The sequence below is a fragment of the Podarcis vaucheri genome, assembly GCF_965113315.1.
Source record: "Podarcis vaucheri genome assembly, chromosome: 1".
Taxonomy (NCBI): domain Eukaryota; kingdom Metazoa; phylum Chordata; class Lepidosauria; order Squamata; family Lacertidae; genus Podarcis; species Podarcis vaucheri.
In genome coordinates, this window is record NC_138759.1 from 105,166,027 (window position 1) to 105,454,384 (window position 288,358).

At 42.2% G+C, this 288,358-nt stretch overlaps 4 protein-coding genes across 15 annotated transcripts in view; all 4 read left to right on the top strand.

The window, feature by feature from the left end:
- Positions 1 to 16,601: 16,601 nt before the first annotated feature.
- On the top strand, positions 16,602 to 68,228 carry EPC2 (enhancer of polycomb homolog 2). 2 transcript variants are annotated; one of them, XM_082198097.1, is made up of 14 exons: positions 16,602 to 16,980; positions 45,512 to 45,671; positions 47,632 to 47,777; positions 52,505 to 52,711; positions 53,908 to 54,056; positions 54,361 to 54,490; positions 55,581 to 55,772; positions 56,260 to 56,349; positions 57,525 to 57,670; positions 57,783 to 58,126; positions 62,737 to 62,873; positions 65,184 to 65,340; positions 65,820 to 66,153; positions 66,969 to 68,228. In XM_082198097.1, the coding sequence occupies exons 1-14, from the start codon at positions 16,828 to 16,830 to the stop codon at positions 67,039 to 67,041; spliced, it is 2,418 nt and encodes an 805-aa protein (XP_082054223.1). In that variant the 5' UTR covers positions 16,602 to 16,827; the 3' UTR covers positions 67,042 to 68,228. The 2 variants fall into 2 exon arrangements, with proteins under 2 accessions (XP_082054223.1, XP_082054224.1); XM_082198098.1 differs by having other exon boundaries at positions 62,743 to 62,873.
- Positions 68,229 to 75,495: 7,267 nt separating this feature from the next.
- Positions 75,496 to 156,459, top strand: KIF5C (kinesin family member 5C). 2 transcript variants are annotated; one of them, XM_082197976.1, is made up of 26 exons: positions 75,496 to 76,167; positions 94,813 to 94,903; positions 101,044 to 101,117; positions 109,541 to 109,645; positions 117,428 to 117,476; positions 119,538 to 119,593; positions 120,954 to 121,041; positions 121,861 to 121,985; positions 122,485 to 122,589; positions 122,974 to 123,122; positions 124,406 to 124,554; positions 128,668 to 128,843; positions 130,112 to 130,180; positions 132,303 to 132,509; positions 134,342 to 134,488; positions 135,847 to 136,035; positions 136,151 to 136,268; positions 138,369 to 138,445; positions 139,878 to 139,987; positions 142,655 to 142,756; positions 143,785 to 143,845; positions 145,512 to 145,583; positions 146,600 to 146,704; positions 147,624 to 147,840; positions 148,315 to 148,431; positions 152,090 to 156,459. In XM_082197976.1, exons 1-25 carry the CDS (start codon positions 76,042 to 76,044, stop codon positions 148,410 to 148,412), a joined length of 2,865 nt encoding a protein of 954 aa, XP_082054102.1. In that variant the 5' UTR covers positions 75,496 to 76,041; the 3' UTR covers positions 148,413 to 148,431; positions 152,090 to 156,459. The 2 variants fall into 2 exon arrangements, with proteins under 2 accessions (XP_082054102.1, XP_082054101.1); XM_082197975.1 differs by having other exon boundaries at positions 148,315 to 148,420.
- Positions 156,460 to 165,027: 8,568 nt separating this feature from the next.
- LYPD6B (LY6/PLAUR domain containing 6B) lies at positions 165,028 to 230,496 on the top strand. 9 transcript variants are annotated; one of them, XM_082199702.1, is made up of 7 exons: positions 165,028 to 165,589; positions 201,574 to 201,657; positions 222,830 to 222,934; positions 223,545 to 223,696; positions 224,574 to 224,672; positions 225,952 to 226,082; positions 228,209 to 230,496. In XM_082199702.1, exons 4-7 carry the CDS (start codon positions 223,582 to 223,584, stop codon positions 228,371 to 228,373), a joined length of 510 nt encoding a protein of 169 aa, XP_082055828.1. In that variant the 5' UTR covers positions 165,028 to 165,589; positions 201,574 to 201,657; positions 222,830 to 222,934; positions 223,545 to 223,581; the 3' UTR covers positions 228,374 to 230,496. The 9 variants fall into 9 exon arrangements, with proteins under 9 accessions (XP_082055828.1, XP_082055827.1, XP_082055829.1 ...); XM_082199703.1 differs by lacking the exon at positions 201,574 to 201,657 and adding an exon at positions 219,605 to 219,682 and having other exon boundaries at positions 165,029 to 165,589; positions 222,830 to 222,926; XM_082199697.1 differs by having other exon boundaries at positions 165,030 to 165,589; positions 222,830 to 222,930.
- Positions 230,497 to 265,469: 34,973 nt separating this feature from the next.
- The window catches only part of LYPD6 (LY6/PLAUR domain containing 6), a 680,840-nt gene continuing 657,951 nt past the window's right edge, over positions 265,470 to 288,358 (top strand). For both annotated transcript variants that reach the window (XR_014213666.1, XM_082199782.1), the window contains exon 1: positions 265,470 to 265,583. The gene's annotated coding sequence lies outside the window, so the exon portion shown is untranslated. The remainder of the gene's footprint in view (positions 265,584 to 288,358) is intronic.

Here is a 288,358-nt window from a genome sequence, read left to right on the forward strand (position 1 = left end):
GCGTAATGTTGAGACACTGAAGCCCTACTTTGGGCATTCATTTTTCAATCCTGTGTAGGAGAACAGGGTTGCACTGGCAAGCCCCACCCCTTCCAGTGCATCATTTCCCCTTCTTTACAGCCCTCCTTGACTTCACCAGGGTTCTAAATCATTGGGCACACAAGTAAAAGAGACTCAGTTCAGAAGGATACCCTACAGCTCAGGGAGGACTGTTAAAATAGGCACCATGATGCACCAGTGAGGGCAGGGCTTGTCAGCACCGCTTTATATCATTGTTATGAGAGAAATGAAAAGGCCAAATAGGACTTGTCATATAGGGATGGGGGGCAGAGTGAAGAACCCTGAGAACCAGGTAGAAGGTAAGAATGGAATGGCTTGAGCAAGAGGGCAGATACACATAACTAAAGGTCAGAAAGAGCCAATCGCCTCCTTTTTATTTGTTAAATTTGTATACTGCCCTTCACCCAAAGATCACAGAGCGATTCACACTGAGAAGCTATTTTTTCAGTGTCCCTGGAGATGAAAGCAGAGGCGACCTAGGGATTGGTGAAAACAGCCCCGGCCGGGGGCGCAGGCCCAGAGTGGGGCACAAATATCAGCTGTCAGACTATGGAGCATATAATGTATACGTGCACAAAGGAGTGCATATTTTTTTCACCCTCCTCGTCTTGCCCTCACTCTGTACACTTTGAGCACTTGGTTGTGTAAAATAGTATTTTCTAATGTAGCTATTGTGGTAAAGTGATGGGGGGGTGCACTGATACAGCTCCTTGCCAAGGGTGCAAGGGACCCTAGGTATGGCTCTGGATGAAAGACAAAGCTGCCCTTGGGTATCAGTAGAGGAAATTAAAGGGCTTAGTGTACCTAGGATTGCTCTCATCCCCACAAAAAAATCACAGAGGAAAGGGGAGGAGGCCAAACAGAGAAAGAAGCCGAACAAGGATTGAGCATTCTCACTGCTTATGGGAAGCTGTTTTTTTTGGTAGAAATCCACTGGTTTATATTAAATTACCCAAATTACGGTTGAATTACTGTTGTAAGTCACAACCAGCATCCAAACTCTGGATTTTCCAACCACCCTTCTGAGATAGATACATATTCATTCATAATTTTCTTTGTATGCTACTTTTCCACAAAAAGTTTTGTGCTCAAAGTGGCTTGCAACAAAGAAATCAGGAATCTCAAAAACAGCCATTGTTAAATGTAAAAATAATAATATAGGTACAGATACAGACAGTGTTACTTTTCTCATAAAAGAGGTGCCAGAACTCACCATGAACACCTCCCTCGTTCTCTTAGAATGGCAATGGCGCCCACCTGAGAGGGGCCAAAACTGAGTTCTAGCAATTTCTGGCTGAAAAAGGCCCTGGATACAGAAAAGCACTAGATTTTTTGGGTGAGTTCATTTTTGTTTGTTACAGCGCAAATGTTTTTAAAGGGGATTGCTCACAGGTAAGCAATTACAGGATTACAGCTTTGATTGCTTTTCAGATTCCCTTCTCAGATATTATTTATCTATTTTATTGTCTCCATTGCCTTTTCCCACCATTAGCAAGAGACGGTCTTGCTACTGTTAATGAAATTTATTGCTTTTACATAGTTACACAGGCATAATAAGACACCAGTTTTAAGTGGGAGGATCGAAAGCATAATCAAAGAAGTTGGCAAAGAATATTATTTATGTAGTCCAGCATTTTATCTATAAAGATTGTACCAAGAGCATGAGGAATCCTATCTCTTGCAGTATTTATTTGCATAGCATCCAAATACCTTGAGGGTTGAAAAAAAAGATAACAACTGTTACCTGACTTCAGTGCAAATATAACCATGCCACATTCCTCCCCTGCAGACTGTTTTTAATTAAGTAGATTTCAATTAATTATGGAGTATGCCCAGCAGGACATTATCAAGCAAAACAGAGATCTTGGAATGGAATGATTTTGTGGGAATACGACTTTTCATGTCCCATCCCAGTTCATGTTATAAACCTCTTTGTTTGAAACTTAAAGAGTTGAACTGGAGCCTTCACTGGTCATTGCCATCAGGAAAAATAGGTTCCAGCTAATCAGAGATGTTACTTCTTGCATTTTACCCCCTGTGTGTCTGCTCTAAAATGTTTGTGTATTAACAGCCGGCTTGGCTTGTGTATGTGTCAGCCACAGGACAGCTGGAGTAATGGATATTTGGCAAGCTGCTCTCCCCTCAGGTAATTATTAGGTGTCTCAGGAAACTGGCTTGCTAAAGGGCTGGTCAAGGGAAAGCAAATGCAAATGTGTTTGTTTTTAAACAGGTGAGGATAGCCTCCAAGTTTGTGAAATCTGGTTTTGGACCAGAACCCCAACTCGTCCTAACCAGAGTCAGGGCCACAATACTTGTTGAGGGTGCAGAGCTATTAACTTCACCGCTGGGATTACCTGCATACACGGCTACAATTCTGGAATCCTAGCAGCCTAATTAAGAAAAGAGAAGGGAGTAGCCTTTTTTTATATAAATATGGGAGTCAGAAACCCTTGTTGATCTACTGCAGATCACAGAGAAATCGACTAGCAAATTCCCATCTACTTTCTGCCTATTCTTAGTCTGTGCTGCTCTAGTAGGAACACTGAGGGGTAGACAAGATGGTGTCCATCTCATGTTGTTGGACTACAACTCACATCATCCCTTAGCATTGACAGTCCTGGGTGGGGTTGATGGGAACTGAAGTCCAGTGCCACCTTATTTTTATTTTATGTATTAACTTAGTAGTCACTTGTCACCCAAAGGTCCCCAAGTGACTTAATGCCACACACAAATATATCACAAGGTAATAAAAATGCAGGGGTGATACAATACATCAATATATTGTCTAATAACATATATGAAAAAGCAAAACATAACACCTGGAAATAGATATGTGTGCAATAAGGATAGAGACATCCAGTGATTAAAAATGGGTACCATGTTTTTTCTGGATTTATCAGAAGTTCCTAAGTTGTTGCTTTTCCCCCTCCAGGCCAGTTAACACACTCTTACTTGGAGTAATAGTGATTGTCTGTCAGCATATTGCCTGCCCCACTAGCCTCCATTGACAAGGAACTGATTTGCGATGCCCGTTTTACTCAGCCAGACGCTCACATCATTATAGTTGCAGCTATCATGAGATGATAGTTATGTGAGTTGGTCCCACGTCATCCCTAGAAGTCATTGCAATAAGGCACTTCACATGCACATCTGTGCCAAGGGCTTCCGAGTACCTTACTTTGACAGCCTATATAACTTTCAAAAGCTTCAAACTTTCTGTATTGGCAATGCTATATGGTGCCTGAGCATGATCAGTTTGGGCTATTCCATTATGCAGCTTTGCATTATAAAACTTGAATGTCAAGAAATCAACTTTCAATAGGAGGCTTTTCCAGGCAACCCTGGAAATTATTAACCCCAATCATCCTATGTTGGTGCTCAGATAATGGGGGGGGGGGAGTTAGCAAAGGAAAATCTGTCCTTGTTAGAGGATGATGGCAAGAAGGGAGAGAGGTGGCTGCTGTAAGTCAAGTTGCGTGTGCTTTGTCGGTTTGATAAAGTTATTGCATGAGAGAGTCCATTTGTGGTCTCCACTTGTGCAACAAGGCTTCTCATTCTCCTCCCCTCTCCCTGTCCTGCTCTGTGAGAGCTTGAAGCTCATATGAGAAGCCTGGCTGTGTGCCATCTCCAATGTCCTGAGCACCAACAGGACATTGGAGAGCTCCCAGAATCTTGCTGAGACAGCTATATATACTACTGTCTCTGCAAGCACCTAGATCCATGAGAAGCCTTGTATATCAGTTAACTGGCCCTGCAGTGGTGAACCCCACCTTCCCAGAGGAGCTGGTTGACTGTTAAAGGGCTCTTGTCTTATTTTGCAGTCTTTGACAACACAAGTATTGTGAGAGACTTCTCTGAATCAGAAGAAGGCAGCAGGACAGTGTGTTCATGCCATGCAGGTCCTGAAGAAGGTCCCGTCCATCCCTGCCCCCCAATGGATAGAGCTGAAGCCTTATCCTCCTTGGTCATCCATCATACAGTGCGTTGTCATGGGTCATGGCACCTTGCAACCTCTGTGCATCCCCAGAATCTACTCCGGAAGTTTGGGGAATCATCTGGGGCAAATTGGGTGGGGTGCAAGGGAAGAAAAGGAAGTCCTATCGTACAAGCTGATTTTCTCTGCGCAAGCAAGCAACATTATTGCATATCACCTCAGATCAGAAGTACAGAGAAACAGGAATTATGTAAAATTACCTTTGCTACTAAGTGAGAAGTTACGGATGACCTGTTAGCCAAATGATTGCATGCAAAACTGCAGTAACTGACTGCTTTCTTAATCATTAGTTTTCACCTCAGTCTTTTGCATGTATGTGAGAGAGAGATTAAATCTAATCAGCTTTTTAAAAGAGTGGTACATTTATTAGTTCCATTTTGCAGTCATTCAAGAACGGTCCCCTAGCAGTGAGGAGTGGCCTTCTAAGAACATTTTGATTTCCTGCCACCAGCCTAGTTACTGCCACCAACCTAGTTCCTGCTATTACCACATCCTGTTATAATACTTTCTTTCAACTGAGGACTGGGTTGTGGGTGTGTGATTGGGGTTCTGGGTTTTTTCCTTAAGGGAGTTGCATTTGTTTGTGATTAAGATATAGAATTGTAGTGAGAACCTTTTTCATGTACAACGCAATCTCATGCATGCTTACTCAGAAGTCAATCCCACTATGTCTTAATGGGACTTGCTGCCCCTTACATATGGAAGCAGAAGATTTCAACCTGAAGTCATCTTTTCTCTTTAAAAAAATCCCACAGAATTAACTGTGTTCATTTTGGTGTTTTAAAGTCAGTACAGTGGTACCTTGGGTTACATACGCTTCAGGTTACAGACTCCGCTAACCCAGAAATATTACTTCGGGTTAAGAACTTTGCTTCAGGTTAAGAACAGTTTCAGGTTAAGTACGGACCTCCGGAATGAATTAAGTACTTAACCTGAGGTACCACTGTACGTTTAGCAGCTAGAGTATTTGTGACATAAGAGAAATTCCCACTCCAGGTCACAAATCTCTCTGCATCACCTTCGGCCGGTCACTAAAACTCAGCTTAATCAACTTCACTGGGTTGTGTGAGGCTGAAATGGGTTCTTCACTCTGAGAAAGGATGGGTTACAAATACCATTTTTATCTCAATATTGGAACTTGATGTTGTGGGTAAACATCCAAGGCAGTTTAAGAGAAGGAAGAAGGGCAGAGTAAAACAAGCCTCTTTCTGAAAAACCAAACTAAATGTTGCCTGGTGGATAATACGTTGAATCAAGACATTGACTTGAGTTTGACACATTTCAGTGATTGTCAGTCATCTTGGACCTTTGAAAGAGCTAATAGGGTTGGGTGGGATTTATCCGAATGGTTGTTTCTGCAGTAGCAAGAGATGTCATGATTCTTTTTACTGTGAACTTTGTTTATTATATAGTATTGTGCTGATAGGGCCACACCTTCCCAACACTTATTTGCATGGGGACAGAAGATTTTTAAAATAGTGCTCCACTGTTCATGGTGGTAAGCACGTTAGCTCCTATATTTAAGCCATGTGAATGCAGCCAAAAGACACTCTTTACTCTCTGTTTCAACATACTCTGTAAAATGACAATGTCTCTCTTCTCCATTCACTGTAAGGTGATTTTGGTTCTAAGGATAAGTGAACATAATGAAGGAATTTTGTATATTTACATATATCACACAGGGCTGGGCTGTGGGCATCAGTCTGGAGAGTATCAGGAAACAGAAAACAAGGGCAACAAAGATGTAGAGTCAGGGGGAAAAGCCAAGGCAGAGATGTAATGCAAGAAATGCAATATGTGTTGCAACTCAGGTAGACCTTGTTGCTAAACTAAGGTGCAGCTGGAAAAGGAAGTCCTTATACAGTGGTACCTCGGGTTACATACACTTCAGGTTACATACGCTTCAGGTTACAGACTCTGCTAACCCAGAAATAGTACCTCGGGTTAAGAACTTTGCTTCAGGATAAGAACAGAAATCTTGCTCCGGTGGCAGCGCAGCTGCAACAGGAGGCCCCATTAGCTAAAGTGGTGCTTCAGGTTAAGAACAGTTTCAGGATAAGAACGGACCTCCGGAACGAATTAAGTACTTAACCTGAGGTACCACTGTATACTTCATACAGCCAAGGGGAAGCCAATAGCCAGCCTGGGTGGATGAAGCCAGGCTAGATCTGGATGGTTCTTCCCTGAGAGGCTGCATTTATGCAGCTCACCACATGGGGCAGTGGTCAGCAGTCCTTGAAAAATATATGATAAATAAAATACATGATTGAGCCAAGTTCCATTAACAGAATGGCCGATAAATGTTTTGTTTAAAGTCTAATATGTGGACATAACTATGAAAAAGATTTATCCTGTGCTCCCCCCCAATAATTTTGCATCAGATTATTTACTTTTGTCTCACAACAATCCAACCAAAAGATTTATATTTACGTAGTGATAAATATTTTATAAAGAGGTAGACTGCAATTTTATCCCTTTCATAGACATGCAGTAGCACATAAGAAGGTGTGCATAGCTGTCTGAGACCTGTAAGATAATGGACAATAAATAATTTCCTTTTACATGAGGAAATGATTCCTGTATCAAGATTCCAAAAGTGCTATATCTCACAATTTCATAATGTTCTATAACATACACAGGGATGGAGAACCTGTGGCGCTCCAGATGATACTAGGACTGCAACTCCCATCATTCCAGACCATTGGCCATGCTGGATGTGGCTGATGGGAGTTTGAGTCAGACAATATCTGGAGAGCCACAAGTTTCCCATCCCTGTCCTACCTGGAACAAACCCCAAATAGGAGGTAGGTAGGTAGGTAGGTAGGTAGGTAGGTTGGTAAGGGACGCGGGTGGCGCTGTGGGTTAAACCACAAAGCCTAGGACTTGCCGATCAGAAGGTCAGCGGTTTGAATCCCTGTGACGGGGTGAGCTCCCGTTGCTTGGTCCCTGCTTCTGCCAACCTAGCAGTTCGAAAGCATGTCAAAGTGCAAGTAGATAAATAGGTACCGCTCCGGTGGGAAGGTAAACGGCGTTTCTGTGCGCTGCTCTGGTTCGTCTGGTTGGTCAGAAGCGGCTTAGTCATGCTGGCCACATGACCCAGAAGCTGTACACTGGCTCCCTCAGCCAATAAAGTGAGATGAGCGCCGCAACCCCAGAGTTGGTCATGACTGGACCTAATGGTCAGGGGTCCCTTTACCTTTTTAGGTAGGTTGGTGGTTGGTGGTGTTATTTCATGCATGACTGATTAATTGCAATCAATGGGAGAAGGACCTGGGATTGTAATGTTGCTTCTACCAAAGTATAGGTGTAAGGTTAGAAAGCTTATACATATGTTCATGTTGACCCATCTGATGCTTAGAGAGTTGTGAACAGATCTAGGCTGTTTTCTGCTGGGTCATTATGATGAGATTCCTAGATAATCCATGAGCTGCATTGATGACTGCAACTTGGTGAATGATTTTTGAAATCAATTGGCTCGATTAATTTAAGTCTAGCTGGCATATGTATCTATGTTTGAGTAGATTTTCAACAAGCCATTCTCTCCCCCTGCTCCCACACAACTTTTCTAGTGAATATTTGTTTGAGGCTTGTCATTGTGCCAGTGTAATCAGAGTGCAGGAACAGCAGCTCCAGGTTTTAGACATATTTTGCTGCAGATTTCCATCCCTCCTCCTCCTCAGCAAATGTACAGTAGACATGCTTTGCTCTCCCCAGGTCATTTTGTGAAGATATGTGCTGTATCGTGGAAGATTTGTGGCTTTAGGTGACTTACGGATGCACAAGAGATCAAAACCGGAGCCCTGTGTACCATGCAGGTCATGCAGTGGAGTTGCTGGTAATGTATTTTTTCCTAGAGTGATAGGGCATATTTTGCTGACAAGATGGTATACACCTATGTTTTAAAAATTTGGCTTGAAGCATAGTAAGAATGTGTTTTAAGAAATGGGCCCATAAGTGCTCAAGTTTCTCAACGGTTAGAAAACAGCTATAGGTTTTATAATAATTCAGAACAAAAACAGCATTTTCTGCAAATACAATTTTCCCTCTGTGGCTTTCAGATTTGAAATCAGCATTGAAAGAACATATAAGAACAGTTGAAAATTCTCATGCAACAGAAAATGGGGGGGGGATTGTTCCCCAGTATTATCTTAGCTGGATATGGTTATGAGTGGGAGCAACAGACCACAATCCCTAGTTTAGTGATGATTTGAACTAGGAGCCAGGGTTTATTTTGCCCTCTGCAAAATAAGCTGCAGTTGGACAAATGTTGGTTTCACATCATAGTCTTTTTGGAGCAAAACAAACCATGATCCCTGGTTCTGAAGATTCACGCTAAGCCAGGGACCATGGTTTGTTTCTCCCGCTAAGGGAGGAGGAACGTGGGAGCCAGCTGCACATTCAGTACAAAATGCTGTCCGAGAGTGCATTACGTAGTAACGTAGAAAGGTAGTTTATGCTGGCTCACCCTTTTTTATGGCGTTACAACCAAAAAAGCAAATAAAGATAGTGCTGTAATCATGCCACAGTTATTCCAGCTTTGCTGTAACCATGAAATTACAGCAATGATGGAGTTATTCAGTAGGAGTGTGGGTTAGAAACTAGTGTTATTTTGCTTGTGTGTTTTTTTAAGAAGTACTGAAAAACAGTAGAATTAAGATCTTAGAAGGTAAGCTGTTATACTCATTGTGTGTGTGTGTGTGTGTGTGTGTGTGTGTGTGTGTGTGTGCACGCACACACACACACACACACACAGACACAGAAAGTTAAATAAATGCCTTGCTGTTCTTTCCTTCTAAATGAGGCTTTATAACCAGCTATTTTGAAATTTCAGGACTGGATATTTCTGGAGTGAACTGTATATTTAAAAATTTACCATAAAATGTTAAGACATTACTGGGTTCATCTTTAGGAAAGCTTCTAACCTAGTAGCTTTCTGGCATCGTACATATCATTTCTAAACAGTAAGTTCTTTAACCGGGAGAGGGAGGGAGGAAAGGATTCAGATGGCTAGCCCTGTAAACTCTTATAGTAACTTCAGATGAAAATAGTTTGGAACAGCTGAGATGTTTAACTCTCTGAGCAGGAGCCACTCAGCATGCTTAGTAGCTACTTTGATTAAGCTTTTCATAAATGACAAAAACCCATTGACATTGATAGGACAGAGGAGCCTTTCATTTCATTTGGGAGTTTTCCGCAAAAGGGAGAAAGAAGGACTTCATAGTCTTTAGTGGGACTCCAAATCCATTCATCTATATCTATCCATCAATCAGAATGCTCTGCACTTCCCCCCTGTGCAGAAGATATGCTTTCTGGCTATTCAAATGTTGTCTGCCATCCAGACTTGCACTTCAACATCTTAAGTTTTGTAAAACGTGCTGCATACTTTCCCAAAAATTATGAAAGCTTTAAATGTGTAGCAAACTGGGAAATTGCTCCCCCCCTTTTTTTTTTTGCCACAGTGCTACAAAACCTGTTAATGTGTTGGGTCTGGTTCAGAACTTTTTTTCAGCCAGAACTCGGAGGAACTGAGTTCCAGCACATCTCAAGTGGGCACCATTGCCATTATAAAAGAACAAGGGTAAGTTCATAATGAGTTCCAGCACCTCTTTTTCTATAAAAATACCACTGGGCTGGATGAAATGAAAGGTAATCACCAGTTCAGGTCTATGCCCAGAATTGATAAACCTGGCAGGATGGAAGAGATTTCAGAATAGCAAAGCAAACCTCCTACTTGCATGGGAGTAATTTGCCATTTTCACATGAAGCCCCTAAGAAGCATGGGCGCAATGTTCACCCCAACACCTTTTCCATGCTTTGATCTCCTTTGCTGGAATGGAGCAATTGCCTAAAAGTCACGAGTTGCCAAGAAATATTTACAACACTGCCCTCAACACTTTGACTAATGAGCCATCTCACCGTAAGGTGCTGTTGGTGATTAAAGGTCTATCAGCCACATGACCTGGCATACATTACAGAAACCTGGGTGAGACTGACCTTCTCCCAGCTATGCTCTCTTCATTCAGCAGATGTTTGGGGAGCTGGTGGGGCAGAATGCTGCCATCATTTACAAAAACTGCATCTCACTTACCGGGAAGCCTGATCCCTTTCAAGGGTTTGACATTTCCCCCTTGAGTAACAGCTTGAACTAAGGCTGGGATGCAAAGGAAGAGAGAACTGAGATAGAGGGCACTCCCTGTTCTTTACTTTGAAGCAGGCTCACTTGGCACCATGGAGAGATGAGGTAATTGACAGGTGGGCAGCCTCACCTGCCAGCCAGATCCTCTCTCCCACTCTTGCTCTAGACCTGGCAACCCAATACCCATTTACTTCCCTCATCCACAAAACCTGTCCTGCCTCTTCACTTCCTTCTTGCCAGTCATTGCAGCCCTTCCTGACTCTGAGCCCAATGGGAGGTTTTGTCCCAGTCCTCCTTGAATGTTTCTTTCTTCAATTCCGTGTCTCCCTACCACCCATTTTCTCATCGGGTTTCAATTTCTTAGCTCACTGCCTCCTTTGTTACATGTTCTTCAGGGACTTGGCCAAGCTTTCCCAGCACTCCTGTCTCTCACCCTGTTTCACTCAGATAACTCAGATGCCTCTTCTCTTAAGTGCTGTTTGGCTGTTTCAACTCCCTCCTCTCACATTCTTACCTCAGTTCCATATCTTCTATACCCTTTTAGTTAAACCTCTTACTTTTTCCTTCTCTTTTCAAATGTCACTGTTCTTCAGTCGATTGCCTACTTTGCATCTGTACTTTAGTTATTTCTCTGCATTACCTCTGAATCCTCCTCAGAGTGTTAAGTGTTCACCACAAAAGTTTTTTTTCCTGTTTTTAGGACCTATGAGGTTTCAATCTTTGCTCGCAAAAGCTGAACTGTGAGTATTGTGCTGCTTCCAGCTTTGTTTCCTGAGCTGCTGAGATGTTCTTATGTTACCATGCCATCACTCCACCCAGCCTCCAAAGCTTCATCACCACAAACAGAATTCAATATAGTTTTGATTCAATATAGTTTTGATGTGCATGCAAACAAATGCGTAGAATGGGACCCACCTCTACAAGCCCTGATGATAACGATGCCTTGAAGGCAAGAGGGGATAGTATTAAAAGCATTAAACTTATAGTGTAGATAGCATGTCATAGCACAGATTTACAACAAATAGCTGAGCAGAATTATTAGTCAGTGACTTCTCCTTAGCTAAATATAGTGTGTTTAAATCTTACACAGTGAATTGAAGAGAGGCTGCACTTTACTCAGCTAAATACTTTCCAACTCTCTAAATGCATGACAGCGAGATATGTATTTATATTTAAATACTCAAAGACCTAATTTAAATTGGAAAATTCAAGCCACTATTAATTTGAAGCATGGCTGGTGCAGGAGCTCTAAGCCATCTGCTTAAGGAAACAAATAATAATAATCTAAAGTTTATCTATGAAAAAAGCTTTCCATCAATGCATAGCCTTTTAATGGATGAAGTGTGATACGGTACTTGTAGTGTATTCTTGCCATTAGCATGGATGGTAAAAAGGGTTGTTGTTGTTGTTTAGTCTTTTAGTCATGTCCGACTCTTCGTGACCCCATGGACCAGAGCACGCCAGGCACTCCTGTCTTCCATTGCCTCCCACAGTTTGGTCAGACTCATGTTTGTAGCTTCGAGAACACTGTCCAACCATCTCGTCCTCTGTCGTCCCCTTCTCCTTGTGCCTTCCATCTTTCCCAACATCAGGGTCTTTTCCAGGGAGTCTTCTCTTCTCATGAGGTGGCCAAAGTATTGGAGCCTCAGCTTCAGGATCTGTCCTTCAAGTGAGCACTCAGGGCTGATTTCCTTCAGAATGGAAAGGTTTGATCTTCTTGCAGTCCATGGGACTCAAGAGTCTCCTCCAGCACCATAATTCAAAAGCATCAATACAAACTACATGTGATATTAAATGTGTTGTTTGATGTTGCGTGTGCCCTTTAAAACTACGGGTTATATCTAAAGCAGCACCAGTGGAGTTCTGCTGATGCAGCAGCACTTTCTGCTTCCTGTCTTTCCCTCCTGAGCTGCCACAATCTTCTCTGGAAGGTCCCCCAAAACGCCAGAGCTGATTTTGAGGACATGGGGAAGGGGCCCCAGGGGAGAGGAGGGGAAAGTTCTATCATAAGTATCTTGTTCTAGTAGAATGGAAGCACCGGATATTGCCCCCCATAAACAGCTGGCATGAGAGTAGGGGGCTGTCCTTGATTAGCATATCTGAGAGGACAGCCTGACAGCAGTGCCACAAAAACAGCTGACTGCTGGAAATACCTGGCAGAGCCATTAGCTAAAGACAATTGTTCCATTTATCTAAAGCCTTCTGGCCCTCCTGTGGTAGTTCAGTGGCAATGATCTTGCCCTTTTGTCCACCCCCATCTGAATATGTTAATCACACACCCCATTCCATCAGTAATAGCGAACATGTTAGAGATGTTTTTCATGTGCAGATGCCCACTATAAGCATATGAATGGGAAAATGTTCTAAAAGTAATGGTATATGAGGGCAGGTTTTAAACATGTTTTAAAAATACTGTTGCTAAAAACAGATATTACATGTATACAACCTGGAGAAAAGATTAGGGAATATATTAGTTATTACTTGGATGAGGGGATAGCATGGAAAGTGTCTGTGCCCTAAATCCACTGCAATATGCTAAAGGCTGTCCTTGGAAAACCACCCAAAGGTTTCAGATGCCCTGCAGAATACAGCTGTCTTCTTTCTTCATATAATGTCTGCACTCAGATCTTTGGGCTTTATCCATTTATGCTTCTGGGGGCAACTGGAGATGCTACTGATGACCTCCCAAAGCATTTAATGGCATTTCTGCTCAGTGCCTTGTTGTTTTAATTTAGTTGTGTTGTGAGCAATCCTTCAGGGTGGGATTTATTAGTGCTGCTTTTAGTTGCTAATTCAGGTTGTTTTCAGTGGTGCTACTTGTGGCACTTAAGTCTTGGTGACAGCGGGCTGTATGGCATTATGAGGGCTTAACTATTAGTAATGCACTGGCATGAAGTGGGGCAGGGGACTAGATCTTATTTTCATGACTCTTCCAGGGCGAGTTTAGTTCTATAAATTGCTTTTAGCAAAGCTCCATGTCCACATGGCACTGGCAACAACACTAATACATCTGCTAGCTAGCAATGTCTAATGTTTGAATGTTACTGTGAAACACAGGGTTAGAGACAGCAAGATGTAACTTGGTTAAGCATAAGAACATAATAAGAGCCCTGCTGGATCCAGTCAAAGGCCCATCATAGTCCGGCATCCTGTTCTCACAGGGGCCAACCAGATGCCTATGGGAAGACGTGAGTGCAGCAGGCAGTACAGTGGTACCTTGGGTTACATACGCTTCAGGTTACAGACTCCGCTAACCCAGAAATATTACCTCGCGTTAAGAACTTTGCTTCAGGATGAGAACAGAAATCGTGCAGTGGCGGCAGGAGGCCCCATTAGCTAAAGTGGTGGTTCAGGTTAAGAACAGTTTCAGGTTAAGAACAGACCTCCAGAACGAATTAAGTTCTTAACCTGAGGTACCACTGTACCTCATCCATAAGATGATACTTTCCGTTTAGGACTGTAGTCTTATTGTTTTGCCCAAGGTAAAAAAAACATCAACCACATGTTAAGCATCTAGATTAGCATTTTGTCGACTGACTGGATTTTTGCGCTTCACAAGCAGCAGCCATGACAAAAGTTAGGCAAGTGGTATGAACTGACTGTAACATTTTGTGCTAAACGTTGTCCAGGTATTGTGAGTGTGCCTATGCAGTTATGGACACACTTTTATAGACAACCAACTTTTCTTCCTGGTGCAATGTGGATGCCACCACTGCTGCTCAAGTAATAAATGGATAATGTTGGCATAAGTATAGGCTATGAATATTTAATATCTTTATTCATACATGTGCATATACATATAATAATGCAGTAAGTATTATTTAGGGATCTGTGTGAAGGGAATATGATTCTGTGTGACACAGACAAGTGCTTCTAACTGGTAAGTGGTTGGAATAAAAATAAAGTCAGTTTGTATATGCACATTAATATTATGTAATTTAACAAAATCACTATGGGCAGCAATACCAGGCCCCTAGATTAATAGCCCAGGATGATCATAAGAAGATAATTAAGTCACATATTATTTCAACACTTCCTTCTCTGGATTCTGGACAACAGTTTCATCTTCTCTTCCTAGGCTGTTGTTTTTTTAGACTGCTTGAGGTTTAGGTAGTCTGCTCCTTTACTGTGATCTGAGCATGTATGTCAACAGTCAATTCTATTCACAGTATGATCACACTGGACAATGTTTTATACAGTTCTACTTTTAGACATATGTTCACATTCACTAGAGCAGAGTAAACTCTTTCTATCGTTCAGCTCCATTCATAGCTGTGGCAAAGAAAGTAGAATGCAGACACAATATTAGATACAAGGAATGTCTTTTGGTACAAAAAAGAACATCCCACAAAAATATTCAGTGCCATTCTAGCTTCTATTTTGAATGACATTAAACTGAACCGATCTTCACTTTGAAGCCCATGTGCAAAATAATGATAAAAACAGACAGGTTATCAGGTTTGCACAGGCACAGCAGTAAATAAGAAATTTTTCTGTTCATGTCTATTTTACATAGGGAAATGCATGAGCTAAGTTTCATCTGGGGATCACTCTCAGTGTATTAGGTAAAATGTGTATTTGCCTGTACATATGCACATCAACATACCGGTACTAGTATTAAATTATTGTCAGAATTTGTATACATCATAGCTTTGTGTGGTGTCTTTAAATTAAATGCCAATTATGTTTGAAAGTCTTATTGCACATGTGCAGGGATGGTGTTCACCAACTATGCATGCGCAATAAATCCACTTTAACGTTCATGTTGTTGGTGCAAATGTCTGTTTGTTAATAAAGAACAAAAGCTGAGGGGAAATGTGGCTACATTCTTTGATCAATGTAGGCTTTTATTTTGCATTACATATGGACTTACAGTGGTTCTCATTTCAGTCTTGTGTACACAGCCTTCTTTTCTTAATACCAAGTACTGTAAGTTTACTGGATGCAGTGAGGACCTCTTGAGAGTAGGTAAGCTTTTGAGCTATGAGCTGCACGTCCCAAATCCAAGCTCTCCTCAAACTTTTACTACTGTTTTGCCAGCAAAGAGCTATTGAATATGGAGAAATCAAGCTAGTTTACAGAGCTTTAACTGAAAAGTGAACTCTTGAAATGCGCTATATATACATCTTTTTACTGTCATATCTCTTTGGTAAGCGCTTCTTGACTATGAGCTGTTGCTGTATTATATTACGTACTCTATATATTTTATTATAATTTTTTTTAAAAGAACATTCCACGAGCATCTTTCAATGCTCAAAGGACAGTATATTTTCCATATATAAGACTAGGTTTTTTTAAACCAAAAAATTAGGTTTAAAATTGGGGCTCGTCTTATACACAGGTAGTGCTGAGGGGTGTTTTCTTAATTTGGAGTTTCCGAAAATAGGGGGCACCTTATACATGGGACCGTCATACACGGAAGAATAAGCTACTTCACATGCATTATCTTGGGAGTCCACACAACCACCCAGTGAGGTAGACAAATAACCTGCATTAAGATTGGTATGTGTCGGTGCTGACAGCACCTTACTTAAGTTTACTTGGTGAATAAAAGACCATAGATAATTCTCATTATCTAGTCTCTTATCCCTGATGCTAAACTAAGTCTCGGGTTGTTTGGAAGGCGACTAGAATTGAAAGCGGGGGTTCTCAATCTTGGCAGAGGGGCAAAGTGTCACCTCAGCTGAAATGCTGTTTTCTACTCTGCTACTACCAATGATACAGAAAACAAAACGGAAAAAAGCATATTCTTCACCTCTTATTCCAGTCACCTAGCCAGCTTCACACATTACGCAGAAATCTAGACCCAGGTTTGCCCCGGGTTCAGCGTTCAACAGGGACCTTCCGAGCGCCCATTGCTCCCCCCCCACCGCCCTCATACACGTGCCGGTCCCCGTTCGTATTGTGCTCTCGAACCCGTGTGAAAGAGGTATGTGTGAAGCCGCCAATTCCTTTATAAATAGAGGGTTTAACTGGAGAAGGCATTTATGCATTTTGGGGGGGGGGGCGGTGGAAGTTTGCTGGTGGGAAGGAAAGGTCCCGACGGCGCTCTTGGAGCTCTCCCCTCAGCAGCGCCTCGGCCACTTTATCGCCTTCGGCAGCGGCGTTCGGTGAGGCGAAGGAACGGCGAGCGAGTGGGGGCGGGAAGCAGAGCGAGAGCGAGGCGGCGGCGGCGGCGGCAGGGTCTCGTATCCCTCAGCCCGCTCTGCGGGTTACCCGGCTGGGGCTGCGCGCGCAGCCTTCCTCCCCCCTCCTCTCGCTCTCCCCGCTTCTCTTTCTCTTCCCCCCTCCCACCCCTCCTCGCTCCGCTCGCGCGCTCGCACTTCTCCTCTCTCCCCACCCCTCCCTCTCCCCGCGCTCTCGCGTTGGCTGCCGGGATCGCTGGCCGCTTTGGTTAATGTCCGCCATGTTTGCCATGGCGCAGGGAGCGGATCGAGCGAGCCCGGCGCGGACCTAGGGCTGCGGGCGGCTCTTCGGCGGAGCTGTTCCGGGGCGGCAGGGCTCTCCATGGTGTGTCGGGCCGGGTCCGGGAGCGGCTGGGAGGCGGCGGCGGCGAGGCCGTAGTGAGGGGGTCCCCCCTCACACACACTCCCCCCCCCCCAGCCCGGCCCCGGGGTGTTATTGTGAGGGGGAGACAATGAGCAAACTCTCCTTCCGAGCTCGGGCGCTAGACGCCGCCAAACCGCTGCCCATCTACCGCGGCAAGGATATGCCCGACCTCAATGACTGCGTCTCCATCAACCGCGCCGTGCCGCAGATGCCGACTGGCATGGAGAAGGAGGAGGAATCGGTAAGGGAGTCGCGCAAGTGGGGGGGGGCACCATTGTTTATCAGACATCTCCACCCCCCCTCCCCTCACGGGAAATAGGCCATTGGCATTCACCAAGCGCCGCTACGCACGCTCGCCGCCGCAGCGGCGCACGCTCCCTATGGGGTCCTGCGTAAACAGCGCAGCGTAAACTCTCCTCCGGCGCCGTAAGCGGGGCCTTGCTCCGCCATCTTCTTTGCGTCCCCAGGACTCGCGAAGTGTTTTGATTAAGGAGGGGCGGGGAGAGTGAGAGGGGAAGGCTCTTACGCTGGCGGAAGGGAAGGGAAGCGCAAAAGGCGTCCTTGAATGGGAGAGTGTGCGCGCCGGCCGTTTTTGTCGGAGCTTGTCTTCTGCTGCTGCTGTTTGGTCTTCAGTTTATGTGCATTAGGCGGGCTTGGGCTTAAAACGGCAGCCGCTCCTAGAGTTTCCCATATCCTCCTTTGCTTTTGACAGAGTGTCTTTATTCCAGGACATCAGACCTTCCTTATAGCTCATGTTGTTTCGTACACATTCGCAGCTGGCTGCTCTCGTAGCAGTACAGCGAGTGATGGCAGCGCTGTATCTGGCTGGGTAAATAGCAGAGATGTACGTTGGGGGGAAGGAAGCAGGGTCCTGCTTCCGTTTGAGTTTAATGAAATAGTGATGTGCTTAGCTCGCAGGGAATGGACCATATCCCAAGACTCGGAAGCTGTCATATTATTTTGACAGCCCGCACTTCTGCATCCAAGTGGGGCTTAACGCTGCCAGTTTGCTTTGGCTAACCTGTGAGCCGTGCAGAACAAAAATACGGGATTTTTATGGTTTACGTTAATCTGTGTGATCCAGCACTGTTCCGTTATATTTTGATTTGTTTCTGTTGCCAAAACAACACTGACAGCACAATCCAGTACATGTATATACTCAGAAGCAACTACCACTGAGTTCAATGGGGCTTACTGCTAAATAAATGTGTATAGAATTGTAATTGAGACTTAATGATTCACAACAGAAGTGTCTGCAAGTGACCACTAATGTTGGAAATGATGACAGTTGTTTGTGGTGGTTGAATGTATGTAATGGGCTGCAGGTGTGAAATACCAGCTTTCTGTTAGTTCACATCTCTATTAGGTTGTGATAGTTTGATTTAATTCATTGTTATGATTTCAAGTAAATGTTAAAGTTGCTTCTGGACTATAGGTATAATCCTTTGCTGTATGCTATAGATAAGACACCTGCTGTCTGTATTATTTGTGCTTCTTTAGCAAACCTGATGAATTAGTTTTCTTAAAAGCTGGAATTGCATATTGTTCTGTGTACAAGCTGCCCCTCTAAAGTGGCTGTGCTTGCATGCAGAGCTGATAGTAAATGTATCCTCAGAAATTTCTTCAATGAAACGATTTCTCCGCCTCATTGCCAGCCCACTGTGTGTTGGATTGGTTGTGACTGTTAGAAGAAGGTTGCACACTTTGTGATTGGCTTCCTTGTTTGACAGTTAAAACAGAGAGGCATCTTTGTAATCATTGGTAACTCATGATTATGACCTCATTGTATTTTTTTGGATTATAATTTATAATATATTGACTATTGTTAATACTTCAACTGTCTTAACCCTTTCAGGAAGTGAATTAATGCAAATGTGTACTTTTAAAGCAAACTATAATGTAGTTTATATTTACTAATTTAACTGCTTTTTCCAGTAGCTGTTTAGTTTAAAAGAGATCAGATTTATATTGTTACAGGCAACTTACACTTTGTGGAAAGTGGAATTAATATTCTTTTTAAAATCTGGATATTAAATTTTGCAAATTTTGTGTATAATTTTAATAAAAACATTTTAAATTATTCCAACATATACAACCTTTATTACTGGTTTTTTTGAAAAGCAGTCATAATTTACAGTTAAATATGAAATATGCCTCTTGAAAACAAAATTTGCTAGTCTCTTTCGGACATTCTCACAGATAGGTTAGGTTGAAGCCTTGCTGTACAGTCATGTGCATGTTTAGCCAGAACTAGGTCCCACCGTGTCTAGTGAGTCTTACTTCCTAGTACGGCTCTATGACTGAGAGTGTCTTTTGCGCAGATATCTGACCCACTTAGACTGCCACTTAAAAGATATATATCTCCTTTCAGCCACATTTGTGAGGAAGGCAACTAATAAATATAAATAATATTAATGTTCTAAAGCAATCCTATGCACACTTACTTGGATTTAACATTGAAAGCAATGGGCCTTATTTGAGTAGACATTTATAGGATTGCATAGTTAGTAAGCTTCAAGCCCAATGCTAGCCATGCTTACTAAAAAATCACATTGATATCAGTGGGATGAACTTTGAAACAAATATTTAATTTAATTTATACATTTACCTGTTCTTCTGATGAACTCCACAAAGAGGTTTACATACATCAGGAATTCCCTAACTGTCCTGCGGACCACCCAGTCACTTGTGAGCCTCATTCATGTGGTCCACAGCTTGTCTGGATTTGTGGCTAAAGACAAGAGATGGCATATTCATTGCATTAAATAGTCATCCTGATTTTTAATTGTCTTTTATTTAGCATTGTAGTTATTGTTATAAAATATATAAGAAGCAATAAAGACACAAATAAAAATCATAAAGCATCTTGGACAGTGCATCATTAAAAATCATTAAATAGTCCACTAAGACCTTTCAGTTTTCAAATGATCCATGAGGGGGAAAAGTTTGGGAACCACTGACATAATTAAACCCTTAGTTTATCTTGATACTCTTTTGTGAGGGTTCCTCTATACATGGCTGCCATTTCTGATCTGGTATCCTATGCCATTCTCAATACTTCCCCATGAAATTGTTGTCAGGAAAACCTTGCACTGGTTGACAGTTTTTCAGTGGGACCTCTCCCATTGAGCTGCTGTGCCGGGCTGCAGATGCAAGTCTGGTACTGGGTTCTGTCTCCGTAGAGAGGAAGTGGCTCAAACTAAAGAAAGGGCTGCTTGGACAAGATGGGAACCAACCATTCTTAGCCTAGACCAGGCATAGGCAAACTCTGCCCTCCAGATCTTTTTGGGACTACAACTCCCATCATCCCTGACCATTGGTCCTGTTCGCTAGGGATGGTGGGAGTTGTAGTCCCAAAACATCTGGAGGGCCAAGTTTGCCTATGCCTGGCCCAGACCAAGCTTAGTTATTAAAGATGCACCAGGTCCAGTGTACATTCCCTCCTATGGAGTGGCCACCAAAAAAGCCTGACCCTGGACTTCTCTTTCTTTGGAACGCAGATATTTTTGGCTCAAGGTGCTGCCTCTTCCTCTTTGACAAAAGGGGTTTGAGGATACAGTATCCATCCTTAAAATGGTATCCTTGCCATTTCTATAGCCCTATTGAACATGCAAGAGGTAAAAGTGGAGAGGGACTGGAGTGCACGTGCAAGTCCTGCTGCAGTGCCCCTGCATGGCAGGCTCTTCAGACGATCATACTGAAGTTCAGCATAAACATCTGAAGGAAGTTCTATGTGTGTTTGGTTGAATAAGGCAGGATTTCCAATTTTGGGGAAGCTTCTAGCCATGTTCAAATGAACATGCTTAGATTTTTTCTTCCAGACTGTCTTGCTTGATGTTGATGCTGGGGTGATGATTATGTGTGTTTGCCTATCTGCTACCCATGTTAGAATAGGACTTCTAACTAAGCCTTATTCAACCTTGTCTTCCCAGATGTTGTTTGACTCCAATTTGGAACACCCGTAGCCTGCGTAGCCAACGGTCAAGGAGGGTGGGATTTGTAGTCCAACAGGATCTGGAGACTCAAGAAGGCTGTTCTAACTTTAAATAAATTGAATTTCACTTCATTCACATCCTCTTGGTTGCTCTCTATTTCTGTTTGAGAAAAGCATAAAGACTACTATGGCAGATTACAAGTGGGTCTCTCTGTTGTAATAGGGTGGATATATACATGCGGTGAGGCATTATAAAGTAACCTCAGTTTTATTTCTTTCATGCAGTTGTACGTGGAAAACATTTCAGTCACATTTCAGTCAGTTTTGCTTATAATTGCCATTGATGATGATAAGTACAGTGCTTCTGTAAATGGGCCAGAGGTCTTAAAATAGTGTGGGAGTGGGTTGACAGAGTTTATGACTAGACTGGGTATACTCTTGTTGTTCGTTAAAGTGGGGGATGACTTCTGCAGCAAGGTAACCCAAATTACATTGTTTGAACCAATTCTGCAACTGGCTTGGCTGGATCAGGGTACTGATTAATCTTATTAAATTGTGGACCTCTAATAAAGAGGTGCTTTATCTCTCTTCTCCCCCTGCCTGGTGTAAATAACTATTTTATTTTTCAGTTAGTACTTGCATAGCCTTTTTAGGGATCAGTTCTGCTGGTGCAGAATCACAGAAACATGAAGTGGAATAGATGTAACTTTGTAGTGTTGTTTGTGATTGTAAGGTATAATTGGAACATGACAATAGTGCCACTTGAGTAGCTACAATAATTAGATGCAGTTCCACTCAAATAAAATTAGTACATCATCTTCTCTGCTCTAGGTGGTCACTGGTGGAGGGCTGGACTGTGAGGCCCTAGAATTTAGCCCTATGGTCCAGCCTTTAGCTGCGCTACTGTGGTTATAAAGGCAGCATTAATTTTGATGATATTAATGCATACATGTTTTAAAATCTAATTTATGCATAAAGTATGAGAGACTGTTGTGTATTAAATAATAGATTAAAAAAGATTTTACTAAACTTTGTTTTTAGGTTTTTTTTTAAAACTACTAGCACATTTCACGTACACATATGATCATTACCATTCTTAGCAGTTCTGCAGCTATCAGAATGAAAAACTTCTTTAAAAATGTTAGGAGGTGGTATTCTGTACTTAGTAACAGTGCAGTTCTAGCCATGTCCACTCAGAAGTAAGTGCTGTTGAATTTGGTGGGCTACTCCCAGATAAGTTTGCAGCCTAAAGCTGGTGGGGACCCTGGGGCCCTCCAGCTGCTGCTGGACTAACAATCCCATCATCTCGCTAATTGTCCATGCAGGCTGAGTTGATGAGAGTTGTAGTCCAGCAACATTTGTAGGGTCTAAGGTTCCCCAACCCTGCCTAAAGCCTTAGAACACAAGCCTTTTCATGGTATTTACCAGCAGCATGGCAGAATCCTAAATCATTAACATACAATGAAAATTTACAGGAATGTACTTGCAGCTTGGTAGTTTTGCAGTGAACTCAACAAGAACTCACAGCCTAAACCAGGGGTCAGAAAACTTTTTCAGCAGGAGGGCGGTCCACTGTCCCTCAGACCTTGTGGGGGGCCAGACTATATTTTTTGGGGGAAATGAACGAATTCCTATGCCCCACAAATAACCCAGAGATGCATTTTAAATAAAAGGACACATTCTACTCCTGTAAAAACACACTGATCCCCAGACTTTCCGCGGGCCAGATTTAGAAGGCGATTGGGCCGGATCCGGCCCCCAGGCCTTAGTTTGCCTATTTGCCTACCCATGGCCTAAACCTATACAGTGGTACCTCGGGTTAAGTACTTAATTCGTTCCGGAGGTCCGTTCTTAACCTGAAACTGTTCTTAACCTGAAGCACCACTTTAGTGAATGGGGCCTTGCGCTGCCATCGCATCGCTGGAACACAATTTCTGTTCCCATCCTGAAGCAAAGTTCTTAACCTGAGGTACTATTTCTGGGTTAGCAGAGTCTGTAACCTGAGGCATATGTAACCTGAAGCGTATGTAACCCGAGGTACCACTGTATTCTATTGTCTTTGCTAACGCAAACTGAAGATAGCTGTGTAAGTTTCTTAAGCTAATAAATAATGGAGTTTACACACTTTGAAATCAAGTTTTAGTTCAGTTTGAGCTACACAAAATGCTGTGTTCAGATATTCTGAAAAGGTTTTTGGAGTGTGAACACAGCCCAAAGACAGGAAGTATCAACACACCTGTCATAAATGCACTTCTTTCCAGTAGAGAGCCACATGAACGTTTCCATCCATTTGTTTGCCTCCCTTGTTGGGACAATTGTTGATGGGAAATGGTGCCTCTTACTATGGCCATATTGAGATGTTGTTTCCTCCCCAGGGTTTGCATTCCACTTGGAGGGTTTTAGAGTGTGTGAAACAGCCCAAGTGACTTCAGCTTTCTAGAACTTGATTTAGCCTTTAGTCTTTTGATTTAGCCTAATGGGAATGCAACAACAGTGACTGAATTTAATCAGTTCAGCGGATTACGTAAAATATTTTCCTCTTTAGTTTGAGCAAAGGAAAGAGACAACACTTGACACAGATACACTTAAAGCAAAAGTAAGTGCATCTTGGAGTAGCATAGAATTGTAGAGTTGAAACTTTGAGGGGACCCCCAAGGGTAATCTAGTCCAACCCCCTGCAATGCAGGAATCTGAACACTCCGTCCCCACCCAGTTTGAAACCATACCGGACCTTGCTTGGCTTTGTAACTGTGATAGTTTCAGCCCAGTCCTGTGCGTGTTTCCTCATAATTAAGTCCCAGTGTATTTAATGGGATATATTGTCCAATAGATTTGCAGATGATTGCAGCGGCGACCATGGAGCTATCAAGAAGAAGGATGACTTTTGATTTACTAACAATGCAATTCTAGATATGTCTGCTCAGAAGTAATCCCCACTGAGTTCAGTGGAAGGTGAGTGAGCATAGGATTGCATTGTTAATGTTGATGAGGATCTGCTGTGAGATCTAAGCATTGCCAAACCATTTGGATACTGTGGCCATAGTAGTATCATATTTAACTTCAGTGCAAATTGAGAATTTTCCAGAAGACCTAATGCAGTCAGTCCTTTTAATCTTAAAGGGTAAATTTTCTTTTAAAAAAGTGGGGGTGGGAAGCACAAACTCGGGCATATGAAGGGTAATTGATGGTAAAGTAAACCATTATTGAGCAATTCGAATGCCTTGATTCTGTAAAAAGAAATATATACATATAAGCTACCTTGCACACGTGGAAATGCACCTGGATGTACATGCTCATCCAAGCTCTGTTTAACTGTCTAGATAAGAAGTGTGTTGTGAATGAGGATGCAAAGTCATAGCCATCAGTTATTACATGTTACTAGTTGCTTATGACTGCAGCCAAACTCTGTGATCCTAGTATTCTTACTGTTATCTTATGGTATTGATATTAATATGAAATAAACAAAAATATTTTTTTAATAGTCTGAAACAGGAAATCAGTCACACAGTCAATGGGACTATTAGATAGCTATGGGGGGAAAGGAGCATTGAAAGACGACAGGGAGACTCTATAGAAGCTAAATGAACTATTTACACCAATTTTCATTGTAGAAGAGTTGATAGTTTTGAGGAAATGATTTTGAAGACTCAAGTGGAGCGACACAAGATTTTGAGACAAAAACAGTTGGGAACCTTTGGCCCTACATGAACCACATTTCCTATCATGCTTGCCCGTGTAAACTGATAGTACTGCAAAGGACAGAAATGTTATGTTATGTTATGCAATGCAATGCAATGCTATGTTAGATGACACAGAATTATTCTTTTTTTTTCTGCAACAGAAAATATTGCTTCAGTAGATTTTAAATACCGTATTTTTTGCACCATAACACTCACTTTTTTCCTCCTAAAAAGTAAGGGGAAATGTCTGTGCATGTTATGGAGGGAATGCCTACGGGTGGCATGCCTATGGATTTTCCTCCTCTAAAAACTACGTGTGTGTTATGGTCGGGTACGTGTTATAGAGCGAAAAATACGGTAATTTTTAGATAGTGTCAGTAGACGTGAAATTAGAATGATTTGGTAGATAAAGGCTAAATTTGGATTTAAATATATTTTGAAAAATTACAGATTTCCTAAGCAATTTTTATCAGTAACTGCTTAAAAAGGGAGTTGAATAAATCAACAGGTGGTTTGCATTAGAGGGAAGTTAACAATGGAGTTACCCAAGAATCTAAATTTGGAATAATTCTGGTTATTAATCAATGATCTGGAGTAGGGTGAAATAAATATAATTTATTGATTGCACAGAATTATTCAGGATGTGCAGGCTGTGGAGAACTCCCAAACGATCTTTTCAAATTGGTTGACTAGGAACCAACTAGAACATTAGATTCAATGTAACCTTGAGCACATTAAACAAATAAATAAACCAAAATAATGTCTCATAAACTGAGGATGTCAAAAGTGGCTGTAACTGTTGAGGAAAGAGATCTTGGAGTCACAGTAGAAAGCTTACTGAAAATGCTAAACCTTTGCCAGTGGTGGTACAAAGGACTGAGGAGCTTAGTATGCTTTCTGTATTTGAACATGCATCCTTCTGTAGACTGCGATTTCCAAATTTCTCTTATTTCAGATGGGCTTCTTATATTGAATTCTTTGCCCAAAGTGTCATTTCTGCTTTGGGGCTGGTTGTACTGTTGGTAGTAACTGGATCTTTGTTCCTAGAACAACTTCCTGAGCTGGGAAGTGTTTCCAAGTATATAAGCCATGGGTAGGCAAACTAAGGCCCGGGGGCTGAATGCGGCCCAATCGCCTTCTAAATCCGGCCCACGGACGGTCCGGGAATCAGCGTGTTTTTACATGAGTAGAATGTGTGCTTTTATTTAAAATGCATCTCTGGGTTGTTTGTGGGGCCTGACTGGTATTTTTACATGAATAGAATGTGTGCTTTTATTTAAAATGCACCTCTGGGTTATTTGTGGGGCACAGGAATTCGTTCATTTTTTTCTTCAAAATATAGTCCAGCCCACTACAAGGTTTGAGGGACAGTGGACCGGCCCCCTGCTGAAAAAGTTTGCTGACCCCTGATATAGGCATTTCAATCTGACCTCCCTTTACACCCCCCTCCCCTGTGTCCTGCCTTTTCCCTTCTCTACACCTTTGCTTTTTATTACATAAAAAGAAAAAGGAACAGAGGTGTTAATAAAGAAGTTTCCAAGCTTTGGCGATGAAAGGGGGGGGGGTCAGTGCTAAAAGGTTACAGTGGTACTTCTGGATGCGAACGGGATCCGTTCTGGAGCCCCGTTCACATACAAAAGCGAACGCAACCCGCGTCTGCGCGTGCATGGGGCGCAATTCGCCGCTTCTGCACATGCGCGAGCGGCGAAATTCGGAAGTAACGCGCTCTGTTACTACTGGGTCGCCGCAGCGCACAACCCAAAAATACTTATCCCGAAGTTACCATATTTTTTGCTCTATAAGACACACTTTCCCCCTCCTGAAAAGTAAGGGGAAAGGTGTGTGCGTCTTATGGAGCGAATGCAGGCTGTGCTGCTATCGCTGAAGCCAGAAGAGCAAGAGGGATCGGTGCACACCGATCCCTCTTGCTCTCCTGGCTTCAGCGATAGCCCCACAAAGCCTCTTGAGCACAGCTGGAGCGCTCCTGCCTCTTCGCTCAAGAGGCTTTGCGTTGCTTTCTTGTTTTCCTCCTCTAAAAACTAGGTGTGTCTTATGGTCGGGTGCGTCTTATAGAGTGAAAAATACGTTGCTTCAACCCGAGGTATGACTGTATTAGGGAAGGGACAGAAAATAAAACACCAATATCATTGTGACATTCTGTAAATCTAATGGTGCTGGATCCAGGCTTGCACTCAGTAGAGTTCTGCCTGTGCTGGAAGAAGAGGGTGGAGTAACCATTTTTACTCATTCCCCCACTCCATGTTCCCTAAAAAGCTCCTCTGGAGGATTGGGGGGCACTCTGTAACAGCATGAAAGGTGGTTTTGTTGTGAACAGTGCAGTCTTTCTCTACTGGTGTGATCTCTTTCTCTACCTGCTAGATCTCTGTTCCTCTTCTAGAGAAAATCTAGCTGTAGTCCACAGTGTGGTCACACTTTTAATATTTTGTACATTTATGCTTGATGTCTCCCCCACTTCCCCTCCCAGAAAAAAAAATATGCTGTATAACTGGAAAAGGTACAACAGGGGGAAGGTAAGATAAACGGGGGTTTGGTGCACCTCACCTGAAAGCTTTTGGTGCTTTTTACTTATAGTAAAATGACAGCCAATAAAGGGTATGACAAATATTTATAAGATTATTAACAGCCTGAAGAGAGTGGGTAGATTAATTGTACTTATTTCTCTCAATACAAATTACAGTCATACCTCACGTTACATTTTTTCAGGTTGCATCCTGTGGCGACCTGGAAGTACCGGAAAGGGTTACTTCCGGGTTTTGCCGCTTGTGCATGCACAGACACGCATGCATGCGCAGAAGCGATGAATTGCAACCCGCGCGTGCGCAGACGCGCCACTGCAAGTTGCGTTCCTTTCATGTTGCGAACCGGCCTCCAGAACGGATCCCATTCACAACCAGAGATATCACTGTATTGTGATCTTCCCGTGATATTGTCAGTCTGTTCAAAACAGACAAAAGCAGGTACAGTGGTACCTCGGGTTACAAACACCTCGGGTTATAGACACTTCGGGTTGCACACCCTGCTAACCCAGAAGTAGTACCTCAGGTTACAAACTTTGCTCCGGGATGAGAACAGAAATTGTGTGCCGGCGGCAGCGGGAGGCCCTGTTACCAAAAGCGTGCCTCAGGTTAAGAACGGACCTCCAGAACAAATTAAGTATGTAACCCGAGGTACCACTGTACTTCACACAAGGCACACTGAGAATAAAATGTAGAATCTTAGTTAGGTTTTATTTTTATTGGACAAAATCACAGAATACAGTAGTTCTATCCGTGGTTAATAGTCATGAAAGCAGAAATGGAGCTTCAGTGTTCAGGAACAGTATACAGCTGAAAATCAATAAGGAATAGTCTGCTTCTGAATATTTTGAGTAGAAACTGAATGCTGAATGTGTTGAGCCATACTTTCAATCACCATGGTAGTTTTTGTTGGGGTCATTTTTGGTAGACTGTATATGGTAAAGAGAGTTTCAAGGCAGAAAATGCAAAGATAAATAAATCCTTGACTCTGAGAGAACATTTTGCATAATGCAGTGGAAGGGTGGCGAGATAGACAGGTTGTATACAATGTAGCATTAAACAGCACTGTGCAGCATTAATCACCTTACGCCTTATCAGTGGGACTTTGTTCCGCTCTCTCCCTCCTCCATACCCCCTAAATTTGTAATTGCTTGCAAAGTGGGAGACCAAGAGTCCTCCACATGGGTCACATACAGTTTGTTCTTCTGTGGAGAGTTTCTTCTTGCTTCTGGTGAGCGGGCAAATGGCAGATTAAAGGTTATTATATTCACTTTTTTCACACAGCATCTCTGGTATAGAGGAAGATCCAGTTCAAAAAATATTGCTGGAAACTTTTCTCTCTTTAAGTAAGCATGGAATAAGCAAACTGTAGTTTTTGCAGCAGGAGACAGTCAGTTTATGCCCAGTATATTATTCCGAGTGAGGAGGTTGTATTGTTAAATATAATTCAATCCGCCTTTCCCCTACTTTTCTGTTTCTAAACCCCCCTCCCCTGCACCTCCAGTTGTATTGCTAAAGGTTTGCTTTGTTTTTACTGTCACACTTCCAGGATCAGACTCTTGCTTGTACAGTGGTACCTCAAGTTGTGAACGGGATCCGTTCCGGAGCCCCGTTCGCAACCTGAACGGAACGCAACCCATGTCTGCGCACATTCAAGTCGCGATTTGCCGCTTCTGTGCATGCGCATGACATCATTTTGTGTGTCTGCGCATGTGGGAGCAGCGAAATCCAGAAGTAATCCTTTCTGTTACTTCTGGGTCACCACGGGACGTAACCTGAAAATGCGCAACCTGAAGCAGACGTAACAAGAGATATGACTGTATAGATCTGGCTAGCTACAGAATAGCTCCTCTCATTTCTTAAGTTTTGACAGACCAAATGACAATGGTTATGATCCAAAGAACTACGGTAGTTTAGGTGAGGGTGAATTTGATTTAAATCAAATCAATTTAAATCACTAGTCAGTAAGACTTGATTTAAATCATTTTTTTAACAGAAAGACTCATTTTTGCTGGTATAATCTTAATATTTACAACCAGATGAAGGTTTCATTTTTGGAATAATAAATTTTCAGAGTAGTTTTTACAGTTATATCAAAAATTACTGATTTGGTTATACTATTAGAAATACATTGACAGATAATTATGAAATTATTGTGAGGTTTAATAAGTTAACTTTATATTTGGACAACTTTTCTGCTGTACTTTATTGGAAGGAGAAAAATAATCATTTCCTTAATAACAATTTAAACAATTTATTTAACTAAAACAGTAACATTATAGCATATGTATCCATGTTTGTTAACTGATGTGGTTAAACAATTTTTTTTTAAAAAACCCCACCTTAGACTGAGTTTTGGCACACATGAAAAACTTAAAACAAATCCTTATTTCCTGATGAATAGCCTTTGAACTATAATGTAACTTAAATAGAAAACTATATTTAGAAAGATTTCCCCTCCAAAAGCATTTTATTTTAAAAATCCAATTTAAATTTTTAAAAATCTGATTTTAAAAAAATCATTATTTTTTTATCTGCCCTGGTTTAGGTATGCTTTCTGCCCTTTGAACTGTTGCCCCCTATATATATCACACACTCCCTTCAAAATTTCTTTATACTCAAGAGAGGTTTACCAGGAAGTAAAGAGGGCCACTGTTCAAGCCCATTGGTATGTGGAACAGGTTGCACAGTTATTTGGATTTAGATTACTGTTTCCGTTAGAAACTACCTCACTTATGCCATTTCTACAATACAGTGGGTTTCAGATTCTGCACTTGTCCAGTACAGTTACTACCTGCCATTATATACATGAACAGGTTTCTTTTCTATTCAGTATAATAGAATTTCCTTTTAAAAAAAAACACTTGAAAATTTAGAGCAGTGGTTCTTCAAAACAGCTTGAGACACTTAACTCATTCCATTGTGTTTCTTGGTGACATGTGTTCCTGTGTTGAATTACCAATTTTGGGGATCAGCAGAGCAACTATTTCTCTGCAAGTTAAAAACAAAACAAAAACAACTTTTGTGAGATCACTGCACGCTAGTATTTAAATTATTAGTTGGATTCAATTGTCTTCTCAGACCACAAGCTACAAAAATGATAAGGGGCCTCATACAAACCAAAACATAGTTTTCCATCTTAATTTAGGAAGGTTTGCTTTGACAGTTTAAGAGTCCCCGTCCTAGTGAGTTCCGTAAGCAGTTATTATTTGAATACTACCTGTTACCTGGAAACTCAGCATACATTGAAGGGTGGTTAGGTGAAACATGGAGTTACCAAGCTGATAGTTCTTTTGTAACACATTTAAATTCCGGGGGGGACGGGGACCGACTACTCCTGTGGATTTAATTTGTGGAATATTTGTGAGAAAAAACATCTTTATTGCAACCAACTTCACAATGGTGCTTGTAACAAAGCACTATCTTTTACCTTACTTAATCACCTACAAGAATTTGGCATGTACGTTGTTTGAAATTTTATTATTATTATTTTTACTAAATTGTCTTTTATTGGAAATTGAAAAAGCAGGTTGCAGTTTGCCGCAGGGGAAGGGTTCAAGGGTGGAGAGTGTCAAATGGAATGCAGCAGTTACAGCCTCTGTCATGTGGGAAGACACCATTCCCATGGAAAGAATGGTGCCTCCTGCCCCAGAGTTCCTGTGCCCTATTCTACCGCCTCAGCCACTGCCTGCTTTCTGTAGTGCACCTCTAACTCAGTGGTAGGCAACCTAAGGCCTGTGGTCCAGATTCGGCCCAATCGCCTTCTCAATCTGGCCCATGGACGGTCTGGGAATCAGCATGTTTTTACATGAGTAGAATGTGTCCTTTTATTTAAAATGCATCTCTGGGTTATTTGTGGGGCCTTCCTGGTGTTTTTACATGAGTAGAATGTGTGCTTTTATTTCAAATGCATCTCTGGGTTATTTGTGGGGCATAGGAATTTGTTCTCTTTCCCCCCCAAAATATAGTCTGGCCCACCACATGGTCTGAGGGCTGGTGGACTGGCCCACGGCTGAAAAAGGTTGCTGACCCCTGCTCTAACTCCTGTTGAAAAGGACCAGAAGCTCCTTGCTGCGCACAACTAGCAACTGTGCCCTTTAACTTATTTATTAAAATATTTATATCCTACACATTCAGGCAGGATTAATAATATGAAATTGAAGTACTTACGTGTAAATTCTAATTCCCTGGCTATTCTTTTTTTATATATATAAAATTTTTATTGGTTTTACACGTTTAAGACAAACATACAAACATACAAAGACAAAAACACACACGTATAATCTCATATCCTTAATTTCTTAACCTCTATCCCTGACCTCCCCACCCCTCCCCTTCTTGTATCCCCATTCCAATAGCTAATTCAGCAAGTTCATTATTTCCACTTTAACCTTATCAATATTTTACTTAATTCGTCTTAATAGCTACATTTATCTTATATATCTAACTTAAACCATAATATAAATCCTTACACCCTTTCCTAAAGTCGACCCAAATTCCCTTCCACAAAATTCCCAATTTTTATATTGATTACATAACAAATAATTATACACCCTTTACATTCCAAAATTTTCTCCCTCCCCCTTTCACGGTTTCGATCCCCCAAAAAAGATAGCCTAGGCCAATCAGTCTCAGCCTGGATCTCTCACGTCCGAGGCCCTCAAATCTCCCACAGTCCCTCTCAACCGGTTTTGTTGATAGTCCTTTAAGTTGAACCTCATGTCTCGGAGAAGCTCTGTCCCAGTAAGGTCAATTTTTCTTCCAGCCAGCCCTCCTTTCTCCTTATGCAAGATTGTAATCCAAGGGTCTTCCAATATCCCCTTGGAAAAGTCTCTACAGTCTTCCTTCTCGATTTTGAGCCAAATTTTAATTGTCCAAATCTTATCTTCTTTATAATCCAATTTTGGAGGCCTCTGATTGTCCTTTTTCACCAACGACTTTTCAACTCCTCCTTCCCATTCCTCTGAAACAACACATTTCTCCTCTTGTTCAGCTGCAATATTATTTTGAATCCAATCCTTAGTGCCATCAGCGAGTTTGTTTACTGTAGCATTCAAGGTCTTAATATCTGTAGCCATAGCTTCACCCTGGTCTTGTAGCTTTCCCACGAGAAAGAACATTCTTTCCAACTCTGCCTGTATTTTTCCATGTGCAGCCATTGTAATGTCCAGAACCCCCTCTAGAGGGATTCTGGTTACTTAGTATTCTTTCTCCAGCAGTCAGTTTACTTTGTTTTGTTTTATTTCTTCTTACTTTCAGCGACTTAAAGTCAAATGTAACAAAATAACCAACAAAGATAGCCATAAGTTAATTTTCCTAACTTTGACAGCTCATTTGACAGCTGTCAAAGTCCTTATGTCTCCTCGGCCGACTCTCTCACAGATCGCTCCCGGATCCAGGGGAGGTTGCAGATCAAATTTCAAAAAACAGTTCTTATCCTTAGACAATGCACTTATATTATCAAATCGTGGAATTAATAACTTTTGTTTCGCAATGAAAGAAATGTTCTCTTGACCTTAGTTATCCAATTTCTTGCTTTAAATTGACTACAAGGCAGGGGGGGTGGACTTCCTTTTGACACTCCCCCCGGTCGTGCCGAAATTCAAAAAAGAAGATTTTAAGTGCAATTTCCGTAGTACTCACGGGTTGTTACTTTATGGCCCAAATTTCAAGGAAGAAAGTCAGCGCTCTCCAGCCATGGCTTGCGGCTTCACTCCGTAGAAGTAGCGGTTTACTCACAGCACCACGCCACACTCCGTCCCCCGCTCCGAAGCCTTTAAAAAGGCTTCTTCGCGGGTTTGGGGGGGTGCAAACAGTGCCCACTGAGTCACCAAGTCCACAGGCTTCTGCGCCTGTGGTTTTTAAGGGTCCCTGCATTGCCGCCACGGCAGGACCCGTCCTCTACAGAGCCGATTCCCTCCGGAGCTCGAAGGGAATCCGCCATTAGCTTTTCACGCCAACCCGGAAGTCCCTCTAATTCCCTGGCTATTCTTAACATTGACAGAGCTTTCCTATTAGGTTGTTTGATGAGGACCCTCACTGCTTTGTGTGCAGACACAGTTTCCACTACTTAGCTAGGACCTAAGAATCAGTTCTGTACCTCCTCCTTGAATTGTCTTTCTGGCCCTAGTTTGGTTGCAAGCCCATCACTATGGCTTGGAGGGCTCCATATAAAATCTTAGGTATTGGATGTTTTGCTGCTGTACTGAGCGTTAGAATTGGTTTGCTTCCTTCAGCCCATGCCTTCAGAATTTTCTGGGTAAGGTAACTGCTCACTGTTTGACCTGATTAGTGGATGCTTAAGGTGGGGTTTGGCTGCATGTTTTGTATGGTTTGCTAGTAAGAAGTGCTCAAGAAGAAGGTAGTTGGTGGAAGAGCACTTTCATGCCCCCTGCAAATAGGGCTGGGTGACATCTAGTTTTCAACATCATGAAAGATCACCATCTAAATATCATATCTTGTTATATCACAATATATATCTACAGCCTTGCTAGGCCTCCCTGAGGGGCAGAGGGTCCTGGCATACCTCCCTGCAATGACAGGGTGTGCAGTGCTTCCCCACAGCAGCAGAGGGTCTTGCCATGCCTCCCAGTGGTGTGGGAGGGTGCGCCGTGTTTCCCTGCAGTAGCAGAGGGCCTTTCCGTGCCTCCTTGCGGTGGCAGAGGGTCCCACCGTACCACCCCACAGCGGTGGAGGATTTGCTGTTCCACACAGCACAGCACCCCACAGCAGCGGAGGGCCTTGATGAGGCTCCCTTTGGCGGTGGAGGGCCTTAAAATGTAAGGAAGTAGTAGATTTAATAAAAATATTAAAGAAACTTCTATTTTTATATTTAATATATTTTCAACTAATTTATCAGTAGTTTAAGTGATTTACTAGTCAAGTTGCGTCTGCTTCCCCACTCAGAGGTCTAAGTGAAATCTGCATGCATAAGCCCCACTGAGTTCAACTAAGCTTACTTCTACTTTCCTGGGAATGAGCCCCATTGAATTCAGTAGGGCTTGCTTGTGAATAGACACACATTGGCTTTCATTGCTTTCTGAAAAACACCCTCCCCATCATTCTTACACAGTACCCAATCTCCCATTTCAGCATAAGGCAGCCAGCTCAATCTTCTCCCATCCCCTCCCCGAAAGCCCCCCCCCCAACCCTCATCCCACCAATCTCTCCCTTTTTATAGACGGGAGGGAGGACAAGCAAGCAAAAAGGTTGTTGCTGTTGTTTATTTATTTAGTCGTGTCCTACTCTTCATGACCCCATGGACCAGAGCATGCCAGGCACTCCTGTATTCCACTGTCTCCCACAGCTTGGCCAAACTCTTGTTTGTAGCTTCGAGAACACTGTCCAACCATCTTGTCCTCTGTCGTCCCCTTCTCCTTGTGCCCTCAATCTTTCCCAACATCAGGGTCTTTTCCATGGAGTCTTCTCTTCTCATGAGGTGGCCAAAGCATTGGAGCCTCAGCTTTAGAACCTGTCCTTCCAGTGAGCACTCAGGGCTGATTTCCTTAAGAGTGGATAGGTTTGATCTTCTTGCAGTCCATGGGACTCTCAAGAGTCTCCCCCAGCACCATAATGCAAAAGCATCCATTCTTCAGCAATCAGCCTTCTTTATGGTCCAGCTCTCACTTCCATACATCACTACTGGGAAAACCATAGCTTTAACTATACGGACCTTGGTTGGCAAGGTGATGTCTCTGCTTTTTAAGATGCTGTCTAGATTTGTCTCCTTTAAATTAAATTAAAGGAGATAGTCTCCTTTAAATTTAAAAAAACATCCTTTTTAATATGGAAGAAAGCTGTTTAGGGGGAACTAACAATATCAACACCAGCAGAAAATAAAAATACCCCCCCTTTTTTCCACTGGTGAGAGAAGTGCTTTCCAGTTCTTTGTTTACTTTGCCTCTTTGATTGTTTGTCTGGTCGTGGAGGGTTCCTCCTGGATTGTTAGCAAGCTCTGCATAATTAGCTGAGCTAAGTGGATAGATACCAGTAAAGCTGAAAGAGTTTGCTGGTTTGTGTGAGGGCTTATCTTCATTTCTTATCTGTGAGGGGGGAGAGAGCAAACAAAGCAGGAGACACTTGCCTGCAAATTATTTGCAAAGTATCATTCAGCTGAGCTACCCCCTTTTGTTCACTGGTATATTGGCTTGTTGAAACACTTACCGTGATGTTATTTCAATACTGGTATTCCAACGATATGGCGATTTATTGAACAGCCCTACCTGCAAACCTCCAAGCCTCCTTAAAAAAAACATTTCCTAAATGTTTGGATGCTGGGCTGTGATGGAGAGTTGAATTGTCCCAAACTGGACACAGTCAAGTTCTCCTTATATAAACCCCCTTCTGTGAGCACATATTGGGATCAAAGCATCTTAGGTTTTGTTGATGTTTTTCAGTTTAAAGCCTAAGCCTTGTTAGAGGTATCCTAAGGACCACAGAAGGGGACGCGGGTGGCGCTGTGGGTAAATCCTCAGCGCCTAGGGCTTGCCGATCGCATGGTCGGCGGTTCGAATCCCCGCGGCGGGGTGAGCTCCCGTCTTTTGGTCCCAGTTCCTGCCCACCTAGCAGTTTGAAAGCACCCTTAAAGTGCAAGTAGATAAATAGGTACCGCTTTATAGCGAGAAGGTAAACGGCGTTCCGTGTGCTGCTCTGGTGCAGGCTCGCCAGAGCAGCGATGTCACACTGGCCACATGACCCGGAAGTGTCTGCGGACAGCGCCGGCTCCCGGCCTCTAGAGTGAGATGAGCGCACAACCCTAGAGTCTGACAAGACTGGCCCGTACGGGCAGGGGTACCTTTACCTTTTACCTTTAAGGACCACAGAGGCTCAGGATCAAGTGCCTTGAACACAATTCTGCATCTGTTTTGCATGTATGTGTGCTTCAGCACAGATTTTGCAGTGGAAATAAACTAGGAATTCATGTTGTATGTACATACAAAATTTGACAATTTGTCTTTTTCCAGCAAGATAAATAACACCTGCCTTTTTTATAACAAGGTAAACTGCAAAAACCCTTACTGCCATTAGCTATACATTGGTACCTCGATTGTCGAATGTTATCCATTGTGGAAGACCTTTCGACTTCCGAAATGTTTGACAACCAAGACAGAAAGAGCTGATTGCAAAGTCAATCGAGAAAATTGAAAGAAAAAAAACGCAGTGGAAGCTATTTGACTTGTGAGGCGCGTTCGAAAATGGAAGCAATTACTCCCGGGTTTTTTGGCGTTCAAAAACCGAAACGTTCAGCTTCCGAGACTCTCGAAAACCGAGGTACCACTGTACTGTTGACTCAACTTACATAGGGGGCATGTTCTGGGGATAGCGCATAAAGTCAAAATCACGTATAGTCAAAACGTTCCTGATGCTCCCTTTTTATTTTTATTTTTGTTTTGTTTTTTGTTCAAGTGCATAAAGCAGAATTCACATAAGCTAAACATGCATACGTTGTGAGTTGACTGTATCTAATTTGTTTCTGGCTTTTGCTCATTAAAGGAGGTGCTAGATGTTTGTGGAAAGAAATATACCATAGATTGCATGACTGTTGATGAAATGATAGGGAGTAGAAAGCAATTTTTTTTTATTTAAAAATAAGATTTCAGTTCAGTATATTGTCATACCAATTACCTCACACTTTGCTTCCCTTTTTGCTTCAATATTTATTTTATAAAATACAAACACATCATCAGCAAATAAAGCAGCGGGGTAAAAATGGAGTAATAAAACAGGTTGTTAATAAAATACATTGAACTTAAAAATCCAGGAGAATAAAAGTGTTTTTGCATTGTGCTAAAAATATAGTAAAGAAGGTAACAGGCAAGCCTCTTTGGGAAGTGAATTCCATAAAAATGGGATGCCACAACCACAAGGGAGCTTTTCCCAATCATCTCCCCGTCACCTCATATAGAAAGAAGGTTCTCTTAAGATGGTTGTGCAAGCATGTTTCTTAGTAGAAGTTCTGTTCCCAGTCAAGTTTCATATCTGAACTGAACTGAACTCTGCATCAGATTAATCTCAAGCTGAAAGTGGGGTGTCTTAGAGGAATTTGGAGCCTTTCAGAGGTGAAGCAAGTTAAGTACAGTTGGCATGAGTTGAAGCAGAGACCCCAAATGTCAGAAGGGAGAGCAAGCACCATATCTGACTTTTTAGAAGACATCTGAAGTCAGCCCTGTTCAGTTTTTACTGTTTGATGTTGTATTGTGTTTTAATTTCTTGGAAGCTGCCCAGAGTGGTTAGGGCAACCTAGTCAGATGAGAGATAGATAATATCATTATAATTATAATTATAATTATTATATTCCTTTATTGAAATTAGGGGCACACCTGCTTTAGGGTTATGTGCCTCTTTTTCTTATCAGCTTGTTTTTCTAGTGGTCACTAGAACACCCCCAAGTGGGGCTTTCTCCAGCCTGCCCTCTAGGTCATGCTCCTCACTAACCCTTCTTCACACCCTTTTTGAGTGCTTTTGCTTGGCTAGAATGTGTCCTTGAACATGGATAATACTTCTTACCTGCCTGGATGGAGGATAGAGAGGGGTGTGTGAGTGTGTGGCCTACTGTACAAAAGTAGAATGTGCATTTGTTGCTCCACTCATTTTTGCCTTTGGCTCTGCTCACCACTGGTATGTGTCCCTTGGCAGTTTGTGCAGAAGGCAATGTTGCCCCTGGGATTTTGGTTTGCTGCTGGTCATTCAAATTAATTTTTCTCTTCCTCTTTCTTAGGTCACACAGATAATTAGATTATGTCTTATTGTAGTATGTCTACTGCAAATTTTGAGCTCTGGTTGCTTACTTTATACCTTATAACAATTAAGAGTAGAGTGTGCTTCATTCATTTCTTTCTTTGCCTCTGTCATTTATATATGCTTAGAAAATTACACACACACACACACACACACACACACACACAGAGTTGTGGATTCCAAGGTTACGTTCTTTAAAAATAAATAAGCTCTGCAGTTACTTTAACAAAAACGGGGATACTATGCATACTTTATTCAAGAACTGAATAGTGATTTAAATTGCTATCTTAAACCTTAGAGTACATCCAATAGGCTTTTTTTCTGAGTAGACATATATTGAATGGCACAGTTAAGAATCTTTCAGTCTGTTTTGCTGTTTTGCAGCATATCTAAATATTTGAAATCTTTTGAGGGTGAATACTTAATCGAGGGCTTTGAGAGAGCATGTGGCATAAGTATGTGTATGCATGTGGAGCTATTTTTGTTGAGAGAGACTGTAAAAATGTTCTTGTCTAGTTTCCTATAGTGTCGTGCTGCACTAGCAATTGGGAGATCTAAGTTCAGATTCTAATTATATGCTCTCTCTTTGTATTCTGATCTAGCCTGGATGGAGTTGCCTTTTCATTGTTTACATTTTTAAAAGTAGTTGTTTCCAAACTAGCTAAGTACCTCCCTACTCATAGTTACATACTCCTCTTCATTCTATGCTTGCTTTATTTCTTAATTTGTTCCCTTTGTACATCCTGCTTCAGGCAGCCCTGTGTTACTTCTTAGAATTGATGCACATGCCTAGAACCCAAGGCATGTACTCAGGGCTGACCCACCCATGAGGTAGGGTGGCAGGATCCACAGGGGCAGCAGATCCAGCCTCCAAGGAATGCATCGCCCACTGCTGCTGCCATGGTGGTGGTGACAGCTTTGGCATGCTCCCTTCGGGCCAGATCTGCTGCTTCCTTGGCAGCCCCCCACCCCCATGTTGCCTCTACAGCAGCCACTTGATGAACAGTTGCTGTTTGTCTCCCCTGCCCTCCAACCTTGTTCCCACTATAGATCTTACTCCTTCACTTGGGGGTGGGGGGTGTCCTTTTTGTGGTTTGCCTCTAGTAGTGATGTGAGGTGAGAATATTCTCTGCTAGAAAATTCTCCAGAGAATATTCTCTACAAACTGTAAATTCTAATGTAAGAACCAGTTTTACAACCCACATTTTAAAAATCTAGTAAATAATAAGTCAAGCTGTGTTAAGTAATGAATAATGATTTTTTTTAAATTCGGTTACATTACTGGGCATTGTGTCATTCACCATTGGCAGATCTGAAATGTGAGCTACAGAAAACATTTGTGGGGTTTTTTTAGTTTTAAAAATGCTATTCATTTAATTTGATGAACATTTGAATTCATATGTATTTCAACTATATGTAATAGCCTTTTTTCTATTTTGGTGTGACCTTATTCTTAGAAATTCTATACCCTTGGCCATATAGTGTGATTTTTTTTTTTAATTGCAGAAAGTAGCTTTAATGCTTTATACACTTAAAGTACTTAGACCTATACAATTATGTGTAACAGCATGTGAGGTGGCCTTGATTTAAACAGTTGACGTTCTATATTTTTATTTAGTTTTTGGTTGCCATCTGAACAAGTTTGCCCATGAATAAACATGTATACTAAGTAATTATATCATTTTCAATGCATTACAATTATATCATTTTCAATGCATTAAAATGAATATTCTCCTACTTTAAATGAAAATTCTTCAAAAGATTATTCTCGAGAATTTAACATCACTTACATTGGGTGCAAAAACATTTTGGCCAGCCCTGCTTGTAGCTCTGCAACCTGAGGGGGTACTGGTGCAGATTCCAGAATTATGACCCTTACGGTTTCTTGCATTATCAAGTTAATGGTTCACAATGAATGTGCTGATATAGGCCGTCTCTCCTCCCCACTTGGTTTGTGAAGGAAACAAATCATACTCTCTTGCTTTTTGCATTAATCTGGGGGTTGTGATTATTTTCACTTCCAGAAAAACACAATGACAGCTAAAATTTGATATTGGCTTACTGAGTATGGTATGAGTGAAAAAAAGCCTGTGATGTCCAATTCAGAAGTAGCACTAAACCAGGGATCGCTAGCGAGGAGGATATATAATTGCATTCTGAAGTATACTTTGCTGTCAGAAGAATGTTTTAGAGTGATGTGCAAACTGGGCCACAGTGGTGAGGTGACAGACTGAATTTGGGGGAATCTTCCAGACACCACATTCCAGTGGTGTATGGAGCAGTTGGTTACATTCCAAAATTTCTTCATACAAAAGTCAGGTATGTTTACACACACACAGCTCCAAAACACTCAAAAAGTGTTATCACAGTTCATTCCAACCAGGCAAAAGTACTCAAGAAGGGCATCACACTGGGCTCATTCATTCATTCATTAAAAATATACACGCTTAAACCTGTTTACAAAGATATAATAGTGCATCCTTACTTTAAAACATGCAAAAGTTAAAATACTAAAACAGATTTAAATTACCTCAATTTTCTAAGCATGTCTAACAGGTGCTCTTCATGCTGCTGGAAAGTTTTTTGATCCAGCAGAGGCTCTTGTCACCAGAACAGGGTGGAAAGCTACTTTCACCAATTTCCTGTTTCCATACTGTTCCAAAAGGTCTCTCTCCCATTCTTGAGCATATTTAGAGGGCTGGGGAAGGGGAATCTCATCTGTCAGTGAAATGGGAAGGGACACCATTTGATTCAGCCACCTATCTCCATCCAAGTTGTATGAAAACTGGTCAAGTTACATGAACACTGCTGTTAAGAATGTTTGCTCTTAACCTTCCTGAGCCAGGGGATATTCTCTGGACCTCTCAAACCAGAATTACTTCCTGATCCATGTATGCCACTGGACAGTGGCAGTTCTGCTGCATACGTTCTTGGATGAAATGATTGTATCAACCCATTCCAGTATGACCTAAGCCCTTGCTTTGGGGGACAGAAATTGGTTTGGTCACTCTGATCACCTTCAAGAGAAGAACAGGAAGAGTGTGACTGTTGATTCTCCTGGAACTCTCAGCAGCTTTTGATAGCTTAACCACAGTATCCTCCTGGATTGCATCTGTAGGTTGGGGGTGGGACCGTTTCACTCCTGCTTATGGATTTGGATGACTGCACCTCAGCCCCCTGGCAGTTGTGCTGTGGGGTGCCACAGCACGCCATCTTGTCCCCAGTTGTATTTAATTTCTGTATGAAGTCATGGGGAGTGGTTGTTAGAAGAGATAAGGCAACATGTTGCCAGTATGCTGGTGATACTCAACTCTGTTTCTCTGAATCTGGAGACAGTGTGCATACCCTAAACCAGTACAGTCATACCTCTTGTTACGTTTGGTTCAGGTTACGTCTTTTCAGGTTGCGTCCCGCGGCGACCCGGAAGTACCAGAAAGGGTTACTTCTGGGTTTCGCCACTCACGCATGCGCAGATGCGCAAAATGACGTCACGTGCATGCGCAGAAGCGGCGAATTGTGATCCGCGTGTGCACAGACACGGGTTGCGTTCCTTTCAGGTTGCGAACGGGGCTCCGGAACAGATCCCGTTCGCAACCAGAGGTACCACTGTACCTGGCAGTGTTAGAAACTGTGATAAGAAAGCTAGGAGCTAAATGGCAGCTTAAAGCTAGGTTATGGGTGCTGCAACGGAATGTCTAGGCGTGCTTTTTTATTACTGTACAATAATACAATGCCAAAAATGAATTAACTGCAGCTAAAATCTTATATTCATTTTTTTGCATAGTCTAGTCCTTATCTGAAGACTGCAAAAAACAAAGCCATACTTCCCCTGTCTGCCCCCCTAATATTCTTATGAGGGTCCATTCTCCAGTCCTCAGAGAGTGGCTGGAAGTGGGGAGGCAGCAAAAGGTCCTCCTTTTGTTCCAGCAGTGGCAATTTTAATCTGAAATCTTAGGCACAGTACTGCCCCCAGAGCTTAGAAAGTGCTCTCATAAATGAAATTCCCTGTCTCAGAATGCGCCTAGAACAATAAGAGTTTTGAACGCTGGTACCTGGATGCACTCATGGACTGTGTGAGTGCTGATAACTTGTGACCATATCCTGACAAGATGGAGGTTCTATGGCTGGGTGGTTCCCAGTTCAGACAATTGGGTTGTGTACCAACTTTCTATAGGGTTATATTCCCTCTGAAGAAGCAGGTGTATGTATTAAAGTGCTTCCAGGTACACTGCTGTGTTTGGAGCTCTTGGCACACCAACTGCAGTTGGTGCCAACTATGGCTGTCCCTACTGTAATGTACTACATGTGAGGCTACCCTTACACTTGGTTCAGAAGTTGCAACTAGGTAGTGTAAAATACAGTTGCTGGGTTGCTTAGTGTGACACCCAGCTTTACACATATTACAGTAGTTTTGAAAAAGTTGTTCAAGCTGCCTATTAGGTACTGAGCCAGGTTTTGTTGTTGGCATTTAAAGTCCTAAACCAATTTGCTACTGATTTGGCTCTACTTGTATTAAACTGGCTTAAGGACCTAAACTGCCTTAAAGACCAATCTATTGAAAGATATTTGCATTTTTATTGTTACTGTATTTTATTGTAAATTACTTAGCGATATTTGTTGTTTTAAGTGGTATAGATGTATATACACACACTCTTTTAACGGTCAAGGGTCAAGTCTTAACTTGAATGGGAAAGGCAAATTAGGATCCTTTCCCCATGATAGGGGAAATAATTTAGCATTTTGCTTATAACAAATTCCATGTATGTGGTTTAACACTTAAACAGAGTAGAGCTTTTCTGGGTTTTTTATTCCCTCCTATATATTCCCAGGGGTCCCAGCTGGGAGATAGAGTGCTAGCCTTAAGGGGAGGCGTGTTCTAGGCACTTGTGGCAAGGTCCTGTACCACCACTTCCACATTAAGGTTCAGTAAGTAAAGAAAAGAAGAGGCCAGGTTTCATTAAGGAAAGGTGAGACATAGCAGCGGATAGGTCATGATTATTAAAAAAAAAGTCATGCAAGCAAGGTGAAGAAGCAAAATGGGTAGCACCCTGGATAGCTCCAAGTTGAGCCAATGCTGGAAGGCAAACTTGAATGTTATTCAGACAACCGGCAAACCCTGGCTGAGCCTTAAGTACATCTAGGCCAACCCCTGATTAGTAGAGCCTTTTGCCTTAAAGGTGTCAAACCTGCTTTAGGAGCCACTGACTGGTGGTTTGAGGGAGGCACAGGCTCAGGTTCTGTGATTGCCTCTGAGGTGGAATCTAAGACGGGCAGTATATGCTCTTCAATTTCTAACCTTATTACACTTTATAAATTAGTCTCTTAATAGGCATAAGATAAGTTGCATGTAAATTGGTGCCATTTTAAATGGTGTGTAATTTCTTATTCATGTGCATCTTTCTTCCTTTCTTATTTATTTATAGTATTTCTATCCCACCCTTCAGCCAAAAAGCCTCCTAGAGTGGCTTATGTAAAGTCAGTTAAAACAAAATAGTCCCTGCCTGCAAGCCTGCAGTTGCAAAACATGACACACAAGAAAAAGGGGCCAGGGTAGGAAGAAGAAAGTAAACTTAGCCACCAATTGTAAAGTACTATAATATAATAAGCTGAATAATAATAATAATAATAAGAAGAAGCTGAAACGAGTTCAGGAGAGTCTTGCTTCTCTCTTTCCCATTGAATTGTCTATTGAGTTTCCCATGACAAATTACAAATTTGACTGTTAAGAGAGTTAACAGTGTGAAGTATATAGAATGGAGTACCCATAGGAGGGTACAACTGACCACAGAAGTGAAGAGGAGCACTCCACTCTGAAACATTTTGTTGAAAGTTCTGCTTGTTCTATTATGCAGTTAGCCTCTGAGTATCCATGTTTTGCAAAGGTTGCTTTTGTATGATGAGATATCATTCATAAGGGTTTTATTCAGAGCATAATAGAACAAACTGATTTGAAATTGAATGTTATTTTCAGGAATAGATAGGGCATGTAATTAATGTGTGAGCTTCAGATATCACCACCCTGGGGGCCTGGTGCTGAAGGGCAGCCTCTAAATCTACCATGTTGATACATTAAATAAATGCACATTAATTGGGGAGTAATGGTTTTCAGAACTGGAAAGCATTTCTTTCTTACACTTTTGTATAGTGGCTATATTTCATTCTGCCATTTTAAACTTAAAATGCAAACATTAAACTTTCAGTTTCAGAAATTTGCCCCTTGAAACTCAACATAGTACTGTATTAACAATCCCTTGTTTTAACAGTTTGGGAAGTGAAGGTTGGCTAAAAGCAAAAGTTTTTGAATTCCTCCTTAGCTGAGTGGGAGGTGAGCACATGTATGCAGACAAGAGGTTATGAGCCTTCACATCACACTTACCATGGTCTGAACATGGCCAGTAGATGGATGACACAAGCTTTCTCTTCCTTGAAATTATTTAATATTGTCATTTTTATAGAATGGCTTTAATTATTGATCCACTCTGCAAGCAGTGTGAGCTACATTTTTCCTCCAACTACTACAGTCATACCTTGGGTTAAATATGCTTCAGGTTGAGCGCTTTCAGGTTGCGCTCCACGGCGACCTGGAAGTTACGGAACACGTTACTTCCGGCTTTCGCCACTCGCGGATGCGCAAACGGTCAAAATGACGTCATGCGCGGAAGCAGCAAATCGCGACCCGTGCGGACGCAGGTTACGTTCACTTTAGGATGTGAACGGGGATCCATAACGGATATGGTTCGTATCCAGAGGTACCACTGTAGTCTCATTCAGTATAAGGTAACTGTGTTTCACACTAACCTAAAAGTCCACTGAAACATTCCTATAAGAAACTGATACCTGTCTTGGAAATTTCTTATCTGAAGCACAAGCACTGTGTGTGGTACATGGTGATTAATGAAGATTTAAAAGAAATTATGGCAAACTTAGGATTGTCTTTTTGCAAAGGTGTTTATTATTTGAAGTATAAGAATTTAAGTGATGAAGCAGGCAACACATATTCTGTTGGGGGGATTCATAATTAATGTATTTAGTACATTTTTGCTTTAAAATATTTGTGTACTGAAAAAAGAGAAAGCTCTGACCCTCATTGTGGATTTTAAAAACTTAAATCTTGATGCTTAGGAGTCTTCATGGGCAGGGTAATCCTAATTCTGCCCCAGGATCTCTCGTGGATCTCACCACTATCCCAGGGCCCCTCTCTAACAAATAGGTTGGTTTAGGATCCAGCAGTTCCTTTACTGACCCTGTTTTTGAGGCATTGCATGGTACAAGCTTTTTAATTTAATCAACTTGCAATCTATGTTTGCATTCATCGTTTTCAGTTGTGTTGTGGAAAGTGAGCAGGGGCTTTTGCCCTTTACATCTTTCACACATCTGGAAAGTACTTCATAAAATCTCTTCCCTTTGCCAGATATCTTCTCATTACAGCTGCCTTGTTAAAAAAAATGCACAAAAGTAATTAACCCACTAACATGTTTACTAGTATTCATGCCCACACATATTTATAGTATTTATGTGTGGTTTAACATAAGAAGAAGAAAAATAGTTTCTATAAAGATTCCCTGCCTGCTTGCCTGCAGGGTATTCTTACTTGGCAAGGCAATGAGAGCAATCTTTCTCGAAAGTTTTGTTTTGTTTTTAATTGTAACCTATGGGTTTATTGAAGAAGGATTAATGAGACATTCCCTTGAATATATATAATAGTTTAGTAAAAATATTTTTCTCATTTTAAGGAGAAGCATTATTGTCTATCTGACCTATTGAAATATTCTGAAATCAAGCTTTTTCCAAATTTTATTATTTTCACTATGATAAGGCAGGGTGTTGTGTTAGTTGTTTTTCTATAGTGCAGTAGTAACATCTAAACTACTACTTTCTTTTTAGGAACACCATTTGCAACGAGCTATCTCAGCACAGCAAGTCTTCAGAGAAAAGAAAGAGAACATGGTTATTCCAGTTCCCGAAGCAGAAAGTAATGTCAACTATTACAATCGTCTATACAAAGGAGAGTTTAAACAGCCAAAACAGTTCATTCATATCCAACGTAAGTTCACTGTTACTTTTTTTTCCTTTTGCATTAAATGTCAAAGTTAGAGTGGCTGCTGACAAAAGATGTCCACTAGTACTTTCAAGTTGAAGAAGTAATGTAATTTCCTCAATCTGTGAGAAAAGTAGGAAGGCCTTTTGGGAACTAGCCATTCTTCTATATTAGTTTTGTGGATGAGATTCTAGATTATCTTGCATATAATTCACATTGACACATTGAATTCGGCTTCTTATTATTGATGAGGACAGAAATAGTAAAATATACTGGAAGGTGCAAAACCATTTTCTGTAGTTCAGAATTATGACTTTATCCAAACAAATACACAATAGCATGTGTCCAAGTCATTCATAGAGATCCTTGTTTGGCGTCTTCAATGATATGAGGCAGGTGTGGACCAAGAATAGGGCATTTTTAATGGTGGCACCTTGGCTCTGGCATTTCTCCAGATCTTTTAGCTTCAGCTTGCTGGCCACACATTTGGGAGCCAGGTGTTCGGAATTAGAACAATCCATTCAGTATAGGCTTTACCATGGCATCTCTTACTGACAGATGCAGGGAATGAACAGAATGACAGTTTTCATTATGCCCTTTCTGTGAATTTCTTGGGGGAGTGGTGCTGCTCTTTGATGCTGATTATGGAAGGTAATTAGGTTCGTAGGCATCTATTTATTATATCAAGCTTTTCTAGACAAAGTATTTTGTTCTAAGATTTCAATGCATGTTTCAAATCTCACTTCTTCCCCACAAAACACTTTTTGTTGAATATGGTGCTTTAAAAACATTTGTGCCCAGAAAAAAAAATTATTTCACCAAGGAAGAGCTGGTGCTTGAAATTTGCATCATGATCCCTTTATAACAGATGTGGGGAAGCTTTGGTCATTGACCATGCTTGCTGGGGCTGATGGGAGTTGTACTTCAAGAATATCTGGAAGGGGAAAGGTGCCCCACCCCCATTTATAACTATTGTTTTGTGCAATTCTGGATTTTTATTTCTGTCTTAGATTGTGGATGAGCTTCTTGTTTGTTTCATGATCTTGAACTCTTATGGACAAGTTAGGTTTATGCCTAGTGTGAGAGGTTAGCATAATGCGATCTGTAGATGAAAACAGTTACTACTAGAGAAAGAAAAATAAAGATGAAGTTTAACTTCATAGAATTGGAATAATCTTGATTATTACCTTATTCAGTCTTCTGTAGTAGAAGGATGAAGTCAATAGGTGATAATCTAACTTCCTTTAAAAAATAATCATGGAATAAGAAAGTGAGATTTATTTATATCATCCAGCTGTTGTTGAGGTTATGAAAACCTTCCAAACGAATAAATGCCAGTGTTTGAATGATAAGGGTGGCTGATTGTGAAAGCCCCTTCATGACTGTTTTAGAAGGTTTTTGGGGATCCTAATTTGATTAAAATTGAAGGCATTCAAGGATAGGGATTGTAGATTTCATAAGGGCTCCCTCCTTTTTTGTCATTGTAATTTGAGAACTAGTATTTGGAAAAAGTGTCCAGCTATCCTTTAAGACATTAAATGTCATTAAGATAGGGTGTCTTAACACATATTATGTGGTAGGATAGGAATGCTGTCATCTTACATTAGGGAAAAGTTTTTCCAAGTTGTGCTCTGTTCTATGTTATTCTTTAAGATTAGTAGCCCCCAAATTATTTTGCCTTTCTTTGTATTGTGCACAGTAGGTCACTACTTTGAGTCAGCTGGAGCCATATTTCCTGTGGGTATCTTTCAGCAGCACAGATGCTCTGTTCTTATGGTGTACTGATCCTGATCTTCTGTATTGTCTACGATGGAAGAGAAAGTTTTCCAATAAACAAGTCCTGCCTTTTGAGAGCAGCTGTTGAACTAGTTGACATTTTATTCATTTCCAGCTGATTGTTGTTAGTATGCATATGCCCATTTCACATGGTATTTTAAAGTATGTTTCTGTCCCCTTTTTATTTCAGCTTTCAATCTGGACAATGAGCAACCTGATTATGATATGGACTCAGAAGATGAGACATTATTAAATAGGCTCAATCGGAAGATGGAAATCAAACCACTGCAGTTTGAAATTATGATAGACAGGCTTGAGAAAGCTAGTTCTAATCAGGTATTATGGTTTCCAAAGCACTATTCATCTAAGATTTCACTAATAAAGTTGAATTTTGATAAGAGTTCCTTAATGTGAATGTCTTTATTTATTTTTACTATTTTTTGTGGCTGGGACAACCCAGTCAGATGGGTGGCATATAAATAAAATTTATATATCATTATGATAGCCTTAAGCTTTACTAGTCTATGGGGTTTTCCTTTATCTGTTACCAGTTCCTCTTCCTTGTTGGGAGGTTGTATTGAACACCCATCTCAGCTGTGGGGGGATAAGGCCGTCTGTGCCTCTCATTTAATGTTGCATGAAGGGTCCTTATGGACAGTAGTTACATGGTTTGTGCGTTGCTTGAGTCATACCTAGGTGCAAAATCCAGGAGAAAATTACTTTAGCTAGGATTTACTAATGCTGCTGTAGAAAGGACCACAGCATGCCTTTTGTCAAGCTAAAAGCTTTTCTCCAATTTAAAGAAAAACATGACACGTCAATTTACACAATAGACTATAAATCCTTAGTTTCATTATATTGTCAAAAAAGTATTCTTTTTAAGCTTTCCCATTTTTTCCTACTGATATTATTTTATTTAGAAATTTCACTTCCACCTTGTGATTTACAAAAATCTAAATCATAGTATCATAAACAATCATTCAGTTAAAATATTTTAAAAATACAATAGAGGCAGGTATTGTGCAAGGTTAAAACATAACTTTTAAACTAAACATCAAGTACAAAGCAAGGCAAAGGCCTGCCGAAATGAAAATGTCTTTACCAACTGATGAAAGAAAAGAGAGGGGACTGTTATTCTTCACAGGGCAATGTGTTCTACAGTGCTGATGCAAAATTTTGCTCAGTGCTCTGTTCCAACAAAATCAAGAAGCACAGCAGAGCTATAATATAGGTGGCATGAGGGTCACCTGAACCTCACAAAACCATATTCAAAGTTGAATTAAAGTTTTATCTATACTTTGAGGAATCATTCTATATTTGTGTATTCTTCTGTGGTTCCAACAATAGTTTTAGAAATGCCTGGTGAATGAGTGTAATAACAAGATTTTACATCTTCTTGAAGCACTAACTGCTATTCTGTCATATGAACCTTAACAGTTTAGACAAATGCTGTGGTTAGAGCCATCAAAAACCAGAGATTTTTGAAGACTTTCTATTCATAACCTGGAACTGGGAAATTTTCTTTGTTGTGTCATGTGAAGTGGAACCTTGGTTCTCTTAACGCCTTGGTACTCGAACATTTTTGCTCCCAAATGCCATAAACCCGGGAGTAAGTGTTCCGGTTTTCGAACATTTTTTAGAAGCTGGACGTCCAATGCGGTTTCTGGGGTGCCTGCAGCCAATGGGAAGCCCCACCTTGGTTTTTGAACGTTTTGGAAGTCAAACAGACTTCCGGAACGAACCAAGGTTCTACTGTAGTTCAATTGGCTGGTTAAATAGTACTTCATAGGGCCCCTCATTATAGAGCAGACTGTGTCATAATTGATGCTAGGATCACTTTTCTTCTGGAAGGGGGGACTTGGCCATAGAAATCATATACTGTCATCTTCTAAAGTGTAAATAAGATAGCAACTAGTTTAAACTTCAGGTACTGTCCAAATAATGATAGTTAATTGATCATTGGTTTTTTGTGTGAAGAAAATAAGGCTGTGAAAGAGCATGGAATAACTTAATAGATTTGTGCTGAATATTGGTTCATTTTGACACTGTCAAAAGTTCAGTCTTCCATTCTCAGGCACTGGATGGCATTAAACCTAATCCAGCAGAGCATGTGCAGGATCCCAGAATAAGCATTTGAACATGGGGAACTGGAAAGTTGCCCAAGAAATACAGTATTTTTCCGTGTGTAAGACTAGGCTTTTTAACCAAAAAATTAGGTTTAAAATTGGGGCTCATCTTATACATTGGTAGTGCTGAGGGGTGTTTTCTTAATTTGGAGTCCCCCAAAATAGGGGCTTCTTATAAACAGAAAAATATGGTACGTTTCATATAGGAAAGGTACCTGATAGTAATAGTTTCTGTGTAGGTGCTATTAAATCATTATTGGCTGAAAAGCAAGGTCTTCCAATGAAGTAGTTAACTTCATTAAGTGATCAGTTTTCATTTCAAAGAAATAGTTGTTTGTGCAAACAAAGAACAATAGAGCTCAAATGTCTTGAGCTCAAATATATAGAACAAATGTGTAACCTGTGTCAAAAGTAGCTTTACATTTTCAGGCATATAAGCATAATGGAGAGGTTGTTCTGTTTAGTTGATGTCTGGGTATCCAGTTACTATTCTCAAAATCTCAAAAAGTGAAATAAAAGATTTTTATAAAATCCTTGATATTGTTATAATTAGCGTTGTTATCAGATGTGCCTGAATCCAATGAACCTTGACAGAATTTAAGAACCAGTTCATCCTGCCACCCCATAAAAAGTTACTTTTAAAGTGTTGCAGCTTTTAAGAGTGCAAACTGTGCCTGTGTATGCAACAGCTTAACAAACAAACTTACAGTAAACTCGAGCAATTTTTAATGTAAGGTAAACTGCAAACCATGAGACTTAATTCCTGGTTCATATGACACAACAAGCCAACATTCATTGAAAATGAAACTAATCTCCACAGAAGTCCTCACCCCACTAAATAGGAGGAATAGAGGGAAGGGTGGAGTGGGCAAGCCATGGTTTAGCATTATTTGTGAACACAGCCAATATCTTAAAAAGCAGTGGTTCCCAATTAGCTAAGTACTATGGACCCCATGGGGACGCGGGTGGCATTGTGGATTAAACCACAGAGCCTAGGACTTGCCGATCAGAAGGTCAGCGGTTCGAATCCCCACGAAGGGGTGAGCTCCCGTTGCTCGATCCCTGCTCCTGCCAACCTAGCAGTTCAAAAGCACGTCAAAGTGCAAGTAGGCGGGAAGGTAAACGGTGTTTCCATGCGCTGCTCTGGTTTGCCAGAAGCGGCTTCGTCATGCTGGCCACATGACCTGGAAGCTGTACGCCAGCTCCCTCAGCCAATAAAGCAAATGAGCACCGCAACCCCAGAGTCGGTCACGACTGGACCTAATGGTCAGGGGTCCCTTTACCTTTACCCTATGGACCCCATGTTTTTCAAAAGCCAAGCCATGGATCCTCTAATTTTGGGGAGGAAATTATTTGGAAATTTTTGTAATGTGAATGGTACTAAGGACCCCCTGAGTGAGTTACGCGAACCCCCAAGGGTCCATGGACTCCCAATTGGGAATCACTGTCTTAGAATGTTTTCAGAGGAGGAAACTTAACAGAAGTAGTCCCAGAATGTCAAACTCTTACTTTTCCAAACATATGTATTTCTGGAAACACCTGGGATTACAATGTGCAGCTCTTAGGAGCACTTAGGAATGTCTATAGTACATCACAGTGCATCAGAAATCAGTATTTTGGGACCTATAGGGTAGCTTTTTTTAAAGACTCAGAATTGCAGGGTAATGTGGTCTGAAGCATCATCATGTTTCTCTAAAGTACTTGTCTCAATCCAGCAAAAGTTAGTTGCACTCAAGTCCCATTAAAGTCTGTGAGGCAAAGTAGTTACAGCTAACTTAAGCCCCATTAATTTTAATGGGAGATAAGTGTGACTACTTTTAGTTAGAATAGGGCCGCTGGGTGTTGATATCCTCATTTTGACTACAAGAGAAGGCTTTCTGAAAACTCTTATTTCCTGCGGCTGTGAGCTGTTCTCATTCTTCTTTATGAAAAAATATCCCTTTTACCATAGTTCTTTAGTTTTATACCTCAATCCCGCCAAAATCTAATTATTCCTATCCTTATAGTCATTTTGTGGCAAGGAAAAAGGCTTAACAGCCTAGATTCCACAGCACTAAAGTTCAATAATTTTATCTATGTAAAGATGAACTGACATTTTCCAGTTTGCTTTTCCTCCTTTAGTTGAATAAAAACTTGTTTTCATTGGGTACTCCTAAGGGCTGAGTGAATAAAATATGTAGATCTTTTTAAATACCTAATAGAACTCATTAGCTTATTTGTTTTGTTGCTTGGAATGGAGAGACCATTCACTCATGGAGTGTAGGCAGAACTCAGACAATTCCAGTGTAGATCAGGGGTGGTCCAGATCTGTATTCCCTGGAACAACTCCATTCTTCAGAGAAATTGGTAGGTTTGCCAGGGTCCAGATATGGAAATGGCAAGAAGAAGAGAAATTTATTTATTTATTTTATAGATTTATTTTGACACAACTGTAGGCATCATTTTAGTCCTTTATCGCTTAGCAAGATATGCTTGTTGAGGTACAAAATATTCTGATTTTGATCAACCCAAATCACCTGAAGGAACCTCCTAGTTTCTATTGCTGTATTGACAGTATGGAAATATAATGTGCACCTGCAGTCAAAATAACTGACTGCTGCTAGAGAGGAAGTAAATGATACAGATACTGCATTTCAGACACTGATGAATAATTAGTAGTATTAAAGAAGTATTTTGTCATAAAATGTCTGATGTCTAATTTTTGTGCAACGGGTCTTTTTTTTTTTTTTTTTTTGAAGCTGTAAAGTCATACCACATTGCTCTCTTCACACCTTGCAGTACTAATTGCATGAAGAAACCAAAGTTCTAATAGCTAATACACTGTAGAGGATTGTGTGTTACATTTCCTCTTCAAAATTTTCATCCTGGATTATTGTTAATAACAACTTTTAAAATAATTCCTTGTGTTACACAACAATGTCTTTATATCTTTTCCAGCTTGTAACACTTCAGGAAGCTAAGTTGCTGCTAAATGAGGATGATTACCTTATTAAGGCTGTCTATGACTACTGGGTAAGAAAACGTAAGAACTGCAGAGGGCCTTCCCTCATCCCCCAAATCAAGCAAGAAAAAAGAGATGGCTCCACCAACAATGATCCATACGTGGCTTTTCGGAGGAGAACAGAGAAAATGCAGACAAGAAAGGTAACTCTCTCAGTTCTGCAGTTTTCCAAACTGCTATTTTCCAAAGGTTAAATGTCACAAATTCTTCATCTTATTAAGGACAAAAGGTGAAAATGTTGCATTGTCCGCTAAAATCTGTTTACCTAACTCAAAATCAAGATGATAGTAAGAAAGTTTTTAAGTAATATTAGCTGGAATATTAAGAAAATAAAGATCATGGGACTAACCACATTCTCATTCTAATTTTTGGAGTACTGTAGCTGCCATGAATTCAGTGTGCCTTCAAAGTGGATTCTAATTTCCAATTTTTGGTTCAAGACTTTAGTTTGCCTTCACTTGTCACTTTCTGCAGTCCATTATTTAGTATGATTCAGTCTCATTTTCTTGGATTTCAGATGCCTGGGTCTCTGTATCTTATTTCTGTTGTTTGTTTTTGCATTTTGGAAATAAATAAATATCCTATAGGCCAGTTGTAAATGTTTCCTTTTTAAGGAAGTAGCTTGAGCAAATAGTGGCTTTTCAGTTTTAGATGACACTATTTAAGAGTCATCCCAATTTGGCTTCAGGCCAGTTCCAGCTTGGAACTGAAACTGCCTTAATTACCCTATGGGATGACATTTGCTGGAAGAAGGATGGAGAAGTATGACCATGCTAATTTTCTTGGACCGTTCAGGGACATGGACTAGTGTCCTTTGAGATTCACTGGCTGAACTAGATATTGAGAACCACTGTGGTCAGGTGTTTCTGTTCCTGCTTGGCAGATTCCTTCCAGAAGGTGATGCTGGGGAACCGCTCTGTGCCATGGCAATTATATTATGGACTATCACTGTCTGTATCATTCCCTGTGCTATTTAACTTCTATATGATATTGCTAAGGAAAACCATTTGGAAATTTGGCCTGAGATGTCACCAGGGCATTGCTGACATTTGGCTTAATTCCTTTTCATCTAACTTGGGTAAGGCAGTAGAAGTCTTGAACCAAGTGCCTAAAGTCATGGACTCAATTCAGGCAAGGCATAGGTTCTGTGGATGTTTCTGACTGGGGAGGTGAAGTTTACCTTGTTCTGGATGACTGTTGTGGAAGCAGAATGCTACCTGAACATAATTTGGACCCAACCTTAAATGTCAGTGATTCAATATAAAGTGCAATTATTTAAACTCGGTACGACTACATCTTCCATACATGCTTTTTACTATTAATATTTTTCCCCCAACAGAACCGAAAGAATGATGAAGCCTCTTATGAGAAAATGCTGAAATTAAGAAGGGAGTTTAGTAGAGCCATAACAATTTTAGAGATGATTAAGAGACGAGAGAAAACAAAACGAGAGTTGTTACATTTGACATTGGAAGTTGTGGAGAAAAGGTAATTTTTTCATCCATTCTTGTTAAACAGGTTCCACTTGAATTCCATAAAATAATATGTTTTAGTAGAAGTGCCGTGATTAGCGAATATAGTATGTTTGGTGGAATGTTTCACTTGGCACACGGGGTGTTCTGTCCTATATATCAAACATATCCTCTGTTCTGAGTTTGTAAATAGGAAGCAATGATGTCATGCCTTGCAGGGTTCCTGTGACAATAAATAAAGACAAAATATTTTAAAGCACTTCACATAGTTAAAGTAGTTCATTAATGATTAGCAATAATTATTTTTCTTTTTTGTTAAGATACCATTTGGGTGATTATGGAGGTGAAATACTTAACGAAGTCAAACTTAATACAACTGAAAAAGAGATGAACACTCCAGCAGCTCTTCATAATGGAAATCATCACAAGGTTCAAGAATGTAAAGCTAAGGTAAATGACTTGCATCACCATTAATTTCACTGGATACATTGTCCTCTTTGTAATGTGGAAAGTGTGATGTATATGTAGTAATAATTATTTTCTATAATGTCAGAAAAAAGCAGAAATAAAAATCTATCTTAAGCTGTATGTACAGATAGCAATAACTGATGTACACAGCCAGCTGTATATCTTTTTTTCATTTTAGCAGTTCAAAAATCAATAGCACAGGAGCTGAGAAGGTTTGCTGTGCCTCTTGGTTTATGCAACTAATTAGAAAGGGCTATATTTCTAGTTGTATATGAAGCCATTTGGTGGAGGCATTGCTGCATTTTAGAATGCTTTCAGGTTACAGAGGTCAAGAACATAAAAATTGCTTCTTCCCTTAGTCCTCTTACAAGAGATAACTGCAGATTAAAGTTTTTGGGCAGTTAACTTTAGCTAATTTATCCAGACACATTTTTTTAAAAATTTGCTTCATATTAGAGAAATAATCTTCCAGCACTGTCTTCGAATCATTGTAATGGTAACAGTTGCAATTATTTCATAGAGACTCATGCTCGCTGAGATTTTAGAATTGGCTTATTTGCAGTACATATATTTAGATGGTACTTTTTAGAAAAGAACTAAACCTTTTCAAATATTTTAAATCAAAAAGAACATATTTCATTAAAACATTTCTCTCTTGTATTTAACTTTGATGACATCTAGTGGTTATTACATTGTAGGCACCTATCACTGTTCAGTTTGGTTCATACTTGCCTTGTCCTCTGTTGCCACAAAGTAACAAACTTTGAGCAGGAAAAAGTGTGCAAGACATCAGCTTTTTAGAAAATTACTGAGTACTTTTAAAAGTTAATGCAGAACACAGTAAAGGATACTGAATATTATATGTGCAAGTTGTTGAATATTAAATTTTGTAAAATTTTGTAAAAAAATACTTGTTCAGAGTTATAGAAACTTTATTCTTTAGGCAACCTGTTCATGTGCAAAGCTGAACCATAATGAGATTAGACGGGTGGTGGTGGATATAGACTGTTTAATGAAATAAGAATAATTATTAACAAACGGGGGGTTGTCCAAAATTTATTGTATACAACAGCATGCTCACCACTCATCTCTAAAAGAGGAAGTGTCTGATGTTGTCCGTCAAAAGAAGAAGTATCCAAAGAAGCCTAAAACTGAGAGTGTAATAAATCCTCAGCAACCCACTACTGAGCCTTTGCCTGTGATCAGTAAAAGTGATATCAAACAGTATGACTTCCACAGTTCAGATGAAGATGAATTTCCACAGGTAATATATGTCAACTAAGTTATAGTGACAGAGAGAAAAGGAAAAAGTTGTGTAAAATAGAAATAATTGTCACTTTAATTTTTTATTTTTTATTTTTTTAATGTTGCCCTTTCACCATAGGTTTCTGTTGGAATGTCATGCCACAGGCACTGGGATCCAAAGGGCTGTTTAGGCTTCTACAAAGGGCTTAGATGAGCCTGATGCCCTTTTTGTGTTTGGGCAGCTCGCATCTCCCAGGCTCTCAAGAACAGTTCTTAAACATAGTCTTTGTGGGATATGGGGGACTAATGGAGAAAAACAATTATACAGACCCTCAAGTTCACAAAACTTGCTTCACTGTTCCTAAGATGGTGGCTGATGGGAATTTATTTTATTTTATTAAGTTTCCAATAAATGAACTGCTAAAACTGAGCAAACGGAGTACTTGTCAGTTATAATAAATTGGCATAATAGCGTGTTTTTAAATCAAACTGCTTTGGCCCCCTAGGTACCCTCACCGGTGTCTGAGCCAGAAGAAGAAAATGATCCTGATGGAGCAAGTGCATTCAGAAGGAGGGCAGGATGCCAGTATTATGCTGTAAGGATTCTTGCTGCTGTTAAGACCTATCTAATTGATTAATGCAGAAGACAGATGTTTGGTTAAAAGGGACATACTTCAGCCTTCCTCTTTTTTCTCTCTTGTCCACCTTGGCTGTTTAAAAACAGACTTGATCTTCCTAAAATACAAAGCAATATCAGATTATGCCAGCTACAGTGTATCCAGTCAAGGCTGTCAAATGTACAGGAAGGGATATACCTTGAGGAAATTGGGGCACACACAGAACTGCTAGCTTCACTTGAACTATTTCAGTATGCTTGAAAGGGTAGGGCTGCCAAAAGAGGTGAGGCTGGTGGCTACTAACTAGAGGGCCCTTTCAGTGGTGACACTCCAGTTGTGGAATGCCTTTCCCAACGAGGCTCACTCAAGGCCTTTGTTACAGTCTTTGGTGCTTGGTGGAGGCCTTTTTATTTCCCCAGGCTTTGCGGACTAAATCGTAATACTTGTTTGATCCTTCGGAATACTGTTATTCTGTTGTTGGTTTTACTCTTTTATGCTTTTTCTGTTTTGATTTTTCAATTTTGGGATTTCATGTCCTATTTCTCTCTCTCTCTCTCTCTCTCTCTCTCTCTGTGTGTGTGTGTGTGTGTGTGTATGTGTGGATAAAGAGAGAGAGAGAAAGAGAAATAGGACATGAGAGACACACACACACACACACACATACACTAACACTTAAACTTCAGGGGAAGGAGGTTGGGGCATATGAGATCACAGTGAAGGGAATTTGAAGGGATTAAAAAAAACTAATAGTGTCAGGAATGCACTAGTTTAAGTATAGCGGACTACATTCCATCAAAATATATTACACAGTAGCTTGAACCCTGCAAATCTAATCCTGTTACTTGTACACCTAATGTTTGTGTCCTCTTAGCAATTGTCTCACCCTTTCACATACATTGTATGATGTTTGTTTATTCTATTCATATTTGTAAAAGTATTTATATACCTTCCCCTCATCAGGGTAGTGTATAGCAGTATAAAAGCATCAAAAGCAATAGAGAGCAATAATTAAAATGAGAAAATTGTTTTATGAAAGTGTTCTGCTTTTTGCAGCCAAAATAATGTCAGGACCTTTACGTAAATAGTTCTATTCAAGTTTCATTTTCCCTTTCCCAAGAATGAAAGCAAAATTATTCTTGTCTTGTCTTCTGCAGGCTCATTTGGACCAAACTAATTATTCTCATGAGAATTCAGAACTGGCAGAATTGGATAAGCTAAGGTATAGGCATTGCCTTACAACACTTACAGTTCCAAGAAGATGTATAGGATTTGCAAGAAGACGAGTTGGCAGGGGTGGAAGGTAAGATAATTGCTAATTTTGTTGGTAAAATAACATACTATTTTCTTCCCTTTTCATGGAAGCAAAACTCAAATGTATATTGATATTTTCTTTTCTTCTTCTTTTAAAACAGGGTGTTGATGGACCGGATATCCACAGAACATGATCCTGTCCTGAAACAGATTGACCCAGATATGCTAAACAGTTGCTCAAGCTCTTCCCAAAATGTAGACTTTTCTTCTAATTTTTCACGGACCAATGCTTCCAATAAACATTGTGAAAATAGACTTTCCCTTTCTGAAATACTAAGCAATATCAGATCGTGTCGACTGCAGTGTTTCCAACCACGGCTACTAAACATACAGGACAGTGATAGTGAAGAATGTACCTCAAGGAAACCAGGGCAGGCTGTGAATAATAAAAGAGTTTCTGCACCATCTGTAGCTTTATTGAACACCAGCAAGAATGGCATATCAGGTAGGCAGAGATTTGCAATGTTGAACTTTAAATGCATATTTATCACCTTGGACCTGGCTGAGGATTCTAGAAGAGAAAATAGTATGTGTATTGGGGGTGGGAAGAGAGAGATGTCACTGCAATAAAATAGAATCACAGTGTGTGTGTGTTACATACTTTTGTACAGATATTTTATTCCTTCATACAGTGGATGTGTAAAGAGCCATGCAGGGCAATGAATGCTGTCCTGGACACTGCAAGTCTTACGTAGTTCAGCCATCTTGTCCCTGAGATTACACACCCCACCCACATAGATCATTTACTAATATTTGGTGTAATGGATTTAAACAGAGGACTAACATATGACTTGCTTATATTGCTAGCACTAAGGCTGCACACTTAGTCGTGAGTAAGCTTTGGTGACACGTATAAAAAAGATCAGGCTACATAACAGAAGAAATTACAAGAAATTTATAAAGTCCATTATTTTTATTTTTGCATCGTGAAAACTGATTCACTATTTTCAGCAGTTACAGCACAAGTAGCACATTGATCCTTAATGCAACACGAAAGCCACCTTGTAACATACACACACACACACACACACACACGCAATGATAATAAGTGAATTGACCTTCATACGCTACATTTCCCATGGACCAAACTTTGCATTGCTGGATTTTAAAGAAGTGTTCGGCATAATTCTTTATTCTTTGTGTGGGACTTAGGAGTTGCCCTTGCTTATTAGTATTGATAACAGTACGTGCACAATGCTGTACAATTTATGCACACCTCCTTTGAGCAACATTAGCTTTTTCATGGTGGTCGAGGCCATTATTACCGTATTTTTCACTCTATAAGACGCACTTTTCCCACTCCAAAAATTAAGGGGAAATGTGTGTGTGTCTTATGGAGCGAATGCAGGCTCCATGGCTTCAGTGAAAGCAATGCGAAGCCTCCAGAGCCTTCGTGTTGCTTCCGCTGAAGCTTGGAGAGCGAGAGGGGTCGGTGTGCACTGATCCCTCTTGCTCTCCTGGCTTCGCTTCGCTGGAGAGGTGTTGCGCAGCTTTCCCTCTCTGTGCAGCACCCCTTCAGTGAAGCAGGAGGAGAAATGGAAGGGGCTCTGCTTTGCTGAAGGGGCGCTGCGCAGAGAGGGAGAGAATTTTTTTTTCTTGTTCTCCCCCTCTAAAACTAGGTTCATCTTATGATCGGGTGCATCCTTTGGAGCGAAAAATACGGCAAATCACTCTGTGGCCATAATTACTGACTAGAAATCTGTTAATTTGCAGTGGCTTACCGCATGGAATGTGTGATTTTACCATGGCATTGCAAATGTTCATACAACAAATCAAAATAGGAAAGAAAGAAAGAAAGAAAGAACCAAGTTGTCTTGGGCAGTCTCTTCAGAAACTGTTATAATGAACTTCCTGATGGCCTGCTTCTCATAGGTCTTAAGTAGCTTCAGTTAAAGTGGAGAAGGGGGAGTCCCTAAAGCTTTTCCAGGAACTCATGTTATACATATTGCCCTGGCTTACTCTGAGGCAGCAACAATAGGCACTTTATCCCAGTAATTGGGTAATATCTTAAGGATCTTGATTCTTAACAGTTACTTCCTATCTCTTCTCAATACCTTCTGTAAGTGGTATAAGCAAAAATTGTGTGCTTGTTTAACATGCTAGCAGCAACTGATCTCAGAACTGATTCATATATGTATACCGGAGTGATGAAGACACACACTTTAGTATCTTAGTTTTTGGGGTTTTTTGTAGAACTCCGACCCCATATTCCTGTTAACCTCTCCACTAAAATTTGCTGAAAATGGAACCAGCTGTAGCAGTACTGTCATTAACAGGTCAATTGTCAAATTAAAGTGATTGTACATAGTAGACAAATAATATCTGTACCCTTTGAGAGCAAAACAGTCATTGCCAAGGATTGCACTACAAAATGATTCACACTTTCAAAAACAAGTTTTACATCAGCAAGAGAAAGTACTCTTGGCATAAGAATATTGATTTCTATAATTATTAGTTATCTAACTCTTTTCATAAATTAGATGGATGCTTCAAAGAGAATGTTGCAATAATCCCTGCAGGCCTTAATATAGTCCAGAATTACTATCCCCATATTATAGGCTGGGTACTGAGACTGAAAGAGTGATAGCTTACTTAAGTCTCCCCAGTGGGCTCCTGCCAGTGGGATTGGCAAAGCTCACGGTCATGATCACAACTGCTCATGATCACAGCTGCGCTGCACCAGTTCTTTGTGTATCAGATTTGAGTTCGAGTCAAAAATCATCCTTTTAAAGGTTGAGAGCATATGCGTGGAAGCCGAATGTGGTTCAACTGCATTACTCTTCAGTAAAAAAACAACAGTAATCTATTGTTCTCCTTAATAGAACGTTTCCAAAATAAATATGGTCAGAAGAATCTATTTCAGTGAAGCTGGGGTGAAAAGTGTTTTGGTTCTGGTGCTTAGGCACATGATACCTTTTTTGCAGCTGTATGCAGAGGCACATGAAATGCTTAGGCACATCAAATCTTTTATTCAACCATAAGAGACAGGTTCTGGTGCTAAATGCCAAACACTTGAAGCTTACACTGAAGAGCTCAAGTAGCATTCCATTCCCAAGTACAAGTCAAAACCATAATTGGGCTGAAATACTTGAAAAATTCCCTACAACTTCTGCTTTTTGCGTGTCCATTTGTTGGCATCAATTTAACCTAGTCCATAACCACTTGAGTATATAGGAGGCATTTAATAAAACCTGTTTTCCCCTCTCCTCAACTCCTTGAGATCAGCGCGTGCAGGCTTCGGGATGCCGGCAACTCTCCCCAAACAGTGGGAGAGTTCCCGCTGCTTGCGGAGAGGTCTGCGAAGCCTGGACGCGCTGATCTCAGCGCGCGCAGGCTTCGGGATGCCGGCAACTCTCTCCAAGCAGCGGGAGTGTTCCCGCTGCTTGCGGAGAGGTCCGCGAAGCCTGGACGTGCTGATCTCAGCGCGCGCAGGCTTCGGCATGCAGGCAACTCTCCCCAAGCAGCGGGAGCGCTCCCGCTGCTTGCAGAGAGGTCCCCGAAGCCTGGAGAGCGAGAGGGGTCGGTGCGCACCTACCGCTCTCGCTCTCCAGGCTTCAGCGAAAGCCTGCATTTGCCCCATAGGACGCACACACATTTCCCCTTCATTTTTGGAGGGGAAAAAGTGCGTCCTATAGGGCGAAAAATACGGTAATACCTGTGTAGTAACTGCCTTTTCCCTTTCGTCATGGGAATCTGTCAACCTGAAACAGCCCTACCCATCATTTTGCTAGCCTTCATTGAGCAGTGATTCGCTTCATTAGTAAGTCACTTCTAGCAAGATACTTCGAGTTTTCCAAACACAGAGACAAGTCATTCTTAACATTCCAAGGAAAAGGGAACATTTGCTCAGGAAACTCATTGATCCTTGGAATATTACAGAACCTGTTAATTGAGGACCACTTGAGAAATTATTTGCAGTACCTGTGAAAGGAGTTCCTTTCTGGTGGCATTTTAAATACAGTGGTACCCCGCAAGACGAATGCCTCACAAGACGGAAACCCGCAAGACGAAAGGGTTTTCTGTTTTGGAGGCGCTTCGCAAGACGAAAGCCCATGGGGAAATCTCCGGGGACCTGTTTTAAATTGCTGGCGGTCGGGAGCAAAGACTTTCGCCCACAGCCGGCCTTCAGAAGAGGTCCTGGACCTCTTCTGCAGGCTGGCGGGGGGCAAAAGTCTTTGCTCCCCCCCCGCCTGCCTTCCCAGGACAGCGGAGACTTCTCCGCTGCCCCGGGCGATCTTAAAATGCTGGCGGGCGGGAGCGAAGCGTTCGCTGCCGACCCCCAGCATTTTAAAATCTCCCCGGGACAGCAGAGAAGTCTCCGCTGCCCCGGGCAATCTTAAAATGCTGGCGGGCGGGAGCGAAGCTGTCCTGGGGAGATTTTAAAATGCTGGGGGTCGGCAGTGAACGCTTCGCTCCCGCCCGGGACAGCAGGGGCTTTTAAAATGCTGGCGGTCGGCAGCAAAGCCCTCCTGTCCCCGGAGCTTGCGGGGCGGGAGGTGGGAAGAAGGGCCTTCTGAAGGCTGACAGTGGGAAGAAAAGCCCTTGTCCCCCCCCCAGCCTTCAGAAGAGGTCGGGGGACAGACTGTCCCCGGACCTGGTCTGAAGGCGGTTTCCCTAGGAACGCATTAATTGATTTTCAATGCATTCCTATGGGAAACCGTGCTTCGCAAGACGAAAAACTCGCAAGAAGAAAAAACTTGCGGAACGAATTAATTTCGTCTTGCGAGGCACCACTGTATTAAGTAACTTACCTCAAATCATAACACATTTTCAAAGGTTTTCATTAGACAAGGAATTCTTCCATAGCATCTATATTTAGATACTATAAATCACTGTTCACTGTTGTGATCCAGCAGGTAGTCATCAGACAAAACAGAAACCAATAAACAGCACAAGATTAAAAGCATTTACTGAAGCTTCTGTACATTGCTTAACTGATTTGTATAAATCTGTTGCTTTTTGTCCTGTTTTCATATTCTTTAAAGTTTGCTATGAGAATTGTGTTCTGCCAGATTCTTTGAGGAAATTTAAGCATAATCTCCTCCTTTTCTGCAGTAACAGGGGGTATTACAGAAGAACAATTTCAAACACATCAACAGCAGTTAGTTCAAATGCAAAGACAGCAACTTGCTCAGCTTCAGCAGAAACAGCAGTCTCAGCATTCCTCCCAACAGACGCATCCAAAAGCACAGGTAATATTCTTTTTCTGGAAAATGTTTTTCTTCTATTATAAACCTGATTCTAACAGCAGTTATCCCTGATCAGAGAGAGAGAGAGAGAGAGAGAGAGAGAGAGAGAATGAAACTACCCACCCCCAAAGGGAATTGAGCTGTTTCCTTTAAAACTGGTTCACGCTGCACTTTTTGTCCATATTGTCATCCCTGTCATCCCTGAACTGACCTTTCTCTGGGTCAGGGATAGCCAAAGATGCTGTTGGAATCTGTCATGGGGCTGGGGCTGATGGGAACTGGAGTCCAACAACTTCTGGAGGGCACCCAGTTGGTTATCCCTGCTCTAGGTATACCGTATTTTTCGCTCTATAACACGCAGATTTTTTCTCCTGAAAAGGAAGGGGAAATGTCTGTGCGTGTTATGGAGCGAATGTGTGGTCCCTGGAGCCGAAAAATGAGGCAAAAATCAAATCGGGCTTCACAATTGCTGAACGGAACAAAGAGCAGGGAAAGCCCCTCCCCTCCAGGCAAGAAGAGGAAGTGGCAGCTTTCCTGCATTCTGCTTCAGGGTCTTACTGCCCTCCCGCTCTGTTTCGTTGCTGTGTTTGCTGAAACGGAACAAAGAGCAGGGAAAGCCCCTCCCCTCCAGGCAAGTAGAGAGGAAAGCAGAGCGTCCCTCTAATTCCTCTCTGTGCTCCGGAGGGAACAATGTTTGTGAAGGGAGAGAGATTACAGGTTCAGTTTAAAATTCTGATTTGACTTCCTGCTTTTTGTTTTTGGGGACACACAGCATTCAAATATGCTTTCTTCCATTTAAAAGGATGAAATCCTTAAACAGTGTTTTGCCTGTAAATTCATGCGATCTGGAAGATTACAGTGTTGTGTACCTCTTAAGGGATGGCAAAGCTTAGGTTTCGCTGCTAAATAGTTCTTAATGCAGTTAAAATGCTTTCTTCTGTCAAGGCAATTAAAAAAAATAAATATCAGGCAGCCGGAAAACATGCAGATGGGAGGGAGGGAGAGAGAGAGAGAGCGCTGGCTGGCTTGGGTGGGTGGGTGGGTGGGAACTTTTGCCTTCCTTTCCTCACGTTATAGCCCTCTCCTGCATTCTTAGCCTTCTGTGTTTTTCCTTCCCTCCCCACTTAAAATGTGGTTACAAAGCATGGATCCACATAGATCCTCAGGATCTTTGCATTGGGTCACCCCAAATTCACCATCAGAGCACACAGCATGTCCATGGCTACAGCCTGCCCCCCCCCCCAAATCACGCACCCACTGTTGCCTGGGGCTGCAATGGTGCAAAAAAGTGGTACAAAGCATGGATCCACAGGGATTCTCAGGATTTTTGCATTGGGTCACCCCAAATTCACCATCAGATCACATGTCTGTGGCCACAGCATGAAGCACAAAAATGATACGTCCACTGTTTCATTCAGAATATTTTTTCCCTTGTTTTCCTCCTCTAAAAACGATGTGCGTGTTATGGTCAGGTGCGTGTTATAGAGCGAAAAATACGGTACATTCACATATACACACAGACAAATGTATTGTTTGAACTGGACAGTCACATATGTAGACGACAAAACAAAAAAAAGTTCTGCCAATGTCATGATGGCTGCCTATATCAAAAGTATGGGTCAACTTTACTGTTGTTCTGCTTGTAGGTCTAGGTAGCAGAAATACCTACTTAAAGGAAACAGATTATTTTAAAATATGATTCAGCAAACAGAATCATTTGAAATCAGTAAAAATTGGAGTAAGAAATGCTTAGTTGATTTCACCCCTCATATTTTTTTGTTCCTGTGAATGAGTTTTTAAGAACATTTTTATATCTTAAATAATAAGTGACTCACATTATACACTCAAAATAAGTAAGCCCACCCATATTTTTTGTTTGGAAATTATTACACTACTGCTGAAAATTATTTGGAATTGTGAATTCTTAAGAATAATCTCATGCAGAACACTGCACATTATCATTGAAGCCACAACCACCACACCACCAAATGTCTTCTGTAGCTCTTGGCAAGCAGTATCTGATGTAGCAGGAACTGCTACTATTTGGGGTGTGGAGGTGTTGACATCCAAAGGAACTCTTTATAGTTTCAGAACGGATCAACAAAATTTTGAGCTAATAGAGGTGTGGATGAAAGGCAAAGATACTCATTTATGGTCTCTTGACTCTGGGGTATGATATTGAAATGTAATAACACTGAGTTGGAATCATATTTTGACTTTCTCTGCCTGTTATGAGACGCACACTGAGCTAATGCACCAGCATCTCCTTATTAGTCCATAATTAACAATAATTGTTTTGTGCAAATTCCCTAGGGCTCAAGCACCTCTGACTGTATGTCAAAAACGCTTGACTCGGCCAGCGCCCATTTTGCTGCATCTGCAGTGGTGAGTGCACCTGCTCCCAGTCGCAGTGAGGTGACAAAGGAACAGAGTGCCAGCCACAATATAAATGGTGTTGTTCAGCCCACAGGTATGGATTTCTTTTTTGTTCTTCAATCAAGTAAGATTTGCAACAAACTGTTTGATGCTTATTTTTAGTGAAATCAAATGATGGTTTGGAAACAAACCTAGGAAATAAATGAGAATTTGTTCATTTGAGAGTAAATTTGTTTTATCAAATGGACAAGGTCATACTTTCACTGTGTGTTTTGTTTCAGCCACACTTTAGAGAAGTGAGTGGCTGCCTCTGTGTGTTCACTAGTGCTTTGATCCTTCTTACTATCTGCACTCAACTGTGCAAGCCCTTTCAAAGCAGTTTGGCAGATCTTATCCTCAGCTTAAACCTCCTTTATCATTTTAAATTTTTACAGGCTTTGGAGGGTTAAGCAAAAGTGTTCTGGTGTTTAGTTCTAGATTAGTTTCACAATGACCTTGATTTTCTTGAACGTGTTATTGTTTATTCCTGGAAATCTTACTGTATATGTGTGTTTGTGTGTTTGTTTTGAACAGCAACGTCAAAAACTTTGTACTCCACCAATATGGCTCTGTCATCTAGCCCAGGGATCTCAACTGTACAACTTGTAAGGACAGTTGGCCACACCACCACAAACCACTTAATCCCAGCATTGTGCACAAACAGCCCTCAAACGCTTCCCATGAACAATTCTTGTCTCACCAACGCAGTGCACCTCAACAATGTCAGTGTTGTTTCTCCAGTCAATGTACATATCAATACAAGGACTTCAGCACCATCGCCAACTGCCTTAAAACTTGCCACAGTTGCTGCCAGTATGGACAGAGTGCCAAAGGTGACTCCTAGTAGCGCCATCAGCAGCATAGCAAGGTGAGTATATATAAACAGAGAAAGAGACAGGCTGACAGACAGACAGACAATGATTCAAATCAGGATTTTAATGTGACCACCTCTGTTTTTTATTTTTAACATAAAATTGAATTGCTCCCAGATCACATCCTACATATAATTTTAATTATATTCTGAGCTAATTTGTTTTGATTTTGATGGTCACGGGGAGGTGCAGGGAGCTATGAAGCTCCACCCCCAGTGACTGTAAAGTTTATTCAGTCAACACTCCACCTTCTGAAGTTTCAGGAAAAATCTGAAATTCCACACATTACCATTCGTGCCTTTTATTTCCCCCTTCAGTAGTTTTCTGTAAGCTGAATTCTGTTTTCAGTTTCACATTGTGTGCTCCCGGAACTGAATGTACCCACAATCCTGATTTTCAGTTAAATAATCGCCTATAATCAGAAGAATATTTTTTTTTGGAAATGTTACTGTGGAAGAAACTTAGACTGCTTGGTGAAAATATTGAGGCTGCGATCTTATGTCCATTTATCTCTGATAAGTCCTATTTCTGTGACTTCTGAGTAAACCTGGACAGAATTGTACTGTGAGTTTTCATGTGATAAGATTCATTTCAACTAAAAAGAACTTTGATGAACCTTTAAATAACATCCAATAGGTAAGTTTTTTTATTTTAAAAATCTGGAAAATAAACAGTAAGATTTTCAGTTAATTTAATTTGTGTTTATGTTTATTATTTATCTATACAGTAAATGTGGAAAAAAACAGTTAGGATAATTAATTTGCCAAATATTGAGAAATTAACTATTTTCCTTTTATAAACACATTTTCAGAGAGAACCATGAACCAGAACGATTGGGGTTGAATGGAATAGCAGAGACGACAGTCGCAATGGAGGTGACATAACCTCAAAGCAGTGGCTCAGCCTGTGCTAATGGTGTAGTCATTTATATTCCAGCTGAATGCAAAACAACACCCTGTGGATCACAGGGGATTAAAATGGACCTAAATGGACTATCATATCGTATATTAAGTCGATATATAATGTACATTTTGTAAAATTGGGAAAATCACTACCTTGTAAAATAGTTTATTTGTATCATCAATATTATTTCTGTTACTTGAATAGTAGATATTCATCATCATGCTTTTGCACTTGAATTTGCAACTGAATGGATTTAAAAATAATTCTTTAATGGGATCATGAGCATGAAATGGGATCCTGCATCACTTGTTTTAACTATTTATTTTGCCATGTTTACATTTTGTATCTTGTAAAAAATAAATCCAACTTTGTGTCTAAAAAAAAAAAGTTAAAAGATTCATAGCTAGGAAAAATTCTTGTAATTTTTTTCTAAAGAAAATGTAAAGTTTTCACTTGGTTCATTTTGTTTCACAATTTTAGATGGACTTTTTGGTAAATACTTTAGTGGCATTTCACTGTCAAATATGAAGTTCAAGGCAAAATAGTATTTTCTATTACTGTGCAGGGGAAAGGGATGGATCGATACATGCAAATTTAATGTAGTAACCCACTTTTCCATATATTTTGAATGTATATTTCTATTTATAATACCAGTTTATAAAAAATAATTACACAGAAAACCTGACTAGTAAAAAATTATGCATCTAGCACATATTAAACTGTGCAGATATGAAGAAAATTTTCAACTGATTATATTTTATCTGAAGTCTGCATAATTTAACCGGCTTTTAACTGTAACACACCACATAAATGATATTTTACCAGGTATGTATTGCATTATATATCATTGCAATAATTATTGGATGTCTAGATATCGAGCCATCCCAGGTGATGGGGGAGGGGGGAGGGTTGTGGCAGATTGTCTTTCAATTTTGGAGAGTTTTCCTGTGGCTACAAGGCAAGTAACGGGTTGGAAAAAGTCTGACTGTAAGCGTTGGACACCTTCGTAGTGTAGTGTTTTAGTGACTTTTTTTATACGGTTCTTGTAAATTAGATACGTGTAGTGGTGTTTCAGAATGTTTGTTTATGCACTAGTTCAGACAACTTTCCCTGTTACTTGTTCTTGATAAGTGAAAACTGCAGGGAAATAAAAATACATATCAAAACATGGGCACCTTGCATACGTATTTATTTCACAATGCGGAGAACAGTTTGCATATCATATTCCGAGGTTGAGCATGTACACTTGCACCTCCATCCAGCAACACATAGAAGCTTCTCGAGGCGCATGACTGGCTGGATCATGGAGTGCATGTGCAGAAGGTTGCTGCATGGAGCTGGATCTCTGCATCCAGGACTCAAGGCTGCACGTGTGAATCCCAACATTGGACTGGTACCGTGTAGACATCATTGAACAAATAGTGCTGTAAAAGTCAACTTGGTAGACTGTGGTAAACACTGGGCATGTGCAGAACTGTGTGGGCAGCACACGGCAGCATGTGCCAATCTCTTCATTGGGGCTTGAATCTGTTTAAAGGGGCAAGTTTTCCTTCATTTGTATCGATGTACATTAGTGCATATTGCACAAGTAATCCCTACCTCATAGCTGTAACTTATGCTGCACCTGCTTTTGCAGAATCATCTAAATAGAAATTTACTACTCGAATTATGTATGTGGCAAAGAAAACGACAAAAAATGCTTCTCTAATTTTAATTGTTTCCGAATTTATATTTTTGAAGTGGGACTGAACATATTTAAAGTAACAAGTGACATCTGAATTAGGCTGCCTTTAGGTTTTATTATATTATATTACATGGTTTTATGTTGTGCATCTTTTTTTTTTAAAAAAGTATAAATCATGTGTGTATACCATGTTATTAATATACTTCCATCAGTTATTATATAAAGAATCGTTATCTGTTCTAAAGTAAAATGCACTGAGCCTCTTTGCTTCTTTGCTACCAGAGTTTTCAGATTGTCTAAAAGTAGAGGAGAGCCAGAGGACATTCCCCCTCTTGGCAACGAATGAACTCCTGGAGTTTTTAAAACATTGCAGAGAAGGAAAGAAAAGGATTTGAATGGCTTTTTCTCAGAAGAATTCTCAGCATATATGTTATCCTTCCTCATGCTTTGTTAAGATTTGGTTGTGAAAAAAGGTAAGAAGTTAATGAATAGGTGACCCATGCTTGACGGCTCCATACATACTATTGAGCCAGTCTAAATATTGGATATTGGGTATAGGATATTGTTTGTTAGCAAAAATATAGGGAGTCAGTTAAATTGTCCTGAAGAACCTACAGAAGTACTGAACGTGGCTCCTCATATCTTCCAAATAAAACTGAACATCTAACTGTTCAAGCCATGAAAAACTGGTATATTGAGGTCTGCTTTTCCTTCATTTTATCAGTCTGAAGAATCACTGTTAAAGAAAGAACCAATAATTCAAATACATCTGGAATTTTGGTTAATACTCTGTGGGCAAAGGGAGAAATGATGTCACTTAAGTCCAGCTTCAAGGTGCTTTTCTGGTAACCATCCTGTTTAGTAGCAGGATTTGCATCACTTTGAAATCATACGTTCTATTTCGCAACTGCAGGGGAGAATGCCAACTGTTATGTAGACAACGTGCAGCACCTGTACACAGGTACCTGCAGATTAGGGGAACATTGAGGTTTGCAGAAACAGAAAAAAAACAGGCAAAAACTAAGGGGCGGGGGAGACCTCATCAACTCAATGGCATGGAGTGCTGAGCAACTGAATGAAAAAAAATTGGCAACCAGGTGGAAGGGAAATTGAATGAAGCAGTTGAAAAGGAAGAATGGGAAAAGACCTACATAGTGATAAAAGAGTACAAAGAAAACTCTTTGCCTGGGTCATTCATTTCCTAGTTCTCACTGACCAAGCTATTTTTAGATGCTCCTAGGGATGCAAGAGCATAAATTAATGGAGAAATCCGATATTTTAATTAGACCACACACACACCAAAAAAACAAAAGGTGGTATGAAGGAAGATTATTTTTCTAAATTTTAAATCTATTAAACTTTTCTTTTAAAAAATAATAATCCTACTAATGCCAATTCCAAAGCAGATGCATTTGGGAGTTGGGAAGGGTTCCCATTGATATGCTGTTGGTCATTGTTTGCAACAAACGGGCAGTGTTGTGCAGAAGTATTAGATCTCTGTTGCATGTGCTTAAGTTGAGGTTGGAGTTAACTGGGTGAGTTCAGTAATCTGCAGTCTATGCTGCAGATTGGACTGATACGCAACAACCCTGCAGTGTAATTCAATCAATTCCTGTTACTGGTTGAAGGTCTGTGCTGAGAGAGTAGCTCAGCCCTGCAATATAGTCAGTTGTTAATACATCAGATAAAAAGTAAGGGTGGTTTGGATTCCCTGTTGAACAACCCCTATGGTTTTCATGTTGTAGCAAAGGACATTCAAATTCGGCCCCTCAGTTCTCCCCGGCCAAGCACTCAACTGTTTGCAGAAGTTTCATGCTTTTACTTCCATGCAGACAGGTTGTGCTTTTTAGAAAATTAAGACCCAAATTATAGCAGAAAGACTCCTGTTAATATTCTTTCATTTTATTCAGCCACTTCTTCCACAGAGTCAGGAAACGTGCACACCAAGGGTGGGACTCTGCAACATTTGAGGAGGGGCTCTGCTCATACCTTTTATTAGTACCAAGAAGACTGCTGCCACTGTAAGAGAAGAAATATCCCAAGCTGCTCAGAGTTTGAGTAGGGAAACTCACCACTTAGAATTAGCACAGCAGTACCTAAGATGTGGAGCCAACAGCTGAGTGACTTGGGTTCATGTACTAGTACTAGTCTAGTGGATTACAAAACGTTGGTATGTGTTCCAAACCTCTAACTTTGTCCCACCATGCTACATAGCGCTAAAGGGCTTTTAATTTGCAAATTTATATTTAGGAAGGACCCTGAATATGTAATAGCCACTTTTTGAGCAGCCTTTGTTTTACTTCCAAACTTTTAGGCACTTGATCACCCAAATTCACCATTAGGTGGAATGCTGTCATTGCCGCATTGAAACCTTTCTACTGATTTTATGCAGCAGGTAAAAAGGCCAACAGTGAGCTCAAGTGGGAAGAATAAACCTAGAGGGGAGTGAAGTCAGGAATGCAATTCAATATTCTGGGGATTAATTAGCAAATGAACCGGAAAACATTGAGGTTATTTAAAGTAATCCCTCAGAATGTCGTGTTTTGTTCTTTAATGTTTATAAATTATTAAGGAACACGTGGTCCAGGTCAAAATGTAATGGATTGACTGTTTGCCTTTGAGCAGAAACAAAACATTGACTACCACTATGTTAAGAACTGTGACAACTTGCCTGCCTCAATGTATGTGTACTTATCAATCTACAAATCACCTTTCATATTGATAGCCATCCTTTAGTGGCAATCAAACTATACTAATAACAATATATTCTGTAATTTAATATTATAAACTATTCATTCTAGTCAAAACAGCTCTGTGATCTGTGAAGTAACAACCACTTGTCATATGACAAACTTGTCTACATAGAAAACGTTTTATGCAAGACATGACACTTTCATATTGACACTGTTGCACTACATTATCACCATGTGATGGTTTTGCAACACTATCTGGCAAGAAGCCACAGCTAACTTCTTCCCAGGGATTTGATACATAGTTTTTATAAAACATTACAATGGTTGTTTGGTGCACAGGCTGTTTGTTGTTTTCTCCATAAACTTTCTGCATTAATAATATGTAGCAGATATCGGACAAAGATGCTAAACAAATGAAGAAAATACTCCTGGTTTGAGCCAGAATGAAGTCCTAGGACCTAGTTTCAAGTGTCCCAGGTTTCTCTATATCACAATGTATGAATTTAGATAGTAAATGAATAGATGTGGCTAAGTTCTATTTGAGTATATTTTTCCAGATATCAGTAGTCCTTTAGAAGTTGGAATACTGTATAGCTTTCTAAATCTGTCTGTCCCATTCTGGGGATCTTTAGGCTTATATGGCGAGTCACTTCATCACAGTTAAAAGATTTTAGGCACTCAGCACTCAGCTTTAAGCACTCAGCTCTACACTTTCCTGTCTAACAGATTTTCCAATCTACCCATTGGCTAGATTGTTTTTCTGTGCAGTTTGGGGTGATGGAAATTAGGGCACCAATCCAAGAATATGGAGTGCCTTTCCTCCTGCAATTAGCAGCTACAGATAGTCTGCTCATCTAGAACTTGCAAGTAGGACTTCTGGCTCAAAGGACAGGTCTTTCAAACCAATGCTTTAAGACCCAGGATCTCTGATGAATACTGGAAATTATTATGAAGTACAATGTTTAAATTATTAGTGAAAAGGTATAAAGTCTCTTTTGTCTTCATTCATGAAAAAAACGCTGCAGAAAGGACAATATAAGGAGGTGACCTAAGAATAAAGGGTAAAGGTAAAGGTACCCCTGCCCGTACGGGCCAGTCTTGCCAGACTCTAGGGTTGTGCGCTCATCTCACTCTATAGGCCAGGAGCCAGCGCTGTCCGCAGACACTTCTGGGTCACGTGGCCAGCGTGACAAGCTGTATCTGGCGAGCCAGCACAGCACATGGAACGCCGTTTACCTTCCCGCTGGTAAGTGGTCCCTATTTATCTACTTGCACCCCGGGGTGCTTTCGAACTGCTAGGTTGGCAGGCGCTGTAACCGAACGATGGGAGCGCACCCCGCCGCGGGTATTCGAACCGCCGACCATGTGATCGGCAAGTCCTAGGTGCTGAGGCTTTTACCCACAGTGCCACCCGCATCCCTATAAGAATAAAGGATATATAAATATATATAAATATTAATCCTCCATAGATAATGGAAGTAACTAACTGAACAGCATATATATATATATATATATATATATATATATATATATATGGCTGAAAGTGGTGTAAGACGTTTATAGTTTGAACTTATGCAGATATACGGAGAAATAAACCTTGCTAAGTTCAGTGTAAGCATGTATAGCCTGATGATTCATCCATTCATTTGGTACTTCTTCAAGAAGCTTAATATACCTTATATTAAGCTAGCATCCTGAGCACACAGCAAGAACCATAGAAATTATTTTTTTCATGCTAGGTTCCTGCTTTGTGCTCAGGATGGCAGCTTAATATAAGGTCTTTCAAAACACCCCAATTCTAAACACATTTTTGGGTCTCATTGATCATAATGGAACAAATATTTGTTGAAAGGTATTTGGGTTGACAGCTAGTCAGATCAATCTTGGTGTGCACTGTGCAATCCAAAAGGATTGGGTGCATGAGTTGTTGCACAGGGGCAAGCTGACAATTTATGTACTGCATTGATTCAATAATATAGAACAGTGTATATAACATGAGTTTGGTGCATGCTTCTCTGAGCTCATTGGTGGGAAGGCTGAATAACAATGAAATAATCTTGAGTGCAGTGGGAACACGGCAGAGGAGAGGCAACACTAAGTAGCAGCCTTGTCTACACTAACAGAACCAGGTAATATACTTCGTATAAATATTGCCTATCAATTACTACAAAAGCTCAGAAAGGCCTCACAAAGGAGGGACAGATCTATAATAGGTGTGCACTGATCATTAAACACTGTAACATGAATGGGAAATACCAACATAAGGCAAACGACAGTGAGCAAAAACTATTTTTTTAAAAGTACATGTGCAATGAAGCCTGGAACCACCACAAAATTATGATTCGCTTGAGCTGGTGCAAGCAACATTATCTTGGAAACATGTTCCATTAACTTTTTCTAAGTAGCAGTGAAGTAGTGCTTTGCTGACAAAGCAAGAATCCATGAAGCTGCGAGAAAAGCAAAAGGGAAGCAATCCTATTGGAAAGACTTGTGAGGAGGCAAGTCAAATATTTAATTATTAATATACATATTTTAAATTTCGTAATATTCAGATGGTTCCAGAGAAGTCATGGATAGTTGGGTACCCGTCTGATTGAAAGGATTGTTGTTGTTGTTGTTTAGTCGTTTAGTCGTGTCCGACTCTTTGTGACCTTATGGACCAGAGCACGCCAGGCACTCCTGTCTTCCACTGCCTCCCGCAGTTTGGTCAGACTCATGTTTGTAGCTTCAAGAACACTATCCAACCATCTCGTCCTCTGTCATCCCCTTCTCCTTGTGCCCTCCATCTTTCCCAACATCAGGGTCTTTTCCAGGGAGTCTTCTCTTCTTATGAGGTGGCCAAAGTATTGGAGCCTCAGCTTTAGAATCTGTCCTTCCAGTGAGCACTCAGGGCTGATTTCCTTCAGAATGGATAGGTTTGATCTTCTTGCAGTCCATGGGACTCTCAAGAGTCTCCTCCAGCACCATAATTCAAAAGCATCAATTCTTCGGCAATCAGCCTTCTTTATGGTCCAGCTCTCACTTCCATACATCACTACTGGGAAAACCATGGCTTGAACTATATGGACCTTTGTTGGCAAGATTGAAAGGATTACCAGAGTAATATACCCAACGCCACCCAATGAGCCAGTGATGGAGAGCAGGATTTTTAAGTTAAGTAAATTAAAAGTAAATTAAAATGTGAAGAGGCAACATCAGGAAGATCTCAGAAAGGGGTAATAATCATCATCAGTGCTTTTTTTCTGGGGGTACGCAGGGATACGCATACCCCTAAACTTTTTGTGTATCTAAGTTTGGCCTCATTGAGGGACAGTATTTCAGTATGAGTAGGAAAATGAGAATACCCCTAAACATTTTTTAAGAAAAAAGCAAACAACAACAACATCATACTTGGCAGATAATATTACTTTCACAAGTTGTTTCAAGCAAGGCACTCTACAACCAGTATGCTTAAGATACTATATGCCGATCTTGGGACTATGGGATGGGATTGTGCACGAGTTTTGAGGAAGAACTGCAACCTTCTCTTTTAGGCAGGAGGCGCCTGATTTTCAGTCTGACGAGGGATTTCAGGCTTGATACATGCTAACATGGTGCCATTCTGCTTTGTTAATTTGAAATACGTTTTCTATTTGTATTTGTTAGAAGTCCTCCAGGTGCCAAAATATGGCAAAACGTTAGGAGAAGGGGGAGGGGGGAAGTTGGTGGTGGGGAGAGAGGAAAACCACCTCTCTTCCCCAGTGGCGTAGCGTGGGGGGTGCAGGGGGGCCGGCCGCAACATCTGGGGGGGGGGGCGCTCGCACTCGCTGCTCTCTGCCCCTACTAAAATCCACGGGTTAGGGGGCGCAAATTACTTGCCTTGCCCCGGGTGCTGACAACCCACGCTACGCCACTGCTCTTCCCATTCTTTCCCGCCTAGTCTCTCCGGTCCCCCGCTCTCCCCACCTGTCGTTCCAAGAACTACAACTCCCAGGATGCGCCAGGAACTTCTCCCCCTCCAGCCCGCGAGCTTTGGGAGGGGTTGATGTAATGCAGTGAAGTCACAAAGCCCTTGAGGGTGGGGGAAGAGAGCGAGGGAGAGGGAGAAGGTGGTTTGCTGGCGGGGATGCAGGATGGTGGCGGCGGCAGCAGCAGCAGCAGCAGAGCTTGCAAAGCTAGCAAGCGGCTCCGGCGTTTGAGTGGGCAGGAAGTGGGGCGGCGTGGAGAGCAAAGGACCCGGCTTCATTTTTTATATATATAAAAAGGCTTCGAATGACCATATGCATTCCTGTAGTTGGAGGCTTTTCTTTCACGGCGCCGGCTGCCCGCCTCTGAAGAAACCTTCGAGGGGCTGAGGCGGGCGCCCCCCACCCCACCCCTCACCTCAGGCCATTCCCGCCCTTCTGCCTAAGTTGCTGGCGCTCGCCCGCCGTCGTGTGAGGCAACCAGGCATGCCTCGTTGCCGCCGCCGCCGCCTCTCCTGACCGGGCCGGGCTCCTTCCCCTGCAGCTCGAACACCCCCCCCCCCAAAGAAACGAGAAGCCGGGGAGGGGGGCACAGGAGCGGGCCGTCCTCGCCTCGCGCCGTAGGTCAAGGCGCTGCCACCTCCTCCTCCCCGCGCCGAGATGGCGGACCCAGCCGAATGCAGCATCAAAGTGATGTGCCGCTTCCGGCCCCTCAACGAAGCCGAGATCCTCCGCGGGGACAAATTCATCCCCAAATTCAAAGGCGAGGAGACGGTCGTGGTCGGGGTAAGCTTGGTCGCCGCCGCCGCCGCCTTGCTTGGGGTGGCCTTTTTGGTTGTTGTTTTGGTGAGGGGCGCGGGCGAGGGAGTTGCCTTCATCTTGCCCCCCTCCCCCCTTCGCCTCCGGACCTTCCCTCGCCTCCTGCGGAGAGGAGAGACCCGCCAATTTCCTCCCGCCCGGCCACCTTGCTGGGCCCCCTGCCCGGCGTGCCTTCGCACTGCATTGTTGTGCTCCTCCTTCCTCCGCCCATTGTTCCCAACCTTGGCTGCTGTTCTGGAGCCTTTCTGTGTGCTGGGTGGCTTTCCCATCCAGGCTCTTTTCATTCACCTTGAGCTCCTGGGGCGGGAGGAGGGTGCGGGGAGGAGATTGGGAAACCCCTTCCAGCCACTTGCCGTGGGAGGAAAGGTCGCGCCTCGCCTGGGTGTCTTCCTCCCTTACTCCTCAGACTTGGAGATCATCTTGGGGGGTCCCAAAGGAGAATGCCTCTTCCTCTTCTCTTTAGCTGGAATAGATACCCAAAAGCTGTGGGAAAGGGTGTGGGTAGGTTTTGTTGGGGTGTGTGTGGGTATCATGTAATAGGTGTTTGGTGGTAGCATTCTCCCCCCCCTCCTTTGGGGGATGCAACATTTCAAGCCATCTCATGTGCGGGAGCATAAGGGGAATGGCACAGCCAAGTGTCTTGCGGCAACCTTTTCGAAAGCTTGACATTTATTGCGGCGTGAGCCTTTTGTCGGCTGAGAGCCCACGCTGGCAGATGCATGGCATAGTTGCCTTCAGTTGACAGATAGGCATAAATAGGTCTAGAGAAAGTAACTGCGAATGGTGGTGCAGAAAAAGCATGAAATGCAAGCATTTATTTATTTACTTAATGTTTCACTCCCTTGTCTAGCTTTGTTGAAGTGTCCGTTTCTTGTCTTATCGTCCTTTGCTCCTATAGGCCAGATACTACATTTAATTCCTACATCTGCCAAACGTTAGTGCCCTGCAACAAAACATCCTCCTTCAACCCTTTTTGGATGCTTTCAGCAGGGGAAAACCTGCCATGTAAGGTACTGCTTGGCTGAGTTCGTTGTTTTCATAGCCGCAGCAGAGGGCAATGGTGGGGAACTGAATAGAGTCAACCCCAATTGACTCTTCCAGCTGCCTCCCTTCCCTCCTTGCTGCTGCAGCCTTCCAATCCCCAGCATTGATCAAGCTGATGTCATCTGGATCACTGGGCATGCTCACATGCTCCCTCCTGATGCCTTTGACTGATTGACAGGTGGCAAGAAATTGCTGAGAGAATTAGAGGTGGAGGAATTCCCACCCCCTCTGCCAACCCAGCTTGTGTTTTCATGCATTTTTGCAGCCCTGAGTTAAAAGCATGCCAAGCTGCAGTCTCTGCAGACAAGAGCAAAATTTATGTATTCCATCCAGAGATGCCTGCTGTGTTCATTTCCTGCTCTTCTTGCTGCATTATGGGGAGGGAGAGAGAGAGAGAGAGAGAGAGAGAGAGAGAGAGAGAGAACCTTCGATCATATTGGCCTTGGTTGAGACGTTTGCTCTTCCTTTGTCCTAGATGTGCTGGCATGGGTGGGGGAGAGGATGCCTATATATCTGACCTCAACTCCAGAGGTATCTGGCCTTCAGGGCAATTTGTGGTAATTTTCTCCTTGCAATATGAATTACCTAATAGTCTTGTAATATGAATCTATGGCAACCTTCCACCTGAATTCCCCTGAATAATGGCAACCTTCTGCCTCCATGCTAAGATTTTCAAAATGTGTTCCAAGGAAACTGGTTTAATTAGAAGATCAGTAATGGTAGACAAAGCTTTCAGCTTGCCTGCCCTTTACTGGAGTTCCTGGTGGTGTGCAGCTGTGGACCCCAGTGAACTGAGTGTGCACCACAGAATATACCAGAGAGTCCTCAACAGATTGGTGGACTCTTCAGTGGACAAAGTCAGTATGGAAAGCATTTAATTAAAGGAGTTGAAAGCTACATTTCTAAAACATTGGTGGGCAGCTTCTTCAACAACCTTTGTTTTTGTTACCCTTGTATCCTCCCTCCTTTACCTCTGGACCACAAAGCGACATTTGAGTCTCACAATAACTTTGAGAAGGTAGGGATGGCTGAGAGAAGGTGACTGTCAAAGACAGATTATGTTCAGAGGTATGAGAAGGGATTGGTGCTTCTATCATAACAGGTTTGTGAGTGTGTAGGGCAAGGTCCCAGGAACAATCCCCTGGCATCTGTAATTGTTAGCTGAATTCTTATTTGAACATTTTTGTTTTTTATTGTATGGTTGTTGTCATTGGAACATTCTGTGGCAGTATTAATTGCATGTTGTCTAAAGAAGTGCTTTGTTTTTCTTGTCTTTAAAAATATAAACATTCCTATAAGATTTGATAAATGGACAATTTTAATTTTAATTTTTTTTAAAACCCCAAACCAACTATCAGTTGATAATGCAAAAGGAAATCTGTCTGGTTATTTGATCTTTACTGGTTATTTGATATCTACTTCTCTTTATTCGGCAATGAGAATTTGCCCCCCACTCTGAAATGGTTGTTTTGAATTGTCAGTACACCCATACCCAGTTTTCAGAGTTACATCAGAGCTGGACTAGGAAACTTTAGTAATGAATTAAGCACTAGCCAACTCTGTTCATTTCTACTTCTGGTCTATCAACCACAACAAAATGGCAATAGATATTTGTATGTGGGTGTAATATTTATGTTGTCGGGGAAATGGTTATAGGGCTTTGTTCTAACGAATGATTATTCTAATAGGCTTACATCAGTACTCTGCTAGATAATTTTTACTTGAATTAGTGAGCAATTAGCCAAACAATAATTACAGTGTTTGTAGGTGTCGTTATGTTTTGCTATTTATGCTTGGTAGTTCTGGATGCAGCAGTGATATTATTAATTGCATTTGGTTTTGCCCTTGGATACTTAAAAGTTCTATCACTAAGTAGCTTTAGAATCACTAAATATAAACTAAAAAACCTTGCTCAAGTAGTTTGTTTTTAAAAATGGTTTGTAACTAGAACTCATTGGTACAGCTTTGCTTTCATTTTTAAAGAGCACAATGATGAATTTGAGAATATATTTTTATAGGGTGAAATTCAATGTAGCACAATAAGTGGGAAACGTGTGCAGGGAACAAGAACTGCTTGTGTAATGGGTCTTTCTCTGTGTGCCCCCAAATCTGTTCTGGGGGTTCCTCCAGCCTTCCAGGCCAGATTTAGGGAGTACAGGAAGAACTCTTGGCGGAGGAGAAGAGGGAAAAGTCCTATCATGCAAGCAGACCTTGTTCTTCACACAGAACAACTTAGTTGAACCCTGCCCATAGAAATCAACATATCCCTATTTTTTAGCTTGTGGAAAGAAAATACATGGAAGCATCTCTTTTGAAGCTAGCTGTTGTTACTTGCCTAAAGCCAAATATAAATACAGTGGTACCTCGGGTTAAGTACTTAATTCGTTCCGGAGGTCCGTTCTTAACCTGAAACTGTTCTTAACCTGAAGCACCACTTTAGCTAACGGGGCCTGCTGCTGCTGCTGCGCCGCTGGAGCACGGTTTCTGTTCTCATCCTGAAGCAAAGTTCTTAACCCGAGGTACTATTTCTGGGTTAGAGGAGTCCATAATCTGAAGCGTATGTAATAACCTGAAGCATATGTAACCCGAGCAGTGGCGTAGCGTGGGTTGTCAGCACCCGGGGCAAGGCAAGTAATTTGTGCCCCCTAACCCGTGGATTTGCGCCCCCTAACCCGTGGATTTGCACCCCCTACCCCGTGGATTTGCGCCCCCTAACCCTAACCCCCAGATGTTGCGCCCGGTGCGGCCGGCCCCCCCCAGCCCCCCCACGCTACGCCACTGAACCCGAGGTACCACTGTAAGCTGGGTGGAATCCACTGGAAATCTCTACCCTCCCAATCCTTTCCTATTGTGTAATTTCCATTTGTTTCAGGACAGCTTTCACTACTTTCTTGCTCTCTTGGCTTCTATGGCTCTTTTAGGGGGCTTGTGTGGGTGCAGATCCCTGGCTATGTGTAGTTGGGGGAAACATTGCCAACCACGGCCTGCTTCACCTGTTTGCTTGTAAAGCTGTCTCGAGGCAAGTGGAGGAAACCAACAGTGATTCGATTCTTCTTCCTCTGTAAACTTTGCAGGTGGTAATATTTTCTGTGTTCTTCATCACCACAGACTGAACTCCTCATATTTGCACCAGAATCAAGCAAAGCTGATTCAGCATAAATTTAGCTTTCTGAATATCTTTCCTTCCTTCCTTCTTTCTAGGCTGTGTGTGATCTTGTGGAATTAGCTTACTTCATATGAGAAATTATCTATAATAACTCAATAAGTGATTACAAATTTTAGCACCTTTAGATTACTTAGTGGCAACTACATTTGCTACATGAATAACTCATGAACTTATCAACTTATGTGGTGGCATTAGCTTGACAACAAAAACCTTTTCATATTCCTGTGTTCAAAATGTGAAGGGTTAGAGAATGTTTCGGATTGTGTGTAGTCAGCAGTTAGTTTTTGGGTGGTCTTGCTGACAAGCCCCAAAATCATAGCCAGCAACTTCCCACGCTGGTTTTTCCCTCAGGAAAGACTGGGAGATGAGGGTGTGCACATTTTTGTGCTGCCCTGTCCGAAGCTACTGTGGGCATCTTTAGACTGAGGCAACCAATGTTTCCTCACCTACCTTGCTTATTCTCCTCTCCTTGGGCATGCAGTTCCTAGCCTTTCTCCCAGCTCTGAAGCTGGAGAGGATAGCCACACAACTACCTTCAAAGTGGAAAGGTTGGCCAGGACACTTATCACACTCTCTTATGGGCAGGCCATGCTCACCATGCTAAGTGGATTTATTGCATCTCACGTAAATCTGCAAGATTTAATAGGTGCTGGTGTTTTTCAGGGGGAACTTGTTGCCTAACTCTCTATGTCCTGCCTGCCTCGTTTTACAGCTAGGAAAACTGTTCCACCACTTCACCAAATTGCTGTCTTAAAAAAAATTATAACAGTGATTGCAGCCAATTGTTAACTTGCAATCAAAGGCATGGTTTACTCTGGCTTGCAAATGAATATGCTGCACAAATGTAGGTTGTACGATGGCCCTCCTGTAATTGCTGAGGTCTCCTTTCTCTCTCTGCTGAATACTGCAGTGATTAGTTGGACTAATTACTCTGTTGTTAGCGCAACAGCTGATAGTTTCTACTTTTTCCAGTATTTCTTGTCATTCCACAGCAGTAAGCATGCTTTAGTCCAGTGCTGTGCTGGTTCTGTGCCCTGACACTGGGTGGGATAGAACCCATCACACCCATTTGCACATGGACTTTAAAACTGAAAGGAAACAGCAACATTCGTGCATTTTTAAAAAAACAAACAAACAAACCTCAGCAAACCATTTGTGCCTCTGCAGTGCTGGCAGTGTTGAGGTTTGGAAAGCAGTACAAACCTTAGCTGTTCAATAGACTCCTCTGGTGGGCTATGAAGTGCATGCTTTTCAATCAGTTCTTTTCAATCCAGATCTGCTGCCTGTTGCATCCTGTTGGTTTAAAGTCAATAAAAAAAGAATGCGCCCCAGGGATCTTGGATCACCACGACAGGCCTTTTGTTTGCATGAGCAAACAGAAGCATGTTTTGGCCAAAGTAAAGCACTTTTCCAGTCCTATTTATCTCAGTGGGAGAGATTTAAGTATCTATTGGATAGTCCTGCTGAAATCAATGTGATTTAGAAGTACTTTTATTTTACTTGTGCCTTAAATCTAGCATCATTATAAAAGAATCTAGATAAAGGCATTTTGCTCAGGGATTGAGAAGAACTTTCTCAAATAAAGAGGGATAACTTTGTGACAGCCATCCATTGTATGCTTCCTAGAAAAAAACAGTTGTCACAACAATTCATGTCCCAGTGTCAGGAATAAATTTCAGAAGTTTGTTTTGGTATTAAATCTATGCTTAGCAACTTAAACACAACAATTTAATTAGTCAAATAAAACCCAACTCTTAATACAGTAAGTTGTAAAGCTGTTCTGCTCATTAGCAGAACTTTATTGTTTATTCTGCTTGATTTCTTGCACTGTTTAGCATGAAAATAGTTTGAATGGTGCTTTTAACAGTGTGTTTTTTTAAAAAAATTATTAAAATGTATTTGAATGAGTAAGCATATGTTTCATCCTGGATGTTCAAAGCAGATAACCATAGATTTAGGGTAAAATTCAAGTGGACTTCCTTGTGCCCCTCCCCACCAAAAATTCTGGCAGCATGGGGGAGGGTGAGAAGAAAGGGAAGCCCCTTTGTACAATAAGTCAGTCCCACTCACATATGGATGATGTTGGTGTCACCCTTAAATCATACCATTAAAATTATATAAAATCCTGTAGAACAACTAAAATATAATAAACTCCAAAATCAAGTTAGTCAGTACCTTTATTGGGACCAACTGAAATGCCATCCAAAATGGAAGGCCCACAGCAAACTATGGCAAGTTCTTAAAGAAATGGGAGTGCCTGATCACCACATCTGTCTCCTGAGAAATCTCCATGTGGGACAAGAAGCTACAGTTAGAACTGGATATGGAACAACTGATTGGTTCAAAATTGGGAAAGGAGTACGACAAGGCTGTATATGGTCTCCCTACTTATTTAATTAAATGCAGAAGTCATCATGTGAAAGGCTGGACTGGATGAATCCCAAATCAGAATTAAGATTGCTGGAAGAAATATCAATAACCTCAGATATGCAGATGACACAACATTGATGGCAGAAAGTGAGGAATTAAAGAACCTTTCAATGAAGGTGAAAGAGGAGAGCGCAAAATATGGTCTGAAGCTCAAAATATAAAAAAAACCCGAAGATCATGGCCACTGGTCCCATCACCTCCTGGCAAATAGAAGGGGAAGAAATGGAGGCAGTGAGAGATTTTACTTTCTTGGGCTCCATGATCACTGCAGATGGTGACAGCAGCCAAGAAATTAAAAGACACCTGCTTCTTGGGAGAAAAGCAATGACAAACCTAGACAGCATCTTAAAAAGTAGAGACATCACCTTGCCGACAAAGGTCCGTATAGTTAAATCTATGGTTTTCCCAGTAGTGATGTATGGAAGTGAGAGCTGGACCATAAATAAGGCTGATCGGCGAAGAATTGATGCTTTTGAATTATGGTGCTGGAGGAGACTCTTGAGAGTCCCGTGGACTGCAAGAAGATCAAACCTATCCATTCTTAAGGAAATCAGCCCTGAGTGCTCACTGGAAGGACAGATCCTGAAGCTGAGGCTCCAATACTTTGGCCACCTCATGAGAAGAGAAGACTTCCTGGAAAAGACCCTGATGTTGGGAAAGATGGAGGGCACAAGGAGAAGCGGACGAAAGAGGATGAGATGGTTGGACAGTGTTCTCGAAGCTACCAGCATGAGTTTGACCAAACTGCGGGAGGCATTGGAAGACAGAAGGGCCTGGCGTGCTCTGGTCCATGGGGTCACAAAGAGTCGGACATGACTAAATGACTAAACAACAACAACAACAACAGGCTTGTGCCCCAGAGAGGTCACCTCGGTGCTGCTATTGCAGCAGTTTGTCTTCTCCCCCGGTGACTTGGAGGTGCACTCCATTGTCTCTTGCGACAGACGGATGCAACAGATTTATCCATTACTGTGTAAAATAACAGTCTATGAAAAGACAAATGGTTGTGAAACCATCATGAAAACAACACTGGTAGCCCAATAAACCCCTGAATTATTCAGTTTTAGAAAATAATGAAATGCCTAAACTTTGTACCATGACATTTTGTTGCCATGATATAAGCTTGATATATATGATGCACCTGCATTTACCCAGTACCACAAATGTTTTGGGTTAAATGTTGTCCTTTTGCTCTGTGTCAAGTTATCCTACATTGTTAAATGCTGCTTCGATGCATGGTAGTTTTTGAAAAGTGGAGGGAAGAGCAGCACTAAGGAAAAATGAGCTTGGTCTTGCAAAAAAGGCATAAAAGGGTAATCCCCTGCTCCCATCCCTCTGTAATTGGACAGATATACATTTTATTTCCATTGGTACAAGAATATGGAGTAGAAGCAAAAAGAAGAAGACCATAATGGAGCATGAGAACAATATTTCAGAAGAATCTGCTGAGATGGTTGATTATTGAGAAGTGTGACATTTGTTTTGTGTGCTTTTATCAAAGATATAAACAATTCCTCAAATTACATTTGACCTCTGTAACTGGCAACTACATCTAGTATAAATTATTGGTCTCTTAATGTCGGAAAATGAACAAAAATTCCCATCCTGGATATGATGTTTTAAAATGAAGCAAATTTTATTTACATAAAATCATATTTTTGCTTTATCAGTTTTGTTGAGTGTTGCTTTGCCTGTGCAAAGACCCAGCTAGGTAAGATATAACATGGAAAGTACTCTGCAGCTTAATCATATCATTTTTCAGGTAGGGATTTATTTCTCTGCAAGACTGAAGTTTTTCCTTTCCCCTTTTCATTCTTTCTAGTTTGCTGCATCCTTTTGGCATCACCAGAGGTCCCACCTTCATCAGACTGGCTTTGTGTCAGGATTATTTGTCAAGTCATTCTGATTATATGACGTTCATTAGAAGCAACTGGATCTCTTGTGGTCCAGAAACACTAGCCAATATCTTTACTTGGAACACTAGAGGCAAAATCTGGATCTTGGCTATAAGTGGGAGGATAATTAGTCATTTTAGACAGCCTATGTGAACAAAGTACAATTAATGATATAAATTTCTGAGGTTTGCTGCATTTGATTCAGGTTCACATTCAGAAGAATTTGAGGCCCTTCCAAGACGCATCAGCAAGCACTTGGTAGAGCTATGGGGAAGCCTATGACCTTGACCACATAGCTGTAAAACCCGCAAGTCCTGATTCTTGCTCTTTGGCTGATGTCTTGCACGTCTGGGAAGGCAGGGCCCTGGCTAACTCCACCAAAAAAGCTACTGTTACTGCTGACGTTGCCTAGAATATATTTAATATGCTTTATGGCTGAAGTTCCTGAACTGCAACTCCCACCAGCCCCAGCTAGCATGACAAATGATCAGGGATGATGGGATGTTGATTAAGAATGTTAGAAACTGGCTCATTAACGACCATGCTCACCAAATAAATAAATAAATAAAGCAAGTTCCATTTAATGTTTAGACCTTGATAAATTCGCTTGAATTGGAACGCAGGCAGATGAGATTTTCATTTGTTGGGTTCAACAGGCCAGAAGAATACAGATGTTTCGTGTGTGTCAACATGCACAACTGCATGTGCCATTGTGAGTGTCTGAGGCAGCGCATGCTTCTTGATCATATGGGATCAGCTGCAATATTAGAATCTTAATTCATTGCTCGCCTTTGTTGGACAGCCAAGTCAGGGTGACAAAGGAGGTCCCATTGTAAATGAATGATAGTGTTGGGGCTTTCCATGTTTTTACAGACCAGCATTCTTGCCTTGGCCTTCAAAGAGGTCAGTGTCCCCATCACTTATTCCGCAATGCTTTTAAAGAAAGATATGATATGATATGATTGATATGAATACAGATTAAGGCTTTGTAGTGTGCAGTAAATTGTGGAATATCACTAGCTACCACCTTCATCAATGGAAATGCTTTCCCTCCCCACCCTGTTTGCTCTCTTTAGAAGCTGGTATCCTGCTGACTAGTATTCTTTGGGTTTAGAATTCAAGCCACCGGTGACCTGGCTCGGTTATTTAGCTGGTGCTGACTGTGCTTTGTGCTTCTCAGCTGGGTTGCTTCTGCTTTCTCTTGATTTAGAATATTGATTTCCACCTCCCCCCCTCTCTAAGTGAGAAAACTGGCTGCAGACTGAAAATGGCATGGCAGGAGGGGGGAAAGTGAAACACAGTGGGTGAGATTAGAACAAAATTGGAAGAAATGACAAAAGGAATCAATGAGGAATTGTTGAAACAATAATTGATTATGGGGTCTTGAAAAAAGAACATCATGTCCGACAGCATGTAAAGCACAAAAGTCGGGAAGTAGATGAGAACTACACATCTAAGCAAAATGTGCACCTGCATTATTTCTTGTTTGATCATAGTCCTGTACAGTGCAACAAAAGGCTTAATGTGTGAAATTGTGCAATTACACTATTGCAGCATGAAGAAATGTAAGAAATGAATTTTACCCTATTTCATGACAAATAGTGTGGCAATAGTATATTTGAGTTGATTGCTTACTTTTATTTTATTGCTTTTTGAATTTTTATACTGCCCTATACCTGGAGGTCTCAGGGCAGTTCACAGAATAAAATCAAAATATAAAACCACATAATACATAATCAAAATAAAAACAACAACTCAATAATACCCCCCAAGCCACATTTTAATAGGGTGTACATAGGATGTCAATCAAATCAACCAGAGGCCTGGTTAAAAAGGAACATTTTTGCCTGGCACCTAAAGGTGTAGAATGAATGTTTTTATGCAATGGTGTCCAGACATAGGGGAGGTGCGTGCAGTTCTGATCGTGATATTATGAACAGAATAGAGATTAACACTGAAAACCCTGCATTCTGGCAGTGCAAGTGTGTGTTTAAAAAATTCAGAAAAAAACAGTTTCATTATTATTATTTTTCTGTAAAGTTCAATGTAGTATTTCTGTCAGACCCATTATATATGTATGAAGACAGTTCTCTTTTGCAGACAGGGAGGGAGAGAGAAGGTTCACTCACTTCCTTTCTGTCAGTATTACTCAGTCCGTCTTTCTGATGTATGGAGGCTCAATGTGATACAGTTTGAAAGAATGAAGAGCATTGTTCACTGAAGGAATACATATTTGAGGCTTGTGTGGTTTCAAATGGAAGGTAGCTTGAGTTTGTTCACAAAAGGGATGGTGAGGGAAAGATGATCACAGGAATTATTAGTGACTCACTATTGCTGGTGTCTATATTTTGGTTAAAGGGACGCGGGTGGCACTGTGGTCTAAACCACTGAACCTCTTGGGCTTGTTGATCAGAAGATTGGCAGTTAGAATCCCCGCGATAGGCTGAGCTCCCGTTGCTCAGTCCCAGCTCCTGCCAACCTAGCTGTTCGAAAGCAGACCAGATTTATTTTTTTTATATAGTAATTTTTAATGGTATATCTGTTTTTGTTTTTCTATGTTGCCCTTATTTTATTTGTAAGCTGCCTTGAGTCCCTGTCTGGGCGGGGTATAAATACATATAACAAGTGCTTTTTTTCTAGGGGGCGCCGAGGTATGCATACCCCTAAACATTTTGTGAATCTTTGTACTTTTGTCCATTTACTGTATTTATTTTTCCCAATTTGAACTATAAAATGGTGATTTTCTTGAGAGTACCCCTAAACATTTTTAAAGAAAAAAGCACTGCATATAATAATACATATAAGAATGTGATAGCCCCCCCCCTCTCTTTAATGCACATCTTCTCCTATAGACATACTTCTAGAGTTCTTAGTAATGGATAAAATCATACAAATGCACGTCTGTGCTTCCTGTCAAAAATGTGCTTGGTTCTTAGTATGCAGTTTTGCACAGTAGGGAAGTTTGATAGAAGAAGGTTGCAGAAAGCTGGTTGTGCTGGTTTTTTATTTACTTTTTGTTGCTGTTGTTGTTTTATGCTGGCCTTGAGCATAATGAGGAGTTGGTGGTAGATAGCTTTTTTTTTTTTTTTGCAGTGATTCACATTTGCAAAGCGGTGTGCAAGCATTCAGTAATTGAGTTCTTGCAGCTCATCGCAGCCCCAAGGTAGGGAACTGTGTCTTAAGAGATGACACAGTTTTAATGGCAACCTAATATGTGCATGCCTGAAGGGAGTGTTGGCTGTAGCTTAATGGTGATTTCTGTTAACTTGGTGCAACTGCCTGAGGATTTTTGCTTAGTTTTATATTTACAGCATGAATGATCTAGATTGTGGTGAATGTTTAGGTGCAGTTTTCTCTACAGAAACTGCCCTGCTTGAGTCAGGAAGCAATTCTTACTCTATTCCAGAGCTTATTCTCCCTCTCTTTTAAAATTCAGTACATTTGTTGCCTTACCTTTTCACCAAGAATCTTGAAATGATGTCACTTGGCTGATCCAAGACATGATACACTAGGTGCACATACTTCCAGCATAATTTCTCTCTATTTCCTTCTCTCTCTCTCTCTCTCTCTCTCTCATTTATAGAAAACACACTCTCTATTTTTTTATTTTATTTGCTAGATTTCTTATCCACCATTCACTGTAACATTCCAGGGTGGAATACAATCTTTAAAAAAGAAAGAAAAATAAATCCAATATAACTTTCTATATCTGAACACTTAAACAAGATTGCAATACTTTGCTGTTTCTCAGATAATCTTTTTCTTTCTTGCTTGTGGTTTGCTCGAAGTGTTTCTGAGTGTGGCTCTCTATCATGGTTATTTTTGTCACACTACAAATAGCAATATATGCAAAAACCATAATGCGCATTTGTCTTCATAAAGTAAAAAAATGAATGTGTGTGTGTTTATTTAATGTGGTGACTCTTGTAGAAATTCTGAAACAAATGAACTGGTTCTTTGTCCTGAAAGAACTGGTAAAAAATTCTTTTTTAGCTGCATACTTATACATGTCTTATAGAGGAACTTGCGCTTTCATCTTGGTACAATAAAAATATGATTGATTGCTTAGCTGAATTCTAGTGAGTCCTACAAGTTACCTGGTTTTATAGGGCCTTACAGTAAGTGTTTCCCTGCTTGGGCAACGTGCATCAACGTTGGTCTTCTCTGGAAACTGAACAGTTCAGGCTTTGAGTATCCCTTCTGCCTTAAGCTATCACCTTAGGCATGTTAAAAGGGGTAAAATGTCAAATTATGGTGGCTGCTGGACTTAACATGTGTCTTAAACACATTGCATTCTTTTATTACAATATGTTACTACACTGTAGATTTTGAACCATTATGATAAAAGAATGGATTTATAGTCAGTAGCACACACTGACATTGAAACACAAAATATTGCAGGTGAGATCTCATTTCATGGATAATATATTGCTTTTGAATGTGGCTTTTGCACATTTTTTTGCTACCGGTCTTTAGAACTCTAACTTAAGCAGGTGACAGGTTTATAGCTGCCTTTATGGATAAATAAAAATGAAACTCGTGAATTATGTGTGTCAGAACATCTGGTTGCAGATGGCAGTCACAGCTAAAACTAAATTTTACAACACAGTAGAACCTACCTGTATAGAAGGTAGCTTGCAGTCTTAAATGACAAGTTCGGGTTGGTAACAGTTGTGCTTTTTCTTCTTCAACTTTTTAAAAAAGAAGCTGTGTGGTTTTTTTTAATTGAGCAAGTACTGGTTGAAGGACAAGCAGTGTTAACTTTGCCCACAGACTCCTATCAAGCAGAGATTAAGGCAAAGGGCTTTTCATTCCACTCATGAACCAGTGTTGAGAGGGTTTAAAGTGCCTGTGATTCGTGGCCAGACAAGATGCTGTTTATAGATAGATAGATAGATAGATGATAGATAGATAGATAGATAGATTCTTTATTGTCATTACACAAGTGCAACATTGCACAAAGTGCAACGAAATTGGATGCCATCCCTTAAAACAACAAAAGCAAGACAACAACAACAACCAAACAAACCACATTCCAGCCACACCCACCCACACCCATCAAACTCCCAGGTCACACTAACGAGTTACAGCATTCAAAAGGGCCACAGCTCTTGGATAGAAACTGTTTTTCAGTCTATTTGTCTTTGACTTGATGTTTCTATATCTTCTGCCAGAAGGCAGTAGTGCAAACAGACAGTGTCCCGGGTGAGATGAATCCTGCAGGATGTTATTTGCTTTCCTAAGACAACGGGAACCGTACAGTTCTTCCAAAGATGGGAGAGGATGACCAATAATCCTTTGGGCTGTGGTTATGACCTTCTGGAGCACCTTCCTCTCCCTAGCTGTACAACTGGAGAACCAAGCACAAATACAGTATGTAAGAATGCTCTCTATGGAGCCTCGGTAGAAGGACACCAGCAGTCTCTCACTCAGATTGTTCTTCTTTAAAAGTCTGAGGAAATAAATTCTCTGCTGGGCCTTCTTCACCAGAGCAGTGGTATGTGCGCTCCAAGTCATGCCCTGATCGATAGCTACTCCCAAAAACCTGAATTCCGCCACCCTCTCCACCCGTTCCCCGTTGATATACAAGGGCTGAATGTCCGCCTTTTTTTCCCTGTAATCCACCACCAATTCCTTGGTCTTAGCCGTATTAAGAGCCAGATTGTTCTCTCCACACCAAACACAGAGCCGCTCCACCTCGTCCCGATAGGCGGACTCATCCCCTCCTGAAATGAGCCCTACCACCGTAGTGTCATCAGCAAACTTGATGATTTTGTTGCTGGAATAGATGGCTGTACAGTCATACGTATAGATAGTGTAGAGCAGGGGACTCAACACACAACCCTGTGGTGAGCCGGTGTTAAGGCTAAGGGCTGTGGACATGTGTGACCCTACTCTAACCCTCTGGGAACGTTCTGACAAAAAATCCAAAACCCAGAGACAGGTGGAGTTGGAGAGTCCAATCGCCTCTAGCTTGGACACCAGTCTATGGGGGAGGATAGTGTTAAAAGCAGAGCTAAAATCCACAAACAGCAGCCTCACATAACTCCCCGGCTGCTCCAGATGGGACAGAGCAGCATGGAGAGTGGTATTGATGGCGTCTTCTGTGGATCTATTTGCTCTGTATGCAAACTGGTAGTTGTCAAAAGTTGATGGAAGACAGGAGATAATGTGACGGCGCACCAGTTTCTCAAAACACTTCATGATGATTGGAGTCAGTGCAACTGGTCTATAGTCATTCAAACTACTGATTATAGTTGTCATGAGGACTCTGCCCCCTCCCCCTTACATAGCCTCTAGTGGAGGCCATTTTTGGCAGAATCCTTAAGCCAAGTTTTCCTTGTGCTGGCTGTAACATAATTGTACTTGCAATGTGGATTCCTTAGGGCCTCGGGTGGTGGATCTAGTCTTTGGCAAGGTATCCTTTAGTCATATCTTCAAGTTGGGGGGGGGAGGCATTTCATGCACCCCCATGCGGCGGCGTTTGCAGGGTCCGTTAAAGGGTTGATTGCGGGAGTCCCTGGCCCTAGAGCAGTGGCATGTACCGTATTTTTCGCTCTATAACACGCACCTGACCATAACACGCACATCGTTTTTAGAGGAGGAAAACAAGGGAAAAAATATTCTGAATGAAACAGTGGACGTATCATTTTTGTGCTTCATGCTGTGGCCACAGACATGTGATCTGATGGTGAATTTGGGGTGACCCAATGCAAAAATCCTGAGAATCCCTGTGGATCCATGCTTTGTAACCACGTTTTTGCACCATTGCAGCCCCAGGCAACAATGGGTGTGTGATTTTGGGGGGGCAGGCTGTAGCCATGGACATGCTGTGTGCTCTGATGGTGAATTTGGGGTGACCCAATGCAAAGATCCTGAGGATCCATGTGGATCCATGCTTTGTAACCACGTTTTTGCACCATTGCAGCCCCAGGCAACAATGGGTGTGTGATTTTGGGGGGGCAGGCTGTAGCCATGGACATGCTGTGTGCTCTGATGGTGAATTTGGGGTGACCCAATGCAAAGATCCTGAGGATCCATGTGGATCCATGCTTTGTAACCACATTTTAAGTGGGGAGGGAAGGAAAAACACAGAAGGCTAAGAATGCAGGAGAGGGCTATAACGTGAGGAAAGGAAGGCAAAAGTTTTCCCCCACCCACCCACACAAGCCAGCCACTGTTTAAGGATTTCATCCTTTTAAATGGAAGAAAGCATATTTGAATGCTGTGTGTCTCCAAAAACAAAAAGCAGGAAGTCAAATCAGAATTTTAAGCCGAACCTGTAATCTCTCTTCCCTTCACATACATTGTTCCCTCTGGAGCAGGGAGAGGATAGAGCGACGCTCTGCTTTCCTCTCTACTTGCCTGGAGGGGAGGGGCTTTCCCTGCTCTTTGTTCCGTTTGAGCAAACACAGCAACGAAACAGAGCAGGGAGGGCAGTAAGACCCTGAGGCAGAATGCAGGAAAGCAACAGCTTCCTCTCTCATGGAGCTCCCTTCTCCCTGAAGCGCGGTTTGATTTTTGCCTTATTTTTCGGCTCCAGGGACCACACATTCGCTGCATAACACGCACAGACATTTCCCCTTCCTTTTTAGGAGAAAAAATCTGCGTGTTATAGAGCGAAAAATACGGTAGGTCAAACTCCCAGCGGAGGTAAGGTGGGAGGGCATGCTGTGTAAGTTTGTGCTTTACAGTCCCCTCCCACTGCACCTCATTGCCCTGCACATCCTCAGACCCGGACGGGCTAAGAGGGTTACATGCCAAGGCCTATGCCAAGTTTCCCACATTCTGAAGTTAAATAAAGTTGTGGCCAATCTGAACCCATACTTTGGTCTCTTGTCTCTTTCTTTGGGGGGTAGGCTCCACGGACAGGGTTCAGCGCGTGTGCTCGCAATTGTACTTGCAATGTGGATTGTGCTGTTAGGTGAGTATCTGTGTTCCTGGCATTTATAGGTATCAAAAGGAAAACTTGCAGTGTGATGACCTCATTGCACTGTGAGGTCTGTGCATCAGAATCTAAAGAGGAGGCTGTTTCAGCATGAGTGTAATGGATATAATATGTGCTCTGCTCCTCTGTGAGCCCTTCAGATTGACAACTGTACCAAGGATGGCTGGAAGAGGAGCCCTGGGAATAGGGGCTGCCAATTACGCCTCTTGGCTGAGCTGGATAATGTGTTCTCCCCCTTTTGGCTGATCTGGGAAATAATTGTGTATGTGTGCTTGGATATTCTAGAATGCATTCTCATCACCTTTTGCCCATACCTCTTTTTATGTATTTACTGGCATCCATGAAGCACTATAGCAGGATGCCATTCAGTGTACTGCTTGTGGACTTAGCATGGGCATCTGGCTGGCCATTGTGTGAAAAGGATGGACTAGATCATCCCTTGGCCTGATCCAGCAGGGCTTTTCTTAGGTTCTTAATCCTCAAGTACCATCTACCCAATACTTAATTCTTTAGAGGGACGCTGGTGGTGCTGTGGTCTAAACCAGTGTTTCCCAACCGGTGTTCCGCGGCACACTAGTGTGCCGTGAGACACCGGCTGGTGTGCCGTGGGAGGGAGGCGGGCGAGTCGGGCGGCGAGAGGCGGCGGCGAGGATCCGCGTCGAGTCGGGGGCGGCTCCGCGGTGGTGGTGTCGAGCGGCGGGGCAGCGCGCGCAAAAGGGAGGAGCGCGAGACAGCGGAGGAGGAGGAGGCCGGCATGTCCGGGCAGCAGCAGCAACAGCAGCAGCAGCAACTCCCGGCGACGGCTCCTCCTCCGCCCGCTATCGCCGCCACCACCACAACAGCCGCCGCCGCCTCAGCTGCCGCCGTCCCTCAGTCCCTCACTCTGCTGCCTCCTCCCACCCCGGCAAGGGGAAGGGAAAAAACGTTCACTTTTGTGCGTCCCTCCCGGCGTGACGCTGTGCGCTGACGTCACGGGGCGGGGCTTTAATGGTGGTGTGCCGCGAGATTTTTTTCCGGTAAACAGGTGTGCCGTTGCCCAAAAACGTTTGGGAAACACTGGTCTAAACCACTGAGCCTTTTGGGCTTGCTGACTGAAAGGTTGGCAGTTCGAATCCACATGACGGGGTGAGCTCCCGTTGCTCTGTCCCACCTTCTGCCAATCTAGCAGTTCGAAAGCATGCCAGTGCAAAGTAGATAAATAGGTACCGCTGCGGCTCTGGTTTCCATCACGATGTTCCATTGCGCCAGAAGTGGTTTAGTCCTGCTGGCCATATGACCTGGAAAGCTGTCTGTGGACAAACGCTGGCTCCCTTGGACTGAAAGCGAGATGAGCGCTACATCCCATAGTTGCCTTTGACTGGACTTAATCGTCCAGGAGTCCTTTACCTTTACCTTTTTTTACTTAATTCTTTGTATTGCATTTGAAATCACTTTTGCATGACACTTGAAAGACTGTGACCATGTCAAAATCTTCCTCCTGCTTCTTATAAAAAAAATGAGGCTTTTGTATGCGAGTACAATATATTATATTATTTTCTATCCTAATAATATAACACTGATCTTTCTGCCACCCAGTTCACAGAATTGGAAGGAGGAAGGTGTTATGATGAGTTTCCCATTCCTTGGTACTATAATCTCAACTATAGACCCATGTCCCTTTAAACATTTCCCTTTCCTTAATTGAAACAAGGTATATCTGTACCTTAATGTGCTGTTAATGTAGGATTCAGTGGGAATAAGATATTATATGAGAGAGATTGTAATGTTTTGATATTACAAATGCCAGTTTCTGTTCAGATTATTCATTTTATATTTTTAATTGCTAAAGAAGGAGGTCAAGCCTTTCCAACTGCAATGTTAATGTTTGAGCCTATTCAGTTTCCTTCATACGATGATGAATCTGATAAGCTTCTGGGAAATTAGAATTCTAGTTGCTGTTTGCTAAGTGCTCTGAATAGACTGTCTCACAAATGCCAGATATGCCATTATATCCATAGGAACATCTTTTGTAGTAATCAACAATCCAAACTCAGCAGGTGTGCTGTTTTATATGGTTCTCTGTAGGCTTTTAGAATCACCCTTTTGTCATTTGTGATCTTTCATAAAAATACCTTTTGTTTTTATTTCAGCAAGGGAAACCCTATGTCTTCGATAGAGTGTTTCCTTCAAATACATCCCAAGAACAAGTCTATAATGCTTGTGCCAAGCAGATTGTTAAAGGTAAGAGATTCTCAAATAATTTCTAGTCATGCCTGAAAGGGCTCGTGGCAAACTGAAATAGAGAGTGGGTAGTAAACAAAGGCGGAACGGGGTAATTTTTCTTTGTTTCTGTTGATATGTATGGAGCTACAGGTGAGTTGTGAAAACCTCTGAAATAAACTGGGAGCTCAAGGATCTCAGCCTGTAGCTCAGGTGGAGAAATACATGCATCTTGCATAGCCCTACTTCTGAATAGCATAGCTCATTAGTAAAGTACCTGCTTTGTATGCAAAAACTCCTAGGTCCAATCCCTTGAACCTCTAGTTAAAAGGAGCAGGTAAAAGGTGAGTGGAAAAGCTCTCTACTTGGGACCCTCCCCATGCTATGGCCAGTCAGACTGGACTCGACTAGGTGGATTAACAGTCTGACTTGGTGTAAGACAGCTTCTGAAATTCCTTTCAACTTTAACTTTTAAAGATGTAGCCGTACTTGTTGAGCCTCTCTGAAGTTAGAACTATGAACTTACCAAGTTTCTGGAATCATTCCTGAAAACACTCTTTTTTTGGCGGAGGCATGATCCTAAAATCTCCATAGCATTGGCATCTATTTCTGTAACTGCTGTGACTGAAGTGTGACAAATAATGACATTGTTGTCTAAGATGAGGCATTTGTAAACCTAAAGCATTGATTGGGTGGCCTGCAGTTCTCTGGGCCTATAGTTTTAACTATTCATCCAGCATTCCCCACCTTTGACCTTGTTAATCTGGCTCAGGTGTGGCCTTTGTTTTGGATGCAGATTGGTGTCTGCAGTGCCTTTATCCATCTGCTGGTTTTTCCGGAGTGCTATTAACCTTATTAGACTAACTGATAGGGTTATACCTATCCCTCCCAATGAAGAAATTAATCATGTCCTCATTTATTCTCAGTGGCAACCTGGTCCTTAGGGATTGTTCCCATTTAGTGGCTTGGAGCTGGAAATGCTATTTTAAAAAGATATGTTTATTGTGGAGCTTGCCACTTCATTCCGTAATCATTTTGTCAGTTGGTATGGATACCAATAGTGTTATGTTGACATGCAGTTTTGAAATTGGGGATTCATAGTTGAAAGGCAAAGCGATGGCTTCTCTTTCTCCTGTCTTAAATATCACATATAATCTTTCACTAAGATCTTAGTATATCTTAAAGCTTGCTTCATTGCAATATGTTAACACTGATATTTCCACCCCCCTCAAGCTTCAACCACAATTTCCTGTAAATTGTTCCCCCTGCTTTCTCTCATGTCCTGCTCTAGCTATTTGTTGTTAGGAGAATAGAAAGGCTTCAGTCCATTTTCTGTGCAGGAAAATGACTGTTCTATCAGCTGAATCCTGCTGACTGGGAGGAATTAAGCACCATGGTTACTAGAAGATGTTACTGGAGTGCGTAGGAATAAGAAATGGCCAATATACGCAAACTGGTGGGCATTTGTTTTTTTTTACTGTGGCTGTTCACAAGGGACATCTGGAGCCTTGGATAAAGGCAAAATGATATTTTAATGATTTTCTGAAAATAATTGCTTACTGAGACATCCTCAGTCCACAATGAATAAACTATTGACTGACTCATTTGGGTTATATTATTGCATGACCATTGAATAATAAATTGCAGATATATCTATTTTATAAAATGTAGAGGGGTGTGTGTGTGTGTGTAATTTTGAACTGAACTTGTGTTACAGGAACAATATGGTTGCTATTTTATCAGTGTAGAAATTCATGAACAGAAAAGAGCAGGAACATGTGGAGTCTGTCCTTGATTTTGTTTCTCCTGTGTGAATTCTGCATTCCTGTGTTATGATTAGTATGAAATGGAAACATGGCATAAGAATCTGCCCTAGTCTGTATCAGGGATTTCTTTGCAGCAGAGCATCTGAAAACTTTTGAGAGTCTGGGCTTTATGGTTTTTCTGAGTGTTGTATTAATTGTCATACACTGTGCTAAATGCTGCATGATGTTTAATTGCATTTTTAATTATCTTTTGTATTTCTTATATGTGATAGTTTATGGTTTGACAATTAAAATTCCAAATTGTAATACAATAAATACAATATAAGAAATATAAGAAGCAATGAAAATGCAATTACAAATAAATATGGATATTTATTGTGATGGATGTGCTGTGTCTGGTCTTCAGCCACATATCCGCAGACATGTCATAGACCACCTGAATGAAGCTTATGGACCACAGTTTAGGTAGCCCTGGTCTATATATAAAGAAATTCTTCAGTTTGGAAGAAGACAACACTCCAGGATCTTGATGCAGGTTTCGACAGTGCCTTTTTAGTACACAGCCATCAGCACTATTCCTCTGGACAGCTCCGTGGGTGTGATAGAACTCAGGAGGTTTTTGATGGTTTCTTGCTGAACTGCCAGCTTTGATTGTAAACCTAACAATCAGCCATTCCAAATTCTGCACAAACATCTTAAGTTTCATTTCAGAAAAGTGCAACAATTTTACTGATTATCTCAAAGCATATTGACCTTGTAGATTAGCAAATCTGCATTAAAATACACAAGTCAGGACATTGTCTAATTTTTGGGAAAACTGATTTGTAATTTCTTTGTACATGTCTAGGAAGATATTGCAAGATCCAGATTTTAGTAATTATTTTTAGTAAGTAAAAATATTGACTATCTATTGGATCTAAGTGTTTTAAAATTAGCGTGATCTAAATTTTTTTTTTAATTTCTAAAAAAGTGCCTTTCATTTACCTTGTTTATTTGCCCTAAGCTTTTGTTTTTTAAAAAACACACAAACATAGCTAAATTAAATGTTAAATTTTCAGCCTAAGTGGTTTCTTTTGAGTGAAATACAGTGCATGGATGGTTAAAAATATGGTTCATAATTATCTATTTGAAACCACAACTGATTGCTCTACCAAGGAAAGCTGCTGTCTCAATAATATGCAAGTCTTGTTTCATTGAACTGAAAATCAATATAATGTTGCTTTTAGGAAGGCATTCAGAATGAGACTTTGCAATTCCACAAGCTTGTAATTCCTCCAGCTGTTTAGGGGCCCCTTTGCTAAGAGCAAGAGGCAGGCCAGAAACATAAATTATTGTGTTTAAAGGCTAAACCTTTAGTTCAGTCCCCCCCCCCCATTTTGTGAGATCAGTGCTGTCAGTCTTGCAGTAGGAAAGGAACAAGGTTTATTATTATCAGTAATGCGGTTCTGTTTTATGTTTGTGATGCAGAAGGACAGGGAAAATTTTCTATGTCCTAGTATTCATTGTTTATCTATGCCAGTATTTTCTTTGTTGCTCTTCAGTGTTTTTGCATAGTAGCATGGTGATTTCCCCCGCTCCAAGCCAGGAAATAAGGTTCCTAGTAAGCTAAAGAGAAAAACTGAAGCTTTGAAATGGGGTTAAGATGGAAAGAGTCACTGGATTTGTATGATTTCTTCCCCTGGGATGGTAACTGCTTATAGAAAACTGTAGAAGAATTAATAATTCTACAGTCACTGTGATTAGATAGCAGTGCCTTTCCCCACGCTTTTCAGATATATGTAAGGTTCTTCTCCAAACAATGATTAGTTATTCTAGTATTTTCTCTCTCTGCCTTCAGCATTCCGTAGGACTTGAAGCTCACATTAAAAATACCTTTCCTGTTTTCTCTTTCAAATTTATATACTTCTGCAAACCCAGGAAATCCTCTGGGCATATAGAAATGTGTTTTAATGTGACCCAGTTTCACTTCCAACCTGATAAGCACTCAACCACCCTTGTTTACTATTAAAAGCATGATGGAGTTTTTTTACAAGTTGCTTTGAGGCTTTTATAGTCCACCCCAACCTCCATCAGTAAAAGTTGTTGTAACACCATCTTCTTTAAGAGGGGTATTTATTTATTCTCACTACCCTACTGACTGTCACTCGACTACACCAGCAGCTTAGGTAGCCCAATTCAACAAACCCTAGTGAGCCAAAAGCTATGTGATAGTAGCCGGATGAAAAAAGGAGGGCACGGTTCCTGCACTTTTAATAGTTGTGCAGAAGAGGGAATTTTATCAGACATAGCTTGTATGGCAACACACTGCTACTTTTAGCCAGTATGCCTCTGAACACCAGTTGCTGAGAAACACAGATGCAGGAGTATGTTCTTCTGCTCAGGTCTTGCCCATCTGGTTGGCCACTGTTGAACAGGATGTTGGACTAGATGAGCCTTTGTCCTGACCCAGTAGTCTGCTCTTAGGTTCTCACACAACTATTAAAAGGTTCAGGAGCCCTTCTCTCTTTTCCACCTGGCCATTCCAAAATGCATGCAAGTCCAGTCATTCTGTTTCTTGAATGGACAGCTCCCTTTGTGGAACTGAGAGTAGGTACCTGGAATTTCTGCAACAGTTCTGTAGGGATTTTGGGGTGGGTGGGGTGGGACATGGTTTCTCTTGTCACAAATCCTTGAAGCTATTTGTGCTACAGGGCAGACTCTTAACAACAGAAGTTGTGCCAGGTGAAGAAGAGTGTGTGTCAACCTCACAACATGTTGTGTGGGAACAATGTGGTCTTACTGGCTCTTAATTACATTTCCCTCCCCTGTATTCCTAACTTCCTTGTTTGGTGAATTTTTGGGTGGTATTCAGTGTTGTGCTGTGGTAGACATCCTGGCAGTGCAACCATTACAGCTTTCTTTATGGAATGATTCTGTCCCCTCCTCCCCCTGCATGCTGCTCTGGGTGTTCTCCTGACTCCGTGAGCCAATTTTGGGGAGCACTGCGGGAAGAGCGGGAGGGAAAGCCCTGATGTGCAAGCAGAAGCCCTTGTGCAGGGTTTGCACTGAGAGAACTCGTTAGGTGAATCCAACTGCTTATATTTTACAAGCCAAAGTACGGTAACTTTCAAGAATTTGGCAGGGGGAGGGAAACATAATACTTTGTGTTCCTTATTATAACTTTTATTCCTTCTGATCTTGAGAGTCATTTCCTTCCTAAAATAAGTATGATATGATAGCCATGTTCAAATATATAAAAGGATGTCACATGGAGGAGGGAGAAAGGTTGTTTTCTGCTGCTCCAGAGAAGCGGACACGGAGCAATGGATCCAAACTACAAGAAAGAAGATTCCACCTAAACATTAGGAAGAACTTCCTGACAGTAAGAGCTGTTCGACAGTGGAATTTGCTGCCAAGGAGTGTGGTGGAGTCTCCTACTTTGGAGGTCTTTAAGCAGAGGCTTGACAACCATATGTCAGGAGTGCTCTGATGGTGTTTCCTGCTTGGCAGGGGGTTGGACTCGATGGCCCTTGTGGTCTCTTCCAACTCTATGATTCTATGATTCTATGATTCTATGATTCTAAGTATGCGCTGAAAGCAACTTTCTGTTCCAGTCTAATTTCTTTTGCTGTATGAGCTCTAGGATATAATATTCTGTCCTCAGTCTTTACTAGGTTACTTCCACTCATGTAACAGGGCTTCTCCTTCCTCTTCTTTCCCCTACAGCTTCCCCATATGCTCCAGTGAATCCCTCAAACCTCCAGAGCAGATTTTATTGGGGTGCAGGTTGGAGAGAGAGGAAGGGAAAGTCTCTTTGCTTGAGTGGAAGACCATTCTGTTGGCAGACGGACACCACTGGATGTCCCCCATAATGTGGGAAGGAGGAACTCATTGTGCCAAATTTACACTGGGAAGTATTCTAGGCTCCATATCTTTTCAAGAGAATAGGCATTGGAATCAACTTTCTTACTCCTTTCCCATTAAATAACAAGAAAAAATGAATATAAAATAATCCTATGTTGAGAAGAAGCAGTAGGCAAATCTTAAAACGACCATTGTTCCTTTTACTTTGGAACCAGCATAGCTCATGATTCATATAATTATCTTCTTTCCTTATCTTCCTCAATTAGTAAACTGGACAGTAACCAGTATCCAAATGATATTTATTCGGGGAAGCAGTAGGAAGTCACAACAGATGCTATTTTCTAAATTTGATCTAGCTGGGAAGAAATCTGGTTTCTTTATGTTACCCTGCACGGTACATCTGTACATTTTCCTGCCAGATACCTTCTTCTAATTTCCTAGTTCCTCCTCCCCCCCCCCATCTTCTGACTAAATGTTGGCTAATGGCATCTTCCTTGATGAATTATAGTATCCTATATTTTAAAAAACCACATTCATTCTTTCTCCTTTCAGATGTTCTTGAGGGATACAATGGTACAATTTTTGCTTATGGTCAAACATCTTCAGGAAAAACACATACCATGGAGGTAAGAGTGATTTTTGAAATATAGATTTATTGACAATATGCTTATTAGACAGGAACAACAGCTTGAAATTGCTGAAGTGGATTTTGCTACTAATAGAGAAAGAGGGGTTGTGTCAAATTATGTCTGTCTTTGATCCTGCAGAGCCTCCCATGAATGGAAGGGGAGAAGTGGTATCTGTGGATTTTCTCTCTGTTACTCTCTGTTACTCAGAGAGTTGGTGAACTCCCAGGAACATGCAGGTGGTACTGCAAAGGGCTGTAGGGAAACACGGGCATTTTGCAAAAACCTCTCTCTCCCACCTTCTGTGCATGTAACACTTTGCTAGAGTATGAAGCTTTCCACAATTTGAAGGATACAACCGGTAGACCCCACTAAAATTAAACTGCATTTTTAGAAGGGTAAATTTTCATGGTAAGGTGTTTTTTTTAAAAAAAAACAACACAAGCAAACAACTGTGTTGTATGTATAATATAATAGATTGCATGTGCATGTGTATGTATGCACACTTCCATTTTGAAATTTACCCAACTCAAATGTTCTAGTCTGGGCATAAATATGTGGGGTTGTTTCTTAGCATATATTTGACTCTCTGCTTTTAGTCAACCAGTTACATCTAGAAAGCTAGAATCTCTCTCTCTGTCTTAAGCCCACACAGAATAGGAAAATGTTCTGTAGGTTAAAAGCATCCTACACTAAATAAATGGGGCTTCTTCTCCAGCTGAGGCCATGCTACATATATACTGGGTAGAATTTGATCATGCATGGCAAAGGCATTGCAAGGTTGGCTTATCAGAAGGTAACTTTACTCTTCTCCTAAGCGATAGCACATTCTTCAGTCAAATCTGATAACATAATCAGAGTTTTGTAACTGTATTCTGGGTTTCCTTCCATTCTTATTAGGGTTTCCTCAGTTAGAAAATTGATAACAGCCAAGGATCCGCAAGCTGTAACTGGGCTTGTTAGCCAACAATAGTTTCTACTGGCAGCCAATTTCTTAGATTGCCTCTGTAGAACAGAGTGAATCCTTTTTATACCTTTATAGAAGAGGAGTAGTATGTAGCAACTTCTAGTGACATACAGGAGCATAGGAAAATTCCTTCTACTGAGCCATACCATTGGTAAAGGTAAAGGGTAAAGGGACCCCTTGGCCGACTCTGGGGTTGCAGAGCTCATCTCGCTTTATTGGCCAAGGGAGCCAGCGTACAGCTTCCAGGTCATGTGGCCAACATGACTAAGCCGTTTCTGGCGAACCACACATGGAAACGCCGTTTACCTTCCCTCCGGAGCGGTTCCTTTTTATCTACTTGCACTTTGACATGCTTTCGAACTTCTAGGTTGGCAGGAGCAGGGACCGAGCAACGGGAGCTCACCCCGTTGCAGTGATTCGAACCACCGACCTTCTGATCAGCAAGTCCTAGGCTCTGTGGTTTAACCCACAGCGCCACCCGCGTCCCTATACCATTGGTAGCCAGATACAATTTACACTTTGCCAGTTCATTTCTGGGCCCAATTCAAGGTGCTCGTATTCATGTTTAAAGCCTTGAATGACTCAGGTCCCAGATACCTGAAAGACTGCTTCCTTCCATACAAACCCTATCAGGTGCTGAGATTGACAGAGAACGTCCTTTTGGTAGTTCCTCAGAGGCTTGTGGGGTGATAGCCCAGGAAAAGGCATTCTGTGTTGTTGGCCCCTAAGCTATGAAACTTCCTTGCCACCAAGGTGCATCTGGCCCCTTCAATGTACAGCTTTTAGAGAATGATGAGGATGAGCCTCTTTATCCCAGTTTTTGACACGTGAGGTGTATGTTTTTGGGACCCCCCTTGTTTTATAGTTGTGGGTTGTTTCCCCCCCAAAAAATAATGTTGTTTTTATTGTTATAACCCTCCCTGGGAAGGGTGGGAAACAAACAACTGGCAGAAGCTTAGGCAGCAATTACACACATATTTTTCTGACTTGTACCCAGAAAACTGCAGGCTTCCAACTGAATGCCTCCCCTCCTTCTCTACAGCCCATCTGCTGCCCCCCAAACCCAGTGCCTGAACTCCTCTCCAGTCCACAACACTTCTGAGATAGAGCATTGCAATCAGCCTGATGCCACACATTTTAGTTTGCCTATTGGCTTTAACAAAATGAATATTTTGTTGCACTTGTAGTAGAGGTACTGCAAGCTTATCCTCCATTCTAGTCACCATGGATGTGAGCCCCTGGCAGTGGCAGATAAGCTCCCCTGCTTTCTTTGTAAATGAATGTGCAGCTCAAACTAAAGAAGAGAATAACATGCTGCAGGGAGGACATGCTAGCAGTAGACTGCAAAATAACTCTACCAGTATTTAATAATGCACAGTTCAGCTTTTAGTGTGCATTAAATGTGCATTATTTAACATACTTGAATGTGGTCGTGGTGGCACATTTGCCTGTCACACAGTTGCCTATTTTCCTTCCAAATGCACATCTGTCAAAAACGACGGACTGGCTTCCTGCTGTGCTGATTTTCTAGGTGGTTTATAACCCTCAGGAGTCCTATAGAAAGCTCCGAGCTGCTGCTGCTGATTCTTGTTAGCCAAGGACATGATGACCATTTCTTATGCAGTAAAGTAGTGTAGTGTTCCAAAAAAACATTTTCCTGCTTCCTTCCATTGTTCCATTGGTGTTTCCCGCCCCCCCCCCGGAGCCTCCCTCTCCCCAGCTGCATTAAATAAGGCTAAGGGCCACATGTTCTCCATTCCTAGGTGGTTAAAGGACTGCTCCACACATTATGTGAAACATTCATGTGGTTTGAAAGATGCAGACACACAGCAGGAAGCTCTAATCAAATTGCTGGTTCCCTGCTCTGTGTAAATCTCTTGTAGGTCAGTGTTAAATTAATACCTTCCAAAACCTGTGATTGGCATTCTTACATGTTGTAGCACGTAAGGTGGAGGCCACAAGCACACATGGTATTTTTACAAGTTTGAATATTAATGTGTGTTTACTTACCTAAAATGCCACTTAATTTGAGGTTATCACATTGTCTGATTCGCCAAGAACATCTTGGTCTATGGATGTGTAGAGAGGCCGTCTTGGTCGCTACTCTGCCAATATGGAATTCTTTCCCATAGGACTTCCATTTCAGCAGAAATGGAACACTTTCTGCAAGTGCTTCAAGGCTCCTCTTTTTAGATGTGATATGGCTGACTGTGTGTATTTGGTGTTTTAATTTTTAGATGAAATAGTAATAATTGTGTGGAATGCCTTGAGCCACTGGAGGTTGGATGTGGTGAGAATCCAAATGACTGTGTAGTCTGTCATAAGAAGGGAAGTGAGAATTAGCTTTTTGCTTCTTATAAAATAACCAGTTCCCTTCGCAGCTCCTACCTCCTCCCCCTTTTGAGTTTAATGATGGAATAATATGCCACCTCTGCTTTAGCTAAGTCTTTGCTGCCTTTTTAGAGAACAGGTTCGGGGGTGGAGCAGGCAAGGGGAATCACTCACTTGTTGTGTGCAGATGGTGGAATGACAGAGTAATCCACCAGCTTAGAATTTAATTAAATCAAAATGTCTGTGGTGCTTGAGCTGGTGGATGGAAAAAATATATTTGAAAGCCAATTTGCATTCAGAGTTACAGGCTCAGATTATTGTAGGAAAAGATGGGAATGTTTGCTACCCATTGTTAAATCATGCTTTTTATGATGCTTTAAATGCAGCTCCAGGCCTTTACTAAGTTTTTTTTTTTTAATCTTCCTTTTAAGCCCTCTTATAATACTATTAAGAATATGTCTTTATTGGGGGAGGGGAGTTGATGTAGAGAGGAGGGGTCATTAATTCCTGGAAGTAAACATCTTAAATGCTTCAGATTTTCCAGGTTTGAAAATACTTTGAATGCTAAAAGACAAGAACCCTTTTACAGTTTGCCACTCTTTTCATAATCCGCAGTAAACTTCTTCCTTTTGTCCCCAAATCCCATTTCTCATGGCCCTTGGGAACTGCAAGCTGTATATGTATAGACAACCCTTCCACAATTTAGTGGCCTCCAGATATTTTTGACTACAACTCTTATTATTTTTTACCATTGGCCATACTCACTGGGGATGATGGGAGGTGCAGTCCAAAATACAGGATTGAGAAGGATGAGATAGGCTTGTCCATTTAATCACAGTGTTCCTCTTGACGCATTTTTCTCATCTCTTGCTTGAATGTATGAAGTTGGGAAGTTTTAGTGGGCACAATTCTTCACCCACTCAATCTATTCTAAGTATTCAGGTGCTGAAGTTGGGAGCAAGACTGTAGACAGAATGTGCTCTGAGAAGTTCAGGATTTGGTAAAAGAAGAATACATAATTTTATTGCATTACATATATATGAATGTGACATGGGTCAAACATGAAGACTTTGAAATGTCAATGAAACATGTTTCAGTGAAGTACATATGCAGGATACGTCATCTTCTAAATCTTGGACCTTCAAAGTATTTCTGAATGTATATAGTCAGTAGCCAGTCATCTGTCAGATATTTGCAAAAATCAATTAATTTTTGCCATTATTGTGGCATAATATGTGATCCAAGTATAGCCAAGTGGTTCTTTGTTAGGGATGTCCTCTGAATATCATCCTTCTCACAGCTTTCTTTCTCATTTCTGCCTCCTGAATAGCACTGGTAATTGGAGGATGGAAAACTTTGAAGAGAACCCTTGAGTCAGGCAGCTATATATAGTCTGCTGGCTTTTCATTTTTAATTTCCTTCTGACTGGCTTAAATGTTTAAACTGGCTGCCATTCCACCAGCTCTGTTGTAGTGTGGTACAGCACATTATGCCCAAAGGGAGATGCAGCTGAGAATTGTGATGAAAACTGACTGGATTTGCCAGTTTCCTTGTTTGTGAAGTGGCACAGCGAGGCAAAAAATAGATGGGCTGTAAACATATTATATTATTTACATTGATTAAAATTATTTATAGACCACCCTTCATTTAAAAAAAAAAGATTAAAGGGCCCTTCACTGTAATATAGGCCTGGGGAGCCTTTAGACTGCAACTTCCAACAGTCCCATCCATCATGGAATAATTATGAGAGATGGGCCAAAGGTTCCCCAGCTTTGCAAAAATCCAGACGTAGCAGCAGGCCATTCTAGATTGAATGCTGGACTTCCAGTGGGTAGAGAAGGGATATCCTCCCTCATTTTCCTCTTAATTCTACTTTCCCAGTACTTTTGATCCTCACCAGTATGGTGCTGTACGGTCAGAAAATAATGGCACAAGCCCTAAGAATTCAGTCACGCTCTTCTCCTTTCCCTACCCAAAGCAGTGCCTTGGATTGACTCCCTGCTTGCTCTCTTGATATCCACGTTGTCAATAGCAGAAACAGGACTACTATGCTCTCCTGCTTCACATGTCGCATCCTTGACTGAAAATATTCAATTTCATGCTTAGCCCTTACTTATTACAAGCAGGATCAAAATTGTTTCAGCTGATAGACTCCTGATGCATGCATGAAACAAGAGAAGTCTGGTTTGCTCCCCTTCTCTCGCATTCTGTTTATGTGTGGTATGTTTTGGTCTGACTTGCCTTCGTTTACACGTGTGTGCAGGAGTACACACAATAGACTGATACGTCCCTGGCAATGTGGAAGCAGGCTTCATGTATTCTGGCTTTTCAGTTCATATGTGCTGTGAAACTGTGAATTGGTCTCCCTCGGGAGGTTGCGGACTCCTCTTCTGTGGAGCTTTTTAAGCAGAGGTTGGATGGTCCAGTGTGGTGTAGTGGTTAAGAGCGGTAGTCACGTAATCTGGGTAACCGGGTTCGCGTCTCCGCTCCTCCACATGCAGCTGCTGGGTGACCTTGGGCCAGTCACACTTCTGTGAAGTCTCTCAGCCCCACTCACCTCACAGAGTGTTTGTTGTGGGGGAGGAAGGGAAAGGAGATTGTTAGCCACTTTGAGACTCCTGAAGGGGAGTGAAAGGCGGGATATCAAATCCAAACTCCTCCTCCTCTTCTTCTTCTTCTTCTTCTTCTTCTTCTTCTTCTTCTTCATGGATGCTTTAGCTAAGATTCCTGCATTGCAGGGGGCTGGACCACATAAACCGTGGGGTCCCTTCCAGCTCTATAATTCTATGGTTCTATGATCCTTTCAGGAGTGTCCTGAGGTTCATAAAACCTTGCCTTCTTTAAGAGCACATGCACCGCAAGACCTTGCTGTTCTTCAGAACCATTGCAACCCTTCACGTCAACATCCTTGGGTAATGTTTTCAGAGTGATAGCTTTACATTTCAGGCAGGGTGACCTCAGTCACAAGGTGTTGATTGAAAGGGCAAGTTGACTGTTTCATATTCATAATTAAACAGATGGACTGCAAGCCCACTTGCATTATGTTGCATCTAACAAAAAAGGAAAGTGAAGGGGGATGCTGGTTCATTATTGTGGCGCTGACTAATTTTTGTTTCCAGGGGAAAAGTGAAAAATGACATGCAGTCAGGAAAAATGTTCTTCTCTTTCATCTTCAGAGCTCCCGAATAAAGCAAAGGAAGCTGACTCTGCAAGCTACCAGCAGTGCTGGCAAAGCAGCATTTGTTGGCATTAGGCCCAGCAGAACAATCTGCAGACTTATTACAGGCTCATCTCCCCCTCTTCCATCTTGCAATAATTTCCATCTATGTGGTGGCTCAGTTGCTGGTGCGTAAGCTGTAAACTGCCTTCCAAGTATTAGAAACTGTGTTCTGGAGACATTTGCTCTGCGTTCCCCAAAAGAGATTTGTTTTGATGTTAAATGGCCATAAAGAGCCATTTCTTTCTATAGAGAATCCCAAGAAGGACAAATAAATTGAGGAATGAGCATACCTTAGTGATAAAGTGTATGCTTTGAACGTGGAAGTAAGTGACCATCCAAGAGTCAAGTCTCAGGCATCTCCCATTCAAAAATAGAAAAGTAAAAATGATCAGGTAGGAGGTGATGTGGAAGTCCACTTCATGAGACTCTTGAGAGCCATTGCCAGTCGAGGAGATAATTCTGAGCTAGATGGACATACAGCCTGATTTGGCAAAAGGCAGCTTCTTACGTACCTAATTTAGTACAGCATTACAGAGGATGTTGAGGTGTAGAGTTGGGGCTATGCTGCATAGTCACATGATGACAAGTGCTTATAGCCCTGCTGGCTAAGCACTTTGCAAGGATATAAAGTAGAAATAGTCTTTTCTGCAGGCCTGCACAGTAGAAGAAGAGGAGAGGACGAGAAAAGGGGTCAGCAGGGAACTGGGTAAAGAGATGTACGTTCAGCAACTTCTCTAAAAATGGTTGTGGTTTGGGCAAGTTCTAGGGATAGAAGGATAAAGCGGGGGGAAGCTAATAATAATTAACAGTATGATAAATCATGGTTGTAGTAATAATATGTGATGGGATGATGAGCTGCTTGTGCGTAAAATCCAAATCCCTCAGAGTTTGTTCAAGTCCGCAAACCTCTGTGTGTAACGGAGCCCCTTAAGCATGGCTCCATCAGTCACTGGCAGATTCCGACAGTGGTTGCTTTCGGAATCGCTTCCAACATAAAAGCTCCTTAACGGAAACACGTCTTCTGGACTCACGTCGTGACAGTTTCCGGCGCGGAGTGGGTGTCCCTATAGGAGGTCCAGAAACCTCCCCACTGTTTTCGCTGGAAGTGTCTCTGAGCCATCCCTCCTGCTCACCTTCCCTCAGAGACCCGCCTCTCCCCCTGCTGGTTCCCTCTTCAGCTGCTGAGTCTCTCCCAACCTCCGTGAGCCCTTCCACCACCTGTCTTTCCGATGGCAGTTCCCTGACATAATACATAACAAATACAAGCATTTGTATATTGCCTTCGAGTGTTGAAAGCATTTTACATGGACTATCCTGCTCTGGCCTACCTTACAGGGCCCAATGTATTATCTGTATATTCCAGGGGTGTGTGCCTGAGACAGAATGATTGTGGCTTGGCTAAGGCCACCTAGTGAGTTCATGGCAAAGGTGAGCTGCCCAATTTATATCTCAGTCTCTTAACTACCCTGCTGCACTATTGACAAACAGTACATTGTGGGGGCAGAAGTAAGCTGAGAGCTGGAGTCAGATCTGAGTCCATGTCCCACCCTCTACCATCAACTACGGGGAATAAGACATATGCTGGGGCCATAACCATAGTGTGCAAAATAGGCAATTAAAAAAATATACTATTACTTATTTAGAGCATTTGCCACATAGCAGGTACATACATTGGCATCCCATCTTGCAGGACTGTTGCAGAGAGAAAAACATAGTAAAGTTTGTGAACCTGACAAATTGAAAAGGAGCACTATATGAATTATTAATACTTGCAATTGTGTACGTATCTAGAAAATTACTGGAAAGCAGTCAGCTTATGTTTATTACGTGAATATGCATTTTGTCAAGATTTGCCACATGGTGAACAGTCTTCTGCAATTTACGTCTTACCTTTTGTGTCTTCAGGGGAAGCTACATGACCCACAGCTAATGGGAATAATTCCAAGAATTGCACATGACATCTTCGATCACATCTATTCCATGGATGAAAACCTAGAATTTCACATAAAGGTAAATGCAAAATGACATGTTATGCAATGGTCAGATAAAAAGAAGCTGAGCAAGGTGCCAAACCTCAAAGGCTGCACTTTTCCCTTAAATTGAAAACCTCAGAATAAATTTGGATCTGCAATATTTCACTTTCACAAATGTTACTTGTCAAGATTTCAGTATCTCAGATAAAAGTATCCTTTCTTGTTTATTTGAAAATAACTTCTATTTCTACATACAGTTCTTTATGAGCTCTTATGTGCCTGCATTTCTTTTTTGTGTGAATTGAGAGTGGGAGCAAATAACTGAATCAAATGTGATTTGGAGAAATGTGAACCAAGTAGTGAGCTAAAAGTACATATAGGGTTGCATAGTTTGAAAAAAAAGAAAAGGTTGTAAAATCCTATAAAACACATCCCTTTGAGGCACAGTGACCAGACACAATCCTATTTTGTGCTGGATTCAGTCTGCATTTTGCTGTGGAAAGAAAGTTGTTACATGTCACTCTTAATGATATGATCAAGATTTAAGAGCTTAGCACATCTTAACACCGGCTGTATTTAAAAGCTTTAAGTGGCTCCTGGATAATCCTGGAGTGAGCTATTCAGCCAAATATTGCACTTATGGCGGGATTAGTTGTGTACCAGGCTGATAGCTTTTTCTTCGATTGGCAAAGTTTTGAGTTAATCAGATGTGGCACCCAACTGAAATATTATATAGTTGTAAGCATTTAAAGGGATTAAAAATGCTACTTGTAGACTAGCATTTCTTAAGAAGCTCCCACTATTTTTGTTGCTTTGCTGGAAAATTAAGTGTCCTTGTTACTGACTGACAGATTAGAAATGATTCACAGATCCTTGCATGCCGTAGTGACTGTGTATGGTGCTGCATTTGAAAAGATCTATATATTTGGACCCACTGTAGGTGCTGTCAAGCTTTGCTTTTTGGGGGGTGGTGGTGGGGACTGGATACCTTGATTTAATTATTTTTTTTTTTTTATAATATTTTTTATTAGTTTTACAAAAGTTTTTATAACAGACAAACACAAAAAAAGAAAACAAACAAACAAACAAGTATAATTTCATAATGTCATTTCATAAACTTCTTTCCTCGGACTTCCCCATACCTCCCCTTTCTGCATCCTCATGTCCAAATTTTATGGCAACTTATAGATGTTTTTTCCAACTCTAATTCATCATAGTCCTTTCTTATTCTAATCTTATATTACTGCAACCCTTTCTCTCTGTAGAATCTCGACATTCTAAACTTCATCAAGTTTATAATAGTCCTTAAGATAAATCTTAAATTTCTTCCAATCTTCTTCCGCAGTCTCCTTTCCCTGGTCTCGAATTCTGCTCGTCATTTCCGCCAATGTCATATAGTCAATCACTTTCATCTGCCATTCTTCCACGGTGGGTAAATCTTGTGTCTTCCAATACTTTGCGATCAGTATTCTTGCTGCTGTTGTTGCGTACATAAAAAAGATTCTATCCTTCTTTTGCACCAATTGGCCGACAATGCCCAAGAGAAAGGCCTCTGGTTTCTTAAGAAAGGTATATTTAAATACCTTCTTCATTTCATTATATATCATCTCCCAGAAGACCTTAATCTTCGGGCATGTCCACCAAAGATGATAAAAAGTACCTTCAGTTTCCTTACATTTCCAGCATTTATTATCAGGCAAATGGTAAATTTTTGCTAGCTTGACTGGGGTCATGTACCACCTATATACCATTTTCATCACATTTTCCTTTAAGGCACTACATGCCGTAAATTTAATTCCGGTGTTCCACAACCTTTCCCAGTCAGCAGACATAATATTATGACCAATGTCCTGTGCCCACTTAATCATAGCTGATTTAACTGTTTCATCTTGTGTATTCCATTTCAACAGCAAGTTATACATTCTTGACAAATTCTTAGTATTGGGTTCTAGCAGTTCTGTCTCAAGTTTTGATTTTTCCACCTGGAAGCCAATTTTCCTGTCTTGTTTAAAAACCTCCGTTATTTGATAATAGTGGAGCCAATCTTGTACTTTGGGTTTTAGTTTTTCATGGCTCTTTAATTTCAGTTTCTCTCCATCCTGTTCTAAAATCTCACAATACTTTGGCCATCCGACCTCCATATTAACTTTCTTATGGGCCTTCGCCTCTAAGGGTGACAACCATCTAGGGGTTTTGTTTTCCAGCAGATCTTTATATCTCATCCAAACATTGAACAACGCTTTCCTTACAATATGATTTTTAAAGGCACTATGCACTTTGATTTTGTCATACCATAAATATGCATGCCAACCGAATGCGTTATTGAAACCTTCTAAGTCCAAGATATCTGTATTCTCGAGGAGCATCCACTCTTTCAGCCAGCAGAATGCTGCTGCCTCATAGTACAATTTTAAGTCCGGCAGGGCAAATCCCCCTCTTTCTCTTGCATCTGTTAGTATTTTATATTTTATTCTGGGCTTTTTGCCCTGCCAGACAAATTTCGCGATGTCTTTCTGCCACCTCTTGAAACAGTCCATCTTGTCAATAATCTGCAAGGTTTGAAACAAAAATAACATTCTAGGCAATACATTCATCTTAATTACTGCAATTCGGCCTAACATTGATAATCTCAAATTTGACCATATTTCTAAATCTTTTTTAATTTCTAACCAACATTTTTCATAATTGTCCTTATATAAATTCAAATTTTTAGATGTTAAATTAACCCCTAGGTATTTCACCTTCTTAACCACCATCAAACCCGTCTCTTCTTGAAACTTATTCTTCTCCATATCTGTCAGGTTTTTCCCTAAGACTTTAGTTTTTTGTTTATTCAATTTAAATCCAGCTACCTGGCCAAATTGTTGAATTATCTCCAACACCTTTTTTGTGCTAGTGTATGGCTCTTGTAGGGTCAGAACTAAGTCATCTGCGAAAGCCCTTAACTTGTAATGTTTTGCTCCGACCTGTACACCTTTAACTTGCTGGTCCTCTCTAATCATGTTCAGCAACACCTCCAGGACCGAAATAAAGAGCAATGGGGAAATTGGGCACCCCTGTCGTGTTCCTTTTTCTATCTTAAGTTCCTCAGTTATTACATTGTTTACAATCAACTTAGCTTTTTGTTCGGAATATATTGCACCCATACCATTCTCAAAACCTTGTCCTACCCCCATCCCATGAAGGTTCTTTTTCATAAAACTCCAAGAAATGTTGTCAAAAGCTTTCTCCGCATCCACAAATATCAAAACTGCCTTAGTATTTATGTTCACCTCTAACTTTTCCAAAATATCTATTATATTCCTAACATTGTCTGAGAGGTGTCTCTTTGGGAGAAAGCCTGCTTGGTCTCTATGAATCTTTTCCATCAATACTCTCTTAAATCTTTTTGCTAAAATGTCTGCAAAAATTTTGTAATCCACATTGAGTAACGAAATTGGGCGGTAGTTCTTCAATTGAGTCTTTTCAGTCTCTGTCTTTGGTATGAGTGAAATGTATGCTTCTTTCCACGATTCAGGTGCCTTTTTTCCCTCTAAAATCTCATTACAGACATCCTTTAACGGTTGTATTAACCATTCCTTTAACGATTTGTAATATCTGGAAGTCAGTCCATCTGGCCCTGGAGATTTGCCCAATTGCATGTCCTGAATGGCACCCTCTATCTCTTGTTCTGTTATTCTCTGGTTTAAATCCACCTTACTTTGAGGAGAGATTTTTTGTAATCCATGTTTATTAAGGAATTTATCTATATCTTCTTCATTTTGTAATCCTTGGGAATAAAGTTTTTTGAAATAACTCACAAAACAGTTTCTTATCTCATTTGGTTTAGATATGGTCCTTCCATCCACTTCCAAACTTGCGACTGTGTTTAATTTCTGTCTTTTCTTGAGTTGCCATGCCAAGAGTTTGCCACATTTGTCTGCCGACTCAAATGTCTTTTGTCTCATTTGCTTTATTTTCCACTCTATCTCTTGGTTCATCAATTCCATATATTGTGTTTGGTACAATTTAATCTCCCTCAAAATCTCCTGGGACTTTGGTTTTGACCTTAATTTTTTCTCTCCTTCTTTTATCTTTTCCAAAATTTTTTCTCTTTTCTCCCTCTGCTTTCTCTTCTTTATGGAGTTTTGTTGAATCAAAAACCCTCGCATCACAGCTTTACTTGCGTCCCAGATCACTCTTCTTTCCACATCGCCCCTTAGATTAATTTCAAAATAGTCCTTTAAGGTTTTTTGGGCCTTCAGGTGGAACTCTCTATCTCGAAACAGGGTGTCATTCATTCTCCATCTAAACTGACCAGTTGTTGTGAGTTTCATTTCCATCTTCACGGCGTTATGGTCGGAGCAGGTTTTTGGGCAGATTTCTACCTTCTTAATCTTCGGAGCCATTCCACTAGTAATCCAGATTTGATCGATTCTGGTCCAGGTCATCTTTGCTTGGGAGAAAAAGGTTCCCTCTCTTTCAAGAGGGTTCCTTGTTCTCCAAATGGATACCTTGATTTAATTATCACACCCCCAATGGGTGATTTGCCTGATACATCAATCTTGGTGCACACAATTTGGGTGTTGGTTAAACTCACATACTCAGGGGCATATTTTTCCTCTCCCATTCCATTTGACAAAGCTGGCAGTGTCAACCTTCTTTTAAGGAGATGGTTAGGAGATTTGGTGTGTGCTCCCTGCCCTCGACCTTTCCTCATTAACTGCAACATTATGTTCATGTTTACTATAGTTAATGCTAAACAAAGTTTGCTTTTCAACCAGGGCTAGAAGTTGGTTTGCAAACCCTGATTAATGCTAACAACACCCAGCTTGCTAGCATACCAGACTCCATCTGTTCCAAGCTATAGATTCTTGCAGACGCAGGTGATGCACATCACTGCTGCTTGCAAAGATCTTGCATGCACCTACCACTCAATAGTTGGCACCATCACTCCCCAGGTGCTGCATATAGTGTTGTGTTGTCGTTTTAAATCACCACATTGGTCATATTCTTCTCTAATAACACAGAGCTTTACTTGTTTATGTGGATAGTCCTTCTTGGATTGAGGTGATTGACTAGAGTTTAGATCTCTTTTGGAATTTAAAAAAACCCTGCAAAATTTGAATATAAGATCTCTTCAGTCATTGTCTAACGTTGGACATCTAAGGAAATAGTTTTTCTTCCCTTCGTGAGTGCACACAAAAAAAGGAGAAGATGAATACTTAAAATTAGCCTGCTCAACTACTGTTTTGTACTGCTGTGACAGCAAATGTATTTGAATGGCACTGAACAAATTGTGCAAGCTGATTAAGCAAGAGAGGTGCCGTTTGGAAATGGCAGGCATTCTGGACATGGAGAGGGGAATTCCATCAAACAGCTACATGGCTTTCTGATAAAATATTGCTACTGTCAAAGCTTGCTCAAGCATTAGAATGTTTCTATTAAAATGTTGAGTCTTGCAGAGACATGCTTATTTTTAACTGAGACATGGGCAAAATGCACTCCACATACACAACAGAGAGAGAGGGGGGATTTTTTAAAAAAATTCAGCGCATGTTGAACATTGGAGGTAAATAGAATGATGATTATAGGCTTAGCTCTACCATTCAGTATGCCCCATATTTGGGTGTCTTTTCTCCCACTGTTTCCTTGTGGAAGTATGTCCTGAGCACCCTCTCAAGGGAAACAAAATAAGCAAAGTATCTTATTTTACTTACTATTATTTTTGTAAGAATAGTGATCTTTTTTTGAAGGAAAAAGTTTGATTTGTAGCTCTGGTATAAATGTAAACGGAGCGTTATTCAGAGTTATGTGAGGATGATTTAGGTCAGGTGGTACTTTCTTCAAAAAGTACCCTTCCTTCTTTAATTACTCGAATAAAAATCCCTGTTGATTTCAGATTCTGCAGAGTGAGTTCCCTCTAAGTCAAGCTATCAGGGCTGCCAAGAAGGGGAAATAAGCTATGTTTTATATCAACAAACACCTGAATCAATGTAAATCTAGAATACAGTTGTAAAATTCAAAAGGATAGTGGAGCATCTTCATATAGAAATGCTCAGCTTTCATATCGATAGTGGTGTGTGTGTGTGTGTGTGTGTGTGTGTGAGAGAGAGAGAGAGAGAGAGAGAGAGAGAGAGAGAGAGAGAACCTTTGATTTCAGTAATTTATCACCTTTGTACTCCTGGTATACGCCTGGTGGCAGAAAAAAAGAAGAAGAAATGAATGAAGTGCAAGCAAAATGGTCATGTTGCCCCAGGGGTGATTAAAAATTTTGTCAACACTTCAAATGTACCCAGTCCTCAGCCCCTCTCCTCAATTAAAACTGGGTTAGCTTAGAAGTTAGTCACTATGGTGCTTGTCAGTATTGGTAAGCATGGTTTTTTTCTTTTAATGCAATAAGGCTACTTTGTAGTCTGGCTTCAGTGAGCAGTGAGAACTAGTCAATTAAAGCCATCATTACATCAATAGCAAAAGTGTTCTGCCTGAGTAGAATCATAGAATCATAGAATCATAGAATCATAGAGTTGGAAGAGACCACAAGGGCCATCGAGTCCAACCCCCTGCCAAGCAGGAAACACCATCAGAGCACTCCTGACATATGGTTGTCAAGCCTCTGCTTAAAGACCTCCAAAGTAGGAGACTCCACCACACTCCTTGGCAGCAAATTCCACTGTCGAACAGCTCTTACTGTAGCTCATGTTCTGAGAGTAGCTCATGTTCTGAGAGTCCAGCATCAAATATTTAATATTTAATGATGGAAACAAGCAAACAAAAGCTCTCAGATGTTGCTTAATACCCAGTCAAATATTAAGATGGAGCATGTTTGTATTTAGTTTAATAAGCATAAGTGACTGATTCATGTTATGGTTGCTTGGGAAACAAATGGGAAGTTGTACATATTTGTTCCTTAGCAAGCTGAGAAAGTAAGACAAAATCAGTGCCACTTGCTTACAAGAAAACAGCTATCCATTGTTTCTGTCATATTAGAAAAAGATGAGAAGGGAAAGAAATATGTATGAGGAGACATATAAGAAGATCCAGTTAGAGATAATGTGTTGTGGCATGCAGTGGAATGGCTATATTAGTTTACAAGTTTTGTGACACTGAAATTAGAGTGCTGTGTGATGAATTTTTACAAGTAAGTTCAGTAGCTCTTCTGGACTATATACCATAACTATGCTAGTATGGAAGCCACCTTTTCATGCATTGCCTGAAGGAAATTCTTTTAGAACTGAATCAAGTGAATTTTCAGCCCTACGAAGATATTTTTTTTAACCCCATCAGTCCACTTTTAAGGTATAAACACTCTGTTCTAATAATTTGCCACTCATGGAGTCTGTTTTAATTAACCCGTGCTTTCGCCCTACCGTTAGTTAATCCTAAATACCTTTCATTTCCATTGAAATTACTGGGATTTATTTATCTCCTAAGTCTGTTATTCTTTGATATATCCTCTCAGTATCCTTGGATTTTACTTTCTTAATTCCTTGTTCCACCCCAAATAATTAGAAGTGGTTTCAGTAGTTCTTCAAGTAATCCATTTACACACCACACCCCCCCCCCGTTTAGCTAGCCTGTGGATTGTGCAAATATTCTTTGATTCTTGTTTCAGCTTTTACACAATACAAATAAAAATGTAATAAGTAAATCCAACCCTGGCAGAGAATACACAACAAACGTAGTATGCCTAGACAGCATAAAATGGTTGTTTGCAACAGATTTTGAAGGAATGGGTTTGAAGGAAGAAACCCATTCCTTCAATTTGACCTTTTTGCAAGAACCCAAATTGATAGAGGTTTTTGAAAACTTGTTAAATTAGTGTGTTTCATTTTTTTAGGTTTCCTACTTTGAGATTTACTTGGACAAAATAAGGGATTTGCTGGATGGTAAGTAAAGCAGCATCTCTCTCTCTCTTTTTTACTGTAGCTGTAATTACCATAATGAGTATATTTTATCTTTAAAAATAAAATGGTTTTCAGGTCAAGGACTGAACCCTGGACATTTGGATGTGTGCATTTCCTGGAGTAATATTCATACAGTGCAGACATTAAGGCCTGATAAGACTGTTTTCCCATAAAATTTGGGTTATAAGACTATATCACCCATTTAAAGTGGAGGGTGCGGAACTAAACTTTTGGTGCGCCAAAAGTTGCTGGCTACAAGTTCTATTAGAGAAGAGAAGAAGAGTTTGGATTTGATATCCCGCTTTATCACTACCCTAAGGAGTCTCAAAGCAGCTAACAATCTCGTTTCCCTTCCTCCCCCACAACACACACTCTGTGAGGTGAGTGAGGCTGAGAGACCATCTTAAGCCAACATGGTGCAGTGGTCAGAAATGATAGGACTTGTAGTTAGTTAAACAACATCTGGAGGGCTGCAGGCTAGCCATCTTTATGTAGTTCATTAAGGCATCACTGATTAAAAGATAAACTGTACTATAGAAGTACTTCCAGAAGCACATCCAGAAGCAAAGGCTGGTTGGGTTGTCCATATCCAGTTTTTTTAATGCCCAGAGACTGTAGTCAATTGCCCAATATTTAGACTTCTGTAAACAAAGCACTACTTACAGGAAGAGAACGGGGGCAGATGACATATAACAGGTGGGAAACTGTCTTACAATTTCAGACCGGAGAGCAGAGTTTGCACCCATGTCCCCTTCCCACCAGACTTCCTGGGCTTTCAAGGGTTGTTGGGTTCCCTTTTCCTGGTCTTAATAGTGGTTGAAGCAATAATTTCCCACTATTTTTCATACTTAAAAAAAAAAAAAATTGCTGGGAATGCTCTTAATGTTTTGTTTTCGTTTTTAAAAAAAGAAATCTTATGAATTGAGAATCATGTTATACCTGTGTATATTTAACAAGCCAGAGAGCTTTGAAAAATAAAAGAGATGAAACAGTTTAAGCATCCTTAATATTTTGGTTTGAAGTACTTTGTACAGTAAGGCCTAGTGCATGTGGTTATAGTTTGTTGGACTGGGAGCAAACAGCAAGCTCATTCTGTCACGAGCTTTCTTTGCCATGACACTTTTATTTATTTCACATTCTCCAAGCAATTTACAAAATAACAAATACAGTATGTATATGTAACAAACAAAACTGAAAACCTACAGTACAGTACAATACAATACAATACAATACAACACAACAACAACAACAACAAACAACAATGGGAACACCTGAAGGGGGAACATACAAGTTGACCATTTTCTACAAACCAGGATTGCAAACCATGACTATATATTGTTGCCTGGTTTCAGAGTCATGGTGAGCTTTGGTTTAAGAATTTATTTATTAATTAAAATTTGTATACCACCCTTCATCCAAAGATTACAGGGTGGGTGGTCCCCAACATAAAAATACAGAATGAAAACACAAAATGCATAATAAAACAAAAACAAACCAGCAACCCCCCTTCCACAAACACATTTAAAAGGCCATAGAACAAACGAGAAGTCTTCTGCAAAGCATATGATGATGGGAACGTAGTTTGCTGGAATGAAAATGTGACCTGTGAACTGGGCTGAAGTGGCACCATTATCACTTTGGTCCTGAATCTGGTCACTTCTAGTTTTTAAGATGATTTTGTGCATTGACCAAGTAGTTTTTATCTTGGTTAAACCATTTGGGAGAAATTGCACTGCAGACATACATCAAAGCTTCCAACCTTTTTGTGATGTATGCTTTTCATGAGCAAGCCAGAGTAAAGTATGCGTGTCAGCATTGCTTTTTTGGGGAGTTTAGATGAATCTCCTGTCTTGTCGTTTAATGTAGAACTAAGCAATGGCATTGTATACTCTTAAGTACACCATGTGGCTAACTTTTGTGTAGATTAAATTGCTGCTTTCCTCCATGGAAGGATCTGCTTGTTTTATTCAGATTATTCTTGTGGCTCATCAAATTTGTGCACTTTCTTCATCAGTGATTCTTGATGATTTCCCCCCCTTTTAGTTTCAAAGACAAACCTTGCAGTTCATGAAGACAAGAACAGAGTTCCGTATGTCAAGGTAAAAAACATTCCTTTAGATACAGAAAAACCTTTAGAAATTGTTCTGGTCTAATGATTGAAAATGGTTTGTGTGATCACATGAATGTGCTTTATTTTTAAAATTTGCATGCTGCCTTTCTTCAGAGACCATCAAGATAGCTTGACAAAAACTGTGGTTAGCACTAAATAAGAAAATTACAGAATACATAGATGATTCCAATACAGTGCAAGCAGCTTTCTCTCCTCTTCCTGCACCCCTCCCTTGCCAGATCTGCTCCAGAGAATTCCCCAACCCTTTGGAGCAGATTCTGAGGCTGCATGGGGTGAGCTTAGGCGGAGATGAGTTCTGTTATGGAAGTGAAAGTCTGTGATGTGAGTGGAGCAGCAACTTGGGGCACAACCCCATGTATAGAATCGAGGCCATAAAAGCAGTCATACCATTATTTAACTACTGGAGCCAACAAAACATACATATTACCAAAAAGAAAATCAATGGATAAGAAATTCTAGGTGGTATTCAGCTAAGTCATGACTTACTTAATACGTCTATTGGTCTATTCAGAATGTGACTCATTTAAATACCAGCCACCTAAATGAACCCTTCAAAATATGGTAAAATAAAAAAGACTGCAATAATTTATGTTCCCAGTGGATTTTTTTTATTTCCTGAGAAAAGACCTTGTGTAGGTAAATTTCGACAACTTTTCTCATACACATACAAACACACACACATCCCCCAAGCAATTGTCACAAAATAATTTGCTGTTTTTTTGTGTTACAGTGGATATTCAGATTCAATTACTTAGAAACATTTTTTTCCCTTGTGCTGCTCTGAATGTTATCTTTAACAGTACTTCAGTAAGCCTCTCTTACACTAGAGAATGGAAGGGAATAATTTCTCATCAACCGAGAATTCTAACCATAAAAATTCAAGCAATGCTTTTCTGAAATATTAATGGACTTTGCAATTTTTGCTTCATTTTCCTCCCTTTTAAATGGTTTCGTTTTGTTAGTCATCCTATTGAAATGAAACATTTGCATTTAATATTAATATTTAATAAATATGGAAGACACTAGAAGGAAGTATTTTATTCTCAATATTCATAGAAGGGAATGGTGTTTTTAGGTTCATGTTCTAGGTGTCAGGGAAGTAAAGGTCTTTTTCAATCTTTATTATTCAGAACTCGGTCTGTTAGCCTTCTGGAACTGCGTATTAAATTGCACTGTAGAAACTGCTCTTCTGTTGTTATCCGGTATGTTTTCTATGGTTGTGTCCAACATAAATTTGAGGACAGAATTTTGGCCTTGATTTGGGCCAAGTATATTGACTATTGGTACAAATTCTCTTTATCTGACAAGTGCTGAATTTGAATTTCTAGGGCTGCACAGAAAGGTTTGTCTCTAGTCCTGAAGAAGTTATGGATGTAATTGATGAGGGGAAAACAAACCGCCATGTAGCTGTTACAAGTAAGCATTTATTTACTGCTAACCCTGTAATTAGGTTTTAACTAACTGCAACCAACACCATGCTAAAGTTCCGGTCAATGTTGTTGCCTCACTGCCTGCTATAATGCAAAAAAGGTACAATTAGTATGTGATTAGTCTCTTTGATTTTACTCAGCTTTCTTATGCTGGAGTTCCTAATGCATAATGGTAAAATATATTACTATTTTTGTAACTTGAAAGGCATTTTGAAAATTATGATTGATATTTTCACGAGAGATAATATTTTAGGTCTTTAAATTTACAATATACCGAATGAATTCCTACCTTGTTGTTGATAAATGATAGGTTTTTTTAAAAAAAATAAAAATCCTGTAACTTTATGTGTAATTTAGCAACCATGAGTATTCTCATTTATAACTTGTGTAAAATTTAGCCAAACTCAAGTGTTTGCAAATATGTGGCAGTTGTTTTTGTGAACTATAAGGCAAACAATGTTGCTCAGATTTAATGCAAAGAGCAACCATTATGTTGCCTAGCATAGTCATAAAGCCTCTAATACAATGAGTGAAATTTAGCCACCATTAAACTTTGTGGGTTTTTTAAAAAAATGTGCTCAGTGTAATGGGAGATTACAACGCTCCCATATGTAGCACAGTGTGGCTGGTGGGAGCAGACTTTTGTTTACTTTCTCTTGTGGTCACAAATTGTTTTAACTTGGAGGGCTTCTTATTGGCTTGTTTTAGCTCATTAGTTATTAATAACAACCCTCACGACAAAACAGGTTTTTGAAGAGATGCATAGTATTTTATATAACACCTCACCGAATTTTCTTTTTCGTAGACATGAATGAACACAGTTCTAGAAGTCATAGCATCTTCCTAATTAATATCAAACAAGAGAATGTTGAAACTGAAAAAAAACTCAGTGGGAAGCTTTATTTGGTAGACTTGGCTGGGAGTGAAAAGGTAACAGAAGTACCTTATTACTCTACATAACATTATTGATATGTTAGTGGTGCATGATGGTAGTAGCTTTATTTCAAATCCTAACTAGTCCTTTTGAAGTCACTGCATGGTTATCTTGTATACAAGAGGGACCAGAGAATGATCTGGAAGTAGAGGACACCATTCTGTTGCAGCTAAGCAAATCTGCCTCTATAAAGGGCCAGAATGGTCACTGAGATTTCATATGAAAGCTGCTTTAAGGTCTACAAGGGAAATTTGAATATAAGTGAAATAAAGGTGTTTTTTTTTAATTGAAAAAAACAACTTGTGTGTTGTGTTTATATATGATTAGCAAAGAAAATAACTGTTACAAGTGTTATGAAAATTTTGTAGCTTTGCAAACTGATAACTTCTCTGGCTCAGGCAAGATGGGGTAAAGCTACTTTCAAGTGTTGCACCTTTTTCTTATTTTGCAATGATCAGAATTTGAGCTCACTGAGCAATATCTACTCTCTGGCAGGTCAGCAAAACGGGTGCAGAGGGCTCTGTTCTTGATGAAGCCAAAAATATTAACAAGTCTTTGTCTGCTTTGGGCAATGTGATCTCAGCACTAGCAGAAGGAACTGTAAGTAATTTGTACTTTTTAAAAATAGTGACCGTTTGATGGCTTGGTTACTTCCCCCAGTTTTCTACCTCTTAGGGCAAATTAATAATAGATCTCCACGTTAAAATCAGAGGAGAAAAGGTATATATTCCCTTCCCACCCACCCCCACTTTGCCAGCTGGCAAAAAGTTGGTTTTGGTTTTGTTTTGGTTTTTTACTGCAGGGTCTTTTAGTTCCATATTTAACTAGTGACGGATCAGATGGCAATCTGTTAGAAATTATATGAACCTGCCTTAGCAATATGAAAACAGTTTTACATATTCTAGGTTGACTTACTTTTTACTTATTATCATCCCTTTTAAGCAATTGTGTGTGTTCTGATGCTGTATCATCCTTCTTAATTAGAAAACACATGTCCCATATCGAGACAGCAAGATGACCAGGATTCTTCAGGACTCCTTAGGTGGAAACTGTAGAACCACCATTGTCATCTGTTGCTCCCCATCCATCTTCAATGAAGCAGAAACCAAGTCTACTCTAATGTTTGGGCAGAGGTGAGCAGGTGCACCTGTCTCTTGGGAGAGATTATGGGTTGGATCCAGCTGTGTCCCTCCTCTGACAAAGGCTCTTTAATCTAGCAAATGCCTTCATCAGAAGAATGGAAGCTGAGTTATGGGCAGAAGTGAGGCCAGCCAATTATGGCTGGATAAGAAAACATTGCTGGGGTTAGACTTGGCATCTTCTGTCAGCAGACAACAATGATATTGCAGTAGTTCCATGATAAGGCACTCAAGAATAAAATTGCATATGCAGCAAAAGAACTTGCTTTGTGCTTAATTTTCTGCATCGGTGCTTTGCTGGCTCATAGCCTGATGTGGCTCTATTGATCTTCCAGTGACTGCGTTGATGTGGATAATGTGCATAGCTTTCCTCACAGTAAATGTGCAGATTAGATAAGTGAATGTAACTGGACATATTAAAAAAGCCTTTCAGAAGGCTTCACTTCTGATCTTTAAACCCCAGTAGTGCTACTGGAAGCTTAGTAGTATTTGTATCCAAAGGTTTTGGTATAGGGCAGAGGGGAAAGATGGTTGTAAAGAGCTCAGATGTGACAGATTATTGCTCAGATGCACAGAATTCAGGCCGCGTAGTCTCCATCACACTTGTCTTTTCTTGTTTGTTGACTGGATCTTTCTTTTTGTATTAGCTTTTTTAAAAAGGATGGGATTTTCGTTTGGAAGTCATATCCATTTTGCAGCAGACTGAGCTAACATAGTGTGGTATAGCCTTGGCTAATGAGAGCTATGATAGATGCTACATAAATAATGAATTCAGGGATGTGTGTGTCAGCCATAAAACTGGAATCAAATGAGTACATTTAAGTCTTGCTATGCTGGGGTTGTTTAAAGGCGGTGGGAGAGAAAAAAGAAAAACTGTGCAATTTGGTATCAGCAGAATAGAGTCTGTCATTTCTCTTATTAAAAACAGAAATGCCAGCTGAGACCGGTGGGAAAAGAGAGACTCTGAGGAAAACTTCAAGAAGGAAGTACAAACCAGTTATCCAGAAATAAAGACTTACGTGGCTCACCCTGCTGTAAAGGATGCAAAAGAAATATTCATATTTCATTTTCCAGGAGAAAGATTCTACATTTGCTGCTGTTTGTATTTATTCTTTTGCAATGCAAGCCTGTACATATCTACCCAGAAGTACATTCCATTGAGTTCAGTTGAATTTACTTCCAGCTAAGTGTGTATAGTATTACAACTTTCAGACCACAGAGAAGTTAATAAGATTAATGTCAGTGCTTGTTTGGTAAGTTGTTGTATTTCTGTACAGAGCAAAGACCATCAAGAATACAGTCTCTGTGAATCTTGAGCTGACTGCTGAAGAATGGAAGAAAAAATATGAGAAGGAGAAGGAAAAAAACAAGACATTGAAGAATGTTATCCAGCATCTGGAGATGGAACTGAACAGGTGGAGAAATGGTGAGAAATAACTCTGTTGTCAATTATTAGGCAGCTGTTAAGGTATTAAACTAAAGAAGCCAAATAGTTGCAATAAAATAAATTATGATACACTTTACTGTCTGTTAAGGCTCTGTTACAATGATGAATCATGTTCTTCTGTTTGTCTGCACAGACCTATTCAACTTCAGTTCACCCCTAAACATGGGCCTGGTTCAGGACGTCACATTGCTGGCTTCATAAACCATGGTTTATAAAGCTGGGAACCAACATTAGGCCCACACAGTCCTACCCTGTGGTCTTCCCTCTCCTCCTCCTCTTGTATAGTGTGGAGAATCCTGGCTTGCTTTTACATCAGAGTTCTCTTGTTGTCTGAAAAAGGAAGCCCTGGTTTAACTGACTAGAATATTAACAGAATGTCTGTATTTTCAGGCAGAATGTTGGAGGGTATGGGATCTAAGCAGGAAATATTTACAAATTATGCCCTGTTTCCTTAGGCTACTAGCTGTCACACCCAACTTTAAAATGATAATGTGTACATGTTGTAGGGATGGGATTATTCACAGAGATTGCTCATCAATAGACTTGCAATTGAGAGGAAGGAAAATTCTAAATGGAACATTGTGCTGTTGCACTCTTTACTTAAAATTCTGAAACTATTAATTGAGAAGTAAGTCCTATTGAAAACAGTTGAATTTGAGTAACCTTAACACACTTGTCTGCTCATTAATTCTATTGAAATGAGTGGGACTTACTCCCTGGTAAGTGGAGTTAGGATAGCAATCTAACCGAGAAATGAAATGAGAGTCTACAGAATGGTTAAATAATGCCACAATTCCATGCAGGTATGATAACATATGGTTCAGGTTTTAATGAATGAACTCCAATTGTAGGAATTTAAATACTTGGGGTGGTATCCAACTGAATGGTCCCACTAGCTCAAGAACTTTAAGCTTTGCATTGTACCCTTCATCTCCTCACACAACAACCCCAAATCTGAGGGCAGGGAAACTCTATTGTGTAGCTTAAAGTCCTTGCACTTTCTCCCCTTGGATACTGCCCTTGATGAGTTTTATTTTATTCACCACCATGCCGTCATTCTGCTTATATGTTTTTCTCTGTCGGGCAGAAAACTATTGGAACTACAGATTGATAATTCAGAAGAAGCAAATGCTTCTCTACTTAAAAGAGCAATACTAGTCTTAGCAACAATAAATCTGAAATCACAACTTTCCCCCTAAAAGCATTGTTTGTATGTTGTAAATATTATAGATACATTATTATTTTTATTTTGTCTGATGTTGCTAGCCTCCATAGTAGCATACAATGTGTTGTTGAGGGAGAAGGGCTTCAATTGCAAAAGAGTTCTTTTCCCCCCTATAACCCAGATATGTGAATATTGGTTGTGTGTTACTCAGTTGTGAAGGGGAAAAAAATTCTTTTTGTTTTATTATACCCACCCATCTGGCTGGGTTTTCCCAGCCACAGTGCTGCCATATGACAGGCAAAAATGAAATTACATATACCAGGAGCTAAGGTTAATTTTGCCAGGACAATGTAGCAGTAAATTATTTTCAAGCATGAACAGGGAGCTTTCCCCCTCACTGCTGAGTAGCCACCACCATCTGCACACATCTTGGATAGGCAGGGAAAGCTTAAAGGGCAAAAGATAATGACATTTGCAAATATATACCAGAGATGGGGAATGTATGGCTCTCCAAATTTTGTTTTGCTACTATTCCCAACAGCCCTGGCCATGGTGGCTGGGACTAATGGGAGCTACAGCCCCTGACAACAATATTATTATTATTATTATTATTATTATTATTATTATTATTATTATTATTATTATTATTCCACCACAGGGACACAGCTTTGCTTTACACTTCTACCATTTAAAAAACTAACATTGGAAGCAGCCATCCCCCCCACAAGGCATTCTACTGATCGCCACTGTATAAACTTGTGAAAATGATAAGCAGCTTATTTTCTTTAGTAGCAGAAAGCACACACTGGAAAAAATTCTGAGACTGTTTGTGCTTAATTAAACCCGGTTCTCCTCTTTCCTTTGAAAGCATTTGTATCCAAGACACTTACAGTGATACAGACATGCCACTCTTTAACTTTTCTGGTGCTTTCAAAAATAGCAACATAGCCTCCGGAACTGCTGCCTTCAACTGTAAAGAGACAGGCATTCTTCTCTAGTGTGTCACCAGAACTGCCTGTAAGTGAAATATTGCAGAAGAAACCTTGGAAATAGACCAACTTATTTCAGTTGGCCTAGCAGAAAGTGGTTCGCAGGATTGTGGTAGGGTTTTCCGCCCAATGTGTAAGAAGAAGAAAAAAAGCATATAGGAAAAGAGCCAGCAAGGATCTTAAATAAATCAGGATTGGCTAAATAACTTTTTTTGTTGTTTTTTGAGGCTGCCCATACAATTATGCAGCGGCATATTGGATAAGGTGGAGTGCAAAGTACTATCACCTTTCTAATTGCATTTAAGGTTAGAATTGGCAGAAGGGCTGTGCTTTCCCCACCACCGTGGCCTTTTTCTGTTTTCAGCCTGCACTTTTTGTATCTGTGGGTTGGTTCATGCAAGGCTTCAACTGTGTTACTTGAGGGTTTCCCACAGGCATCCGGCCTGCCATTGTGAGAACCAGATCTGGACTAGATGGGCCATTGGCCTAATCCAGCAATCTTCTTATATTCCCGTAGTAGTGAGGGCATGGCATTGTGCCTCCCTACTCAGTCTTCTCAAAATTGTTGGTATGTGCTAAATGGATTGGCCATGAACGTTTTTTCTTCCCATTCCAACATTCCATTCGACATGTGAACATCAGGCTGAACAGGCATGGCCAGTGGGAATGTGTGAGTATCTTCTTCACCGCACACTCATTTTCTCTGTGTGAATCAGCCCTTGATCTTGGGTAGTTGGAGCATCAGAGCAGGAGAAGATTGCCAACACTTCAGCATTTTCAAAATGAAAACAAGCATTCTGTTTTACATTTTTCTGGGGTGTGGACTGTGAAGTAGTGGCTATTTCTTAGGTAGGATTTTAACATTTAGGTTTAAATCCTTCACTACAGGCTGCAGCCCACAGTATTTCCAACTCACAATTCCCCCCCCCCCCAGATAGAACTTCAATACATAGGGAACAGCAATTCTGTTGCTAATAGTAACATAAAGAGCAATTATTGCTGTGCACTCTGGATAAGAGGAAAATAAGGTAATTTTGGGGGTGGTGATCATGTCAGACTTCAGTGAGCTAATGCTAACGGATTCACTCCCTGCCCCCCTTATTCCAGATAGCTGCAAAGAATTTCAGTTTTAATTATGAAATGCAGAGAGAGCTGTAGAGGATTTAAAAAAAAATAAAAATTAAATACCTATAAAAAGTATTGAAAATTTTGTTTCATAATCATAGGCCCCTTAAAAACCACCTTCAGTTCTGTTTCTAGATCTTTTCAGTGAGTCAGTACTCTAAAGGTTAATTATATTCATTACTGAAGCAAACACAAAATTCTTAGTTGTAATATGCACTTGTGATTTAGCACTTGACTTAAAATATTGGATTTTTGAACACAAGTATGCTTTCTTTCCAAGTGAAGTTGCCATTCATCATAATCGGGCATGTTTGCTACTGCAGTTATTTTTTTTGTGCTGCCCCTGTTTGTATGATGGTGGGGCAGAGACTTTAGTATGGAGAAAAGCTTTCACCATGAGACTTTTTGAATATGCTCAATGTTAACATTGCAGAGTAGATGACTGTTTTTAAGAGCTTTTGTCACTACCTTGATATAGCTCATAGTAACCAGATGTATAGGTTCTTTGGAGGAATAATGAAATGTGGTCTGAAACATGGGGCTGGCAGGATGGCTGCCTCCTGTTGTTCTGCTGTTTCTGTATATCTACTCCACCGTAGTTCTGATCGCTACTTCTGACAACGTAGTTATGATCCTTAAGGCAAACTAATTTGCTTTTTATTTCAGCTGGTTCTGAGAGACCATCAGGCATGGAGGCCTTCAATTATAAGGACTGTAGATTTAAGTCTCCAAAGGACTTTGAAGATTAAATATTGATTCCTTGCTTTTTGGACTTTTTGTATTACCACTGATTGTACTGAGATGTGTTTGCAGGAGAGGCTGTTCCTGAGGATGAACAGATCAGTGCTAAGGACCAAAAGAATTTGGAGCCATGTGACAATACACCCATTATCGATAATATTGCACCTGTTGTTGCCAGTATCACAACTGAGGAGAAGAGGAAATACGATGAAGAGATTACTAGTCTCTACAGACAATTGGATGATAAGGTTTAGAAATTATTTCCTTTCAACTTAATTATGTCTTGACGACTACTGTAGATTTTGTTTAAAGAGTGTTTTTTATTCATCAAAACCACCACATGCTTCGAAGTGTGCAAAATAGAAAACTGGTGGTGTAAAATCTCACAAGTTTTGTGGTCATTATAGTTGAAAAATGTTAACCGAACTCCATTCCTGTCACTTTTGAACAACTAATAATGCATTGTCCCAGCCATATGTACAGTTATGCGATTTGGAGGTGCCAGACCCCTCTTGAATCCCTGGGTCCATCAGTTGTTAAAAATGTAAGCCAGGCTAACTTCCTATTTTGGGTTAATCACCTAAGTGATGGGCCATTAAGAGAGCAAAGGAGAGGGGGTGATTTTGTTGGCACATGGCGCAGGTATAACTATATACAGTGGTGCTTCGCAAGACGAAAATAATCCGTTCCGCGATTCTCTTCGTCTAGTGGTTTTTTCGTCTTGCGAAGCAACCCTATTAGCGGATTAGCGCTATTAGCGGTTTAGCGGCTATTAAAGGCTTAGCGGATTAGCGGCTAAAAGGCTATTAGCGGCTTAGCGGCTTAGAAAAAGGGGGGGGAGCAAAAAAACCCCGCAAGACTCGCAAGACGTTTTCGTCTTGTGAAGCAAGCCCATAGGGAAATTCGTCTTGCGAAGTGCATTGAAAAACGGAAAACCCTTTCGTCTAGCGGGTTTTTCGTCTTGCGAGGCATTCGTCTTGCGGGGCACCACTGTATTGCACTGAACACTCTGAAGTTTGTTCTTGATTTTGGATAAATGTTCAGGAATCTACAGGAAGCACATGCTTCTCTTTATCTCTGCAAAAGCAAGAGCTTCTGCTAAGAAGGGGGAAACAATTTGTTTTAAACAGCAAACAGCAAAGTAAAATAATATATGTCATACCCTATATGAAACAACTTGGGTGCTTTAAACTATCAGCAGTTTTATTGCATGAATTCTCACTTAATAAAGTAAGGGATTTTTTTGTTATAAATCTGTAGTGTATTTATATAAAATGGCACTGTTACTAGAAGCAGATTCCAATTTCAAGCAATGTTTACAACCACATTATGCAGGTGATTTAAAGAAAGCAGGATGAAGCCAGTTACAGTTTTGTGTCTGCTTTGAAGGATATTTCTTTTTTCTGTAGAATATTTATTTCACTCCAATATTGCATCCATTTTGTGTTGGTTACAAGCTTTAACGAATGTAGAAAAAGGGGAAGAAGCTCCTGATAGTTTTTTTCACATATTGCAGGATGATGAAATCAATCAACAGAGTCAATTGGCAGAGAAACTAAAGCAGCAGATGTTGGATCAAGATGAGGTAAATATTAGCCCAAAGCATATTATTGTGACAATAATTATTATGACCTTTTAAAATGGGCATTTCCCTATATCTTCTCCCTGCCCCACCATCCTAACCCTCATTTTAAACCTAATTCAACTGATGTTTCATTTGCTATTCATGGTTTTGTTTGCTATTAGGCAGCAGCTCACCCTTTTCTCAGTTCATCTTGCTCTGCAACTTGGAAGATTTTTCTTGTTTTTTTTAAAAAAGAAAATGATGCCCATACTAATAAAGTGCTACTAGCTTTAAAAATAGGAGGCAGTAACACTGGAGACCCCTTGGTCAAATCCAGACCCCACTGAGAAATTCCAAATGTAACCTTCTGGTTGCTAACCTAGAGACATCAGTGCTTCAGTGGGTGGAAATTAATGCACTAGACCAGGGTTAGAGACCCTGTGTCCTTCGATATGTACTCCCACCAGCCCCAGCCAGCATGACCAGTAGTCAGGGATGATGGGACTTGTAGTCCAACCACATCAGGTGGGCCACAAGTTCTCCATCATTGTACTATGCTCCTCAAACAGTCTGCTAGGAAAACCAGCTGTTGACCAAAAGCAAAAAACCTTTGCCATTAATTTTTGGCACTCTGTTCTCTGCTTAGGAATGGAGCGTGCTTTTGCTTAATTTTGTTCCCTGTTTACTGTATTCTCTAGTGCTTTCTGCTGTTCTTTGTGATGAGCTCAGTGATAGATGGGCTTCAGGGTGTCTGCCTTAATGATGGCTTTCCTTAATTAGCCAGCACACTTATTTCTGGCTGATTAAGCTAGCAGATTCATTGCTAGCATAAGTGTTACAAAAAGGGGAACATGCTGTTCTAATATCTTTCACATTCTAGTCCCACTGATTAACTTTTTTGTGCATCACAAAATCAATTGCTGGGACTAAATAGACCGTATGTTGAATGTGAATGCTAAAGTTTTGTGCATATGTAGAAGCTAGATGTAATGGATATGTTGATGTGGTCTGCTTTTTAGTCTGTCATGTTCACTTGGCGTGATCACAGTTCTAACCCTTATTTTGGACAGATATTTAACATTGTGATGATTAATTCTTTTGATATCTTCCCATTTTGCAAGGATAGCTTATTGAAACATTTTTAAACTTTGTAACTGGAATACATGGCCTACTATCCCAGAAATGCCACTTTCTATAAGTTCAGATAGGATTAATACAAATTCGTAGGCTTATCTTTACCTCCTTCTAGCATAGCCCGTGGTCTAAATGCTCGTAGACTCCATGGCTTTCTATAACAAGCGTCTCATGTGTTGACGAGTAGGTGAAAATATAAGGAGGTATTGTGTTCACAGGTTAGATGCACATTCACAAAAATACATGGTTCAACACATAATGAACAAATAATGTCCAAAAGGCCTTTTACAAACGTCTCCCATCTTTTTTATTGGACCATAACCTTTTGAATTATGGAGGAAGTGTTGGCTTTCCACAGGGGTGGGCAGGCTAAAAGCTTCTCACTGGGTGCTTCTAAAGTGCTGAAGATTGATCTTAGTGTAGGGATGAATCAGAAGGGTGTGATCAGTTGGGAAGTGGGGAAAGTTGGATTTGGCTTAGTGGGGTTGATGGGAGTGTTGATGAACAATGTCTGGAGGGCATCACATTGAGTTGGTGGACCAATTATCTATTCTTGTTGGTTTTTATGTATGCTGCCCAGAGAACCTGAGTTATGGGGCTGCAGAGAAATATAATTCGTAAATAAAAAGATTTTTTCAGCCCACTCTTGTACTGTTATGTGTGAGCAAGCAACATTCTTGCTTCTGTTGTTGTGGAGTATCATGCAGTATACTAGAATTCTTCTAAACCCTGAATTACAGTTTGTTACTCTTAAGCATGTTATAATTTATTCTATTAATAATGGCCAAATGGAAGATTCAGAAGAGTTGGGGCAGTTTACAAGCCCTGCTTCTCTTCTGCTCTCACTGAGATGTTTCAGCGATTCCTTCCCACTTCCACAAACATCTCCTGTTTCCAATTCTATTTCCAATGTCTGGTTTATGCCGTTTTCACTCACATTGCCTGTGTCATAATGGTCCTCCTTTTAACCCAAGAGTTACACAATCTTAATGTTTCCATCTCTTTGTAGCTTTTGGCTTCCACTAGGAGAGATTATGAGAAGATCCAAGAGGAACTCACTCGTCTCCAGCTTGAAAATGAAGCTGCGAAAGAGGAAGTGAAAGAAGTTCTTCAGGCTCTGGAGGAACTGGCTGTTAATTATGACCAGAAGTCACAGGAAGTGGAGGACAAGCTGAGAGCTAATGAACAGCTAGCTGACGAACTTGCACAGAAAACAGTAAGAACAATCCTTCTCTCTGTGTGTGCGTGTGCATGTGCATGCGTGTCTACATGTACATCATTCTGGAAATCTGGAAATGCATTCTAGAATCAACAATGATATCTTCCTAATTTCAAGAGAAGCTGTGGATTTCTAAAACTAGCTGTTTAAACATAAGATGTGCAGCTTTATTTTATTAACGTTTACTCAGCAGTGCATACTACTGAGTCCAGTGGCCCCTATTGTTAGGTAAGTATGTGTAAGCTTTCACCCAGTTCATGTCCACATTTGTCTGCACTTCATGCTGTTATATTCTGAGGTAGACTGAGGTAGAGTGCTATTGCCACCACAAAGTTCACTAAAATACCTTATTTATGTGGTGGTTTTTTTTTAACGTCTCGGTCTCTTTCCCTTGTATACTGTTACATTGCTTCTTTAGCTTCTGGCAATCTTTTCACATCCACATCAAGAGCCAGTGCAGTAGCCCTATAAATTGTTGTGCTCATATTCCAGCTTGGCCAGAGACTCAATAGGCAATTAAGCCAGTGTGTCTCAAATCTTTGTTCCCCATTTAGGTAATGAGGGAAAAGGATTATAATAAGTACGAATGAGATTATGAGGATTAGCTATACTCCAAAGTAGTGACCTGTTTCAGGTGCTAAGGGTAAAACCATATTTTTTAATTACATCTTTTGCAAACTTCTACTATTGATGGTGTTCAAGGTAGTGAACAACATATCAGAGAATGCCACATAAACACATATTGTATGCAGTTGCAGAATTAAGAGTAGGGAAATAACAATAATAATAAAAACATTGGTGCATCCATTTTTACATTTTGTTCATTTATGTATGACAGATATATGAGAAGGCAGAGTACCATTCCTCTGCATATGGACACCGGGGAGCAGTTACGTTGTGCAGATTTTAATTGGAAGAACATTAGCTGAAACAGGGTGGATAGGCAAATGGAAGAGGGAAGTTTTCCTGTTACCATTGAATGGTTTTTGCTGAAAGAATACAATCTCAAGAGAAATTAAGAGTAGCTTGCTTACACTGTTAATAAAAAGAAAGCAAGCTCAATGCCTGGTCTTCATGATGTAGCTGTGAAAGGGAGACCAATGGCATGTCACTCAGCAGTGAAGATGTAGGGTCTGAGATGGAAAGAGCAGTCTTATTGCTATAATACACATTGCAGTTCTTCCAGTTTATTTGTGTTCATGTCATTCTAAAAAGCTCTCTTGGTTGCTGCTTCTTGTTTTCTGTAAGGATTTTGCCACCAACCCTTAACTTAGACTAAACATAAGCAATGAGGTACCCTCACCCACCTCCAACTTGGTCCATTCTGATTTATCTCTAGTGATTTTAGCTCTAGCTACTACTTAGAAGCCAGCAGGGGCATACTCTGATTTGAGTAGTTTTCATACGCAAAGGGAAACTTTCATACTTTAAGCGAAACCTGGGATATTTGAACTGTGGGAAATGCTGAGGCTGCGTGTAAACAGACATTTTATGTACAAAGACATATTCTTGTGTAGAGTCCACATGTTCAAATTCTAGTGTACAATTCCCTATCGAATCTCTGGATTGGTACTTAATAGGATTTGGAACAGACTACTTACAGAACCATACAGGAATTTCTGGTGGTACCAGTATAAAGTATTTTAGTGTCTGTGTTTAATTCATTATTGAGGATGGCACAGCTACACAGATTGGCTGTGATTCCTTCGTTTTTATCCTTGGGTGTTCAAGAACACAAACTTTTAATGCGGCAAACACCAGCTTAATCTCAGAAATGTTCAATTGCTGCAACAAGTGTGAAGTCTTCACTGCTGTTCATTATTTTGCAGTCTGCCCTGACAACTACACAGAGAGAGTTGGGTCAGTTGCAAGAACTCAGTAACCATCAGAAGAAGAGAGCTACTGAGATCTTGAATTTACTGCTTAAGGACCTTGGCGAGATTGGAGGAATCATTGGCACTAATGACGTTAAAACAGTAAGTTGAATTTTTTAAAATCTTAAATGGGATTATCTAACTTCATTGGCAGGCTGGACTGCAAAGCTTGTTTCTCTTACTATGTTCCTGAAACTCATGAACAAGTGAGCTTTTCCCAATTCATTTTGCCAGGCAGTTTGTGTATCCAAAGGGCTGGAATTGCTGATAGGTCCTTTCATTTAAAAGTTGAACCCATAAACATATGAAATACTTGGAGGTTCATGGGGAAACTACTGTGAGCTGAGAAACTTCTGCATGGCAAGTCCAAGCATTTCTGGATAGGATTTCTAGATTTTGAATATTGTCTACATTGATCTAAATAAAAAGCAGGGTATCCAGCAATCTATTCTAATTCCTATTGTTAAGGGGAGCTGGTGGTGCTGTGGTTTAAACCACTGAGCCTCTTGGGCTAGCTGATTGGAAAGTTGGCGGTTCAAATCTGTGCAGTGGGGTGAGCTCCCGTTGCTCTATCCCAGCTTTTGCCAACCTAGCAGTTCGAAAGCATGCCAGTGCAAGTAGATAAATAGGTACCGCTCCGGCGGGAAGGTAAACGGCATTTCTGTGCGCTCTGGCACTCATCACGGTGTCCCGTTGCACCAGAAGTGGTTTAGTCATGCTGGCCACATGACCCGGAAAGCTGTCTATGGACAAATACCAATTCCCTCGGCCTGAAGCGAGATGAACGCTGCACCCCATAGTTGCCCTTGACTTGACCTAACCGTCCAGGGGTCTTTTACCATTACCTTTACCATAATACCTATTGCGTCTTCTGGTAAATGAAGTATTTATTTATCAAGACTATTTATATACCACTTTTCAGTCAAACCTCACAAAGCAGTTTACATAAGATTATAAAACAATAAGTATTGATTTTTTTGGGGAGGGGGGAAGAAGCTACAATGTAATGGAAAAGGCAACTTGTGTCTTTAGGACAAGCTGTTATTGCTTCTCAGTTGCCTGAGGGCAAAATGGTCCTTCAGATGTCCCTGTGATGGCAGTTGGGGGACAGAGGGGCCTCTATGGGAGCTGGATGGTGACAATTTCCCAAGCTTCTTTCTTTCCAACTTTAAAACTTTAGAATATATATAATGCTTCAAAACAACAACAACAACAACTCTGCTGGTTGCCATTTAAAATACATAATAGATTTAAATATCTTAAATTTGGCATCTAGAATTGAGCAAGGTGAGCCTCTATTGGGAAAGCATTCCAGAACTTCAGCATCACTGGCAGTAAGGGAAGACCAGTACAAACCGGGCTGATTTCCATTGCCTAATGCCAACAGAGTTGAGCATCTCGGTAGTAACAAATTGAATTTACTGGTACATGTTCACCATGCAACTGTTTTGGATGTTCAGTTAGCAGATGTGAATGGAGTGATTGAGGAGGAGTTCACCATGGCAAGGCTCTACATCAGTAAGATGAAGTCCGAGGTGAAATCTCTGGTGAACCGTAGCAAGCAGCTGGAGAGTGCCCAGATAGACTCCAACAGGAAGATGAATGCCAGCGAGAGGGAACTTGCCGCTTGTCAACTCCTTATCTCTCAGGTTATTAGAGTGCTTTCTCTCTTTATCCCCCCCTTCCTCCACCCACTAACCAGTCCAATTAATTTGCCTCTGTGCATATTAAATATATATTTTTTCTCGCTTACATCTTTCAAAGCATGAAGCAAAGATAAAGTCTCTCACAGACTACATGCAGAACATGGAGCATAAACGAAGGCAGCTAGAAGAGTCACAGGATTCACTTAATGAGGAGTTGGCCAAATTGCGTGCTCAAGGTACAATATTTTCAAGCGTTCCCAGTTTTATGTTTTGCCTCTTCTGAGCTGAAAACAGCCCTCTTGGGTCACATCTGCACCGTACATTTAAAGTTTTCTTCCACCACTTAAACTGTCATGGCTTCCCCCTCCCCCCAAAAAAACACCAATTCAAGGAGATGCAGCTTGTTAATGGAACTGGGAATTGTAGCTCTGTGAGGGGTCTCCTAGCAACTCTAAGCACCCTTAACAAACTGCAGTTCCTAGGATTGTTTGGAGGAAGCCATAACAGTTAATGTGGTACAACAGCACTTTAAATGTATGTGACCTTGGGCTTTCTTCTGCTTTTCTCAGGAGATGCTGAATTTTGGTGAGGCTTTTTCTATTGCAGTTACCTTCTTTCCTACCACTGTAATGAGCCCTACAGCTCCACTGGGATTGGACATGGATTGGCAGGCTCAGTTGGATGAGGAGGAAGCAGGAGGAAGGGAATGCGGGATGTAGGTTCTCCCCTTTCCACCTATCCTGTGGAGTAGAGAACATCAGCCGGCTGCTGAGGATGGCTGAGAGGGAGATGAACAAAGGAGTCAGAAGGCGAGATGCGGCATCGCCTCTGAGGACCAGGCATTGACTCCATAGATGGGAATAGATTCACCCGTCCAGATGGGATGTGCCCCTATGAAGTAGACACATCTGTGAGGCAAGAGGGTCTCATGCGTAAGATCACCATGCCTCATCTTTAAAAGCCTGGCTGGAGTGATGTGGAGACATCTCTGTTGCTTCCATCTATTCCTGAACTTCCTGTCTAGCTCCTGAACTCTTGAGTCCTACACTGCACCTGCTTCAGAGCCTGTACAGTTAACTTCCCTGAATAAAGATATCAATCTGACTCGGATGGGAAGAGCCTCTATTATCATGTTTTGGGCAGGAATAAGGACAACCACCCTCCTCATTGCTGAGGACTCAAATAGCATTTCAGACTGGTTAAGGCTAATGACATGTCTGATCTGGGTGGAGCAATGCTTCTTCGGAGCCAGTGTGGTGTAGTGGTTAAGAGCGGTGGACTCATAATCTGGTGAACCATGTTCGTGTCTCCGCTCCTCCAAATGCAGCTGCGGGGTCACCTTGGGCTAGTCACACTTCTCTGAAGTCTCTCAGCCCCACTCACCTCACAGAGTGTTTGTTGTGGGGGAGGAAGGGAAAGGAGATTTTTAGCTGCTTTGAGACTCCTTTGATAAAGCGGGATATCAAATCCAAACTCTTCTTCTTCTTCTTCTTCATTTGCAATGTCTTATTTGATCTGATCTCCCCCCCCCTGCACTGCAGAATAAATGTGCTGCATAAGCATCCTTTATCATCTGATTCAACATGTGAGAATCTTGTGTGGTTCGTGCAGTGCAGTGTGATTCAAAACTCAACCTTCTCCTGGCAGCTTTGTGGGGCCGCCAGAGGCTGAGTAGACTTCTAAGATTTATATCAGGAGTGTGGAACCCGTGGCTCTCCATATATTGTTATAGACTTGAACCTCAATCAGCCCCCCCTCCCAAGCATGGCCAGTGCTCAGGGGTGATGGAAGTTGTAGGCCAGCAACATCTGGAAAGTCACAGGCTTCCCACCCCTGATTTATATCCTATCCTCCAGTGCTGATTTGCATTCATGTGCTGAAATCTCCATGGATCTGCAACTAAATAGTGTTCCTGGCATTCTGAATTAGTCTTGGAAATTGGCCCTAAGGAAGGACTGCTATGCTCTGAATTAGCAGTGACTGGGATGAGCAGGCTGTAGCAAAAAAGAAAAAGAAAAAGGTCTTAGCACATACAATATGCTATTTTAGTAGACAGATGGGACTGGGTATGGTGCCCATTCCCCCCACCCCAAAAGCACCTCTTGGAAATCATAGGCTAAATGTAGCTTGTTCCAATGAAGCAGCTGTTAATGCGGGAAATGGATTCCCTTAGGTTTTGTTGCCATTGTAAACAAGTCCAAATGCCAGGAGATAGAAGTATGTGAAGTGGTGTCTTCTGCTTGAAGAGGTAGATTGTTTAGGGCCCTGAATGCTATCTTGTTTAAACCGCATAAAATCAAACAGGAGTTGCTCAGCTTTAATTTTTGTTTTAACAGAAAAAATGCATGAAGTCAGTTTCAAAGATAAAGAGAAGGAGCATTTAACCTTGCTGCAGGATGCAGAGGAAATGAAGGTAACATTGTACAGTACAATTGTGAGATCAGTTTCTCACCAATAATACTTCTCAAAGTCATGACAAGGTGCACTTGTAATGCTGTTTTGTACTTTTGAACAACATGTCAAAGGCACACGTGTGCATTAAGAAATCTGTTCTGTTTGCCGTACGGTGGAAGAGCTACCCTACCAAATGTGTATTTTTTAAACCATTGTATTATATTCTTGGTAGTTATTTGTACTAACCTTACCAGTTGCAGATTATTCCATGCTCACATAATTAAAAGGAAGGATAGGTTTGCTGCATAAGAGTGCATGGGGTAGGTATGCTGAGGTTTACCTTATCTACTAGATGTTGTCCAGACATTGCTAACAGGGGAGCAGACAACCAGCAAGCAAATGTGTGTGTGTTTAAATCCCATTGATGCTCTTGAAATGGTAGCGAAGAAGCTGAGTGAGTTGTTTGATGCTGATGGAGCACAGCCAACAGCAACTTAAAAAACCAAACTATATTGCATTTTTGTATGTAGGGGTTGGGTGGAATGGGACTTGTAGAGCTGTGAAGTCACAGGAACTGTCCAATAAGTGCTCGTTATATTTGTAACATGCAGCTTGAGTATTTGAATTGTGCGATACCCCTGTAAAGAAATGAAAAGCATATGGATCCCATCCAACAAATTATAGTAGCTGAACATTCATTGCGCTATAACCCAGGCCTTAAGTCAGGGATGGGGAACCTGTGGACCTTCTAGGTGATGATCAATTAGAGTTCCTGTTGGCCCTAACTATGCTGACAGGGCTGATAGATTCCAACAACATCTGTAGGGCCACAGGTTAGCTATCCCTGACTTAAGTTGCTAATTATCCTTTTTACAGCATGCTTCTATAAACTATTGTATTCCCTGGCACTTCATGTGCACACTACTATTAATGCCCAGTGCTGGTTTAAGCAAACAGGTCATCTATTTACCTTAAGGGCTAAGGGGTGGGAAACAGATTGTTCTCTAGAAGTTGCTGGACTACAACTCAAATCATCCTTCACTTTTGGTCATGTTGTCTGGAGCTGATGGGAGTTGGAGTCCAACAACAAAAGGAGGGCAACAGATTGGCCACCCAGGCAAACACAAAGGACAACATGTTGGTACAGCATTAGTGCTGGAATTAGTTGCACCCCTGTGTATTCTAAGTGGAGTTTTGATCCATAGGTGTGACCATGGTTGGTACAAATACATGCCAGCAATAGCTGGCAGTGTATGCATGTGGGAGTTTTTACTAAAGAAGGCAGAATCAATTTGTATCAAGCAAGTTATTATTCACAGCTGCTTTTAAAAAAGCAAAGAGGAATCCATGGGAATATATGCAGTTCTGAGCTACTTCAGAAATACTGGATAAAACCACGGTCAAAAAGGCAAAGTTGTGTAATTTTATTCACCTCTCTCTTTTATGAGCAGAAGACACTAGAGCAACAGATGGAGAGTCACAGGGAAGCTCACCAGAAGCAGTTGTCCAGGCTGCGAGATGAGATTGAGGAGAAGCAGAAAACCATTGACGAGATCAGAGAGTAAGATCATGCTTTCCTTTCCTGTTGGCTTTCCTTTCCATCTCTCTCTCTCCCTCTCTTTCTTTCTGTGCACACACAACTGCAAACTGCTGATGATTTATTCTTATCTAGTTTTATTGGCAAACATCTCATTAGGACCCCAGAGGCCTATTTCTGTGGATGTATCTGTTCAGGGTTTTCTTCTTCTCCTCCTCCTGCTAATGATATCGAGTAAAGAAAGTGCAGAAAACTGCATTTAATGAATTTCAAAGACTTGAAAGCTAGAAATATTTTCAGTTATTTTGCTTTATAAATCACATGGTGTAATAAATGTTTGAGCAGACTTAAGACTGCTTCAGAAGCTGCTACTGAGAAACTATATCAAAATGATTGGGGATGATACAGCTTTGACTTTGGCAAAGCTAGATGATGGAAATGAAGAAGAGTGGGAGGAAAAGCTTGAAATGGATATAGGCGGTGGATGCTTAATAGGAAAGGGACCAGGCTGTTCTATACAACTCTATAGGGAAGCAGAGACAAACAAAGACACAAGGCTTATAACTAGGAAGTGAAAATGTGGAAGAAACCCTTACTGAATTCAGTGATGCAGGGGAAAAAAGCAGTGGTAAATTTGGAGGAGAGGATGATGAATATCTGATCATGACCAATCAGCTATTTACATGCAAGCCATGTTAAATAGAAAAACAAATACAATATTACTAAAACCAGCATCCAGTCATAGGTTTGCTCCCCACCCCGTTACAATTTTTTAGCAAGAAGAATGTGTAAAACAATGAATGGGAAAGGAACATTTTCAAGCTAAGTGCACTTCCTGCCTCTATGTGCTGCCCTTGAGGTTGGTCTGGAAGCTGTAGCTAGGGCAGAATTCAGCAGCTAGGTTTCTTATGGAGGCAAACTAGTGCCAGTATATATCACCTTACTGGCTGCCAATCTGCACTGGGCCAAGGTGTTGGTACTAGCCTATAAGGCCCTATACATCTCAGGACCAACTTACCTGCCTTATCCCTTAAATGCCAAGTAGGTCACTGGGGTCTATGGAAGATTTTCTCCTGAAGATTCCAAGGCAATCAGAAGCCCTCTCCAGAGTAACTTGGCGAAGGGCTTTTAGTGTGGTTGTCCACGTTCTGTGGAACAGCTTTCCTGTTAAAATGCAACAGGTGCCCACTATATCTGCTTTCCAGAAACAAACTGGAGACATTTTTGTCACAAGAAGCTTTCCCGGCTGGATGAACAAGACTTTGCCGTGGGCGCCTCCTTTGATCATTTTCCAGTTCATTTGCTTACATTTTCTGTGTTCTTTTAAACTTCATCTTAGCTATTTTTTCTTATATTGTGTACATCACCTTGAGAAATACACATGGAAGGCGATTAGTAAGTAACAAAAATAATAGAAGTCATGGTGGTTTGAAATAAAAGCATTCTGACATCATGAAGGGACGCGGGTGGCACTGTGGGTTAAACCACAGAGCCTAGGACTTGCTGATCAGAAGGTCAGTGGTTCGAATCCCCGTGGCGGGGTGAGCTCCCGTTGCTCGGTCCCTGCTCCTGCCAACCTAGCAGTTTGAAAGCATGTCAAAGTGCAAGTAGATAAATAGGTACCACTCTGGCGGGAAGGTAAACAGTGTTTCCGTGTGCTGCTCTGGTTCGCCAGAAGCGGCTTGTCATGCTGGCCACATGACCTCCGCGGAAGCTGTACGCCGGCTCCCTCGGCCAATAAAGCGAGATGAGCACCTCAACCCCAGAGTCGGTCACGACTGGACCTAATGGTCAGGGGTCCCTTTACCTTTACCTTAACATCATGAAATGACGGAATACCAAGACTGAATCACAATGGCCAAGAAGGAATCAAATTAATTCTGCAAAGCTTGGTGAAACAAATGTTTTTGGCAGGTGGTGAAGCACCAAGTTTGTCGGTGCTTGCCTGATTTCAATAGGAGCAGCATTCCAAATTACTAGTGCCACTATGCTAGAAGCCTTAGTTCACAAACAAATATGAGACGGCCAGAAGGAATTCTCCAGGTGATCCCAGTGATCTGGCAGATGTATAAAGCGGTCTTTCAGGTAACCTAAGTCTTAGGCAGCTTAGGACTTTATAACAACAATATCTTGAATTTAGCTTAGCAGTGTATTGGCTGCTAGTGCAGAGCTTTTCAGCTTCAGCATAATATGTTGACATGGAGTGGCTTCAGCTTAAAGCTGGGCTGCAGCATTCTGTACTAGCTGCAATTTCAAAACCAGCCGCAAGGGTCTCTTCACAGCACCTCCCAGCATCCCTGACCTCTAGCTGTACTAGTTGTGGATGACAAAAGTTGGGAGTCCAACAATATTTGGAGGGCTGCAGGCTTTTCATCCCTGATCTAGGCTTTTTGACTTTTGAAATAGTTAGCATTAAGTCCACACTTGTAGAGAGGAATTGCCATTTTATGTTTTGGATGCATGTGAATAATCCGAGAGAGAAGCAGTAACAAGGTAAGTATTGTGTTGTGTTGTCTGATGTGTATAAAGGGAAATTTTCTAAAGAGGCAAGATGTCTTATCAATAAAATTTCCCAGAGAGTTATTGTGTAGAGTCTTTCTGTCATGAGTAAATGTATAAGCGTTGACTAACTTTAAGGCTTCTTGAACGGAAGGTTTCTTTTCATTCCTTTTTCCTTTTCTTTTGTCTCAGTATGAATCAGAAGCTGCAGCTGGAACAAGAAAAACTGAGTTTGGACTATGAAAGATTGAAAGCAGAAGATCAGCAACGGGAAAAGAAGCTGGAGAAGCTAATGTAAGTTTGCATGGCAATCTATTCTTATTATTCTTTAATATCTTGCATTCCAGTAATGTTTCATCCAACCAATCCTGGCTCCCTATGATAACACACTACTCCAGGACAGAAACATAAGGAAAATTGATCTTTATTTTACGTAACAAAATTTATGTACTCCTTGATGGTAATAGAACCGCCGATCAGTTTTACAAAAGCAAAACATTAAAATTACCAATAGAGAGCAGTTAAACACACACACAAGTACTTAAAACATTCATAACTTGATTGAAACCAACAGTAAGCTAAAAAAACACATGTCTACTTCTACATGTCTGGATAGTCTTGACTAAACAAAAATGTTTTAAGCCTGCTGTGAAAAGATTGCAGCCAGATGTCAACAGGAAGAGTGTTCCAAAGTGTACATAGGTGCTGCTAAACTAAAAGAGAGATTTCTAACAAGTGCAGAATGAGTGTTATCCAGCACCTGCAACAGGGCTAATTCTGCTGGGTGTTCTGTTTGCGCCAGACCTCCCACCACCACCACCCCATGTAAAAATGCATGGAAAATGCTTCTCTATTTATTCTTGAAACGGACTGAATCCTGGGGCTGCATATGGCTGCCATCACAGATGGTTATGCTTCAGTAGCTGCTGTGGCTACAGTGCCACCAAGGACCGTTTTTGTTGCAGTATCCACAACTGCCTGCCTGCCCTGCCTCCCTCTGGGCAGGAAAGACACTGCGCTCCCTTGGTACTCCAGATGGAGGAGTGCTGCTGTTTGTCCTTGCTGCTTCCAGTTCTTTGTTTGCCCACCTTGCATACACAGCAACATATAGGGAAGCAGCATCTTTTCGAGTTCCTTCTGTGATGCAGCTTTTTAAAATGCAGGAGATCTGGAGTGCTTGGTAGGAGATGGGCACAGGTGTTGGTTTCTAGGTTGAGGAAAGCATAAGTAGGCTGAGGTGTGCATGTTTGTTTTGTTCGCTTGGAAACTTTACGTTATTCCAATTAATTTTTTGAGTTGAGCAGTGTCTTTTCTCTGCCTAGACTGCTTAACGATAAAAGGGAACAAGCAAGAGAAGATCTTAAGGGACTGGAAGAAACTGTGGTATGTACTAAATCTACAGTGTCTCTCTTTAAAAAAGAAAGAAAAAAGAGGTCACTAGAGATGACGCTACTTAGTTCACACTTGAATTTTGTATGCTCCCTTTAGTTTGTTTTGTGTCTTTTGAAAACATGTGGTTCAGTCTGCATACCTTGGTTTCTTAAAATAAAAAACAGGGGCTCATATAGATGGCCTGTTCATGTGGGTCATGTGTCATAATGGCGAACTTCCCTCCTGTTTTGCGTATCATGGAGGAAGAAAGCAAGGGACTCACTTGGCTAGTGCATCAAACCAGAGTCATATAACACCCATTCTCCCAGCTCTGTACTGGCTGCCTGTATGTTGCTGGGCTCAATTCAAGGTCTAGATGCTGAATTTGTAAAGCCCTGAACAACTCAGGGCCCAAATACTTGAAAGACTGCCTGCCGCTATATCTGCCAGCCTGGACCTTGTGATCAGCTGAGGAGGCCCTTCTTATGGTCCCATTAGGGGATATGGTGTGTCATGTGGTGACTCAGGCTAGGACCTTCTCACTGGTAACATCCTGCTTGTGAAACTGCCTTCCTTTGGAGGTTTATCAAGCAGTCCCATCATTGAGTTTTCTTCACTCAAGACACACGTCTGATGTTTTGGTTGGATGATCTGTGTTGCTCCTGTCATCTGCTGTATTGACACAAGTAGCTACAAACCACTAATGTTAATCTAATATTTCATGACTAATGATTTTATATTAACATTTTTAGTATTACTGCATCATAATTGTATGCAGGGCAGTCTATAAATGAATAAAATAACTTAATATTTACAAGGGTAACTCCGTTCTGTACAGCAATGGCACCTAATCAAATCCCTGTTTTAGTCATCTTCCACCAGATTATTTATTTGTGGCATACGGTTTGTAGAGATATAAGTGAAGTTAGAGGTTAGTCACAAATAGGTTATATATTATTTTCTTGGTTGTATTCTCCCTGAAGTGAGTGAAATGTGTGAAATTTTCAAATTCTGCCTGCTTTAAACAAAACTATAATTTGACTAAAACATCAAACAGATGTACATTTATGGTTGTGAGTTATGCATTTAAGATGGTGTGCATTTTTTGAAGGTTCTGGCCCTGGTCTATAGAGACTTGCACACAAACCCAACTAAACCTCATGTGAGGAAGAGGGATATCTCATTTAACATGATGCCTGATTTAAGGTCTGTGCACATCATCTTAAAAAGCGTGTGCGTTTTTGCTTCAGAACTGTATTTTTTTCTTTTGTGAACATATGCAAATTTAACTGATTAAAGAAATCATAATTCGCCATATAAATTCATTCACAGTTAAATTTGCATATGTTCACAAAAATAAAAAAAATACAGTTCTGAAGCAAAAACACAAGACAGCCCTGGTTTTTATTGTGCTTATTTATTATTACATATAGCCTGCATTAACGCACAATTAATGTATAAGGAATTAAGAGATTTAATTTAGCACATGCTCAGGAATACCAACTACTAAATGGAGCATTAACGTCAATTTCTTTTTTCTTCTTCTTGGCCACCATAGTGCCCCAATCATTTATTTGAAATATTCCCATCCGTAAGACCTGGCATAAATGCTTGCCTTGTGTTTCTTTTTTTCAAATAGGTCATTGTCAAGCTAACGCTTTCTTAAACTTGTTTACAGGCTAGAGAGCTTCAGACCCTCCATAACTTGCGCAGACTCTTTGTTCAAGACCTCACTACCAGAGTGAAAAAAGTAAGTTGAGATATTGTGGGAGAGAATAATTGTGCAAAAATCTTCTTTTCTTAGGCCTACATATGTATGTACACACTTAGCACTCTAGCAGTAATATATGCACCTTGCAGTGCAGTGCCTGTGTACCTTGGCTGCGTTTAAATACTTGCAAACACACATGCAGCTATATTAATGGGCTATGCCAGGGGTTCCCAAACTACAGTTCTAACGACCACCAGTGGCCTTCATTTAAGGGGTCCATGGCATATGTGTAATCATACAATTACAAATCATATAGCATCTATATATGTGTTCATTACATTTGCCACAACAAGCAGAAGTGGTCTGTCAAGACCCTCGGCAATTTTCTTGGGGGGGTGGGGTGTGGAGTTAGGGAACTATTGGATATTGCCATTAACAATCCATTCCAAAGGCTGCACCGGGAAGCCTCACTGGGAAGATCAGCAGTAGAAACCATGATATTCATAGCAGCATTACAGCCTGTTATGATGATATAAATCTGTTATGCCTAATCTGCTTTCCAAAGACTATCAGAGGCCCATATCATGATTTTGAGTAATTTTTGATGTTATGATGAAAATAAGAAAATGCATTTCTAGGGTAAACTGTTATGAACATTGAAGTTTCTCTCCTTTTGAGGGGTAAAGGCGAAGGGTTGTCACATAAAGGAGGGAGTGCCTCCTGCAAGGGCTCACAGAGGCATGACCCAAGCACAATTATCTCGTCACTTTCATTTTAATATTTGGGGACTGTGGTTTGTTGCTGTGTCACCTTAAACCGTGGTTGTATATAACTTAACAATGTTTAGTTTTTTGTTTTGAAATCTCTGTTAATAAGCCCGTCAACTGAAATGCATTGTTTCAGCTTTAGCTTCAATACCAGGCACACTGTTGAAGTTCATATTGGTTTCTAATGCTTTCTCGGAAGGACTTGTGCACAGTTCCAGAGTTTTTCAGTCACTATTTATTCATTTTATTCAGAGGCTTGGTTCTAATTTGGGCTCTTTGTCTCCACAGAGTGTTGAACTAGACAGTGATGATGGAGGTGGAAGTGCTGCTCAGAAGCAGAAAATCTCCTTTCTGGAAAACAACCTGGAACAACTTACAAAGGTTCACAAGCAGGTGAGATAATTGTGGTGTTGTTCATTACCATTCTTACCCCAACCTCCAAGCCTGGGGGCGGGGGGGAAAGGAAAACATTACCCAGTCAACTTTGTGGGCTTCCTGTGGTCTTGTTTGTCCACAGAATACAGCTCCTCTGACTGATAAAACAAAAAACCATATGATGATTATGTATTAAAAAGTGAACTTAATTTATGAAAGATCACATAGTGACTGACAATATCCATGTATCATGGTAAACCACAGTTAATCGTTTACTGAAAATGCACCAGCTGTTCCCACTTCCTCCCTCCCTGCTAGCATGGTAGTGGTGGGGAGAAACCACAACCCATGGCTTAGTGTTATATCCAAACTCCAAATTGTTATCAGTAAGCCAAGAATAGACCTTAGCTGCAGGTCATGGTTTGTTTGGAGCCATGATCTCCAATTCAGAATTTTTTCCCTGGAAAAAATCCCAACTTGGTAAGAGACCTTGGCTTTTGCAGAACCACGTACACTTACTAGGAGTAAGCCCTACTGGATGCACAAGGACTTGCTATCGTGTAAATAAGCATGGAGATTGGACTATTGCACTCTTTCACATGGAAAAAATAACCACTAAACTGTGCTGCACTGAGTTTACTTGAATGTGGGATCTTCCTAACCCCCAATATCTCAGTTCAAAAAGGGCTTTAATGGGGGTGGGGGGCAGGAAGATTTTGCCTGTAGTTAAACATAGAACGCAGCAGTTCACACCCTTACCTTTCTCATGTGGATGAGAAGCTGTGGCAGAAGGTGGTACATGGCAAAGATTTCTCCCCAGAAAGTACCATCTGTACAGGCTCTGTGACTTTCTCTATATCTTTTAATTTAAAAATATCAGTGACTATTTTGTACTGCATACTATCCATAATCAGATCTCTGTGTTAATCTTTCACAGCTGGTACGGGATAATGCAGATCTTCGTTGTGAGCTTCCTAAGCTGGAAAAACGACTCCGAGCTACGGCAGAGAGAGTTAAGGCCTTGGAGAGTGCTCTGAAGGAAGCCAAGGAGAATGCCATGCGAGACCGGAAACGATACCAGCAGGAAGTAGACCGCATTAAAGAGGCTGTAAGAGCCAAGAACATGGCGAGGAGAGCACACTCTGCTCAGATTGGTATGTATTCTGGCTCAAGAGGATTAGAGATAAAGGGTTATTTGAATATTGCAGTGCCTCTAGTGGAGGTTGTGGATTTCTTGTCTTCTCCCCCATTTTTAGAACCGTGTGTACAGTGGTACCTCGGTTTACAAACTTAATCCATTCCAGAAGTCCGTTCTTAAACCAAAACCGTTCTTAAACCGAGGCGCGCTTTTCCTGATGAGGCCTCCCACTGCCAGTGCCCTTCCACCGTTCGGATTCCGTTCTTAGACCGAGGTAAAGTTTGCAAACCGGGACACTACTTCTGGTTTTGCGGAGTTCGTAAACCGAATTTTTCGTAAACAGGGCTGTTCTTAAACCCAGGTACCACTGTATTAGATATCGCTCTCTCTGTGTTAGCCATTTGGGTTTTCCACAGAATACAAAAATATATGAAGCTCGTATAAAGCCTGTTTTTCACACACCCCCTGGCTTTGATTTGCCTCTTTGCAGCCAAGCCTATACGCCCTGGTCATTATCCAGCATCTTCTCCAACAGCCATCCATGCCATTCGAGGAGGAGGAGGAGGGTATTACCAGAACATGAAATAAAACACCAGGTGAGCTCATGGTGATCGGCTTGTAAGTTTTCAGCATGTGATTATTTGTGAGGTGCTCACTCTGCCAGTTTCCAAATTCTCACTTGCAGAAAAATTGAGGTGAGCCAAGTTGGGTCTTTTGTGTAGGTTGGTAGCTGATGTCACCATATTGAAAATGCTTGGATTTTAAAAGCATGGTGGTTTCTGTTGTATGTGTAAGTCCTGAGATGCAGGAAGGGGAAACCTTTAACCTTCCAGATATTGCACTACAAATCTCATGATTTGTGGACTGCCCTGAGATCTTATGATGAAGGACAATATATCTCTAATAATAAATAATAGTAATGATGATGATGATGACCAGTGGTCAGGGCTGATTCTTCTCCTGGCTCAGAAGCTTTCCTTTGGTTTAATTTACATGTAGTGTTTCTGTGATAATGCCTATAGGAAAACATATATGGGTGCTGTTTCATGCTAGCTGGTATTATAACTGATAATGGATGTAGTGCATCATGCCTGACCATTTTTCTTTTTGGCTGCTGTTCTCTAATAATTTTACTATTAGATTCAGCCGCCTGCCCGCAGTATCAGGAATCTAGCAATTCAAGTTTAGGGAAGCTTTTAATGTTTAATAGATTATTGTATTTTAATATTCAGTTGGAAGCCACCCAGAGTGGCTGGGGAAACCCAGCCAGATGGACGGGGTATGTATAAATAAATTATTATTATTATTATTATTATTATTATTATTATTATTATTATTATTATTATTAATTTATTTATTCAAGTAAACATGCTTGAAGCAACAGGATTTTCCTTCTAAAATCTATATATTCTCCTTGATAGCATGGTCATCTTTTTTCTAAACAGTTTAACCCCTCTCCCTGCATGGTATGATTTTTTTAAAAAAAAACACCAGAATGAAGTTCCTAAATATCACTTTTATCATATTTCATTCCTCAATGTTTTTAACATTTCCTTAGGTAAGCAGCTAAATATAAAAGGATTCTGGAAAATTAATGGCAACTTGCCAGCTTTTTCCCAACCATTTCCCCCCATGTGTTTATTTTCTGAAGCTTCCTCGTGAACAGCTGCATGGTTCTATCACATAGTCTGAAAGGGACTCTGGCTGAAGACCAGCTGTATGTGGGTATTTTTAATGGCTTTGTTTCTTTAGGCATCAAGTATTCATGGATAAAGTGCCACTTTTGTTGAGCACATTGCATGTCATACCTGTTTGCAAACCATCTGCTATATCAAATTTTGGCTTTATTCCCCATGGCCTTTTTCTTTTGCTGCTGGTGTTTCCTTTGATAGAAGTGGAGCTCTTTTCCCTTCCATGGACAAATAATGCAGCGGTTTTTCATGTGGTCTAAGGATAGGACTGTGGGGTTGCTTTTTTGCCTCACCAATAATTTAACCTGAACTTGTTCCGCACTCTGAGAAACAAAAAGAAGCATATACAATAGAATCTGCAATAAAAGCTTTGCAAGCAGTCCGAGAAGAATCACTGCAAGAGCCTTTCAAGGTGAAAGAAAATGAACGTATGTGTGTTTTGTATACCTTTAAAGAGACATTGTGTTTGGAAGTAAGAACTCAAAGGCATATCTTCAGAGCAAGAACAGAAACCTCAAAGCAAAAAATAATGATGATAGTCCTGACTGTATTGAATTAAAGCTGAAAGACATAGAAGAAAACCACATAGTAGCCAACAATAGTAGTAAAAGACACAAAACAAATGCAGATGTTTTACATGTGACAAGCTACAAAGATACTTGGACAGTAGCCTTTAGCACTCTTTGAATAATAATAATAATAATAATAATAATAATACGGGGACGCGGGTGGCGCTGTGGGCTAAAGCCTCAGCGCCTAGGGCTTGCCGATCGAAAGGTCGGCGGTTCGAATCCCCGCGGCGGGGTGCGCTCCCGCTGCTCGGTCCCAGCGCCTGCCAACCTAGCAGTTCGAAAGCACCCCCGGGGGCAAGTAGATAAATAGGTACCGCTTACCAGCGGGAAGGTAAACGGCGTTCCGTGTGCGGCTCTGGCTCGCCAGAGCAGCGTTGTCACGCTGGCCACGTGACCCGGAAGTGTCTCCGGACAGCGCTGGCCCCCGGCCAATAGATGTGAGATGGGCGCACAAACCCCAGAGTCTGGCAAGACTGGCCCGTTCGGGCAGGGGTACCTTTACCTTTAATAATAATAATAATGGCTTTCTTCTAAATCCTCTTTGAAATCAGTGCACATGAAGTATGCATGCTGAAGGAGATTCCATAATATGGAAGAGAAAGATGATCCAAACAAACAAGCTGATGTTAACAATTGGTGCTCTGCTTCTTGGAACACCCAAAATGCCACAAAAGAGCCTTGTTCAAATAGCACTGGTAGGAGGAGGAACTGGTAGTGATCTTTTACATTCTCACCTTCCAGGTAGCAAGGCAGAGACACAATTATTTTTCCAAGGCTACCAATGAGCATCATTACTGAGTAGTGGATTTGCACCCAAACTTGTACCAGTTCCAAGAATCTAATATACTCTTTGCCACATTAGTGTGCTTGTCGGTTTCTGAGCACAATCCAAAATACCTTCACAGTGTGAAATAGTTTAGGATCCAGTAGATGCTTAAGCTGTTGCTTTCTCCCATAAAGCCTTAAGTAAATCTTGCTCCACGCGTTGTCTTCTCCATGGTGCCATAACTTTTGTGAAATCCTCTCTGCAAAAAGTTCAGCCAATTGTAGTCTATGGAATTTCTCCTAGAAGTAATAAAAGGGCACTTGCTCTGCCCAGCCTTTGCCCAAACTCAGCACTTCATGGTGGACTTTCGCTGTTGCTGCGGTCTTTTGTTTAATTCCTTTCCAGTTGCCTAGCTTGTGGCTGAACTTTTATTGAAATATTAGATTGTCTGATAGTGTGGCGTCTGCCCTGTGGAACGCCCTCTCATCAGATGTCAAGACAGATAGACAACTACATAACTTTCCGAAGGCATCTGAAGGCAGTCTTGTATCAGGAAGTTGTGTGTGGGTAGGTATGGGTGTGGTGTTTTGCTGTGTTTTTGTTATGTTGGAAGCCACCCAGAGTGGCTGGGGCAACCCACTCAGATGGGTGGTGTATAAGATGATGATGATGATGATGAGGCGTGCATTTGATGTTCATGGAAGGGTGATGTCTCTGCAAACAGCAGAACTGGATATATGATTTTTGCTGATTTCCCTCTCTTTCATTAGTGGAAGTGTCCATTGGAGCAAAAGCCCTTCCGTGATTACAAAGGAACCAATTGGGTTCTATCCATAGACCAGGTTCAGCTAAGGAGTCCCATCAGTGGAGTCCTGTGTAAACAAGTTTTCCCCATTCTCCTCCCCTTGCATGCCCCTCAACAACTCTGAAATTGACAGAGGAGGATTGGGAGAACCTATGGAATAGTGTATGGAAGAAGAGGAGGTTTTGGGGATTTCTTAATAAAAAAGAATAATAGAGAACTATGAAAAGGCAATTCATTCACTACCTCACTTTTGACTCTGTCTGATGCTTTTGATTTCAGATTAACCTAAGCACTGTTTAAGTTATGCAGCACTGCACCATTGAGATGTGTATCCTGTATATTATTTTAAGTGTTCCTAATGAAAGTTCATCATGTGATGCTGCTTTTGTTAGGATATAGGACTAACAAATGTCGGCATGTTTCTCTTGCAGATAAAATTGCAGGCTCCACTTCGCACGTGAAAAATCATCAGCAGTTCACTAGTTCCTTTCCCTTTTGGACTGGATCTGTACTTCTGTTCATTGTACGCATTCTATAGCCTTCTGCAGTGCACCGGTTTCAAATATTTTTCTGCTTTGTAGAATCTCCATGTGTACAGAAGTGTGACCAACCTGGCTTTTCTTCTGAAATCATGTACAGTGTATCTAACACACGCACTTAAGCTAATGGTAGGAGTTTGCTGCTCAATCTCTTTCACTGACTGACTGCATTTTTGACCCTGTTGTGCCAGTTACTTCAGGGCTTTCATGCTGGCACTGATGCTTTTTTTTGTTCTGTTTCAAGTACTTTGGTGCATCACTAAAATGCTGGTACCTGGCATCAAAGAATTAACAATTCAACAATCAAGTGCCATCAAAAGCAGGTGATTGTGCTCCATCTTTCTGATTTCCTGTAAAATATGCATATTATTTTATATTTTTAGAAGATGACAGTGTGCAGTTATATGGTTTTTTTTCTTTTTAACCTAACATGCTTTCAAAAAGTACAGCTCTGCAATTTAGCATTTTTAATATCCTGGTGAAATCTTTAAACTTGTATTTAAAATGGGAGAGAACACAGAATCATTAGTACACTTATTCGGTAGAGATCAAACTCTGAGGATGTAGAGCAGGCATAGGCAAACTCCGGCCCTCCAGATGTTTGGGACTACAGTTCCCATCATCCCTGACCACTGGTCCTGTTAGCTAGGGATGACAGGAATTGTAGTCCTAAACATCTGGAGGGCCGGAGTTTGCCTATGCCTGATGTAGAGATATGTGTTAGTGTAGCTCTAGAATCTCTTGAAATTCAGTGGTCACATGGGCACATCATACCCTCAAAATGTCGCATTAGATCTACCTTGTAATAACACATAGATCAGGTTTTCTAACAGCCATGTGAAAGCATGGTTCTGGTTATAATGAAATTGAAAGATGCATTTACAAAAGCAGCTGAAACCATTGCCATCCTCTTCCTAACTCAATTTCTTCATGATTTTGAGAAGGCAGAAATAAGAGATAAATTATCTGCTGTACTGAAAGGAAGATTCTCTTCAGGGTGTTGAGGGAGAATAGGTTTGCATGCTTAGTGTGCAGTGCAACAAAAAAGAAAAATGATGGAAGATGACCTTTTTGTTTAAAATGAAATAAGATGAAATAAGATAACAGTATATGCTGGAAATGAACAATATGCAAGTCTGCCTAGGGATAGTATAGTTTTATAGCTTACTCACCATTAGTGAGATAGACTTCTTTTTTCAATTCGTTCTTAATGACATATGTAGGGTGTCAGATTTTATTTCTAGTGGAAATCAAACATAGCCATAGGAAATGTTAGATAGGCAAGATAGGCAATCTGTAGCTTAATATGTCTGTTGTGTTTCTTTCATGTAGTATGTGTGTGTGTATACACACACACACACACACACACACACACACAAAATAATACATCTACAACCATGCACATTAAAATGTATTGTCCTGAAAGACTATTTCAAAATGACTGAATTAGGAGTTTACATTCATTCAGTCCTGTCTGCTGCTGTGGCATTATTTATTTATTTTTTTAATTAAGGGTAAGTTTGGGGGCTTCTGAATGTTTTTGGCTTATAGACATATTTTAAGAAGCTAACTCATTAAAACCCTAAAGCCTTTGGAAAGATGTTTTGTCCTGATGTTGCTTTAGAAGCTCTCAAACTTAGCAAAGATATTCAGGTTTTGCTTAATTTATTAAGGGTTGCACTATTTGTGTGGGAGAGACTTTTTGTAACATATTTAATGAAATATTGAATCTTTACATTTGTTTAATTTATTTTGTTACATTTTTTTTAAATATAAAAAACCCTTTTTGTTTCCAAATACACACGTATTAAGCACTGCCAACAAACTGAAAGGTACAAGTTGCCATATCCGAACCCTATTTCTGGGAGTAATGTGGCCAAGATGTTTATATATAGTTGAACTCTGTATTCCAAATAAAGGTACCAAGAAGTCTACTGCTATTTCTGTTGTTTAAACTTAACTGCCAGTCCGTATGCCATAAGTCCAACAAGGATGCTTGAAGCAGTTTCTGAGTGGCAACTACTCCAGAAGGTGGTGATAATATTTACTAAGGTTTTACCTGGTGAATCAGGTTTTATTTGTGGCCCTCTGGATGATAGTCTAGCCATAGGGTCCCCATCCCTGCTGTATGCAGTGGGAATGATCCACATGGGAATTGGCTCAAAATAGCATGAGTAGCATCTGCCATTCAGATACTTTCTCAAGCAGTGTGTGGGCTATCATATCATATAGATCAGTTCTACATGTACATCATTTATGAAGTATTTTTTTTTTAATGTGTAGCTTATGTGTAGCTGAACTGTCCCCCCCCTTGATTGTTAACATATAGTTTTGTATAAGTAAAAGTTCGTGCTTATCATGAATGTAATCCATTGAGCATTATACCTGTGCAATCACCATTAGAATTAATGAGAATTGTGTGCAGTGTGTTCCCAAGCACTTTCATAACAGAGGGCTTTAGCTGTTCTGCACAAGTGTGTGTCTATCTTGAGCACCATGGAAAAGTAACTTTTGATGCCTTTGTAAGGACAGTGTTCCTAATATATTTTAGGAACAGCTAGTTGCTGATCAGCCAGTCAGTTCATCTAGCATAAACCCCTTAATGGAGGCATCAGAACTAACTATTCCATTCTGATTCAGAGACGGCAGATTATCCTCTGAAATGCTAAAAAGGCACATCTTAGAGTGGACTTCTTAAAGTGTCCACAAATTTCCATCTTGTTTCTGTGGCACTGCAATTTTATTTTGCTGCTAGAGTTACTTTTTTGCTAAAGAGTTAATAGATCTAGTTTTGGTACCTATTAGTAGGTCATATAGAATAATTTTTACCATATTTTTTAGCAGCAACATCGACATTTCATCACTGATGGTCAATTGTGTTTGCTTTTTTGTTTTCAGATTCAAAATAGTTTCTTTCAGCTTATTTAAATAAGTATTGCATCTAATACTTGACATGTTATAAACCATACAATATGGAAGTTCTTTGTTACTGATTTCAATTGTACCCTTTTCTACTGTCAAATTTCTCATTTTCCTAAGCAGTTGTTTTCAAATGCACTTTGTATTTTATTTAATCCTAACCTTTTTAACCTTGCTGAGACGAATAAGAAAGCTCGTGATGATATTTGCTAAGTGCGTATTTTGCCAAGCAAAGGTGAGAATGGATTATTCTGAATCTAGTAGAAATCAGAAGCATTTAAGATATACTAGTATCTTAAATGCAGCTGAGTTTTCGGAAACATTTCTGTATACATACCTCAGTGAGCGGGAAAAAGCTACTTTAAAATGTAAAACAACAACTTGATCTCTAGAAACACTTTCTTTTTTAAAAAAAAGAAACACACATGTGAAAGCTCAACCATAGAATGTTGCATATGAAATGGACCATACTACTACTACTAGTAGTAGTAGTAATACTAAAAATTATACCCTGGCCATTTGGCTGGGTTTCCCCAGGCCTTGGTCTTGGGAATGTATCACCCATGACTGTTCCCATTTCTGAAGGTTCTATCTGTGTGTGTTGCCCATGCAAGCCATGTTGAATAAGAGATTATACAGCAACTGTGTGCAATCTGTTGCCGATGGATTGAACATTATGTCATTGTACACTTTGGAGGCAAGCAGAATACAAAAATGTTTTTTTATTCAGTAAACCATTCTCATCAGAATTGTGCAACAACACTTACAAGGATGATTAATTTGCTCCGTTGTGTTGGCAATTAGAGCTTTATTTAATGCCTTTATGAAGTTCAAAAAACATTGGACAAATGTCTGTTTTAAACACCCATACAAAAGGATTGTCAGCTTCCAAGTTCACGTCTTACTCCTAAATACTTCTGTCTCTCTCATTTCTGAAACACTTTAAATAGTGGAAGATGTGAAAGAACAATAGGGATCCAGGCATTCTGTAGAAGTATACATGTCTAGTTTGTAAAGTGTGTAATGTGTACTCCAGATGTGTATTCTCTGGGATCTATGTATGTACAGTAGCTTGTTTTAGGGGGGAAAAGTGAAATGTGGATACTTTTCTGATTACAATCCGGGGGGGGGGGGGGAGGGAATTGCCACTATTATAAAATACGCTGTAATGACTCAAGCTCTGTAACAGCAGACCTGAATCTCCCCAACCATTCCCATAGATAAGTCTTTTGATCTTGGTTCTAAAAATACTATCTATTAAAATGTATGGATACACTGGCAGACTGCATGATGTATCATCCAAAAACTGTTTAAAAGTGGAAATAAAATCGAAGTAAACTTTATCTTGCAAGTAGCATTTGTGCCCTGTATTTATCTGTGGTTGCGATTTCACCCTGTTCTGTGTTTACAGACGGTTTTTCCGAGGTCAGATCTTTTCACTACATTAATGAATAAATGTATATTAATTAATTATATAATTATAATTATATTTATTATATTATAATATAATTAAATTAATAAACATATCATATGCAGGGTTCTTGTTGCTTGCTGTGGGAGCAAACCTGTTCACCAGTCCAAGCTGCAAGCCTACTGATTGATAAGCCCAGTCCAGCACGTAACTTGAAGGTTTTGGGTGTGCATTGCAGAGTTCATGCCTGTTAGGACCAACCACACTTCAACTCTGAAGACAGGCCACTGGAGAGAGAGAGAGAGAGAGTTTGGACCCTGCACAGAGCCCCTATTTTCAGCAAAAGCCCTTCCTGTTGCGGGGGGGGGGGGGGACTAACCAGATGAGATCTGTCTCCCCAAGAGGAGATAATTGAATGCAGCCCATTTGGTTTCAGCAAATACGTTTGGTATTTAGTATTATTATTTGTTGTTGCTCATAGCATGATGACTTCTCAGTCAACAAGGCACACACAGTTCCCTTCCAGTCCTTCTCTTTTGATCAGAACAGAGTACTAAACTGTGTTTGCACAAAGGGTTGGGGTTTATAAAGATGTTAGAAACAGGGAGACCTGTGTTCGGCAAGTTGCAGACTCAACCACAATCCCCTTCCCCTTTATAAGGAGTGAACCATTGGCCCATCCAGCCCAGTTCTTTCTACCATGACTGGAAGCAAGCCTCCAAGGCTTCAGATGAAGGGAGGCCTTTTCTATACAAACTCAGATAGCCTATGTTTCCTCTGGAAAACTTCCATGCTTCTCCCTTGCAGAGGAGCCCTCCTATTGATTTATGAGTTGCGTGCTGAGGTCCCCCAAAACCCCTACCCCAATAACTCACACATCACACATAATTTTTGTTTGTTTTTGGCATACTTTTGGCCACAACTTTATTTTCATACAAATTGAGAGTGGTTGCTTAGGCATTGGTTATGACTATCTGTCCCCCCCCCCCCGCCTTGGGGACAGCGCTGACTCCCGTGAGTCAGCGTGTGGAGGAACAAGACCAGGGACAGCTGGGACTGCGACACAGACCCTCAGCTATTCCCTGCTTGTTCCTTGGGAACTTACACGGCCCGCACCCTGCTCCAAGGGTTTGGACGAAGGGATGGTAAGCCCCAGAATTCCTTTAACGGAATACCCGTCAGCAGCAGCATTGGAGGGGCAGGCACAGCCAATCCATACCCCTCCACCAACCAATTTAACCAATGCCTAACCGCCAACCTTACAAGTTGTGACGATTTGCTAAGCAGTAGGCAAAACCCAAAAGGCACACACTAATCAGCCAATTGGAAAAATTCCTACTGGGCCCCCGCACCAAGGCGAACGACCCCATGACAGGCAGAGCAAGGTCAAGGCGCAAGCCCAAGCAAGGGGGGGCGGGCGGGAGATCCGATGTCCACAGCGAAAGAGAAAGAGAAAGCTGTGGACCTTGCTTAAATAACCACTGATCCCACCCCTAAATTGGCAACATCAAATTTACCCCAGTAACACCATCCTCCAATCTGCTCCAGGCCCCTTGAATCTAATACTGCCTGGCAACCAAGTGGAGTTTTGTTCGGCCCCATCCGCAACACGTGCTCTCTTTTAGTGAGAACACGCTTTGCGTGCTGAGGTCCCCCAAAACCCCTACCCCAATAACTCACACATCACACATAATTTTTGTTTAAGGTTTTTGGCATACTTTTGGCCACAACTTTATTTTCATACAAATTGAGAGTGGTTGCTTAGGCATTGGTTATGACTATCTGTCCCCCCCGCCTTGGGGACAGCGCTGACTCCCGTGAGTCAGCGTGTGGAGGAACAAGACCAGGGACAGCTGGGACTGCGACACAGACCCTCAGCTATTCCCTGCTTGTTCCTTGGGAACTTACACGGCCCGCACCCTGCTCCAAGGGTTTGGACGAAGGGATGGTAAGCCCCAGAATTCCTTTAACGGAATACCCGTCAGCAGCAGCATTGGAGGGGCAGGCACAGCCAATCCATACCCCTCCACCAACCAATTTAACCAATGCCTAACCGCCACAGAGCCTTAGCTCACCGCCAAACCACTCACAAATGCAACCCTTCCTTCAATCCCAAAGCAACCATAGCCAACCAGGTGTCGTTCCCTATAGGGGAAATATTCACCCTAAAGCTGGCAGCAGCCTTGAAGGTAATCACAGGGTGCAAAATCATGGAACCACCTGAAGCAAAGCCTATTTTACTTTATTATTTTTATTTTATTATTATTTTATTATTATTTTATTTTATTTTACACTTCCTTATTAACATGCTTCCCGGCCTCTTTGGTGGTAGTTTGTCTAGGCACTGGTTCCTGACTAGCTGCACCTGACCTCAGCAGGGCAGCACTGACGACTGGGCCCCACCATATCGTCAGTACCAGCAACATTGTGGGGGACAAATGAATCCCAAGGCAATCGCATCCCGCCAGGTGTCGTTCCCCATAGGGGAAAGATGCACCCCCCATCTGCCCCAAAGAGGGGAACAGTCTTGAAGAAAATAGCAGGGTGCAATATCACAGAACCACCTAAAGCAAGGACCTATTTTATTTTATTTGTTATTTTATTTTATATGTTATTTTATTTTATTTGATTTACTTTATTTATTTTATTTTCCACCGCCATATTAACATGCTTTCTGGCCTGCTTGGTGGTAGTTTGTCTAGGCATTGGTTCCCGACTAGCTGCACCTCACCTCAGCAGGGCAGCACTGACGACTGGGCCCCACCATATCGTCAGTACAAGTAAACAGCGTGGGGGAGCAATGAACCAGGATCAGACTCAAGCTCACCCCAAATGCTCCCAGGGACTCTTGCGTGGCCCTACCCCTCGAAAGGGGTTGACAAAGCATGGCAAATCCTTGGTTTCCTTTAATGGAATATCTTTGCGCATTGGAGGGGACAGGTGCTCCAACCCCCCCTCCAGACCACCTTGAACCAAATGCCTTAAATTATTTTGAGTCCAGGGAGAGCTGCCATCAACTCAATCCAAGCCCTCTTGCATGCAGGAATGCAGACTTATGCTGGAGGAAGACAGCAAATCATTCTTGCCCAGCTGTACCACCAGCCCTGCGGGAGGACCTGCACAGGTCACACTCGACCGCACCAAAGGAAGGACCTCCTCCCAAAGCATTCCCCATCTAGACATCCTGTATATGTCCACATGGGCAGGAAGACTGAGATGGCGCCCCAGTCCAGACTTGTCAGCGCGCTTGCCAGCCCAGTGTACAATGCTGTGGCCCAAATGTGCACCGCTGCTCCTATGAGAAAAGGAAATAACAGACAAGCATCAGCACAGACATCATTGTGACACTTCCTGATATAACCCTTGTCAGCGTCAGACTTCCAATGACCCGTATTCACAATCCTGTCTACTGACAGGCCCCCAGTGTGCAGCCTTTGCAGCAGCACCTAATCGTAAGGAATGAGGAGTGTTCAGCGGTAAGCAAGCCGCAGGCCGTAATAACTGGTGCACGACGTAAGCACATTGATGCCTGGCTAACGGGAACCCATTTTCATGCACTAGGAGCGGGCAAGCCCCCAGGGAATAAAAAGCCAAATATTCTGTTATCCGAGCAAGGGCCCTCCTCACCTGTGGCGGGAAGCCTGATTGTGGCACTCCTGCCCACTAAGTCTGTTTTAGAGTTACCAGCTCTAATGACAAGCTCCAAAGGATAAGGAAAAGTCCAGAAGCAATAAGCCTCCAGACTCTCAGCCCCGTGCTGGCTCCAACAACCATTTTCCCAACCCTCAGTGCGAAAATGCAATGGACTGCTGAAAGGAGTCTCATCTTGATCTTTAACCAGCAGACAAGTTTTAACTTGTTGCAGATCCTGCCTAGGTAAAATTGACCGACTTCCTGCCCACTGTCCTATGAGGTTGGAGCCTATTCCAACCTTCCAAGGCCCTGCACATTACAAACTTTATGCAAGGGTCTCTGAAAAATAAAGCTTCAGTATAACAGACATTGCAGCGGACTGAATTCTTATAGTTATAGCCGCATGCCCAATCTGCGGCAGGTGGACCAAATACTGCAGGATCTGCTCAGAGGATGGGGGCCAGTTCATCTGAATGGCCGAGGACTGCCAGCTTAAGGCTAAGAAATCCATCCAGGCCTTCCCATAAGAGCTAAAAGCAGAAGGGGAAATGGAAGCTGCTGCTCTCTGTAATTACTAATTGTTGTCAAAATGCCACAGGTGGTCTGGAAAAGTCTGGCAATAGCTGAGTCTGGAGCCCAGGATCTGAAGCGCTCCATCTGAAAATGGGATAGAGTGTCAGACACATCATTAGAGGATCCCGTAATCAGGAGAGCAGAAAGCACAATATTAAACCTTAAGCGGTGCAGCTCAAAAGCATGAGCGGAGGGGCGGAGACTCTGCTGGAGCGTGAGAACTGTTTAGCCAAGACGCTCACCACTACCTGGTTATCAGACCAAAAGCAGATCCGATGGTCACTGAACTCCTCGGGCCACATGTGAACGGCTACTACAATGGGGAAAACTCAAAAGTTAGGTCACATGATTGCCTCACCATACCGGGCTTGAGGCCATGGCTTTGCACACCAGCAGCCCCTGAAATAAAAAACCAAAGGGCAAAGATCCAGCAGCATCAGCATGAACCTGAAAAATCCCTGTGCAAATATCCTGCCATGGCCAACTACTATTGCATACATATAGGAATTGCAACCATTGCATGAGATCCCATTGCATGAGAAAGGTAAGGGGACCTCAGGCCGCAGGCAGCCTGGCCTAGTGGGAAGGGAAGGGGCGGCCTGGGGCAACCACTCTGCATGCAAGATTAATTAAGTGACCCAGCAAGATCGGATCTGATGAAGCATCACTTGCTACAGAGGAAGTATTACAAAATAACTTCCTTCAAGGCAGACAGCTTCTCCATAGGCAAGTGGTATGTTTTAGCAACGATATCCAACTGGATCCCTAAATAAAATGGGAATATGGGCAAAAAGTATTGAGGTATTGCTTGCCAGCTTCCAGCCCTGCTTGGGCAGGGGGCATCTTGTGCTGCCATCATAATACGTAAATTTACAGGGCCGACGCTGGCCAGAACCGCTAAAAAAGTCCCGACAAAACTGCCGCCGTGCCAGCTTCCTTTTCAGACACACACTGTGCAATGCAAAAACACACTCCGTGCAGTGCTCACACAATCCATGCAATGCAACTATACTCCGTGCGATGCAGCTACACACTCCGTTCAATGCAACTACACACTCAGTGCAAAAAAGCACTCCGTGCAATGCAAAAACGCACTCCATGCAATGCAACTACCCTCCATGCAATGCAACTACCCACTCTGTGCAATGCAACTACACAGTCCATGCAATGCAACTACACACTTCATGCAATGCAACTACACACTCCGTGCAATGCAAAAACGCACTCCGTGCAATGCAACTACCCTCCATGCAATGCAACTACACACTCCGTGCACTGCACACACCCTCTGTTCAATGCAACTACACACTCCGTGCAATGCACTCTCTGTGCAATGCAAAAAAAAACAAACAAAAAAAACAAAAACCAAACCACACACACTCTGTGCAAATGCCACTACACCCTCCGTGCAATGCACACACACTCTGTGCAATGCACACACACCCTCTGTGCAATGCACTCACACCCTCTGTGCAATGCACACAACCTCTGTGCAATGCAAATGCAAATCTCTCACGCAATGCAATGCAAATGCAGCCCGTGTAGCGCTGTGTCCTGCAACGCACAGAGCAAACTGCAGTGCGGGCACACAAAGGTGCTTTCTCCCGCTTGCATATTGCAAACGTGGCGCCTGTTACATCCCTCGCAGTGAGGGAACCACCAAAAGGCCCTCGACACTGGACCTAAGTGTCCAGGTAGAGCAATGGGGGAGCATGCAGCTGTCCCATATAGGGACCAATCCTGCAACCTAGGCATTACCGGCACTATGCGCTGCCCAGCTGAGTTATCCAGGATGATCCCTAAAGACCCGGGACAGCCTCACCCTGACCCCTGTAGAGGTCCAAGGTGATGTCTGAATCATGATCCCTGCTCCTCTTTGCCCTCCTCCTGGATTGCAGCCTTCGAAGATGCTTCCTTCTGGAAGAAGACACCTGGGGCGTCCACAAGTCATCCCCTGCAGGAGAGGCAAGCTCTTGAGGAATTTGCAAAAGCCCAGTCATAGTCCGCAAAAACTAAACAATGTAAGGAACTGGTGAAACCAATGCTTCATGGACCACATGGGGACACTATTCAGGCCGGAAACACTTCCAGGCCATCGAATTCTAGGGCAAAGCCCTAGGGTCACCTGCTAGGCCAGGTATAAATGTTTCCAGTGAAATAGCAGAGTTGAGGCAGCCCACAGCTTGTCCAGGTACCCCTGCTTGCCCTTTTAGAGGGAAGCACCCCTTCAAGAAACCCAAAGTTCTTTTATCACAAATGGGCCGAACTACCCAGCAACAGAATAGCCCAAAAGGAGCAGTTTGTTTTGTTTTGTTATAACAATGGCTAAGAGGGGGATATGAACCCTGTCTCCCAGGTCCTAGTCCTACACTTTAGCCACTAAACCACAATGGCTCGCCTCTAAAATGGCAGTCGCCACTATCAGGGCAAAACAAACTTAAAGAAAATAAACTTGTTCAGAAACAGCATAGTTCAAGAGCATATACAGAGTGCTCATAGTCATTGGAGGCACAGAGAGCCTCTGCCGCCCTCTGTCTGCCTCAGATATACATTAGCAGCAACTGAGCCTGCAAGCAGGTACATTCTTATAGAGAGGTCAGAGACTTAACAATTAACTGCTACCTGTAGCATACTTAGGCTCGGAAGTTATGCCCAGGCCGAATAGGGCTCCATGCCTCTGCTCTTGAGAATCTTAGTCTCATAGCGATATTAAAGGAACTCAAAATAGTGCTCCCGCCCAAGGCTAGATTAAAATTTGGCCAACAGCGCTGCACACACTCAAATAAAGCCAACCTTCGGGGGTGCTATAAACGAAAGTGATTCCAGCTAAGCTGGGAACAGCCCTGACTAGCCCCACAATTTACAACAGGAGAAATGGGGTAAACCTTTTTGCGAAAGAAAGGCAAGCCACAGATACAGGGAGAATCTTCCAACAGGGCAGGGTAAGGGGTGGGGTGGGAAATTGAACAGGAAAAAGGGGAATTAAATTATTTAAGGGACTAAAGAGGATTAAAAGAAGGGAGAAATAAAGAAATGTAACCAGACAATGAGAAGTTTGCATCACTGTCCTCCAGACAGTCCAAGTGCTCCATGTGATCCGATGTCCACAGCAAAAGAGAAAGAGAAAGCTGTGGACCTTGCTTAAATAACCACTGATCCCACCCCTAAATTGGCAACATCAAATTTACCCCAGTAACACCATCCTCCAATCTGCTCCAGGCCCCTTGAATCTAATACTGCCTGGCAACCAAGTGGAGTTTTGTTCGGCCCCATCCGCAACACGTGCTCTCTTTTAGTGAGAACACGCTTTGTTATTACTATTGGAATAGTGCTTCGCTACTTACGCAAGGCCACTTAACGTCCACTAGGTGGCAGTGTTTGCAAACAATCTTGTACAGTACTGTATTTACGGTAACTTTTCTGATAGGCAAAAGATCAACTTTGGTAAAAAGAGAGTGGGAGAAAGGAGTCAATATAAATCACTGTGGCTCTAATGAGGTTGCTGATTATAAACTGGTGTCTTGTCACTGTCATTTTTAAAGAGGTATTTGCAGTGATGACCTGAAAATTATTGTTAAGAGCTTGAGGGAGTGGGCTGGGGGGAAGAGGCAAATGCGAGAACGTTTTACAACATGCATACATACGGCTTCCATTTGTATATACAACCATCTTCCTAGCTATCTTAAATAGGAACTAAAATGAAATTGGCCCATCTTTTCTTGCTTTCCTGCATTCATTTTCCTTTTATGCAATTGCATATAAATATGTAACATTGCAGGATGTAGGTTATTGTGTGTAACTATACAAATACAAAGTGTTTTTCCTCCCCCCAATCGACAATCAGTTTGAAGGAGCAGGGGCTGTGCCCGAGTTCATTGCTACCTCGGGTGACAAGGGGCTAATGACTGGGGTCACCGAGTCGCTCGGCTGCTCCCCGTGCGCACGCGCGCCGGTGGGAGGCGTGCGAGAGCTGCCAACGCTGGACTTCTAGGGTTGGAAGGGACCCCCAAGGGGGCATCTAGTCCAACCCCCTGCGAGCGCCGCTCAAGAATCCCTGACGTGTTGCCCCCCCCCAAACCCTCCTCCCGCGAAGTCCGACGTTCCCCAAGAGGCAACAGGTTCAAACGGAGGAGGAGCCTGCCAGGCACCCCAGCAGTTGCTGGGGGAGAAGAGCCGCTTCCCAATCCGCGCCGGCGCTTCGCTCGCTCTCTCGCTCATCCCAACGGCGCGTCTCCACGGCGCCGCCTACCGGCCGTCGTGCGCCTACGCTTTCCCTCGGCCCCCGCCGTGCTTACAGGTGTTGCACAACTCCGCATCCTCCACGTCCCGCCTCCCGAAAGCAACTTCGTTGAGGCGGCGGGAGAGAGTGGCGCCGAGGCAACAACTTTCCGAGGAGCTCCTCGTTCCCTGAGCAAACTGGGAGTCCCGGAGCGCGAGGCGTGGCTCTTGCCCGTCGCGCGGGAAGGACGGGTGTGTGTGTGTGTGTGTGTGTGTGTGTGTGTGAGAGAGAGAGAGAGAGAATTATTGAGTGAGCGTGAGGTGTCTTCTGGCGCGCCTCCCCCAGCCCTTTTCCAAGCCTCAGCCGGCGCTTTCCTCCTCTCTCCCCCCGCCTCTCAGCATGAGGGGCGCGAGCCGACCCCCTGGCCAGCGGGCGGGTGCCCACCTGGCAGCCCCACCCCGCCAGCAGGTAAAGCCCCGCCCCTCGGGTGTGTGAGGCGACGGCAGGCAAGTGGCGACGGCGCTCCTCTCCTTCTTCCTCGGGCTCCCGGCGCTCGCTCTGCCCTGAACGAAGCCTCGCCTCGGCTCCGCGCACCTTCTTCGGGGGAGGAAGAGAGAGACGACCACTCGAGCGCGGGGTGAGTGAGTCAGGGGGGCAGCGGGTGCGCGGGCTCTGGGCGAAGCAGCGCCTCCTCCTCCTCCTCCTCCTCGGGAACTGCCTCATATAGCGAGTCAGGCGATTGGTCCATCCGGGATGGTCTGCCCCAGCCTAGCCTCCAGCTGATGCCCTCCAGATGTTTGGGCCTGCCAGCTCCCGCCCTCTCTGCTAGGCCTGGGGGGAGTTTGGGGGTGTTCAGCCCCACCTAGAGGGGATCGGGTTAGAGGGCAGGGGCAAGCCAGTGGGGTGTAAGCAGGAAGCCAGAAATGATGGGCAACAACTCCCACCATGGGCGAAGCCAGAGGAGGCAAGGAAAGAAATATATTGAACTGACCGAATGCATCACAGATAATTTGGTTGTTCCCACCATCACCATCACCACATAAGGACTAACCCCCCAATAAATCTTGGCTTTGGGGTCTTTGGGGACTGGCCATGGCACTCCAGGGTTTCAGACAGGAGGCTTTGCAGGGAGGTGCTAAAGATCAAACATGGAAACATTTGCACGCAAAGCGTGGCTTCTGAACACGTGTTAAGGTGTGGAATAAGGAAGTGGCTTTGAACACAGGCACCTTGGATTCTGAGGCGTTTGTATTTTTTCAGGCTGAAGAATGTGTCAGAATAGTTTCTGTTGCACTCGGCTAGCCTGTGTGTCCTCCCCCCCCCCCGTCTCTCTGACTCCTGCTCTGTGCTAGGTTAGATCTAGCCTGCAGCCACTAGAGACAGGTGAAGTCCATCTCTAGAAGGCTGCAAGTATTGCTGTGGAGATTCAGATCGATGTCCCCCTAGTCCAGGATTGTGCTGCCAGCCAGACACCTCCAAAAGTTCACAAGCAACCCCCCTCCCCAATTTTAGTTTTATTTTAGTTTTGTTTATAGGTCATCTCCTCACCAAATGGTCCTGGACCGTTACAAAACCATCGCAGTTCAAAGAAATGCAATATACAGGTCTTTAAAATAAAAATAAAGGGCCAATAACAAAACCACAGCGCAGAACAACAGTGTGTAGCAACACAGGAGGCAGGAAGACACAGTGGCATAGCGTGGGTTGTCAGCACCCGGGGCAAGGCAAGTAATTTGCGCCCCCTAACCTGTGGATTTGCGCCCCCTAACCCGTGGATTTGCGCCCCCTAACCCTAACCCCCAGATGTTGCGCCCGGTGCGGCCGGCCCCCCCTGCACCCCCCACGCTACGCCACTGGGAAGACATCCATTCAACCAAAGGCTCAGGTAAAGAGGTGTGTCTTAGCCAATCACCCAGAAGCATACAATGATGGCATAGGACACACTTGGAAGGCCATTTGACAACCTGGGGACCACCTCAGATAATGCGGATTACAATTCCTATGAGCCCAAGCCAGCACAGTCAGGGATGATGGGAGGTGTAGTCTGACAACCTCCTGAGGACACTGGGTTGGGGAAGGTTGCTCTGTTTGTTCCACAGGAGTGCTGTTTTTTGCTCATGGCAAATAGCCCTTACTATGCCTATTCAGAGCAAGGTTTGCCTGTGCATTTAACACTTTGCAGAGTGGGCAGGAATTCAGTGGGGAGAACGGTTCCCATGACTGTGGCTTCCTTGGGGCTGAAAGGCTAAGCTGTTGAAGTATGCCCGTCATGCAAGTGTTAGAAATAGAGGAACCTTGTGAAGAAAAGGAGGAGGGGACCTGGCAACCCTTGTTCAAAGGGTCCCCTTTGAACAGGGTGGGTTCAAGTTCAGAACTCATCTATTACTTTTTTTCCCAGCTGGGTTGCAACAACTTCTTTTTATAGGGGAAAAAAATCTAATTTCTTTTATTTGTTTTATTCACACTAGTATATTTCCTATGGGCTTTTAAAGACAAATAATGCTGTGTTTCAGTTTGTCCATATATTTTGGGGCCTTCTGGTGTTCACCTAAATGCATAGATATAGGGACCTGCACCAAATACATAATTTGAGCTACAAGGGAGTTATTTGCGCTTTTTTGGCCAAATTTTATATGCCTTAAGTTACGTTAAACATGACTAGTCTTCCTTATCAATACCATTCATCAAGTAAACTGAGAAATCAAAAATACTTAGATCAGCTGTGTTTGGGTGTGTGGTCTAAAAATAAACTGAATACAAACGAATGCATATTACACACTGGCTTGTATTTGAGTCAAGCAGCTATAATGACAATTGGGGCTGTAAATTCAAATCTCAGTTTTACTTGAACAAACAAGCTAGACTGTGATTCACAAACATGAGTCCTGCTTGGTTCCAGCTTGCTATTAACTTTGTTTTCTTTTCTTGTCATTTTCCTCTGCTCTCCAACTATGGAGCCGCATTTTTCTCTTATAATTGGTAGGTTATACTATATTTGTTTCCATAAAGCTTTGCTGGACCAACAATTGTGGTGACTCTCTCTGAGAGTACAGACCTGCAAATGTCAATAATTGCACACCTGAGCTATTCAGTCAAGAGTTTTTATTTATATTTCATATGGACTCTCTAGAAAAGAATAGTGGGTGACTTTGTTTTATGAGGGAATAGACTCCAAAGTCTACCCCTTTGCTTTGTAGTGTGTTTTGCACAAAGAAGGGGGCAGTTTTGAGGAAGGTACCATGGCCAACTTCCACTTGCAAAAGCCCTTGGTGAGGAAATTATATCCTTGCCCCTACCGTCTGTTGAACTCAGCTGGGATGGACTTTAGGCACGCATGGCTTTCCAACATTTGTGGTGCTGTGCCCACGGCTAACTTTGGCTGAATTCAGTGCTTGTGCACATGCTGCTCCCAACCACATTACACAGCTTGGTTTTTAAATTTTTGAAGGCTGACAGCATCGCATGAACCGGATCTTGCATGGAAGGAAACGTGGGAGTTGGGCTGCAGCATTTATTTTACAAATTTATTCATAACAACACCAAATTTTGTGATATGGGAGTTGGTGGCATGCCCCTGCTTGATGGGGGTCACACTCCTTCTGATGGAGTGGTTTGCCACCAGGGCTGTTCAGAGACAGCAGGTGATATTTCTGATCTGCAGTGCTTTCTGTCTGTTACACTTCATTGGCAGCCACACTCTTACCAACAAATGAGGGATCTTGGCAGCTGTAGCTCATGGCACATAGTGACTACTGCAGCGAGTTCAGCGTGGGGGTACCATGAGATATTCAGCAGTGTAGGCTTTATAGGTTACCTGTGCAACCCCCAAGAGCACTGCTTAGTTACCGAGTGATGGCCGTTGCCTACAAAGTCCTAAAGTTGTTAAGCTTGGTATTCCTAGGGAATACCTCTTCCCCATCGAAGCGCTCCACATTGAGAGATCTGATTGTGAGCTGGTTTTGGTAACAGTCAGAAACAGAGTAGTCATGATAAAGTTGTGGAACATTCTCGCTGAAGAGGCGTGTCGTAGCCTGACCCTGTGATGTTTTCCACGAATATTTCCAGGCTCTTGGTCAGGTATTGGTTCACCTGGAGCTGATCCACCTGTTATTTCCTTGTCAATTCTCCGTTTGGTTAGCACTTTGAGCCTTACAGAAAAACAGCATAAAGAATAGCTAATGCAGTGCTTCTGCAAGAGTGCAGAAGGGACAATCCCTACCATTTCTTCCCTACTGGAGGCCCACCTAAAAGCCTCCACTGAAGATCAGGAAACCCTTATAGCTTTTCAGGGCTGTAGTGGGGAAGAGGAGAAAGAAATTGCCCTCACACAAGCACTGCATTGTAGTTACCCCGTAACAGAATTCTGCTGAATCACTGGAAAATTTGGCAATACTACCAAACCTTCAAAGACCTGGCTCATCGCTCATGTCTTTCCTTATCAGCTTGTAACAGACACCATAACAAGAGGTAAAAACATTGAGGATCAGTACTGATGTGTTGTGTGCCCTAACTACTAGGATTCCTGGAATTATTTGGCTTTTGACCTCCTTTTCTTCATTATGTTTTAAGGCATATGTGTTTGTGGTATAATCCTTTACAGATGTCGATCCATTAGTCTCTCAACTTCAGTGTTGCATTTTAAATAAATAGGCTCTACAGTAGCATCTGCTGTGCATAAATCAAGGCAGGAGTTACTTCAAAGTGACAGATTAGATGTAAATCTTCCTGGTTGATGAAAAGGAAATGTTAACATTCCTTTTGGGAGAGGGAGAATGAAAACCCGCAAGGGACTGGCTTCATCAGTGTTCAGGATTGAACTCATGAAATCTGAACTTGAGCCTTGTCAGTTTAGGCTTGCAGTAGGGAACAACTGTCTGCATTTGATAGAGACTTGTGATCGTTAACAGGACCGCTGTATTTTGAAACAAAGAGTCCTCAGGGCATGCTGTTCATCAGATATGATGAAAAGTCAAGGTAGCATCTGGGTTTTGGGTAAGCATTTCAAGCATCTGCTTACAGGAAAAAATATTATCTCTATGCCACTCATTCTGAGAACAGCCTTCTTATTTGCATGAGAAAACAGGATCACCCAAACTGATGTGAATGTTCTTTAAGAGAAAGATTTTGGGGTTGGTGGGTTGTGGTAGGTATTCAAAGTACTATGTTTCTACATGCCTTAGCTGTTACTCAGACAATAGCCACCTTTCTGCCTTTGACACAGGGAAATCTGCTTTTGAAATGGAGGGGGATTTCAGAAATAAATTGTGACATGGCATGGCATGTGTGTGATGTCAGCTGTTCAAATAAAAAAATGATTAAAATTTTCCCCAAGGCACATGCAAGCCTTTAGGTGTGCCAGAAGTAGCTGTCTGGACTCCCAAGTCTTTGCTTACAGTATGATTTAACTTTCGGGTGTATCCCTGCTGCTGAGGTTTGTAATTATTATTAATGATAATTTAGATAGGACTATTTATAAATGTATAGCTCTGTTTTTGACAAGGCTGTCAAACAAAAAGGCCCTGTGGGGAGCTTATCACGCTCTTTAATGAGATCCTGGTGCGGCCTATGGAAGGGGCGGGGAGATTTCAGGCTTGGGAGCTCTACAATGTTGGTATTTGGTTTTTGCTAGAACCCCCCCCCCCCCCCGATCTATCAGCCAGAGCCCTGTGCAAAAGGCGTACAGTTAGAATTAAAGAACTTTGCTTCAGGATAAGAACACAAATCGGGCTCCAGCGGCACAGCGGCAGCAGGAGGCCCCATTAGCTAAAGTGGTGCTTCAGGTTAAGAACAGTTTCAGGTTAAGTACGGACCTCTGGAACGAATTAAGTACTTAACCTGAGGTACCACTGCACCATCAATGGTGTAACTGAGCCCGTGATATTTCATTCTTATCCACATGGCATTTATCATGGGGTTTTATGTAAAATCAAGCATTTTGCACCAGTTTCTCCAAGGTTTTCTGTATCTTTAGAGATAATTGGAAGGGAGGGAATATTACTATTATTATCTAATCAGTAGCTTCTTTTTATGCATTGAAATGTTCAATCGAAAATAAATGTGTTGCATATAATCCAGATGTGTGTGTGTGTGTAAAATATCCCTTTCAAGCAGTATATCTACTTCAGTTTCTGCATTGTCACTCCTCTCTATCTTTGATGAACCTTTTCAGTTCCTTGATACATCCCAGTACAGTCATACCTCGGGTTGAAGTTGCTTCAGGTTGAGCACTTTCGGGTTGCGCTCCACGGTGACCCAGAAGTCCCGAAAACGTTACTTCCAGGTTTCGTCACTCGCGCATGCACAGATGGTAAAAATGACATCATGCGCATGTGCGGAAGCGGTGAATCATGACCCACGCACGTGCAGATGCGGGTGGTGTTCGCTTCTGGATGTGAACGGGGGCTCCAGAATGGATCCCGCTCGTATCTAGAGGTACCACTGTAATTGTGTAACTTGCGGTGCAATTCTATACACATCTACTCAAAACTAAATTCTGTTGCCTTTGGTAAATATTACTCCCTATACGTGAATATAAGGATGCAAGCTTTACTAGACTGAAAAAAAATCCTGGAATTCCTTTAATTGCCATATCTATGTAATGCAAAATAAGTTATTCTGGACATTTATATCCAAAAAGTCACAATCTGGGGAATTTACACACCCTTTTATTTTTTATTTTTTTTTTAATTACCCTCTGGTTGCATCTAACTCTTACTCCTTGTTCCCCTCATACTGTTCAGACCTGTAAGATCCTGCCTGTTTACATTGCATAAAAAAGCAGACATATTTGTGCATTGGAGGTATTTCCCTGTCAGCTAGATGTAAGACTTGATCAGAATGTGTTATTCACTGGTAAGAATATTTTTTTAAAAGGCCTTGCATGCTGTGTAAAAGCAAATATTTAATCATATGACAGATAACAAAGGATGAAAGAGAGATTCTTTGAATCTAATGTATACCTTGCAACCATGTATGTACTTAGGACAGAGTAGGAAACAGGCTAGGAAAATGAAAGATGTCGAGGTGCAATTGCAAGGTACCTGTTAAAAGGAGTCTTGTTCCTTGTCTGTGTTGAGGCGCCTAAAGAGACTACATTCCTATGCCCATTTACTTGTAAGTAGCCTCATTAACACAGTGAGGCATTACACATGGCTTGCACTGTGAATCATTCACATCTGTGTTTTGCACACAGGCACCTCTACAATTTAGGGACATTGTTATCTTCCGCGTTAGAGAGAATGAGAGGAACCACTTTCCCCTTTTGTGTTCTGTTTCCGTCCTTTTGCTTCTTAAATTATAATGCTGGTGATATTTCCATGCATCACAACTCTATGCAGGTTTTTCTTTTGCACCTAGTTTTGGTGGCATTCCCCTTGGAGTTGCCAAGATGATGGAGGTTTCCCAGATGGTACTCATTAGCACAGCTTTGCTAGAGCTGTATCCCCAATAATGGCTGTGTTGTGCTATATCCATGTCATGTTAACAACTAGAGTGAAGTAAATCTGTTGATCAGCTTATGTCAGATGAGCCCTGCCTAGTGTGCTGATCCTTGGACCGCTTCTGATTATTTCAATCCTCCGCCAAGGGACCAGATGCCATAAAGTTTTTTGCTATTGTTGCTTACAGGAATTTGTAAAAGAAAGCTGTGTTAAAAGAGTGCAAGGCACTTTATGAACTGGGAGAAAATATTAAGGACATTTGAAAAGCCTGCTGGATTAGGCGAGTCACTCATCTAGCCCACCACTCTCCCCTTCTGTGGTTTCCAGCAACAGGTGTTCAAAAGCATTACTGTTCCATTCTTCAGTAATATGTGAATGATTGACTTGTGCAAGCTTGAAAATAGCCACTGCCTTAGTTCTTTTGGATGAGTAAGTCACATGACTTCCACAGTCCTGAAAGACGCATGTCCTGGTTTTCCTCTGGGACTTGTTGATGGTTTTTGAAGTAAGCATCCCAGAAGGTCTACACTCCAGAGCAGAAGTAGGGAACCTTTGGTACTCCAGATGTTGCTGAACTACAGCTCCTGTCAGCCCTAGCAAGGGATGATGGGAGTTGTAGTTCTGGAGGCACAGACGTTCCCCATACTTGCTGTGCAGGCAATGCATGGGACTGCTTCTTCCTTTCTGTGTATTTCAGATGTATTTATCAAGGTACACATTTAAAAATCAAGCAAGATGCCATGTGCATGTTATTCGATGCCACAATTACAAGAGGCCAACTGAAACACTCAAATATTGTCAATGTTTAAAGCATGGGTAGGCCTGCGGGCCGGATCAGCTCCAATTGCGTTCTGGATCTGGCCCGCGGATGGTCCGGGAATCACCACACAGATCGCCAGTGTTCATGTTCTTTCTCTCTCCCTCCCACAGCGGCGGCGCCTCCTCCCTCCCTCCTCCTGGCTTCTCCCCGCCCTGCCTAGAGGAGGAAGGGGGCTGGGCTTTATTGGTGGCAGCAGCAGCAGCACTCGAGCCGCCACCATTTTAAGCAGCCCCTCTCTGGAGCCCTTTCGTGCGCCACTCATCGTCCTGCTGCTGCTGCCGCCAGCCCTTCCGCTCGCAAGACACAGGTAAGCAGCATCAGGGCTCATGGTGCTCTTGCATCATCATCCCCCCAATATAGTCCAGCCCCCCACAAGGTCTGAGGGACAGTGGACTGGGCCCCTGCTGAAAAAGTTTGCTGACCCCTGTTTTAAAGCTTTCTTGTGTATGAGGCACATTTTAGCTTGTGGATTGGCTTCTTACAAAACTCTCTTTCACCTAACAAATAGTGTTGGCTCATGATTTCTGCTTGGCAGCATCTCTGCACAAAATTGCTGTCAGGGGATGATTAGCTGCTTGTGCTTAAAATTGTGCCCCCTCAGAGTTTGTGCGGCTCCACAAACCTCTGTGTGTGACAGAGCTCCTCAGACATGTCTGCTCTAGTCACTAGTAGAGTCTGACAGTGGCTGCCTGCGGAAACGTTTCCAGCAAAGAAGCTCCTTAACGGAAACGCGTCTCCTGGACTCACGACGTGGCAGCTTCCGGCGAAGAATGGGTCTCCCTACAGTTGCTTCTGACACCTCCCCGCTATTTTCGCTGGACGTGTCTCTCACCCCTTTCTCTCCCCTGCTGTTTCCTGCCTGGGCTGCTGCGTCTCTCTCAGCATTACTGAGATCCTCCTCCAGAGACCCCTCGCTCCCCCTGCTGGTCCCTGCTTTGGCTGCTGACTCTCTCCCAGTCTCTGGGAGCCCTACCAACTCCCTTTCCTCTGATGTCAGTTCCCTGACATCCACCTCCCCTCCAGGGCCCCCTTCCCCCCCGCCCCTACTCTCTCCTCTGGGCGGTGAGGAGCTGAAACCCCGAAAAGAATCCTCTTCATCTTCAGACGTCTCGAACATTTCCCTCTATCGGTTTTCGTTCCGGCTCGCTGAATCCTCCTCCGCCTTGGAATCAGAGAACCCCTCCAACTCTTCTTCTTCGTCGGTGGTGGCGAAGTATTCCCTCCGGAACCTCGCCACTGGCTGAGGTTTACGAGGGAATCTCTGATGAAAAGTTTCTATCAAAACCTCGTCATCTACATCCTCTGCCATGACCCAGGTGTTTTCCGACTCCGGCTCCCCTTCCCACATTACCAAATACTCTACTTGATCTCCCTTCCACCTGGAATCGAGAATCTCCGCTACATGGTAGCTATGTTCTTTTTCCTCCATAGCTGGTCCCCTATTGACCCTCCCTTCTCTGTCCCCTTTATACGGTGACAGCAACGACCTGTGGAACACTGGGTGCAGCTTCATGTGGTTCGGTAACCGGAGTCTGAAAGCCACTGGGTTGACCTGCTGCGTGACTTCAAATGGGCCCAGCCTTTTGGGTCTTAACTTCTTACAACCCCCTTTGAATGGTAACCCTTGGGTGGACAGCCACACCTGGTCCCCCACCCTAATGCTTTCCCCTTCCCTTCTGGTTTTGTCTGCCTGCCTCTTATATTCCTCCTTCGCCCTGTTTAAATTAAGTTGGAGCTGGCGATGGATCGCTTCCATTTCTTCAACGAACTGTTCTGCAGCTGGAACGCTCCAGTTCTCCCCTTTCCCCCCTGGGAAGGCTCGGGGATGACACCCGTGATTAGCCAAAAAGGGGCTCATCCCCGTGGACACGTTCTCTGCATTGTTGTAGGCAAATTCTGCCAACGCCAGCTTCTCCACCCAATCATTCTCTCTGTCATTCACATAACACCTCAAATATTGCTGGAGGACACCATTAGCTCTTTCCGCCTGCCCGTTGGTTTCTGGATGACGGGCAGTTGAGAAATTCACCTCTACATGCAATAAGCTCATGAGCTTCCTCCAGAACCTGGAAGTAAATTGTTTCCCTCGGTCAGAAACCACCCTCAAGGGGGCGCCATGCAGCCTAAACACATTTTCCACAAACAATTTAGCGCTTTCTTCCGCTGTGACCGCATGTGAGCAGGCTATAAAGTGGGCCATCTTGGTTAACAGGTCTACCACAACCATGATGGCTGTTTTCCCTCTGGACCTTGGCAGATCAGTCATGAAATCTATTGCCACTGCCTCCCATGGCCTTTCCGGCGTGGGTAGTGGTTCTAATAAACCTGCCGGTGCCCGCCTCTCCCCCTTGGCTCGTTGGCATTGGTCACACCCTCTCACATACTCCCGCACATCTTCCCTGACCTTGGGCCACCAGAATTCCCTGGTAACCAGCCACATGGTTTTGTGTTGCCCAAAATGCCCTGCTGTGGGGCTATCGTGCAGTTGCTTGAGTACCTTTTCCCTCAATTCCCCTTCAGGTATATATAACGCTCCCTTGTAGTACAACGCCCCGTTTCTCTCCTCAAAACCCCCGGGTTTGTCTCCCTCCCTCCTGAGACCCCTGAGTTTGTCCTGGGCGTATTCATCCTGCACCGTTCCCTCTACCAGTTCCCTTTGCCCCACCAATGCCGCCCCACACACCCAGCGGTCCTCGGGAATGACATGGATCTCTTCGGGTGCACCCTCCCCCTCCAAATATTCAGGTTTGCGTGAGAGAGCGTCCGCCCTAACGTTCTCTGGGCCTGGCACGTAACAAATCTCAAAGTTAAATTTGGAGAACTCCTGGGCCCATCTCAACTGCCGTTGGTTGAGCACTCGTGCAGTTCTCCAATACTCTAGATTCTTATGGTCCGTGCACACTTGCACCTTATGTTGTGCACCAATTAGCAGGTGCCTCCATCTCCGGAAGGCCTCATGAATCGCAAGAAGTTCCCGGTCGTACACCGTGTAGTTCCTCTCGGATTTGTTCAGCTTTCGCGAAAAGAAGGCACACGGTCGCCACTCTGACTCCTCCTTCCCCGGCTGCAGAAGAAGCACCGCCCCTATGGCTCTGTCAGAAGCGTCTGTTTCGACCCTCAGCTTTTTTTGTAAATCCACATGCAGAAGTTGTTCATCAGAGGCGAAGGCCCTTTTCAGTTCCTCAAACGCTCGCTCCGCCTCCCCCATCCAAACAAACTTCTTTTTACTGCTGAGACAGTCCGTGATGGGCGCCGTCAGGTGGGCGAAGTTTCGGATGAACTTACGATAAAAGTTTCCAAACCCTAGGAACCTCTGCACATCCTTCTTGGTTTTGGGTGTTTTCCATTCCAGCACTGCTTGAACCTTGCCGGGGTCCATGGCCAACCCCTTGTCTGACAAGCGGTACCCCAGGAATTCCACCTCCTTGGTATGAAACTGACACTTCTCCAGTTTCACCCACAGCCTGTTGGCTTGCAGCCTGCTCAACACTTCTCTGACGTCTCTCACATGTTGCTCCTCATTCTCTGAATACACCAACACGTCATCTAAGAAGGCCACGCAATTCTTGTAGAGCAAAGGCCCCAGTACGTGGTTCATGAAGGCTTGAAAACACGCGGAGCCTGTTTGTAATCCAAAAGGCATAACGAGGTATTCAAATGCCCCCAAAGGGGTGAACATGGTGGTCTTCCATTCATCCCCTTTCCTTATACGTATCAGGTTGTACGCCCCCCTTAGGTCCAGCTTTGTAAAAATCTTTCCTTTCCGCACCCTGGTCAAAATATCATCAATCCTGGGCATAGGAAAAGCCGCCGGCTCTGTCACTGCATTTAACTGCCGGAAATCACATACAAGTCTCGGCTTGTCCGTGTGCTTTTTATCCACAAAAAACACTGGGCTACCCCCCGCTGCCTTGGACTCTCTGATGAAGCCTCTCTTCAGGTTCTTGTCAATGAACTCTCGCAACTGCTGCATTTCCCTGTCTGACATGGCATACAACTTGCCTACAGGAAGCTGTGCTCCAGGGAGTAAATTGATCTGGCAATCAAAGGGCCTATGCGGGGGTAGTTGGTCAGCTTCCTTCTCGCTGAACACGTCGCTGAGATCAGCATACTGTGGTGGCACCTTCCCCTTCTCCATTACTTCAGTCCCTGCCAGGGTGGCCTGGGCCCCTGCTGACCCCTTTCCCCCCCTGCAGTGTTCTAAGCAATGTGCTGAACCGAAGGAAACCACTCTTTGATGCCAGCCCACCAGCGGATCATGTAGGGCTAGCCAGCTCATTCCCAAAATAATGGGAGCGCCTCCCAAGGTGGCCACATTAAACGCTATCAGTTCTGTGTGCCTTGCCACCCTCATTATCATTGGGACGGTCTGCAAGCTGACTCCTCCTCCCAACAGTTCCCTGCCATCGATCGTGGTCACCTGCAGGGGGTTGCTTAAAGGGATAGTCTGTATCTGGTGTTCAGCAGCAAACTCCTTGCTCATAAAATTGCAGGAGCTGCCTGAGTCCAACAGCGCCTTTATTTTTAGGGGGTGTCCATTTTGCAGCTCTAGCGACACTTCAATCACTAGAGCAGGTCGAGGAGCTTCTGGCACGGGCACTTTCACTGCTCTTTGGCCTGGCTGCAGTGCCCTGACGGTGGCAACCAGGCGTTGGCTTTTACATGCTCCGTTTCTCCCTGCTCTCCCCCCTCAACAGCTCCCACCATCCCTTGCCATTCCTTCCTCTGGGGGCAGACTCTGGCAAAGTGGCCTGGCTGTTGGCAGAGATAGCATTTCCGGGCTCCTTTTCCCTCCTTCTTAGCCCCCTCACTGGGCTTTGAAACTGCGCGCGCGTGGGCTGTTCCGATTTCCATTGGCTCTGCCGGCGGGAAAGCTGGCTCAGGAATGTCTGGAATGCGGAACTCCTTCCAACGTTCCCCTCTCCCTTCCCGCCTCTCCAAGGCTCTTGCCTCCTGGCGCGCTCCAATGGTCAGCGCAGATTTGGTCAGCTGATCCATAGACACCGCCCTGGGGCTCCGGGACAGCTCGTCTTTCACAGCCGAAGAAAGACCTTCTTCAAATAGCATCTGAATGGGTGCCGCCGATAAATCCCACCCCAATCTGTGAATCAGCATGGTAAATTCAGTCCAGTACTCACGGACAGATCTGCTTCCCTGCTTGCAAGCCATTAGCTGTCTGCGCACCACCCCTTCCTCAATATCGCTGGAAAACATGATATCCATTGCACGAAAGAACTTCATAGTGTCCTTTAGGATATCATTGTGCGTTGCCATCAGGGGTCGAACCCAGTCCCGCGCCCCCTTCTCAAGATGCCCAATTACGAAAGCAACTCGCGATTCCTCATCAGGGAACTCATCAAACTGCACATTAAGGGCATATTGCATCTCTGTCCTAAAGGCATGGTAATCCTTGGGGTCCCCCCCAAACTTCTGCACCAATCCTGGTACCTTTCTGGGGAACTGAGTGGTTCTCCCCTTTTTGTCTGCATCCTGAGCCCTTCTCTCCTCGAGCCTCGCCGTCTGCAGCGCAAGTTGGACCTCCAGAGCTTGATACCTTTCTTCCAAGCTTGGACCAGCTCCAACCCCTGCCTCTCCGGTTCCGGCTGGGTTGCTCATGATGCTTTCTCCTGCACAGGCAGCGTACAAAGACTGTCAGACTGCTGTCAGGGGATGATTAGCTGCTTGTGCTTAAAATTGTGCCCCCTCAGAGTTTGTGCGGCTCCACAAACCTCTGTGTGTGACAGAGCTCCTCAGACATGTCTGCTCTAGTCACTAGTAGAGTCTGACAGTGGCTGCCTGCGGAAACGTTTCCAGCAAAGAAGCTCCTTAACGGAAACGCGTCTCCTGGACTCACGACGTGGCAGCTTCCGGCGAAGAATGGGTCTCCCTACAGTTGCTTCTGACACCTCCCCGCTATTTTCGCTGGACGTGTCTCTCACCCCTTTCTCTCCCCTGCTGTTTCCTGCCTGGGCTGCTGCGTCTCTCTCAGCATTACTGAGATCCTCCTCCAGAGACCCCTCGCTCCCCCTGCTGGTCCCTGCTTTGGCTGCTGACTCTCTCCCAGTCTCTGGGAGCCCTACCAACTCCCTTTCCTCTGATGTCAGTTCCCTGACAATTGCCTATGAAGATGATGCTTGGCTTAGCCAAAACTATTAAAGTTGGATCATTCATATAAAATAGCCAAGTAATATATAGAAGGTAAATAGTGACTGTGTGAAGTAACTTGGATTTTAATAGGCTTGGCTGTGGTGGAGCCATATGGTCATGACTGCGATACTCATGCTCTCTGTGTTATACTTTCAGCTTCATTGTGTTGTGTAGAAGAAACTGTGATATAAAGAGGTGGCCACATCATTTTTAAAGAAATCATTATAACTAAAGGTATCCTCTTCATGAAACTTACTCTGGAAAAAAATATTATTGCCTGAAAGTGTTTTTGGCCTGTACAACTTGGAATGAGAATGAAAAAGTTTATATTTTTCAGTGATTCTAAGAGCCCGACACTTAAATTATATTTTAAAGTTGTACATGTCTTGTCTTACACCTTAAAATGTTGTGTGAAAAGTACAGACCCAGGTTTGCAAATGTCTACCGTATGGCTCAAGGCGTTGTGTTGGGCTGTCATTTCTTACTGGATGCTTGCTTGGTGGCAAACTCTGGTTTGCCTCTGGGTAAGATGTGAAATGTGCCTCATTTTAAAAATAAACATGAAAATAATTGGATGCAATAAAATTCTCTTTAAAGCCTTCCGTGTACTCCCTGTGCACACACATATACATAACATATTTGGTTCGCTTCTAAATTAGTCTGAAAAGTGAAACCTATTGTAGGAGCAATACACCTTTGCTTTTATCCAGGGTTTTAATATAATGGTTTACCTACAATTGCTGTAATTGGTAAGCCTGTCATAAAAACATAATAGAGAGTGCCTCTGTAAATTAGGATTAATGTTGTTCAGTTCTTTTGTGGTGGATTAACAGTGATTGACATCAGTTGAGAGCCTGGATTCGGTTAATAGTGTCATGCCAAGAGTAATCAGTGAAGTTCTGTGTGTTTGTCTTACCTTTAAGTCCCCCGAAAGTTTACTTTGGAGGCAAGGAACTGTAATGTTTATTCTGAAAATGTGTGGCCCTTGGAAATGTTGCGACATTTTTCCTGTAGCAGACCACACAGAGGACTTTGGTCTTGAACCTGCCTTGGGAAGTAGCTAGTTAAGGTTTCAGAGCAGACTGCTAATTCTACACCAACCAGTATAGCTGAAGGATATGAATACCTTTATCAGTCTCATGGACATAGAAGTATGTTCTGAAATGTAGTAAAGAGTACGATGATCAGATATAAACTTTATGAAGGGCGAATTATCCAGATACCTAGCTCTTTTAATGCAACTGCTATTGTAGTTTTTGATTTGACAGCTTCAATTTTAAAATTTGTTGCATTCATTTATTAAATTTCTACACCACTTAAAGATCACAGGGCATTCACTTTACAGTATAAAAACACAAAAATACATCTGCAGTGGCAACTAATGCAGGAGTTACTAAAGCATTTCCTGCAGGGCATGCTCCTGTGGTTTGTCCGCCAAGCTCATCTTAGTATGTACACAGAAAAACTAGTAATTCCAAAAGCTTTAAGTTTAAGAACTTCTTAAACAGAGCATCAATACATACAGATTAATGCTTTCTTTGCATAAACTAAAGCTGCATTTGCATGGCAGTTTCCCTGTTTGTTTCCACATAATATATTTGAGCTTTCACATAACATAAGGTCATGTGGAATCTAGTGGAAGTTTAGTGCTCATTTCCATGTCAATTGCTTCCCAGGTGGGGTGGGGTGCGGGGAACCCCATTCTCAGTGCTGTTAACCTAGAAAACCACTACAGTAAAGAGATGAAATTTGGGGTATTCTACTTACATGCAGTTTTTTCCTGCAATTTTCATGGGGGAATATGTATGTGCGGGAAGCATGCACGTGCAGGAAGGTTGGAGAATGTCCAATGACATTCATTTTTGTGTAAAACGGTGTGCGTAAAACACACACACATTCCATTAATGTGAATGAAATTTTGCATGACTTGATCAGTAAAAAAGTCACAGTACCATAATGCAACAAGTAAAGGTAAAGGTTAAAGGACCCCTGACAATTAAGTCCAGTCGCGAACAACTCTGGGGTTGCAGCGCTCATCTCGCTTTACAGGCAGAGGGAGCTGGCGTTTGTCTGCTTCCACAGACAGTTTTTCTGGGTCATGTGGCCAGCATGACTAAGCTGCTTCTGACAAAACCAGAGCAGTGCACGAAAATGCCGTTTACCTTCCCGCCGAAGTGCTACCTATTTATCTACTTGCACTGTGTGCTTTTGAGCTGCTAGGTTGGCAGGAGCAGGGACCGAACAACGGGAGCTCACTCCATTGCGGGGTCTTGAACCGCTGACCTTCCGATCGGCAAGCCCAAGCGGCACAGTGGTTTAAACCACAGTGCCACCCGCGTCCCAATGCAACAGGTACTGCAGTGCAGAAAGAACATTAGAAAACAGCACAGAAGCACTTGCATTATAATCAAGAAAACTAATGTAATATTCTCCACATCTGAATGCACCCTAAAAGAGTTTCCTTCAAAATGAAGTCTAGATGGGGAATCAAGAAGCGAATGCTTGTTGTGAAGGAGAAAAGGATAAATGAGGAGGACAGAGCCACCCAACACCTGAGTGAACAATTACTCCCTTTTAGACAAATGGGTGTTATCTGAATTCATCTGCCAACTGACAAGCCTAGCAATAAGGTACTGGAAGGTAACCTAGCTAGGTAACCTACTGGAAGGTAACCTAGCAATAAGCTACTGGAAGTTCACAACTAAAGTATTTGTTAACAACTGCATGCCTGAATGCAGAGTATAATCTTTCTGGAGGATGCCTAAATTCTGCTGTCAGGGACTAAAAGGTTTGTGCTAAAAGATAATAAAAAAAAATCTGTAGCAATAACTTCCCCAGGCAATGTTGGTAAAGCATGAGCCACAGAGCTTCACTGGAAAGAATGAAGGGCTTACTTAGAACAGGTGCAGCAATTCGAATGCTTTTCTACTCCTTTGCAGATTTATTGCAATCTGGAATCAAGCAGATGACAAAAGTTACTGTTGGGAACATAGGAAACTGTCTTATATCTCTGTATAAGAGCCAGGCCATTGGTCCATATTGCTTAGTGTTGTCCATACTGACTGTAGAGAAGCTGCTTTGCAGGGTTTCAGATACGATACTCTCCCAGGCATACCTGGAGATGCCAAAGATTGAATTTTCCTCATGCAAAGTGTGCTCTGCTCTCCCACTGAGCTACAGCCTTTCCCTTAATTACTTCCCAACTTCAAAGGTGATGGTGAAAGTTACCATTATGGTAAACCCTAAGAAAGACTTTGCAACCATTTACAGCCATGCCTGAAAAGCCTTACAAAGGATCTGAGAGTACATTATTCTAAAGCTCAAAAGAGTCTGGTTGTTTGCCTGATGCTAACATTTCCTAACATGCCTAAAGTTTTTCTCAGCTCGGTTATAGACATAGCTTAAGACGTAGCTCACTTGCTGTTTAGTACCCCATGTTCTTTGGAAGATCATGAAGTGCAAGCCATGTAACTCTGTACCAATTTGCAGAGATGCCCCAGTGTTGTTTGTGCCGGTATAACAGTGGATATGTGGGAAAGTTTCTCAAGCGACAAGTGGGTGCAGATTTGTTCTGATTTGGGGTAATTACCTCCTCTTTTTCTTCTTCCATGAGTGTGTCTGCAATGTTGCATCCACCTGTAATGTTTTCTGGAATTCCAGAAGGAGGGCGTGTCCTTCTGAATTGTGGGTATGAAAGCATGATGTGAAACTTGCCAATTAGGTTGGACCCATGAGACCTCCCAGCCGCTCTATTAGCCTGTTCTTATCAGAATTTCTGATAGTGCTTTGGTTGGAAGTGGACTAAGAATGCATAGATTGTCCATTGAGGGCCAATGTGCAATCTTCATTATGGGTAGTGGGTTCTGTGTGCTCTGGTATCTGGGACCAGGAGTCTGAGCCCCTTTTTCAGGTGATGAGGTTGAGGACTCTTAACCAGAAGAGGAAGCACACACAAGGCTAGCTGCAGAAGCACTTCTACCATATGACTTCATTGCAGAAGACCTAGTGTGAAACTAGAGGCTATCCTACTCCTTCATGGTAGGATGATGATTAAAATTTGTATACCGCCCTATACCCTTAGATCTCAGGGCAGTTCACAACATAAATGGACAGGTCTCAATAGGCTCATCTGGTGGAAGTGCTGGAGAGGGCTGGGGCCCTTTAATCAAATAAATGCCTTCCAGTGCAGATGGGGCTAACAACTGGAAATCAGCTGCTGCTACTGTACTGTATAGGGTTCCATCTGTTTGGTTTTTTTGCAAAGAGTTCTGTGGTTTTAGAGCTAAGCTGGAACCTTGCATCCAGTCTGAGCACTGCAGCCAGCATAGACTCTTTCTTGTTTCTACATCTAGCCTGAAGCTCACCCTGCTTTTCATCAGAGCGGGGTAATAGCAGCAAATATTTTTCATTTAGTGCAGGGTGAGGAATATCTATATTTTTGCCCTGAGGACCACATTCACCCATGAACAGCTTTCTAGGGGCTATAAGCCCATGATGGGCATGGCCCACTGTGAGTGGGGCCACCCACATTCTTATTTCAGTGAAGGCACTGCTAGGTTGGGAGATAGCAGGCCACTTGCTAAAATTTGGCAGGCCAATCCAGGCCTTTGGCTTTGCTGTTCTTTGCATCTGATTTAGGGTTTTTACCAGTGCATGGAAATATGGTAGTAATTTCAGGCAGAGCACTGTTCGGCTTTGATTTTATGCTGTATCCAGAGACATTTTGCTGATTGCTAGCCTCGACCCCCATCTCAATCATTTTATTTATATTTATCTGGCAAAATGTATATAAAGCTTTATAATAAACAATACAGTATTTTGATGTAGATTTTTTCAGTTTCGTTGTTCTGTATGGGACAATGACAATAAAGATTATCGTATTGTACCGTATTGATTATTCTAAATTGCTGAAATTGCCATGGCTGTTCCTGTGCTGTATTTTCAAGGGACAAGTAGGAAAATGCAAAGGCATTGTGATGTCTCAGAACTGCTTGCGAGAAGTCTCACAAAAATTCCTAGAAGTATATATCTGGGGTCCTATGCAGTGATTCAAGGCCCAACACAATAGTTTTTAACCTTGTGGGCTAGAATAAAACTTTTGTATATTTCAGAGAAGATTCCCAAACTGCCCTTTCTAGATGACTCATACGTCCCACTTGTTTTCTGTTCCCAGGAAATCCTTCTCATCATTTGGATTAGTTGCCCTGTCTACCTACAGGAGAATACCATTCCTATTTGTAATAACTTGCTTGGGGCAGGGACAACTTGGAGGGAGGAGTATCTGCTGGTACTGATGAAACCACTTGTTCATCTCCACCCACTGAATTAAGGAAAACTTATCCATGTGGCATTCCATAGAGCGTGTATTTAGGTTAATTATTATTTTGCCGGTATGGAGAACAGCTTTAGCAGAAACAATATCCTAAATTAGAAGCCTGATCCTGTAAATGTTACTGTAGACCAGGCTTCCTCAACCTCAGCCTTCCAGATGTTTTTGGCCTACAACTCCCATGATCCCTAGCTAGCAGTACCCAGTGGTCAGGGATGCTGGGAACTGTAGTCTCAAAACATCTGGAGGGCCGAGGTTGAGGAAGCCTGCTGTAGGCGTTAAGGACCAAACATCATGTTGCATTGAAGCTCCTGATGTAGGTTTCTTTTTTCCCCCCTCAGTCCATTTTTGGAGAGAGGAGGTGCAAATCTAATTTGCATGGTGAAGCTGATAATCCCAGAAGCGGTGAAATGGTATGAAAACAAGTTCTGGTCAAGAAAACCTGAGGTTATGGTTTGAGTTGGCCTGAATGTTGGCTTTAAAGACAGAAATGTCTCATGTCTGCCTGGGCCCCTTGCTGGAACACGAGGCACAGAAGGCTGGGCAATGCTTTAGTCAAGCTAAATTCATGTGGAAAGAAGATATAAGGTGTGATGCTCCCTGTGGACTGCAGTGACCCATTGTCTGTTTTGGTGTTGATGTAAGCCGCCCTGTGAGGGTTTTGCTCTGAAAAAAGGTGGCTTATAAATATTTGATATTAAATAAAGAAATAGTAAACATTGTTCTTTCTTGAATAAGACAACTGAAATTTTTAATCTCCAAATATGACTATCTACCCTTATGATTTTCTAAATACTGGCAAAGACAAATGGATCCCCCCCCCAATCGCTTGAGAACATGGGGAATTTAGAATGGCATGAGCTTGACATCTCATACCCTTGAGGTGGAGGTGACATGACCTTCCATTTCCTCTATGAAAGAACCAGGTTGGGTGGCTAATAATTACTGTGCAGCCGGATACCGGGGGGGGGGGGGTTGTAGGTGGGGGAAGTGTCAAGTGAGCCAGGTTTTCTACTTCATTAGTTTGACAAAATGAATGAGCTGGTATGTCGAGGTGAGAGACGTGACTCGTTGGCCAAAACTGGGAGCAAGGTTGGGGCAGAAATTTGATCGGGCCATACAATGGATGCTTTCCAGTTTACCTCGCCAGCTCCTGTAACGGGTAATTTCATGTTTGATTATAAATTCCTCTGAGGTAAAAGAAACATGCACCTCCTGGTAAGCCATTTTAAGCAAAGCCTGCTGTCACCATAGTTACAAATGTCAAAACAGTCGTGCAGAAGTCAAAAGGCAATAAATGCAGCCCCCAATCTGCTAAAGGGGCTAGGAAGACCCTGGGAAATGTGTGACTGCATACGGAGTGAGGAGGTCACTACAGAGAAGCCTCAATTTTGCCACAGAGGGGAGCATAGTAAGACTCGTTCCTGGACTGTGGGTGGTGCTTCTGTCATAGAAGGTGGCACCTGCTCCTACTACTCCAAAAAGAAAATGTGGCTCATGGAGCAACTGCATCCTTGCAGAATGTGTACATCTCTGACATTCAGCTGTGTATGAGAACAGTTGCAGGATCCACTGCTTAGTTCAGGCCCTCTTAGAGGTCCAGAGAGCCCTGGACTGGTTCAAGTTTTTGAAACTCCCTAGCCATAATAAAATTAATAAAAAAAGAATGAGACACACAAAGAAAACAAGGCACAATCTAAAATTGTTATTGTTATTGTTATTAGTATTATTATAATTATTAAGCCAATGCTTGTTGAGTCTTTTTCTGTGCAACTGTGGCAGTTTGTGTCTTTTATCAAACTGCATCTCTTATTTCCTTAGATTTGCAACTCTAAGCTATGAGGATATTTATGTCAGTTTGTGCTGCTGCATCCAGGACTCTTATATCTGACACCAGTGTTAGCAACATCCTAGTAATTTGACTTTGGTTAGGTCCTTTGCAGCAGAGCCATAGCTACGGGGTTGGGGGTGGGGGTGGGCTAGCCAGATTTTCTGCCACTGGTGAAGCCTCCAGAGGGGTGCCATTGAGGCTCCCAGCCTGTGTGTGTGTGTGTGTGTACTCAAATGCGTGGGGTGTGTCTGTGCCAAACCAGATCTTTGACCTGGGTGAAATAATGCCTAGTTTTGGCCTTGCCTTGCAGGAGCAGTAGGGTTCGCAGCACTTCAAACAAAAGCTGTCTACAGTTGGCCGTATGAAACCATTAAGAACTACTTGAAGGGTAGGCGAGCCCTTTGATTGTCACATTGCATGTATTCCTGCTTCAACTTGCATACTTGCATAGGCAAACCAGAATGAGTCTTTGCCTGTGATTCTTATAAGAGGGAGCATGAAAATAGTCTCCTTGCTAACTTTTGAGATGTTCCACAAAAATTAAATCTGTTGAATGAGACAAAACAATCAAAGCAGGGGGTTGGACTCGATGGCCCTTGTGGTCTCTTCCAACTCTATGATTCTATGATTCTATGATTCTATTCTAAAGCAAAGCAAAACATCCTTCTACTTGCTTGTATCTTGCCCTGTCTGGCAATTGGCTCTAACAGGGGTGGCCTATATTTATGGCCCTGAGGGCTGCATCTCCACCAGGTTTGTGGGCTGCATGCCAGTGTGCTCAGAAAGTGGATGTGGCCAACCCATCCCTGACAGGTGCAGGCACATACCACACATATTGCAAACACACCAGAATAAATGCACACATCACACGGGCATGCAACACACACACACAGATAAAACATTGCCCTATTGCCCTGTTTTTTTAGATTGATCATCTGATGAGAGGATAATGGAGTGGTTTTTATTCTCATCGTGGAATGTTTGGATGGTATACCTTCTCTTTACCTGTGACACTATACCAGGAGCAATGAAATTACGTCTCTCCAAATGCTATGGACAGCCAAATGGCCTGGCAGGCTGCGTTTTATCCTTGTCCTGGGCATGGAACCAAGTGCCGCCATTGGGCAGTTGATGCCACACCCAAGGGAACGTCCCAACGGCCTTGCCGCCCTTGGTCAATTTGGTCAGTTTGGCGGCAGGGAGACAATCCGGCCTCTCACTGTTCACAAGAGCAGCTCAGGGCCTAGAAGGGTGAACAGACCTCTCATAATCTCATTGGCAATGCTGGCGGGGGCTGATGGGAGTTTTAATCCAACTATATCTAGCAGGTTCCCCACCCTTGCACTATACCCTGGGCTGTATGCTTTTAACCTATGTGTCTGTTGGGGACCAGTGGGGACTGTGTTTGTTTGTTTTCTATTAAAAAATAGCGCTTAGGCATTGCTTGGCTACCTGAATGCGTTTCAATGTTTCAAACTGAGCTATTTGAAAGCTGTAGTGATGGCCACCAAATTGGATGTCTTTGAAAGAGGATTAGACAAATTTCATGGTTGCCATGTTTTATTTCCCCCTCCCCCCCAATCATTTTTCCTTTTATGTCATGTAATTTTAAATTGTAAACTTGAGGGAAGGAACTCTCTTATCCACTGAGATTTGTAAACAGCTCTGGGAGCCTTATTTGGCTACAGAGCAGCATAAAAATGCTCCAGATAAATAAATACGATTCAGCTGCATGATAAATTATTTTTATCTGATGTTTAGTTTGTCTTGGTGCTTACCCATTGGAACAGTCACTCAAAGCAGGTGTAATGTGGTTCTTTTTCTTAGATAGGTTTCTATTAGTATGGGTGCACAACACTTCCAGTCTTTGCATATCTATTACTTTGCTTTTAACAACAGCGTCTGCCTCAATATCTCTGGCAATGACTTTATCTGCAAAAATTTAGTTTTAAATTCTAAGCGCATTCATATCCAGCGCTTGATGTGGTTAACCACTTTTAAAAGATAAGATCCCAACCTCATTTTAATTGGATCCTGTTTCTGTGCTTTGTTTGTGTTGACTGCAGCCTTGTCCTTTTCTTCCCTCTCTTATTTTTCACATGTCTGTGGTGAATTCTTTATTAGGATTTACAACTTGTTGCGGCTGAAAAGCAGATAGCAAGATATATTCAGTAACTGATATGCTGTAATCTTGTCTTATATAAATGGGCTCTTGGCTCACTATCATTCAGCTATGTGAAGCCCTCTTGCTATTACTGCAGGAAGGATAGAACAAGCCGAAATAAATGGCATGTCTGGATTCCTGCAAAATATTTAATGTATCTTGAGAGTTACTATTTAAAACAAACAGATTGTGATGGTAACACATGTTTCTTAATTCCTTGTCCAAATAGCATGCAAACAGTAAAGCACTGGTCGGGATTCAACTGTTTGTCCTGCTAGCATAAGCCTGTGGGAGGATTTCCTTCCTTCTTAACCCAAGCCCCCCAGAATTGGGTGGAGGTTGAGGAAAAACCCAGAACAGGGCACAGGAGATGAAGAGGAGGAGGAGGGATTGTTCCATCTGGCAAGCCGAAAAGCTTGCACTGATTGAAAGATTGCCACAGTGCTACGTTGAAATCCTCCTGCTATATTTTGCCATTCTGCTTTAAGAATAGAATGCATTGAAGCACTGTTGTTGCTTGTATATTTACATACAAGATCATCTTTTCCAATCTCACATTTTTAGGACTTTCCATTTGGCCGTATATCATGTGGGCAGCTGTGGCCCACTGTGATGATTTGTTTTCCATCGTAGGCCTGTTGCAGCAAAAACTACTAAATGTCTTGTAGCACCTTAGACCAGGTCAGCTGAAGGATAACACCTCTTGCATCTGATGAAGTACACTTCAGTCTAGTCCAGTGTTTCCCAACCGGTGTTCCGCGGCACACTAGTGTGCCGTGAGACACCGGCTGGTGTGCCGTGGGAGGGAGGCGGGCGAGTCGGGCGGCGAGAGGCGGCGGCGGCGAGGATCCGCGTCGAGCCGGGGGCGGCTCCGCGGTGGTGCCGAGCGGCGGGGCAGCGCGCGCAAAAGGGAGGAGCGCGAGACAGCGGAGGAGGAGGAGGCCGGCATGTCCGGGCAGCAGCAGCAACAGCAGCAGCAGCAACTCCCGGCGACGGCTCCTCCTCCGCCCGCTATCGCCGCCACCACCACAACAGCCGCCGCCGCCTCAGCTGCCGCCGTCCCTCAGTCCCTCGCTCTGCTGCCTCCTCCCACCCCGGCAAGGGGAAGGGAAAAAACGTTCACTTTTGTGCGTCCCTCCCGGCGTGACGCTGCGCGCTGACGTCACGGGGCGGGGCTTTAATGGTGGTGTGCCGCGAGATTTTTTTCCGGTAAACAGGTGTGCCATTGCCCAAAAACGTTTGGGAAACACTGGTCTAGTCCACAAAAGCTTATGCCATAATAATTATGTTTTGTTGTTTGTGCTGTTGTATTCTTGTGGTGCCAGATGCATGCCTAGGTTAGCCACATTCTGAAAAACCATGCTGCTGAGATAATTTTTGTTTTTTAATAACCTTTTAATTGTTTTTGTATATTTTTAATTGCATTATTTCATGACTGGTTTGTTTGCTGCCCTGGGCTCCTTTGGGAGGAAGTGTGGAATATAAATTTAATACACAAATAAGAATTTCACATTAACTGGGGCAGAGTTATGTCTTTGACCTTCCAGTCGTACCTAACAGCAGGGGAAGGGTGGTTTGAGGAGCACGATGAGAATGGAAAGTGGAGGTGGCTGGGGGAGAGGAAGAGATGGGTAAAAAAAAGGGTTCAGGAGCTTCGACCTATTGTCTGGTTTTACACTAGAACTCGCTTATTCAGCCCATTGCTGTTCTGCAGTGACCTGGGTTTGCAGACGTGGCTCAACTGCTGTCACATGTACCTTTTGATAATTCTGCACTCCCCACATGAGTACTGTTATGGCTAACTACTTCTGAAATTACGAGCTCTTTGAAAACTAATTTGCAATGCTCCTTCAAATGCATGCCTGTACATGCATGCATGTGCACGTTGATGTTCAGAGAGCAGAACTCAAAAGCTACCAGGCACGCACAAGGCCTTCGACATTCCTGAAATAGCTATCTCTGTATGTATTATATGGTTGCTTCCTGCTGCTGTACTTGTTGTGTGGTCATTTGCTGCCTCTGTTTTCAACATACAGCTCCTGCTGTCCCCTGTGATTCCGTGATGTAAATGAGAGCTGGATGGCACTACATTACGCAAAGGCCATGCTGCCATAATAATAATAAAAAAAATCGGTGTGAAAATATATGCTATGGCAGCCTGGCCCTAGGGCTGGTAAGGATTTTGATGGGCCAAATTCCAAGTTGACAGGAATTTGTATACAAAAATTAAGTGGCTGCTATATAAAGACACAGTTTAGCTGACTGTGCTGTGTATAACTTAACTACAGTGGTGCCCCGCAAGACGAATGCCTCGCAAGACGAAAAACTCGCTAGACGAAAGGGTTTTTCGGTTTTGCGTTGCTTCGCTAGACGAATTTCCCTATGGGCTTGCTTCGCAAGACGAAAAACGTCTTGCGCTTTTTTTTTAAAGCCGCTTGAAGAGGCGCAGTTGCGACGGGCCGTGCTTCACAAGACGAAAAACATCACAAGACGAAAAGACTCGCGGGACGAATTATTTTCGTCTTGCGAGGCACCACTGTACTGCATTTTGTGAATAGTTTTACACCCCCAGGTATATATATATATTCCTGCCAGCTGATGGCAACACCTCACGGATCTAATCAACTGGACTCAAGTCCACAAAAAGGAGTCACCTTTTTGGCTTCACCAGAAGGCACCCGTTTGTCAGCTTCTCCTACCTCTTCAGTACTCATTGATTTAATTTAAGAGGCTTTTCGTTATAACATCTCTGTTTAACTAAGGTGGCCCACCAGTGTTAGGGAACTGGGTGTGGATCTTGCTTCATTTTCCACCTGTTTACCTTTTCACTTATCTTATCTTTTATCCTTTCAGCTTCCATTTCAATTGTTTTATTCAGTGCTTTTTTTCTAAAAAAAATGTTTAGGGGTACTCTCATTTTGACTCAAGAAAATAATCATTTTATAGTTCAAATCAGGAAAAATAAATGCAGTAAATGGACAAAAGTACAAATAACATGCATTACCTCATATTACACAGCTGACCATCACAATAACTTCCACATTGGCATGAGTTTGTGTGCACTAGTGTCTTCCCGATTCCTCTGCTTGCTGTTGGTGTTCATCGCCAGATTTTGTCCTTTCAAAAACCATGGATTTACATACACCAACTCCTACTTCACACATTAAACCCTCGCTTCTGTCTGAGACTCAGGAAACATTGTGACAGGAAATGAGGTCGCCATTGGGGGTAGCAATGGAACTGACAATTCACTGTGCTAGAGAAGAAACGAATTTTTTAAAAATCCTCTCCCGTTAGAATCACAAAATGTTTAGGGGTACATGTAGAGCCAGTGTGGTGTAGTGGTTAAGAGTGGTAGTCTCGTAATCTGGGGAACCGGGTTCGCGTCTCCGCTCCTCCACATGCAGCTGCTGAGTGACCTTGGGTCAGTCACACTTGTCTGTAGTCTCTCAGCCCCACTCACCTCACAGAGTGTTTGTTGTGGGGGAGGAAGGGAGAGGAGATTGTTAGCCGCTTTGAGACTCCTGAAGGGGAGTGAAAGGTGGGATATCAAATCCAAACTCTTCTTCTTCTTCTTCTACCCCTGCGTCCCCCCAGAAAAAAAGCACTGGTTTTATTCCTTTTGTCTACTGTCCTGAGAATAGAACTGAACAACTTCGGTGTTTAGACGCAGTTTATGTCATAATTATGCCAGTCTCTTGTTCTGTTTCGACAGGGAAATAACACATGTTTATTAAGTATAAACAAAAGAAAGTACAGAATGAAGATGGGCAAACTGCCACCTAACAAAACATTATCGGCAATATTCGTTCAGTGCATTTGTTAGTCTTTTAAGTGGTACAGGACTTCGTTGTTTTTGCTACAACAGACTTGCGTGACTACTTGTTTGGAAGCTGACTTTTTGTTTGTGAATCTCATTGTTAGTGTGCTTCTCTGTGTGTTTGGGTTCGTATCCTTTGGCTTCGTGCCAACTCAAGTATGCTCCAGGGGGAAAATCATTCATTTTCATACAGGGGAAATTTGGCATGAAACCAGCATTACCATGAATGGGCCTTGTCTGTCCAAATCACAACAGAAGAGATTTTAGTACTCAGCATGATGGTGGGTGTGGCAGAGAGTAACAACAGTAGCAACAAGAGGATGAAAGCAAGGATCGCCTCTCAAAATGGCAGCTAGTCAAAGAGCTAGGATCTGACACACAAAGTGCAGGGAAAACCCCTACCAAACAAGCACAGCAGTGCCTGTAAAACCATAATGTCTACCTGAGTTAATTTATCACTCAAGAAAAAGCCGGGTCATATGTTCTCAGTGTAATATGTATTTATTGGGTGTAGAGACAGCCGCATCTTCAAAGTGGTTTCAAGGAAATCCTTTCAGAAATGTTTGTAATATCTGTAATTTGTGTGAATAGGCCTACAGCAAAAATAGTTCAAAGAACACACAACTAAATTTATGTACCAGGATAAATATTTATATGTAAATCTAAGTGTGACTGTGTAAGATGCAGAAAAAACCTCCAGTAGACAGATATGGAAGTTCTTGTGCAGCTTAATTACATATGGTTTGGATCTGATAGTATTTCTGAAGCCTTTGGCCCATATTGGGGAGCCCTCAGCTCTAAGCTTTGGATTAAGGTGCTTCTTCTTCTTCTTCTTTTTTACATTGAGGGATTCATGTTATAATGGGTGGGGAAGAAAGTGAGAGATGGTGACTGCTGGCCATATATTTTGTAAGTTGACCTGTTTCTTGGGCCAGGACTTTGTGTGGTACCAGTACTCCCCCCTCTTTTTGCTGCCTATTTTGTGCTGGCACCTGTGACACTTCTGTCAATATATGACTAAAAACACCTCATTGTTGTTATTATTTTGATTAAAAATAACAACCCCACACTGGCCCTGGCTTTGTCATCTGCTGACCAAACAATGGTGTCAGATTGAAAGGAAATCAACACAGGTGTTCCTGGGACAATCAGGATTCTCCTTTGCACGGAAGAGCCTTACGCACATACATCTCATTCAGACTGATGCAAAAGCCGCAGCTAACAGACTGGTGGCTATAACTAGAAGGTGCAATCTCATACTCCATTCGCATGTTTCTGAAGATGTGAGATGGGAGTTGTTGGCGTTGTCTGAACCTGAACATTGTGTGTCCCAGCTGGTGAACCTGCTTGATTATTTTGACTGAGATAAATGTCAAGTTTCCTGTTCCAGTAGCCAATGATTCCTTAATCTCAAATGTGGAAATCATCATCTGCAATAGGTCTTTTTATAAGAGAGTTGTTATGGAAAGGTATGAGGCTCAGGTGGATGCAGCCAATGCTTCGTGGAAGGTGACAGCTTATCCTGCCACAACAAATGTTATGTCGTTCCATCATGATCAACGTTTCGTAACGCAATGAATATTCTGCGATTCTGTCATGATCAATATTTCGTACCTAAGCAAAGGCTTGTATCGGAGTTGTGGGGTTCTGGGAATGACAATAAATTCTGCAAATGCATACATTCGGTGAAGTATTCTAATTTTTATTAAAGCTCTAACACACTTGTTGCACTGTGACTCATCCTGGTTTCTTGTGCTGCACCGGTTAACCTGTCATGGTACTGTGATCAGTGGCTTAGAGAACCTCCTGGATTTCCCAAATAGGTTTTAACTGAAGTGGCTTTGGCAGCGTATTCATTTCCTGCGGGTGTTCATTTCCTGCAGCACAAAGACCAACTATGTATCTGACATGCAAGGGCAGTTCCTTGAGGCCGCAGTTATAATGGCATTCTAAACAGTCTCGCTGAGCAAATAAATCTTTCTCTTTGCCTGAGATGTATGTGACATGCCATCTATTAATGTGGGTTTCCTGCGTTTTGATCTCCTCAGCATGCAACAGCTCAGACAAAAGCAAATCATCTGATCATGTTTCATACTATTTCATGCTTATTTCCCTGGTTTCTGTTTTATTTCTTCCAGTCCAGCCATCCATAGCAACCTAACCTCCATAAACACATCTTTGTGTACCTTGATAAGACAGCAACTTTTTGGCTTACAATCACAGGGCACATTCTACAGTAGGTGCTCCTTCCCCCGCCTCCCAGAATGGCGGCTCTGCAGGGTTCCTGGGAGAATGCCATGACTGACCATTTCAGATTCATAGTGTAGATAGTAAGTCCCTTGAAGGATTATCTAAGGACCGGTGTGCACATGCAGCAGAATAAGGTGGTGCGGCTCAGCTTTCTACTTGCAGAACTTAAAAATAAATAAATCAGGATTAGTCCGTTCCCAAAATATGAGGTCCAAGCTGCCAGCTGAACTGGTACAATGGGAGGGGGGTGTCTACTGCTTTGGGAGGAACTTTGGTTTAGGAAAGTCACAAAAAGCTGCATAAAAAATGAGAAAAACCGCTGAAAAGCCAGGGTAAAGAAGAGCATCAGAGAGAACAAAACCCACCATCCACTAAAAGCCTGAGCCAAGGTGGGGACAGGGAAGGAATATAGAAGGAATATAGCCTGGCTTCTACAAAATAAAGGCGATATATATATATATATATATGCTTTCGTAGATTTTCACGGGTACAGGAATGCAGGTTTTGGTGTCTTCGGGTGTCTTCCCGTGTAAGAGTCGGGGTGTCTGTGCGACGTTTCGACGAGGTCTCACTCGTCATCTTCAGGCTGGTGCTTTCGGCTTCTTGTTACTGGAACAGAGCAGAATCTGGTGTTTGAGTTCCTATAAATACTGTTGAGGGGTGTGGTGTATAGCCTCCAACGTTCTGGGCAGAGAGGAAGTTCCTAGATTAGTGTGCCTCTTCTTCTTTTGTTCCTTAATTACTTGAGGGATATCTTGAGTGATTTCATGAGTGATATTCTGAATACCACTGGGTGGGTCATTAAGTGTAGATTAGTTGCTAAAGCTTTTGTGTCTTGACCTCTTGAGCTTGTGAAGAGTTTTTCTGAGAAGATGGCTGTGCTGCATTTAGTTGTGCTCTGGCTTGGCTTCGTGTATAGGGGCGAGCTGTGGTTTTGTGCCTTGTGCCAGCCAGATCTGTGTAGGGATTGCAGGGGGGTGCAGCATCCGGAGGTGCCACTATAGTTTGGCTACTGGATGGAGTCTGTAATATGTCTGTGGAGAGGGTCTGGGTTTGGGTCTGGTGTGGTTGATTGGTGACGGCGTTCTGTGTGCCTCTGGTTCTGGTGTCGGTTTTTGTGGGGAGGGCTAATTTCCAGATGTCTGGCAGGCGGGACGTGTCGTCACGCTTGTTCATGTTGTGAGGGTGTTTCTCTATCTCGATGGCTTCCATGATTATTCTCTTGTGGTGATGTTCCATGTTAAAGAGCAATTTGGAATCTGCAAAATTAATTTCGTGTCCTGTTTCTTTCATGTGTTGGAAAAGAGAGGAAGTTTTTTCTTCTTTTTTGACGGCATTCTTGTGTTCTGCGATACGTGCATTTATTCGTCTGTTTGTTTGTCCAATGTACGTGGCTGGGCAGACTTTGCAGGGTATTTCATAGACCCCTTGGTTTTCCAGCTGGATTTTGTCTTTTGGGTTTCTGAGGATATTGGCTATTTTTTGGTTGGTGCAGAAGGCTGTTTTGATATTGTGTTTATGGAGGATTTTGCTGATTTTGTCTGTAGTGCCCTTGATATAAGGAAGGAGGGCCATGCCATTGTTTTCTTCTGTGTCTTGGTTTTTGGGGGGTGTTTCTTTTTGGATTAGCTTCGTAACCCTGTTTTTCTGGTATCCATTGGCGATTAACACATTTGAGAGATTCTGTAACTCAGTTGTCAAGTGGTCTTTGTCAGCCAGGCGTTTGGTTCTGGAGATGAGAGTCTTGGCTACGGAGTTTATTTGTGCAGGGTGGTGGTGTGATTGTGCATGTAAGTAGCGGTTGGTGTGTGTTTTTTTCTGGTAGATAGTGTGTCCTAGGGAGCCATCAGGTTTTTTGTAGATTAGGACGTCAAGAAAGGGGAGTTGGTTGTTGTCTTCTATTTCCATAGTGAATTGTATTTTGGGGTGTAGGCTGTTGAGATGTGTGAGGAAGCTATCTAGTTTTTCTTTCCCGTGTGGCCAAATTACAAAGGTGTCGTCAACATATCTGAGCCAAAGTTTGGGTTTGTGTTCTGACTTGTCTAAAGCATTGGTTTCAAAGTGTTCCATGTACAAATTTGCGATGACCGGTGAGAGGGGTGATCCCATAGGTGCTCCTTCTATCTGTTTGTATCTTTGTCCATTGTGGATGAAGTACGTGTTGGTTAGGCAGTGGTTGGTCAGGTCCAGGATGTATTTGGGGGGGTTGTATTTGTTTTGAATGGCTGTCAAGGCTTCATTAATGGGCACTTGAGTGAAGAGAGATACAACATCAATCAACCACACCAGACCCAAACCCAGACCCTCTCCACAGACATATTACAGACTCCATCCAGTAGCCAAACTATAGTGGCACCTCCGGATGCTGCACCCCCCTGCAATCCCTACACAGATCTGGCTGGCACAAGGCACAAAACCACAGCTCGCCCCTATACACGAAGCCAAGCCAGAGCACAACTAAATGCAGCACAGCCATCTTCTCAGAAAAACTCTTCACAAGCTCAAGAGGTCAAGACACAAAAGCTTTAGCAACTAATCTACACTTAATGACCCACCCAGTGGTATTCAGAATATCACTCATGAAATCACTCAAGATATCCCTCAAGTAATTAAGGAACAAAAGAAGAAGAGGCACACTAATCTAGGAACTTCCTCTCTGCCCAGAACGTTGGAGGCTATACACCACACCCCTCAACAGTATTTATAGGAACTCAAACACCAGATTCTGCTCTGTTCCAGTAACAAGAAGCCGAAAGCACCAGCCTGAAGATGACGAGTGAGACCTCGTCGAAACGTCGCACAGACACCCCGACTCTTACACGGGAAGACACCCGAAGACACCAAAACCTGCATTCCTGTACCCGTGAAAATCTACGAAAGCATATATATATATATATATATATATATATATATATATATATATATATATAAAAAAAATCTGGAAAGGAATGTCCTAATCAAGGCATCACTATGGTTGTTTGAGTAATTTGATCTTGGTGGTTTCTGATTTGAACTTACCTGATTTGCAGTTCCCACAGTAATGTGCAGTGCATTATCCTTATCAGATTTTGCTCTTCTCCAGATTTTGGTATGCTGTTCTCAGCTTGTAAAAGTGCCAAAATGCATTTAGAAATGCATATTTAGGGATAAAATACAGTAAAGCAAATATTATTTAAATGCAATTTGGGGGGATTTGTTTTTTTTAAATTTGTAATTTTAATGTGGAATTGAGATTGAATAGACTTATGAATGAACACATGTGAAAGTAACATGGACTAGTCTGTCCATCCCTTGGCACTGCTATAGGGAAGGTCCCTATTCCTCAGCACATTACCTACCAGTGAAGGCAGGTTCAAAAAGGTGATATTAAATAATGGACATATTTACAATATTAATCCAATATTAGCAGAAGACACACAGCAAGAGACAAAGTCAAGAACCTGCAAGGCAGAAACTCCAGGACATTTTGAGAGTCCATCACAGCTATCTTTTTTGGCATGAATGTGTACAAACCTTGAAGCACTATCTTGAGCTAATCTCCTGTGGTTCCCCACCCCTGTACCCCTTTGTGTGTGGTTAACACATTGACTAAGCTTCAGAATGAAAGATGAACCACTAGCTTTGTTACCAAGGTTTTGGCTCTCTGCCACCAGTCAAGGCTAGGCACAATAACCTTCACTTCAATTAAATAAAAGTTAGATGGATAGTCATTACCTTCTCATTCTTCTCTCATCACTGCCACCCTAATCACAGAAGCTCAAAAACTGGAATTATAAAATTGCAGGGCTCATGGTGATTTGAAGGTCATCCAAGTTAAGTGGTGTTGGGTGTGTGCTTTACCCTGGTATGACTCAAACATGCATGACATCCTGTAGGCCCGTGTTCCTCAGACTGGCCACCTCCAGATCACAATTCTAATTACTCCTGACCATGGGAATTGCAGTCTGGTAGCATCTGGAAGGCACCAGGCCAGGGAGGGTAGTTGCTGGCGAAGATGAAAAATCTCAAGGCCACCAGGTTCTTACTTATGGTACTCAAGCAATTGGGTAGATGAGCAAGGTCAAACTGTGGCCCATGATAGAACTTGGATGTTTAAGAAAAGTGAAGGGACCTAGAACTGAATGAGAGATGTTTCTCGTGAATTTGTGTTCTGCTGCATTAGAGGTCATAACTGAAGGGGAAAATAGCAAGGATCTGACTGGAGGAGGAAGGCAAATAGGAGCTCCCACTTGAGGTGGGCAACATGGTGAAGAAGGCAATGGTAGGTCTATGGAGGGAGAACTAGTGAGGAAACAGTCATGTTGAGTATTATTAGAGAGGCATGCCCCCAAAATGGCCCTATGGAGGTTGGGAGGGCTCCCAGAACAGTGTGCAGTAGGTAGAGTGGTGGGGAGTCATTCCACCTGGCAACCTGAAACGTTTGCACAGATGGAACAACTGGAAGAGCACAGTGTTGAATTCAACCTGGTGTTATTCCTACAATCAAGTCAAATTAGCTTCCAAAAAAAGTTCACAAAATACAGAAAACACGTTAGGAGTTAAAATTACAGTAAAAAAAGTTGAAAGTATAAAAATGTTTCAACTGTTAAAAAATACCCTAGTTAGCTAAAACGAGTCATTGTATCTCTGTAAGGATTTTTAGCAATCTCTTGTCAATAGTAACAATTGATTATCGGATTGCAGCAAACACATCCCTTGCTGTGTGCACACAGCAGGATATCTTCATAAAAGATCATTGCACACCGGCCCACCCATGAGGCAAGTTGAGGCAGCGGGATCCACAGGGGCAGCAGACCCCGATGTACATCTTTATTCACCTGATGACTATCTTCCCTCACCCGTTTCCCCTGGTGGAGAGTGGGGTGCCATTTTGTGGTTTGCCTCAGGTGCCTAAATGTATTGGACCGGCCCTGCTCTTTCATATGAGTTGATTTTCACATTCATTCCTGTATGGAAAGCTATGAATCACATCATTGCATTTTTTAAATATATTGAATAGTAAGTTGTGTGTGCTGTCAGGGCAATGCCCTTGGTGTTCCAGAGTTTTTACCATGGCTCTGGACCCTACAGTTCTTTTAGCATGCTACTTCCACCCTTAACAAACAAGCAGAAGCCATGCCTTGCACGTCTTTGTGTTGATTTTCTCCTGCCTGTAAATACCAATCCTCTGTGCTTCTCCCTCCCCCCACAAAGAAACATGAATACTGTTTTTGTTGCCTTTTGTAGCTTGATTTCTGTAACTGGATCTTGCTCTCTGGAGTCTCTATTATGCCTGCTGCTAAACTGCTCCTTTGATGGGAGAGGCTTCTAGTTACCAAATTCCCCAAAACCTTCACTGAGATGTGAACATCTATATATATAGGCCTCCCAACTTTATTTTGGAAGGCAGGCTGTTAAAGATGTTACACTGGCTCTGCCTTCTGCCGCTGCAACATTTCTCTACATCCATGGAAAGTTACCAAATACTCTCGTGCTAACAGACAACAGAGAGATGCAGGCAGTTGAGCAAAAGAGGGAGCAGGTATAGAGTCCAGCAACAGCAGGCAACAGAAACCTATTGGATTTGAGATGAAAACCATATATGTAAGTAGCAGTAATGTTGAGAACGTATTTTTTAAAAAATGCTTTGTGGCAGCAAAGGTTGGCACTGCTGTCGAAAGAAGATACAGGGGGAAAGAAGCTTCTCAGTCCAGTAAGTTTGGATAGATGATTATAAGCCACCAAGTTAGACTGGGGTGCACGGAGGAGGAATGTTTTCATATTTCCAAAGCCGACTCTGAGAATTCATGTCAGAGGCAGTATAATGAAATCAGATTAGCCTACTCTCTTGTCTTGCCTTTTTAATGCGATGAGGAGATAAACAAGCATGGAGTACTCATCCTGAGTGAATCAGAGAGGGTCCTCTACTACCTCTTGATTGTTAAGAGGTGGCATTGGACAGGTAAGATCCTTGGAGGGAATTGCTTTCAGTTTAAGTGCTTCTAACACGAACCTCTCAGCACAAGCTTTCCATTTCTAAAATTCCATCGCCCTCCTTAACTCAGTTTCTTCATGCTCCGCTCCATCACTAGGTCATGCATCAGTGTGCTCTGTGTGAAAATGACTTCAGTGCCAGCCACCTGCCATATAAACCTGTGCCTATGTTTGCAAATGATCTCTCTCACCTTTTGAAAGTGCATCTTTTACTTGATGAATAATTCATACATATTTGAAATGCAACATTCAGCTCCTTTGCAGATGTTCTGAGCCTGAATTGTAGAACTGTTTTGAGTTTCAAAGGCAGGTTTGTCTCAAAACTAGCTACACGATTTACTCAAAATGTTAACATTCTTTACATCTCTCTGTCTACCAGCTCTTCATATATGCTTTGCAGAATTTTGAGCTGCATGACAACCCCGGATATAGGCTGCTGAGCCTGGCTTGATGACCTGTCCTCTTTTATTATAAATCCATTTAGTAACTGCCTTTTCATTTTGACGACTTTTAGCATTTGCTGAAAACAACTGTTTTAATACCATATACTTTTTGCATGCATTGGTTAACTATTTGGTAGAACTGAAAGCATTTAGGAATTGATAAATACTGTATGTATCAGCCAGACAATAAAAGGGCTCATTTGAAGAAGAAACTAATGTCAATTATAATATAATTTCACTCCATTCCATTTATAGTTTTCTACCCCCCACCTTCACCACTACATTGTCAATGAGAAATTTTTTAGGGGATTGCTGCATAGGATTTTGTTCCTAAAGTTTTAATGTGAGATTCTGCAAACCCTTGGGTTACCCTAAGTGTGCTGACACCCTGGTTTTCTTTCTCAGTGGTCTCATTTTGACTGCAATCCTGTTTGGCACCTCTCAGGTGTGCACCATTGCCATTATAAGAGAACAAAGGAGGCGTTCATGGTGAGTTACGGCACCTCTTTTTCTAGAAAAATAGAGCTGGGTGTGGGTATTAAGTGGCACCTGTAAAAGTTCCAATTCTTCCTATCAAAGTGGTCAAGTGGACACATCTAATGGGGTAAGGCGATCTCATAGGCATATTGGCCCCAACTTGTTAATGGCTTTATCTACTAATAGCAACACCTTGAACTCAGCCCAGTTGCAAATCGACAGCCAGTTCAGACCTCTGAGCGCACTGCATGGGGTTGCAGTGTGAGTTTGCTGTTTGGAATGCATGGTTTTCTTAGGCTAGGTGGCACTGGTAGCATTCAACAGGCACCACTAGACAAATACGGTTTAGAGTTCTTGGAATTTTCATAAACTTGCAGCAGATTCACAGTTCTCTCTGCTTCTGCTGCTTGCTGTTGTTGTTTCTGGGGGAATTGTAGAAGAATGGGGTTAAGCACTGTGTGCGTGGCAAGTTTGTGCCACATTTGAGATGAAAGAGGGAAGACAGAAAGCAGCAAACCTGGATATAATTTGAATATAAATGAGTGTTTATCCTGCCTTAAGGGACGCGGGTGGCGCTGTGGGTTAAAGCCTCAGCGCCTAGGGCTTGCCGATCGAAAGGTCGGCGGTTCGAATCCCCGTGGCGGGGTGCGCTCCCGCTGCTCGGTCCCAGCGCCTGCCAACCTAGCAGTTCGAAAGCACCCCCGGGTGCAAGTAGATAAATAGGTACCGCTTACCAGCGGGAAGGTAAACGGCGTTCGGTGTGCTGCGCTGGCTCGCCAGATGCAGCTTGTCACGCTGGCCACGTGACCCGGAAGTGTCTCCGGACAGCGCTGGCCCCCGGCCTATAGATGTGAGATGGGCGCACAAACCCCAGAGTCTGTCAAGACTGGCCCGTTCGGGCAGGGGTACCTTTACCTTTACCTTTATCCTGCCTTAGTGTTTAGAGGCACAATTATGTCAACAAATAGTGCTGGGTGGTGTGTCATTTTGGGAAACCAGCACAGCTGCAAACCCTCTGCAATGTCTATAATTTGACATAATTAAGCCAGCCTCAGCTTAATTAGTTCAGTGTCCCCGGTATTCTAAATATTGCATTATTATTATTATTATCCCACCCCCACCCCCAGGCAATTTCTTTTCTAACTTCAAAACTTTCTCTCTCTCTGCTCCTGCCCTCAAAAGTTTCCCTAATGCTAGCAGAGAGACTTAGAAATGACTGGAGAACAGTGCTGCAGTCACTGTGCCTCTGGATGGCTGCCACCGCGAGTGAACAAAGCCCAGGATTTCTCAGGGAATGCAGGCACTGATACCTTTATCATTTCTGTTGGACCTATTAACACTAGAATGCAGGCGTCTCGTTTTCTGTCAGGTGTGCACAAAGACCGTTTGTTGTTGGAGGGGCTGAGCTAGAAACTTGGCCCGGCTTTGCTAACTTCCAGGGCCCAGAAGAAGAAATCTGCCATCTCATTATGGTTGACCCAGTTCCTACCTTTCCTTGTAATAATGTTACAGTAGTGTTTAGAGATTTTATGCAAACATACTCTTAAAGCGCTGTCAAGAGAACTCTGGGTTAAGTGGTGACAGGTGCTATTGCATGTATGGGTTGCTAGCATGTCCCCTTCCCCCTTCCACCCTTCCATTCCCTTATTCAGCATGAGCCCATTAATGCAGCATTTTCAAATAAACTGTTTATATATATGAGAGAGAGGGAGAGAGGAGAGATTCTATTGACTTCTCAGGCTTCTATCCTGCTCCAGGGAACCAAATGAACGTGACATGTGCTGCCAGAGACATGTAGAACAGGTGATCTGGGTGAACCTTAATGTTGGTGACCAGATCTCATAGCCTCCAACATTTCTCCAGTGAAAATAGAGACATCCTCTTCAACAACAACAACAACAACAACAAATTTTATTATTTATACCCCACCCATCAGACTGGATGTCCCAGCTACTCTGGGCAGCTTCCAACATATATAGAAACATAATAAAACATTAACTGTTAAACAGCTCACATAACGCCAACATCTCCGTTGAAAATAGGAACATCCCACCATACCCTCCAACATTTCCCCAGTGAAATAGGGACCTCCTAAGGAAAAGCGGGGCATTCTGGGATCAAATCAGAAACCAGGACAGCTTCTGTAAATCTGAGACTGTCCCTGGAAAATAGGGACCCTTGGAGGGTCTGAGATGCTCAGTCCCAGAATGCATTCCTCTCTTTGCCGAACATCAGCCATGACAGAGATAGAAATGCTGCAGGTAATTACCCAATACTGAATTCACCTCTAATACTGCAAGGCAACTGGCTGATTGCTGAACATTTGACCGAGAGTCTGCTGTGTGGAACACAGACCCAAGGAAAGCAGCTATTAAGGTGTTCTGGAAGTCTGGAAATACAACATAAGAAACCTGGAAATTAAGAGGAAATCGAAGATTAATGGAACTTAAGCAGCCATTAGTCCCCAGTTGAAAATAAAGCAGTGGCCAGTGTGTGAGAGTGGCAGGGTATATACCGTATTTTTCGCTCTATAAGACGCACCAGACCACAAGACACACCTAGTTTTTGGAGGAGGAAAACAAGAAAAAATATATTCTGAATCTCAGAAGCCAGAACAACAAGAGGGATCGCTGTGCAGTGAAAGCAGTAATCCCTCTTGCTGTTCTGGCTTCTGGTATAGCTGCGCAGCCTGCATTTGCTCCATAAGATGCACACACATTCCCCCTTACTTTTTAGGAGGGAAAAAGTGAGTCTTATAGAGCAAAAAATACGGTACTTTATTCACCCTGGGATTCTTTAAAGGCTGTATTAAAGTGTATCACTGGTCTGGCACATAGCAAGTTCACTTTATGATGAATTGGGAAAGGTACAAGAAAGGATAATTGTGCCGGAGTGCTGTCATGTGGAGAAAGAAAGAGTTGGGCCTCTTGGGGAATTGTAGAATAATGAGGAATTGTGCCCCAGTCATACAACATGGCCATTGCTGCTTGGCTGTTTCCTAGCAGGGGTGGAATTTGTCAAGATAGCAAAGCCCTCGAAACTTGTGTTCAGCATTTTTCAGAGCAAAGTACTACCCTCTTAAGTGGACCATCCTGCCAGCAGGCATGCCTTTGTCAATAAAGATAGGACTAAAAACACACACTGTTGAGTTTTCTATTATCTAGCAAACCCTGAAACACCATGTGGACCTTTTTTTTTTAATGCTCCCTGTTAGGCAAACCTTTCAGAACAGTGTTTCAAGAGGAGGTTTCAGAAGGAGCACATGGCAATATGAGGCAGTTGATTAAAATAAAAAGGATCACTCTTGCATATAACATTAAAAAAATTAAGGCATTGGGCAAACTTCCAACTAATTATTTATTACTAGAGATTATCTTTTTTGGGGGGCACAGGAGGAGTATAGCTATTATGTTCATGTTCTGATTCAGTGGACATCATCACCATCTGTGTTCAGGAAACTAAAGACAAGGGTAAGCTAGAAACTGGGCTATAGCAGAGGTCCCTCAAATTAAACCAATAACAAGGCTATGGTACCTGTTTCGTCACTCCCAATGATCATTTACTCAAAGGTCTACAAGACTTTTCTTAAAAGCCTGATATATATTCAATGCATCCTTTCACTTCCCAATCCCTATATATGGGGCTGGTTTGCACATCATGGTGTACCATGATTTATAGCTTCCTGTAAAAACAACAACAGTGTGCTAGTGCTGTTCTGCTCTGCTAGGAGCAATAAGCCTTGGCTTAGCATTGAGTGTGAGAACCAGGGCTCAGTATATGTTTCTCTCCAATATTCCAATAAATGGAAGCCAAGGTTTGTTCTTGGCTTGCCGCTTGTTAGTTTGGGAGAAGCAAACCGTGAGCACTGGTTCACATGTAATGCTAAGCCAGATAAAGACTCATTTTTCATCCTTGGAGATAATTGTGTGTGGAAATGAGCAAAGGGCAACATAATTAATTTTTACTTTGCTTAGGTATATTGATTAGTTTGGTTAGCCAATCTACTGAGCAGTCTCTTGTACATAAATCAGAGTAGCTCCAGGTGATCTAAATTAAGTCATTAACATTTTTTAAAAGGCACCTCTCCCACATACACATCACAGTAGAACCAGATTTTTCCCATATTTTTTTTAATTAAAGCTTTTCTATGATACAAAGTAAAAAAATCTGTCAGTTACATAAAAATAATTATTCAAACATTCGTTCCACGGTAACATCCAACTCTTCCACTTTTCCCAATCTTTAAACCCAAATATTGTGTGTTCATCTTCCTTTTCACAAAGTCCAAAAGGGGCTCCCAATTAATGATATTGATAAATGTCAACAGTAGTTTTCATGATAGAACCAGACTGATGTATGGGTCACAAAAGGCCTTGTTCTGTATACACACAGCAGGCATGGGAGCATTATACACAGTATGCACAGCAACGAAAATCAAACACCCACCCTTGTAATGTGAACCCAGGGACTACACATGTTAAGTGCCTAAGCAAGCAATTTCTGTGTGATCTGCACCCCTTTTCTATAATAGATGGATCACACAAATGGGACCTACTCATCTAGGCATTTAAACACCTCATGTGCCTTAAACTCTTCAAAGAGCAAGGAAGTTTGCAATCCTAAACACACCCAGTGGAACGTCTGAGTAGAAAACACAAAGCCAAAGAGATGCTGCAGTACACATGAGGAGAGGCATAATGTGCACAGGAGCCAAGTATGTATCTGTCTTTATGCCTTGTAATGCTATATGACAGTTGCAGGCATAGGCAAACTCCTGCCCTCCAAATGTTTGGGACTACAATTCCCATCACCCATAGCTAACTGGATCAGTGGTCAGGGATGATGGGAATTGTAGTCCCAAACATCTGGAGGCCTGGAGTTTGCCTATGCCTGGTTTAAGGGGGGGGAGCAGAAGCCCCCCATGTCTCTTCTCTAAGTTTTCTTTGGCATGGTTCTGAAGATAGTTTACAAACTCCTTGTCTCAATGGAATGAATGGCGGTTGTTCAGCAGCAGTCTCTTGTGCAGCAGTGGTTTGCACTTCTGGTTTCTCCTGTGGTGCTTTCTAATAACACCAGGAAAGTTGCTGCTGTAGTATTCTCTTGTCTCTTCCAAGTGGCCCATCACTGGTACAGAAGGAATGCCTCCTAGACATTCTTCTCCCTCTCTTTTATCAAAGGGAGATATGGGATGAAGACTGCAGGGTGATTAAGGTGCCTCGGAGTGTGGGAGGGATAGTGTGGAAGTATAGCAAACAGTTCCCAAAATTCTTGTCCTTATAATTATTTTGGCTATGTGGCTATGTGTCAAAAGTTATCTGTTACTTGACTATCTTAATAAGCTTCTCACTAAACCAAGGCTGTTAATCTACATGGATTACTTTTACCCCTTCCTGTCTTCAGTAAAACTACAGCGAATTCAGTTTTCTACTCTTATAAAACTTTCTTTGACAAGTGGAAGCAATTTCCACTAAGGCAAAGACACTATTAGATGCAGCTCCTAGAGAGAATTTGCACTGAACACAGCAGAGCATTGTGCAAGCCAGGATGGCAGCTTTTCCAGCAGTGAAACCGAAAATCATGTGAAGATGTGCCTTTGTATAGTCAGCTAGTTTCTACATACACTTACATCTGGACAAATAAGAGGCATTATCAGAGTTCAGTGACACATTCCAACCAACCAAAAATACTTGAGGAGTACAAAGCAGGGCTATTGAGGGCTGTAGCCTATGGAGAAGGTGGTGACTTAAGTAGCCTGAGGGCCTGACAGGCGGTGTGCAAATCCACATTTTGCTCTGGAGTGGGCAAGCCATTAGTTTTATTTTGTGACCAACCCATCAGGTATTTTCTACATTATTCTCTGAAGTCTCATGATCAAGTATTTCCATAAAATTCTAAACCTTGAGCTGTGTGCAGCCAATCTAGTGCACACATTGGACTCATGTTAATTCTGTGCTCCCTATGGTACCCACTGTTGCTAATCCAATGAGGGATATTTGAACTAATTTCTACCATGAACTAAGAGGAGTAATAAATGGAAATTCAAACAATGTCTATCTAACTCAGCTTGACAAATTTACCTTTGCTTTGTTTTCAATAGATAGCATTTGGCAGGTGGTAAATCTTCTGTACTATGTGCAAAGTTAAACAAGAAACACTGGTTGAAACTGAAATGGCCAGATTGCAGACCTTTGAGTATTGACAGGGAGGGCTGATGGGGTGAATTAAACATCCAGGAAGCATTGTGATATTAGTTAACCTGAGGCAACAAAGAAAATAAAATATGGATGAATATTCTATGTTGAACTTAATGAACTTAACTTATTATCAAACTAGTTGTTATCTCATTTCCTGGTTTGGAAAATCACCCTTTTGCTCATCGTGATTTAACAACATGATATAAATCTTGCTACTGTGGTCTTCCAGAATGTTCCACTTTTGGCATCTTTGGTGCCCTGGAGCTGTATGTTGCAAGCCAAGCGCTGGAATCTTTGCTTACTAATGGGAGAGCTACTTGTGAATAAGGTGGGAATACATTTTATCACTTTTCTTTCCTGGAAAGGCCTCGTGGGGTCAGTCCCATGGCATGCCTTTCTCAGCTACTTTGCGCTGACATGCTTCCACTGTGGCATGCGGTTGGCTTCCCATGTAGCTTCTCCTTAGCCTTGAATGGTGAAAGAAGGCATTAGAAGGAGTATATGTTGCAAACAGTTTTATGCCTGTCTGTAAAATACATATTGGGCATATTAGGGCTAGAGTTAAAACTCAGTTAAAATCTGTGGAGCTCTGGAGCTGACTGCCTGGCCTGCCGCCATCTTGACGAAGCCACCGGAAGCTAGAACTGATTGCAAAAACTTGGGTCAGTCATGCCAAGAGGAACTATGAAGAGATGCCTTCCTGACCGCAAAGACTATTCCCCTCTCCTCCATTACAAGAAGTGCTTATACATAATACACGAACACATATGGAAGACTCTGGAATCTAAACGTTTGGTAGTAAGAAAAAAGGGGGTCCAGGTGTGGATAAGAGTTTCAACTGAGGTGTGTGGGGGATATCTTAGATTTCTAAACAATTGCCTCTGACAGCAAAGGGGAGGTAGAATGCTGACACACACACACACACACACACACACACACACACACAATTTAATATGCATATTAAAGCTTATTTTTTTCAGTAGAAGACATCTCATGAATTCTGTATGACAGGTATAATGAGGTGAATCTCTGAAACTGTAATTTGTGTTAAACCTTTTAAAACAGTGCACTTTTAAATTTTCTAATCCACTCTTGGACCTTATGGTGAAGGGCAGCTAACTAATTCATTAAACAATAGCAACAAATTTCAATAAAGTTTCCATTTTAGTCAAAGTTTTCCAAGAGGCTACAACTACTCAACAAATGAAATATCTTTCTTTAACAACTTTGGGTAGTTGGTTACATTGAAACCAATGCTTGACACTCTTCAAGTAGTGTTTAATATGTGAACAGTCCTTCCAATCTTCTAAGCTGCTTTTGTTACCAAAAATGTCTTGTAGACCTGCACAGTTTGGGTCATAAAAACTTGCATACCCAGCTACTATCTGACTTCATTGCCTATCAGGTCTCGGTTTTCAAGTACATGTTACAAAAGCAGTAGAACAGCAGAAAAGCAAGCTTAGTATTTCTTTTGCATTTGCAGCATCACCATCACGTTAGTGTTCCTGCCACTGGTTATTAATTGTTGAGTTTGTTTTGAGAGTATGTAATGTTATCTGCATGGCTTTATTATGCTCCTAGCTTTATGCTTATCTCTTGTTATCTTTTGTGCAGTGGCTAAAGCAAGCAAACACCTCTGCTCTTAAGAAGCAAAATTGCAAGCCCTTCTTGCAAAATCATTACAAAGCAGTGCTGTGTTCTTCACCTGAAGTGACATAATTTAGGGCATTTAACCTCTGACCTGATACTGTGATAACCGTACTCTGGGGGAGTGAGCAACCTATCCTTTTATGGTTGCCTGTAGAGAAAAGTGAGTTACGGAACTCACTCGGAATGTGCTTTAGGCATAAATAATACCTGCCTGGGTAACCCTAGATGAACATACAAGATTGGCGCAGATGCAGAATAAGTGTAGCCACTATTGTCTCCATAATATCAGTGTACTGGAAGAAGCAAAGTATTGAAGCAATAATTCTTCAACATCAGCTTCGTTGGACTGGTCATTTTGTGCGGAAGCCTGATGATCGTCTTCCAAAGCAACTACCCTATTCCGAACTTAAAATTGGAAAGCGTAATGCCGGTGGTCAACAAAAGAGGCTTAAAGACTGTCTCAAGGCAAAATGTAGTATAAACACTGACAACTGGGAAACACTGGCCTGCGAGAGCTCCAGTTGGAGAACAGCCTTTACCAAAGGTGTCATGGACTTTGAAGACACTCAAACTCAGGACACAAGGGAGAAATGTGCTAAGAGGAAGGCACGCTTGGGAAATCCACACCATGATCAACTCCTGCCTGGAAAACAATGTCCCCACTGTGGAAGGACATGTGGATCCAGAATTGGCCTCTACAGTCACTTACGGACTCATTGTTAAAACTGTGTTTATGAAAGACAATCTTACTCGGCTACGAGTGATCGCTGAAGAAGAAGAATTGTCTCCATTGACTGGCAGTGGTTCTCCAGGGTTTCAGGCAGGGAGATGACACAGCAAGCATGAGGCCTGAAATGCTTTTGCTTTTGCTTTACATTTACAAGCTAAAACTGGAAATCTCAACTAAGAGTTCATGGGTGCACCTTAAGGATTTAACATATTGAATGTGGCATAGGTTTTCTTTGTTTTGTTTTTCTACATTGGATGAAGTGGAGTATTATAAAAAGATAACATTGTACTGGGTATAAACTTTTGTATATCTTTGAATAAGTAACAATGAAAATAGATACAGTGGTACCTTGGTTCTCAAATGCCTTGGCACTCAAAACAACTTGGAACCCAAACACTGCAAATCCGGAAGTAAGTGTTCCGGTTTGCGAACTTTTTTCGGAAGCTGAACATGCTCCGTTTTGAGTGTTACGCTTCCGTTTTGAGTGCCACACTTCCGTCTTGAGTGTTACACTGAGGTCTGTCTGATTTTGCTATTTATTTTGTGGTTTTGTTTTTGTGGCTCTTTTTGTTTCGCTTTTGTGACTGTGGAATGCAGTTCACCTACTGATTGATTGTGTGACTGCAGTACATTGTTTATTGATTTCATTTCATGGATTAATCGTCTCCTTAGGTAGTAAAATTCATGTTAAATTGCTGTTTTAGACGTTGTTTTTAAAAGTCTTCATTTTGCATTACTTTCTGTTGAAAAGCATGCCTTGGTTTTGGAATGCTTTGGTTTTGGAACGGACTTCCAGAATGAATTAAGTTCGAGAGCCAAGGTACCACTGTACTTTACCAGAGGAAGTCTAGTCCATAAAAGCATATGCCACACTGCATATGCTTGCATATTTAAGGTGGCACCAGACTCTTTGTTGCTTTTGCTGCCAGAGATTAGCATAGCTAACTCTCTGGAAAGCTTCCAGGTTCAATTTCCACCCTGGTTTCTGTTATTCCCAAAATGACATACTCTTGAGTAGGTAAGTGGTTAAACTCAGTGTCCCCATTGTGTCTTGACCAATGATACAAACAGAACATTTCTCCATAATCAGACCTTTGGCTGATTGACATTCTATGGCCTTTAAAATGTTTTTGTGGGAGGGGAGTTATTAGTTTGGTTTTTGTGTTATGTATTTTGTGTTCTCATTTTGTATTTTTGCATGTTGTGAACTGCCTTGTGCTCATTGGATGAAGTGTGGTATGCAAATTAAATAAATAATCTAGTTGCAACTAACTCAAGTCTTGTGGTTCTCAATGGGACTAAACCTTGGCTAGACTGAAGCCAATAGGACTTGTCTGACAGCATCACAGTGTAAATAGACCATAAGGGCACAGTCATTATGCAGAACAACATCAGCTGGATATTCTTCCTTGGCACAACGGAATATATGTTGGTAGCATTAATGCTGCAGAGTGCAGAGTACCTGGGAGCCAGGAGATTGCTTTATGTGTGTGGCCACTGATTTGTTAGGACAAGCTTTGCTAACTGCATACTTGAGAGCAATTTTAATATGTAAAGAAAAGAGATTTCCTCTCCCCCTCCACCCACAGTGCTATGAGCAAACAAGTACAAATGAAAGAACAAGGAGCCACGTTTTCTGAGATGGTACTGCTAGTGGTGGTCTTTCCTCAACCTTAAAACTATGGAACATCAAAGAGGCATCCAGCAGCAGTGTCTAAATTGCAGGAAATTATATGTGCCTAATAACCAAGAATTAAATGCTCAGCCTGCTTTAAGTGCTAGTAATTTTACTCTGCTCTTTTTGTGCAAGCCAGCAGGGGTTTAGTATATGACAGGGGCTTGTACAATCGTTTTAGTCTTCTAACAGTTGCCCATGTTGGGGTGTGTTTGTGTGAAACAATAGGATCACGCCCCTCCCAGAGTCTGGCACTTTCCTGTCTCCTTGATTTTACTGGGAGGGTAAAGCATGCACATAAATATCTCTCACTTCAATAAAAGGGGTGCCAAATTGTGACTGGGGTTTACATGGACATAAAGAACAAACAAAACTTGCTCTATGCCTGTATTCTGTCCTTGACTAACGCTTATGAATCTTGAATTTTCACTCTCGCCACAGTAGTTTCTGTGACACCATATAAGCCCTGAACTAGATTAGAATGTTGCTTTTTATTGGTGGCATTTGAACGCCATGATTCAGTTCATGATCAATATGTGCACATCAAGAAAAGAAGAATGACGTCCTGATTTCCAAAGGCTATTGTGAACATTTTGGTCTGCAATAAACTTGCTGGCTGCTGTTTTCTTTTTCTCTCTTTTTTCCTTTTTGGTTGCCAATTGACAATTGCCTGCCACCACCTGGTGTGTAAATCAGGGGCACAGAATTCATCAGGTTACACAGAGATCAAAAGGATCTATTGATTTATGGGCATAATGTAGATTTCCCTTTGTATACCCATATGGTAGTTTCATAGCAAAGGAATTCTTACTGATTTAATCTCTTTTGGGGGTTTGGATGTGGGGCTTTTATGACTTTCTTTCTAACATATTTTTCAAAGCAGTAGTAATTAAGATGGTTTGTCAGTAGCTCCATTATATACCCCTCCCAGTTTTCAAGAGTGAAAGCTATAACTCACCTGTAAAAATTTGCCTCAGGCTGACAGTTGGCAGAAAAGATTTTAGGAGCACAGGAGAATTTTGTGAATGATTATATACACTCTTTCAACACAGCTGCTGTGCAGCTCTGTTGTGTCATCTTTTGTATAAAGCACACCCCAATTTCACCAGATGTGCAGCTTTGGGAGTCTTTACTCATGGTTGCAGACTGGGGTTTCAATTAGTAAAAGGATAGACCGGGACTAGACCAAGACATTTTGGCACCTTAGGCTAACCACAAAATGGTACCTCTCTTTCCCTCCGGGGAAAAAGGAGTGAGGATCTACATCGGGAACAAGGGGGTGGGAAAATAAAGAGCTGTATTGCTGCTTCCGTAGATCCTGCCACCCGTGGCATTTGCCTGACCTTACCTCATGGGTGGGCCAGCCCTAGCATAGACTTTAGAACAAACTAGCAAAACTAGCCTCATTATCTTAGCACAAATCCATGTATGTTATACTTCTGTCCTGCTGTTCAGTGGGATTAAATGCGCATAAATTTGCAGCCTTAAAAACATGTTAAGCATTCTTAGGTGGTTTTCAGCTAACTTCTCGTGCTAGTGCAAGCCAGTGGCGTAGCGTGGGGGGTGCAGGGGGGGCTGGCCGCACCGGGCGCAACATCTGGGGTTAGGGTTAGGGGGCGCAAATCCATGGGTTAGGGGGCGCAAATCCACGAGTTAGGGGGCACAAATTACTTGCCTTGCCCCGGGTGCTGACAACCCACGCTACGCCACTGGTGCAAGCGCATCCCCCCCTCTCCTCCCCCCCTCTCCTCCCCCTTGTGTGGCTTTGCACCATCCCCACATTGGGAGAGTTGTGGGGGGAACCCAGAATGAATGGGGGGGGGGGAGGGAGAACAGTCTGTTTTGCAAAAGGAAATCTTTGCAATGGTGGAATGCTAACCTTAGCTTCAGTGCCCCTGTTTTTAAAACGTATGCTTTAAAAAGGCCACTTCTCACTTAGCTGAGAGGAGCTGACTCATTTCAATGAGATAATTCTTACTTTACATTTGCGTTCAACACACGAGTGCCATGCCATGTCAGATGTGATGTATAATATATGCAAAAAATAAAACAAACCTGCACAGTCTTCTTATCTGACACAGCACAATTTTGTACTCTGAAGCAAATCTGGATTTGTTGAAGTGTAATATAAACATCTGGGTAATTGGCAGCTAAGGCTATTGAAGCTAAGGCTATTGAAGTATTGTCTCAAATCAACATCATAGTGCTGGAATAGTTTCATGGGATGCCTCAAAGCCCCAAGGAATTTAGTCCATTTTACTGTATAGAACAGGCTTCCTCAACCTCGGCCCTCCAGATGTTTTGAGACTACAATTCCCATCATCCCTGACCACTAGGCCTGCTAGCTAGGGATCATGGGAGTTGTAGGCCAAAAACATCTGGAGGTCCGATGTTGAGGAAGCCTGGTATAGAACACTAAGGAAACCTTTACTCAGCATCTCCTCAAGTTTAAGATTAGCAGGACACCACCATGATATATTGCCTGCCTAGCTTTATTTTCATATTGGCCACAGGACATAACAGAAATACAAAAACCTAAGGATGACTGCAAAACTCATATCTTATATAAAGGGATGGGGTTCCGTTTTAATGCAAATTTGCATGTCCCAAAACAATGTGCAAACATGAAACATAGCTATTCTTCAAAATGTGCACTACTCTGGATTTTGCAGTGTGGATCTCCAACCAAATAACGTGTTCAGTGTGTGTATATTAGGGGAGCATGTGTATAGAAATGCAGTGGGGGGAGGAATGTTTGTTGCTGTTGTTATTTTCTGCTTATAGATGTTAGTTTATCCTTGTTGCGTCATTTACCTCTGTATACTCATTGCATTACTTATCTGCACTGGATATTAGTTACCTATATACAGCATATGAAAGGTAAATAAAAAGGGTTTTATTAAAAGAATAAGAAGAAGAAACCAATGCCCATATTGTTGGAAATAGCATACCAAAACATATATATTACGGGAAAGTGCTTGCAAAAATATGCATATTAGGAGAAATGTGACCTAAAATCCTGATAAATTCTTGTGAGGATTTTCTAAAAATAAAAATAAAAATAATGTTCAGACTCTCGTGAAAATGTGGGGAACTTAACTTGAGATTGGAAAAATGAGAAACTGAAATTGCAAGATTTGCCCATTCCTACTCATATGTTATCAGGGTGGACAAGAGGTAGGTTAATCAAGATTGTTCCTGGTTATTCATCTATCTTACCTTTTCGTCACTAAGCATTACCTTGTTGAAACCGTCCTAATTTAAGGTTGCTTTTGCTGAAATCAGGTATCAGTTTTTCAAATACCAGTGCTGAATTACTGTGTTCAGAACCACATAGAGCTGGAATTTTAATCGTTTTGAGACACTGTAGTGTCCCCACCTGCTTTTCTCTTCCTTTCCTTTTCATGCTCCTGATTTATATCTGAGTGAAAGGTATGCAGGTTGCGGGTAAAAACTCCAGGTACATTTTATTAACATGAGTGTGCAGCATACCACACTGGAGGGAACACCCACCTACACACACACACGCACACGCGCGCGCACACACACATACACATTACCTTGAGGCATCTCTACTTTATTACCCTGTTTTCAGGCATGAAGTAAGTGAAGCATGTTGCCCTCTTTTTAGGAAGTTCTTATTAACCTACTTCAGTTGATCTGTTGATTTAGTTTAGTTTCCCTTTAATCAGATCAATCTTAATGAAGCCTCTGGAGACAGCAGGGCTGAATGAGGACATACAGTGGAATTGTGACAGAGCAAGAAAAATGAGTGTTTGTGGGGGTGCTAGGGGGTGCAACACTGCATGTGAATTACCAAAGACAGGATTGTGCAGACAACCCTTGCAGAAAATAGTGTGATGTTCAGATGACCTGCCCTTCATACACATTCCATAAAACTTTCTACAAAATCCCACGTTCTCTAGCAGCCTCCTCTAACTCGAGGTGGTCAGATATTGATGGACTACAACCTGCATCATCCATGATCATTAGCTGTGGTGGCTTGGAATGACGGGGACCCAGTATATGGAGACCCAAAGTTGGGGAAAGGTTGGTCTGAAGGAAGCGTCGATACACATGGGTTGATGCCTGGGTGTGAGTTGGTCTATTTGTGGTTGGATTGGATCAGCGTCAGAGGAAGTACACAATCTGCCTCACTGTTCTTGGAGCTAAACCCAGGCATCCCCCAGTAGACAAGTGTCTTGCCCCTTCCCATCTCCCAATTATTCAACGTATGTGATTGCTTGAAGGAAAGGCACTCTTCCATACAAGTTGCAGTTTAATAATAAAATTAAACAAGCCTGCAGTCCTAAGCATACCTACTGGGTAATTCCATCAAAGTTAATGGGACTTGACTGGATGGGAGTGCCAATGTGAAATACACTGTTGTTTCTTTTTCAGAAATCTTAAGATGGTGGACAGTGCTTGCCCGCCCCAGAAAAGTACTTTGCCTTCCCCCTCCTTCAGCATATTTTCTGTCGCCACCACTGATTCTCTTTCCCTGAACCCAAACCATCTGTATCTCCTTCCCTCTGCCTGTCCACCACAGTATATGAGATGAGGGAGGTGTAAAGTCCTGAGGTGGCAGAATGGCCTATATTGCTTCAAACTGCAGTTGGGGCAATACCAATGCTCTCCACTTAAATCTCCTTACCAATATAGGGGGAGAGAGAGAGAGAGAGAGAGAGAGAGAAGGAGGTTGTATCTCAGCCTTCTGTCTTCATTGCTAGGCCAGAGCCTCTTCTTCCATTGATCTGCTCCTTGGAAGGTGCAGGTAGGGGAGAAGACATTGCACTTAGCAAGGGAGAGGGGAGGGGCTTCTCTTTCGTTTCCTGCCTTTTTTAAGCAGGTCACTGCCTTTTTACATAATCCTGTTGCTAGTCAAGAGAAGCAGGATGCTGAACCCCTCATTTTGGGAACCCTTCTTAGCCCTTGGTCCCTGTTATTTCACAAAGCATCGTCGTCATCATTTATTAAATTTATATACTGCCCTTCATCAAGAGACCACAGGTTGCTTAACAGCTGTAATCATGCTTTACAACACCATGTTAAGATTTACTCTTTCTTTACCATCGGTGTTGAACTGGTCTTCTGATAGCAGAGAACAGGAGAGCGTTCCGGCAAGGACACGTTCAATGGCTCTCCCAGTGGGAAAGTGTGCAGCCAGAAAGGGAACCTTCAGACACATGCAGGGGAATACTGTGGGTTGCAGTGCTGAAGTCCTGGGAGGTATAGTGAGCTCATTGCAAATGCTGCCCTGCAGTCCTTTACCAGCAGTCTCTGTTCCTTTGAAGCTGGGGGATCAGACTGGACTTTCAGTTAAGTGTAAGTATAAACATGCCTAACCCAAACGAGGCTCTGCTGTAGTGCAGACAAGGGAGTGATACTTTAAAAAGAAATGAACTTGAACTGCAGCTGTTTACACACATTTTCCCCCTCCCCCTTTGAGTCACCAATGTCTGAAGAATGAGCTGTTAATGCAACGTCAGGGTTCAGTTCAATTCAGAGATGCATGGCATGTTGGTTATAGAGAGGAAGATTGCCATATTTTATTGGACATAACCACAGTTGTCACATATTAGACACCTCCCCCACAACCCTGAAGGATTGTTTCATTGCAAAAGGAGAAACCAGAGGGAGTAAAAAAGGGAACAAGCTTGAAGAAAGAAAAGCAAGGGAGAGAGGACAGCAGTGGAATGAGAGAGAACAAAGACGCCTTTCTTAAGCACAGGTGTGCCACCTAAAATGGTAAAGAAAGCAGGGGAGAAAACTTGCATCCACTTGTTATCCACACATAAGGTGGTTTTATCGTGCTTAGGAAAACAAAATCCCCTGTCAATCATTCAACCCTTCATTTAAATTTTAATCTGGTTTAATATGAACCAAAAATTTAAAATCTTGGTTCAAGTACTTGCATTCCCCCTTGCACTCTCAGTCATACATAAAGTGTGTAATGTATGGGATCTAATTTGGCATATAGCAGGGATGGGAAATGTCCAGCCCATAAAGACAGCACCCCCATTTGACCACACCCACCGGCCCGACCTCTGACGTCAGGTATGAGGAAGGATGGAAAATTTGTGGCCCACCAGATATTGTTGGATTCCCAACTCCCATCAACCTTGACCATTGTTCAGGCAACATCTTCTAGAGGAACCCAAGTTCTCCACCCATGACATAAATGTTCTGATGCTGAAACAGTACCTAGAAACAAAACATACAGCAATAGAAAGGCTTGATTTTGGGTAATCTCAGTGTGCCGAAACTGTACATGGGTTCCACTTCTGTTCAGTTTATATTATTTATATTTAATGGAGCAGGACGTCACTCGTAAAGCTTCATGCCAGAATAAATAAATTAATCTCTGAGGTACCACACTACTATTTATCTTCCCCTTTAAAGAAAAAAAGAAAAAAAGGGATATATATTGCATTAGGTAATGATAAAGAGATTGTGTTTCATTAAAAACAAAAACCACACATTGAAATACTACATCCCAACACATTAACACCACTTGCTTCTGCTTTATTATCTTATCAGTCTTTTACAAGACTTAAACAAGACCGTAGTTTTTCACAGTTGGTGACTCCATTTAGGTTTTTAATTACAAGTAGCAGCTGAAATGGCTTGGATTGTTACAATTTTCAGTTGCAAAAAAACGATAGCTTCCAGGAACAACTGGTAAAAAACAAACCCTAAACAGTGCATTTGTTCAGTTTGCATTGTAGTAGCAGATACTTTCACAGGCTGCTGCACACCATTTGCCGTGCAAAAACAATTTGATTAATGAAGTTGTGGATGGTGGGCAGAAATCTCTGGAAATATCCAGGCTGGTTCCCTTTGGGGTAGTGGCAGTGTAAATGTTTGAGATACAGAGACTTTATTGACCGAAGGATTTATTAACTTCGCTGGCTTTTAATATGTAACCTGGGGTGGGCAGATTTAAATTAAGAACTCTGTGTGTAGAGGAAAAATAGCTATGCATTCCACATTAGAGTATTTAGGTTGGAGGGCAGAAAATTTCTGATAAAAATAGACAATTCCAAAACTGAGTAATTACAACATCACCTGGGTGTACACACACGGGGGGGGGGGGTGTTAAATCATTGAGCTCTCCAGATTTCTGTGCCTAGTTTTTATTTTTAAAAATGAAGAAGGGAAAGAATATTACATCCAAAGTTTGATCAAATTTAGGCAATTCCCTTTCAGAGTGGTTCTCAAACTGTGGCTGCAACAGGCAGAAAAATCATTTAGTGGTCCCACCAAGGCTCTCAGCATTTTTCAAGTGGTCCATCTGAGAGGCTGAGGAGAGTTTTGAGAATAACTTTTCTGATAGTAAACCCAGACAGTCAAGCATTAGTCAGTCTGGAAACTAAATAGACTCACTCAAAAATAAGTCAGTGGTTTCCACATACTCAGGGGACACCCTAGGTATGTTGATGTATGCAAGTTTGTAAATCAACAGAAAAAAATATATATTAAGAAACTCTAAGCAACCAAGCAAGGACCCATGGGATTCCAGGATATACAAAATGTTAAGACATTAGTCTGAGAAGGAGGGAAGGAGATAACAAGATGGAGGCAGAGAAGAGAGAATAGGCTTGTTCAGGCCAGTGACACCTTATAGTAGGCATCCTTGATGAGGGATTGGGATTGCAGAAAAACATGCCATGAGTTTGTTTGTTTTGTTTTTTTAAAAAAATTGTACAGGGATGTTTCAGAGTGGAGAAAATCTATGCTGGCTGGGGCTGTTGAGAATTACTATCCAAAACACCTTGTGGGCAGCAGGTAGGCAAAGTCTGGTCTTAGCTTGCATTGTTTGTTTTCCTCAAAGTGGCTCATACTGAAGCGACAAGGTCTAGAGTGAAATGTTTGTTTGGTGGTGCAGGTGCAGTTTTGTGTTTTAAGGTGAGCGTTGGCTGTCAGAAGCTCTGTGTCATGCCTTGCTCCCATAAAAGCTGGTTGCTTTTCTGTGACAGATAAGCCCTGCATTGAAGGGTATCAGTGCCCCACCCTCACGGAGCAAACATTAAGTGAGCTATTCAGAAATAAAGCTTTGTCTATATTACCACTTAATTCAGCTCCAGCACACTTGCACCACTGGTGGTGGAAGCTGAGTACACATGACGCTAGCCACAATCCATAGGAAACCAGTTCAGGCAGTCATTGCGCATGTGCAGATTACAGTTTCAGTGAACTGGAGTTTGGTGCACTGAAACAAATAAGGTAATGGGCATTGGTGATGTGACTTAAAATGTAGCAGAGGAAAACAACTTTGCTGGGCTCCAAGCTGCTAATGTGTACATACCTTATATTATGGCCCAAGATTCTTTGGCTAGTTTGGTGTTTGAAGAGTACAGAACGAGATACTTAAAGAGAGAACAGAAACAATAGTTTCAAGGACTGGGAGAAACAAAGTTCTCTGTATTGCAACACTGTGTACGGTCAAAGCTATGCAAAGCTTTAGAATACAGTGGACACTCTAGTTACGTGGCAAACCCGGAAGTGTATACTTCTGAGTTTTGCTGTGCGCCTCTGCCTACGAACTTTTCGGGTTGCGGACGGACCCCTGGAATGAATTTAATTCATATCCGGAGGGTCCACTGTACAATCATACCTTGGTCTAAGAACAGTCCTGTTAATGAACAATTCGGGCAACGCACTCCGCAAAACTGGAAGTAGATGTTCCTACTGGAAGTAGGCTAGCAAGCTTTGCCCTGGAAGACGAACAGAAGACAAACCAGCAGTGGCAATCGGAAGCCTCATTGAGGAAAGTGTGCCTCAGTTTAAGAACGCTTTCAGTGTAAGAATGGACTTCTGGAATGAATTAAGTTTGTAAATGGAGGTACCACTGTATTTCAAGGGTGAGTCTACTCCTGTTACCACTCTTCAGTTGTGCATGAGGGATAAATAGTTGTCAACTCAAATGGAAATAAAGCAAAAATAATGCATAGTTCTAAGCAGACAAGATCGAAGATAATATTTTTAAAGAACGGTGTGTGCCTCCTTATACTGGTCTGCAGCAAACATAGGAACCAAGTCCTAGGGGGCATGGGGGCTTCGGCCCCCACAATAAAATATTTGAGGGGGCTGGGCCCCCACAAAGTTGATGGGCATTCCTCTTAAAGTGGTGTGTGCGCACTGCATCATGTGATCGATTATGCATGGCAAGGCTTACCTTGGGCCCCCACAATATTTTATTCAAGTTGGCACCCCTGGCAGCAAGGAAAACCAGCATCCTTGGGGGGGGGGGAAAGCACTTTCTACTTGGTATTGGTGGCTGGAATTATTCTAGAGTTATAACATAATAACTTTGCTAACAAATTGGACTTGTTTTTGTGTGACAGTATAGTCTCTGGGCATGTTTGCACGTCACAGTAAGTCAGCATTGCTTCCATGGGGCAGGATTCAACTAATGTGTACTGTCAGCGGAAGCCCTTTGCAATGACTTTTTCTTGTGCAATGGGGCTTTCCCCCATCTCCTCCCCCTGTGCCCGCCGACATTGGCTTGGGGGTAGATCAGAAGAATCCATGGAAAAGCACATGGTGGTGGGTAGGAGAGGGGCATCACTCTGTGTGACAAGCCAAAATGCTTGCACTGACAGAACGATTAGTGCAACATTGAATTCCTCTCATGATTTATCAGGAATAAGCAGATATATTCTACTGTGCTCTTCCCTTGTCATGCACAGGGAAATGCAAAGCAAGAAACCACAGCCTGAGATGTTCAGACCCAAGTTCATTGTTTGCTTCCTCTTAAGTAGTCAGGAATTTTTAGTCAACAAACCATGCTTTTATGGCTAGTAATTCTGGTTTGCCAGGGAGCAACGGTGCACAATCCAGGACATCTCAAGAAGCCAAGTTTAGTATCAATTTCCTGATTTGTTTCTCTCATGTGCACCAGGGAAGGAGGAGCTCAGCAGGAGCAATTAATCAGCACGCAGCTAGTTTCCAATAAACCGTGGTAAGTTAGAAACCCTGAAGTATGGACATGGCCCGGTGTGTTGGGATGTTCGTATGGGTATTGTTTCATTTATTTGGTGACCAGATGGAGATAAACATATCATACACAAGACTGTGTGTGTCCTAGGAAGAATTGGGGATTAATTTGGCCTGCTAAACATGGAACATTCTTCTGGAAATAATCTATGATAAACTGTAATACCCAGTCACCTTCACATGTTTGCAATGGCCATTGGTTTTTAGCCAATGAAACTTGACTTGACTTGTGCACGTTGAGTGAGAGAAGAAGCACAGGCTGGTTCCCAGCACCTTAACTGGCTGCAGTTCAGATCCCAGTGTCCAAAAAAGGGTTTGGGAACTCTGCAGATCTCCTCTTATCTTATGCCATCTAGTGGTGAATCTGAATAGCAGTCGTATACAGTCCACTAATATCTGACACGTCCATGTTGTGTTTGTGCAATATTCAGAAGTGCCAACAATGTTCCTGCATGACAACATTAACCGTGTGCGTGCTTGTCAGCTTTGACACATGTGTATTCTGTTGTAAATCATGTCATTCATGGCAAAAATGCTTTGTGATATTGATGATACATTTTGTGGAAGGACTGTAGTTCAACTTCCAGCATTTCCAGGGAGAGATGGGCAAGAGTCCTGTCTGAAACTCAGGACAGCCTCTGTCAGGCAGTGTTACTGAGTTCAATACACCAGTGGCCTGACCCACAGCTTTCTATGTTCCATATTCATCTTTTCACCAAACCTTTGGATTAAATCCATCCTCGGTTTGAATGTGTGACTGCACTTATTAAGTTCTTTTGTCCTTTATATAACCAATATCAAATCCACCCTCCCATTTTGGTAAATGAGTCTTTGTGACTTGGAAAAATTCTTTAATGTTTATCCATGAAGACTTTTTCTTTAAATGTGACCTTTAGTGGGAGAAATCACACTGAATGCCTTTTTATTTCTCATTAGCATCTGCAGATCTGTGTGTGGAATTCTGATACCTTCAAGCTGAGCATTGAGACTTGCTGATTTGATGGCATTGTGCAAGATGAGAGATGCAAAATAGGCAAGCAGGTAACTCTATTGGAGCAACTACTTTTTGAATATGCATGCTACCTGTTAAAGATAGATAAGCATTAATTAAGAAATTTAAAATGCATGCAGTAATGACGATGTGTGAACTTGTTTTGCATTCAGCAGAAAATGGACAGCCTAGAAATCATAGTGTTGTAGATTCTGACCAGAGTCTTGAAAACCCTCTTTAAAAAATAAACCCAAGGCCTGTATGCTTCTGCAGTTCAGATTGCCAGTGGCCACTGCAACCTGCACTGATCTTTCTTTCTAAAAAAGCTTAATTTTATTCATTCAAGCTTGTTAATGGATGTTTTTTCTTAACCTCCTCTGCTCTATCACAACCACTGCACTTATGAAAGGCCTTTTGCTGTAATATGTAGCAGTGCTGTGATGTACGTTACAACCAGGCCAGCAGAAGGCAGTGCCAGCTTAGCTTTGTGGAGCTGATGTCACCTTTAATTCATGTATGCCCCCTAGGCCATTGCTGGGACTAACAGTGCTGGCAGAGGTGGATGTGAGTAACGTATTGTACAGAGTGTGCCAGACATAAAATCAGTTCTCAGGCTTTTTTTTGGTAATGATACATTCTTTCTCCCCTTCTTTCTCTCAGTTATAAGAACCTTATGCTTTGATGTGCAACAAACAGCATGCCGTTCCTCTGTCAAATGTTGGCTGCAGCTTTTGTTCAGCTCTTCATAGTCTCCAATAGTTGGATTCTAGCCAAGAACATCAACTTCCATAATGTGAGACTTCCAGTAGACCGTAAGTAGCCAGTTACAGTTCTGTTACAGTTTTGTTGGCTATGCCAGTGCATATGTTTTCAACTCTTTGGGCATTTTCTATTTGAAATGCCTTGTATCATCATCATCATCATCATCATCATCATGAATTCACAATGCATTTCTAATAGACTTAAAAGCTAAACATCAACTTGATTTTCTCTGATAGTTGTTAATTTTTTGGCTGAACCCTTGATTAAAGCACACCTGCATGTTCCTCTTTTTATTACTTTTGCTACATCTTTCTCATACTGTCATTTAGGACACATTCTGCTGAGATTTTGCATCTGTAATTGAACATAGTGGTTTTCCATGTGTTGCCTTGCTCTTTGGATGTTGTATCACAAGAAACCAGGGGCTGGATGGGCTCCTCATTTAACGTCTGTCTGCACCACTGTATTGTAGTTAGTGCTGATCTGTTTTATTTAACCTGGTACAGTGGGTACCCAACAATGGGCTATGCTGCCACCGAGAGCTCTTGAGATGGAGAATAAAATCAAGAAAGCATCCAAAAGACAAAATCCACTTTGAGTATCTTGGTTGGGTGTGAGAGACAGGATATAAATGATTAACGGTTGCATGCAGAGAAAACTGAGCAAAACTCCATTCGTGCAATGGGGCTTTCCTAGCTCCTCCCCATATGGCAGCCCCCTCCACACACCTGAAACCCACTCTTAAATCAATAGGCCCATAGTGAGTATACTTAGGATTGTGATGCAATTCAACAAGGCTCATTGCTGTTTGGTTCCCCTCTGTCCAGAACCTAACTGGGGAAGAACTGAATTTGGGGTTATGACATTTGGGATTCTGAAACTATTTACTTCTTTTCATTTCTTTATTTTTATTTTTTAATTTCAAAGCTACTCCATTTCCAAGCAGCTTCAAGTGTTTTACATGTGACAATGTGGTTGACAATTACAACTGTAACAGATGGGCTGAAGACAAATGGTGTCCTCAGAGTAAGTACATGGGGAACAGTAAGATATTTAATGTTATTTGTTCTGGCTTTTTCATCAGACTACATCATATTTTTAGGGACCCAGGTGGCGCTGTGGGTTAAACCACAGAGCCTAGGACTTGCCGATCAGAAGGTTGGCGGTTCGAATCCCCGCAACGGGGTGAGCTCCCGTTGCTCAGCCCCTGCTCCTGCCAACCTAGCAGTTCGAAAGCATGTCAAAGTGCAAGTAGATAAATAGGTACCACTCCGGCGGGAAGGTAAACGGCGTTTCCGTGCGCTGCTCTGCTCCGGTTCGCCAGAAGTGGCTTAGTCATGCTGGCCACATGACCCAGAAGCTGTATGCCGGCTCCCTTGGCCAATAAAGCAAGATGAGCGCCGCAACCCCAGAGTCGGCCACGACTGGACCTAATGGTCAGGGGTCCCTTTACCTTACACCATATTTTAGATATTGAAGTGGCTAAGAAGGTATTTAACACTATTGGCTTTAGAGTACACTGCTATACTTGCCATGCTTCTTATTTGTCACAGAGCCAATCACATGTATATCTGACTTTGGTGTCCTTCATATGGCTTATCAGTAACTTCATTTTATGTTGTTGCTGTAAGGCTCTTTCCCATAGGACTGTTTTTCATTCCCAGCTTGTCATCCACTGCACAGAAAAAACCACAAGCCGGAACCCACCAATAGGATGCCAAGACTTTAACATGTCACAAATCAGCAGTTCCTCTGTAATATATGAAGGGCACCTTTGGAACATGTTATTGGAAAACAAAATGGCGACTCGGTAGCGGAAAGGTGGTGTTCATCCCTTGAGTTTTTGTCTAGGTAACACCCACACCCAAAATCTCTATGTGTGCCGCAGATTACATTTAGATGCAAGCAGTGCTGTCTTGCCTTCTGTGTGGGAAAATGTGCTGGTCAAAGAATGGGTACAGGGTGGGTTGTGCTAGTATCCTGGCCACCTTCTCCAGTACCTTGGGAAAACCTGCACCCAGTGGAATGCAGGAGCGTATGTTAATATGTAGGGATTTCCCATCTAAGGAAGAACAGGACCAGGAAGTGTATGCCCCAGTTTCAGAGCCAATAGAACAAGCTTTTAAAATATTCTGAAGCAAGGAGAGATGTGTCTGTGGTCAAACCAGGTGATGCAGGGCAGTGGGGGCAGAAAAAGAATGCCTTATTTATAAAAAAACTCCAGGTCAGAAAGTCCAGTCTCTGATTTGAATCTCACTGCATCAACTCTATTACTGATTTTCTCTTCTTCCTTTTGGTTGCTTAGACACAGAGTACTGCTTGACAGTCCATCACTTCACCAGTCATGGAAGGAGCACCTCTGTCACTAAAAAATGTGCTACCAGAGAAGAGTGCCGTTTTGTTGGATGTCGCCACCACAGGGAAACTAGTCACACTGTGAGCATTGTCTTTTTGTGTACAGGAAAGTACTTTAGAACATGGTGCCCTCTCTGTCCTCCACACCCAAGGCATAAATTAGGCAATCATTACACTCAGAAGACAACAGTAATCCCCATCCCAAGTATAGTTGTTGCCTGCATTGGTGATGATGGTGATGATGTACAGTGGTACCTCTGGATGCGAATGGGATCTGTTTCAGAGTCCCATTCACATCCTGAAGCAAACGCAACCCGCATCTGTTCATGCGTGGGTCATGATTCGCCACTTCCACGCATGCGCGTGACCTCATTTTGAGCATCTGCGACTTCAACCCAAGGTATGACTGTATTAAATTTCTATACTGCCCTTCATCCAAGGATCACAGGGCAGTTTACAGTATAAAAACACAAAAAAACACAACATAGTAACAAACAAAAACAGTAACCCCCCCCCCCAGTTTAAAAGGCCATAGTGTGTATTATTAATTATTAAATTTATTTTAGTCACTCACCAGGAGCAGCTTATTATGCACATATTAGCGTTCCAGAAGAAGCTGATTACATTGCACAGAACATACAAATAATTTTTGCTTGGTTTCCGTTTGTTTATATAGGTTGCAGAACATCACTCCACTTTACCTAGAATTTTGATTTTTTAATTTATTTTAAGGACACAATCCTGCCCAAGAGGCTGGAAAAAGCAAGGTTTCCTTGGCCCTTGTGTTCTTGCTGATAGCCGAGGTCCCAGACTGTCAGACATCTGTGATCAGGCTGCTAAGGGAATATCTGTATGTGGGTTAATACATTTTGACCTAGATATTGCAAGCATGTAGTAGACAAAATGATGCGTGTTTATATGTAGCTGAATCACTGACTGAGGTCTTCACTGTTGGGAATTGGTGTGGCCTATTGACAGAAGTGCCATGCATGGACATTGGCTGAAGTATCAGCTCAGTTACAGAACTCACTGGGTGCTTTTGGCATCTCATTCAGCCTGAATCTCAGTCTCACAACCATAAAATGGGGACAATGGGCATTATTCTCACAGAGCTGATGTAGAGGAGAAAAACCATGATAATTATGAAGCAGGGGGAAGCCAGAACATTCAACAGTGCTGGCCACAGATGAAGGATGTTTCCTTTGTACTCACGTGGTTTACCATTCTGTTGCTGGCAATGGGAATCTGCAAGTGTATATTCTTCTAGATTGCACATCACATGTCAAGAGCATTACACAAATTATTAACCTTCTGTTTAAAAGCACACATTTAGCATGGATTCAGCCCTTTATTATGCATTTAACAATTACATAAAAATGTCAAGTTTCCGTTAATTAATTATGGTAAAGAAACTGCTGCCATATGAGGCTGTGACATTTAGGTTGCTCCCACTGTAATTAGCTCTTTTCTCAGGAATTACTGTCGTTCGTTCACTCATTTCTTACAGAGGATCCAGACAATGCCATTGCCAAATTGTTATATCCCAGGAGTCCCCGTCCCTTTCTGCCGGCGCTCAATTTGTGGCATTTGTTTTCTATTTCTTGCTGCACAACACAAATGCAATGTAGACAGGCAAAGCATTGCTGAGGATTGCAACTTTTACTTCTGTAGAAACATTGCGGCTGCTGTTTCTCCGCTTTCAGTTTGGTTGACGGATAATAATGAACTGCCATTTAGCTCCTGTTCTGTTGAAGAGCAGTGGGTTCCTTTCTGCCTCCTTGACACAGAGGTACAGTACATTTGGATAACATAGTGCCATATTACTGCTCTGCGGAACTTCCTTTCCAGTTAAATGTAAGGAACTTGGTGTGGAAGCAACTTTAATTGTTATCAAATGAATGATTTAAAAAACTTTTAATTTTAAATATGTGACTTCCAATAAATCAGGAAACAGATCGCTTGCTTATTTGTAATGCAGGTACTTGCGAAACAAAACACCAACCCACAGATGCCAGGTACCACCATAAAAGAGGCATCCCTCTGCCATGGTGTATTGATGGAATGCCTTTTCTTAAGTTGAGCCTACTATAGCAAAACAAAAAATGCTCCTTCAGAATGTTTATTTTTCTTCACATGCAACTTTTTGCAGATGTAATTCATTGATTAATTAAATTTAAAAATCATATGTTGTCTTTTAAAACTTACAGGAATGCATCTCTTGCTGTGAAGGGATGATCTGCAATGTAGACATACCAACAAATCATACTAATGCAGTATTTGCAGTTGTCCATGCTCGGAGGACGTCTGGCAGCAGCAGACAGGCTGCTAGTATTCTGTTGCTGGTTTCAGTCACCGCCATTTTTGTTTTGTGACATGACTCTTTCTGTCAAGCAGACTTAATTTGTCACTTGGAGCTATATGAAGACCGTCTCTCAGATGGTGACCAGTACTACTTTTCTAGAAAAAGAGGTGCCAGAACTCACCTTGAACGCCTCCCTTGTCCTCTTAGAAGGGCAATGGCACCCACATGAGATGGTAACAAAGAAGAAGAATCCTCTGACATCTACTAAACAAAGAAAAAATATAGAATGGTGCTGTGTTCTGTTGTTTTTGAAGAGTGCTACTTTTACGGTGAAGACACCAGCAGATGCTTGTTCAAAACGTTAAAAAGACCAAACACGATGACCAAATGTTGTATTGACTTGGCTAGTTACTGGAATTCTAGTCAGTGGAAGAGTTTCTGGTTGACAGGAGAATTTGTACATTTTGCATATTATCTTAATAAGGAATTGTTCTTTCCCCCCTCTGATATGGAGGTTAAGCATTGAACCCTCATGTCTCTCCCCCCCCCATATCACTTTTAAGAATAGTCAATTTGATGAAGATGAATCTTTAAAATGGATGGAACAGTGTGGCATCTGCTAAAACATCCTATTTATTGGGACATCAAGCCATACCACAGCAATAAAATGTGAATTACATGGTTTTTCTCTTACTACATCAGTTCTTCAATAATAAACTATCGAAAATTCATGGAGGAATCTATGTAATTACAGATAGGCATCAGTGCTCAATAGGGACGCGGGTGGCACTGTGGGTTAAACCACAGAGCCTAGGACTTGCCAATCAGAAGGTCGGCTGTTCGAATCCCCGTGACGGGGTGAGCTCCAGTTGCTCGGTCCCTGCTCCTGCCAACCTAGCAGTTCGAAAGCATGTCAAAGTGCAAGTAGATAAATAGGTACTGCTCCTGCGGGAAGGTAAACGGCATTTCCATGCGCTACTCTGCTTCACCAGAAGTGGCTTAATCATGCTGGCCACATGACCCGGAAGCTGTACACCGGCTCCCTCGGCCAATAAAGCGAGATGAGCGCCACAACCCCAGAGTCGGCCACGACTGGACCTAATGGTCAGGGGTCCCTTTACCTTTTTATCAGTGCTCAATACAAACGTCTCTGCATGAGGCTGGAAAAGACTCTTGTCCGAAATCTCTGAGAGCAGTTGCTGATCAGTGTAGACAGTTACTGAGCTAGATGGACGAAGGTCTGACTCAGTTTACTAGGTTTCTTCTTGCAACTATGGTTTGGAAATTCAGATATCATAGTCAGCACAAACCTTGGTTTTGCAAGCCTATTTCTAATTATAGTGTGCTAACTAATTACAACCCATGGCATCTCTACTTTTCTGCCATGGATCAGTATCTTTCACCATGTCTTTCACCATGAACCCATGTATAAAGTGGGGTGTTTTTGGGGTGGGGACAGGTGCCTGAGTGTAAGGCAGTGTGTGGAAATTCTGGACCCCTTCCCAGCCCAGAAAAAAGCACCCAAAGCCTTTAGTTTAGATCCTGCCACTAGTTCAGCACAATAGTCAAGAAGAAGACAAAGGGGAAACTCTAGTATATGCACGGAAACAGTTTGCATGTGGCCAATGTACCCACACTGGATGGAGGCCACCAGTAGCCATTGGCATTACAAACAGCGCATGAATTGGAAACCTATACAGCTAGTGAGAAAGCATTTAATACATCTGAAATTTTGTAGCTTAGCAAAACCTATTGTGCTCTTCCCCTTACCCCCAATTGTTTTCAATGTGTGTAACTTGTCTGGATCTTGTTCATCATGACCTTACAGAAAATAATTAGCAATATTATACAGTGGAAACTAAACAAAACCCCGAGGTCCTGTAGGTCATTCCTCATCAGTGCACAATAGTTTCCTCTTGTAAAATTTGCCTCCATGGTTCCTCCCCCTCCTCCTTTTGGAGGGGGCGGCTTTATTCAGTCACCCTGTGGATTTTGAATGTGTTCTTAGTGGCCATCCAATATCTATAGGCAGATGAGATGTTGCAGTTAGGAATCTAGGCTTCAAATCCTTGCTCAGCTACTGACTTGCAGGCAGGTCAGTTTGTGGGACCATCCTTTCCCTACATACAAATACATTCCACCTCACAGGGTTGTTGTGAGGATGAGAAAAATAAAGACATGATTTGGTCCTTCTCAGAATGAATTCTTTTGCACATGGAGATCTTTGCATGTACAAGGGGATTCTTCCCTCCCATGTACCAAAAACTGCACAGATGTGCAGGTCTGCATGTATACCTTGCTGTTCTCAGGGAGGGGCTAGATCACACCCCACACCCCCGGGCATTAAACGTATTGTACATAGGATGACAAAATACTGCAACTTAGAAGGATCATGTCTAGATAAAACAGTTGCCTAGGAAACGTAATATTATTTTTCTACTATTATAGTCTTTTTACAGAGAGTAACATCTTCAGTTTAAACTGCAGAACTCTCCTTAATTATTGCTCTGTTTTACCATGCTCATGGGTGTCTTAAATCATTCTGCTTTTGAACCAAGGTTTTGCATGCTCAGGCTCTAATTTTATTTAACTAAATTTGAATTGCATGAAAGTAAGAAGATCAGCCTCTTCTGAATTATGCGTCACTCAAACCTGAATTCTTCCATGAGCATTGCTCATTAGTTGCTGGGGGTTTTTTTTTGGGGGGGGTTCCTGATTTTTGTGACATTTGTTTGCAAAAAAAAATGTCCTTCGTTTTTTAAAAATGTTTCTTCTTGTTACTTGTAGACAAGGTAATGGTTTGATTTTGTTTACGCTGTAAAGAAAAGGTGGCTACCCAATATGGGTGATGGCTAGTCTTTTGGAGAGAAACCAAGATCATCTGGGAACAGGATTAACATGTGGTGCTATTTTATTAAAAGCTTTTTGGGTTACTATGCATGCGTGTGTGAGACACACAAAGGGCTGAAATTTGAAATTTTGCAAGTTGTAAATGGCATCACAAAGCAATAGCTAGATGGCATTTAATTGGTGCTTTAATTAAGAGTATTGTACTGTGTCACTTTAGAAGAAATAATGGGTAAAATTGCATTTAGGATACTTCGGTTAATGAGTGAAAATTCAAAATTCTAGAGTGTGAACTTTCTAGAGTTTGTGACACAAATGAGGATAAACCTTATACTGAGCTTCCATTTAAACAAGAAATACCCTATGTTTAGTAGGAGCAGATATTCAGATCAAATGCACACCACAGCTAGAAACAAGCCATGAGCGCAAAGCTCAGTGGCCAAGCATGCACTCGGCATGTAAAAGGTTCTAGTTTAATCCCCAGCATTTCTGCTTAGAGCAGGGATGGGAAACGGTGGCTCTCTAGATTTTGTTGGACTCCAGCTCCCATCATCCCTTACCATTGGCAGTGCTGGTTGGATCTGATGGGACTTGCAGCCCAACAACATCTGGGAAGCCAAAGGTTTCCCACCCGTGACTTAAAGGATCTCAGATTGCAATGTTGCTTTGATACCACTGCATTGTGAGCAGAAATTGCTGGGCAGAATGAATGATTGGGAAGGCAGGTGAGAGACGCAGCAAAGTGAGAGACTGGAATGCAGCAAATACAGATTCCTATACTAACTAATCGTATTTTATTTTGGGTATCATAGTTCTATAAATTGTGACTCCACTGCTGGGAACATTTTGCACAGGTTCTCAATTCATATAATGACTGAAATTGAAGACTGTTGCCTAGGGAGAAGAGATGACGAAGGTGTTTGTGAGAAATGTTGGCTACAACTTGAGGCAGCCTTCGTTCTTTCTTTGCGCCAGGCACATCCACATGCAAGTTTTAAGTCCAATTTATGGGAGGTAGAGGAAGATGTCCTGATTTGCATGTGCATGTAAATGCAGCTTCAGTTAAATTAAGACTCCAGAAAGCTAGTTTTGAGTGGGGAAACTGCACTGGTGGAGCCATTTCCTCATGCAAATAGTCTTCCTGGGGGGGACGGGGACTCAAGGAAGGAAAAACGGACTGCATCTAGGAAAAGTCTCTCTGTGTGAAAAGTCTCTCTCATCTGTTTGGGCATCATTGATTCTTGTCCATTGGTGTTCCATAAATCATCATCATCAAACCTTGTATTGGCATCACATGTTGTTGTTGTTTAGTCGTTTAGTCGTGTCCGACTCTTCGTGACCCCATGGACCAGAGCACGCCAGGCACTTCTGTCCTCCACAAAACATCTGGAGGGCTGAGTTTGCCTAGTCCAACTGCCTGCAATGCAGGAATATGCAGCTGTCCCATTTGGGGATCAAACCTGCAACCTTCGAATTATCAGCACTATGCTCTAACCAACTGATCTATCCAAGAGTTTTCACATACAAACATCCAAAACAAAGTTTTCCATAAATAATTGCACAGCCATGCATACACAAACTCTATATTGCCCTGGTATTTAACCTTCTGTATCGTTGGCCAAGACAGAAGCGCAAGCAACACGAGGGCACCCATGTATTTCATATGCATGCTCTTTGAGAAAGCACACACTCACTGTGCCTCTCTTTATGCTTCTCCAGCACCTTTGAAAGGATTAGGGTTGTTTTTTTTAAAAAGACGTGCAGCCTCCATCCCCACCTGTGCCACTCCTCCTCATCACCCCATATTGCGAGGAGCAGCATAATTGAACCCTTAAGGAGATTAAGAAGACAAAGATTTGGATGATATTCATTGGGGTCGGGGAGTGAGCTTTAATACCCTGAAGCCAGATAAGTGTGATGAGATTGATATAACAGATTAGTAAAGGCATTGTGTAGGACGCCACCCCCTTTTTTGTGGCTAAATGCAGCACTTAAAGGTGAAAAGGGAGCTTAATGAAGGGGAAAGATTTGGGGGATATAATTAAATACAGAGAGACATTTGCCAAAAATGTAAGCCACAAATATTTCCAGCAATTTAAAAAGAAGAGTGCACCACAGATCTGAACATTTTTGGCGGGTGGGGGAATGTGTTTTTCTTTAAAAAAAGAAGTTGCTTCCATAAGCCTTTGTGCATAACTGTGAATCTGCCAGTGGTGGCAGGTAAGAGTTTTCAAGATTTGAAGTAAAACATACACATACAAAAATAATGCAGATATGTATGGAGAGGGAACCTTTTATCCCAAGCTGTGGGGGGCTACTTTGATAATTTTTTCTAGAGTACAGAAGGGATATCCCTAGCCTGGGGACCAAACTTGGGTTTCAGATTTGGCCTGTAAAGCTGTTTTCCACAAACCACGCCCATAAAAGCCCAACGTTTGACATCTTACGTGACTTCAGGTGAGAGGCAGGGACAGACACAGCTGCCAATGTACCATTGGGAGCCTTGAAAGTGCATTCCCAGTGGTGTATTGGCAAGGGAAAACAGATTTGGGCTTTACTGTCATCAGCTGGAAGAGCAGAAACCTGACTGCTGGATTGGCTGCAAGAGATCTGGGGAACTCGCACAGCCAGTGCCTGCAAAATGATGCCTTTGATTCTACTGGCCATCAGCTGATGGACAGTTGAGCCAAAGCCTTCTTAGAATCATAGAATTGTAGAGGAACACAAGGGTCATTGGTCGAACCCTCTGCAATTCAGGAATCTCTTGCCCAACATGGGGCTTGAACCCATAACCCTGTGATTAAGAGTCTGTTGCACTACCAACTGAGCTATCCCCATACCTTCTAGGTCTGTTATGCAGGGCTTGCATAATGCTTTGTGCAGGTTTTGGGTTTGTCTGAAATTGTATATTTTTCTCCCACAGTGGTAATTTTTCTTCAATGACAATATTTACTTTTTAGCCATAAAAGTTGTTACTTGACAAACCCTTAAAAAACACCTGACAACTATTTTTTTAACACAGTTTTTAAAAACACCCCCCCCAAATAATTTCCCCAAAAAAGAAGAAAAAAGGTTTCTCTCTTCTGTTTATGACCCAGCAATGATGGTAATAATAAGATGATGGTTTGACTAGAAGTTAGTCCATTTGCCCCTGATGGACAATGGTATGCTGTCTGCTAACCCTTATATTAAGGTATGCTCTATTTCCCACACTGAACTAGCTTGTTTGCTTCAAACTTAAGTATCAGCAGGAAGTGATTTTATGTGTGTGAAAAACTCCCAGATTAAACCAGCAAGTGAAAGTTTTTTTGGAAGCTCCTCAGTGCTGTGAGGGTTGGGATATATTTGTACAAAGGATATAACCGGTGTCATTTCAGGATGTGGTTTAAAAGGTCGCAGCGCAGTGTTCCTTTATTTTTCATTGTGCAGCTCTTTTTTGTTCTTATCGCTGGTTTTTCAGATCACCACCCTGCAGTTTTGTTCCACCATAAACAGAAGAGAGAAGATGGTAATGCAGTTCTAAAGTGACAACACAACTGTAGCCTTCAGTGTGAGTGAAAAGAAGCAGGATTGAATTATATGTAGTATTGAATTCCCAACTAGTGTGGGGTAGCAGTTAACAGTGTCAGGCTAGGACTGGGAGACTCAGGGTCAAATCCCTGAGAATTTCCAAACCATGGACATAGTCCTTCAAGGGAGTACAACTTCTGGTCTAAGACTCAGTCTGGAACATTCAGTTTTCCTCGTCATACTACCTCTGCATAGACGGAACATCTTGCCTATTAATGGCAGAGGCAAGAGTAATAGGATTTGTTGAATCATAGCTCAGGTAACATCCATACTTAGCTTTCCCTTAAGAATCCTGGGAATCGTAGTTTGTTGAGGGTACTGGGAACTGTAGCACTGTGAGGTGTAAACGACATTTCCCAAGATCCTTTGGGGAAAGCCATGACTGGACTGCATGGTGAGGATGAGACTTCCATCTCTTAGCCACTGTGCTATGTAATAGCCAGAGAGAACAATCACATGTTTTGCTTTGTGATTCATTCATAGCACATCTGCAGCTGTGGAACATGCCCAGAAGCTGAAGACTGTCTATAGCAAAGGTTAAGGAGATAGGATGGCGCAATGTAAACAAACCTGGACAGTTGAAAGACATCGAAAGGCAGTATCTCCACGACAAGGAGTAAGCTATTAGCTTTTACAAGTGCTCGGGCTTTGCAAATGTTTTCACTGAAGGTTTGATCTTGAGGTTTGCTATCAGCTGGAGGCTGCTTCAAAGGTCATTGGAGATGACTTCATGCGGTGTGGGAGTTCTCGGAATGGAAATTTATGGGCTTGGCATAAAGTGTTAATGCACATCTGAGACTGAACACGGACATGATTTACGGAATGTGAAACACATTCCCGGCTCTTTTCGACATCTGAATTTGACGGCGAGGAAGATATAACAGGGACAGGGCTTAAAAGGGATGTGAGGTTTTTAAAAATCATATGGAAGAATCACAGAATTTGAGAGTGTGAAGTTATTTCATGTTTTATAAAAAGTGACTTTAAGAAAAACCTGTTCTATTTTCTGATAGAAGGTAAAAAAACAACATCAGCTCTCATACACTAGATTTAAAGCTGCCACCCAGCAGCCTTTAGGCAAGGCCATTGCATGATCTATGGGATCACACTTTTATTTGTTTAAAGAACGAACAGGGACGGTAATATATACCTGCAGCTGCTATTGATGTCCAGTCACTGAAACAGTACAGTTGTCACTCAAGTCAGGTACCTTGGCGTGAGCAGATTGTAGTGCACTAAATCAGGAGTTACTAACCACTGGCTCCTCATTCCTCATTCCTGAACATTGGCTGGGTCTGATGGGAGTTGAGTCCAACAATATCTGGAGGGCTACAAGTTTCTCAACCCTGTCTTACGAAATTTGTAGTTACTCCCTCAAAGTTCTGAAGATCCCGGAGTGAGAGAATGAATGTATAGAAAGACCTGAAGGACAATCCCTATTTGCCAGGGCCCCCAGATACAGAAATGAGGGAGAAGAGGGATGAAAAAAGCTGGAAAAGCTAAGCACAGAAGGAGCAAAGGAACACATGCCGTTAGTCCACCTGGCTCAGGGCTCTCGCTACACTGACAGGTTGTGGCTTTCTAGGTGTCAGCTGCACCTGCTGAACAGCAGCCTGAAGGTGGAGAAGGTGGAGTGACTCCACCTGCAGCTGATTAGCCTTCAAGGAGACAGAGGAGAAGGCACTGATGAGAACCAGCTGGCTTCAGCCTTTTTAAGCAGGGCTTCCAGCAGCAATCAGGTAGTAATGCTTGTAGTTCCTGGCTTTACCTTGCTGCTTCCTGCTCAGCTTGACCCTTGAACTCCTGATCATCGGATTTCTGGACCATCTGACCCTGCGGATGACTGTTTGTCCAACAAAGCTGACTCTGCCTCCAGGCAAGTACACCTCAGAGACTCTTCTGGTTAGCTAGCCTCCCACTCCACTGAGCTCTGCACGCTGTTGCTCAGCAAGGAGACTACAACACTAGGGTTTCAGATGGGAGGCTTTCTCAGCCCTATCTTGAGAGGCAAAGCATGTGCTATAACACTGAGTAGCATCCCTGCCGTGGAAATACTGGGTAGTCAGCTTCTTCCATCCTGACACCAGGAGGCCTCAATGACCTGCTTATGAACTGGGGCCTACTCACTAGGAAGCAAGGAAATGGTCAGCCAAGAGAGCTGTGTAGAAAAGGCAGAGGAATGGGGAGGTCAAGGAGAGGATTTCAATGTCCCAGGTAACAGAGAGAGAATGTGTGTACCAGGAGCCCTGGAGGAGAAGGAACAAGTTAGAAATAATTCCCATCCACCTGTGTGTAGCAAAAGCACCCCATGCATTATTGCCCATTGCTCTTTGTGCTAGTAAGTATTAAAGCATTAATGCTAGTATCATGTACCCTTTAAATCAGGCTTGTTAATGAATCTGCTTGTTCTACCGATTTCTGGGATCAGCATTTGTGTTCATAAATGCATTCATACACACATATTGCTTTTAATTCCAGGAGCACCTCTACATTGGTATTTATTTTCTTTGCATCAGATTTGGAAAGGCCCTTATTGTTTGAATGTATAGTAATAATATGAGATTTCTGAAGTAATCCAGTTGGATTTGTTGGGTTATCACTGCAATGAAAACCATCCATGCATGTGAAAACAGAGGACAAAACCAATACTGCTTTACATAAAGGGTGTATTAATTCTTTATCAGCCTGCTTCCTCCCTCCAGGCATCTGTAGGCTTTATTTCTATTGGCCTCAATGGAAATTATTTCAATGTCGGCATGTGAGATGCCATTTCCCGTACTATAAAATTTCCAAAAAGAATTATGCATGAGGCTGCGTTAGTGGCAGCAGGCTAAGTGTCACTGTAGTTTCAATGAGTTCATCATTATCCTCATCAATCGCTTTAGTTTCTTCCACTAAAATGTTTTATTCAGGCTATTTTTACACTATGTTAAATTAAGTGCCAGAAAATATAATAGCCTTTTCTCAAAAGCTTGCCCCATGCCCTTTGATTCTCAGATTGGACACTGCGATATAGATAATTAGAGATCCCTTTGTGCATTTCAGAGGCATTTTAAATTCAGAAGGAAGTCCAGCTATAAAGCCACAGGAAACCTTCCGATTAATGTGTGCAGAGGAAAAGAGAGAAGCTTTGGCACCATTAACGACAACGAAAAGGCAACAATGCACTGATATATTATTCCTTACGAACAGTGCCTCCTAATGCCAGATGAAGCCTGACATCCATCCTCCACAGAGGGCAAATATTATTAGCACTGTTTATGGATATAATCAATGAAAAAAGCATTCATCAATTTGAGATGTTGCTGCAGTGCATTGCCATATCATCTCTCCCTTATTCCCAGACAAAATATGCTTGTGCCCTTCTGCCTTGTAAGAAAAGGACAGTGTGAAAAGGAGGTGTAAAACTTTGGATGCAGTCCAAAATGTTTCCATTTCCAAAATTGATTAGAAAGAAATACATTTAAAAAAATGGGGGGGGGGGGAAGCTATTGACAAGTAACCTTAGCTTACAAAAACAAAGACACCAAAGGCTAAATCCAAAGGAGTCCATTCCATGTACAGATTCAGCTTCTGTTTCAGGAACAAGAGGCTTCCGTGGAGAGCTCTCCATGATCTGAACTCTTTCAAAAAGAGAAGCAAGCATCTGATGTTTGTTGGACCCAGCCATTGGATCCAACCCCTTGATTTCATGGTTTTAATTTTTAGGTTGTTTTATTCATATAGCATGATCAGTGTGGACACATGCAAGTGAGGATCGGATATCCTGGAGGGATGGGGCCAGTCGGTGTTGACAGTACTGAATTGGATGGGCCTGGTCTAAGTCATTGTAAGATGGTTTCCTATGTTTGTCTTGTGAATGTTGAGCTTGTAATTTTGCCTTCTGGTCTTTAGTGATGGTAATGAAAATGTTTTAAGAGTTTGGTTTTTAAAAAATATCCCTATTGGTAGTAATTTTGATACAGATAAACAATGCACATGCATTTGCAGAACACTGCCAAGCTCGGCATTGTGGAATATTGTTTTATAACTCTCTGTGGCTTAAAAGCTCCAGAATGCCTGCTGACGTCTCATAAATAGGAAGCTTGCCCTGTCTAGCTTGATCATAAACCAGTAATGGAAGTGCTGATAATTTCCAAAGATGTCTATGAAGCAGAACAAGAGGTCATTCCTAGACTCTTGAAAGCAGAAAGTTTATCATAATTAGTTTTGGCTATGCCATACACAGCTACTGTAATTTGGCAAAAGAAGGAATATTTTTGCACTTGGTTAATGAGTTCACATTGGCAGAAGCTCAAGTTCATAAAAATATTTCTCATCCAAAATGTATTCTACTAATGAGCATTTGTCTCCTGGGATGGTTTCTATTGTGTGGAAAAAATGGTCCATGAAACTGTCAGCAGCCAGCATCTACTGAACCTCTCCTTGTGCCGGTAATAAAGCATGACTAACCCACTTTGTCTGTGAACTTAAAAAGGAACTAAGTTTTGAAACAAAGTTAGCACTCAGATTCTCAACAGTCCTTGACCTTCAATAATTCAGAGTGATGGTCATTTTCATTGAATGCATTGTATACCATGCCATGGGGGCAACCTTCAGTGAAGTCTGAAGATACAGCTATATAGTGTTAAATGTCAGGTGGAAGAGAAAGAATGGACAACTGGTAAAGGGGAATGGAATGGAGTATTCTGGATTAGAATTTAGCTAGCTGGTGGGAAAGGAGCACTCCTTTAGGATGTGATGATACACTGCAAGAAAAATGTCCCATGTGTAATATGCAGAGCTTCAACCTGAAAGCTTTGCTTTTATTGGATGAGCGGCTTTGAAATACTTGTTCTGCAGGAGTTACTTTAATTGGGATAAAACATTTGGATTTTTATTCTCCAAAGCTGCCTAGAGAACAAAATTAATCATCAATGCATTCCTGAAGAAGAGCCTCACTAAGTTTAGAACATAAATTGCAGGCTGCAGATTTTGCACGTCTTTCATTATTTCCGTGGCAGTCTTTCTGCACTTTGCCTTCTCTACTTGGCCGTTTCTTGCAAGTCAGAATCAAACTCAAGTTCTTCCTGTTTCCTGCACAAGCTGCTAATGGAGAGTGCTGATTAATTGGCCCTTGTGGCAACCAAAAAATAAAAAATAAAAAAATCCTTGCAACATTGTAATAGAAAGAAAGATTGCCTTTAAAACAAAAAGTTCTGAGGTAAAACATAGCTGGGTCAACAAGTCCAGCAAGAAAAGCAAACACACATTAGATTCAGAGCCTGGCACATGTGTCATTAGAGAAAAAAGATGGAAGAAAGCAGAATTCTGCAGGTATGTAGATTGTACACACCCATAGCTACTTTGAGATATTTTACCCTCTAATTATTTTAACACCACAGGAAAACCACCGTATTCCACAAGGCTTTAAGAATGATTTCTCAAAAAGTTGCTGCTTCTGCAATAGCACTGTATTTTTCGCCCTATAGGACGCACCGGCCCATAGGACGCACCTAGATTTTTTTTGGGGGGGGGAATAAAGGGGAAGAAATTTATTCTCCCCCCCAGGCGTGGGGCTGGGGTGGGGGAAGCTCGGGCTTCCCCCGACGCCAGCCCCCAGAACAGGACCCAGAGCGATGCCGAAGCTGCGTGCAGCTTTGGCATCGCTCTGGGAGCTTGCGGGGCTGGAGGAGGGGAAAGCGGAGCTTCCCCCTCCCCCAGCCCCCAGAACGGGAGCCATGCGGAAGCTGTGTGCAGCTTTGGCATCGCTCTGGGAGCTTGCGGGGCTGGAGGAGGGGGAAGCCCTCCGCCAGCCTTTTAACCAAGTCGGGGGACAGTGGGAAAGGCGCGCTGCGCCTCCCGCTGTCCCCCGAGTTTGCAGGGCTGGCGACGGGGAGGAGCAGGCTTCTCCCCCCCCGCCAGCCTTCTAACCAAGTTGTGGGACAGCGGGAAAGGCGCGCTGCGCCTCCCCGCTGTCCCCTGAGCTTGTGGGGCTGGTGGTGGGGCTCTCCTGAAGCCTGGAGAGCGAGAGGGGTCGGTGCGCACCGACCCCTCTCACTCTCCAGGCTTCAGCGAAAGCCTGCATTCACCCCATAGGATGCACACACATTTTCCCTTCATTTTTGGAGGGGAAGAAGTGTGTCCTATAGGGCAAAAAATACGGTAATTTTGAAAACAGGGTGGTGTTTTTAATTCTAAGATGAAACTTTACCTGAAGTGGAGGATTGTGTTAGATTTTGCCTCTGGCTGTTGAAAGAAAATGTTCCTATGGTGCCGTCCATTGATTTTTGGATCTTATAGATGAAGGGACATGGAGGCTCTGTTTATGACTTGGCTAGAAAGAAAAAAATGTAATACACATAACTTGATTGGCTTGGATAGATACATTTATGAGGCCACCACAGTGCATCCTGGCTATAACTGACACAATCAAAGCCTGGTAATAAATTGCGACACCCGCTGTGTTCCTGGCTAGTTGTTGCATTGTCCTATTGGCCCGTATGCTGTCCCACATGACTGCAGCCAATATGATACCTTTCCCATGTGACTTCAGCCAATAGGGCTGCTTTGTTTGTGGGATAGTAGCATTTATTAATGGGGGTATGGTCTTACATAGATTGTTAAAGAGAGAAGTACCAACATCTATAAACATTCCCCTTAATTGGTAATATATTTTCCACACTTCATTGTACACCAGTATTTATAACCTTCCTTTCTTCCTCTGCTTCACCATGTCCCCACTATCTGGGAAAGACACAAACCATCTTTCAGCACTGCCTAGCTGTAGGAGGCCCAGGTCTCGATTTCAGTAAGGTCATCCATTTTTGTCTTTTACAGGACAAATGATTTCATCAGGCACAGAGTAGGAACCAGTTTTCTGTCTTTGCTATCTGACACATCTACAGACTTCTTCATATTAGGGCTAAAGATGGCCAAGTAGTGAAGGCAAAGTGCAAAAATACTGCCCTGGAAATAATGAAAGGCATGCCAAATCTTCAGCAGGCGATTTATGCTCTGAATCGAATGAAGCTCTTCTTCAGGCATGCATTGGTAATGAATTTTGTTCTCCAGACAGCCTTGGAGAGTAAAAAATCCTAATGCTTTATCCAAATTAAAGCAACTCTACCAGAACAAGCATTTCAATGCCACTCATCAATAAAAGCAAAGCGTTCAGGTTGAAAGTATGTGCATTACACAGGAGACATTTTTCTTGCTGTGGATCTTCACATCCTAACGGGAGCATCCCTTTTTGGGTGGCAATCAGGCAACTAGCCAGGAGTGCCAATATTACAGGAGTGTTCAGTATTACTCTTTCCTCATGTTGTTGCCTCATAGCTTCCCAAAACACAGTGGGTCCCTCCGGACTGGTGTGTCTTCTTTTGCTGCCATTGCAATGTTAGTGGTGGACCATTTACACATCATTCCAATTTATTAGTGGTTCTGAGATGCTTCTCCATTGTCATGGCCTTATTGTCATCTACAGGGGTGCTCTTTGCACCATGGAGCAACAGAACCAAGATGAAACATATTTGTGGTATGGAAAAAGACATGATTTCAGCAGGAAGTTACTGGGAGAGACACAGAAATGAAGCAGTATGCCTGCGCCGAAACTTTTGCAGCTGCAAACAAGTATGCATTGAAAGTGGGATTGCCTATAAACCCCGCAGTGACATGGGGAGCACAAATGGTCATGAATCCACAATAAAAAGGGTCTCCGGAGGGGACTCTTGTCCCCATCCTCCTATTGCAAGACACGCTTTGCTGTTCATTGCTTTGCTAGCATTTCACAGCCTCACTTATGCTGAAAAGCGCATTAGCTATAAAACTGAAAAAAATACTGTTTGGCTGATGGAAAAGTAAGTACCTGAAAAATAGGCATCCAGCATGATTCTTCTGGGCCAGAGAAACGTGACTGAATAAAATAAATAATTCTAAGTCATGTGAAAGTCTTTAAAAATAAAATTGTCAGCAGCAGATGGTTAGAGACTTCCATGTGGCTCACGACTCACTGATTTCAAGCCAGCATCTTGTCCCCTGGCTCTTCTGGCTTATGTAGCCCCATGGAGTGATGGGCCAGATGAAATAGATTATCTTGACTGAGCTTGAGATAAAACCAACGTGTGCCTTTTGGCAATGGGGTTGCGAATAAACATTTTTAATTGCTGAGTTGAAAGCAAACTTTCCATGGTACCCATCATAAAATGCTCTATTCTGAGAGCCACTTCAGACTTGACAACATTTCAGCACAAAAGCACTTCTGTGTAGGGATTGAACAAATTTAGAAATGACTTGCCATCCTACTTTTGTTTGTTCATTGCTTGTTTTTTATTTTTTTTAAATACTGCTGTGAACAATGAAAATCACCAAGAGGTTTTTATGGAAATCAACAGAAGCCACACAATAACCTTCATTAAAGTTTCCTGAGTAACCATCTGTAAAAAGGTAAAAAGGTTACCCTGCAATGATGATGTTGTAGATGCTGTGAAGTCTTGATTGCCCATAGCTTCCCAATGCCATGTACCTCCTTGTCCTGACCCATTAGGTTCTTACAGACCCCGTGGAACTGTGCACACACAACTCTTCAATAAAAGCTAAAATCCCACCTATCAGTGGTTTGGCATGTGGCAGCCAATAGGTGGAATTCTTTGAATTCATTAAAAAGGGGCATTGAATGTGTGTGGTTCTGCCACACAGACATCAACTTTGTGTAGTGACCCTAGCTAGACAGTGCCTATGTAAAGATGTATGTCAGCATATGCAATTGCCATGTGATAATCTACATGTGGGACATATGCTATTTTTCTATAGAGGAGTGCCTCCTTTGTGGTAACTTCGACCCATCAGTCCTTGGGCTCACTCCAGAATGAATGCAATTAATTTGCTCTTTTCTTGTTTTATTGCATTTGCAGCAGAGCTGGAGCAATTGCAGTGGTAAAGGGGTAAAAATTTAACCTTTCCTTCCCTACTGTGGTTCTGATGAAAATAATCTCAGTGAAGCTGGTATTTGCACTGGAAGGGAAGCCTCCATTGATGCCAGTGTAGAAGCCAGCTTCAGGGAGATGACTTTCATCAGGATCACAGTGGGGTAGGGGTGGGGAGAGAGTTAAACTCTCCTTCTCCTTCTGCTGTGGTGCCACTACTCCTTTCCCCCTTGCAGCTGCTATTCACTTTTTAAATAAACACACACATTAATTGCATTTATGGGGTTAACATTGCATCTAGTTTGGCTCTGAGATATCTTTTGCAGCTAGTGACATTTTGGCTGTGGCACTGCTTTTTAGAAAATAGATAGGGAAATCAATTAACGCGGGAAGCTGTCCAATACTGAGTGGGACCTTTGTTTAATCTCACTTAGTACTGTCTACACCAGGGGTCAGCAAACTTTTTCAGCAGGGGGCCAGTCCACTGTTCCTCAGACCTTGTGGGGCGCTGGACTAGATTTTGGAGGGAAAAAATGAACAAATTCCTATGCCCCACAAATAACCCAGATAGTATTTTAAATAAAAGGAAACATTATACTCTTGTAAAAACACGTTGATTCCCGGACCGTCGGTGAGCCAGATTTAGAATTGGGCTGGATCCGGCCCCTGGGCCTTAGTTTGCCTACCCATGGTCTACACTGATGGGTTCCAGGCAGGAAGTCTTTCCTGGTGCTACTTGGAGATGTCAGGGATTGAACTTGGGACCTTCTGCATTCAAAGGCAGATGCTCCACCAATGAGCTGCATTTCTTTCCAAAGGACCATGCAGGAGCAGAAACACCATTTCTCATTTGAAGGAGATTCCCCACCAGTATAGTGGGTGCTTCATTTGAAGTGAGCTGGTGTCCATACATTATCCTCCACCCGTCAACAGATGTATTGCCTTACCTGGGAGCATTCTCTTCCATTCTTCTATCTTTCTATCCGTCAGTCAGTCAGTCAGTCAGTCATTTTCCTCGCCAGTTTGAACTTGCCTGCAGGAGGGACATCATCTCCTGCAATAAAACAGAGGGCCTGGCATTTCAAAGCACGCTCATTTAAGCATGAATATTTAAAGTAGTGTCATGAAAAATCAGTGTGATGTCATGGAGCGCATGTGGCAAAGAAATTAGTTTGTGCCTTTTGTGAGAAAGACTTGGGTTGCCTCCTGGAAATGGCAAAAAAATCAAAAAATAAATAAATCATGCATTTGCAAAAGTACAGTGCTTCTACTTAGCCCCTGGTCGCTTATCCACCACTTTCCTTGCAGATATTATGTGCCTCACACTGTCTGCACATCAGTAAAAATGCAAATGATTTCCTGCCATCTGGCTCATACAGCGTTCCTGTAGTAATTGCTCAAATTGCCCATCCCTTACTGGGCATTTGATTTAACTTGTAAATGACTTTTCCATTTATGTTATAAATCTCAGAAGCTTTCTATGGACTGGTTTTACTTTTCCAATGTTTATTCATACAGAGAACTCAGACTTCTAACTCTTGCATATACAAATATGTGTCATAATGTAGCGCAAGCAGTTTTACCATCTCTGTTCCAGCAGGGCAACCAAACCTTAGTTTAATAGAGACTCTGTCCCACTTTATAATACTTTTATGTACAAATATTACATCTTCTTCATTTCTACGGACAATCTTGCGGCTCATGATACTGCTCCAAGTCTTTCCTACCTTCTCCTCTAGCTGCCACTGTCATTACTGCATCAAAATACACATAAGTCATTTTTCTCCCAGTGTTCAATACTGCTCTCCTCTCACTCTGCTCTGCAAGAGCACCTGCAGAATGTGAGATTATGGGTGGTATTCAACCAACAATATAACAATGTCAGTAGGGCTTTCCCCCCAGCCAGAACTCACTGGAACTGGCACCTCTCAGATGGGCACCATTGCCATTATAAGAGAATAAGGAAGGCATTCATGGTGAGTTCTGGCACTTCTTTTTCTAGAAGAAAAGCACTGAGTAGGCACTTGGCAAGCTTCACTTGGGAGAGGACTCCAGAGGTGGTGTTCCACCACCAAGGGACTTCAGGCAGCTAGCACTTGACAATTTACCCAGAGGGAATGTGGCCCTAGCTGCTGTCTTCTGCCCAGTCAGGCCATTGGTCCATCTAACTCAGTCTTGTCTACACTGACTGGGAGGGGTCCTTAGACACTCTGCCAGCCCTACTTGGAGATGCTGAGGATTGAACCTGGGACATTCTGCATGCAAAGCAGATCATCCCCCCCCCACAGCTCTAGCCCTATTGTTGTTGTTTAGTTGTGTCCGACTCTTCGTGACCCCATGGACCAGAGCACGCCAGGCACTCCTGTCTTCCACTGCCTCCTGCAGTTTGGTCAAACTCATGCTGGTAGCTTCGAGAACACTTTCCAACCATCTCGTCCTCTGCCGTCCCCTTCTCCTTGTGCCCTCCATCTTTCCCAACATCAAGGTCTTTTCCACGGAGTCTTCTCTTCTCATGAGGTGGCCAAAGTAGTGGAGCCTCAGCTTCACGATCTGTCCTTCCAGTGAGCACTCAGGGCTGATTTCCTTAAGAATGGATAGGTTTGATCTGCTTGCAGTCCATGGGACTCCTCCAGCGCCATTATTCAAAAGCATCAATTCAGCCTTCTTTATGGTCCAGCTCTCACTTCCATACATCACTATTGGGAAAACCATAGCTTTAACAATACGGACCTTTGCCAGCAAGGTGATGTCTCTGCTTTTTAAGATGCTGTCCTACAGCCCTATAGGTGAGGACAAAGTTAAACAAATGAGCAAATGGATGGTGGCTGATGATCTCGCAGTATTCTGGGTTTTGTTGCCCCTATGGAACATGAAAGACGTTACTGTTGCTTAAAACAATTATTCTTCCTACACATGCCATTCCTTCTAACTGGTGGACCACAGTGAGAAAGACAAGATAGGTAGTTTTTTTGGGGGGAGAAGGACATAGGAGATGCACATTCAAGAAATATATATTATGAAGGAAATAACTTTTGGGAGGCCAATGCCCAACTGAAGACGATGACAAGATAATTATAGTCTCGGGGGGTATGAAGTAATGGCTCAGACTGTTCAAGCAGCACAGGATCCAGTCTTGGAAGGTTTTACATTTCAGCAGGGTTAAAAGCCAATTTGAAACGAAACTTGACAGACAGTGTACAATAAGGAGAGACACTTCATGGTAAGATATTTGAACTCCAGGGCAGTTCTGATGTCTAATGGGATGCATAAAAGTAGGAAGAGATATTGGATATCCATGCAGGATACACAAGAAGCCGGCAATTAGTTCCATGCCTAATGAAGGAACTCTGGGATTTGCCTTCCTTAATCTGCACCCTTCTCCAGGCACAATCGCCTTTTAAAAACAGAGGAAGCTACCTTATACCAGGTCAGATGATCTGTATTGACCAATCTGATTGTAGGAATAAGCTGATAACTCTAAATTCAGTATGTGCCAATGTTACTTCCTTTTTAAGTCCATCCATCCTGTTTCTACATTATTCTATGATCTTTCTTTAAAAAAAAAAATCTGCCGAAAACTCTTAAAAATATGCTTACAATGTGATGCAAGGACTACCTTTTAATTTTTATTTTTTTAAAAAGCAGATAATAGAAGCTTGGAGGGCTAACAAGCATGGCTACTTCTGCTAGGGCTGAAAATCGGGCCACAATTAAGGTAAAGGTAAAGGGAGCCCTGACCATTAAGTCCAGCCACAGACGACTCTCAGGTTGTGGCACTCATCTCACTTTATTGGCCGAGGGAGCCAGCGTACAGCTTCCAGGTCATGTGGCCAGCATGACTAAGCCACTTCTGGTGAACTAGAGCAGCACATGGAAACGCCATTTACCTTCCCGCCGGAGCAGTACCTATTTATCTACTTGCACTTTGACGTGCTTTTGAACTGCTAGGTTGGCAGGAGCAGGGACTGAACAACCCAGTCATGGGGATTCAAACCACGACCTTCTGATCAGCAAGCCCTAGGCTCAGTGATTTAGACCACAGCACCACCCGCATCCTCAGGGCCACAATTACCCAGGGAGAAATGAGGCAGGATCACTTGTTATCCCATCCAGGGACATTATACAGAAGAAAAATGGCTGCCCCAATGGACCTGTGCTGCTTTCTAGCAGTTCAAAGTGGCTGTTACCTGTAAAAGAAAAGAAAATGCTTAAAAGGCAGCTCTAGATTGTTTTTAGAGTGTAGATTCAAAATAGGATCATATTCCTTTTTTTATATAAAATATTTATTGAAGATTTTAAACAATACACCAAACTTCACCTTCACAACCAATAAAAAAGAAAAACACCATTACAATCAATGAAAAAGAAAACCAAAAAAGACAAGAAAAACATACAAAGCATACAAAAAAGCAAAAAGAAAGAAAAACAAAGCTTAAAATAGACATAAAAAGGTTCAATTTCTCAAGTGTTATTTCCATAACCCTCTTTCTTGACTCCCTCACATCTCCCTTTTCTGTGTTCCCATTTAGAAAATCTTGTTCAGCAATACTTCACCCTCTTTCAAACCTTATTTTATATTATATATTTCAGCTATTATGTCTCCAATTTTCCCCCTTTTTATCAGTTATTTAAGCTTGACATAATATTGTTCAAATTTTACCTTTGTTCTTATAAACCAATTTTGCAAGTTCCTTTCAAATATGTCACTAATGCCATGTTATCTTTATATCCTGCATCATTCTAACATTCATGCAGTTTACAATACTTTTGCAAATAGTCCTTAAACTTCTTCCAGTCCTCTTCTACTATCTCTTCTCCCAGGTCTCGGATTCTGCCAGTCATCTCTGCCAATTCCATGTAGTCTATCAGTTGCGTCTGCCATTCTTCCAGAGTGGTAAAATAGGATCATATTCCTGTCCACATTTTAGTCCACTTCAGAATGCCGATCCACTGAATCCTCCTATCTGAATGGCAGTGGCTCTCCTAAGTGAAGTCTTTCACCCTTTGACTGGTTTTTCTCAGAGATTGAACCTGAGACCATCTGTGTGCAAAGTATTTGTTATCACTGAGCTATATCTCCTTCCCACTTATGAAATGGGCTCAACTCCTCAAAATGCATATCTATAGTACTTCATACATGCGCACACACACACACATTCCTAATGGAGATCTCTGAACCCAGCCCATAAACTTCAGAAAGAAACGTGAAAGTTTTGTGCAGCAACTCCTACAAAGGACTTTTATTTATTTATAATATTTTAGCCGCCTCCTTTTTACTATAAACAAGCCAACACTGCCAGGCGACTGTGGAATAGATTGTTTTATTATTGTCGTATTACCTTTTGGCAATGGTTAAGGCTGCAGCATAGGTCAGCAGCATTCAACATATTGTAAAACAGATAATAATAATTTTAAAATTCACCTGGTACTGAAAAGGCGTAAGATTTTGTGCCTGGTGAGCCTCTCTGGGAAGTTACAGAGAGCATGCACACGAAAGCTCATACCAATAACTAACTTAGTTGGTCTCTAAGGTGCTACTGGAAAGGTGTTTTTTTTTTATTCTCTCTGGGAAGGTAATTCAAGACTGAGGCACCACCACAAAGAAGGCTCTGTCCCCAGTTGCCCACAGCCTTATCTCCAAAGGTGTAGTTGAAGGAATGGGTTTCTGTGTAGTAAGTTTAAAACTGACTCAAACCCCCCCCCCAACAAAAAGGAGTAACCAAAAAAGTTACCTGGGACAGGGTCTCTGAAGATGATCTCAACATTTGGGCAGATCACAGATGAGAATTATAATCCATCACCTAGCTTATTCATAGATAAGTTTCATAGATTTTATTGAGACATGTTTCAAGTAAATGTGCTTAGGATTCCAACCATAAGCATGATTTGTATTAAATCGGTTTTATTGCAATTGGAAAAACTGTAACTTCCACAGAGAGCACCATGACTGTCTGTGTGTTTCTGTCTGCCATCGGTATATTCAAACCCATCATTATGCCTGTATTCTAGTGAAGCATCTTTGGAATTTTTCTAGCCTTAGGTGGGCTATCTTTGAGCTCCCTTAATTGATCTTTAACCTTTGTCTGCCGCTCTGAGATTGGAAGTGCATTTTGTTTGAATATAACACACATGGATAATTTTCACCAGGACCAAAGATAGTCAAATTACAGATTGCCTGAAGTTAGGGAAGCCATGAAATCTCTCGTAAAAAACCCATCATTAATCATGGAGATGAGGTAATAGTTTTATCAATGAAAAAGCAAGGGACCCTCATCCACTCTCCCTTTCTAGATTTATGGATCCTTCAGAGCTGTAAGGTCCCAATGAAATCCTGTACTGGCCCAATCATGTGCTGGCAAATAGGAATGTGCATTAGCTGCCAGGCCCAGAGCTCTGTTTTAGCTGCAGAAGTGCAAATAGGTTGATGGATCAGGTTTGTTTGTGGATACCCAAGGGTCATAGCTCTGTGGTAGAACATCTGTCTTGCATGCAGAAGGTCCCATGTTCAATCTCCAGCATCATCAAATTGGGCTGGGAGAGAACTCTGCCTGAAACTCTGGACAGCTGCTGCCACTGAGTGTATGGCAGCTTCCTGTGCTCCCCAAATGTTTAAACCAAGGTTTCCCAAACTTGGGTCTTCAGCTGTTTTAGGACTACAACTCCCATCATCCCTAGTGGGCAGGAACAGTGGTCAGGGACAGTGGCGTAGCGTGGGTTGTCAGCACCCGGGGCAAGGCAAGTAATTTGCGCCCCCTAACCCATGGATTTGCGCCCCCTAACCCGTGGATTTGCACCCCCTAACCCTAACCCCCAGATGTTGCGCCCGGTGCGGCCCGCACCCCCTGCACCCCCACGCCACTGGTCAGGGATGATGGGAATTGTAGTCCAAAAACAGCTGGGACCCAAGTTTGGGAAACCCTGGTTTACACTAATAACTCTAAAGCCAGTCTTCTATGGGATTGGTTTCTCCCGTGTGAGGGGAGTGTACTGGAAATGCCTAGCTTGCGTGCTATTTACAAAAATACATGCAGAGACGAGAGCAACAGGAATGGCGGAGAACGAGATTTGGTCAGTGTTTAAAAGTGAACTTACCTCATTCTCACTTTCTGAAACAATATGTTAACCAAAACACAGCCACCCTCTGAAATTTATGCTTCTCTGAATTTTGTAACCCAGTTCTCTGGCCAAGTAATGTGTACAAAAATGTGTACAAACGAGATTTGGTCAGTGTTTAAAAGTGAACTTACCTCATTCTCACTTTCTGAAACAATATGTTAACCAAAACACAGCCACCCTCTGAAATTTATGCTTCTCTGAATTTTGTAACCCAGTTCTCTGGCCAAGTAATGTGTACAAAAATGCATATGTTGCTTAAAACAACAACAAAAAATTGTCTAGGGGAAATGGCTTTGCAAAGAAGTGTATATTATGAGAAAATTGCACAAAACACTACTTTAAAAAGTAATAATTTGCAAGCTGATGTGGAGAACTGACCTTAAGATTGCAGAAATGAGAAACAGAAGAAAACACAAATTGACAAATTTGCCCATCCCTAGGGAGTAGGTAGATACTCTTATTCATTAATATGAGTGAATGAATGAATGGATACCCCTATTCATTCATTAATTAAGAATATGGGTAGCCTGCATCTCCTAGATCCCAGGACATGGGTTCCAAGTACAAAGTACAAATTCACATTAAAACAGAGTAATAAATCGCACACAATCAGCAACACCATCCAAAATCAGAGACCAGAATAACCTACCAGCAGGTAACTAACTGCCAAGTGGGATGCAAACAACACCTGAACATTTCTTGCCACCTGAGATTCCAGTATGCTAAAACGCTTCCTTGGGCCCTCAATTCATACAGGCGAGGTTGCATGCATCCAATAATCACTACTGATTTTAATTTACGTAAGTGATGGGGAGAAAAATGTAGGTTCTGTTATTTCAGTGTTACTCCATGGTTCCTGTTTATTTCTGTACCGAAAGCAAAAATATTTTTAATGAAAGGAAATGAACTAACTAAAACCAAAAGCTAAATATAAAAACAGTGCAGGGACCAGGCAGAAGTTCTTACATCTTTTTCTCATCTGTGGTATAGATAGGAAGTTTCCATAAGTTACACATATGAACTTAGATGCATTAAATGACTGCATCTAACCTTCCCTTGTGTTTTTTTTTGTAGTTTCTTTTGTTGACTGACCAATTAAAAAAGAGAAATAACTAATGAGCTGAGGTCTCTTTGCTAGATGATTAATGGAAGGTTCATTGCATGCTTGCTTCATGTTTTGTACAATAAGGACGTTGAAATGTCATTTCTTCTTCTGGAACCTTTAAGTGCATCGCAATTACATTACATTTGCTTGGCTCTGCCGATAGCCTTTGAAGTGGAAGCAAAGAGGAAGGTAGCAGTAGACACTGCAGTCGATAGCATCTGTGATACACCAGACAGCTCAATAGCTCTGTGTTCTGCCTTTTGCATGTCTTCAATATTCCCATTGTTGCGGTATTGCTGGTAAATGCAGGGAGATAATACAAATGGAAGACGACATTTTTTAAAAAAATACCCAAAACATAACCCAAAGCCATGGAGATATGATACGACTTTGCATCTGGCCACGACAAATGAAAGATATAATCCTGTGTCATGAATAATGGAATGATTACTTCCCAAAATTATACCCTCTGTCCCAGAGATGTGTGATTGCATGGCAATTCTAAATTAAAATAAAATAGTGCTTCTGTAGCCTTCCCAACCTCTGTGGAATGCATTAGGGCTTCCCCAGAGGTCCATTTTTGTTGTGCATTCATAGTTATATGTGTTATCAGGTATATGTGGTATCAGGTATCATTATGTGTGATTTCTCTTTAAATACTGTTTGTACCTGAAAAGGTTTTGAAGAGGACATACTCCTTTGTTTCAGATTAGAGCATGTTTCATAGCTTCCTGCTGAAATCCTGTAACTTTTTATAGAATCCTAGAGTAGAAAGGGGCTCAAGGGTCATCTAGCCCAACCCCCTGCAATGCAGGAATCTCAGCTACAGCATCCGTGACCGATGACCATCCAACCTCTGCTTAAAAGCCTCCAAGGGAGGAGAGTCCACAACCTTTCAAGGGGGACCATTCCACTGTTGAACAGCTCTTAGGTTCAGAAAGTTCCCCCGCATATGTTTAGTTGGAATCTCCTTTTCATTCCACCAATGATGTTGTTGTACTATAGTGCAAGAATGCCCCTTCGATGGCGATAATGCAGTAGCCTCGGGGAAGCATCATAAAACCACTGATAATGTGTGGGTGCTCCAATATAAATCCACCATTTTTGCATCAATGACATGTTGCAGAATATACCCTCTCATTAACCCCCCCCCAATCTGGAAGTGCCCTTACTATAGTGCTAACTTACTGTACTATGTAGACTGAGGAGGTCATTGGGTGCTGAATGAATATCAAGGCATAAGATGAAGGCTCTAGCAACAACAAAAAGAAACTTTTGTTTGAAAGGCAGCAATTAAACAGTCCCTGTGATATTTCTAAGTGGGAAAAGCAGACTTAAAAAGCTGTTTAGATATGAAAATAACATGGAAAAATGTTTCCCACTCAACCTAGTTGATAGTTTTCTTATTTTAGTAATAAAGTGATTTATTACTTTATTAGTACTTGGTAATAAAGCGATTTATTTCTTTTTCAAAGCATTTCTTTTTCTTTCTTTTTCTATCCGCTCATCCTCCTAGCTTATAGCGGATCTTCGAGTCTTCATGCTTTTAGTTGATCTTCTTTTGTCTCTAGAGCTGGGAAGCGGAACATAGAGCCCTCCAGATTTTTCTAGACTCCAACTCCCATCCGCCCCAAACAGCAGTGATGGGAGCTGTAGTCTAACTACATCTGAAGTGTCAGAAGTTTTCCATTCCTGATGCAGAATCCTGGTCTTCTCTATCCTGGCTTCTTATGATTTCTGTGGGTCTATGTGTGATTTCAGCTTCTGTAATGGGACACCTTCTTAGTACATCCCTGTAGTCCCTGCACATCCTGTGCACCCTAAGAATCTGCTCCACGGGGTATGGGGACCCTCCAGAGCAGATTTAGGGGACACATGGGAGGCTGCAGAGGAAGGAGAACAGTCTCACACAATGTTGCATTCTTCTTTCCATAATCTGTTCAGGAAGTTGACAGGGAATCTGCAAACCCTGCTGTGCTCACGGTTTTATGGAGAAAAAATATGGCTTTCATTTTTTAACAACAACAACCCTCAGTATATTAAATGAGATTCACATGCACTGCCAATTCCCCACTTTAACAGTCAACAGAGTTTACACAATGCTTTCTTGATGCTGTGAATATTCCATACCTTCTGACCTCGCAGTGACACATCTCTAACTTGCGTGGCCTCCATCCAGCATTCCTTGTGTAAGCACATTATCCCACTGCAATTTCTGTGTCCTTCTAGTTGCTAGTACTGCACAAAAGCAGTTAATGAGGCCACATATTCTGCCAGACAAGCAATCTGGGTCTCAGTCCAGGTACGCATGTGAATACATTTAAGCATGTGAGTAGACCGGGGATTCCATGTGGAAATTGGAGATGATGTTTTTGTGTTATTGTGCATGGGTAAATGTGCAATATCTGGTTGAAGAGAGACACAAGTTTGCTAGCCCCTGTCCTAATTTAATGTACTTTATTCCCCATCCCTAGCAGGGCATTTGCAAAAAAATCTTATGTTCCATTAGTTTGCCTTACCATCAATGTCCCCTAGATGTATTGTTATGCTGATGCCAATTCAGTGTGTGGTGAGAACTCCAGAGACACAGTGTGTAGCCAGGTTCCTTTGGAGACTTGTGGTATGTTGGCGGTTTATGGTCTATTTACATGCAACTAAAGGATATGACGGGATACGGGTGGCGCTGTGGGTTAAACCACAGAGCCTAGGACTTGCCGATCAGAAGGTCGGCGGTTCGATTCCCTGCGACGGGGTGAGCTCCCGTTGCTTGGTCTCTGCTCCTGCCAACCTAGCAGTTCGAAAGCACATCAAAGTGCAAGTAGATAAATAGGTATCACTCCGGCGGGAAGGTAAACGGCATTTCCGTGCGCTGCTCTGGTTTGCCAGAAGTGGCTTAGTCATGCTGGCCACATGACCCGGAAGCTGTACACCGGCTCCCTTGGCCAATAAAGCAAGATGAGCGCCGCAACCCCAGAGTTGGCCATGACTGGACCTAATGGTCAGGGGTCCCTTTACCTTTACCTAAAGGATATGACTAAGTGAAAGGTTCAGAGCATTAACACTCCAACAGATCCTATTAGATTTCCAGGGGGCAGAGGCAGCATGTCCTGCTTCACCGCTTGAGGAGAAATTGCCGCCTTGCCCTGCCCTGCCCTGCCCCTGCTACACTGCCACTGCCATATCTGCTGCCACTGCCACTGCTTCTCCACCTTCCCTCCCACCGCTGCCAATTTGGGCCAATATCAGCACCACTTCATAACTGGCATTCTGAGGGCTCCTCTGGATGACCTGTTTATTGAGCATTCATACTTGCACAAAGCTCACAGGGAGGTTAGACGATGTCAGATTCTTATTGGGCATTTGTTCTGATTTGTTTGTGGGGCAGTTAGAAGCATCCATTCAGATTTGCTTGCACAGTGTTTATATGCTGTCATCTTTCCCATTGATCATTTATTCATCCCACGTTTTCCCATGCATTTCCAGGTCACTTTCCAAACAGCCGAAGGTCCCATTCTTTTTAAAACTGTGTTTGTTGTGGTAGCGTGAGAGAGAGCATTAATCCAGTTTAATTGTGCAGATCTAAAGTTCCCGTATGCACTTGAATCTTTCACGTGAAATACTGGCAGTCTGGAGGCAACCTGAATGCCAGTTTAGCTTACTTGTGTCCTCAGAGGAGAAAAGGACAAACCATTCCCCTCCTTTTTTTTTTTTAACCCATTAAACAAAGGTATCATCTGAGCAGGGGCAGTACAGTGGTACCTCGGGTTACATATGCTTCAGGTTACAGACTCTGCTAACCCAGAAATAGTGCTTCAGGTTAAGAACTTTGCTTCAGGATGGGAACAGAAATCATGCTCCGGTGGCGCGGCGGCAGCATGAGGCCCCATTAGCTAAAGTGGTGCTTCAGGTTAAGAACAGTTTCAGGTTAAAAACGGACCTCCGGAACGAATTAAGTACTTAACCCAAGGTACCACTGTAAATGTAATTCCATCCAGATGTTGCAAAATTACTATTTCCCTGGCTATTGGCCATGGTGGCCGAGGGTGATGGAAGTTGAAGCCCAACATCTGGAGGGTACCATATTGGCTACACCTTGCTAAACCTGGATCTTTTACAGTCAAATCCTTGAGGAATCATTCAGACCAACAACTCCCCCCCCACCTCTCATTAGTATAATTATGGTGTGCTGAAAGTAAATAACTGCATGGCATTTCCAGGTAGCAAGTGAGCCAAAGTTAAAATAAATGACTGTCTGCTGTCAACTGCATTATGAACACTAGTTAGCTCAGTTGGTTGGAGCATGGTGCTGATAATGCCAAGGTTGTGGGTTTGATCCCCATATAGGCCAACTGCATAAGGTTGGATGAAATGGCTCTCAGGGCCCTTTCCAACGCTTTGATTCTGTGCCAACAAAGAAACTGTTTACTTTTTGTGATACCTGAGGTAAAGACTAGAAAAAGCACTAGAACGATGACTGAAAAGAAACTTGAGTTGTTCTTTCTCTGCTCAACAGTAATAAATCTTTCCGTTTTTTGATGAGATAATATGTTGCTTTATTATTTCTTCCTGTAGTTCTTAGAGCCAAAACCTATTAATCACAATTAATGTTTTGCACCCATAATTATAAAACCATTCATCCCAGGTTTTGCGGAAGCATATCAAGAACAATAATTAGGAAATTAATTAATAGAATGTGCTTAGCAATATCTAGCAGCCTTGGCTCCCTGTGCTATTTCCTGAGTTTGTTTGCACATACATGCACTCTTCCAAGATGGGAATAAATAGTGATTTGGGTCTGATAGGTAGCATAGGATGTTGAGCTGTCACTCACGGATACTGGAGTCATAATGTGATTTACTGTTACGGCGCACTTTCTTCCGAAGCTCTCTGGAGTTGATAAATATTACCATGACCTTAAACATTCCTTGAATTGCTACGCCTGGTCCTTTGCATTCAAAACTGAAATACCGTTTATAAAGTGTGTCACACTTTTAACACATTTGTAAACTTCCCTTCCTCCTCATCCATTTTCACCGATCCCTTCTTTAGCAGAAATTTGACTATTGCTCCTCTGGAAGTGTGATGTACTTTATGAATCCATCTCGGGCTGCATACATGCCAGAACTTCAAAGCACATTCGAAGCACATTTCTTCCTTCAAATCATTATGGGCACTGTAGTTTGTTATGAGCTGCTGGGAATTATAATTCTGTGAGGTGTAAACTACAGTACCCAGAACTTTTTGAGGGAAGTGTGCACTTCAGATGTGTTTTAAAGGTATAATGCAGGCATACTTTTGAATTATTAGGTATAGTACAGGCATACTTTTGAATTATGGTGCTGGAGGAGACTCTTAAGAGTCCCATGGACTGCAAGAAGATCAAACCTCTCCATTCTTAAGGAAATCAGCCCTGAGTGATCACTGGAAGGACAGATCGTGAAGCTGAGGCTCCAGTACTTTGGCCACTTCATGAGAAGAGAAGACTCCCTGAAAAAGACCCTGATGTTGGGAAAGATGGAGGGCACAAGGAGAAGGGGATGACAGAGGATGAGATGGCTGGATAGTGTTCTCGAAGCTACCAGCATGAGTTTGACCAAACTGCAGGAAGCAATGGAAGATAGGAGTGCCTGGCGTGCTCTGGTCCATGGGGTCACGAAGAGTCAGACACGACTAAATGAATAAACAACAACAACAACACAGGCATAGGCAAACTTGGCCCTCCATACGTTTTGGGACTACAACTCCCATCATCCCTAGCTAACAGGACCAGTGGTCAGGGGTGATGGGAACTGTAGTCTCAAAACACCTGGAGGGCCGAGTTTGCCTGTGCCTGGTATAGTGTTTATGCAGTCTGAATCCAGCTTCTGGCCTGGTTTGGTGAAGGAACCTGTTCTGAGTGCCCTGGTACTCTACTTGCTTTGGGAAAAAGTGAGGACTGGGTTTTTCTTTTGCTTCATTCTGCTTGAATGTCATACCTAGTCCTAACCTGGTTCTGGATTCAGAGCTCTTAGAGGACGAACCCAAGTCCCTGCAGGCTAAGCACCTAGGAGAGCAGTAAGGTCCCCCTGGAACTGGCACATAGGGGCTTTCTGAAAAATTTGGGGGGTCATCTTATACGCCCAGTCGCCTAATACGCCAGAATCTACGGTAGGTGATATATATAAATGATATATATAGGTGATAAATACACAGTGGTACCTCAGGTTAAGAACTTAATTCGTTCTGGAGGTCTGTTCTAACCTGAAACTGTTCTTAACTTGAGGTACCACTTTAGCTAATGGGGCCTCCCGCTGCCGCCGCCATGCGATTTCTGTTCTCATCCTGAAGCACAGTTCTTAACCCGAGGTAATATCTCTGGGTTAGCGGAGTCTGTAACTTGAAACGTCTGTAACCTAAAGCATCTGTAACCCGAGGTACCACTGTACAGCCTTATCTGGCTATCGTGTGATAGCCACTTTGCCTTGTATGTTCTGAACCTAGGCTGATTCCCAGTGTTTGAACTTGGCTTGCTTGAAGTAAGCTGACCGGTTGCTCTTGCTTTCATTTGTAAGTGATCTGGATCAGAGGTTTAGAACTCCCAGGACTGAGATCCTATCCCCTGAGGGTATCTGCTAGAGCCTGGCATAGAATCAAGTTGGTTCATTATGTCCTCCCCACCGCCCGTAATGTTCAAGTTCCCTTATGACATTGTGTTGTATTTGTATTGCATTTTTATGCTATACAGTTGTACCTTGGAAGTTGAACAGAATCTATTCCGGAAGTCAATTTGACTTCCAAAACGTTCAGAAACCAGGAAGCTCCTGCAGCCAATCAGAAGCCGTGGAAGCCCCGTCGGAGGTTCGGGTTCCAAAGAACATTCACAAACTGGAACACTCACTTCCAGGTTTGCAGCGTTCAGGAGCCAAAACATCCGAATACCAAGGCATTTGGGATCCAAGGAACAACTGTATATTAATTACCCAGGGTGGATTTGGGTCAGAAAGGAATATTGAAACAAAATGAACAAGCTACCCAACCTCTACAAAATAGCAGAATCACTCTCAGGGTGGATCTAGACACAGGAAAAAAACGCTACAAATAAGTCAGAAATTAGATCGTTATAACCAAAGAAAAAAATCTCTATGGGAAATCACATTTTGAAATTTCCTGCTCTCTGGCGCCATCTGTTGTTGCCTACATTATTATCAAGGTGGCCTACATTATTCTTATCCTTGCAACAACCCTGTGAAGTGCATTTGGTTAAGTGACAGTGACTAACCCAAGGCTACCAAGCCTTTCTGAGTGGGGATTTGAATCCAGGTCCGAGTTCAATACCAGCCACTACATCCTATCGGCTACCTCATTATTTTCACTCCTTCTCACGCTTCTCCAGTGTGCCAGTGTGGTGTAGTGGTTAAGAGCAGTGGACTCGTAATCTGGTGAACCAGATTTGCTTCCCCGCTCCTCCACATGCAGCTGCTGGGTGACCTTGGGCTAGTCACACTTCTCTGAAGTCTCTCAGCCTCACTCACCTCACAGAGTGTTTGTTGTGGGGGAGGAAGGGAAAGGAGAATGTTAGCCGCTTTGAGACTCCTTCGGGTAGTGATAAAGCGGGATATCAAATCCAAACTTCTCCTCTTCTTCTTCTCCTCCCTTGAATAGCACTATAAAGCTGCTGTTCTGTGCTGCCTGGATCCCTGAATATATACTCCAACCTTGTGTTACAGGTCCTGCATGATGTTAATAATAATTATGATATAATGGTTAAGAGCTCATAAAATAGGAATTTTTACCCTGTTTTACTAGCTCTAAAAACAACAGTGATGCTTCATTTTGCTCGTGAAATAAAGAAGGCTCAAAAAGTCCTCAACTTTGCCTGGGCTTGATGGTGTTCTTTTTGTTAACATTTTTTAAGACACCCACATGATGGTTGGGAACAGTTTATGATGATTCACATAGCCAATTCCACATGCCACGGCAAACGAACAATAATTTGTGCATACTTGGTGTGTGAAGCTCTTATTGGCATTTAACCTTGTTAATCAAAGCTAACTGGTGGGTCCTTTGGCATAATAACGGCTTTTCTGGAAATCAGATATGGTGAGCCAGTGGCTCATATGTGGGGCGGGAGAATGGCAAAATCCACACCAGATGTTTATGTTCCATTAATTTCACAAGTGCTGGTCCCAGTCCAGTCAACATTGGGTAGAATTAGCTCATCTGGTGAAAAGCTGGGGCTGTGTTCACTGGTCTGCTGTAGGTGATCTAGAGCCAGCGATAGATGTGCTTCATTTTTCCTGCCTAGGTTAACATAGTAAATGGCTCAAGTTGAAACTATTGAGCTGTGGAATATGATTCACCACTGCCTATCCCTTTCTGTCTCATGGCATAATTATTCTTTCCATTTAAAGACCATTTAAAGGTGAAATTAAGAAAACAAAGATGTAATCCTCGACGAACTTCGCCTAATGAGATCTTTACAGCCTTTCTGAAGCTCCTCATTAATTTGCACCAATCACAGATTCCAGTTCTGCAAAATACTTTCCTCCCACGGACTGTAGTGATCCTTGCTTAGAAATATTTTACATTGTCCCTGCGTTTTCTGGCATGTTCCCAGAGCTGCTTCTTTTTGTGTATTCTATAATCAATGGAGGAAAACAGAAGGAATTAAGTGCATTTCCCCAAAACAAAACAAATAAGTCCTGTGTGGGCATTCAGAAGAACTCACAAAATAAACATTTTTTTTTAAAAAAATGGAAGCTTAGAGCATGACATGCAGTGAAGAATATTCTGTTTTTTTTAAAAAAAATTATTTCTTAGCTTCACTCTTCCCAAAAATTCTTATACTAAGTCAAAGACTGCAATCAGTTGGATTAAGTTAGGCTGCAATCCTAACTCTTTCTCCTCAGAAAGAAGTTCCATTTGATTCAGTGGGGCTTACTCCCAGGTAAATGAGGTTAGGATTGCATGGGCAGTCATTAATAGGTGTACTCCATTGTTTTTTAAAGTAATTAACACCATAAGAAGCAATATATAATGCTCAACACTTAATACACATTCATTCTAGATGAGAGATTTTCAGCCAGTGATGCACGCATAATTTTAGACTGAATTAAATGATCTTAAGATGGTAATGTTATTGCTTCAGTTACTTCAAAAGGTCTTACTCTAGCGGTGTGCATCAGCCACAACATTTGACTTGCATTTGTAGCTTTGGGAAGCAACCTGATCTGTTTCAGAGCCACACTGTTTATTTCCAATTTGTGTTGGGCCAGACTCAGCCCTGCTTGTCATTACTGGGACATCCCCTTTTTCCAGCTGCTGCTGCTGCCCGAGTTAATTTAAACTATTCTTTGTTTAGCAGCCACCACAGTACTGAGGATTTTACAAAGGACATTTCATTAAAACTTCAAACAGGATGAATGGAGTTGCCGCACTCACCTCATAGGAAGAGCCCGTTTGGCCAACAGAACTTTGCCGTTTTCCATTTGCATGCACTGTCCCTGTTTGATGGGAAATTAATCCCACCGTCTCTTTGAAAACTTGAAAAATGTCAAAGCATAAAAAAGTCAGAAACGGCAAGTGCAGGCCATAAAAAGTTTAAATTTGGCATGAGCATTACAGATGATGGCAATAGCAGTTCCTGCTGTTAATGATTCGCTCCACTGTTGTGTAAGCAAAACTCTTCTTTTGAAAGAGGTGCACTGAAGCCCCTGAAAGGCATCTTGTCAGGCGGGGGGGGGGGGTAGCAAGGCCTGAAATGTATGGGGGGGGGCTGCAGTGGCATAAGAACAGTGTTTCTGATCACAGGGGAGGTTCCAAGTGCACTTTGCATGCACGGGGAAGTTGCTCCCCCCCCCATTGCCTGGTTTCAGCTGTCAAGTGTTCTCTCTGAACATCTGAAAAAAGAGTGTTAAAGTTGGTTGGAACTGCAACATATTAAATATTTTGTTTATTTAGTGTCAACATGAAACTGTGGCTGGAATGAGTCCTTGATGCTTGCCTGGATCAAGAACGGACAGATGTATGTGTGGAGACCTCTTAGTTTTGCAAAGCTGGAATGTAGTCTACTATAAAAGGGTAAGAGTCATAGCCATTGCTCTACTCACTTTCATCTTTCTGGTCTCTCTTCTGCATTTGTCTCTTGCCATTCCCACAACCCCTAGAAGGCTGTCCATGAAGGAATGTGGTTCTTGGACTGAAAAGGTTCCTCACCCCAGTTTAAGACTTTAAAGGACATAATCAGCATGTTGAATTGAACCCCAAACCATATTGGAAGCCAATGGATGTGGTCTAATGCATGATCTAACCTGCTAGACCCATGTAAAACCATGTCAATTAATGCATTAAAAAAATTGCATTGAGCATGGGAAAATTCTGAATATAACAGACTTTTACTTCAAGTGAACCAAGACTGAACAACAAGCACTGTGCCAAAGATCTGCACTTGTTTTGTGTCCAATTTAATTAACATTTATGGAGTATGAAGTAAACAATGAGCAAGACTTACCCCTAAATTCCCCTTGCCTGTTGGCTCCACTGTTCTGCCACATGCTGGAGATCTGTAACTTCATTTGTGAGAGGAAACTACAGAAATCCCTGCAGCCTAGTTGTGAAACCTGGCTGGCTTCCTGTCTTGATTTATTCCACAGCCAATGAATTGTTCACACTTGTCTACACTGTCTGGATTGAATTACATATTGCTAAATATGCATAGCTGAAAACTCTGGTTATTTAGGGCTGCCTTTAGTGAATATTTTTAGTGTCTGGAGAACACGTAACTACTGTATCCTAGTCACAAGAAATGTGGAAAGATAGGTGTCAGGATTCAAAACCCACCTAGGAGTTATTTCAGGAGATAGGCCAATGTATTTTGATGTTTGAGGCAAAAAAAGTCCCATGCTCCCACTCTCACACCAATGGTAGTAAAAAAATCTAATACTATGCTAAATAATTGATATTTTGATGGCATTCAGTGGTCTCCTAAATCTGTTGCTTCAGCCCACCCGCCACCCCTGCAGCCTTTCATCCTCAGTGTGCAGTAACGACATCTATCTATCTATCTATCTATCTATCTATCTATCTATCTATCATCTATCTATCTATCTATCTATCTATCTATCTATCTATCTATCTATCTATCTATATCTATCTCTCTCTCTCTCTCTCTATCTATCATCTATCTATCTATCATCTATCTATCATCTATCTATCTGTCTGTCTGTCTGTCTGTCTGTCTGTCTGTCTGTCTCTGAAGCCTGGACTGGCAAACTGTATCTCTGGGCCCAGCTGAATGTGATAGCAAACACTCCATTTGTTGCTGCTTTTCTTGAAACACACCTGAATCTCATTGGGACTGTAGTGTCGAGGTTCAATAACCTTTTTGCCATGGCTTTGCCAAAAAATCTAACCCCCTTCCAACATTTCTAGTATTAGTCCTGAGAGAGAAGCTTCCATTGGTGCCCCTTCTTGTTTCTGTTACTGTTTAAAAAAAGGCAGGGGAGAGAGAGAAGATCACGTGATGCATTCAGGCTATATACACACTATCCCTTTAAGGCACATTCTCAGGCAGGAGCAGGTGAGAGAGAGCTTCATGGAGGCCCCTCCAGTGGTGGGGAGGGGGGCTGCTGCTTCTGTAGGGTATCTGGTCATAGCTGTCTAGTGTCCCTTATTTGAAGGGACAGTCCCTTATTCCAGCGCCATGTCCCGCTGCTGTCCCTTAATGATGGATGTCCCTTAAATGATGTCCCTTAAATTTCAAAGGAAGCAGCTCCTCTCCCTCCCTCCCTGCCGGCCAGGGAGGAGGAAGGCTCCAACTGTGTTGCTTGGCTGTGTTGCTCACCTAATAAGAAGTCTAAGAACGACTGGGGGGTGGAGCTTGCATGCCTTGTGTGTGGCTAGTTAATGCAAGCTGAGGGGGGTTTTGAATGCTGGACGCCATTTTGTTGCACGTGCTGCTGCAAACTTTGCAGTGCAAAGCCAGGCTGGGGAGCCATCTTAAGTTGAGGCTGCATAGGCCTTGTGGTGCATGTGATTCAGATTCTATTCAGTTGAACCTCTGGTTACAAAGTTGGTTGGACAGTGTTCTCGAAGCTACCAGCATGAGTTTGACCAGACTGCAGGAGGACAGGAAGACTGGAGTGCCTGGAACAGGCGAGGCTGCAGGTCCCTTATTTTGGCTGCTGGTCCCTTATTTTCAAGGCTGCTGGTCCCTTATTTTCAAATCTGTAAGTTGACAGCTATGTATCTGGTCAGAATTTGGCACTCCCTGAAGCACTGAAGCAATGGTTCCTGATGGACCCTGACCCTGTTTTGAAGAATCACAGTACAGTGGTACCTTGGGTTAAGTACTTAATTCGTTCCGAAGGTCCGTTCTTAACCTGAAACTGTTCTTAACCTGAAGCACCACTTTAGCTAATGGGGCCTCCTGCTGCTGCCGTGCCGCAGAAGCACAATTTATGTTCTTATCCTGAAGCAAAGTTCTTAACCTGAAGCACTATTTCTAGGTTAACGGAGTCTGTAACCTGAAGCATATGTAACCTGAGGAACCACTGTATTCGTTTTAGGTTGCCCAGGTGATATCTATAGTTCATGCCACAGGTCGATCATGAAAGCATCTGCAGATGTCTGGGACGAGGACCAAAGAGATACAGTGGGTGAGGGAAGTAATGTGTCTTACTATTGGGGGGGCGGGAGGAGTGAGAGGGCAAAAACCATACTCTGACTGTAAGGGGGCAACAGGTGAAGCTGCCCATAGGAGAGCAGCAGAGGATGGGAGGTTAAGGTAGCATAGGAATAGGGGAAAGAAATGGCAGAAGGAAGCCATCCCACTTGCTTCCTAAGATGTGGGACCCAATCACAGGTGGCCTGTCACATAAGGAATCTTGGGCCTTTGGGGGCATATTTTGCCACAAACTTTCAGTGGCGATGGTGGTTTCTTTTCCAGCTACTGGAAAAAGCAGCCCAGTCCTGTGCTCAGGTTTGCCACCTGCATTCTAGCAGCATTTTGTTGTCCTGGTGCTGTTGGGAGAGGGTTTGGGTTCTAAAGGTGACGGGCTCTTTTTGGGGTGTGGGAAACAGAAACGCTTTGGTGACTGGGGAAGTCTGGCAGGCATCAGAGCGAACTCCTAGGGACCAAGGTCCCTTCAGCCCCCCCAAATATTTGAGGGGGCTGCCCCCCAAAGTTAATGGGCATTGCCATCATTCAAATGCCGTGCATGTGCCATGTCCTGTGATCGATTATGTGGGGAGGAGCTTGCTTGCTCCCCCCAACATATTTTATTGAAGTTGGCACTCCTGGTGGCAGGGGGTTCCACAGGCGCCCCAGAAGGATCTGGGAATCATTCCATGGATTCTGTGACATGCAACCCCAAAGCGATGGGCACAAGGGGTGATCTCTCGTGACCTGTGGAGGAACCCCCAGGTGGGTCGAAGGGCTGCGTGGCGAAGCCAAGGCGGCTGCTTCTCCTCCTCTCTTTGGCTCTCTCTCGCTCTCTCCCTCCGCCTTGCAACGCGGGCGACCAGCCCTGCAGCTCGTCTCAACCCCTCTGATCAGCCAAGCCACGCTAATTGGCTGGCCAATGGCGAGGCAGCCCAAGAATTTAGCGCGGCTTCCGGCGCTCTCATTGGCTGGCGGGAGTGTCGGGGAGGCTGAGCGTTCCAGAGCAGGACTGCAGTGCACGCCGCCAGCCTCGCTCGCTGCATTGTGCGCTCGTGGGATGGGGCGGCTGGCCCGAGGCGGGCGGCTGGCCACGCAAGCGGTGAGTAGCCCGGGTTCCCCCCCACCTTGATGACTGTTTTTAAATAAGGGGGAAAGGAGGGTCCCCGTGTGGAGGAAGAGGCACAGAGCTGCGCGCGAGAGGCGCGGAGTCTCAGGCGAGGCTTTTGTTGTGCGTTGCTCCCTGCAAGCGCTGGGGATCTGCAGCAACAGATGAAATGTTTGGGGAATTGATCGGCGCGCTTTGCAAGTGCACGATCACGAGCGCGGTGGTTTCCCCCCCTTCCTGGGTCTGGTCTTCCCTCGTCGGCGAGAGTGTCATGGTCAGTCCATCTCCCCCAAGGATCAAGAGCTGGCGAGCTTTCAGAGGGCAGGAAATGAAATAGGCGCTTCGCTGGGGGGAAGTTTCCCAGCTGGAGATCATACAAACGGATTCGAGACGGGAGGCTTACCTACGAAATACAAATGTATTTCTTTGCTAAATAAAGTGGACTTAAAAAAACAAACAAGCCTCTCCCCCCCAAACACCCCCGTGATCGCAGAATATTTTACAGCCTGGTGCTTGATCCCTACAGATGAAATGCTTAAAAGAAATATCTACGTGCATCTTCGCTGTTTTGCGGTATTCGAATTAAAGCTACATCCTAGTTTTAAATATTACAGCAGAAACTCTATTAAGAGGAACAAACCAGGCCTTGTAGTTGAATATCTAGAACAGCTCCGTTGAGATGCTTAGGTTAAAGTTGATTTAGTTCTATTGATTTTTAGTGAGACCGTTTAGCGTGTTAAATGTGAATAAACGGAATGCATTTGGTGGTATACTGAGGATGCAGAACTCCTTTTTATTTAACAGGCTCAAGAGTTTACATTTTTTGAGGCTCCTTTTCTACTAATGTGACATACACACGAAGTTAATAGGCCTGACTCAAGTACTCTAATGCTCTGTGAATGCATTTTGCTGTGAATTCCAATAGTTGCTTCTCATAGTTGCAAAGCATTTTGTTTGTAGGGTGATGCTCTTTTCATTGGATGGACATGTGTCTAGAACTGCTAAAAATTGATAGGTAAAGCCAGTACTTGCTGAGAAAATCACTTAAGGGAAGATGGAAGTCCAAGTCTAAGTTTAATCTTATGCATGTTTGCCCAGGAAAAAGCCCGCGAGACTGAACTCCCAGGAAATCATGCAAATTGCAATCACTGGCTGTAATCTTTTGTACACTTACTTGGGAGTAAGTACCATTGAACACAGTGGGACTTACTTTTGAATAAACATACAAAGCTGTTAGATCATAAGTACATTTACTAGTGGTCTATATTGGTAATACAAGCGGAGTGATTCACACATTTATTTTAATGTGGTAGTCTAGATAATGTTGCACATTCTAGCCTGAATGCCGTCTTGCCACTTAAAAATGAAAAAAAAAAATATTTCAGTCCTGAGATTTGCTTGCTTGCTTGTTTTTGTAAAAATAAAATAAAATGTGAACTTCAAAAGGTTTTCCTTGGGAATTGTTCATTTACCATAAAAACTTTCATAACTTTAATGACTCAAGAAAAATCGCAATTACTTTAATTCATCTAAGTCTGTCATTTTGGGTATTTGCTAGAATGACTGTTTTTGAAGTGATTCTTTGATTTCAAAATTGGTCTTATTGACTGACTTCTGAGTTAACGTGCACAGCATCAAGTAATTTCACCTGTGTGTTGTGAGAGCCAGTGGTGGTGTGGTGAGAGTGTCGGAGTAAGACCTGGGGGAGCAGGGTTCAAATCCCCACTCAGCTATGAAACTAACTGGGTGTGGCCAGCCATACCTCCCTCACAGGGTTGATGTGGGGATTGATTGAAGAAGGGCAAAAAAGGTGGGATAGAAAGGCAATAAATAAATAGTAAAGGTAAAGGGACCCCTGACCATTAGGTCCAGTCGTGGCCGACTCTGGGGTTGCGGCGCTCATCTCGCTTTATTGGCCCAGGGAGCCGGCGTACAGCTTCCGGGTCATGTGGCCAGCAGGACTAAGCCAGTTCTGGTGAACCAGAGCAGCGCACGGAAACACCATTTACCTTCACGCCGGAGCGGTACCTATTTATCTACTTGCACTTTGACATGCTTTCGAACTGCTAGGTTGGCAGGAGCAGGGACCGACCAACGGGAGCTCAGCCCGTCACGGGGATTCGAACCGCCGACCTTGTGATCGGCAAGTCCTAGGCTCTGTGCTTTAACCCACAGCGCCACCTGCATCCCTTAATAAATAAATAAAACCATTTAATAAGTACAACATCAAATAATTTACACATGGATGAAAAGGGACGAAGATGCTTTGAACTGGTCTTCCATAAATGCATGATGCTTATAAATTACCTGATGTGTTTCAGGAAAAACAAGAGTAGGGCAAAGAATATTGATGTGTCCTGGCTTGGTAAGGTAACTAGAGGGTTATATCTTCAATAAATATTCCCACTTCTTACCTTTCTCTTTTCTTTTTAAAAATCTGTCTCATTCTATGGGCTGTCCCATCTCTCGTTTTGTGAGTTTGAATAAGCTACTTCGAGATTTATTATTATAGATAGAATGTCTACAGCTTGTGATCTCAAGCTGTAACATTGATTGAATGTGATCCAAGATTTGAAGTCAAACGATGAGATGTGATTTAAAGGATATTAATCTTTCTTAAATTCACTTTAAGTCCAGGTGGTAAGGCCTGACAGGTTTGTGGATTGCTGCCGCAGTCGGCAGCAATATATGTAGCCTTAAAGTCGAGGCAAGTTAAACATGAGGAAACTATTGTGTGATCGACTTTGTTTTTTTTGTAAGAATCCTGATGTCCATCTATCACAGATGGATACAAAAAATGGCTTATAGGAGCAAAGCTAGATTCAAAAAGGTGTCTGAGAGATGGAGCTAATTATCTACAGTACACACTGGGACAACTTACACACATAAGATACATTTCTACATATGAATTACTATAGAAAAGGGGTACCAATCGGAGCCTTTTTGTTGCTATGGCATTTGGGAGTTGGGCACCCTAGAAATCACCCAAAGATCTACAACTAAATTGCACTCCCATTGTAAGGATTTTGAATTGTTCCACATGTGGAAATACTGGTTGATTATTTCGATCGAATATTTCTTTTTCTCTTTTAAAATTTATAACCCACCCATCTGGCTGGGTTTCCCTTGCCACTCTGGGCAACTTACAACATATATAAAAGCACAACAAAACATCAAACATTGAAAAACAAAATATCCTATATAACCAACCAACCAACCAACCAACCAATCAATAGAAATCAATAACAACAACAAAAATAATAACAGTTTACAGTTATACCCAAATTAAAATAACCACCAACTCCACCTAAGCATTTAACCAACACCAACCCGACAAAAACAAAACAGACGAACCAAAATTAGAACCGTTTAAAACAATTTAAACATTTTAGCCAATTGCCCCAAACCAAGAGTTGTTCCAGCAATGTCCCAGTGGCCTCCCAAGAGCCTCTTTTAGCTGTTCAGGGTGAGTCTGGGCCCCACTCCCTAGGCCAGGTGGAAATGGGCCTTACAGCAGGGAGCAAGTCTTCCTTCCAGGACTCATGGCAGCAGCAATGGTTATTTATTGAAACAAATTACCGTAGTGTAGTTACTTGGATATAAGGTAAAGGGACCCCTGACCATTAGGTCCAGTTGTGGCCGACTCTGGGGTTGCGGCGCCCATCTCGCTTTACTGGCCGAGGGAGCTGGCGTATAGTTTCCGGGTCATGTGGCCAGCATGACGAAGCCGCTTCTGGCGAACCAGAGCAGCGCACGGAAATGCTGTTCACCTTCCCTCCGGTGTGGTACCTATTTATCTACTTGCACTTTGATGTGCCAACTGCTAGGTTGGCAGGAGCAGGGGCCGAGCAATGGGAGCTCACCCCGTCACGGGGATTCGAACCGCCGACCTTCTGATCGGCAAGTCCTAGGCTCTGTGGTTTAACCCACAGCGCCACCCGCGTCCCTTACTTGGATATATGTCTGTGTAAAAAGTGTGTGCAAAAGTGGTTAGCTGTTGATAGAGTATGTGTTTGGCAGTGCAGTCTGGTCTGCATGTGCTTGGAAGTGATTCCCATGGAGTTCAGTGGGGCTCACTCCTAGGCAAGTTGCATAGGACCACCCCTTGTTAAAAGCAGTGGCATTTATAACTGCTTTCCGTCCTTTTCCGTGTATAAGACTAGGATTTTTCCTTTAAAAATCATGCCGAAAGATGGGGGTTGTTTTATACATGGGTAGTGCATAGGGTGGATGTTTGATTGGTTGCTGCCGCGGCTGTTAGCGGCTATTGTGCGTGTGATTGGTTTCTGTGTAAATGGTGTTGATTGACTGAAGCTGCGGCAATTGGGCGTGCGATTGGCAGCTTCTGCCGGCGAGGGGACAGACGGAGCAGATTTTGCGACACGTGCAGGTGAGCGATTTTCGGCAATCCCATCCCAAAGCTCAACAACTCCGTGCCATCTCCCCTCCATTTTCTTAAATTTGAGTCCCCCCAAATAGGGGGCATCTTATATATGGGGGCATCTTATATAGTGGTATCTCAGATTAAGTACTTAATTCGTTCTGGAGGTCTGTTCTTAACCTGAAACTGTTCTTAACCTGAAGCACCACTTCCGCTAATGGGGCCTCCTGCTGCTGCTGCGCCGCCGGAGCATGATTTCTGTTCTCATCCTGAAGCAAAGTTCTTAACCTGAAGCACTATTTCTGGGTTAGTGGAGTCTGTAACCTGAAGCATATGTAACCTGAAGCGTATGTAACCCGAGGTACCACAGTACACAGAAATGTATGGTAACTGGCTGGAAGGGTAATACGCAATTGTCTACAATTCATTATAGAGCTTTCTTGAAGAAATACATTTATGTTGTCTGTTTCTAACAAACTATATTTAGTTTCTGGAACTTTTCATAGAATCATAGAACTGTAGAGTTGGAAGGGACCACGAGGGTCATCTAGTCCAACCCCCTGCAATGCTGGAACCTTTTCTCCTACATGAGGCTTGAGCCTACGACCCTGAGATTAATAGTCTCCTGCTCTACCGACTAAGCCATCTTTTATTTGTTTTATGGTCACACTGATGGAGAACCATTTTCCAGTGTCAAGAGTCCAGCAACACCGAAAGCGCTGTAGAATCAGGTGTGGGGATGTGGCTATGCTTGTTACTGTCTATGACTACTGAATATGTGATATTGAATACGATGATGATTCTGATAGAACTGGATAATCCCTGAGAATATGCTTCAGTACCTAAAATTATTATTTTGACTGTGTGTTAGGTTTACTGGTTTCATAGCTTACATAGCAGATTAATTTTCTCAAATAAAATCGACCTTCTATGAATCAAGTCTCTCTGTGTGAATATGGCACTAAGATTATCTCTAGTGGTGGCCTTGCACCAGCATAAAGCACTTCTTCTTGGACAAGGCAGGGCACCCAATATTTTCTGACCTCTGCAACGACTACATCCTCTATGGACCCATGAAAAGTTGCTCTAGAGCACTGGGAGATCTGCCAGGAGAGAATGAGAGAACTGTGATAGAGGGGATTGGTGTAAATTAAGTGTCTTGCCTCACACAAGTAAAAGTGCTTTACACTAGCACAAATACAGCAAATACAGAAATGCAGATTTCTTTCTGTGACACATAATGGAAATCAATGAGCATTATTCCACTGGGTAGGATTGTGGGTAGGATTTATGCAACATGTTCACAAAGCTATCCGTCCTCCATTTTCGGTATTTGCAATGTAAATGGGAAACGGAACAGGATTCTTCTGGAGTTGATAAGCTATAGCTGGCACAAATAGTTGAACTATTAGCTTCTATATGCACTTTTCAATAATTAAATGGTTAGACTGGTAAGAGAGAAATACTAAACTCATTTAATTAAGCATATATATATATATATATATATATATATATATATATATATATATATATATGCAGGTTTTGGTGTCTTCGGGTGTCTTCCCGTGTAAGAGTCGGGGTGTCTGTGCGACGTTTCGACGAGGTCTCACTCGTCATCTTCAGGCTGGTGCTTTCGGCTTCTTGTTACTGGAACAGAGCAGAGTCTGGTGTTTGAGTTCCTATAAATACTGTTGAGGGGTGTGGTGTATAGCCTCCAACGTTTTGGGCAGAGAGGAAGTTCCTAGATTAGTGTGCCTTTTCTTCTTTTGTTCCTTAATTACTTGAGGGATATCTTGAGTGATTTCATGAGTGATATTCTGAATACCACTGGGTGGGTCATTAAGTGTAGATTAGTTGCTAAAGCTTTTGTGTCTTGACCTCTTGAGCTTGTGAAGAGTTTTTCTGAGAAGATGGCTGTGCTGCATTTAGTTGTGCTCTGGCTTGGCTTCGTGTATAGGGGCGAGCTGTGGTTTTGTGCCTTGTGCCAGCCAGATCTGTGTAGGGATTGCAGGGGGGTGCAGCATCCGGAGGTGCCACTATAGTAATTAAGGAACAAAAGAAGAAATTAAGTAATTAAGGAACAAAAGAAGAAAAGGCACACTAATCTAGGAACTTCCTCTCTGCCCAAAACGTTGGAGGCTATACACCACACCCCTCAACAGTATTTATAGGAACTCAAACACCAGATTCTGCTCTGTTCCAGTAACAAGAAGCCGAAAGCACCAGCCTGAAGATGACGAGTGAGACCTCGTCGAAACGTCGCACAGACACCCCGACTCTTACACGGGAAGACACCCGAAGACACCAAAACCTGCATTCCTGTACCCGTGAAAATCTACGAAAGCATATATATATATATATATATACACACACACACAGTGTGTACAACTGTTGTACGTGTATATTGTTCAGTGTACTCATTGCATATCCAATATGTGGGGGAAAGAGCATTTCTATAAAGCTATGGCTTTGTGCAGTTTCTATGGGCTTTTAAGATGAAAGATCTATAAGGGATTCCCCCCGCACCCCACTGCTTTGTTGATATATCCTAAGCATGATAAAAATGGTTCCTCCAGTCCCATATTGAAAACTGGCTCATAACCAATAAATACTTTTTATGTCTGTGTTAAGTTCAGTTCTTAGGAAATGCTGCTGTCATAACTCTCAGTCTAGCAAATGTATGTGGAAATAGGTTGCTGCGGGCACATTTATCACAAAGTCTGCAGTAATGGTTTAAGATTACTGTATCCAGCATGGGATAATATATGCACAATCCCATGCATTTCTTAATAGAATCTCTCTCAAATGCTACCAGCTTGTGCCTTAGTTACTGGCCTGGTTCATTAAACCATAGGCTTCTGTGTTCTCCACCCCTGCCAATACAGCTGTGAGGAGTTCAGAAGCTTCTGCTTCCTTTATAGATTAACCACAGTTTACCTTTACCTCTGAGCCCTAAACTGTGGTCAATCTTAATTGTGTTTAGTGACAAGCCAGCTTTATAAAATATGCTTTGAAGTTGGCTGGTTTCCACAGAGTCCTTAAAATGTAACACTAAACCATAGCTGGCCATTGTATGTATGAGCTGCAACAAGGAAGATTTTGAAAGTGTTTGTTTCCTTTTTAGTTTAACCATACTTTGCATCATTGTCTGAATCCAGAAACCTATGGTTTATGAAGCTGGCTTGTTTCAATAAACTGTAGTTTAGAGTACCTACAGTTCAGGTTTGGATGCAATGCTAAATAGTGGATAATTTAAAAAGGAATGGAAAACGTACGATTGCCTTGTAGCAGTGGAAGAGAGGGGAGCCGCAGGCTCATTCATGTAATGGTAAGCCATATTTATTGTTGCTTCCAAAGCAGGCTTGTGGAGTGACAAGCCTAGTCTTGGTAGTAACTCTGTGCCTGCACTTGACCCTGTAGGAAGTTACTGAAATGGGTGAACAACCATGGAATGGATATATGTGCATTTGTCAAAGCAATCAGATGACTACATTTGTTGCATGTGTAGCAGCATTCCTCATGTGTCAGTTTAGAAATTGCTTGGGTTGCTGATTCCCTGTGGCTTCCTTCCACAGGGAGGCCTTTAAATATTTGAATTTAATACACATGGAATGAGCAAATCCTGTGGGATGCAACAACACTCAACTTCAATGAATAGCAGTTGCATAAAACTTTTGATTTGATAAGCCTAAATTAATCAGCATAGTTTTGGGGTGGTTTACGTTTTATCCAATGCTTTTTCCCGCAACAAGAAAAAAGCACTATTTGTGTGTTGATAGCATTTGTGTGTTGATTCTTAAACACTTACATTTCAAAAATATATATGCATTTTAGTCTTTATGCTGCAGATCTAAAGGGAGCTTTCAAATAGATCTAAATCAGTGAGACAGTTTTCTTTATCAAAAAATTAAGAGTAAATAGATGTCGACCATAATTGTTCTATTTAGAATGCATTCTTAGCACTATTGTTAAAATCCTTGGCACTGGTGCAGACTAAAGCTTTGATTGTGCTTAACAAGTTTACATATGTCGTTCCCTTTCATGTGGCAAACACTTTGAATCAGTTGAGTAATCTTGTAGTTGTGTTTCAGAGCTGCAGGAATGTTTACCATTAGTGAAAATTTATTCCATCCTGCTGCATAAATGCTTGGAACTAAAACATTCGGTACGTTACGCTACTTCACCCAAGCGTTCTAATGCTATAAGTAACCTTTGGGATGCCTAAACAGAAATATTGTATTGTTCCCGTATCCCAGCCAAAATATTATTTGATCATTTGGGACAGTGGTAAAATCCTGTCTTATGAACGATACTCCCTTGAGCTATATGAGATGAGAGTGGGTGTAATGCCTTGCATTTGCTTGGAGGGGAGGGAAATAAGGCACAAGCTCATGTCAGCAATGGATTGTGCAATTTGTCTTCCAGGCACCAGTAGGCTAGCCTGGACCACCCCTGTGGGAGACCTGCATGGGGCTGGAAAATTTGGAGATGAAAGCAATACATACTTTAAAAGCATTAAATTCCTCCTTGATTCCACTGTTATCTGTAAAGTGAGCAAAGGAGATCAGTTACAAAAGAGAGAAACTTGATAATCAAACAAAGGTACTCCTTTTTCTCACTTGTTTGGGAAAAATGTTTACCTCGTAATGTTACCTTTCTTTATTAATTCCCTTTTCAAACATAATCTTTCTATGTTGGTGTCATTTTATTTGTTCTCGCTCTCTCTTTCCTGCATGTAATGTTCCTGTAGAACAACTGTTCCATTGCATATCTTCTGAGAACTTCACTTATCCTGAGTTGCACCTCATTGGTTTTCTGGAGCATCCAGTTACCTAAATGAGCATTATCAAGTACCAGTTAATTGTGTTGCTTGCAACTGAGGCTAATGGCTGCATTACCTAAATAGTAAACCAGAACAGAATTTCTATCTTGGTGAAAATAAGGTAGATAAGTAGTGGGGGAGCAAAGATGCTTAAAGATACATTCTTTATACACTAATTGACTTTTAAAAATCCTTTGAAATTTAGTGTACCTTGCTAAATATTTTTTCAGTTGTTCTGTATTCTTCAGCCAAGCCTTTAGTATGGGACAATTGCACCTTAGTTCATGGCTTTGTAATGTTTTTCTCTTTGCTCTTGAATAGCACAGAACAAGATAATTGGTTGATACTGGTAGCACTGATTTCCTCGTCCTGTGTGAAGAATTTCTCCCTCTTATTTTTATACCCAGTGTCAGCTCCTTCAAATTAATTCATTCTGTGTCTCCTGCGCTGGGTTGAGCTTAGCTTATATAGAGATGAACTTAAATTAAAACTATTGAGTTGAGGTGTAAGACATAACACCATGATCCTGAGCACAGTTGTTTGGAAGGGTCGTTAATTACAACAGAATTCAGTTCCAAAACCCTCCAGTCCAGATTGCAAATACTTTAGGCGCCATATTTATTACGGATCTGAGGTTAATTTGAATTTATCTGTACCTATCTATCTTTTTGGGGAAAACAATATGGTAGCTTGGGGACAGTATAATCCTTTGTCTCTGTTTCCAAGATAGTGAATCAGGATCTTGAAGGCTTTGAAAACCTATACAAGTCTTCAAGCAGTGGTTGCTGGAGCCATTAATGACATATGACTGAAAAGGGGTTGAGATTAAGAGAGTTTAGCAGCAAAATGTCAGTCCAGGCAATAAGATCATAGATGGAATTCTAAGGTTTGATAACCAGTGACATACATGCCGTCTCATGACTCAGAGGACAATATTTACATTCTCTATATTTGAACCACGCTTGTCTTCTAGTTATATGCAATGTTCTCCTGGGCATGTTTCCTTTAAGTCAGGGATGCAGAACTAGGGTTGTTGGACTACAACTTCCATCAGCCCCAGCCAGCATGTCCATGGTCAGGGATGATGGGAATTGTAGTCAAGCAACATCTGGAGGACCATGGGTTTCTGAGCTCTTATTTAAGTGAATTTTTTTTTAGGGGAAAATTTCAGTTGGAGGATTTGCGAGATCCCATTATCTTGTCACTAAATCTTTGCTTCAGGGCTGCATATTTGAGGCTAAAAATATTTTGGAGTAGAAATGATATGTAGTTGAAAAGAAAATTTAAGGAACCAGGGGTGGAGGGAAGTCACGGGATTCGGAGAATCCCATTTTATGGATTTGATATTGTTTTTGTGTATATTTACTACGTTTGTTGTTGTATTTGTTATTTTTTCCTGTTTTTGTTATTTTTGTTGAATTTTTAATAATATATTTTTTTTAAGGACTGCATATTGTTGCACTGCCATAAGAGTAATAAGATACAGAGGGTAGTGTTGAATACGTATGTCTTGCAGGTGTCTTTGGAAAGTTGATAATACAGCCACATTTGCTCATCCTAGATAATTTTGTCCTGGCATTGACATCAAGGGCAGCACTTGGAATGACAGGCTCCTCTTGGAGCAGGAAGCTCATTATGCTTTAGGCTTACACTCCTGAAACTGGCACAGAATTTATATGACATCACATAGCTGGCAAGATAGTAGCTCTGCTCCACAGGCTGTATGGAAACACAGCCTGTGTACAAATAATTCATGTAAGGGCTCCTTTTTTTTTTCAGCCGAAGAGGGAATATTAACTTTTATCAACCGGTAGTAGGGTGTCATCTTGGAAAACAGAGTCATATGTTTTCCTGTAGCCCTTTTCCATTTGTGAGGAAAGTTTTTTCCCCCCTTCCTAGAGAATCAAATCTCTGTCTCTTTCATTTTTTTAAAAAAAATAGTGGAACTGCTCCAGAACTAAATGGAATGTGGTTTTGAAGAACTATACCATTGGTAGCCCTTTTTGGATGAAGAACATGAGCAGGTTGGAAAAGAGCTCAGTGTCCCAAGTGACCCTTTCCATAAATCAGCAGACGCTTTGTCATAGATATCAATTTGTGGTAAATCTCAATGGGCCATGTGAATTAGACCTCAGTATATGAGCTGCAGTGATTTCCTTGCGGCCATAAAATTTGTCCTTTTTTTATCTGGAGGGCAAAAAGGGATAGACAGAAAATAAAGCTCTTCTCCTTTATTTTGGAGCTAAGACAAGCTAAAGACAACTTGGGTTTGGCTTTTCTGGTTTTGGTTCTTAAATACTTGTTCAAATCTCAGTGTTCCTTGTTTTTTATTCTCCCCACCCCCACCCCCCCATTCTCCTTCCATGGCCACAACTGTTTTGTTAACTAGGTTCAAATCCTTGCTTGCCTATGAGGCTCACTTGTTGCAGCTAATCGCTATCAACATTTAGTCCAGGCAAAACAGAACTACGGCTAGTGGGTAGGCCATTTGACTCTGGTTTGAGTTTACAGTTTGTCCTGGAAGGGGGTTGCATCCCCCCTGAACAGGGGTGAGCCACCCATGAGGCTAGGTGAGGCTGTTAGCCTCGGGTGGTGGATCCGGCCCTCTCCCTGCTCCTGCTATTGTTCTGCTGCCAGCCCTGCTGGGGCTTTGCCCTCAGTGCTGGTGCAGCGCTGTTGCCTTCACGGTCCTCACCTCTGTTGCTGCATCATGGTGGTAGCATGGGCACAGCCTCAGGCAAGACTGCAGTTGTGGGACCAGTGGCAATATGGGTGGGGCAGTGGAAGAAAGCCCAGATCTGTGGAGGGGGGGGGAGTTGACATGGGGGAAGGGGCATAATCATGGTGTTTTGCCCTTAGCAGCAAAATTTCCTGATCCAGCCGTGCCCCTGAATTTATAGTTTGGGGATACCCCTTGGCATGGTACTCTTGTTAGATGCATCAGCGGTGATGGGTTCCTTTTTCCAGCTTCAGCTGGCTCACTCACCAAGACCCTTCCTTGCTGTCATTGTGTATGTCCTTGAAACCTCCAGAATTGATTTGGGTGGGTCAACCCTTAAATTGTTCAGAAACTTCAGCTGGTACAAAGTGCCACAGGTAGGATGCTGAAGGGCAATAGCCAGTTTTGTGAGATCTACCCCAGCTGCTGATATATTTCTGTGGTCAACTCAGGCTGCTGATCTTAACCCTTTAAAGCCCTCAACATTTTGGGACCTGTATGCCTCAAGGACCACTGTCTTCCATATGAGCCTCCAAACCCAATTCAGTGATTGTCTGGGACTTATTAATGAGTAAGCCCCATTGGACATGAGTATCATGCCTGATATATTGTATTCTGTTGGAAGCCACACAAAGTGGCTGGCGCACCCCAGTCAGATGGATGGGGTACAAGTAAGAAATTAGTAGTATCCTTACTACTACTACTATTAGTAAATAGACATAGAATTGCAGTGTTAAGCTTGCATTTCTGTGCTGCTTGACTTTTTTTGTAGTGTTCTTCTTCCATATCCATAGCATTTGTCTTGTTATCTCACTCTTTTGCTTGCTGTGTTGCTCTTTTTTATTTTATAATTTTTTTTTTAAAGAAACATTTCAGAGCACCAGTAGAGAGCAGTTCTGTACAACAGGCCAGACCTCTGCAGATGTGTATTTCCCCAGCTCTCCCCAGCTGTAGCAGAAAGAGGGCACATGACCAGCCTTTGGAGCAACTGCACCGAAACTTGCCCTCTAATTAATCCCCGATACCTTTAACACTGTGGTCTAATTTGGTAAGAAGTTCAAAGGGATACAGTTTCACCTCTTGGCTCCTGGGCTGTAACTAGATAGCCTTATAGACAACATTGTTGAAACATGTATCTTGTGTCCATGTGTAAACTGAAGAGCGCTGCAGACCATGACCTAACCGTGAGGAACCTCCTTTGTGACAAGGGAACATGCCAACATTAAAACACTTCAGCGCTACTTAAGTTTACTTCTGATCTTCACATGATGTTGCTGATGGAGGTGGTGGTGTTGTTGATGATGATGATAGTAAGAATAATAAATAATTGGAATTTAATGTAGCATTATGTACACGGGAAATGAGGTCTGCTCATGTATTTAAACTCCCCCCTCTTTCCTTCCTCCTGTTCCTCCTGAACCTGCCCTGTGGTTCCCCTAATCTCCAGAACAGTTTTAGGGGGAGGAGAATCCCAAATGTGAGCAGAACTCATTCCATGCACACAGCAACTTAGTTGAATCCCATCCAGTGTGCCTTCTAGAATTCATACACTTACACTAGAATAAAGCTTTGTTCTTTAGACAGCTATTCCCTAGAAAGAGTTATGTTTTGCTTGAAACTGTTTTGGGACTTCTCTATAAATGCTGTTTTATGCAGCTGTGGGTTTTTCATCTTTGCATCTCTTTCTACTGCTGTTACTCCGTACTGGTGGTTTCTTAAATGTCAGATCTGCATTACGTATGGGTAGCGTGAGTGCATCTTCTTTGCTTTTAATGTGATGTTTGCATTATGCATGATACTACTGAAGAATAACATGGAGGACAGTGAGATAAATGAACAGAGCTCTTGTTCCATCTCCTCTGTAGCATTTTAACCCTATTGGAGGTGTTGTTTTGAATCTGACCACTGTTGGGTCAGAATGTTTGCACCCTGAAAACACAATGATGTTAAATAAAGGAGTACAGTGCATGGATGGTAAAGCAGACTTCTGAGAGGGTTTCTATAGGCAAAAAACCCACTGAATTCAATGAGGCTTGCTTCTTAAGTGTGCATTGGATTGTAATCTAAATTACTGGCCATGGGAAAGAGCCTATATCACTTGATGGGGCTCATTGGGGTTCCATTAAGGCCTGTCCACAGTGCTGAAAATCACCTTTTGGAAATGAAATAATATTTTAATAAAATGTTTTGGCTGGATACTGCAAGAACCACTGGGGATTCAGAAGCTGGTATATATGTGAGAGTTATGAATGTTATTGATGGATGTCTTGCTGAAATGCTTTTGATGTTGTAAGGAATAAGTAATTTAACAGGTGCCAAAGATGTATAGTTAGGAGACATCTATTTTGTCAGTGTTCACAGTGAGCCAATTGCCACTTTTAAATACACAGAACTGTGATATTGATTGGACAGATCCTCTTATGGTCATTATTGGCATTAACCCCCAATTTTCAGACATTCCCCTGATATGCTTTCTCATGGGTGTCCACAGTCTTTGCATTTTAGGTGCATAAATGAAATATGAACGTATTTTATGCCCTTCAGCTGAGTTTGTGAGAGTATCTAGTTTCAGGTACCTAGGCTCGGCCAGTACTGTGCTTTCCTTGTCAAGACTTAGTCGTGGAACATTTGAAGTAAAAAGATAAAATAAAACTGCAAAACCTCATTTCTCTTATCACTGTGTGACCAAAACCAACCCCCCCCCCCCACTTGGAAATAGGGGCATATTCAGTGCAAGCTTAAATATTGGTGCAAGGTACTCTAATGGGCTCTCTCAACCTTGAAGAGATCACAATATAGATACCAATAATTATTTAATGGTGTCTTTAATAATGTCTTTCTTGACGCTCTGGGCAAAATGGGAATTGGGGTGGTGGTGTTTGGCAATTTGATGGTGTTGGGGAAACAATCATATCTGCTCTCACCATCCTCTTGCAACTGGTTCATAGTGTATCTATGTACATCACAGCCTTCACTCTCTCCCTCTGCTCAGAAAATCATAGTGGGGGAGTTGGGATACAGTAGGCACCCCTAGCAGAAAGAATTCTCAACACATTTGCCAAGTTTCCAATTCTCGGGATTCGTCGTGGGCAGTCCATGGCGCTTAAACTTCTAAGCTGGCTTTCTTGGTAGTTCTTCTGCCTTGAAACAAGTCAACTGGCAATGTATATTTTCTTTATGCAGATGGAGCATAGTTGCCTCCAGGATAAACTCGCTGTATATTTGCTGAGCTTTTATAACTTGGACAAAAACAAAACTCATGATGTTTCACACTGGTTAATTATTACTTGGCACCCTTCATCTTCAAATACCTTTATGAATGTTCATGAATAATCACAGAAGGTGGTATTTATTATTGCCATGTAGCACATCAGACTGTAAATACATTGATTTATTTCTTTAATTTCTCTCTCCAGACTACGAATGATAATCGAGATTAGATTTGAGAGGTTGATGTCTTGTCTGATCTCCCCCACCCTGTAAAAGTCTTGGCTACATAGTCTTGTTCGTACTAGACTCCTAATGGGGTTATTTCTGGCTGGGTGAGGATAAATTTATTGTGATGGATGGAACTATAAATTATCCGTTTGCCCTCGTTTACAAATTAATGGCTTGGGTCCCGAAATAAAAGTGGAAAGTCAAATTAAGTGGAGTCGGTCATCACCATGTCTGAGACCTGTTCAGCTTCTTTGCTTCTCTCCAGTTCCTATTTCATTACCTTCCTCAACAGTCCAACGTGCCTCTGCAAGTGTTGCAAAGTAAGCAGACAGGACAGTTAGTTAACTAAGAGGGAAGGTTTATGATGGCAGAATTGTTCTCAGTTCTAAGGTTCTCTTAGTGAAGGAGTGAGCTGGATAGCGGTAGCCTGATAATAACCAAACAAAAAGCTAGCCACACTTTGCTTTTTAAATAGTTGCTTACTAGCTTGCCCAATCGGCTGTAGGTACTAACTGTTGATGGGCAATGCAAGGAAGCAGAACATGCCACTATATTAACTGAAGTGGCTAATCTAACCAACTGAAATGTCATTCTGTCTTTTGGACAGTAGAAATCGGTACAGCTCCAATCTTCTTATGATTTTTAAAGAGTATCATCCCACCTCACTCTCAGAGAGCTACTAAATATTTCTTGCACTGTCTGAAAGTAATACTGGCTCCTTCCTTGCTATCTGTCTGCTGGCAGGTAAAGGACTTTCTATTCCAAAAGGGCTTTGGGGACTGATTGTTTTTGAGGACAGAGCAGGTGCTGTGATTTTAAAAAAATTGTTATTGGATTTTTAAACATTAAAACAACACTAATTGAATTATAATAATTATTGCCTTTCCCCATGTTCTTAGCTGGTTCTGTTTTAGCTGTGTAAGCTGCCTTGAGTCCCGAACTGGAAAATGGCAGGGTATAAATAAATATAATAACAATACAGTTGAAAGTTTATCTTTTGGGCTTTATTCTGCAGAATGCGGTATGAGTAAGCGCAGTGACGCCTCTGGATGATAGGTCTTCAGTTGGGCCCCCTGCTGCGTACTTTAAACAGCAGGGCTCCCACCAAAACAAACAAGCTTTTCATCATAGTAAAATGTCCTAGTGTTTTGACAGCTTTGTCTGGACATCACATTACACTGTACTGAAAATGGAAGCATTTGAGCCAATGAGAGTGCAGGGATGGTGTTCAGTTATTGACCCGGCACTTCATAGTTTACATTTTCAGTTAGGTGGATCCCCTGAACTGTTTCTGACTCAAGACATCAGATGGGCATGAAGCTTCTCTTGTCATCGCTTGATGTGCATCACATATTATGCAAATCCTTTAGCGCTTACTGGTTCCATGTTCTGCATCTTACAGAATCTCTGAGTCTTTTGACAGTGGTACTTAATGCAGGTGGATCTCTGTTCAGCTTTATGAAAGTCAAAAACAAGTCACAAATAGTTGTCAAGGGACTGGGCGCTTCCTTAACACACCTTTAGTTGCTGGAAGATTGATACATTTTGCAGAACTGAAGGTGTGAGGAAACTTATTTAGGGTTATTTTTTCCAAACAAAAAGTATGTATATTCCACTTTTTAATCAGTCTTCAAGGTTACCAACAACAAATAGTAATCATAAAAAAGAAAGATGAAAGCGGTGAAGAATAACAGTGCCCCAGACCAGAAATTAGCTGGACTGGTCTCTGCTCTCCAACTTAGATCAGTGAATTTCCCAAAGTCACATTAAAAGAAGAATTGGGTTTTGCCATGCTCTAGAAAGCAGATGGCGATTAAGGTTGCAGTTCTAAGCCTTGTTAAATATACTAGAACTTTCTTCTGACCAGACAAGGAGGAACCCATTGATTATTTTGCCCTCTTTGGAATTGGTGTGTAACATCTCAGCTCTGTCCTTAGACATTGCTACACGAGGAGCACGCAAGCGTGAATGGGCAGCTCTTTATTCAATAAAGTATATTTCTCTATTCTCCAGGCTCCTGCTTTACCCAGACAATGTTCCATATGCAAGCTTTGGTTCAGTACAAGTGGCAACCCATGCTTGGCAGCTGTTCCTGAATTCTTCTTCCTATAGTGGGAATGTGTGGAGTTCACTTGCAACCTGCCTTCAAGTCAAGTGCGGCTGAAGGGCAGGTTTGCTAGCTCCTGACATCTTCTGGTGTCCCGGGGTAGGTGAGGGGAAACAATGGACCTCCCTATTAACAGTTCATGATAGGTGCCAGAAATGCCACCTGTCCACATGAAATGGGTGGGGTTCGCCGCACTGTGTTTATGCTTTTTTACTACCTCAGTTAAGATGAAGCACAGGAGATGTGTATTCTTGCAGTGGGGAGCGTGAGAACACATTCTTCTGAGACAGTAAGAGAGGCACATGGGAGCTCTGAAAATACATAAGGGAGATTGGCTCTGCAGGGTAAAATTGGTTTTATATGGGTGTTTTAACTTGGAATTGTTTTAAATTGTTTGTTTATGGAAATCTTGATGTATTGTTTTAGATATGGGCCTATGGCCGTAATAAATCAAATCTGAATCTGGCTCTGCAGGTGCGTTTCCTGAGTTTAATTCCTCTTCTCATCACCATCTCCTTTGGTAAGAGGCAGCCTCCCTCTTAAAGGATTGTACAAGACTGGTGGTTCATCACTGGTGATCTCAGGATGCAGGGATGGCCTCACAGGGATGGTGCCCTGTGTTGGCAGAATGAGATGTGAGCATACACGCACCCATCCCTGTCTGTTTCACCCCTTTCTACTGCTGTCAACAAATGAGTAAGATAAAAATCTTACTAATGAAATTTCTGAGTAGGATAAGGGAGTTGTGCATGCACTGTCAGGACAATTGTCATCAGAGGCAGGCTTGAGAGGTGGAGGCAGACCACCTGTTTATCTCCTCTGCTCATTTGGCATGTATAGGAAACAATAAGAACTCTCAGAATAGAGTGGGATGGTTGTTCTTTGTGTGTGTGTGAACAGCTCCTTCTGTTGTCCTGTGTGGTAGCCAACATTTCTCTAGAAATGTTCCCCCAAAGTGTAGTAAGCAGAACAGAATTCTAATTAAGGACATTGCATATTTGCACAGTCAGTTAATTGTTCAGAGAATATTTTTGAAAAAGAGTTTTAATTTAAATAGCTTTTGCTGTTGGCAAATCTGTTTGCTTATGTTTGTGTGTGTGTGTGTGTTTAATGGTAAAATAATAATGTCTCCAATTTAACAATAATGTCCTGGGAACCTAAAATAGAAATGTTTGTTTACAGTGTATTTATGCAGTTTGTTTATGAGAAGGTCACACTGCTCTGTAACTTGTTCTGATTGTTTCCAGATTTCTGTGTTGTAATAAATTGTATACTATGTTGAACTAAATATTCCCCCCCTGCAATATAGAGTTGTATCCAGTTCAGCCATTTAAGAATGCCCAAATTTAGGATGCTTTGGAAAGGTTCATTTCTTTTAGCGTATTTGAAACCAAGGGCATTCAATGTGCAAGACTGTGATAAACAGACCAATAACAGAGGAGGCGCTTCAAATGTTACTGGACTATAACTCCCAGCAGCATGGCCAATAGGGATGCTGGGAGTATTGGTCCTACAGCATATGGAGCCCCACAGATTCCCCGTCCTTGAAATATACCAAGAAAGCTTGCTAGCAAAGGGGTTCCCAGGTTTGCTGGTAGAGTCCTATAATCTGTGGCTGTGAGGTGTTCCCACTTGGCTTTTAATTAGAATTTCATCACTTTCCTCAGAGCTATTGTAATGACTGGTTACAGTGAAAAAAGATTTATGGGCATAAACGTAAGGCATAAAGTTCAACAGCCAAAAATTGCAATAAGGAATGTAGAGTGTAAACTCTTTTTTCCCCTTATCAGCAAGTGCAATTAAGACAGATGATTTCCATAGCAGTAAGCATCCTACAAAACCTGCCTGTTACTAATGTTAAACCTGACTACTCTGAAAGTGCTAATCTTAAATTTCTTGATGGTCTGAACTCTTGCCCTCCACCTCTGCCCAAGAGAGCTATATTTGATCCTAGCAGATTATTTCTTCCACAGCTTACCTTCTGCGTTTGCTGTTTTTATTTATCGTAAGTAATATTGGTCAAGAAATCAGTCAAACTTTGAAATTTTAGACGAAGCACTTTTGATTAAACGTTATTCGGAGGGAAATGCCCCCAGAGCTAGGAGATGATAGGAGCAGAAATATGGCTGATCTGACAGATATGTTCACTATTCATGCTTGTGTATTCAGAACAATGGAACTGGCACCGGATAAAGACATGGGGAGGAAATGGAGTCTAGGATAGTGCTCATCTGACATGACTAATGTAGTTTTAGCCTTCAGTGAATAGAACCATAATTTCCAGGTCATGGGAAGGAACCCTTCCACTTGGTTTTGCTCTAGTCAGACTTCAACTGTAGTTCTCTGTCCGGTTCTGGGAAACACACTTGAAAAAGGATACCGGCATAATAGAATCAGTTTAGGGAAGGGCAGAGAAGGTCAGCAGTATGGAAAACAAGACTTTTGAAGGAACTGGGTATATATAGCCTGGAGAAGAGAAAACTGAGGAAAGGCGCTTTAAGAGCACTCTTCAAATAAAGGGCTGTCGATACAATAAAGGCCAAAGCCTTGTTCTTTACTGCTTCAGCAGACAGGATTAGAGCTTGCTGGCTTTAGCTGAAAGAGGTCAGACTTTGGTTGACCACCAAGAAATCTGCTTGATGGTAAGAACAGTTTGGAACCAATTCCTAGTGGGTTTGCACACTGTCCCTTGCTGCAGGTCTTCGGGTGATAGCGTGCTCTGACAGTTGGGCAAGATTGTTTCCCATTTTAGCCTGAATTTGTTGATTTGGCCCCAGTTGCACTTGTTGAATTGTCCAATGGAAATTACCAATATGGACGCCAGCAGGGATTGGCAAGAGAGAAGTAGATGGCAGCATATGCCATGCTTGAGCTGTGTTCTTTCTGTCTACAAAGCTGCCCTTAAATGGAAAGCTTAAGCTTGTTTATGTAGGAAACCTACTCTTCTGTGTGTGGATGGGGAGATGGGCTGCTTGAGTATGCTGGGATTCTCCCCTGTTCTCCCTACGGGTCGATCCAGCTCAGCATTCAGTGTTTGGGGTCGGCTGATGTTTGTGTAGGGTCCAATTCCATGCTGCATTCCACGATCTGTTTCTGCCTGCGTTGAGGTACTTCCTCGTTTTCTCAAAATAATTTGTATGTCGCTAGAAGCAGTTGAGTGTGTGGCCCATGCCAAAGACTTGCAGTGTTTTGCGAGCCTTTGGTATTATATTGCATGCTCTTTCTCTCTTAAGTTAGATTCATCAAAAAGAAAAGAGAAGTAGTTTTATAGCAGTCAATTCTGAAAGCTACTAGTCAACTCTGAAATTTGCTAATCTTGTCTGCCGTCAGAAGCTAAACAACCAGTGATGCAGATTTTCTGATTTCCTTCCTTTTTTTCTGGCGCACAGTCGTAAACGGGTGAATTCATCCAATGAAATGCCAACCCAAAGCGGTCTTGGGATGGAGGCCAAGTATATGAAAATAGCCCGAAATCAGCAAAAAGTTTATACTTCAGTATTAGTATTATTATCAGTATTAAATTTAGAGATGTAACTGTGACTACATTTCTTTGAATCAGACACTTGTTCTGGGACAGTAAGGGCCAACAGTGAATGGAGATGAAATGTGATGAGGGTGGATTTGATGCTACTGCAAATTCTTTGAGTAGACAAGATCCTGATCAAAATTCTCCTAACCAAAAGCGGATGAGAAGCAGAGTGGAGCTGGTCTGCTCTGGCAGCAGTAGCCTCAGGGCTTGTGGCATCCAAGATTCCAGGGGGGAAATGTGTGGCGCTTGTGTTCCTTTTCTCCTTGTTACAAAGCAATGCGTTTTGTAATTTTATATCCTGCCTGTCTTCCAACATGGAACTCAAGGTGATATTCATGGTGCTTTGAAGTGGACTCCCACCCAGACACTGGCCCAATCCAGACCTGCTTAGTGTCAGCCCCTCTGTTGCCTCATCTGCCTCCAGGCTGTACCTGGTTTGCCAATAATTATTTGCAAGGGAGCCCTTTTTCAGTGTATCTTGTGTGATTTTGGGCTCTCGCCCTCCCCCACAACAATGTTAAGCATATTTTCCTACATGCAGTAGGGGATTAGATTAGAAAATGGGAAGCGGTTCTATACTCACCCCATACTTGACAATAAGATAGAAGCACTTCAGTGTATATTCCCCCAAAGAAAAGGTATGACATACCGGTATATAGCGCCTAAGTAATTTTTGGAACTTTGTGTAGTGAACAATTTGTGACTGTACTTCAGTGGGTGGATTTGAAAGTCATGCGCCCTGCCTCAGATTTTTCAGGTCTTTACAAGTGAAGAGAAGCAGTTGAAGAGAGTGTCTGTTGTTGTTTTGTTTCCTGCCAAACCTAAGACTGAAAAAATACATAGGTAAGACCGGAAAAATACAAAGGTAAAAACAAAAACAAAAAACACATACAGAAGTTAGAGAAACATGCCAGTGTGCTGATTTGCCATTTAAAAGCTGTTCTGGAAATCTGTGAACCAAACACTTTAGCAATATGATTGTTCCTCTGTCTTTGAACATAGGCCTTGTGAAGGGGTAAGTGTTTAAATTTGTACCCTGCATTTTTATTTATTAACAAAGCACCCTAAAAATGGTTTACACCACATAAAGCAAGATAAAACAACATTAAAACAACATTCGCAAGCAGAGCAATCAATAAAAGCTTCAGATCACTCAGCATTTTTTGAATGTCAGAATGCCTAAAAGTATACAAAGGAGTGGCCTGCTGAATCACCACTTGGAGGGGATTTCCACACAGAAGGTATTCTAACATTTGGGATGGAGGGATTTAAATGTGACTTTATATTTCTGCCTTCTCCTTGTTGGTATTTTCCTTTCTCGGTGTTTTCACGTGCCTTTAGGCTGTTCCAGCAAAGCCCTTTTTCATTGTACTCTGTGCTGAGATTATTGACGGCCATTGTGGAGCAGTGGTGGTTGAAGGTTTCTGCGCAATATGGGAGGCTGTGGGTTGGGGGGATAGAAAATGGCACCCAGTTATCCTGCTGGTGCGTGGCTGTGCTGACAGTCTCTCTTTCCACCACTGTAACCCAGCATTCAACACTCTCATTGTTGTAGGCGTATTTTGCGACAGGGAATTTCATAAACGTGAGCAGTTTCTGAGCTCTGGGCGCAGTACTGTGCCGAAGATTTCAGATTAAAATTGCCACTGTTACTCGGAAGTAAATCCCAAATGAGTTCAATGGGGCTTCCTCCCAAGTAAAATGTGCATGGATTGGGGACCTGAAAACTTTCTTTTCTTTTAACCCCAACATGTTTTGTTTAGGTTTTAGTTG

Coding starts and splice junctions, on each gene's coding strand:
- EPC2 (XM_082198097.1), top strand. CDS start 16,828: ATGAGCAAACTCTCCTTCCGAGCTCGGGCGCTAGACGCCGCCAAACCG. Junction 55,773..56,259: donor ATGAAGATGAATTTCCACAG/GTAATATATGTC, acceptor TTGGCCCCCTAG/GTACCCTCACCGGTGTCTGA. Junction 62,874..65,183: donor AGACGCATCCAAAAGCACAG/GTAATATTCTTT, acceptor CAAATTCCCTAG/GGCTCAAGCACCTCTGACTG.
- KIF5C (XM_082197976.1), top strand. CDS start 76,042: ATGGCGGACCCAGCCGAATGCAGCATCAAAGTGATGTGCCGCTTCCGG. Junction 139,988..142,654: donor ACCATTGACGAGATCAGAGA/GTAAGATCATGC, acceptor CTTTTGTCTCAG/TATGAATCAGAAGCTGCAGC. Junction 145,584..146,599: donor TCACTACCAGAGTGAAAAAA/GTAAGTTGAGAT, acceptor TTGTCTCCACAG/AGTGTTGAACTAGACAGTGA.
- LYPD6B (XM_082199702.1), top strand. CDS start 223,582: ATGCCGTTCCTCTGTCAAATGTTGGCTGCAGCTTTTGTTCAGCTCTTC. Junction 224,673..225,951: donor AGACAAATGGTGTCCTCAGA/GTAAGTACATGG, acceptor TTGGTTGCTTAG/ACACAGAGTACTGCTTGACA. Junction 226,083..228,208: donor ACAGGGAAACTAGTCACACT/GTGAGCATTGTC, acceptor TAAAACTTACAG/GAATGCATCTCTTGCTGTGA.